The 281504-nt window shown below is 41.0% G+C and overlaps 20 protein-coding genes, 1 long non-coding RNA gene and 1 other non-coding gene across 47 annotated transcripts in view; 10 read left to right on the top strand and 12 right to left on the bottom strand.

The window, feature by feature from the left end:
- uggt1 (UDP-glucose glycoprotein glucosyltransferase 1) overlaps positions 1 to 7522 on the top strand; it is a 28341-nt gene extending 20819 nt beyond the window's left edge. The window contains exons 29-40 of the mRNA XM_070842139.1: positions 1 to 100; positions 284 to 369; positions 515 to 599; positions 902 to 990; positions 1311 to 1415; positions 1565 to 1649; positions 3161 to 3343; positions 3987 to 4147; positions 4267 to 4381; positions 5126 to 5242; positions 5980 to 6124; positions 6220 to 7522. The exon at positions 1 to 100 is cut by the window's left edge and continues 59 nt beyond it. Coding sequence (XP_070698240.1) covers positions 1 to 100; positions 284 to 369; positions 515 to 599; positions 902 to 990; positions 1311 to 1415; positions 1565 to 1649; positions 3161 to 3343; positions 3987 to 4147; positions 4267 to 4381; positions 5126 to 5242; positions 5980 to 6124; positions 6220 to 6239 — 1291 coding nt within the window. The 3' untranslated portion in view covers positions 6240 to 7522. The remainder of the gene's footprint in view (positions 101 to 283; positions 370 to 514; positions 600 to 901; positions 991 to 1310; positions 1416 to 1564; positions 1650 to 3160; positions 3344 to 3986; positions 4148 to 4266; positions 4382 to 5125; positions 5243 to 5979; positions 6125 to 6219) is intronic.
- Positions 7523 to 7705: 183 nt separating this feature from the next.
- Positions 7706 to 16970, bottom strand: LOC139211772 (transcription factor Sp3-like). Of its 3 annotated transcripts, none has more exons than XM_070842143.1 (9): positions 16822 to 16970; positions 16438 to 16535; positions 15575 to 15805; positions 14898 to 15479; positions 13643 to 13846; positions 13303 to 13507; positions 12987 to 13176; positions 12146 to 12342; positions 7706 to 9996 (listed from the first exon to the last, which is right to left on the bottom strand). In XM_070842143.1, the coding sequence occupies exons 2-9, from the start codon at positions 16504 to 16506 to the stop codon at positions 9746 to 9748; spliced, it is 1929 nt and encodes a 642-aa protein (XP_070698244.1). In that variant the 5' UTR covers positions 16507 to 16535; positions 16822 to 16970; the 3' UTR covers positions 7706 to 9745. The 3 variants fall into 3 exon arrangements, with proteins under 3 accessions (XP_070698244.1, XP_070698243.1, XP_070698245.1); XM_070842142.1 differs by having other exon boundaries at positions 16862 to 16970; XM_070842144.1 differs by lacking the exon at positions 16438 to 16535.
- Positions 16971 to 19838: 2868 nt separating this feature from the next.
- Positions 19839 to 25744, bottom strand: LOC139212349 (obg-like ATPase 1). The gene is made up of 11 exons (XM_070842885.1): positions 25678 to 25744; positions 25296 to 25393; positions 25072 to 25215; positions 24852 to 24979; positions 24050 to 24225; positions 23851 to 23931; positions 23269 to 23366; positions 23038 to 23178; positions 21954 to 22050; positions 21315 to 21437; positions 19839 to 21201 (listed from the first exon to the last, which is right to left on the bottom strand). Exons 2-11 carry the CDS (start codon positions 25391 to 25393, stop codon positions 21097 to 21099), a joined length of 1191 nt encoding a protein of 396 aa, XP_070698986.1. The 5' UTR covers positions 25678 to 25744; the 3' UTR covers positions 19839 to 21096.
- A 926-nt stretch (positions 25745 to 26670) lies between these two features.
- LOC139212133 (transformer-2 protein homolog alpha-like) lies at positions 26671 to 31453 on the bottom strand. Its single transcript, XM_070842604.1, has 8 exons — positions 31297 to 31453; positions 29940 to 30073; positions 29636 to 29795; positions 28969 to 29157; positions 28266 to 28381; positions 27987 to 28157; positions 27804 to 27874; positions 26671 to 27609 (listed from the first exon to the last, which is right to left on the bottom strand). Exons 1-8 carry the CDS (start codon positions 31327 to 31329, stop codon positions 27599 to 27601), a joined length of 885 nt encoding a protein of 294 aa, XP_070698705.1. The 5' UTR covers positions 31330 to 31453; the 3' UTR covers positions 26671 to 27598.
- A 1357-nt stretch (positions 31454 to 32810) lies between these two features.
- On the bottom strand, positions 32811 to 39765 carry senp2 (SUMO specific peptidase 2). 2 transcript variants are annotated; one of them, XM_070843015.1, is made up of 17 exons: positions 39401 to 39765; positions 38226 to 38287; positions 38020 to 38132; positions 37361 to 37427; positions 37144 to 37225; positions 36837 to 37011; positions 36188 to 36294; positions 35674 to 35756; positions 35496 to 35544; positions 35336 to 35408; positions 35069 to 35224; positions 34842 to 34973; positions 33781 to 34005; positions 33550 to 33629; positions 33352 to 33436; positions 33161 to 33256; positions 32811 to 33046 (listed from the first exon to the last, which is right to left on the bottom strand). In XM_070843015.1, the coding sequence occupies exons 1-17, from the start codon at positions 39577 to 39579 to the stop codon at positions 32984 to 32986; spliced, it is 1827 nt and encodes a 608-aa protein (XP_070699116.1). In that variant the 5' UTR covers positions 39580 to 39765; the 3' UTR covers positions 32811 to 32983. The 2 variants fall into 2 exon arrangements, with proteins under 2 accessions (XP_070699116.1, XP_070699117.1); XM_070843016.1 differs by having other exon boundaries at positions 35069 to 35221.
- A 1274-nt stretch (positions 39766 to 41039) lies between these two features.
- Positions 41040 to 75604, bottom strand: pcnt (pericentrin). The gene is made up of 60 exons (XM_070843018.1): positions 75537 to 75604; positions 72134 to 72310; positions 71672 to 71815; positions 70694 to 70843; positions 69646 to 70565; positions 69202 to 69561; positions 68654 to 69062; positions 68027 to 68443; positions 67720 to 67938; positions 67272 to 67367; positions 66982 to 67125; positions 66416 to 66671; positions 66132 to 66211; positions 65676 to 65973; positions 65280 to 65380; positions 64945 to 65056; positions 64704 to 64830; positions 64442 to 64561; positions 64272 to 64350; positions 64003 to 64107; positions 63486 to 63597; positions 63331 to 63371; positions 63113 to 63244; positions 62745 to 62991; positions 62431 to 62581; positions 61729 to 62182; positions 61394 to 61606; positions 61180 to 61251; positions 60407 to 60511; positions 59955 to 60107; positions 59104 to 59250; positions 56552 to 56712; positions 56311 to 56468; positions 55935 to 56116; positions 55643 to 55805; positions 55199 to 55441; positions 54473 to 54705; positions 54163 to 54270; positions 53835 to 53855; positions 53220 to 53456; positions 52878 to 53051; positions 52504 to 52656; positions 51626 to 51805; positions 50511 to 51527; positions 49244 to 49414; positions 48894 to 49083; positions 48163 to 48497; positions 47973 to 48075; positions 47668 to 47840; positions 47303 to 47578; positions 47019 to 47176; positions 46660 to 46789; positions 45380 to 46171; positions 45072 to 45272; positions 44680 to 44889; positions 44009 to 44235; positions 43847 to 43926; positions 43610 to 43751; positions 43383 to 43510; positions 41040 to 41508 (listed from the first exon to the last, which is right to left on the bottom strand). The coding sequence occupies exons 1-60, from the start codon at positions 75582 to 75584 to the stop codon at positions 41465 to 41467; spliced, it is 12579 nt and encodes a 4192-aa protein (XP_070699119.1). The 5' UTR covers positions 75585 to 75604; the 3' UTR covers positions 41040 to 41464.
- A 911-nt stretch (positions 75605 to 76515) lies between these two features.
- On the top strand, positions 76516 to 78682 carry c13h21orf58 (chromosome 13 C21orf58 homolog). Its single transcript, XM_070842426.1, has 7 exons — positions 76516 to 76530; positions 76809 to 76866; positions 77261 to 77334; positions 77538 to 77729; positions 78006 to 78120; positions 78207 to 78334; positions 78470 to 78682. The coding sequence occupies exons 1-7, from the start codon at positions 76516 to 76518 to the stop codon at positions 78680 to 78682; spliced, it is 795 nt and encodes a 264-aa protein (XP_070698527.1).
- An 845-nt stretch (positions 78683 to 79527) lies between these two features.
- On the bottom strand, positions 79528 to 79600 carry trnak-uuu (transfer RNA lysine (anticodon UUU)). The gene has a single exon. It is a non-coding gene; the product is annotated as a tRNA-Lys (tRNA).
- A 438-nt stretch (positions 79601 to 80038) lies between these two features.
- atg9a (ATG9 autophagy related 9 homolog A (S. cerevisiae)) lies at positions 80039 to 89535 on the bottom strand. Its single transcript, XM_070842362.1, has 20 exons — positions 89408 to 89535; positions 89071 to 89126; positions 88350 to 88501; positions 88168 to 88211; positions 87963 to 88027; positions 87658 to 87807; positions 87325 to 87466; positions 87034 to 87174; positions 86809 to 86929; positions 86438 to 86613; positions 86219 to 86341; positions 85773 to 85960; positions 84784 to 84937; positions 83886 to 84065; positions 83481 to 83693; positions 83139 to 83371; positions 82775 to 82892; positions 82337 to 82601; positions 81663 to 81808; positions 80039 to 81566 (listed from the first exon to the last, which is right to left on the bottom strand). The coding sequence occupies exons 3-20, from the start codon at positions 88450 to 88452 to the stop codon at positions 81558 to 81560; spliced, it is 2571 nt and encodes an 856-aa protein (XP_070698463.1). The 5' UTR covers positions 88453 to 88501; positions 89071 to 89126; positions 89408 to 89535; the 3' UTR covers positions 80039 to 81557.
- Positions 89536 to 112182: 22647 nt separating this feature from the next.
- On the top strand, positions 112183 to 144071 carry myo10l1 (myosin X, like 1). Its single transcript, XM_070842425.1, has 43 exons — positions 112183 to 112269; positions 112758 to 112856; positions 123155 to 123313; positions 125429 to 125616; positions 127311 to 127442; positions 128122 to 128246; positions 128424 to 128437; positions 128565 to 128649; positions 128817 to 128923; positions 129706 to 129835; positions 129926 to 130044; positions 130155 to 130301; positions 130386 to 130486; positions 130793 to 130859; positions 131263 to 131355; positions 131476 to 131544; positions 131635 to 131717; positions 131953 to 132055; positions 132477 to 132557; positions 132680 to 132804; positions 132897 to 133014; positions 133193 to 133299; positions 133426 to 133696; positions 133861 to 134721; positions 134905 to 135028; positions 135110 to 135251; positions 136195 to 136299; positions 136412 to 136507; positions 136612 to 136705; positions 136893 to 136948; positions 137388 to 137530; positions 137732 to 137926; positions 138186 to 138343; positions 138441 to 138561; positions 140001 to 140149; positions 140453 to 140601; positions 140683 to 140890; positions 140982 to 141118; positions 141272 to 141395; positions 141525 to 141878; positions 142517 to 142693; positions 142804 to 142995; positions 143967 to 144071. Exons 1-43 carry the CDS (start codon positions 112183 to 112185, stop codon positions 144069 to 144071), a joined length of 6300 nt encoding a protein of 2099 aa, XP_070698526.1.
- A 4132-nt stretch (positions 144072 to 148203) lies between these two features.
- On the top strand, positions 148204 to 154907 carry pttg1ipa (PTTG1 interacting protein a). The gene is made up of 7 exons (XM_070842658.1): positions 148204 to 148359; positions 149246 to 149298; positions 149585 to 149693; positions 151008 to 151110; positions 152364 to 152429; positions 153317 to 153363; positions 154088 to 154907. Exons 1-7 carry the CDS (start codon positions 148272 to 148274, stop codon positions 154123 to 154125), a joined length of 504 nt encoding a protein of 167 aa, XP_070698759.1. The 5' UTR covers positions 148204 to 148271; the 3' UTR covers positions 154126 to 154907.
- Positions 154908 to 156126: 1219 nt separating this feature from the next.
- Positions 156127 to 160519, top strand: sumo3a (small ubiquitin like modifier 3a). The gene is made up of 4 exons (XM_070842181.1): positions 156127 to 156250; positions 157131 to 157259; positions 157428 to 157499; positions 157743 to 160519. Exons 1-4 carry the CDS (start codon positions 156230 to 156232, stop codon positions 157803 to 157805), a joined length of 285 nt encoding a protein of 94 aa, XP_070698282.1. The 5' UTR covers positions 156127 to 156229; the 3' UTR covers positions 157806 to 160519.
- A 3955-nt stretch (positions 160520 to 164474) lies between these two features.
- Positions 164475 to 169732, top strand: LOC139212295 (thrombospondin-type laminin G domain and EAR repeat-containing protein-like). The gene is made up of 12 exons (XM_070842810.1): positions 164475 to 164642; positions 164979 to 165301; positions 165729 to 165819; positions 165929 to 166085; positions 166228 to 166359; positions 166458 to 166528; positions 166930 to 167091; positions 167178 to 167385; positions 167491 to 167723; positions 168882 to 169060; positions 169193 to 169294; positions 169539 to 169732. Exons 1-12 carry the CDS (start codon positions 164490 to 164492, stop codon positions 169690 to 169692), a joined length of 1965 nt encoding a protein of 654 aa, XP_070698911.1. The 5' UTR covers positions 164475 to 164489; the 3' UTR covers positions 169693 to 169732.
- A 1682-nt stretch (positions 169733 to 171414) lies between these two features.
- On the top strand, positions 171415 to 183674 carry usp40 (ubiquitin specific peptidase 40). 2 transcript variants are annotated; one of them, XM_070842141.1, is made up of 31 exons: positions 171415 to 172113; positions 172232 to 172299; positions 172379 to 172492; positions 173878 to 174042; positions 174210 to 174356; positions 174562 to 174705; positions 174808 to 174936; positions 175136 to 175252; positions 175388 to 175495; positions 175608 to 175808; positions 175956 to 176091; positions 176311 to 176392; positions 176584 to 176755; positions 176857 to 176941; positions 177032 to 177102; positions 177361 to 177767; positions 177845 to 178010; positions 178125 to 178185; positions 178402 to 178455; positions 178683 to 178771; positions 178944 to 179030; positions 179128 to 179164; positions 179337 to 179401; positions 179800 to 179874; positions 179962 to 180186; positions 180356 to 180474; positions 180593 to 180658; positions 180791 to 181001; positions 181293 to 181388; positions 181490 to 181584; positions 181763 to 183674. In XM_070842141.1, the coding sequence occupies exons 1-31, from the start codon at positions 171918 to 171920 to the stop codon at positions 181869 to 181871; spliced, it is 3897 nt and encodes a 1298-aa protein (XP_070698242.1). In that variant the 5' UTR covers positions 171415 to 171917; the 3' UTR covers positions 181872 to 183674. The 2 variants fall into 2 exon arrangements, with proteins under 2 accessions (XP_070698242.1, XP_070698241.1); XM_070842140.1 differs by having other exon boundaries at positions 175953 to 176091.
- Positions 183675 to 184610: 936 nt separating this feature from the next.
- Positions 184611 to 185800, top strand: fabp7a (fatty acid binding protein 7, brain, a). Its single transcript, XM_070842206.1, has 4 exons — positions 184611 to 184748; positions 184896 to 185068; positions 185168 to 185269; positions 185484 to 185800. The coding sequence occupies exons 1-4, from the start codon at positions 184676 to 184678 to the stop codon at positions 185532 to 185534; spliced, it is 399 nt and encodes a 132-aa protein (XP_070698307.1). The 5' UTR covers positions 184611 to 184675; the 3' UTR covers positions 185535 to 185800.
- A 1919-nt stretch (positions 185801 to 187719) lies between these two features.
- On the bottom strand, positions 187720 to 212865 carry LOC139211632 (trichohyalin). 22 transcript variants are annotated; one of them, XM_070841940.1, is made up of 47 exons: positions 212505 to 212865; positions 210469 to 210660; positions 210292 to 210375; positions 210098 to 210202; positions 209852 to 210007; positions 209499 to 209642; positions 209215 to 209358; positions 208773 to 208916; positions 208559 to 208678; positions 208250 to 208369; positions 208070 to 208114; positions 207937 to 207984; positions 207825 to 207851; positions 206303 to 206461; positions 204692 to 206209; positions 203405 to 203464; positions 203104 to 203223; positions 202564 to 202833; positions 202444 to 202503; positions 198292 to 202353; positions 198066 to 198161; positions 197392 to 197487; positions 196926 to 196976; positions 196668 to 196730; positions 196181 to 196222; positions 196017 to 196064; positions 195868 to 195936; positions 195717 to 195764; positions 195572 to 195619; positions 195446 to 195487; positions 195288 to 195356; positions 195122 to 195172; positions 194846 to 194896; positions 194652 to 194696; positions 194235 to 194279; positions 193972 to 194001; positions 193854 to 193892; positions 193346 to 193390; positions 193124 to 193165; positions 192074 to 192121; positions 191843 to 191884; positions 191201 to 191251; positions 190887 to 190931; positions 190755 to 190796; positions 190605 to 190649; positions 190466 to 190501; positions 187720 to 190329 (listed from the first exon to the last, which is right to left on the bottom strand). In XM_070841940.1, exons 1-47 carry the CDS (start codon positions 212512 to 212514, stop codon positions 190244 to 190246), a joined length of 9003 nt encoding a protein of 3000 aa, XP_070698041.1. In that variant the 5' UTR covers positions 212515 to 212865; the 3' UTR covers positions 187720 to 190243. The 22 variants fall into 22 exon arrangements, with proteins under 22 accessions (XP_070698041.1, XP_070698035.1, XP_070698036.1 ...); XM_070841934.1 differs by having other exon boundaries at positions 198292 to 199761; positions 199813 to 202833; XM_070841935.1 differs by having other exon boundaries at positions 198292 to 199347; positions 199405 to 202833; positions 212505 to 212864.
- A 250-nt stretch (positions 212866 to 213115) lies between these two features.
- Positions 213116 to 216902, top strand: LOC139212432 (uncharacterized). Its single transcript, XR_011585310.1, has 3 exons — positions 213116 to 213249; positions 215725 to 215835; positions 216699 to 216902. It is a non-coding gene; the product is annotated as an uncharacterized lncRNA (long non-coding RNA).
- Positions 216903 to 219490: 2588 nt separating this feature from the next.
- On the bottom strand, positions 219491 to 238072 carry fyna (FYN proto-oncogene, Src family tyrosine kinase a). Its single transcript, XM_070841842.1, has 12 exons — positions 237925 to 238072; positions 230956 to 231212; positions 228504 to 228600; positions 227429 to 227527; positions 227081 to 227184; positions 226608 to 226757; positions 226341 to 226505; positions 225384 to 225563; positions 224923 to 224999; positions 224333 to 224486; positions 222406 to 222537; positions 219491 to 220813 (listed from the first exon to the last, which is right to left on the bottom strand). The coding sequence occupies exons 2-12, from the start codon at positions 231200 to 231202 to the stop codon at positions 220605 to 220607; spliced, it is 1614 nt and encodes a 537-aa protein (XP_070697943.1). The 5' UTR covers positions 231203 to 231212; positions 237925 to 238072; the 3' UTR covers positions 219491 to 220604.
- Positions 238073 to 241235: 3163 nt separating this feature from the next.
- marcksb (myristoylated alanine-rich protein kinase C substrate b) lies at positions 241236 to 243912 on the top strand. Its single transcript, XM_070842690.1, has 2 exons — positions 241236 to 241567; positions 242594 to 243912. The coding sequence occupies exons 1-2, from the start codon at positions 241472 to 241474 to the stop codon at positions 243185 to 243187; spliced, it is 690 nt and encodes a 229-aa protein (XP_070698791.1). The 5' UTR covers positions 241236 to 241471; the 3' UTR covers positions 243188 to 243912.
- Positions 243913 to 247177: 3265 nt separating this feature from the next.
- Positions 247178 to 252178, bottom strand: col10a1a (collagen, type X, alpha 1a). The gene is made up of 3 exons (XM_070842462.1): positions 252102 to 252178; positions 251600 to 251744; positions 247178 to 249625 (listed from the first exon to the last, which is right to left on the bottom strand). Exons 1-3 carry the CDS (start codon positions 252105 to 252107, stop codon positions 247791 to 247793), a joined length of 1986 nt encoding a protein of 661 aa, XP_070698563.1. The 5' UTR covers positions 252108 to 252178; the 3' UTR covers positions 247178 to 247790.
- Positions 252179 to 269435: 17257 nt separating this feature from the next.
- Positions 269436 to 274970, bottom strand: LOC139212479 (transforming growth factor-beta receptor-associated protein 1). Its single transcript, XM_070843024.1, has 11 exons — positions 274156 to 274970; positions 273767 to 273961; positions 273421 to 273575; positions 272272 to 272354; positions 271762 to 272109; positions 271547 to 271604; positions 271319 to 271462; positions 271016 to 271150; positions 270786 to 270930; positions 270285 to 270706; positions 269436 to 270173 (listed from the first exon to the last, which is right to left on the bottom strand). The coding sequence occupies exons 1-11, from the start codon at positions 274841 to 274843 to the stop codon at positions 270030 to 270032; spliced, it is 2517 nt and encodes an 838-aa protein (XP_070699125.1). The 5' UTR covers positions 274844 to 274970; the 3' UTR covers positions 269436 to 270029.
- A 1187-nt stretch (positions 274971 to 276157) lies between these two features.
- On the bottom strand, positions 276158 to 278747 carry fhl5 (four and a half LIM domains 5). The gene is made up of 6 exons (XM_070842038.1): positions 278659 to 278747; positions 278299 to 278479; positions 277902 to 278076; positions 276963 to 277132; positions 276596 to 276782; positions 276158 to 276431 (listed from the first exon to the last, which is right to left on the bottom strand). The coding sequence occupies exons 2-6, from the start codon at positions 278458 to 278460 to the stop codon at positions 276280 to 276282; spliced, it is 846 nt and encodes a 281-aa protein (XP_070698139.1). The 5' UTR covers positions 278461 to 278479; positions 278659 to 278747; the 3' UTR covers positions 276158 to 276279.
- Positions 278748 to 281504: the final 2757 nt, after the last annotated feature.

The raw sequence follows: 281504 nt of genomic DNA, 5'->3' as shown, positions 1-281504 counted from the left end.
TTTTGACGTCAGCTCAGGCCAGCCGCCTCGTGGCCTCCAGTTCACTCTGGGAACAGCATCCGAGCCGGTCATTGTGGATACAATCGTCATGGCAAACCTAGTAAGTTATCAAACTATGAGCCTTTCATCCTCTTGTCGAACACTTTGGAGCAGAAGGTTGCTTAAACACAAACCCCTTTTGCCACCTGTTACAATTTAATACTTTCTAATGCTTTCCTGTAGTTTTGTTACATTGTCTCCTTTGTTATTATAGCCACAAACGCTGTTGTGCTCTGCCTTTTAGGGTTACTTCCAGTTAAAGGCAACCCCAGGCGCCTGGATCCTAAAGCTGAGGAAAGGACGCTCTGATGAGATCTACAAGATTTACAGGTAGGCACTTGGAGAATATTATACATACCGTGTCACAGAGTTGAAATGCTATTAATTTGTAAAGTCAGCCTTTGGGTTGAATCTTGGATTTACACAATAGCTGTAAACTTTCTGTTCTAATCTTTTTTTAATTCTTTTTTTGCAGCCACGAAGGCACCGACTCTCCAGCAGACTCCGATGACATTATAGTCGTGCTGAACAACTTCAAGAGCAGGATCATTAAAGTCAAGGTCAGTTAATCTGTAATAATTTGATGACCATCTGGCACAATAGCATGGAAAAAGTGATAGGAATATGTCCTTTCACACAGTTGATTTAATTTATTTTGTTCCCGAATAAATGAAGCCAGAGTTAAGTTTTCTCTGACTGGATTCTAACGTCTGAATTTTGACTGTGCTGAGGGCTGCAGACTCATGCAGAACATTTGCCATTTGTACATAAGACAATATTTAATTTAAAATGTCAGATGGATCAATTAAATTTTTAACATGGGTTGTTCAACTAACTGCATTAAAATGTGTGTGTTGATCAGGTCCAAAAGAAACCGGACAAGTTCAACGAGGAGCTGCTGAGCGACGGGACTGAGGAAAACGACACTGGCTTCTGGAAATCTCTGACCAGGTACAGCTTCGGTTCAAATAGTTTCAGTCAATTATTGAGCAAAAATGTCAAATATTCACTCTCTCTAGCTTCTCAAATGTCTCAAATGTTTTTATATCATTGAAAAATGATGAAAAAATCTTTGTATTTTGAATACTTTTCATGATTTTCTGACAAAATTAGTCAATTAATCAAAAAAGTAATTAATTAATCAACAAATAATAGGAAGTAGTAATAGTAATAGGAAAACCGTATTAGTAACTAGCCTGATGGCTCAACATTTATTCTGACTGTTTTGAATGTATTTTTCTTTTGAGAACAGTTTGTGTTTTGGGTTTCAGAGGGTTCACAGGTGGAGGAAAGACAGAGGAGCAAAAGCAGGAGAAGGACGACGTGATCAACATCTTCTCTGTGGCCTCGGGGCATCTGTATGAGAGGTTCCTCAGGTGAGTGACCAGGCAAAGAAAAGGGACCATTGTATCACCCAGAGTCCTCCTAACATCCCATCCTCATATAGTACAAAGAGTTGATTTGATTTGGTGCCTTTGTCGTCCCTGCTGTTGCCATCAGTCTTTTTATTCTACTTCCCCACCAGGATCATGATGCTGTCAGTTTTGAAGAACACCAAAACCCCCGTCAAGTTCTGGTTCCTGAAGAACTACCTGTCCCCGACTTTCAAGGTAGGATTTTTATTTTTCCACTGGCATTATTTTAAAAATCAGCCAGCTTCTCCTCATTGATTTTCTCTGACAGCTGGAGCTTTTTCTCCGTCCATCAGTGATGTGAGCTTCAAACAAGAGTTCTGAAAATCAAGGTGAAACATGCAGCACGGATGAGATTTTTACTCTGCCTGTAGAGGAGAGAGATCTCCTGATGGATGAGATGACCTGAGTTCTTTTCTTGGCTCATGGTTACTTTCATCATTATCATCTGTTTTTTTTCTGACTCTTTCCACTCTGGTTTTTGTTGCTTAGCCTCATTTTCCTGCAGATAACATTTGTTTTTTTGTTTTATTTGTAAAAATCACTGATAAGAAGCCCTGATTCCCACTTAGCTCACTCCATGGTTAACTCCGTGGTCTTCAGTATGAAGGATTGCTCTTGAATTTGATGTTTGCATATGGGATATTGGTGTTATGGTTGAGTGTACTTTTGATTAAATCTGTGGGTGGGCAGCTATAGCTCTGTTCCTAGAGAGGGTTGGCTGTTAATTATAAACTTGGTGCTCCGGTCTCCAACTTTTCCAACTGTCCTTGAGCGAGATGCTGAACCCCAGTTTGTGCAAAGGTGTTTTATTCCAATAGAGGGCAGAACACAAAGGGTCAGCGAGTGAAACTGACCGGTACAAAGGGATTTTATCAATGCCCCTAAAACATTCAGATGCACATTCTGAAAACAGACAAGTAGATGTTTCGCCCCACGCCCTGTGAGACTAAAGTGGTTGGCATTTTAAACCAATATGCCAAACAAAATCAAGTTTGTTTTTTTTTTTTTGACAGAACTTTTTTCCTTGCTCTGTCCTCCAAAAGCCAGAGGAATGTTTTTTCTTCTGTGATAAAGTTTTTTTCACTTCAAGAGCACATCAATGTTCTCTTGATTTACTGCAGTTTATGTGAAACTGATCGAGCACTCAGTCCGTGCAGTCTCTCAACATATTCTGGGAAACTCTGTTGTTAAAAAAAAATAAAGGTCTGAAGAAATGCAACACGTAAACATATCGTGAAAAAGCCTGCAAAAATCGACTGTTACGTAGTTAGAATTTCTTATTGAGCTCATTTTTCAATCAGCTGAATAATCTATTAGTTGTCCTCAATGGCCAACGATTTTGATAATTCATGAATTGTTTTGAGTACATTTTCCAGAAAAAGTGCCCAAATTCTCTGATTCCAGCTTCTTAAATGTGAATATGTTCTGTTTTCTTTTGTGCTGTATGACAAGTCTTTGGCTTGTGGAAAAAACAAGACGCTTAAAGACATCATTGTGGGCTCTGGGCAACTCAAATTGACATTTTTCACCATTTTTTGACTAAACAACCACCTTTTCAACTGAGAAAATGATCACTAGATTAATCGACAATGAAAATAATCGTTATTGCAGCTCTACTACATAATAACAAACCAATATAATATAAGTCAATATTGCTGCATCCCCTAGTGCACACTGACACTGATTTGTGTTTGACCATCTCGCAGGAGTTCATCCCCCACATGGCGAAGAAATATGGTTTCCAGTATGAGCTGGTCCAGTACAAGTGGCCTCGCTGGTTACACCAACAGACCGAGAAGCAGAGGATCATCTGGGGCTACAAGATCCTGTTCCTGGACGTGCTGTTTCCTCTCGCTGTCGACAAGATCCTGTTTGTGGACGCTGACCAGGTTAGCTCATTCGTAGCCGTACAAACCGTGTTCTTCATCATGCCTCTGTGCAAATATTTGTTTCTCTAACTGTTCATATCATAAACCGGTGATATAAAAAGAAGCAGATGGAAGAACTGATGTCTGACTCTGCCAGCTCAAAGAAAAAATCTGGAAAATGCACCACTGGTTATAATTTCCAGACTTCCTTGGGACTTAAAATAGTAAAAGTTTTATGATTTTGTCTGGAAAAAAAGTGAACTTACTTCACTGTCATGTCTCATGTTTCATTAGTCAGTTGGTGTGTCAATAGAAAATGAATGTTACCTGTGATTTAAATCAACTCACGTAGGTCATGCAAGTAATATATGAACTGGGACTGAAATAAACACATCTAGGTTTACTTTGATTATGTAAATAGTTTCTTTCAGGTATGAGAATATTTACTGGTTTTGTTAGTGTTCTATGATACTAACTATCATATTTAGTTTTTTGGCTGTTGAACAAAAGGCCTATTTCAAGATGTCAGCTTGGGAAAATGTGATGATTTTCTTACTATCCTCTGAAATGTTAAAGACAAGCGATTAATGAAGGAAACAGTTGAACAAATCAAGTGTTGTTACCACCCTGAAGTGATCCATCTGTACCGATCACTCTCCATTAGATTGTGCGAACAGACCTGAAGGAGCTGCGTGACTTCGACCTGGAGGGAGCGCCGTACGGCTACACTCCGTTCTGCGAGAGCCGCAGGGAGATGGACGGCTACCGCTTCTGGAAGTCCGGCTACTGGGCGAGCCACCTCGCCGGGCGCAAGTACCACATCAGGTACACACACGGTCTATCACACACACACACACAGAGACGCTCTTACTCACTTTTTCAGTATGTTTTTCATACTTACATAATGATGAATATTTTGTGGCACTGTCATTTTTCCCCTGCAGTGCCCTGTATGTGGTCGACCTGAAGAAGTTCAGGAAAATAGCCGCAGGAGATCGACTCAGAGGGCAGTACCAGGGGCTGAGCCAAGACCCCAACAGCCTTTCAAACCTTGACCAGGTCTGTGACTGTGAGCTGTCATTTTAATGTGCATTTTGGATCTGATTCTAAAGACTAAAACAGGACTGTTTTATTTTGTGTGATAGACAAATTTAGTACCAGTTTCCAGTAGTTTCCATTCTTTTCAGTGCCTTATGAAAATTTCAAACTATCACAATTATCGATCACTAATGTTTTTTTTCATGGGCACTTTGGTAAAAACTTTTCCGTTTATGTTCAAGGATGCTCTGTTATCTTAAGAATTCATTAAACAGCAGCCTTGTTTAATGTGAGAAACAACTGAAGTTCATCTGATTCTTTTCACATTGTGAGTGTTTGCTTCTTTTTTTCTCTTCTGCTTATTATTTTATGACAACACACTGTGAATGCGGCACCGCTCAGCAGCTGCCTTTCACATCTCAGCCGCTCTAATGTCCTTCAATGCAGCAACAAAGAGAGCTTTTAAGACTCTCTTATTGTAGCTGCGTTACGACACAACCCAAACATAAAGGCGGCAGATGGTGACACTGCAGAATGATGCGTGTTAGAGACGCAGTGTTTGTCTGTTGTAGATCAATCTTTATATTATGATTTTAACACTTTGAAAAAGGTGAATCTGACTCAGATGAACCCAAAGCTTTCGCATACGGTGTCCTACTTTGATTTAAACAAAGAGATCTTACAAACAGAGCTCAGCGGAAGCAGCTGTGACGGTTATCTCTTTAAGGTTCCCGTCCCTGCTCAACTGTCTGTCCTTTCTTTCAGGATCTGCCCAACAACATGATCCACCAGGTGCCCATCAAGTCTCTGCCTCAGGAGTGGCTGTGGTGCGAGACCTGGTGTGACGACAGCTCCAAGAAGCGCGCCAAGACAATAGACCTGGTAACAACAGTTTGCCAGTTTGTCTGTGTAGACGTCAGGGGAAGGATCTGGGCAAAATGCTCGGAAAAGGGTGCCAGAAGCCTGTAGCACCCTGTACAGCTCAGCAGTGTTACAGAGATGAGGGTTTTAAAGATTGCCATACCCACCAACAGCCACTAGAGGGCAGAGTATAATATATATGTATACTGCTGCGTCTGTGATTGAGTTTCTTTGTGGATAAATTAAAGAGTTTGGCCTAGACCTGCTCTTTGTGGAAAGCATCTTGAGGTAACACTCTTATCTTAATTGGCATTATTTAAATAAAGATTGATTGATTGATAAATTAAGCGATTCACATCTCAAAACAACAAATCATAACACGAAAAATAATTATTATTCTGCCAAAACTCCACAAAGGAAGTAACCAAATCATTGCCAAGGTTACTAATCTGTCATCTTTAAGTCTAAAACAAACAAACACTAAATATAAAGTAAATACATCAAGTGGCAGCGTAACAGTTGCACCCCGCCACCTTCGCCCAGTGCGATCGTCGGTGAATAATGGAGAGGAAACCCAAAAATAACTGGAGACTTGTGTGAGACGGTTGACACACCAGTTAATGATCTAACTGACCATTTCTACCATTTGTCAACAAAGTATTAATACGGAGAAGAAGCGGTAACATGCTTTTCCAAATACCTGCGAACCTCACAGTTGATTATTTTGGTTTGTTCCCTCTTGTTTTTCCTGCTCTCAGTGTAACAACCCCATGACCAAGGAGCCCAAGCTGCAGGCTGCGGTGAGGATCGTGGCCGAGTGGACCGATTATGACCAGGAGATTAAACGTCTGCAGACGAGAGTCCAGGAGAAAGCAAACCACACGACAAAGCAGCAGGGCACAGGTACCGAACACTCGCAGCAGACACCTGTAACTAAAGCACACACTTAGAGAAAAGAACACTCAGAGATCTTCTCTCCTCCTCCGTCTCTCCTGCAGATGTTCACACGGAGCTGTGAGGATCCTGCAGTGGCTGTGACCAAGCGGTGAACTGGACTCTGTTTAAAGAGTCCACCTCTTGAAGAGGCTCCTCTGCTGCCCAGAGGAATGCTGACAGACTGACCACAAACCAGCGCTAAATGGTTTATTGTTCTTTTTATATCGCGTGAAGCGGGTTGAAGTGGTCCTGGTTAAGAGGTTTTTCTGTACGTGTGTGGACATAGTGAGAATGTGTTTAGTGAAATGAATCATGAATATAAATTCCTTTTTTATTGTGCTTTTTTTTTCTCAGTAGAGTCTTTCCCCTGTAATAGATGTCAGTCTGGGAGTTTGCACTGATTTAATTTGGTTCAGACTGTGGTTGTAGCACAAAGAGGGGAGGACCCCAGGAAATGTCACTGCTGGTTTACTTGACCTCTTAGAAACCAAACATCTGGTGTTGGGAGGGATTTCTGCTCACTCACCTGAAAAAGCAGCTTTCATTCTGCCTTCCTCTGAGCTCGTAAAGGTTAGATTTCTGTTTTACTCATGTTCCTATGAAGGTCTGGAAAATCATGGACTAATTTACTAAATTTCAGACCTGAAGACTCGAGCTGGGCAAAATGTTTGAAGGTTATGAAATTAATAACGTATTTTTTTTAAATCAATATTTACAAATACAAATACATTAATACAAATTAATGCAAAATCACAGACAATAATCAGATATTTAATGCAGTGAACTGTTATTACATCAGATTAAACTCGTAACTCAGTTTAAGAAACATTTTAAAGTAATTATTAGGTTTTTGCTCATCCCCACTTGAGATTTCTAGAAAATGCAAAATAAATCTGGGAAATTAAGGTCACATCAACATATAAACATGATTTTGTACTGTGGTAGATCCACTCCATCGCCTCAAGCTACAAGATGTTTACTGTCCAACATAAACTCAATACTTTAAGGGAATCTGAGAGGAGTCATAACGCTGTTCGTGATCTTTAGTCGTCATCTGGTATTCGACATGAAAACTAACTAAATCAGCAGGCCTGACTGAATCCTCAGTTTCTCCTAGAATAGTAACGTCACCGTGACTCTCAGGGAAAGATGCTTGTGCGGGCTGCAGCATTAAGTACGAAGCAGAAGGGAGGGAGAGTTTGTGGCACTGAAGGGAAGAGCAGCCATGACATGAAATTAGAGTTCAGCTGTAAAATGTTTTATTTCCTGTTTCTTGGCAACATCCACAGATTTGTCATTCTCCCATTTTGGCTGTCAGATATTTTTGTTGAATGAAAATCCCCAATAAAGAAGTGGTCCAGTGTATTGTCACCGTTTCCTGTAATTCTTTAGGTATTTGTCTTAGCCTGGGTTACTTACCCAAGGGGGTATTTCTTCAGTATCAGAGCTGTAAAATCATGAACAAGTATAATTTAATTTTTTTTTTTTAAATGCTGAATGCCCTCAAAAAATATTTGTTCAGCCGCCCTCTACAAAACCTGTTACTGGAAGGTTTCAGACTTTTATTGTGATCCATTTGAAAAAAGGTTTTACAAAAGGTAACATTCAATTTTTACACCAATTCTTTAAAAAAAATCACTTAAAATAAGGTTTTGATACAACAAATTCAGTTAACTAAGTAATGGCTTCTATAAACAATGTGAAAATAAGATAATATACATGTAAATGAATGCTACAAACATGGGGACAAACTGAGGAAGGGATTACATTAATTAAAAATTAAAAAAAAAAAAAAAACAATGGCATGATTGTTTTCCTTTTGACGTGAGTGAGTGACATCTGGCCAGAATTACCAACAGAGCCGTTATTGCAAAACGAATCCCACATCATCTGGTGTCCAACTGGAATGTTCGATGACAAAAAACGCCCTCGAGGGCCTGTTGATTTGTTGCATCCGTTTCTCGGTTTCCGTCACGCGGCGACATTGGTGAATGTTCTCTCCTTTGTAGCCACGTGCAGCCGACAGTGACAATGAAGAGCCCTGCAGGAGCTCCGAGGTAACCACCCTGCACTTTAAAACCACCACCACATCATGTGGCTTCGATTTACACGACACCCAGATCAGCGAAGAGACACACACACAACTGAAATACAAAGTGAATTTACAACGAAAATATGCAAAAAGAAAAATCTAAAGACGTGTTTTGACGTGGACAAGCACAGCGGACGGTGTGCTCGTGAGGACAGATGAGACATTCTGTTCAGACTGATAAGATGCTGGAAGAAGTTGCCCTTTTTCAGAGCGGCTTGCATCTATTTTCCCCCCCTCTTGAGGTGGAAAACAACAACAACAACTTGAGATCAGTCAACAGTGGCACCGTCGTCCTGCTCCGACCACCAGCTGAAGCTCCCGCTCTGCTTGAAGCAGCACAGCATGGCGTCGGCGTCACCGTCCTGTCGGCTGTCAGTGATTGGGCGACAGCTGCTGTGGGCTTGTTAAAAGGAAAAGGTCGACATTTTTGGAAATGAACTTACTTGCAAAGAGGAAATTGATAAAACTCACAGGTCTGTAAGTATCAAGGCATCTGCAGCACCTAAACAGCTCACGAGTTCACACGTATGTTTGTTTAATGCACGTGAAAGTGACAATTCGCCATTTTAAAAAAGGGGGTTATGTAATGGACTATTTCTTGGCTTGGGGCAGTAACTTCCTGGAGTGTCCACTGGCAAAATGTGTGGAGCATAACCCTCCATGTGACTACAAAGTGTTTTAGTTTTTGTACAGATTAAACTACAATGTGTGAACTAGTGAGCTTTAGACGTGCAGACAGTCAGAGCCAGGCTAGTTGTTTCCAGTCTTTATGCTAAGCTAACCGGTAGCCTCATGTTTACTGTGCAAACGTGAGCGTGTTATCAAACTCTCAGCGAGAAAGCTAGATTCCCAAAATGTTGAGCTTCTCCTTTAAGAACAAAAGCGTGCGCAGCGGTTCAGCGAGGATGCGGCGCAGCTTCAAACAAGCCGCTCGGTTTTGTCAGAACTCTCCAGAGAGGTTCACAACTTCCTTTTCTCTGTTTCAGAAACTCCTCCTTCCCCTCCTCTTCATCATCATCATCATCATCATCATCATCATCTCCATTTCACAAACACATTTATCTCTGTTACAGTTACATCTGCAAAGCTTAAAAAACACATGCACCTCCAGCATTTTATACAAGAGTATGATACAAAATAAGGCATTTCATCGTGTTGAGTATTCATGTCGTGTGTTGAGTGTTAATACATGTTTTTGTGTGTGTGTGTGTGTGTGTGTGTGTGCGTGTGTGTGCGTGTGTGTATGTTTATGCATGTACATAGCGACCACATTAATGTTATTTTTTGCCCGCCTATAAAAAGACTGCAAAAAACAAACATAAAGTCATGATAACTCTTACTTAAAATATATATATTTGTCATATATATTTACGTATATATTCATATGTAAAAAACAAACAAAAAAAAGGTAAGAGGGAAACAGAAAAGCCCAAGAGGTCCCTGTGATAGGCCAGTTCTCAAAAAAACCCCACCTCACCGCATTCGTCCCCCCCCCCTCATTCCAAGACCTCACCGGACGCCACCGTGACCAGCTGTAAAGGGATCTCCTGATTGGCTACGAGGTCGTGGGTGGAAGCGGTCTGGAGGATGAGCGTGGTTCCGTCGGCTGTGATGACGGCGTCTGCGGTGGGCGGAGACGTGGAGGGAACCCCGCCTTTTTTATTCTGGTGAGTCTTTATGTGCTTGGCCAGGTGGTCGCTCCGCATGAACCTCTTGGAGCACTCTGTGCACACGAACTTCTTCTCTCCTGCAAGATCAGCGAAACGGAGACATCAGACAGAGAGCGGGGGCAAATACAACCTTCACTCGAATTAATAACGACTCATCAATCGGCTAAACCGGCTCTGTTAAAGCTTATTTCCTCTGTATCAGCGTTGACATATATATTAGCCAATAGTAAATCAGTAAATCATTTTAAAAACATGTCAGTCCTCTGACTTTCATCCAGAAATATTAAATAAGACAAGAAAACAAGAAATATTAAACATGGATGGATGCAGATTTTTTTTTTGTTCTTTAGCTGTTAAGAATCATCACAAATGTTGGTCAAAAAATCTGTCGTATCTGTCAATTCAGTGTCCGACCAAATGTGAAATAAAGTCAGTCTCTCCTTTTGTTGCTGAGTTATGTTGGTTTGAATAACGGCCACAAAGGTGTTTTTGCAGAACATTATGCTGTCAAAGTGTCAATTTGATCTTTTGGATATAAAATGCCAAAACATCATTATTTTTATCCTATTACATGTTTGTGTGTCGTCATAATTAGAGTATGAATTCTTGAGCTGTGGCCAAAAATGTGTTTAGTGAAGTCACAATGACCTTTGACCACCAAAATGTAATCAGTTCATCCTCGAGTCCGAGTGGATTCTCTCGAGGCGTCCCTGAGATGCCGCGCTCACAAAGACGAGGCGGACGGCGGGGACATAGAAGTCTTTTCTCAGTCAAGTTACATGCCGAACATTAAAGGGTCTGTTCACCACAAACAAATCACAAAAAAACATGTTCTCACTTACACCCAGCACCTAACAGATCGAGTTTCATGGTCTAAATTGCCCAAGCCCCTTGAGACAACGTTCACTGAGACTTCTGCATCCACCCAAATACAGTGGAGGAGGATGAAATTTCCATTGTTGGGCTCAAACTATTGTCTTTTATAGAAACAGTGTCCTGGTTACTCTCCATAATCCAGACAATCCAAAGAACAAAAGGTGAACAGTTTTCACTGCAACTGCTTTGCCAAAGAAATAGTCTGTGAAAACTGGTCGCAGCAGTAAGGAAATACTGTAGGAGGTGAGAAAACATGTCTTTTTTTTTTTTTTTTTTTTTCTTTCTAAATGAATGAGAAACAGTTTGAGCATGCCGGCATGTGTCCAACAGAAGCAGCATCCCGACAGAAAATGACCAAAGACGCAGCAATAACAGACCAAAATATTACATTATGGTAACATTAGTACTTTACCCCCCTTATTTTCTAGATGGAACTTTGTACCATGACACAACAAAAGCACCCGAGTTTGAGGACACTGATCAATATGCTGTTAATGCATCACACTCCATCCACTGCTCCTTTCTATGGTAATTCACAAGCACTATGTACAGTGACATACACCAGCTAGGACTGTCAACACAGTGTTTCTTCATCAAAGACTCAAATCTAAATGAAACTTCATTGACAAATCATTTTACTTTGTGTCAAAAATATTAAATCCTCATCAGAGATGATCTGAGCCAAAAGCAATCTCCAAGAATTGCACAGAACTCCTGAAAACTTTAAGACGCAAAAAGCTTTAAAGATGCACAATGAAACACATGAATAACTGAATAATCGACCGATATAACTGCGGTAATCACGTCCCATAAACGGCTCCGGACACACATCTGCTCTGGTTTAACTGTTAAGTCGAGCAGGATGAGAGCGAGGGAATAAACACACACCGGTGCTGGAAAGGTGCTGAACACAATGACAATAAAGGTGTAGCAGAAGGAAGTCACGCGCTCTTACCCACAATGCAAGATAATATTTATAGTATTTAATATAGTATAGTATAGTATTTAAACGAAAGTCTTCCTCATGTCACAACGCTGGTATATCTAAATACATTTTCTGTGCCACTACCTTCTCCTTAACTTAAGTCTAACAAAAGGAGCATCTAAAAACCAAATATGACGCTTTCAAAGTTCACAGACAGAAAGCTACAACACAACACGAAGAAACTTTGTTTTTGCTGTCACTCCTATGTTACTCATTTCCCACTCATAACTACATCCACACAAAAACACTGTGATCATCAGCTTCACTTTTATAGACTCGCACGATAAAATAACTGGAGATAAATAACGCGGCTGTGCGCGGAGGTGATTTGAAAAGCGAGGAGGCGTATCAGCGCATCGTCTCACCTGTGTGTGTCCTCCTGTGTCTCTGCAGCTCGTCGCTCCTAGTGAACCTCTTCCCGCAGAACATCCAGTTGCAGACGAAGGGTCTCTCTCCGCTGTGCCAGCGCAGGTGAGCTCGCAGGTGAGACGTCTTCCCGTAAACCTTCCCGCAGCCGACGATGTGGCAGATATGCTGCTTCTTCTTCCCCATGCCCGAGCCTCTGTGGGACGCCGGGAAAATTGCAAAATGAGTAGGAAACACACAAGCTGTCAATCACTTGTTTCTTTTTTTTAAAAATGCAAAAATCATACAAAAATACACACGTAGCTGAATAAAATACTCAATATAAAAGACAGCAATGCTCTTACATTATTATGCTGATAAAGGCCGAGCCACAGCATTTTGTATTTGCATGAATATTTTTGCAGGCAAATATTGATTTGCATGAAAGTCTGATATTCTTTTAATGCCACATGAAACAGGATTAACAACCAGTTGCATTCACAACTACAAACATGCAGAACATAAAGCTGGTTGCAACAGATCACTTCCAGTTAAACACAAATCCTAAAAACATAAATGAGCGATAAAAGTGAAGCTAGTTTGAAGTTCTGAGACATCGAGTGTTTAATGAGGCTGCTGCTATGAGTGTTGTCGTCTGGTCACTGAAAGGTGTCGCTAAAACAGATTTTATTGTTGCATTAAAATTGACTGTAGCTCAGAGAAGAGTAATAAAATATATTGAAATGATGATGTGTAATAAAGTTTTAGGACGTGATTTTGCTTATTTTGTAATATTTTTTTATCTTTTCACACCTGCACCCCCTCACATCTGTATCTGTGTGTGTTTTTGCTGAGGCCCACCTTCCTCCAGACTCTTTGCAGTTGGGGCAGGTGCAGGCTACCCTGCGGAGCCTCTTGCCCTCCCCGCCCGGCGTCTCCATATCCTCGTCTCCCACCTGAACACGCAGGTTGTTCAGGTCGCTGGGGTTCAGCGTGGAGTCTCCGCTCAGCTGCCACTCCTCAGAGTCTGGCTCCTCTTTTATCTGGATACCTGAACCAGGGGAGAAGAAGCAGATTTGGGATTTCTTTGAGTGACTTGACTTAATGAATTCAAGATTTGCTCATTAGAATAAAGAGCTATGTGTGAGGCTGTACGGTATGAGCAGGTGTCCCGTACCAGCTGGACTGTTTGCGTCCTCCCCCTGTGTGTACTGAAATCCAGCTTGTGACACAGAGTTCACCGTGACTGTCTGGAGGTTCGGCAGGCTGACCTGCCCCGTCTGGCCCAGAGGGAGGGTCTGGACCGGGGCTAGGGTCAGCTGCTGGGCCTGCCCCTGCCCCTGGGGCAACTGGAGCCCCTGGAGTGACTGGACACCCTGAACCTGCAGAGAGATGGGATACGTGTTAGTAATCACTCATCTTCCATTGCACAAAAACACAACATTCTGCTTTAATGATTCCCATCGGAAACTTCTGTAGGCTAGTTTGCTGCTTTCTACGCATTCCTGATACGTTACCTGGAAGGTCTGCCACTGGATCTGCCCAGTAGCAGTGACAGTCTGGGCCTGGATCAGGAAGGTTCCTGGGTTGACCAGCTGCACACTCTGTAGAGTCTGACCTGCTCCTCCAGTCAGGTCCTGACCCTGAGCCACCTGGGCCTGACTGTCCCCAGACAGCTGTAGGATGGGCTGCGCAATAGTGGTGGTGTTAGCGGAAGAGACCTGCAGAGCAAGCAAACAGCAAAATAAATTACAATTGCTCACAAAGGCCTGAGAAATCAGCATTCACGTCATGTTTCTGTGAAGGAGGTCCTGGTTCAACAGCACAGTGGATGGTTTGCCTTAATCATGTTAATAAATTGCAAGCTGGAGCTTTTCTCACAGGCTGCGAATGTATTTGCGGTTGCTGAACACGCAGCTCCGAACACTTTGAGAGCTGGTTGCACAACAGCATTGCATTGCACAAGCCATCATCCATATGACTGCACCAGTCTAGCTGTCTGCACTCTCATTTGAAGCTAACGTGCAACAAATAATAATAACATAAATCAATAAAAAAAGAACAACCACACCCTTGCTAACATGAGCCAAATCTACTTCAGTGGGTTAGTCAAAAAACATTCTATGAAATTTGAGATACATGTCAGAGACACTTAGACAGACACAGGTAACAACACATAGCATGAAAATGTGAGCCTCGTTGTGGCCTTGAAGCAGTAGTACCCCACCTTTTCAGCTTGTGATCCCTTAAAACAAACCAATATCTATTGAACACCCCTCATCATTAGGGCTGGGTATCATCTGAAATCTGCTAGTGCAATATCCGAGTTTTGATGCCAAAGCAATACTTTTTTTGATACCTCACTTTAAGGAATAAATAATTAATTAAAGAAGCCAATTCCTTAGATGTTAAGTGTTATATACACTTAAGCCAGAACCCAGTGCTCTTTGCTCCAGACACATTTTGGCCAGTACCAAGACAGAATTGTGGTCTAATGTACAGGCCTACTCATCACCAGCTGTTGCCTTACTGAGCACAAAAGACTAAATTTTCCCTTTCAGGTTGTTAAATTTGAAAGATTTTAAAAGCCCCCAGGGGTGAAGGATGAAGCATCTCACAAAGAAATACAAATAATTTTGTGTAAACATTTACATTAATTCTAAATTCTTGTCTCAGATCAGATTTGTCCAGGGACTGTCCTCTGCTCACACTGAGAACCACTGCCTTACTGTATGCAGGCCTGTTCAAGGTGTTAAAGACACACGCTCTGACCTGGATTTGCTGCAGGTGGTTGTGTGTTGAGTTGAAGCTCGAGGAGGAGGGGTCGGACACGCCTGCAGAGACGGCGGTGGCTTGGGTCAGAACCCCGGTGCCGTCGATGGTCTCCGGAAGATGGGAGGAGTTGGAGGAGGAAGTTGTGGTTGGCACATAGAGTTCGGGATTGGTGCTTGCGTCGCTCACCGTCACCAGCGACTGTTTGGCGCCAGTGTCCTGACTGCTCATGATTAGCTGACCTTCAGCTGTTACCCCTGTTGCGATGGGGACCGTCTGTGCCCCAGTCAGCCCTAGGGACTCCAGATCCAAACTGTTTATGGGAACAAACGTTATGTTGCTGGGCAGCCCTACAGGCACTGTGCCTGTGTATGCTGACCCTCCTGCCAGCGGGACGCCTTGGATTGACTGTACTTGCCCCGCCTGCGTCAGGAGGTCTGTGGTCGCCGTTGTGGCACAGCTGATTCCGATACTACCGTGGCTACCATCTTGGAGTAGCTGGATTTGACCCGTCCCATCATCCAACCCCTGTGCTGAGAATCCTGCAAGTGTCCCATCTGCATTTTGGATTTGGGGGATAACCTGAAAAGGAAGCGGCAGCGGAAGTTTTGAGCAAAGATCATCCCGTGAAAATAACACCTACTCTTAACTTAACCGTGTTTCTGTCTTTTTTTTACCTGATACTGAATGCCGGACACTCCATTGGCTGCAGCCTCGTTCCCAGAAGCTGTAACATAAATGGGCTGGCTGGGAAGACTCCCAATTGGAAGCACGTACTGCCCATTGGACGTGACAATCCCCGAGTTTGGAATGTGAACGACTCCATGGTCTTCCTTCCCAGTTGAGACGGGAGTTAACACCTCCCATCGGTCTGAACCCGTCAACTGAATGGCTGACATATCTGTTGTCTGGGGGTAAAATTGACATCGATTAACAAGATGACAGATCACACTTAACATCTTTAGACTGGATCACAGGAAAATGGAACCGGGCTGTCTATTGTCTTGAAGTCACTTATGGATTCAGAGACTGTGCGGATATATGAAGGAGGCAGAGAAATTATGGGCAGTGGGGGAACAGATCATGTAGGATTTGTGGTGATGCAAAGGATGGACGATGAAACAGACATGAGCTGGATGCAGCCAGCAGCACACACGCACGCACAGTGAAGATAACAGGCTCAGAAATGGTCGAGAGCATGGGGTGGGGGATGGGTGGCTATTACAACACAATTGAACGCTACTGTTTTTGATTATGGACGCTATCCCTGCATTATTATCACATTATCGGCATCCTCCCAGCCCAGTGTGCACCGGCTATCTTCCAGCGAGCCGACCCAAGTGACTGACTTCAGTGTCCTACCCACTATGGGCGGGTTTTACAGGGGTAAAGTGGGTGGCCGTTATTGAGGGGAACACAGGAAGTGTACGGCTTTCACCCCATGCCATCAAAATTTTAAAACGTGTGAACTCCATGCTCTCAAAAACACAACCAGCAATCGAAAGCGAGCGAGAAAGACGAGCTAGAAAATGTCGGATACCTGTGTTTCCGCTGCGCCGCCGGGTTGCAGAAACTCGCTTTGACTGCTGTCCACGTCCGCGGACGCCATTTCTCCTTGTTTCAGAGGCTGCTCTGGCGCTAGCAGAGAGAGAGGGGGAAACTCAGCAAAACTCTGTAATCTTCGAGTCCTTCCTGCCAGAAAAGCCCGCAAAGCATCCCCACTCTCCAGTCCAAAAGGAGCAGACTGCGAAATTCAACTTTGCAGCGCAGATTCTGGGGAGATTTCGGCCCAGTTTGACTGTTTACTTTGTCAACTCCGCGGCTAGCCAGCTAGCTCAGTTAGCTAACCATATCTAGCTAGTTAGCAGTAGAGCAAAAGATAAAAAAGACGCAGCTTGCTTCGCTGTAGGTCTCACAAACTCACCGATTAGTTGCACGCTTCGATGCGCTAAGTGTTTACGTACCAGTCATAGCGTGAATGGTAGTAACCGGGAGGATTATCTGATCAACTAAACTCCAAACATGATTATTTTATCAAAGGCGGGCTAGTGTTGATCGGTGAATTCGGGTCGATTTTTTTCTATTTTGATTGACGGTGCGGGAAACACAAAAAGGTGGGACTAACAGGCTTGACCGTCGAATTTGCATCACATTACAGGACGTCCCGCCCTTCTTCTCTAAGGCGATTGGCTGAGCGCCGGGTACGGTGGCTGTCATTGGACAGCTGAGCTGTCAATCATTTTTTATAGGACGCGAGCTTCCTGTTTGTTGTCGAGCGACACAAGAGAAGGAATGCAGTTGTTGAGTCCTTAACAGAAATGTGTTGGAGCTCAGCAACATTTGTGTCCAAATCTGCTCACTTTAACGTAAAATCAAGTTATATTTTCTAGATATTGGTTGTTCTTTTAATGAAGTGTTTTCCTTTTGCCATAACTTTGATTAAACGTGCGACGGGAGTTAAGTTTTTAAAGTTTTGGTTAACGTCAAGTATAATATAAATCGTTAGTTGGCCTCCATTACAACAACAAGGCTGGTTAAAATTACTTAACACAGACTCCAACTTGTAGCGGTTAACAACAGCTAAAGTTGTGTCCAATTCGGCACCTATTAAACCAAAAAAGCCTTGCTAGATCCCAGAAACTTTGTACGAATTCATGATATTCACTAAAATAAAATAGAAACACTTAACAGATGAAATGTGAACATCCACAGCTGCACAAACACCGAGCAAACTGTTTATTTCTTGTTGAGTCAAAGTGATCACATTGGAAACAAAACTATAAGACCACAGTGAAGTTATTTTTAGGTTGGATATTCACAGACATTCATTCCGGACCTAGCGGACTCTTCCACTCAGTTCCTCCCAGTGTTGGCGGCAGGAGGCCGGTGAGCTCTCCTCCAGAGCCTCGGTCCTCACCGCTGGAGCCATCAATAGATCACTGTTTAATTGGCACAAAACTATATTATTTCAATACCTTCAAGGTGATCCGACAACCTTGGCAAAAGCTGTGATTAAAAATGATACTAAATTCATGTAGCTCACTTATTTTGATTGCTAATGTGTTAATTTATGTATTTTACACAAATATGTTATAGAAAAGTCACCTGTGATAATGTGAAACAGAGCTCAAAATCAATGCCAAAAATGATTACTACACAGACCTCAGTGGACACACCTGTACAAGTGTACAGGTGAGTTACATGGAAGCTACTGAAGAAAAAAATCAAGAATTTTACATATTTCTAAAAATATATACTTAAATTCAATATGAAGACGTATGACCTATGTGTCTACTCGTAAAAAAAAACATAAAAATCCAAAATAAAGAGGTGTGTTCTATTTGTCCAGTGTGACCTTGAGTGACTGTGACACATAACATGGAAGCTATTACAAAAAAATCCTAATTTCCCATCAAAATGTATATGAAAAATACAAGAAGCACTAAAATCCAAATATGAGGAGGTGTGTCTCATGTGGCCTGCTAACCAATCATTTCTGGTATTGATTTGGAAATTGAATCACACATTTCCACTAATAAATGTATACAAATAGCAAGAAGCTCTAAAATCTAATATAAAGAGGCCTTATATCATCTGTGTAGTGGTACATTTGGACATTGATTTAGAGCTTCTGTGTCACATTACATGGCAGCTATTAAAGAAACACCAAAGTTCAATATGAAGAGGTGTGTCTTCATTTTTGGTACTGCTTTAGAGTCGCTGCCTCACATTTTGCGTAATCTACTAAAAAAAAAAAAATGAATTTCAATTAAAGTATTTACAGAAAAATAGAAGAAACACTGAAATCCAATATAATCCTGTGTCGAGATCAATTCTGACAGGACAAACATGGTGTTGATTTGAAGTGACTGCATCACATTTCATGGAATCTACTGAAAAACAAGTCATGTACTCTCCATAAAAATATTTATACAAACTACAAGAAGCACTAAAAGCCAGTGTGAAGAGGTGTATCCTCTCGAAGGCCTATGAGGTGATTAGTTTTGACAACATCACCATAACAATATTCACAAACCTGTAACTATAATAAGTCAGCTTCACAACAGCGGAAAAGAAATGTACACGACAGAAGAGCTGCAGAAAGCCAAAACAATCACATTGAGAGGAAACACGCTGCAAATAAAGATGCGTTGCAAAGTCAAAAACAAGCAACAGAGGAAATGCTGCTTCACAGCCGAAGTCCTCCAGACCTCCAGGGGGCGCGCTGAGAGGAGCAGCAGGACTTTAGACCCAACTGGGAGAAAACCTTAAGACAAAGTGTGTTTGTTCTGTGTTTCACATGCGGCCAAAGACTGAATGTTTAACAGAAAACATACTTTTTGTGTCGCCTCTTTACTTTTCTTATCGCTGCAACAGTTTATCGTCTGGTCCGTTTCGGGTGGAGAGTCCAGCTGATCCTCTCAGTGCTCCCCCTGGAGGCCTGGAGCACCTCGGCCCTGCTGACCGGACATGCAGCATTTTTCTGTGGCATTTTCGAGGTTTCACCTATTGGAAATGTTTTGGGTCACTTTGGCCAAGAAAAAGGAAAAAAACAGATGAAGATCTAAACTGTTATGACAACCAGACACCTTAATCTGCTGATATGATCAAAAACTAAAATCTCTAAACGCTAATTGATGATTCCATTTTAAAAGTCAATTAATGTAACATTAAAATACCAGTGGTATAGAAAATTACTTAAATGTCCTTGCTGCTTTAACATTTATTTTGCATTCTCTAGTTACTTTAGAAATAGCTGTCGATATATTTTTTTCTACCCATAGTTCATTATTTCCTCTTTTAAGAACAAATTGAGTTATTCAATTTATAATAGCATGTGTCACTACACCAGTTTACAAGCTGAATGTGATCTAATAGTTAAAGTTATGTTGTGACTTTAGCCTCTAACATGAGGAAACAAAAAAAATTCACAAAGCAAAGACAGGTTTACCTCCTTTTATTGACACATGCATATTGATGAGAATGATACTTATTGTGTCTTGGCTCCCATAGGTACGCAGGATTTCTATCTTTGTCCAAAATTTGGCAAAATGTTTGGTGAGACGATCGTTAGGTTCTCTTGCAAATAAAGATATTCACACGATGGAGGCGGAGAGAAGAGGTGAAGTAAGCTGTACAGTCCAGATGATCCACAGACGAGTTCATCACGTGAAAAATCTTCTCTTTTTTTTTTTCTTTTTAGGAGCCCAAACTAAGTTAATAAAAGCAGTGTGAATAACAACATTCTCCATACAGGTGTCTGATCAGCCTGCTTTGCCCTTTCTAAAATAACAATCTCTTTCCCCCTCAGAATACAGCACAGGATGGCCTGAGGTCTAACACTGAGTGGAGGCTTTCATTTTCTCTTAATAGTGAACACACGCAACCATTTATAGGCATCTTATATTTAAGGATTATAGAATAAGGTATCCTGGCCTTAAAGGAAAGGCATAAAGGAACTGAAAAATGGAAAAAGATCTATTTAACACTAATTAGAAGCTGTTGCAGACAGCACACGCTGTATAATACTCTCACTAATGGTAGCGCTGTTTACATTTTATTATTATTAAGCCCATTCAGCTCATGTCTGTATTGAACACAGCTGCCTGTAATGGAGCACGAATGAAGAGTTTTGTGTTGATGTGAGAACTTGCCGGTTGATCAGCCATCTTGAAGCTAAGTGTCAACTAACGGCAAAAGGAAAGCCGTTATGACCCAGAGGACACAAAGTCTGTTTTACAGATAAAAAAGAACTTTGTGTCTTTGGAGATTACGGCTTAAACTATTAAAAAGCATCGCGAAAGAGGACAAGTTCTGATCAAAAAAAAAAAAACCCAGAGGCTTAGGGTTAGGGGAAAATCTGAAATTACGCGCTTCTCAGTTCAATTATCCCTATTTCTCCTTAAGACCATGATAGTTAGAATTTAATGTTTTCAAACGTATTTAACTGCTCCAGTAGTGCAAAAGAAAATGCTCAAAATATTACAAGTAGGAATGTGGCCTATTCCTGTGTAGAAACATTAAAATCTAGAATAATCTCTATAGATTCTGGTCCAGACGTGGGAGGCCGGCCGGCCAACCAGGTCATGAGTTGATCCCCTGAATTCAATTAGAGAAGTTAGAAAACCAGCAGACAGTGTAACACATCAAGGCCAAACTAAACTGTACTGTGAGCTCCCTCTCAGGTGATTGTGTGGTTTCAGGGCTTCTTTTTAGGTGCATTTGGTGTGTTGAATTTGAAAAAGATAATGTCCCCGTCCTCCACGATGTAGTTCCTGCCCTGTTGCCTGTATTTCCCAGCAGACTGTGAAAGAGGGAATGAAATCAAAGAGGACAAATTTAAATTATATTCAAGGATGTTTTTCAAAGGGAGTGTAGTTATTGACTGTGCCAGTTAAAGCTTATACAAACACACACCTTGACTGCATTTTCACTGCCCTCCTCTTTGAAGTCATTGTACTTCATCACCTCGGCCATGATGAAGCCTTTCTCAAAGTCAGTGTGAATCTTTCCTGCAGCTTGAGGAGCCTTGGAGCCTTTCTGTTGGAGCAAAACAATAAAAAAAAAATCAAAAAATCAAAACCATGACACATTAAAAACACTGCTGCCCTGAATAATCCTATCATAGATAAGGATAGGCATTGTAGTGTAACTCTCCATACTGACACAATTTGCAGCTGCCTGTGAACATTATCAAAAAAACAAATAATGCTAGAAAAAAATAAAATACATTTTAAAGACAAAAAATAAGAGAAATGCGCATCGTGCAAATATTAAAACACATTCAGCATTAAATGCTCGTCTGAATTGCCGCCACGTCTTAGATTTTTAGTGAAGTGAAAGCTGACCACTTTACCACTAATAAATATGTAATAGTGCCATTTGACAGCAATGCCACTCACTATTTGAGATAAATAAATAATACAATTTTTAACACGAACATTTCACAGAATTGTCAGCTTTAAAAGACATGAACTATAAATGAGAATAAAAAGTACTTTGAAATAAAATCTAGGATCCATCAAGAGCTAATGCTTGAGGACGTACGGCACTTACCCTGATGGTCCACGCCCGCACCTCGTCTGGTCCCGCTGTGAAGAAGTATTCCAGCTGTAGTGCCGCATAGCCGGTCTTTATTATTTTGGTCAGAACGCTGGAAACACACAGAGGAGCCACGATGGAGCAGTTCAAGCAAAAATTCATTATTAAAAGGTGCATTCAATGATTAAAGCCAAAGGTAGACAATCCTTCTTTATTGTATTTTTCAACAGAATTTCACAATGGAGCAAGACCTTTTGAATTATTCAGTGTCAGTGGACTCAAAGGCCTTTGGCACTGCAGACACTATGTGCTGTCAAAGCAGGAGAAACTGGAATGATTACTAACAAGTAAAGTATCCAGATATTCAACTCTAAGTAAAAAATACTGCATACGACACCTTACTTAAATAAAAGTATGTAAGTGTTATCCCTGTCACTATACAGGGGATGTTTTTGGATCAGTATTACGGCTGCATTACTGTGCATTGCTGCATTTTACTGCTGTAAATTTCAACTACTTCAACTGTATACTGTTGGGTAGTTCAATCTCCAGCAAAGCATCATGGTTTATAAGATCGTCAAATGTTTGTCCTGTGAGAACCATGAATGTCAAAAAGAAAAAATCTACTTTTTATGAGCTCAGAAAAACTGCCTGTTTTCAGCCTTGTGGTGATCCATTTCCAGCTGATCACAGAGGGTTTAAATAGTTTGTCAACCCATGAAGGAACACTTCATCCTTCAGTTTATCACAATCTCAAATTTAAAAACAAAAACAAATTTAGACACGGTTTTCACTGGAAAGACGGGATGAAATTTGTAATCTTCAAAGCTGATAAAGCTGTGGACATTTGGAGTGGAGTAAAACATTTCCCTCTGGGATGTAGTGTACAAAGCTGTATAAATAAAAATACTCAAGTATCGTACAAGTACCTCAAATCTGTACTTAAGTAAAGTACTAAATGTGCAGTCCACCACTACATTTATAAGGCATTTCAACGTGGCAGGGTCCTGGTCTGGTGCATACTGACTCACTGGTAAGTCTTACTTTTCTGACACTGATAATTATGGTATTCTTGCTACATTGTGTGTCTATGTCTCACCTCTGCGTCTTCACTTCCTCGCAGTACTTCTTCTTCTCCTCCTCCTCCATGTCCAACAGTTTAGCCTCCACACATCCACTCAGAGGAATGACCAGAGCCCCAGGGTCATGGGCATCTACCCACTCCTTGATTTTCGCCAGCCTGAGAAAAAGCGGCAGCAGGGCGAAATACTCTGAATGTTCACCAGCAGCTACACACCGATACACACTGAGTGGGTGTCAGCAAACCTACCACTTGTTCTTTTTTCTGATGTAATCCTTCTCTGAGAGATTAACCAGGTAGATCATGGGCTTGGATGTCAGAAACAGGTATTTGTTCAACACCTCAATCTGAGGAGAGAATTTAAATGAAAAATACACTTCAGTCCTCAAAAACACTTTTTTCTAAGGTGACATCCTACTAGTGAGATGATGTGCATCTCCAAACATACTGATGCCATATTGACCAATCAGATTACTCTGTCTGTCAGCAACACTGCCTGACTACAGTGAAAGCAAAATGACACCAATCACTAGACGTTTATGTGCATTGTAAGTTTAGGTATTAGTTAAAAAAAAAAAAAAAGCAAAAATTGAAAGCAGTAAAAAGACTAAAAACAAAAAAAAGCGTACACAAAAGTCATAGATACCAAAGAATAAACTACAGATAGAAACAGATTTTAATGATACAAAAAAAAAATGTTCATGAGAATGCATTGCATCTTTCTGCTGATCCATACAGCTGCCCAGTAATATTTCCAAGGAAGATTACACCAAACATGTACAGACGCACTACCACAAAATCATTTGTGGGCACGCATACATAAATTATTACCTCTTTGTCGTTCCACTCGTGGTAGAATCTGACGTGTTTCTTCTCATCCACTATCCAGTTCTTAATCTTTATCATGATATCCTAAAGCAAGAGGCAGCAGGTTATATGACGTATACAGACTGATCTCCTTTACCCCCAAATATTGACAGTAGCGACACAAATGTGAAACAGGATGCACAGCACATACACGAACACTTACGTATTCAGGTTTGAGTTTTTTGTCCCCTCCTCTGACGGCAGTTTTCTCCAGTTTGTCAAGGATGGGAGCGATCATTTCCTCGTCCTTTAGTCGCAGCTCCTCGTGGATGATCTCAATGTCCCTCACAGGGTCGACGTTACCCTCCACGTGGATAATATCCTCATCATCAAACGCACCTACATGACACAAGCAATGACAGATGTGGTCAGTCTATTATACATATTCAAACATTACGAAATCTGAGGACCTTTTATCAATATGACGAATGGATGAATTCCACTCTTTAAAAAAAAAATCCACTATGTTATTCCTAAACCATTTCAGTTCAAACTGAGGGCTGATATTACTGGGATGTAAAATGTTGCTCCTTAAGACTTTTGGTTAAGGTTGCACACCCGGGTAAAACAGAAATTCTTATAAATTCTTAAAAAATCTCAGAAATAGTTGGAGTGGATACACAGTATAGAGTTTCTGTACTGATACCAAAACAACACTGCTTTTATACCTCACTTTGAGAAATGTTCTTTTACCAACTCCTGTTTCATTCAAGTTCTCAAATGTTAAACCTTGTCCAAATAAAATTAAGAATTATCAGAAGTGATGATATGCAAGCAAAGTTACCATAAAGAAATACCCCACTACAGGACAGATTATATTGACAGGGACTGACCATAAGATGAGTGAATTCTTAAAACCCCTTTAAGAAGTGCAGTAATGAGTCTTAACTTCCCCTCCTAACACCTGTGCTCTCTGCTCAGTTGTTACGACACAGCAGCTGCGGGCCGTAGTCTTGACAACTCACGAGTCATGTGGAAGATGCCATCACAGGCGCTGATGTGGGAGAGGAAGGCGTTTCCAAGTCCCTGTCCTGCGTGAGCTCCTTTCACCAGACCAGCAATGTCCACAATGTTTAGAAAAGCTGGAACCTTACTAAAAGAGACAAACCAACAAGACTCAAAGAGTTAGTGGGACAGAAATCCATGGATGCTGGACAAAAAAAAAACAGTTGTCTGGATACTCACCTGGCTGGTTTGTGATACTGGCAGAGGAAATCATAGCGCTCATCTGGAACAGGCACTCTGCTCTCATTTGGGTCAATAGTACAGAATGGGAAGTTCTCTGCAGCAGCTTGGCTTTTGGTCAGCACATTGAAAAAGGTGGATTTCCTGCGGTGCGTAGTCAGGAGAGTGTCAACATTAAGTAACCCTGAATGATGACTCCAGCATTACCAAAGACATGTACATACCCGACATTAGGTAATCCCACAATCCCAATTTTCAGAGAGGTTCCAAATCGTCCAATCAATGGAGGCTGTTTTGGGGCTTCACCCTTTTTGGGGGGCATCTGCGAGAGTAACGACAAGTGGGTTACACCATGACCCCATGTGAAAATATTTCACCAAAGCCACTGCTAAACGTCAGCTAGCGCCCCTGAAAACGTGCACAGGCAGCTCCAGTCATATGCTCATTCAAACACAGCATGCTAACGTTAGCTAGTGGTTAACTGAGACCACTTCTAGCTACCTGTTAGCCAGAATATCTGACTGAACTGACACTATTATCTGCGTTTTCCCCTTAGCTGCAACTAGCTCCAGCGCTATTTAGCTGTGAAATCTCCTCTCTTAGTACCTTTATGTCTTTTTTAAGCCTATGGTGTACGTGGTGTTCACTCCGGTATCTGCTCACACCAGCCGCTCCGGTGGAAAGGCAAGTTAGAGAGCAAACCGGAAGTGTTTTGACGGGAGGTGTCTGTGATTGGTCGGAGAAAGCGATGGCACGTGACGTCAAAGGTGCGCTAACTGGCAGGCCATTACATTCAATTTTAATGTCTTCACTGTAATTTCTAGTGTTTTTATGCCATAACATTTATGAATAAAATGATATGTGTGTTTACTTTACCGTCTGCCTTTCCGTGGAACAATTTGGCAAGATGCGTTCAAGAGCATGCCTACATACAAACGATAAATTGGCCAATATATGATGAAATCGTGTTAGAAAAATAGTTTCAGACTTGAATTTCATTCATTCAACAGTAGATGACAAACCAGGTCAATGTAGTGGCTGTTTCCGGAGCTTTTCGCCCTATCACATGAACTTCCTCAGTAGATGGAGTTGACCTGTTGTCTTGGAAACTGTTTAATTATGAGCACTTCATTGACTCCTCGTTCAAGCTGGCTTAAAATATGAGATTTTAAGTGTACTGTTTTATCTTAGATACAGTAGCATTTGAAAATAGTAATATGTCTATTGGCCGGTAGCCAAGCAACTGCATTAAACTGCACAGTATTTACATTTCCTCCTGGTGTTTTAGCAGATGTCTGGTTAATAAAAACAAAACTTTGCCATTTGCACAAAAGCTGCAGCCAAATTGCCCCTATGGACACTACAGGTAGTGACCGTTCATGTCCTCATCTTGCCATTGTATATCCAATTTATTCTATAATTCCACTGCCAAAACATTGTATTAATTTACTACAAACTTAAGACTACCACAGCTGTTTGATGTAGCCAGGATGAATTGCATCGGCCAATACATTTGAAGGGTTGTATAAATGCCCAACAAAAAACTCAACAGGGCTTCATCATATGAGATCACCTTGATGTTGAATCAGGGGGCATGTGTTAAGTCCGAGCAGTTATATTTTTATTTGTCACAAAAAAACAAAACAATAAAATAACAGTAATTCCAAATGACGTTGATGGGACAATATCTGCAGCATCGCTGCCTCTAAAACCAGAACACTGTTACTGAACAACAGAGCACATCACCCAAGTCATTTTTATTGCTTATATACACAATACAAAAAAAAAAAAAACAACCACCAAATAAAGACAAAATTAAAATGAACCATTGTATTTAAAACACGTCAAAGCGCAAACTAGGGTTTTGACAATTGAAGTTTGAAAAAACCAACTACATACAAACAGCAAAATGAAAATTTTGTAATGCAACCGCCACAGAAAATCTGGCCGATATAAAAACAAGTCTGTTGAGCCGAGCATGAACAGCCCTTAGTTTAACTACCACTGCCACACAGACTGTTTTCAATTCCTGTTTGTCAGCAGTGAGGAAGATACAACACAATTACATCAGATTTTAATAAAAATGAGGGGTGAATTTAGCCAATGAACAAGTGATCAGGGATTGAAGCAAGAAAAAAAAGTGTGAGCCTAAGACATTGTCCAGGAGGAAATGTGTACAATGTTTTGAGTTGTGTAATTTAGTCTAAAACTGCTCTGTGTCTCAAATCAGACATGGTGCCTGAGAACTTTAATCTCCAAGCAATATTTCTGGTGCCAATCCAAAGAATTTTCCCATTTCCACTAGGACCTTTTTCCTGCCTTTTTCAATTTTTGGCAAACCACGATTTTCCTTCAAATATGGCAGCAGTTAATCCAACACTGGTGCTCGGACAGACTGCATTTTTAAACCTTTCATACATAAAACAAATCCAGATTTCCTATCACATACATAATCTGGTGAAAAAACATAAAAAGACAAGCATCCAAGCAATAACACTGAATCTGTTGTTGACTCCTCACTCACTGCTCAGTAGTGACCTGTGGGGGGGAAACAGACAAAGAGGAGATGAAGTGTTGATATCAAAATGAATAACAGTAATACATAAATGGTATTTCTGTTATTTCCTAGATAATCTTAACTGTTCTTGTGACAAAGCTTGTTTATTTATAGTTCAATAAATACATTTAATGTAAGTTTTCTAAACCCTGATAGGCATATGGTTTAAACATACGTGGTGAGTAGGACCGTGATCGGGATCGAGAGCGGTATCCTCTGCTGTAGTAAGGAGATGGAGATCTGCGTCTGTTGGGGGGGAAAAAAAAACAGAAAGAGATAACATTTCACCTGAGGCGTTCAATGATTCAAAAAGCTTGTTGTTTGGTTCCAAAACGCACTTTGCCAACTCACAACTCACCTGTATGACCTGTATTCTCGGTCGTCATAGCGATCATAGTCACGATCATAACCTCTGTCGTACCCTCTGTCGTACCCCCTGTCGTAGTCCCTCGAGGCGCGTCGCGAACCACCACCACCACCACCACCGCCTCCTCCTCCTCCTCCCCCTCCTCCCCCACCGCTGCTGCCACTGTGGGAAAAATACAAAACAAAACAGAATTAAGTACAGTGACATCAACCACAATAGCTTCTGGAAAATATCCCCACAGCAAAAGCTGCCTGGCTAAGAAACACTCACTATGTGGGACGTCCCATGTAGATTCCAGGAGTGGGAGTGTGGGCTCGTTTTGTAATGGAGAAATCTACCCGGATCCTTCGCCCATCAAGCTCCATTCCATTGGCACGCTCCTTGGCCTAAAATCACAACACCACAGTTAGAAGTAGAAATTCTGTCTAATGAGTTAATGAAATAGTTTGCATGTTTAAAACATCCATTACAAGTTACCAGAGTCCAAAGTGATGTTTTAAAATTGCTTTTCAGTTTTCAACTGACTTTGTATAATTACAAAGTGGGTGGTATTATGCAAATGAACAATCTTTCACCATCTACCATGTCACTTGCACAGAGAGCTCCCCGCTCATCATCAAGCTCATTGTTGGCCAGATGATGCCTTTCTCAAAGTCTGCTGTTCAATCAAAATGGGCGTTAACTTATTCTTGTTATTTTACTGTTAACTCAGTTATTCAACTGAGCCCCTGTGGCGCAAGACAACGAGTGGTGAGCTCTGGGTGCCGGAGACACAAAGGAAGGTGAAAAAGTTACTAAGTTCATTTGCAACACTGCACTGTCAACTTGTTGAAAATCGGTAAAGTATCCCTTTAAAAGCAAAACCCAAACCATTCAAGTACTTTTAGTGGAAAATAAATTGCTACGTATTTGATGGTCCAAAGTCAACATTATAAAACTTTTAAATGTATATTCCCCGACTTTTCCCCCTTACCTCCTTGGAGTCCTCAAAGTTTTCAAAGTAGACAAAGGCAAAGCCCCTTGAGCGGCGTGACTGCTGGTCATATACGATGTTCACGTCAGTCAAAGGGCCGTATTTAGAGAAAACATCCCTCAGATCCCTCTCAGTGGTGTACAGGCTCAGTCCAAACACACCCAGACAGTTGTTGGGGTCTGGGTTGGCCTGTGACAGTAAAGAGAGGAGGAGCGCAAAGATGTAAATGACCCGCTACATTACTGCAATAATCCTCTTCCGAGCAAGTCAGCACCGGCATGTTAGACAAGAGGTGTATATTTTTCTGTTACACTATCAAAGTCGGTGTGACAATTACACTTTTCAGTACAGGGTGAGGTCAAATAGATTCAAATAAAGTGTCGTGTAACAACTGACAGTTGAAGGAATGTGAGGACTTGTTTGAACATATGGTTCGGCTTATATTTTACCTTTTTTGGTTTGACAAAGTCCCAAAGATAGGACACCATTAAGAGTTTTTACTAATGATCTTCTCAAACCATGAAATCTAGAAATTCAAAACCCCCAAGGTGTCAACAAAGTTTTGTTAGATCAAGCATTTTAAAAGTAAACCCAATACAACAAATTTTACATTCACAAACTGTGGGAAGCCCAAACCAAACACACAGAAGAAACTCTAGATGTATACCCTGTTCCCAATGTGTCTGCGGCGGTTTGACATGGGGGAACGGCTATGACTCCTACGTCGGCGGTACTCCCAGCTACGAGATCGGCTCCTGGAACGGCGTCGGTGGGAGCGGGAACGAGAGCGCGAGTAATGCCTGCGTGAGCTCCGATGAGAACGGGACCTAAAAGCAGACGTAAACTTAACTTGGGGATTTACTTATGTCTCACACACACCAGCACCAGAAATTTCATTTTTGAGTCCACGTCCCAACACAACTTTCAAAATGCCACCTTTGTATGCACATGAAGGCTGAAAGCTGCCGTACCTGGATTTGGATCTGGACCGAGAACGAGACCTGGACCTGGAACGGCGGGAGCCATCTTTGGAGCGTGCAGGTGAGTGGCTGGTGGATTTTGCAGAGCCCCTAGGGGATGCGCTCCTCGAGCCAGGGCGCGAGTCCTGGACAGACCAGACACGGACGTAAGAAACACTCTAAGGCCAAGTTTGTGCAAAACAACAAGAAAAAGGGCCAGGGGTGACAGCGCTTGCCCTCTACATGCCCCTTTCAGAGGGAGTTTGTCACATTTTGGAGCTTAACAGGTTTGACACTAAATATTTAGGTATTTGAATATAAAAAAAATATAGCAACAAATATTTGGAGCAGAGATTAATTTAGCTGAAAAATTGATACAGATTGCACAAAAAGGTATGGAGGGATTGACCAGTGATGTTTCTGATAGATAGATAGAAAATAAATTGTGCATGCTTAAGAGAAAGAAACAGGATGAAATAGAGGAATAACATAGCAGGCTGTTAGGAAATTACTCATACCCTGGTAAACTTCTGATCTTAACTTCATAACTTCTTTAACTTCATTACTTCAAAACAACCCTTCATTTCTTCTTTCTTCTGTTTGACATTACGACTTCTTTTCCTCCTCTTCCCCCATTTACCATCTGCCATTACAACACTAGTAGCGGGGACAGATCTTGATCGCTTCTTTTCAGCATCCAATACATTAGCATGCATCAACACCATCAGCTTCAAATATTAACAACTTCACATCTGAAACGTCTTCCGCCTTTTTCTTTCTTCCAACCTCAACCTTAACAAAGAACAAACAAGGGTGATAAGGCATGTTGGTTTCTGTAAGAACCAAAAAGGTACAAAGAAAAACAGCAAAACCAGGAAAACAACACAGATTAGCTGAATACACGTTTGTATGTTAGCTTGATATTGTTCTGATCGGTCCTACACTAGTATAAACCGATACAGAGCTGAACATTTAAAGTAAATATTGACTGAAAGTCAATATCAAATGTTTACCAATAGTCAATATTTCACTAGTTTATGTGAGTAACAAATTAGCGGTAAAGTCAAAGTAGCATGGCCAGGCTGCTATGCTGTGTAGGCCACATGCTATAGCTAACGTTACGGCTATTGGTTTTAACACGTACCTAGGTTTAGTCACAGTAAGTAATCTTCTGGTTACTCACCAGTTTCCCTAGCCGTATACTAAAAACGTTACAAAAACAGACTTTTCTCAGGCTTGAGGCCAATTTTCAAAATCTGTTTCTATGACACGACCTGCGGACGCAGCTAACAGCTAAATCAGTTAGCTAACCTTAGCTAGCTTAACGTCTTTCCAACCGTTATTTTCTTAACTCGAAATCCAAACTCACCTGCTCCCTGAAATCTTTCTCGTTGTCACTCATTGTTGTGACTAATCAGCAGATGTGTAAAAAGTAGTTGTGTGGTGCGCTGGCTGTGGGGACTGGTTTGGCTTAATCTCATGCCGAGTTTACCGCAAAGCGAACCGGACTGAACTGAATTAGCTAATGGCGGAAACGACCTGCACCTAAAGGAGGCCACCGTCCACTTCCGGCTTGATTTTCACAAAAAAAAGCGCCTTCTTCATAAAACCAATACAAATGTCATCTGTAAAACCCTTACGACAAAATCAGAAAAAGAAAAGACCATTTTTTACTGTATTATTGCCCCTTTGATTCTTTGTTAACCCACAAGGAGCTCAATGTAAGGTATTTTTCTACAATACTATTAATGTAGTAGGAGCAATAGCATCCATGAATAGTAAAAGTTAATAGTTAGCATAGCTGCTACTCATATACAATAAAGGCCACCACTAATGGCAAAATATCATTAATTTTTCCAATTATAATGTCAATTAATCTGATGAGATTACCAAACCCAAACCAGTGGTTGTGCAAGTGCTTTGTAGTTTGCATTGCAGTTCCTGATGTTGCAGAATACTAAGAAGCCAAGATCTATAATATTTATGTGACAATTCATGGTAGAATAGATTTTAGGTTGTACCATCCAGCTCCAGATGAACCCTTTAGTATCACTGCATGAGTAATATATCAAACCCCAGTTTAAAAAAATGAAGTACTTTATTACAGGGAGAGAACATAATCACATTTTCAACATAAGAACTCAAACATGCATGTATGCACAGTAGTTTGCTATGCAGTATACTATACTGTGAGTCATTGTAATAGCCCTAAGTAGCCTTTTGCAGTATGCTCATTGGAAAGGATTCACAGACCTAACAGCGCCTTAAGTTACATATGAGGAAACAACTATTAATGCTCCACTCATACCGGAATAACAAACTACACACACACACACACTCCAACACCACTTTCACATCCAGCCAAGTCATAAATAATGGCAAATCAAGCATACTACAAGCACTCAACCATGCAAGGGGACTGCAAAAGAGGTATTTTGATTTTCATTGTCCGTTTCATAGAGGTTGAGTTCCATGACTGAATAGCATTGTAGTTAGTTGCTGTCCACGCTGTTGATCGTAAATGGGAGGGGAGCAGCCAAATTACACCAAAATGTCACGGACTTCTGATAATTTAATTCAATGAAAAAGTCAAGCACCTCAGAACTGACTTTAAAGTTGTAAGTGGCTCCCCAAAATATACAAAAGCATGCTCTAAGTTGAGCTCAGTGTCAAAGGGCTGAAGGCACTTCAGGCAGAACTTCAAACAATTGTAAAACTAACAATCCAAAGTCAATAAAAAAAAAGCCATTCAGTCAGTAGTGCCAAAACTTGTGTAACACATACACTTCTTACATCCCAATAATGTCTCCAATTACAACTCAGAGATTACAAAATGTTAATGTCCCTCACAGGAAAAGAGACATAATCAACTATTAAGACTAGTTTTTGTTTTCTCCAGACCAGAACAACTAGGCTGGGTTAGATTTCAGTCAGTAAAGTCCACTTCTTTGGCCCACCCATTTCTTTTTTGTCGCCATGTAGTAACTGAGCACACGTGTTGCTCCCGTTCAGACAGTCTCTGGTGTTCAGCGATTAAGTGATATTGTTGCTGTTCTCTACAGCAGCTTCTGATTGAGGATTTCCCAAATCATTAACTTCCTGAAGAGAGGCATGTGGCACTGTAGAGGAAGAGGCAGATGTTACTTTCAGTGTTTATGTAAAACAAAATGTTAAAAAAAATAAAATTACAACAAAAAAAGTGAGACTACGTTAGGTGAATATAAAGTTTATACCTGTTTAAAGGTTAGAGGCCTTCCTTTAGCGATATAGTCTGCATATTTACAGGCAAAAACACCACAATCGCTGCCATTTTTCTGCTGGGGAATCTCCTATACATGCATAAGAGTGTACAAAACATTAATATCGTAGTGAAAATAAATATATTCATATTGAGTGATGTGTCATTCATGTCAGCTGAACTTACAGCGGCACTCAAGCTTCCAACAGTCCATTTGGCACTGTCGAGCTCCCTGCCTTTCTTTGCTTTGTGCTCCTCTTTAAGGTAGAGTCTGGAAAATGAGTGTAATGATACCCATAACTGTGCAAGAATACAGAGAAATATGTGGAAAATGCATTTAAAATGTCAAAATAACTGAAGCTTCAGAGCACACTGAGAACTCACAGTAAAAGACTACAGATGTCGTTGTGTCTCTGGCCCATCGAGTCAAATGACTTCACTGTTTTTGACTTAAAATCAATCACCTGGAATGAGAGGGAGGGAAAAAAAGTTAAAGTACATCAAAAATCTTTCAGCCCCCCTTCTGCTCAAGCACTCAAGACACCGTATGTCAACAATCACCACCTAAAAGGAGGAATATGACATGGGAACGGATTCGTTGTGGGTCTGACTTACAGCCATTGCCCAGTGGACGCCCAGGTGCAGAGGGACCAGGACGAGGTCGTAGAGGAAAAGGTCAACAGCCTTGGTCCAGCGCTTCACAGCGGTGTGTCCCCCTGCCTGGCCACCTCCTCCGCCCCACAGCTTTGGGAAGAAGAAGGTGCTGAAGGAGTAGACTTTTAGTCCTGCTGCATCGCCAGAGCACCGCTCCATGACCAGGGACAGGTAGAAGTTAATCACCTTGTAAAGGAAACAGAAGAGGCACAATACAACACATGATAAAAAAAAAAACAGATAATGGTCACACAACAACACATTCTCAATGTGTTTCTGATGAGATCATACCTTAGTTAATTAAATGTGTTATGCTAAAAAATAAAGTAGGGGGACTGATTCTCAAACAATTTAACAGGGAGGATAAAATACGCTTTAAAATAAAAAGATATTGACTTGAATGAAATGCTAAATTGAGAAATCAGAATCAGAATTCCTTTAATAATCCCCAGGGGGAAAGCAGGTCATGCAACAAAAACTATTTCCATGGTGACCGGCTGCTATTACTGCTACTACCAAACAGAACTTGTCTGATATGTTAAACACCGACACTCCACACGCAGATGGTTTACTCGCTGTTCATGAGGAGGTTGGTAGCATTAGTGTTTCAACTCCATTTTCACTGGAAGCAATGGAGGCCTCAACACAGTACCAAAGGCATTGCACAGGAATATGACCAAGCTGTACAAGCAACAAGACGCGGCTAATAGTCACTGCTGTGAATACTGTGACCTGTACCCCCTGAAGTGCACTAAGATAAAGAATAACATCATAGGTAATTCCCCTGAAGTCCCACATCAAGTATATGTATGACAGATATGTTGCCAGTTACATGGTTGTGTTCATTATCCACTCTTTTCAAAACACAGTTTGGTAGATCCGTAAAGTCCATCTCTTTGTTGACCACATATGTTTGTATGTCTCTAAAGGTGATGACATTTCATAGAACGTAATCGCCAAAATAAAAATACTGTGCATTCGAAACAACTTAAGCTTCCTAAAAACTGCCTCCACGTTCTTACCTCATCGTTGAGCCAGCCACCTTCCTGCAGCGTGACCAGGTCTCGCTGTGTGATGCGAAGTTTGAAGGCCGCACTGAGAACAAGATTGGGATCGCTCTGAGCCAGAGCACAACTCACCTCTGCAGCCATGTCCTGCACACACACAAAGAGAATAAAATATCAGATAAATAAAAAAAAGACATCATCTTCATGCTTTCTTCAACATCCTGCACTCCTGACCATCTCACCTTGGACAGCCAGGGTATGTCCTCATCGCTGTGTCTTGTATGTGCTGTGTGTGCAGGATGTGTGTCATGGACACTGACAGCAGGACTCTCACGGTCCACTAGATTGAGGCGAGTAGCTACTTCAGTGGAAAGGTCCAACTCTGCGGCCTGTTTCTGCTGCAACACAACAATGACAGCTTTACAGAAATAATACGTTTGTGTTCACTCCCACATGTATGACTTAATGAGTGCTTTGACATGTCATGACAGAGAAAGCGAAATTACTACCTTTGTACATCTGACAGACTGCGTGTCCTCAAAGGCCCCACTGAACGTCTTACTAAAGGTCAAGCTACCCCACCTGGATATCAACCATAAAGAGGTTAAAATAATGAACAAACCATAAATATACATGACACACAGACATATGGTATCATAAAACACAAACCTGTCCTTGGTTGCAGATGCATTTCTCCATGTAAACACGCTTGGGGCAGCTGTGCAAAAGACAAAGGCATCAGTCCAGCTGATGTTTATTGATGTGGATATACTGCAGCCTTGTTGTAATTGTTGTAATTAGAACTACCCATTCAGATTAGTTTCAATAGCGTATACAGGCGTCTTACATGTGTATCCCGTCTTCCTGGGCATTGATTCAAATGCTTTTCCTGAAGCAGCAGTTTTGTGGTCACCCTGTGACAGCGACTCACTGGGAGCAAAAGGAGAAAAGCAGGGTTTGTACAGCCGTTTAAGAGTAAGATTCAAGCACTTTCAAGGTACCTAAACCAAAATTTCCAAACTCTCAAAGACTTTATCACCACATCTAAACTGTTACTATAAATGCAATTGCGAAAAATTACATTTACAGAAGTCACAACATTCAAATATTTAAATTGTATTTATTCAAAATTCTAAGTTTTATTATGGTGAAAATTAAGCATTTCAAGTACCATATTTAAATTCAAGTTCATAACATTGAAAACAACATTGTAAAAAAATAAAATCAAGCATTTTACAACCTCACAAGACTTTGTATGAACCCTGGAAAAGGATCCAGGGGAACTAATCAGCCCATGTCAAAGAGTGTGATGTTAAATATATCTTGGTGAAATACCCCATGAACAATGGGGTTATACTCACTCTTGCGGCTTTGTTTGGTTGAAAGGTAGTGGTTGGCTTTTGCTGTATTTCTCTGTCACCATCTCCAGCAAGCGCCTGTAGTGCTCCTTATTGTTCTGCTTTATGGCCTAAAGAGAGAACAAATACAAGACAGTGAACACAACTGAGTAGTGCAGGGTCCTAACACGATAAGTGGTGTTGTGCGATGATTCTCTTGGTGAAAATAACTCAAAACTGGTAACTGTTAACTTTACTTCATTGACCTGCACTCAAAGGGGTGAATCAGAGATGGGGTTTGTTCCAGATAGAACAAATTGCTGGTAAGTAACAAGACATTGCAGTTGAGTAGAGAAGAGTTGAGAGAGTTTGAGGGCATTTAGAAAAGGTGTCACCAGTGCATAGTATGCCTACCAGAAAGCTTTGACAAGTTTAATTTTACACTGTAAAATGTCAACACAAAATCTAAGATATCCATATCAAGATTGCTCGTTTGTGATGTGTTCATGTCTTGGCCTAAATAAATATATACATTTGGCTGTTTGCCACATAAATATTGCCTATTCTGGCATTAAAGAAATCAAAGTCTTCCATAGTCAAAAGAAGTGTTTAAATTATGCAGAATTATAACATATCCTTATATAAATCCAAGCGAAATAATTGATTATTTTACCTCTTCCACAGTAAGGCTGGGTTTATAGCAGCGGTTGTGTCCAAAACCATTGCAGGTTGGATCCGGGTTAGGGGTCCCCACCCTCACAGCAGGTCTGGAGGTGAGCAGCTGGAGAGAGCCTCTCCTCTCCCTGTCCTTCCCCCTGTCTGGGAGCCCTGCAGACAGCCCTGCCCCGCTGGATTCAGACAGATTAAGTACATTAGCAAGGGATTATTATTATTAAAAAATAAGGTGAAACTGATGGTTATGCGGCCCTATAGTTACTAGGTGAGTGGAGAGAACTGTACCGAGACAGTGGACCACTTGCCTGTATTTCCTCATTAAAGGGGGTGAGGAGCTCTGAAAGGGATTCTTTCCTCCCCTCTCATTCACTCCAGCCATTGGTTTATCTGAAGAGACAGAAGAAAACAAACCAAATGACAATACAGATGAGAAGACTACATGGTAAAGAGTGTGGATAAGAAGTGACATAAACACAATCAACAAATCATTATTTTCTTGCAGTAACAGCTGCTCTCACTTACTCATTCTCCACTCAGTACTGTTCAGCCATGAGGTGTGGAGCTCATCTATCCCCATCAGAGTAACAGGCTGAATAAACAGAGGAAATGCAAGGTAATTAATGATGGAGAAGACAAATCACAAAAGTAACGATAGAGCACCAAACTTAAGTTGTGCTTACTTCTTGAGCTAATTGATAAAAGCAGTTCCAATGCAGTTTGACAGCCACACTGACTGTGCTTACATCTTGTATCTTGCGTCAAGATACATATACACTCTGTCTTTATCCGCTTGGCATGCATTACAGTTCACACATCAGTCACATCTGATTTTTCAGCCTCTATTAAATTTGATGTTATATTTAGAAACCTGGTCACTGCACAACAGGAAAAAGTACAAAAGAGAAAAGAGGGCTCCAAATGCCTGTATCATATCTTGCTTTGAGTAAAGCCTTCAAAACCTTGTCCGGGTTCTTTGGTGTAGGCAAATCAGCTGTAGCTGCTAGTGTATTTGTATGTTTATTTTAGTACATTCAAACTACATTGTCAGAGAACTTTGCTTGTGCTACACTATCAATTCTGAACAAGAGCACTGATATGTACAAGATGTGTTGATCAACATGTAATTTCCCTGTATTAAACTTTCCATGCACATGTCTGATGGAGGGAGTTGGAGCAAAGACCTGTATCTCTTCTTGATGTCTAGGCTTCTCACACCTGGTCGTCAGAGGGCTGCGCAGCCTGAGCAGACCTGCTACCCCGGCCACAGTCTTCTTCACAAAGCTGATGACTACATCTGACACACAGAACATCACAAATCAACAACCTTATTCATATGTGGGAGACTTGTTAAATTTTTTTTTGTTTCGTTTTTTTTTTTTAAACAAACCTCGCCTGCGTCTTTTCACCTCTACTGGGTCATTCTGGCAAACACCATCTGCAACATCGACACTGTAACAGGAAAAAACAAGGTTTGAGATGGTTGATATGAACAATATCAAATATCGCAAGAATCCTGATTTATAACATAATATCAACAATGTGATAGATTTGACTAAAATGTATTCACAGTTCTGTTGAACTGTATAATGGTGTTTCTACTAATTCGTTTACCGTTACTGATAAAGAATGGGTAGACAAAATATTCAGGGTGCAACTGAAGATGATGGTGATGATTATTACTGTTATCAAGTTATCTGCCAAGTCTGTCTCAATCAAGTTGTGAAAAATGCCCATCATAGTTTTCTAGGGTCAAGAGCAATGTCTTCAAAAATATTGTTGTGTCTGAGAGACAGTCAGCCCAAAGTCTGAAAGACAAAATACATCAAATATTTTATACCTCTCTTAAATAAAGTGCTCTATGCTCCCCTCCTTTGGAACAAGCTTCCTGGACACCTACGGTCTGCTAAATCTGTCAGTGTCAGCATTTAAATCAGGCCTTACAACATTACTGTTTACTGTGGCTTTCCAGTAATAGAGCTACGTAGAGCTTCTTTCTATTTATCCTCATGCTTTCATTGTCTTTTAAAGCACCTTCTCTTAAGCTTTAACCTTTTTTTTTTCTTGTGCTTTTATTATCTTTTACATGCAGTTTTAATGTTTCCTTGTCTTGTTTATATTGTTTTATGTCCCTGTAAAGCACTTGCCTTGTGTCTGAATGGTTCTATATACAAGTAAATTTGCCTTTAAGGACGTTTTAAATTACGCTAAAGAGAATTTTTCAGTTAAGTGAAATACAGTCTGAAAATCAGACAGCATGGAAATGTTTAAGCTAACACTGCGCCAATGTTATATTAACCAAGCTAACGCAGTTACCATAGCATGTCTAAGCTAATATCACATTACCATGTTAAGTAGTTAAGTAGTAGACATATCAGGTAACTAGCGCTAACTAAACGTTAATTAGCTGACGTTAGCTAACTAGTTGGTTGACTTTTACCCACTTACCTCCTTCATCTGACTGCTAACCAAACCATTACACAATGAACAGTGTATCAGCCATTCAGCTATTCCTAATAACACCGATGTAGAGTACAGAAACGGTATTAATCTCCACCGACCGACCTCTGGTAGTTCCGTTTAGCCGGTCTGCCGTGGTTCTCCTGCCGCTGCGCTCCCGCTTTCACGCCTGGTCGCTTGAGTGCCTCCTCGCTAGCGTTACCTTTCCCGGGCCACTCGGTGGGGTTTTGCCTCGTAACGGGCTCAAACAGCGACGATATTCCGTCAACTATCCATCCATACATCCCCGACAAATACGAGAAAATTGTAACGGGGTCTTGTACGCGGGCCAGGACTGTTTCACCGCCGAAATTGTGTCAGACGACCATCTACGACACACAGCCTGCCATTGAGTTAGCTTAGCGTAGCCATTAGCAGCACCGTGATACCTGCGAGGGATGTGCGTCATTCAGTGTTGCTGTTTGACGTGTTGTGAGCGTTTTATATGTCTACGCAGAATGGGTGGGCGGAGTTCTACAACACAGCAGGAATTAATGGGGAAAAACAACAAGCGGGGTACCTCAACTTCATAAACGAACGAGCCCCTGAGCGTCAGCGGCAGGTCAGACTGTGATTGGCTGCTGCTGAGCTGCTCCGAGGTCAGTTCTTAGTTACGTAATACTGATCAAACATCAGTTATTGTAACTCAGTGACACATGAAGACACATTATGGGGAGAGCTCTATTATATCTATATATCTATCTATCTATCATTCTAGGAGGTGATGACATTTTAAAACTAGAAAAGTGGATTTGCTGCCAAAAACAAAGAAGTGTCATCAATTTAAAACATCTTCATAAAAATGGAAGCCCATTTAAGTAAAAGGGAAAAAAGATGAAAAGTTTATTGTAGAGAGAATATATAAATGCTCATAGCAAATTATGATAGGTCAAAAGCTTGACTTTACTCCATCTAATTACTTTAACTATGCAAATTTAAATGGTTAAAGTTATGATAGTAAGACAAGTTTGACTTAGTACCTTGTAATTCACATTTTTATTGTTATTGTGCATATTTCACCCAACATCACCCAACACGGACCCTGAAGGAAAGCCACCCAAATCTGAGCCTGGTTCTGTTAGAGGTTTGATGTTAAAGGGGAGTTCTTCCTGCCACTGTTGTTCAATATAATATGTGATGCTTGTTCATGTGGGGATTCTTGAATCCTTAATTTTGAATTCCTGAATCGTTGGGTCTCTCTCTTAATTAAAGAGTTTGGTCTAGACCTGCTCTTTATGTAAAGCGTCTTGAGATAATGCTGTTATGAATTGGCGCTATATAAATAAAGATTGATTGATGTCTGGCCATTCTTGGCAGGAAATTGTGCAATAGATATATGTAATGTACACACAAAATAAGGCATGGTCTACCTAGTCAGGAGTAACATTACACTAATTAATTATCAAAATCATTGAGACAACTTGTATAGAGGCCAAGAATGAAACTGTTTTAGTAAGGCAAAAATTAAGATGACATTTTTCAGTCTGTTCTCAATCATCTGCTTTAAAATAAGTCTGTACATTTATTGCTTCTATTTTATTGCAACTTTTAACAGGGTATTGGATTAAAAGGTAATTTATATTCAAGTCTACAAGTTTATATACAAGTCTATCCAATATTACACTTAAATAAATAACAAATACCAAACAAACATCTAATATAAAAAGACAGATCACGAGTACACGTTTTTAAAATATTTATCAACTTTATGGTAAAAACAATACACAGATACAGAAAACAGATATGGTTCAACTTTATGTAATAATGCACTCCCTACTATATTCATCATGGATTTCCAGTATAAAACCAGTGCAAATTTTGACACAATGAACATCAGTTCCATTTACATAGCACAAAAGGGTATAAAAACATTAGTAGAAAAAACAACGAACGGCACCATTTAAAACAAAAAATATTTGTTCTTGCAACATCTCAAGAGTGACCTTCAAAATACTGAAGTACAGGGAATAGAAAAATTACTATAATTAATAAAAAATATTGAAAAATAATTTATGTTCTTATAAAAATCACAAGCAATTCAACATGTGATATTCCTCTTGACACATTTTAAACATGGATCTAAGGCATGGACAGTTTTGGAGGGATATGCAGAAGGAGACATTCATTCTTTCAGTGGTCAAACAACGTTGGGTCCGGCTGGAGAACAGATGACCCTGATGGGACACACAAAAAACAAACAAATAATAATAAGACGCTATGAATAACATTGTTTTCATTTTGCAGGGTTCAGTAACATAATATCCATACCTAAGCTACCGTAAAGTTAAGACCAGTGATGGAACACAATTCTCGCCCAGTTAGTCAGTAACTTTGTTAACATTACATCTACGAATCGTATTAAGACAACAAGCTATTCTCACATTTGCTCTAAATAGACCGAAAAACACTTGTCATCATTGATAAAACATGATGAATATATGAATTAGCCTGCACATCTTTGGGTGAATATCTGCTACTACTGTTCTGCTGCCAATAACCTGAACACGTAACAAGTAATTTAACACATAAATTACATAATATTGCAAAGGCGCATCAGCAGAACATCCTACGTCATCAATGAAATATTCATTTCTGTAAAACAATACCGGGGAAAATGCTCCTGCAGTAGAGCGAAAACAAAAACAAAGCACACACGACTAATCGTCCGTTGTCAGCAGGGCTGTCACACTCTGATCTTTGAGGAGAAATGTCTTGCTTTTTTTTTTAAATAAATTGTGACAGTTGAGAAGCCACAGTGTGCATTACACCAGGTGTGTCCTGTTTACAACTATACTGGTGTGTTTGTATGTAATCGGTTCATTTACTATGATTTGACCTTCTCATAGTATGCATTCAGAAATGAAAAAAAAAAAGAAAATTATGGAGAAAATTAAACAAATGAATATAAAAATAGGATGATCAGAAACCTGTGAGACATGTGCGTTCCCGAGCAGAGTGTTGCCACCTCTTGTCTAGTGCACTCAGAGACTGATGACGAGTCAGCACCCATCCTGACAGGTACAGTGTGCTGCTTTATTTTTTGGCGGAGTGAGTATGTTACACTCACACTCACCTGGACCATTCAGGAAAAGGGGCGACAAGCAGCTCAGGTACAGCCACGTCCTGTTCTCCTGCAGCCAGCGCTGCCGGTAACCAATCATATCAGGGGAACAGGCTGACTGTATCCTCCTTTCCACTTTAGGGGGCGGGGCTAAATGAGTCTCGCTTACTGGGTTGGGAGATGATAGAGCACACAGGTTTGGTTTTGTGGGATTTAACAACACGTGTTTTGCAGGAAGGGTTTGGCCAAAAAAACATCCGAATTTGTCCTAGAATTACTTGTCTTGTGCTGAAGGCTGTAACCTGCAGCATTTTCTGTGCACATTGCTCAGACAAACGGGGAAAGCACTTCCTGGAAAACGAGACGTGTATCAAATGCTGGGATCAGACGACAATATTTGTCTTTAGATTTAGTCACTGTGTCATATCCGATGATCATTTCCTCACTTAGTCAATTTTATGTGAAGAAATCGTTTACATTTACGTTTATTCATTGAGGATAAAAGAAACCAGAAAATATTCACATGAGAAGCTGATATCAGAGAATTGGCAATTTTTCTTAAAAAAATATAACACAAATTTGATGAGTATTAAAATAGTTGGTGATTAACTGCAGTCAGATCTGCTGACAGGTCAGCAATCAGATGTTTTTGTATGGAAACAGTTTTATGAATGACTGAACCTGGAACCATATTGTGTGATCTGATCCCGGCATTAGAGCTGTAAACATAGACCCAGTGCCACGTAACATCTCCCGGTGATATCACTCATCTGCTTCATAACTTGGCAGAGTGGGATGCTTTCACTTTGTGGGTACAGTCACCAGTGTGATTTCTAACTTGACTGCTCAGGTTAACACCAACATGTACATTTTACAGTGTTGACCTCACAACCTGTGTTTTCAGAATTTCCTCCACCTCGGTGTATTCATCTCCATATTTCGTCCTGAAACTCCTGTTTCACCACACTAATCATTAATGCTGCTCACCGTGCCTGGCTCCCACCAACCGCTGCTGGACTTTCTCTAGATGGTGGATATATTCCGTGAGGGATCGCTCTGGATCTTGAGACGTTCCTCCTGAATTCCCAGAGGCCAGACTGGTGCTCGAGTATGACCTGAGGAATGAGGAAACTCAAATGTACTTAAATTCCACTACAGTACAAGTGAAGTCTTCCACTAGAGTTGATTAGCCTTGGCTGAAGAGGAGCACAAACCTGTTGTGTAACCTGAAGGGTGATTTGGTGGGTGGAACAAGGGCTGAAGCTGTGTCTCTGTGGACGGTGCTGCTGTCTCGGTTTGGTGGCGATTCAGAAATTAATTTTGGCTGTTGTTGCCTTAACACTTCAGCTTTAGGTCCTGTAAGAGATGCCACGATTAAAAATACACCCATTAATACACACACACACGGTACGGTGATGCATATTATCATAAACTGTGTTCACTAAGCTGACCTGTAGCATGCCCATTGACAGTCCCAGATATAGACAATCTTCTGATCGCTCTCTGCCATTTCCTGGTCAGGAACCTCATTCTGAAAAAAGAAAAAGAAGGGAGAATTCAGTTTAATCCATAGATATGACTGCGGTAACCATACTTCCTGGTATGCTCCCTACCTTGAGACAGCAATGACAACTCGTACAGCAGCCCTAAATCGTCCGAGGGGTCTGCGCTGTGAGGAGAGTGGGGTTGACGGCCGTGCCCCCATATGGGCAATGAGACACAGCGTGGCCTGCTCACACTCCTGGAAACCTCCCAATAGCAGCAGCAGGTAACGTTTCTGGTACACCAGAGCTTTCCTGAAGCTCTCAGCACGCAGGTAACGTTCATACAGACGCTGCACCTGCAAACCAATAAAAAGAGATTGGGACCGTTTCAGCACTGCCTTAGACCAGCGAAGCACATGAACTACTCCAAGCCAAGCAATACCACTCAAAACAAGAAATGTAATGCCGCATTTTATTATGATATTATAATTCCAGGTTTCCAGGTACAAGAGATTAAAAAAATATTGGGACTTGGCTGCAATGATTTGTCTAAGTGGTGATATTATTTAGTTCTGGTTGTGGAAGACCTTTTCCTGCGCGCACATGAACACAGGAGCCGTCGTTAATGTTATTAATTACAACTGATTTTCCTGCTGTGACAGAGCTGTACACTACAGAAAATACTGCAGTGATTAATCTTGTAACCTGTTCTTGGAAAGCTGATCCAAAGAAATGTGTTAATATTATGCCATTGTTTATATCATGACAAATGTGTGTACGTGCATGTTTTTCCTACTGACCTTGCTGTTGCTGGTCACATCATTGATGGGTCTGTTTTCAGTTTCTGCTGTGACCTTGGCGAGCTCATTCTCTGTGCGCCGCAGCTGTCGCTCCAGGCAGGTGAGTCTATGTTTCAGGGTGGCTCTCTCCTGACTCAGAGACGTCACACGCTCCGTCAGCTCCGAGTTCTCTTTCAACAACTTTTCCAGCAGATTGGGTGATGACGGCATCTACAGCGATGAAAGGACATTCATTTCACAAACAGTTTACTAAGTTAAAAAAAAACCTACGATACCAGAATTACGCAGCAGCACAAGTCAGCACAAGCTTTACAAAAAGTTCCGGTTTTACTGACCCATGGGTTGTTGCATGCATCGCTAGCTGAATCACAGTGTAATAATCAGTTGTGTACCTGCTGGTTTTGCTGTGTGCTTCCTGACTGGAGGTTACTTTGGAGATGATGTGAAGACGCAGCCTTTTGCTGCTGCCCCGTGGGTCGTCCAGACAGCCTCTGAGCAGCCATCTCTCGCTCCTCTCTTTCCAGCTCTGCCAGAGTGCGCTGCAGCTCCTGCATGCGCTGCTGGTCCTGTTGCCTCAACAGCTCCAACTCACACTGAAGTCAGAAATAATTATAAGGCATGTTTCAAAATAAGAGCATTACATTTTCCAAAGTAGTGAGTATAGTAAAGAAGTACAAGAGCTAGGTTGGTGATGTTTTACCAGTTTGCTATTGGTCCTCTCCTGTCTTCTCTCCCTCTCCATCTGCTCTTGTCTCCCCTTCCTCCTCTCTCTCTCCCACTGCTCCTCCCTCTCCCTCTCTTTGTCCTTCAGCAGTCGCAGTTTCTCCTTCAGCTCAGTCAGCTCCACCGTTTGGCGTCTGGACCGCTCTCGCTCCACCTCCAAAGCACGGCTGGCTTCCTGTTTCTGCTCCTTCAAGGTCTCCATAGTGACCCGATGCCGGGTGGCAGCCTCCTGCTCCCTCTGTAGCTCCTCCCTCCTCATTTTGTCCTCCTCTTCCCATTTCCTTCTGCTATGCAGCATCTCGGTCCTCAGTCTGTCTGTCACAGCAGCCAGCTCCTCCCCTTGCCTTCGCTCCTGCTCTAGCTGGGCACGCAAGTCAGAGATGAACCTCCTGTCTCTGGATTCATCCGTCTCATGTCTACGGTTGAGTTCATCCACCTGCCTGGTGCAACGGTCTCTCTCTTCATCCAGCTTCTTGTGAGCATCTGCGATCTTTGAGTGAATTTCTGCTGAGCGAGACTCTGCTTCAGTCAGTAGGCGCTCGAGACGAGTCTTTTCATGCAAGCTGAGCTCATGTTGGTGGGTGGAAAGTTGGCGTTCATCTTCTACCTCCTTCTGGGTGTCCTTTAGGCGTTTCTCCAGCAGCACACTGCGGGACTGTTCAATCTGAAGCTCCTGTCTGAGGTTGCTGCAGGCCACCCTCTCCTGCTCCACCTGACCCTTCAGAGCCATGACCTCTGACCTCTGCTGCTCAGAAGATACTTGCACAGCCTGAGGAGGGAGAAGGGTCATCTTTCATGGTTTAAAAGGGAAAGCTCAAATACACTCTGGTTACACACCCACTGGATCCTTCATATTGTCTGATCTTTACATACAATTATGAAGAATCCCAACAAAATTCTAAAACAATATATACATAAATAAAATTCAACACTTCCTCCAGAATTTTGACATTAAAAGTCCTGTAGCCTTCTCAATATAAATATGCTTTTATTATGGAAAAGACTTTTGAACAAAAGTATGAAAACATTTCAGTTATAAAAAGAAAAAAGAGAAAACTTGGCAGCAGATTAGCAAGTATGACATAACCGCTGCATTGTAGTGCTGTGGAAATGTAGAATATACTAATTCTACCATGTGTCGCCAGTCTAAATGTGTTATTTCTTTCACATGGCCTTTTTTAGACTTTAGACATGAGACATTTTTTAGACATGACTTTATGGTATGTTCAGTATGGACATTTTTAGTTCTCATCTTACCTCTCTCCTTTCCTCCTCCTGTCGGTCCTTACTGAGACTTAGAGCTCTCTCCTGCTCCAGTTGTTGTTGAAGCTCCTGAACTCTGGTCTGCTCCCTTCTTAAAGCTTCTTCACTTTCATTTACAGTGAGCCTGAAGGAAAACACAATTATTATTTGGAAATTGGAGACATGAGCAGTTACATGTCTTGCCAGGCAATCACTGGCTGACATGATTGGAAAAATACAAACTAGTAAGTTATTTGAAATCCAAAGATCATATAAACCACTTCAATAGTAACAAATTGTTGATTTTACCCAATATGACATAGAAAAAGAGAATACACTGTATATTGACAAACATGTAAACTTGTGCAATATACCTGAGTGACTGCATTTTGTTCTGTTGCTCTTGCCGAGTGTCATGAGCACATTTCAGCTGTTTCTGGCTCTCCTCCAGCTCTACCCTTAGTTGGGATGCAGCCTGCCCATCGGTCCAGAGCTGATCTCCATGCCAGTCATCTTCACCTCTGTAGTCAGTCTGAAGTTGAAATAAAGTGATCAGTCAGACTGGCAATATTATGGTGCGATGCCACTAACTTAAGATAAAATTAAATTTCCCTTCTCTAGATGATTGTAAAGTCTATTTAAAACCACAGAAACTCACCTGTGTGTGTCTCTGGGCCATTCGACAGAGCAGCTCTCGGAGAGCAATCACAGTCTCCTGCAGGGCCCTCTTCTCTTGCTGCCAGCTCATGGGGGGGTTGGAGGATGATTTGTCGTGGTGGTCCAGTACGGTGGAGCCATCTTCAGAGTGATGCTGTGTCTGACTCAATGAGAAGGCCTTTAAATCTGAGACATGTGGTTGGATTGAGGAAGTGGCACGACGCTGGGACAAAGTGAGAATTCGGCAGCTTTCTTGATACACTTTCTTCAACAGGCCCTGTAGAAAGATGTAGAAGAGTAAATCATAGGCTTAACTAAATAGATTACTTTTAGTATATATAGTACTTTAGTATAAACGAAGCCTACCTGAAGCTCAGGTGACAACAGGTCATCACTGTAGCTCATACTGCCTGCAGCACTATCTGTGTTAACTGTGGGGTTAATGCCTCTGCAGCGGAGATACTCGACAAACTGAGCATCCAGCCTTTCGGTCTGTTCCAGCTCCACTCTTAGCCTCGCACCCAATTCTGAACTCACATCTGAAGCACAAGAGAACAGAAGAATTGAATAGGTGAGCCTGTTGATATTCCATATTTCTTTCATTGTCAAACTCACATAAAAAGACAATAGCAAGAAAAAAAAACTATTGGTCTCAGTGTGGAAATACTCACTGCTGCCGTAGCCATCACTGGCCCATTCTGGTGCTGACAAGGACGAGGTGGAGCCGAGAGGAGATGGAGGTGCTGTTAGGTCAAGTCCTTCTAACTCACGCACCTAAGACAGAAAAAAAAAGTATAAATGTTTAACTCTAACTGAATCAAAGAAAAGCTTCTTATAAGATGCTATAATGGAAGTACATACTTTGTCTGTGTCCAGTGAGTCGAGCATGGAGAAGTTGTCAGACAACGACACAGAGACTGGGGAGTGGGTACTCTGTGTGGCTGGATCTGGTGTGATGGTTCTGGAGTGTGGAGGCTCCATCACAACCCTGGGAGAGGTCTTGACGTGGGGGAAACCCAGGCCTGTGCTGTTCAGAGCGCTGAACTCAGATAGACGAGAGCCGAGAACAGAGGTGTGGAACCTCTCTGGTATTCTGTCTTCGGAGCATTCGAGTCGCCTTAAAACCTCTGGAGAGCTCAGAGAGGCTTCATCACGAGAGACACTCACAACCTCCTCAAAAGCTCTGTGAGAAATATCTGACAAATTAAGGAAATAAAAAAAACTAATTGATGATGGTATCACAACAGAGATATGTTCTCATAAAGGTTCCCTGTCAAGTTTTATTGAATTTTTGTTTTTGATTACCTGCCTAATTCCTGATATCAAACATTTACAAGTATTGAAAAATACCCATCATGCATTCCCAGAGCCCAATATGCTGCCTACAAGTGGCTTGATTTGTCCAAACAACAGTCCAAAACCATTAACATTCAATTTACAGTCTCAAAATTGAGAAAAGCAGCATATTCTCAGGTTTGACAGGCTGGAGGACAGATCGCTAAAACTCAGATAAACTTAGTCATCTGTAATTTGCCTGAATATGCCATAGGACTGAACAGCAGTACATTTTGGAAGCAACATTGAGTGCTCACCCTTCTGTGTGTGCCCTTGTTGGTGAGAAAGTGAGTCCAGCTGGTGAGAGTGTTGTCTGAGTTGTTGTAGTTCTTGCTGCTGATAGTCCAGCTCCTCTTCCTGTACGGCCAAGTCTTCTCGTAAACTTTGAAGCTCCGCCTTCAGTCGCTGGTTATCAGCCTCCAGGTCGGCTAGAGCACGGTCTTTGGTCTGACAGACAAATCAGTGACATTACAACAACAGCGGTCTCAATTTCAAATTTCCCAACAAACAGTGGATCCGTACAGAAAAAGCACAAGAAATGACAGAAACTCTTGCTGCTACACCAATTATATCTAAAATTCTGTGCTCAGCCGTCATATATTCCCACCTGTCCTTCCTCATGTAGTTTCTCAGCCTTTTCTGTACTGGTACTCAGACCCTGTTTCACCGCAGTCAGCTCTGCCCTCAGAGCCTGATGGTCTGCCTTCAGTGTGGCGAGCTCAGCCTCCTTCTGTCTAAAGGCAGCGTCTGCTTTAGCGAGGGTCACCTCAGCATGGGTCTAAGACAGACAAACATTCTTATCAGCAGCTAGAACCAACATGGCGCCTTTTTTAGACCACTATTCATTAACCCTGCAGCTACATGCTAATTTTAACTTTGTTTTGGTCATAGTGTTCAGTTATTTCAGGGAAAAAAAAAACTACTGTTTAAACAAGAGCAACAACAGATAACTTGCTTTGTAAACAACAATTTGAGGAGTACCACACATATATGTGTGTACGTATCTGACTGAGTCCCTGTAGTACACTATAAAAACAATACATATGCTAAAAACAACTATGAACGCGTCAAAAACAGATCTGACTGCTCTGACATGCAGCAGTCCAACAGATGCATTACAGCCCCCATTGCCTTCTTTTTTAACCACTACAACTTCTCCTTACCACATCCTGCCAAGATGAAACAAAGAAATAAAAAATAAAGTGCGTCAAAGGTTTAAAAACATTAGCTAACAGAGATCTTCCTCCTGCTTCCTCGTTTCAATGCCACTTCCTCCGTGTTACTCAGATTCTGCTGCCTAAGGCACGACGCTGTGATGACGTGCATCAGCAGTTAACTATAACCAGATGTGGTATTGCCTGCAGTCACTAAGCACTGCTGCTCCAGCAAAAAGCGGCAGCAAAGCAGTTCCTGTCTGGACATGGGGCTTGTTTAAGCAGGTTTACCAAGTTATCTGAATTATTTTGCTCAGTAAAAACCCATACTCTTGCAAACCTGGAGGGTAGGCTAAAGAAAGATTTGTTCTGCTTCTTTTGGACAGATTAAAGGCCCCGTTAGTACTTTTATGGCCACATTCCAAGTAATGTATAGTCAGAGACATAATTACAGTTTACAATACTGAAAATAATGTCTGTTTTACTGCTGTATTTGTATAATTATCACATAAAACATTTCAATGTTAGACAATCATAGGTAATTTGTGCCTTAGATTTGGTTATTTCATAGATTTTTATCCCCTTCATTAAAAGGCCTCTTATTCATTTGGGAAGTGATGAAGAGGATAAATTCTGTGTCTGAAATTTTTGTTTACATTTGCATTTTGGGTTGTGCTTCAAATACTGAAAATAACAGTTTACTGTGTAGCTGGCACTCACCAGCACTTCCTTTTGAGCCTCTTCTTGTATGGTTTCTTTTTCATTGAGCTGAAATGTCAGGTTCTGGATACAGGCTCTCATTGAAGTCACTTCCTGCCTGAGCCTTTCAATTTCCTCCTGGAGTTGCCGCTCCCTCCTCCGCAGTGCCTCACGCTCGGCAGAAAGCTCCCCCTTCACAGTCTCAAGGGTTTTTATCTTTGTCCTCTCCTCAGCAACCAGTTCCTCCATGTCTACCACCTCGGCTCTTACCTCCTGGACTTGTCGCTCAAGAGTGACACTGGTTTCTCTAAGGGCTTCCATTTCGATTTTCATCTCTTGCTCTTTTGTTTTTAGGATCTCAATCTCGCTCACACTCTCCTGTTCTTTCTTTTGGAGCTCCAAAATCAAAGAGCTGAAGTGAGTATTCTTCTCAAGCAGGGCGCTCATCTCTTGGGCTTGAATTTTGCAACTGTCTCTCTCATCTTCGGATAGTTTCGTCTTCTCCCTCTCCTCTTCTATCTGGGCTTTGACTTCCTGCAGCTCAGCTTCTTTGACGGCGAGGAGTTCATCTGCTCGCTCCCTCTCAGCTTTCAGCCTCTTTCCGAACTCCTCCCCGTGTCCTCTGTACTCTTCCTCCTGGGTGAGCAGCAACCGCTCCAGTCCCTCTTTCTCTGCCACCGCAGTCTCCAGCTGAGTCTGAAGGGCCTTGAGATGAGATCGAAGGGACCGCGATGAGGCAGAATGAGTCAGACTGAGCTCCTGCTTCAGGCTGTTCGGCTCTCCACTCCTCTCCTGCTCCTGGATGGTGTAGTGGTGAGGTTCAGGGCTGGGAGCGGGCGAGGGATTGATGCTGTCACCATCCTGAGAGTCACTGACTTCATGCAAGTTGGGGCCTAATGTGGCGAGTTCTGCCTGCAGCGTGCTGATGACCTCATGAAGGCGCTCTTCTTCTTCCTGTTTGTCCTCGCGCACCCTTGTGATTTCAGACTGAAGGTGCTCCACCTGTGAGTGCATGTCCTCAAGCTCAGCCTCCAGGACCTTTAATCAGAAAGATCAAAACAATTATTCATCACAGCCTAATCAACTATGGGCACTTCGACATTGTCTACATGTATTCTTTGTGTACTGTTTCTGACCTTGTTGTCTCTAGTGTTCTCCAGCTCCTGTTCCAGTCTTTGGATCTCATTGTTGAGGTGGTCGATCTCCTGATTTTTCTCGTGGAGTAACGCTGAGGGGAGGTTCTCTTCCTCTGGATCCTCCACCTCACTGTGCTCCTCTTTCTCCTCCTTGAGTATAGAGAGAACAGACACTTTCTCCTGCAAGCAGAGTTGTACACACCAGTTCAATTATAAGTTACACATTTCAAGCTGTCAACATCACATGAAAATGAGGACCTTTTAAAGATGAGGGGAAAAGAAAATAACATTCATATTTATAAATAGAAAAATAAAATTACATACACAACCATCAGAGGCTAGAAATGATACCCTGTGGTGTGTTTGACGCACACTTAAAGGGTCCAATAGATGAGACTAATCCATTTTGTCCACTCTCAGGTAATAAAATAATTCTCCCTTAGATAATTATACACATTTGTCAACACTTGGTTATTTATTTCTTCAGTCATTTCTTATGGTTATCTTACAAGCTACCAAAAGCATTCTCACTAAGTATTTATCCCTCCTCCTACATTCAAATTCCTAAACTAAAAATAATGTGATTGAAAGGCAGTTTCCAGGATGCTATAGATTTCAGTTCAAAATGGAGCCACAGAAGGACAACTCCAAAACATATGAAAGTGCTGTGAGTCTTTGTGCTCATAGCTTCTCCAACAGTCAGTCTTTTGGGCAGGGGTGCAGAAATAACAAACAACATTCCAGCATTAATCTCTCCAAGAAGGAGATACTGTTGACTTTTACTGTTGACTGAAAATAACTTTAAATTTAAATAGATAGAGATATAGAATAGCTACACATACCATAAAGATATGGTATAAAGACAAAATAGCATGTACCTTTAGGGCAGCAATCTGTTCTTGGAGTTCGTTGACACAAGCTGCATTCTGATTCGTCAGTATCTCTAGCTGTAGTGTGAGGTGTTTTAGTTCAACTTCTTTGATGCTCAACTCGCTTTGTACATTCTCCAGCTGGCTAAGCAGGACCTCGACCTAAAAGACATAACAGTACTTATTAAATAAAAACTAAAAAATATAATAAGATGGGTTTCTATAGAGGCTTAAAATATTGAGCTTTCAGAGTGGTGGCTTTTAAAGGATGGATCAAGCAAGCCGATACCCATCTGTACCAAAAGGTGGCACTGCAGCAAAATGCTTATCAGCCCAAATCATCTTAGCTCCCATACACCAGCTTTGCATAAAATCCTACAGACCTCTTGCTCTTTGCTTTGAAGGCTCTGCTGAGCAGTGTCCAGGGCATCCCTAAGCTCCTGGGTGGGGTCAGGCATGTTGTCATGGTAACAGTGTCTCGTCTCATCCACTTTGGACTGCAGGGCGGAGATCTGAAGCCTGTTAGACAGCTGCTGCTGCTCCAGTGCCTGCTTATCCTGTGAGCACATTTATGAGAAAAACGGTCAGATGAAAAGTGGCATTAAGTGATTTCAAATTTACATACAGGACAATGCTAAGAAAAATAAGATAAGATAAACTTTATTGATCCCGAAGGAAATTATTTTGCCAGAGTACAATACAATACAAAAGTTGCATTTTCTTACTTGTGTGAGCTCCTGTTCTCTCAACTTTGCTCTGTGGAGCTCTTGCTCCAGCTGACTGACAGATCGATTACTCTCAGTACTGTTAAGCAGTGCTTGCTCGAGTTCTCTGATTCGCCCGGCTAGCTTGTCTATTTCCTCGTTACGCTCTGCAAGATCGCGTTGGGCCTGCTGATTGGCTGCAAGCAAGGAGGCATGGTCGTCCGTCTTGTCTTTAATGATAGCTTGTAGGCTCTCCACCTGCAGTGACAGAGGGAGCGGCATTTTGGATAACATGGTTCTTTAGATTTAAGTAACAGAAAGGGATTTGCGAATGGAAAACTACATGATTTGTAGATGAATAAGCCATTCCAGATCTGCAGCCACTGGTACCAAATATTGAAGTTAAGTCATTCCAGAGAGAAGTGACATGGAGGTGAAAGACACATGAAGTGTGAAACAGAAGCAAATTAGTATTAGCAAACAGAAGATGAAATGCAAATGGATGCTGATCTTATGATATGCACTTAGAAACACTAAGAATTAATCTATAGATGATTGCACAGAAATAATGATGTACAATACACACCATGCACAAGAACCAGGAGCTAAGAGAAATATGCTAGTTAGATTTCATACCTGCAGAACCAAGTCCTCAAACTACAGCAATCCATTCAGCACAGGGATAAACACATGGTAAAAGTCAGGCTCAATGACAAACAAAAAATGCACTCATCACTTCAACCTCTGTAAATAGTACTACATACACTTGAGTTAACTGGTTCATAGCCCTATCAGCAATGCATTAGACACTCTCCACAAAAATACACGTCAAAAGCACACACACAGCAAATGCATTCCACCTTTACCATCATCATCTAGAGATAAAAACATTTTGTCTGATAATATCCAGTTGAGAAATATTCTCTCATTAGATTTTACTGTGTGTCAGATGAATGAGGCTCACCCTGTGTCCTTTGTTATCCAAATTAGCTGTCTGTCTGAGTTGGGCCTCCAGCCTTCGGATCTCCTGCTGAAACTCGTCTCTTTCATGTTCACGCTCCACAGCCTGCTCCTATGAGCATAGGAGCAAATCATGTGAAAGACTGTGTCCACTACATTAAGCAGCAACATAATGCAGAATTGCAATTGTAAGTATTTAAACAACTGCAGAGGAAAGGGGCAAACGAAAGAAGAGATTTATGAAGAATTGCACTTTAGATTAAATAAGGGATCATTTTTAACCTTTCAGATTATTTTAATTTGTAAAAAGTCACCTCTATAAACTGCCGGTTGTGTTTCAGCTGTTTCTCGAGTGCTTGGACACGCTGGTTGAGGTCTTCGGTGTGGGTCTTGTGGTGCTGATCTGTCTCCAAGCCCTTTGTTTCCTGCTCATCCAGCTCCCTCTCCAGGGCCCTGACGCGCAGGGACAGAGTGCTGTGGTCCTTCTCTGCCTGCCGCTGCAAGTCCAGCCTATCCTGGGCCAAGCGCTCTGTCTCTGCCAGTAGAGCTTGAAAAATAAAATGGAGGAAGGTTAAGGAAAGGAAGGTTACAATTTAAATACATACACACAGAGGAATTATAAAAGCGGGCACGATATTAGAGGAGTTGAATACATACAGCTATGATGCATGATGTGCCTTTCCTCCAGAAAAGACACTGAATGCATACTCTGTAACAGCTCTGAACTAGAACAGTGATTACAAGATAAAAATAACACAGCACTCCAAGAGCCTTTGCTACAAGCTACTGGCAAAGGCAGTGTTACAAACAGCAACTTCACACAACACTGCAAATATACTGCATATTCATCCCCACCCCGTCATCACACACACTCATACTCCACTCTGACCCACAAACCTGTGTCAGGATCTAAATTGAGCCAATGGCCTACGGAGAAAAGACACATCTGAGCACAGGCATTATATAAGTGTGTGGTCAAGATCACTACAAAGAGGCCATGTAACATCATGATCTCATGTTTTTGTGCATGCTCCGCTCACCTTTCTCCCTCTCCCCAAGGCCGGCGGAGAGATGCTCCTTCTGACGCAGGAGACGTGTGTGCTCCTCACTGAGCTCCTGATGCTTCATTCGGACGCTGTCCAGCTCTACAGTGAGGCCCTGCATCTGGTGCAGCTTCACCTTCAGGTCCTCCAGTTCCTCCACTAGTTTCTCCTCTTGTGTCTCCTTCTGTTGCAGAGATTCCTCTAGGACTGCTTTCTCTGCCACATAGCCATGCAGAAGCCCTGAACACATGCAAAGTTAAAAAGGATGTGAACAGGAAAAAAATGCATTCTTGTGCTCAGCATTCAAAATAGCTGAGTAATGTTTAAATTTAAGTACAAGTGCTGAAATTAGTGTTTAGGCAAAGAAGCGCGGAGTGTTAGCAGTCAGTTGATTGGCTACAGAAGATGAGTCAAGTGAGCCAATGACGTTGCAGTGCTCACCCTCTGCCTTGTGGAGTTCCAGCTGAAGTTGACTCTTCAGCTTTGACTCCTGATCGAGCTGCTCCAATAGGAGCTTGTGCTGCTCGAGTAGTTGGGAGGAGTCTTCTCTGCCCTGAGAGAACTTTTCCTCCAGACAAAGGTGGAGATCATGAGTCTGTTCCAGCTGGATAACATGTGAGAAACCCATGATTATTAGACAACTAAAACTTACTGTAAAAAAGAAAAAAAACTTTTTCCAAGGATTTAAAAGGACTGTTGAGAAATCAGTGGGTCCATACACCCATACATTTACCTGTGTGTTGGCCTGGTTGAGCAGCTCAAGCAGGGTGTCAACAGTGTGCCGCAGTCTGCTGCAGGCATTCAGGGCTGCTTCTTCTCCCCCAGGCATGATCTGAGTATCTGAAACCAGCAGGCTCTCACAGAGCATCTGAGTCAGCTCCAAGTCATCTGAGGTCAAGTCAGCAACTGAAATGCCTACAAAAGAACAAGTCAAAATGTAATGTTGCATTGATGCAAATATTTAAAATGGAGCCCCTGAATCTAACAATTTAATTCATCCGTATGTATATTTGTATCTATTACATAATCCTGTGAACTAGCCAAGAACCACAGCTGCGTCATTAAAGCATGACGCAAACATGCCCTGAACTGCTCTGACACTAACAGACCTGATTCTTGTGCATCTTTGTTCCCTGTTGAGCTCCTCTCAGATGTTTTGGCTCTTGCAGTGATCTTCTGTCCAATCAGCTCCTCTGTTACAATAGTGCAGCGAACCATTTCAACCAACACCTTCCCCAGCTTTTCATTGGCCTTCTGCAGTTTATGTCTGGGAAAACAAAAAAGTCACATCAGACACGCATACGGCAAGTACATGACTACATTCATCTCACGTCACAGAACATCAGTTACCTTTCCTCTTTAGCCGTCTGCAAGTCATCAGTGAGCATCTTTAGATGGTTGCCTCCCTCCTGACTCTCTCGCTCCCGGCGTTGGAGGAGTGTGTCTAAAGTTTCCATCTCTGCACGCTTCCCTTCTAACTCCCCCTGCAGACAGCTGACCTCTTCTCGCAGCTGGAAAGGAAGACGCAGAGGTAGCTTATTAATTCAAAACAATTAAACCAAATCAACTGCCCCTCTCCCACCGATGCTATGACCAAAAACGACCCATATGCGCAACACAGTGCCAAAGAGGGGCGAAACAACTGATTGACGCTCAATTACGATAAGAAGTTCAAATCAAAACTAATTATAGGAACACCTTAAAGACTGGCTCACTGCCAGCTCATTCTCGTTCATGAAGTATTAACAACATCCTATAAGTGCCACAAGCATGACAGAAGCAGAAGGCATGTTGTGTATTCAAAAGGAGATCAAAACCAGATGTTGATTGTCAAAGTAATCCGCCTTATCCAGAGACAACAAACCGTAACATCACCCAAACTTAATTCAACACATCCGCTCTAAGAAAAAAAAACAAAAAACAAACACCACACATCCCTCCTCTACACGTCGGCCTAAAGCACACACACGCGCAAATACTGACTGTACTCATCAGCATCCTTGGTAGCAGTAGTCTGGTTCAGTGCCAAGTCAGTGTGGGATTGAGGCGAGCAGACGTCTGAATTCACCTCGGCGCTCTTTCTGAGCAAAGCATTTATCAGAGTTTTCTCCCAAGTCTGAAGGACGTTTTGTTACCTTTCGTTCCTAATCCCCTTCAATCGCTCCTCCTCCTCCTCCTCCTACCACCTTTTCCCTCTCTTTTTCCCTCTCCCTCCCATCAAGCATGTCTCATGCAGCCACCTGCCTCAACAAAACAATGCTGTTGCCCTGACAACAGCACCCTACCAACCTCTCTTAAGCTTTGCTACCTCATGGGGGGGTTAGTGAATGCACAAGTGTGTGTTAATATCTCACTACTAAGAGCCAAGCCGGGAAGGTGCCATGGAAACGAATGCATGTTATGCTGATTGTGCTTAAGACTCATGATTTATATAACTAGTAAAAGTAGGAGAGCGTCATTTATCAAATGAGTCCTATGCAGTCAAAAATACTTTTTTGAAGACAGAAATTTAGGCTTTAGCAGGCACAGTTACTAACTTGTTTGTCACCAAGGGGATTGAAAACAATCAACGTCAATGTTTCAGTGTTTCACAGCCAACCGACAGAATGAAACTTTTAACAGGACATAGTGTAAACAAACAAACGAGAGACAGAAGTCTGCATGAATGCATGTTGCTGTGCATGAGTTTACAGATCATTCTGCCATCTGAAGACTGTATAACAACATGCTAGAGCTGTAACAAATAATTTTTTACATTTTCATTAACCTGCCAGTTATTGTCTTTACTGCCATTTTTGTAGACTGAAAGATTAATAAAAATTACCTGATGTCCAAAGTAAACAGCCCAAAAACCTTGCGATATCCAGCTTATTATGACATAAGACGAAGAAAAGGAACAAATCTCTACAACTGTGAAGCTTGTATAAGGGAATTTTCCCTTATAAAATTACTGAACAAGTTAACCTCTCATCAAAACAAAGTTGCCGATTGTTTCTCTGTTTATCAACTTATCGATTCAGCTCACAGAAATTCTGCTGTGCCTTTCAACCGAGAGTGCATGACCAGAACACACACAAACATACACACAACAGATTACTGTGGTGATTCAGTGATATAATCTCTTTTACAAAGATGTAGTCTTATCCAAACATTCTAGCCTATGGATGCCATGCCTTGGCATTATTTTTCTCTTTTTTTCTCTCCTAATTCCCTTCTATTTTCTAATGACCTTCATTTGCTGTTGTATGTCCCTACTGTGTTTCCTAAGGAACATGAGGTTTTCTGTGGGTTGGGGTGATAGTACTGAAAACAATGCAGACATTAAGGCATTTTTATTAATAGTGGCAAAGCTTGCAGGATTTGTTGAAGTATTTTATCTTTCTGTCTTTCCTCTGCCCTCTCCTCTCCTGCTCCCTCCATCTGTCGCCCCCTGAGGTTTCCTGTTCCCTTTCATCCCTATGTTTAATACATGATCTATCGAAGTAAACAGACGCTTAATAATTATGAGTAACAGTTATTTTTCAGTGACAGTAATAGCCATGTGTTTTTTTTTTTTTTAATTTAGCTTAGTGCACCCGACCCACAGCCTGACAGCTCCACTGTATTTGAAATATTTTAATGGCTTTCTTATGGAAAGAGAGGGTTAGAAACGTTGTGTAATGTATTTTTTTTGCTGTGGCGGCAAAGAATTAGACACTGCATTAAAATCTTTCATTTACCCAATTTTTATTTTGCTTCACAATACTCCTGATAAAACATTTTTCTAAGGCCTGTCCAGTCTTGCCCCTAGTTAAGTGAAGCTGCAGGTGTCATCATATTGAAGATTTTCATTTACACCAAGAACATAATGTAAAACCTGTAAAACCACTAGACTGGGCAGGATGTGTGCGTGTGTGTATTACCTGAGCTACCACAGCATCTAGTTGCTGAAGTTGGGCAGTGAGCTGGCTCATTTTGCCTGTGTAACTCCGCTCCCTCTCGTCCTGTTCAGATGTGAAGCTCCGCCTCAGGTCCTCAAGCTCCGCCTGCTTCTGCTCTTCAAACTCCGTCTTCACAGAAGGCAGTGATGTTTGTACATCAGTTCAAATATGTAGATCGCCATCTTAAAAAGCTGCAGTGCAGTGTAGTTTCATTTGTTCTTCTGCTAAGAGAGTTCTGACTGTCTCACTGGCTTATGTGTGACTACTGGCTTGCACATATCAGATGGTTAAAAGCCAAATGTCTGAGAAAAAAAAAGTACCTTCAGCCTTAAAACCTTCTGCATCAGAGGATAAAAAGCTTAGAGCTATCCCATTTAGCCACTGTTCAGATGGCAGCAACGCAAAACACATGCACAGCCCAGCAGCATGCAGACTCAAAACAGTGAGACAGCCGGACAAGGACACTTCTATATATGATGGTGGGATTATGTGGAAACTGGGTTTGAATAAAGCTCCAGTGGGACGGAGTCCAAGCGAAAGAGCTACCCTTAGGAATGAACTGGTGCAGCTGGAGCTTAGAGAGGCCAATGCCACAACACACACACACACACACACACATTACAGCTCTTGATAATCCAGAGTTATTACATAATGATATTTCAAACAGGCACTCAAACACAACTTAAAATAAAACAGGAAAGATTATCATATTTTTCACATAAAATTAATGACTATTTGCAGGCAACATGGCAGCCTCCAAAGTATAGTATAAGCATATAAAGAGATCTTTAGCAAGAGAATGCCTCAAAGCTCCTTGGCATCTCCTGTTTTACCTTCAGATGATTAATCTTGTCCTGCAGTCTCTCCTCAGATTGGACTTTGTGGAGCTCCACCTCTTCTAGGAAGTGCTGACGTTGCCTTGATGACTCCTCTTCGAGCTCCCGGCGACATGCCTCCAATTCTCGTGCAGAGACACCTCGTATCTCCTACAACAGACACAGGTGTTTTTACTTTATTTTGTATTCTTTTTAATACTGCAATGTGCAGTTGGTCAAATGTTCATATTCAACGTTTCTCAAATTCTAAATAAATACTCTGTGTCCCTACACAAATAAACCATTATATAGGATGAACAATAACTCTGTGTAGTCGGGGCTGTAAGAGCCACAGAGACAAGACCTCTACTGAAAACCATTAAACACAACTTGCCAGGCAGAGCACTAGATGGGGATTCCCACACATACACTCATCCTTAACACACACACACACACACACACACACACACCTGTAGCCGGAGACGATGCTGTCCGATGAGTTGTTCTTTCTCAGCAGTGAAGGTTTCTGAGAGCTCCTGAAGAGCAGTGCTGTGCTGTTGCTCTAGTTCTAAAACCTAAGAAAGCACACAGGACACAAAGGCAAATCAACACTGGAAAAACAGCAGGAGAGAAAAGTAACCATGAGGTTTGTTGTGAATGTCCAAAACACTCATAATAAAGACAATATGAAAAAAAATTATTCAGTGTATTAATGCCAGCAGCAGTTTGAGATATGGATAAAATCTATCACAGAAAAGTTGTAATGTTATTTTTTTTACCCCTCCCCCCAGAAAATCTGTTGAAGAATGACAGACATTTGAGGTCCGTCTCGTCTATGACGGCCAATTACAACCAGAGATTTACAGTATATCACCATATCACCCCACTCTATACCAGCAATTTGAGATAAAATCTAGCCAGAGTAATCTAGCTACCTCTCTGTCTTTTTTGGGCCCCTAAATGCATTTTTGCATTTTCAATTCTTCCTTTGCAATTGTTGTTTCAAGTTAGGAATGACTGCAAATATGACAGAATGGTGACTTCATGCACATTAGTATGTGGTGTTCAAACATATACATCTGCAAAAATTTAATATAATGAATTATTTTGAATTAATTTAACTATTATGCTATACAATTATATGCACTCAGATTGCAATAACATAAGTCGAGTCCTTGTGAGAAGAGAAGTGAGTTTAAAGAGATTATAAAATCAAAATAAAGTAGGGATGATGCTAACATACCTGCTTTTTAAGGGTCTCCAGGGCTTTGCAGTGTTCAGCATCTAAAGCCTCTTTTTGAGCAGTCAGCTCAGTCTGTAGGGTCAAATCATGAAAAAAAAAAACAAAAAAACATTCATTTGATAAAAGTGAGCAGTAAAAGCTGTCAGTAATCTGTATTTTTGCTTATTGATTGAATGACCAAATGTCAGTGCCACCAACCATCTTCATTCCTCACCTTGTGAGCGTGGCTGAGCTCTGCTGCCATGGCACTAAATTTCTCCATGTGCACCTGAGCCAGCTCTTTCCTCAGTTCCTCCCTGCTGGATAGTTGCTCCATGGTTTGTTGCTCCACGGTTTGTTGCTCCACTTTCTGCCTATGCTCCGACTTGTGAAGATTCAGGTCTTGACGATACCTCTCTTCAAGCTGCACCATTTCATCTCGCAATGTCTTAAGAGTTAAAAAAGACGACAGCACTTACAAACTGATAAACCCTTAACAATAGCAGTATTGTGTTATAGTAAAGAATTTCAAACATTATGTGTGACTGGTTAAGTAGTGCACGTCCTTACTTGCACTTCCTTCAAGTATGTGGCCTCCAGAGTGTCCATATTACCCAGCATCCTCTTTTCCAGTTCATCCCTCTCTTCCTGGTGTTTGCGAGCTAACTCAGCCTCTAAAGCCTCCAGATGAGCCTGATTTGTCTCCTGAAAGACGACCTCCAGACGTCCAAGGTCTGCCTCTCGTTTGGTGTTGAGGGCCGCTTCCAAGGCAACAAGCTCAGCGTTGTGTTTGGATTCAAGCTCAACGACCATAGCTGCAAGCTGATCTCTGTGGCTGGCACTGACTGAATCTACTTGTGCTTTGTGTTTGGCATCGAGTGTGTCCATCTCTTGGGAGTGTTTGTTCAGTAGTGTTGCTCTCTCCTGTTCCAGCTCAGTTTGATGTTTGTTCTTTAGCTCTATCAGAGAGAGTTCATATTTTTGGACCAAACTTTGCTCCAACTCTGCTTTTTCCTTTTGAAACCTGAACACACAGACAAAAACAAATTACTGTTAAACAAAACACTTTAAGGGTCATCAAGAGTTAATTAATTAATTAATTACCCATGTACACCTCTTTAGGGGTTTTGTTTTGATAGATGGATAGCAAATTGTGTGGATTTTTATTTTTCAAGAAACAAAACAAAACTTTTTAATATGACAATACAACCATGACTTATATTTCAGGGTACAACCCCTGAAAATCAAAATATTGCCCTCCAGCTACCTCACCTCTCTTGGGCTTGGTGTAGTCGCTCCTCACCCTGCTCCTGGAGAAGAGCAGTGAGCTCCTTGATTTCTGTTGCCATGCAGCTCTTTGCCCTTTGCAGCTCTCGGTCACACTGGGCCTCCAGTCTCTGTTTCACTATTAGAACCTGTGGGCCTAAACGTCAAACACTGTATGTTATAAGCTGACACAGAACAGTTTCTTAAATATAAAATATATAACATTTCCAAAACTTCTGATCTGACTGAAAGCTACAATGAACAGACATTCTACTAACAACATCTTCATCACACACATCAGTCTTTAAAAATCGTCTCACTGTCATCGTTGTCAAGTGCAGCCTGTAGAGACTCTAACTTCTCCCTCTCCTCTTGAAGTGCTTTTTCAAGGTGTGTCCTCTCCTTCTCCATCTCTCCATTAAGGTCAGACCTCAGGGCAGAGAGCTCTGCTTCATGATTCTTTTGGAGCTCTTCTCTCAGTCTCTTCATTTCCCCCTGCACATGCACCGTCTCCTGTTTCAGAGCTTCCTCAAGGTGGACAAGCTCCCCAGCAAACTCTTGCTTCAACTGTAGAAGTTGGGTGGAACATAAGTACTATGATTTTACATTCTCTTATTGTATTAATAAATCTGTTTCCGTTTAACTGTCCGTACATTTCTAGTTTACAGGTTTGTAAATTAATGTGTACCTTTTGTGTGTTGCTTTGCATCTCTGCATCACGTTGATTCAAGGTAGCCAGTCCATCCTTCAGGGTGTGGATGATGGTCATACTTGTCTGCAGCTCCTCAGTGTGACACCACATCCTCTGTTCCACCTCCACCTAATCATAATCACCATAATCTTGCATTATACTGTGCCTTAACTCGATGTGTAATTTGTCTCGTGTGTGCGCATATCTTTTCTCACCTCAATCTGCCTTGCTGCCTCCAAATGAACTCTGGTAAGCTCTGTGACAAAGACATTTTAGGAGTTGTTGTTTAACTTTAGCAACTTCTCAATATCAAAATGGCATAAATTTGCATTTCATAATGTGTGTGTGTGTGTGTGTGTGTGAGAAATACCTTGTAAGTGGCGGTCAGAAAGTTTGGCTCTGAGTTGCTCCAGCTCCAGGGCGTGACGAGTCTTAATCTCCTGCAGCTCTTCATAGTAATGGTCAGTGAGGTCTGAGCGCACCTAATGTACGAGTAATGATATATAAACAAATAAATGGGAGCGTGAAGGGGCCAGTATACTCCATCAGAACTGCCTGTTGCGAATGGTCAAATAGCTTCAGCAACCCCCTCCATATACAGCTTTCTGACATTTGATTAGGGCGCACTGTATCTGACCATTTCGGTAACTTTCTGAAACTGACAATCTGACATTCAAAATCAGCTGTTTGGAGGCTTCTTAATGGCACGCAACTGTTCGCTCTGCATTCAGGTGTTGCCATTCAGAACATCTATAAACACTTCTGATTGACGAGGTCGACACAACAAGCACAACATGATTCTAAGGAACATATTTCATACTAGCTTCTTATTGTGTTTTTGTGGAAATAGATACATTCAAGATTGAAAGACTGAGTTTGTGTCTGACCTGTCGCAGCTCTTCCTTAAAGGAAAGAGCCATAGAAGATCGTAGATTATCAAGCTCCACTGCGTGTTTCTCCTCCAGCTGAAGGCGCAAATTGTCAAGCATTTCCTATATGGGACATAGCATGTTGTGATCAAGATTCCAAAATTAATGCAGACCAATTGTGTGTGTTTTATGAAACCTCAGCGTGTTATTAAACAACTTAGACAGTGGCAAGTGCAGGTCTTCAAAATGTCTCATCCAATTAAATTCTTTATATAGTATGTGCACACCTTGTGTTTATCCCGTTTTACTCCAGTATCAGAGGGCGCATGATCTTTTTCCTCTTCAGCTTGGCCTTGAGATGTGAAACTGAAATAGAAACCAAAGGCTTTGATATTAAAATAATCTTATCCAAGTTTGTAGTACATGTATTTGTTCCTTAACTGGCCTGCTGATATACCTGCAATCTGTGGTTTTAAGCACAGATTCCTCCAAGGCACGTTCCACCAGCCTTAGCTGGAGCAGAGCAATTTCCTCTCTGTAGCCCTCTTCTGACACCCGCAATCGCTGTTCAAAGTATCTAAAGGAGGATGAAGATAAAACGTGTGTAATTTTCTCAGGGGTTAGTGAAAGTGTAAGAACAGGAAAATTGACAGATAACTGACAGTGTTGTAGCCCATACAAAGAATGCTGTGGAAACCACAGTGTTTGTGCTCTCATACCTCCTCAGGCTTTCCAGTTCAGCCTCATTCTGCTCTTGGATTTCCTGCTTTTGATCATTAAATTCTGCCTTTAGGCGCTCAATGTCATCAACACGAGATGAGCGAGCTAGCAGCTGCTCCTTCAGCTCTGTGAGAAAATAACATAGACAAGAAAGAAACAGAAAGCTATGTGTTTAATTAAATCCCACACATGAAAATACAGCATTGTCAGGCAGACGTCAGGCAGGTGTATCAATCTGACCTCCCAGCTCTTGGCGACTAGTCCTCATGCTCTCCAGCTGGGCCCATAACTGACCTACTTCTTCTTCAGAGCTCTTTTTTAGCATGGCCTTCTCCTCCTGTAGATGCAAAACCTGGTTCACAGAGAGAGACAAACACATACACACTTAATGTGGATTTAAAGTTTTGCAAATTTCATTTTATTTTATTCTCAGGTGCTAGCTAAATGAGTGTCTTAAATGTCTTTAAAAAAAAATTCTAAAACTATTTTAAGTTCCATTGATTAATGCAAGAACTAGTGTACTGATTTAAAAAATGGGAACTTGGCTACATATTAATGTGTTTGAGTGAACTCACCTTTTGCTGTAGATGCTGTTCCTTCTCCTGTAGGTGGAGTGCTTGTTGCTGTTTCTCCTGCAGCACTGCCTTATGAGTAGAAACTAACTCCTCCAGAGCACCTAAGCAGCATTTACAGAGTGTGCAAAGCAATAACATAATTCTTAATAATACAGAACACAAAATACATAGTAATAATAATTCATAATGTAACTCAGTGATCATGAGTCTGATATTAGACTGATTCATGCAGAGCTCTAATATTGGCAGACAGAAATAAGATAGTCCTCAAAATCACAGCTACTATCATATTATTGTATTAAACTGTAGAATTCATTTTCAAAATGATGAATTTAGAGGATTGCGCAGCCTTAGTGGAAGTGTGCACTGTTTGGATCGAAGAAAGATGCAACTCACTAGCAGCAACATCTCTGTCAGCCCAGGCTTGTTTCATGTCCTCCTCTAGTTTCTGGTTCTGCTCCTCACTGGAGGTCTGGAGTTCTTCCAGCCTGGCCCTCGACTCCTGCAGCTCTACCTGAGTCTGCGACAGAGCTGTCTGTGCTTCAGTTACAGCTTTGCTGGTCTGGGTAAGGGAGGCCTGGGTACTGGCGAGTTCTGTTTGGGTAGCAGTAAGACTGCTCTGGGTCTCTGAGAGAGATGTTTGAAGGTTTGACTGGATGCTTTCAGTGTCCTTTTCCCACTGTGACCTTAGAGCCTGAGGAAAAAAGATAGGACCAAGACAAATTGAAATATATAGTCAAATTAATTAAATGTGGCCCAATTTCCAAAATATGCACTGAATGGCAGTACTAATGTTTAAATAGCTTCAATTAGCCTTTCAACATTTGCATAGCAATATTTATAAAGCCTGACCTGTATCTCTTTGGCCTGTTCTTCCTCCATGGCTGCTTTCTCTTGAGCAACAGAAGTCTCCCACTGCAGTTTCAACTCATCTGAACATGCATACAAAAAAAAGACATTGACTCACCCATGTCAAAGAATTTGAAGGTTACATCTGTCATTGTGCTTTACTTTGCTCTGAACCAGCCTCTAAAGAATTAGGATGACTCAGCCACATCCATAATGGCAAACATGTTGAGTGGACCTAAGGGCAAACATGAAAAAGAACACTGACAGAACTACTACAAAGCACTTACTCATGTCTTGTTGGTGCAGCATACGCAGTTTCTCCTGCTGCTCCTGGTTCTGCTGTCTGATCTGGTCCAGCTCTAACTGATGTTGGGCGTGCAGGAGTGCGATTTCCTGGGCAAATGTCTCCTTCAGGGAGGCCTGGACCTTGGTGACAGCAGACTCCTGCTCCTGCTGCATGTTAACCTGAGAGTGCTCCAGCTGGGACATATGGACGTTGCTCAGGCTCAGACGCAAGGCTTCAAGCTCAACAGCCTTTTGGACCTAAAGGAAATGAAAGCAAAAGGTACAGTTTGTGTGAGAGCTTTTCTTGAGTCTTATGGGAAGGAAAGTGGGTTGTGTGTTAATATGTACATTTACCACACATTCTCCTTACCAAATTAGTGCAAAGTAGAATCGAATTAAATTCCTAAATCTCCAAAACTACAAAATACCAGTACTGAGTACTACTAAAGGAGTACAAGTCATTGAAACTTACAAAATGGTTATGTAAATGAGGGAAACACTATAATAAGTGATATTTTGTAACCTGCTGAAAAATGTTAATGCCTGTGTGTATATATGTATAGTATACCTGTGCCTGCTGCAGTTCAGCCTGGTGGGCAGCCTCCATGCTCTCCCTCAGCTCCAGGGTCAGCTCCGTCTTCAATTGATTCAGCTTCTCAATGTGTTTGGCAGTCAGCTCAGACACCATCCTCTCGTGTTCACGTTCAGTCACCTGGGGGAAGACAGAGTGGTAAACAGCTGAAGAATAATATCAATGCAAAATAATTAGTTAAATAACTTAGAGACAGAATATTCCACTGTAGTGTGTCTTACTGAGAGTGAAATGCCTGGAGTTTTCAAACTTATTAATTCTGATACCTGTTTAATGAGGCTGATCTGCCTCTTCTGTTCTTCTTCCATAATGACCTGCTGCTTCAGCAGTTTTGACTCCAAGTGAGTGTTCAACTCAGAAATCTAGACATTCATACAGATAAACATACCAATGAAATCAAAAGACAAGAGGGCATTCAAACAATGTTAAATGCCACATTTTTTCTTTTAATAATATGACAAATATTGAATGTGAATCAGTAACATGCAATACAAAAAAATCCTCCAGGTTAAAAAAACATAACAAAACATAATGCCTATACATGTTATACTACATATATTATACTGTCTGTATGGTACATAATACATAAAACAAACAACAGTAGGGTGGCACAGACAAAAACATTTACATTAAACCCTAACATTTAAAAATGAATGCCATCATGAATCTGTAAAGTTACTGGCCTTTCAAGTTTGTGTACTTTATAAATCCCACCTCTTGTTGATGTTTCTCCATCAGGTTGTTTAACTCATGTTGGTGAGATGTCTTGAGTCTTTCTGTAGCCTCTTCAACAGCCATGACCTGCTTCTCCAGCAGAGCCTTCACCTCCTCCTCCCTCTCCCTCCTCTGCTTCTCCAGGTGATGCCTCACATCGAGGAGCTCTTTCTCCTTCTCCTGTTTCTCTTCCTCCCATTTCTCTCTCCCTTCAGCCAACTGTAAAAATGTTTTTGTACATCATATTAATTTCTTAACAGTGGATTTATTTTGCTCTCTTTTACTACTATTACATGACATATCTCACCTCAACGTCCTTGGCTTTCAACAGGTTCTCAAACTGCTCCAGTTCTTCTTCTAAGACTTGTTCCATTTGTTTAATTTGTTCATCCATCTCCTCTTCTTTCCTCCTGTGCTCCTCCCTCTCCTGCGCTGCCTGGGCTTGGGACTCCTCTAGGTTTTCAAGGTTTTGTCTCAAACAGGTGATCTGAGAATCCAGCTCATTCTTCTGTTTTTCAGCACTGTCACGACTGCCCTGGCTCTTCTGCAGCTCTCCCAGCAATCTTTCCACCTCTGTCTGACCATTTAGAAACTGTGCACGAGTGGTTTCAAGCTTCTTTAATGTTTCGTCAAGCTCCATGGTCCTTTGATCTAGTAGGGCTACTGCGGTCCTGTGCGTCGTTTTTGTCTCTTCTAGCTCCGACATGAGAAGTTCACAGTGAGCCTTTAGAGAGACAGAAAGGGAAATTCTTTAAGCTCTTTGCACATTATATCAGCTCATAGCTTGCTCCCTTTGAAGCCTTTAAATACAGATATATTAGTGCTGCTGTATAGTAATATTTCCATCTAATTGAGTTGGGTAAAAAAAAAAAAAAAAAACTGTTCACATTCTTATCAAGCTATTAACACAAACCAATTCATTATGCTGGTGTACCTGTAGGGTTTGCATCTGGTTGGCATCTTTGAGCTCCGGGCTCTGTTTGGCAGAATTTGAGGCCTGCTTTATCTCCTGCAGAGACAATACCAGTGGATCCTGCTGTTTTTGATGAGACAGGAGTGCAGCCTCCTTCCCCTGCTCATTTTTTAGCTCCCCTACCAGTTTATGTCCCTCCTCTGACGGAGAGGTGGCAGGGACCTGCAGAGAACTGTCAACAGCTGCCTTTCCCATTAACATGACTGCATTTTCCTTTTCTCTTTCTTCCAATAAGGCACTGAGTTTGTTCTTCAGGTTGTCTTGTTCATGGGCTTTCAAGTTCATTTCCTCCTCAACACCTCTCCTCTTCTCTTTCTCCTCTTCAAGTTCCCAGAGAGCCTGCCTGAGATCTTCTGTTACTTGGGCCCACCTGGACATTGGAAGATAGTACTATAAGTGAACTGAGCACAAATAAACAATACAACTAAAAAAGAATAAGCTGAGAAAGTATGATAAAGAAAAATAACTTATAAACCCAATTAACCACATGAGCTAATTAACATAATTACCTGCTCCTGGCCTCCTCCAAGTCTTCAGCGCTCTTGACGACTTCCTCCCTAAGCACATTCAAGTCCCTGTCCTTTAGATCCAGCTCCTCCCGGAGCTCCCCACACTGCTGATTCAGCAACTCTTTTTCCAGGTCTGTCTCATCACACTGCTGCTCAGACAGTTTGCTCATCTCCAGCTCACTGAAAGAGGAGTTGTGAAGCAACTGAGACAGAGACTGAGGGTTGCAATTCTCAGCCACAGGGATGCCAGGGGATGGCTGTGGGCTAGAGGTGTTGTGGAGGTTGTCATTTTCCTCAAGGTAACGGTTTGAAATTGACAACAGAGGCTCATCTCCCACAACGTCACTGTTCAGCTCAAAACTGTGGAGAGAGGCACATAGATAAATTAGGAGATACAACTAGCGTTTAAAAACAAAAATGCACACAGAGATAACAATTAGCAACCTGTAGTCTGCAGAGAGGTCCAGCTGATTGCAGTGTTCGAAGCTTTCATTGGCAACTGAAGACTGTGAGTGTGCATGAGGAGCTGAAGACAAGTAGCGCTCCATCAGAATGTCCCCAGGTATCGATACATTCATGCTGTCCTGATGAGGTGTGCTATCCAGATTGGCCTCATCTGTACCAATCCTCTCATCGCAACTAAAACCAGCTTTTGCTTGGTTCTGCCGATTCTTAGAAGCTTTGAGCCCAATGACCTCCTCCTCTCTAAACTTCAGTTCTTTCTCCCTCTCCTCCAATAGCTGCCTGACTCTTTCCACCTCCTCTCTGTGCTCCTCTTTGAGCCTCTGTATCTCCTCTTCCTGTCTCCGTCTTTCCTCCTCAAGACTCTGGAGAAGAAGGGCAGAGCTGGCCACCTCCTCACTAAATCGCCTCTCTAGATCTCCTTCTTCCTGAAACTTTTTCCTGAGCTCCAGCACTTCTCTGTTGAGCTTCTCCTTCTCCACTTTGTACTGCTGCATCTCAAGGCACTGAGTTTGGACTTGGCTTAACTGGGTCTGGAGGTCTTGTAGTTGTGCCTCTCTTTCTTTTCGCTCCTCTTCCCAGTTTTTCTTCTCTTTTTCCAGAAAAGAAAGCACATGCAGGTGTTTCTCGGTCTCTGCTGCTTGTTCGGCACATATACGTTGGCAGTTCTTCCTTTCTTCCTCCAGCTCAGCCCTCAGTTTGTACAGAACAGTGTCTGTCTCACTGTCAATGCTGAAGCTTTCAACGTGTGACTGAGAGTCAGGACCTGCACTAACTGATTCCCTTGATGTTGCCTCCTTATGACTGATGTCTGCATTTTGGGAACAAAGGCCATGCTGATGATGAGGGTTGAGAACTTCAGCCCCTGACTGGCTTTTGATGCGCAGAAATTCTACACCAGTCTGTGTGAAAGACATTTCAGAGAATACGCAAGTTCAGTTGCTGTGCATATTAAGATTGAAGTGCATATTTTTAGGCACCAATAATGCTAAAGTGCTGCCAGCCTGTTTTAGCTTTGAGTGGGACTTACCTGCTGGAGCTGTCTCTGCAGTGCCTGAATCTGTCCAGCAAGTGACTGTGCCTCCAGCTGTACCTGGTCTCTGCTGGCCAGGGCCTCCTGCAGGTTGGCGCTGAGTTTAGCAATTATCTCATTACGCTTCTCCACTGCCTGCTGCAATTGCTGCAAGTGTAATAAAAGTATGGGTCAATTTCATAAGCACAGGCATACACACAATTATAAATACACGTAGTTTCCTATGGTGCATATTTCCACCAAAGCAGCCCAAAGATTATAGAGAATACTATTTGTCTACAGTATCACTGTGTCAAAAAGAAGACAACAGCCAGGCCAATATGAGCCCTTGCATTCATGTAACATAATTTTAGACATTAGACAACATTTTCACTTGAGACTCCCAGTTTAAACACATTCCTCTACACACAGACATAGATAATATAGATTAACTATGCTTTTCAGTGCAGCCAAGCAGCCATGCAGAGAGGCAGACCTTTACATTCCGCATGGGTTGGTGATGACACAGAACATAGACACACAAATTCAAGCACCCTCTTTATCATACACACAGCAATACCATGGCAAGACCGACCATCTAATGGGTAAACAAAGCATGAAGACAAATAAATCCATATAACCAAACAGATCTATACACACTGCAACATGGCATGTAAACAGACAAACACTGATTTACAGAACAGTTACAGAACCCAGTTCCTGCTCTAAATTTAGAGCCTAGGATTATTATGCTTTATGACATTAAACCAATCTTCCCTTTTGCTAGTCATATCAAGTCATCCCTAAGCCCAGTTGAGTCTTTAACATAAACAACCAGGAAGGAACTACTTAGAAGACAAACTTATTGAATCGTGCCATGTAAAAAACAGTGTCTTAGTTAGATGCTTCAACCTGCACTATGAAAAATGATATCATGCCATAAAAAAGAAATAATTTGACATCCTGTGAACATGCTTAATCACTGACTGTGTATACCTTGAGCTGCTCTTTGCCAGTGAGTGCTACTAGATCCTCTTCTTTAAAATCATCCACAGGGGATGGGCTTTGTTCCAGGGTGGGTGGCTGAGCCGGTGGTAGTCTGTCCTGCTGAACCTCTGATTTCTCTGGCTTCTGGGGTTCCTTCAGAATTAAATTGTGTTACCATAACAATGCAAAGAAAATATCAGTGAAATCCATTTGTCTACATCTAGTTTTGTGGTTAAACTTTCCCTTTAAAAGGCAGTAAACAGTGCCACGGTTAATCCTGGCCAGGTTGCTATGACAACATGCCCTACAGGCAACATGATGGTTAGTGACCCATTTCTCTAATGTATGTTTACCAAGCAGGGGGGGCACAGACCACTTGTTAAAGCATACAGTGAGCAAACAAAATTAGACAGATACTGGAGGTCAGGCAGTGCGACCTTTGAATAGTCCTATCTGTGACCAGTGGTGTACCTCATGGTTGGTCTTGCTCTTCAGCTCTGTGTCAATGGCTGAAGAAAGTGCTGATTCTACGCGACGGTCTTGCGCTGCGCTGTCATTCTGCGAGACAGTCTGGCCCTTCCTCTTCTGCGTCTTTTTCGGCGCCCCCGCACTGTCGCCTTTCGCCCGCTTCTGTCGGAAGCTAGCAAGCTGCGCAGGAACGACAGTGACAGGTATATGGACACATAGGTCAGGACTACTGAGCACCACCACACTATCAGCATGGTGAAACACAGGGATCAAAGGTGAGACAGAACTTGAGTCCAGCTTTATCCCCTCAGTGGAAAAAAAAAAAAAGAAATCAAAACATCAAAAATCATTACGCAAAGTATAAACATGTATACAAGTTGTTGGTAGTCCCCGCTGTAGAAAAGAAAATAGACTAGCAGCCCTGATTTTGATGAGTCAGAGTTGTGCAGCAAAAAAAAGACAGTGCCCAATGAAGCAAGAAGAAATCCCAAACTCACACCCAATATAGACTACACCATAACCTGACAAGGTTTTCAAGTTCAAAATGAGGTGATGCTAAATATTCTCAAATCTCCAAAGAGCTGTATCAAACCCATGAGAAGTGCAGATTTTAGTGACACACATTAGACAACCTCTCATCAGACCAGAAACAGCACAAGTTTAAAAGAAAAAAAAGGTACACATCCATCTCAGGTACTTTGTCATAAAGGAAAAATAAACTGGATGACTGGAGCATTGTGAAGCATCACAAAGTCTTCTCTAAAATCATTAAATGGCAAAAAAATAAAAACAAGAGTCTGAACATGAGAAGTTCATTCACAATGAAAAACATAATCCCCAATCAAGCCATGATATTTAACATGAATTCCAGGGGGACCGACTTGGTACAAATCCACATCAGGCAGTCTCTCTTTGCAAAACATTCCTCTTTTTATCGCTCCCGCTCTCTTTCTCTGTCTCTCTCTCTCACTCTGCAGGTCTCTCTTCTTTAAGCAGCTTAAATCAGATTACAGCAGTTCACATTGTGACAGAGACCCTGATGAAGCTCTCCATCAATAACTGACAGTCAAGCATCGACCTCCTTTCTTGCTGGTGGTCAGGTCTGCCAATTCTTCCTCATCAGGGCAGTAGCTCTACTACAGATGTAGATCTTGTAGCACTCTGTAGGCAACAGCACACTGTGCCAGACTTCCTTTTTCATCCTCAAACTCCCTGCCACAGCCAGCGCACAGCACAGAGGGATCCACAAACTCTGGATAGAGGATTGCATGTGTCTAGACTAAGGAAAGAGGGTGGAGACTGGGAGATGCATTCACATGGAGAGGTGGAGTGAGTGGCGAGCAGCATCAGAGTGTGCATCAATTCAATTTGAGAATACACGGCCCTGGGAGAGCTACTTGTTGCTTTATGCAATGAGTCATATAAATGTGCATGACAACATTTTGTGTGCATGTGCATCAGTGTTAATTCTGATCACATGTTACTTGCCTGGTCAAAAAATCTGTGCAGCTTTTCTTTGTACTCACATTTAGCACCATGCACTGTAACCACCACCACACCATCTTCCACTTTTGACTCCCAAAACCAGGTTAAAGCTTTGCTGAAAACAGTCATTCTCCACTATGCTTTAATCTCTCCCCACCTCACATAGTTCATCTGTTTCCTTGCTCATTATCACTTCAAACCCCACCCTTCGCGTCCTTCCATCACCCTGATCCCCTCCTCCGCCTGCCACAACACATATCAAATCTCAGAAAGACACATTTCCCAGATGAGCAGTGATTTGCCCAAGGCCGCTACCACACGACCGAGTCTGACTAACCAAGTGGCTGGATCTTATTGTGGCTACATCAGATGTTACTAAACTGCTGAATGCCTATTGTGTTCTCAATGTCAACAGTTAGATGCTGATTTGATGTGTATGTTTGCATTTTGTCTGTGTCCAATTTGTATAAATGAGCCATGCCTTCAGTGAGGTGAATAAATCAGATTTTTGATGTGCCAAACACAGAAAAGGCAAATGACAGCACTGTATTACCATAGCAACACCTACTCAGCCTTAACAAATCTCTTGGGCTCACTGCACCACCTGATGGTCCGCAACCAGCATGACAGTATAATGCGTGTTGCTCGCATATCTCAATCACACATTGAAATTACGAATGCAAAACAGATTTCCTTTCAGTTTTACAGACTTCATAATTTGTAATGAGAATTATTCTTTAAAGAGCAGTGGGCAGCAATCATATCATAGTGCACAAACAGAAGAAAGCCCACACAAAGGAAACATATTGGAAAAACAAGAAGACCAGAATCACAAAGAAATTATGTCCACAAACCCAAGTCCCATGACAGAGGTAGATTTTTCTGTGAGTCACCAGTTTTTATACTTACCGATTGGCTTCGGGGCATGTTGAACGATTTCTGTCATGAGCAATATCGGTAGTTCAGATGAGTTATTTAGCTATGTATCACACAGATGTAAACATCTACCATGAGCTGGAGATGATCCACAACATCTACGAAATGCGATTAAATTAGCCACTCTAAACCTATTACCTACTTTTAAATCTAGATTTTAGACAAAGTGGTCTGGTTGTCAATTCAGGGCAAGCAATTGTTGATTATTGACCCATTACTAATATGGCCTCCCATTTAAGTAAAAACAGCTGCTAGCTTTTGCTATTTTGGCAACACCACAGAAACATTGTCCACAGACTGCATTTAACTATCACTGGAATTTCTAATAAGTAATTCTATTATTGTCAAGGCTGTTCGGCTGTGCCATAATGCCTGTAATATAGTTATAAATCCTAAATATCAGCTCCATTTCATAGCTGTAAATTTGTTTCTCTATGCTCATGAAAGTTTCCACAGGATTTTAAAATGTGGTAGTTTATTGGGCCACAAAAAGCACACTAACCCAAATGTGATAAAAGGCAATGACTTCATGAAAGTTAATCTAACCATGTGCCAAAATGTAAAAAAAAAATCGGATGCACCTGCACCGTGTCTTGACACAGCTAAAAGGAAGCACCCTGTAATAAGTAAAAAAGAAAATTATACTGAATAGGAAGAAATCCCCCTAAATAAGTGCATATTTCAGTCTCTGTTGGACTTCAAATGTAAGTTATATGAAGTGATACAGATCATTAGCCGACTGACCAAACTCCGTAAGTGTTATTGTTATCTTTAGCCAACGTCAGGTGCACAATCAGCTAATGCATTCAATTAGCAAAGTTACGAGTGCCTGTAACATAACGAGCAGACTGCATCTAAGCAACGGCAAACAATACGTACTTTTGGAGGTGGCTGAAGTTAGCAGTGGAGAAATGCAAAGCTATGACAAAAGAGCTGGCTAGCGTTAACTGCTAGCCTTCACTATTAGCATGCGTTAGCAACAAACCTTAGCTCTCCCAGCGTCTAGTTTCCTCTGCCGTTCATCTTCATCCATGTCTTGGTCTAAATTAAAACTATTAAAAGGTTAGGACACACGTCCTAATTCGTCTGAAAAGCCCAACAGACCTTCACTTGTAGCGAAAGTTAGCTAAAACAAAATCTTTGAGCTTCCTTAAGACACAACTGTCAACAGATAATATTCAATATGGCCGCCAAGACGTTTCAACTCCGCCCTTATCGAGTTTCCGTGAACTAACGGACCAATCAAATCATCACCTACCACATCTTCAGCCAATAGGGTTTAAGATACTTTGAATATATTCCCGCACAGCTAATAAACCGCCTCCTAACTTGAACATCATTCAAAACTGGGCTAGAGTCGACCAATCAAATGGCCGTATCAAGTCGCCAATCTTGGATTGACGGCTCTCTTAGCCAATCAGACCGAGTTAATACAAACCACAGCCCCGCTCAGCCCTATTTGTTTTGAAAATGAATGTATGGGATCCTCCACTGGCTCAGGAGTTTTTAAAGCAAAGGACAACCTAACTTATGACGAGGCGTGGTTACAGTGAAGTGCAAAACTTGGTCAAAGGGTTACCACCATTCAGATGACATTAATTAAACCATAAAAACAAGTGTAATATTTGGTGTTGTTTGTAAGTTATGTTAAATGAACCTTATCTAGATATGTGTGTCTTTCTAGAGGAAATTAGTCCAGAATGTGTCCTAGCTTGGCATGTCTGAAGTGAATGACTGAACCCCACTGGTTACTGGAGCCTATAATTTATCTAAAAACTTTTTTAAAAGTGATCTGAACTCATTTAGTTGATGTGGAAAGTCTCACTCCCTCTTCTCTCTCTCAGCGTGGAAAGTAGTTTTGCAAGTCATGGTTAAGTACCAGTGGTAAGCAGGTGTGTCATGGCAACCAATGTGTGGCTTTGCACTCAAACACACCGCTGCACGCAAAGTCTGTGTGACTCCAAATGCCACGATTTCAGGTAAATTACATTTTAAAAGCATATAATTGCATGTGTGTTTGTACACTTGTGTCTACCACTTCAACCAATTATTTTCATTCCAGGACTTAGAAGAACGTTTCAGTTACACTCCTTCTTGTAATATTTTAGCATGGCAGTTCAGTGGTTGATCAGACAACAAATTCAGGAGAAAAGATATTGCTTGAACTGAATTTGCTTTGGTCATTTAGTAATCTCTTCTGCTTTTAATCATTTTGCAACAATATTGTAAAAAAGAAAATCCTCATTTACATTTCTAGAGACTGGGAACTGAAAAGCACAATATGGACGACAGAGCAGAGTCTGCCCAGTCTGCAAGTATGACTTTATTCAGACTTTTATTTCATTCTTTATTCAGACCCCCATTAGCTGCAACACGGGTAGCAGCCTCTCTTCCTGGGGTCCACATACACACAAAAACATGTAAAACGAGGCATATAACACACACACACACACACAAAAAAGTCTCAGTGAGAACATGTTTATCATGTTTGTGATGAAGAATTTCTAAACCAGCCTTGAGAGAAACATTTACAATTAGCTGGTACTAAGAATGACTTCCCAAGAGGGCAAATGAAGAAAATGCTGATATAACATACTTTATAGACTTTATAGAAATTAGCCCATGAAAAAATGTTGGAAGTAAGGGAGGACGACATGAAGAACTAAATAGTTGTGTGAGTAGTTTGTGAGTGTGAGTTTGTCTGTTCAGGGAGTTATGATGGCCAGCTGGATCAACTGCATCATGCACTGAGGCGAAAGCAGGACCTACTGCAAAGACTCAGGGTTTGTACAAAACATCTATCTTTGAACATATATTTTATTCATTGACATTTTGATATAATATCTTACTACATTCATACATCAAGGTGAAGCCAGAAGACTTTCCCAATAACTTCTAGCAGTTAGCCCGATGTCCTAAGCATTTAGTCTTTCGCCTCTCATTTTAATAAGTGTATAACTGTTTGTGTTTTGTCTGTATTTGGTAGGAGCAGCACATGTTAGAGGACCTAAACCGACCTCACACCTGGGGAGGGTCACAAAGACAATACGAGTCACACTTCTTCGCTGCCCCTCAGCCGCCTCCGCCACTTCCGCTCTACCAGCCGCCGCCTGTTCTGCCCTCCCTGCCCCCTCCACCTCCTGCCCCGCCACAGCCTCCACACATCATCCAACAGACTGTGAGACTCTCTGCATTAATCTCAAAAACACCCCAATCCCCTAGATCTGTTACTCTGTTTCTACGTGATCTGTTGAGTATATTTAATCTCCTTTTCCTTCCCCTGATCCCCTTCTCTTCCATTTTTGCCTTTGTCCTTCTCCATTAACATGTTAGAAATTTATACTGACACTGTTATCCAGACTGTCTAGCAATGGGTTCAAGTATAATGTAAGAATAAATGCAAATTGAATACGCAAAGATGCAATAATTTCTTGTCTTTCTTTTCACTCTGCAGCTACCCCTGCAGCCTGCCACCATCATACAACAGCTGCCACCTCAGCAGCCCCTGATCACACAGATTCCCCCACCTCCGCCCCACCCAGCGCCACGCTCAGGCAGCATCAAAGAGGGTGTGCAACAGCAAACAGAGATCTGTGTCATTTGGCTGTCCCTGTGTTCATATGTTTCTATATCTATGTGTATTTGTGTGTGTTAGACATGGTGGAATTGATGCTGATGCAAAATGCCCAGATGCACCAAATCATGATGCACAATATGATGCTGAAAGCCATGCCGCCTGTGGCTCTGTCCCCACCTGGACCTCCATCTATGTATCTGGGGCAGGTACACACACACACACACACACACAATCTGATACATACAATCAAAGGGTCTGAGTTTTAACCCTAACCCTTTTCAAAATTGTCATTTCTGTCTCTCAACAATGTCCAAAATCCGTATTTCCAGGCCTGTTACCAGGAAGACCTCACGTCTGTCAGGACAGATGTCAAACCGAGGGGAAGTGCTGTCCATCATCATCATCACTATGGTCCTACCCCAGCAGCACCACAGCTGCCCCCCATCAACTACCCTACATGGCTACCTAGGGTGTCATCTGCCCCAGCAGGAGGACATCTACCCACCATGCACCATGTAACAGCACCTTTTACACTTCCACCACTCAATACGTAAGGTTCACTTGCAGCTTAAGTACTTAGTGTGCTAATATACACACATATGGATTTATTGTATTAATTGTTACTAACAAACTTTTATTTCTGTGTGTGCCTGTCTTTACAGGACTCAGATTTAACTTTGAGAGGCTCCTGAGTTCAACTGCATGGCACACAGAAAATAAAGTGCACTGGTCAAACCTAATAAGACCCAATATTTAAAGACAGGCGCACACATTGCACATGCGCTAATGGCATTGGATCAATGGGAAAGTTGCTTATCCTTGAAATTTTCCAAAATTCACACGACACGACGGACAAGGTGCTACATTTACTTTATATGTACATCTCACTGGTCCTCAGCTGTGACCAGACAGGCCAATCGTGGAGTGCTTGGTGAACATTTGACACACTTGTGAAGGTAGGATAACGATACCTAATGCTAACAGTAGCTATGTTTAGTGCTCAAAATACCACATTTTTGTGCAATATCTGGATAGCAAACATTTAGTTAACGCTGCTCGATACTTAAACTGTATTTTGTGAGCGTTTAAACTGAGCCAATGTTTTGTACAGCCTATGATTAATGCTCATGCAGTATCATAACTTGACCAAAAACATTGAACTAGTTAAGCTAGCTAATTTATTAAATTCACTCTAACGCTGGTCAAACTAATAATAATAAACCTTTGCTAATATTAATTAACGTTAAGTCAAATTTAACACATAACGCTAACTAACAAGTTACAACGTGTAAGGTAACAGTTCCTTCACAAGAGTTAGAGATTAAACGAAATTAAGGCAAATCGATGGCCGAACTGGGATTTGAACTCGCGTGTCTCGGATGAAGATGGAAAAGACTATCGCCCGAACAGGGACTTGAACCCTGGACCCTCAGATTAAAAGTCTGATGCTCTACCGACTGAGCTATCCGGGCCCTGAAAGTTACTGAAATCGGTTCTCTTCATAACATAACACAATATAAAATGTACTTTTACTAGTGACAACGTCTGAGTTTCCTCACATCTTCATAACATTAGCGTTCTGTTACTAGCAAACGCTAGCAGCGTAAGTTAACCGCATTATTACTCAGGCCAATGTTAAAGCTAAAGTTCTGTTAGCAGTTAACACTAGCTAAGATAGCTAAAGTTGTAGCTACGCTAGCTGCATGCTAACTTAGGCTAATAGCCCCACAACGCTCGTTCTATTAGCTGCTAATGCTACTTCACGTTGTAAACTAGCCGTATTCTAACTTAGGCTGAAAGATCACTTCTATGACCATATACACGTAGCTGAAATGTGACAGCCAAAGGGCCTCTAAAATGCAATGTCTGTTATTTGGCTGTGTTAGTTGGTTATTTAGTCTGCACACAAACTCATTAGCTTGTTTTTAATGGATGAATTTACAACTGTACAAAATGGAAATTTACAGGACCTATAAAACAAACAAGAACCCCCCCCCAACACTTGTCACTTATAACAGAGGTGAATCACTGCATCGTAGACAATCTTTTCAGTTTAGGTTAGCAGTGTGACAGTGCATGACTTTGCAGCCTTGATTCACCACTGCCAATCAACATGGCACCTTTCTGTGATAAATAAAATTATGAATATATATATATATATGTATATATATGAAAACATATGGATACAAACAAGTGACACCCTCTGCATTAACAAACTATTAAAGTGCATAATTCTTTTGAAGAACTGCTGCTTAATGTCAGGGGAACAGGGGAAGTCATGCTGTGATTAAGCAAGATGTGGAGGATGGTCATGGTGGAGTTTTCTTACTGTGGGATGGATTACAAGACTTCAGAAGAATGTGTGGATGATGGTCATGCACTTGTGCTTGAGGGCTTTTTTGAATGGCACAGAAGTCATTATTACATGCTTAAAACAGCCTTGTTTGTTTGCTGCACCCTTACTTAAGTCTGAAATGTGTTGGCCTTAAAATTGTGTACATCTGATGAATTCAACCCTCTGGATGACTGATGTGAAATAACCTGATAATATGAATTTACACAGTGCATGTGTGCGTGCAGAAGGCCGAGCCACACCATACAATTATCTTTTAAACGAGCGTCTATCTGCGCAAATGAGGCAGACCCTGGGAAGTTTCAGAACCTTTAAGAAAATTGACATGAACTTTCTAATGCATTAAATGCAGATAGAAACTACAGGATTGTGTGTATGTTAATAAAAGTGTCAGATGACTTTGATACTATGCAAGGCCTTAATATGTTTTTGCAAAGAGGCAGAATGCAACCTGAAATACAGAGCACGGGGGAAGGACACAAAAGCCAGTGGGTTACCAGCATCTTTCTGAAGACATTTTGGTGAAAACTGTTCTTTTAGAGACATACTGTCCTCCGATTTCACTTCTCATGCCATCTGATTTGCTTAAGACAGCAAAAGTACAGACAGCACAATTTAGACTATTGTGATCATATTTTGGGCAAATTGTTTCTGCACTTTTCTACAGCCGCAAAGTGCCCAAGTTGCCTCCAGCAGAGCTGAGGTGTTTGCAATTTTTGTTTCCACTGCAGTAACACATGTACTCGACCTTTTGACATTACAAAAGAGCGTAGTGTAATCTGATGGTGTCGTTAGCTCTTGGAAATAGCTTGATCCTGTAGGTCCTCTTCTGATACATGAATTCAGATATATACCCTGTAGTGAGTCATATGGTATCTTTGAATGGTTGATGGTGTCATCAGTTGTAACTGGTCCAGATGATTTAACTAGTTGAGTGTTTGTGGGGATCCTGGTACACCACTCCTGGACATATCCATCTTAATCACTGTTCATCTGCTCAACCTTTGGTCCATGAGGAGGATGTGTTCTGATATTCTACAGAGGGTAGGACGCTGATTCTTTGTCATGTGGCTTGGTTATGTAACCTGAAGTGAGAAAAGGAAAACAAAAGCATCCATTTACTTGGAGTGCACGCGGGAAAATTAACATTGCCATTCCAAACAAACACAAACAGCATTCACCTTGTGTATGTGAGGAGGCATTTCATCCTCTGAGCTCTCCTCTGGTAGTGGCTCGTGGTGTCGTGTTGCTGCCTGACCCTCTTCTGCCCACCCTCCCATGGGCACTCGGGCCGACCTCACCACCTTCCCTCCTGCACCAAAAGAATCTGGAAAATAGAAATAATAGACAGTGTAGTTAAAAAGTGTCAGCAAATAACACTGATATTTATATTAACTTCCTCTATGTTGTAAACTGTTTAATAATTATATTCTCAATAGCCCTACAGTTCTTATACTAAGCCTGTGTGAGATAAACACACATGGACTTTAGTTCGCATTCAGAGTGAGAAACTGCTCATTAGGCTTGAGATTGTTGTTTCTGAGACTTTCTGAGACTGTTTCATAGATACTGTATCACCTTGCAGTAGGATGTTTCTTGTCCTTAGCTCTGCCTTAAATGTACTAATTTTCTAAAGGTGTATTTATTCTATTAACTTGCTTACTATCATAAAAATAAAGTAACTGTTGAGAAAAGTAAGTACTTATTGAAATAAACGTGAAAAGACTGATGATATTTAAAAGAATAGCGGATAATTGCTGTCATCCTGGTCAAAGTCCAACTGAGCCATTCATTAAAGATTGCAATCAAACGTATATGGTGTGAAACATGGAGAGATAATCAAAAAGATAGGTACCAGCGGCAGGTCCACTGTAGCGCCTCTGGCTGCCACTCTGTGATGAAGCCCCCTCCTGGCCCAGAGTGGTACTACTGGTGGCTGAAGTGGGAATGGTACTGGGACTGGGAACTGTGGTGGGGAAAGTATGTGAACGAGGGAAATTTCTGGAATGAGGGTTGGGCTCGCTCCTCACTTCGTCGGGGACGCTGTCACTGCTCTCGTCACTCTCCTGCCTGTGCCACGTGTGACGAGACAGCTCACCACGGGACTGCTGCTTGTGTAGCTACAAGGAAAAAATAAGTCGGTAGATGAACGGTTAGGACCTAAGATGGAGATGACTTGTGAAGTATTCAGGATAAATTTAGGATAAATGTGGGGACACGCTGCGCTTCATTCAGCTTGCGACTCTTACAGATGTCCTCCACTCTTTTCCCACACACGCTCACACACAGTTACCTCATGCATGTAAAGTGCATGGATGCTCATCTCAGTGGAGGCATACTCTGACAGGACCAAACTGGTGAGCTGACCCTCCCATGCACTGCTGCCTGAGCTCACAGTTCTGGCATCAGTCCTACAGAAATGTGGACATGAAGAGCAGATAAGAAGATGAGAAAAACAGAGGAGAATACTGAATAGAAATTAGGTTTAAACTCCATGTTATCCATGACAAAGCTCTTGGAAACATGGTATGCTAGATTTTGTACTTTGAACTTTTTAATTTTCAGCCAGCAGCTCAATAAAAATCTATGTGAGATATAGAGATGTAGCCTAAAAAGAAACTGACTTGAGATATAAGTTAGAAAGAGAATTTTCCTACCCAGATCCTGCCATTGCTTTACTCATGGTTGAAGTGTGACCAGCTGCCCTGTGAGCTGCACTCAAACTGCCTCTCAGATGAACACTGCTGCTGACTGGGGAAAGGGAGCGTAAGGCAGATGCTCCGTCGCTTATGCCAGCTGCTGCGTGATTGGTCAAAGAGCTGTCCCTTCCGAAATGAATGGAGGTCAGTGTAGATGGACCTGCCAAAAGGTTTGCAATAAGGCTCCTTGGCTATAAGAGAAAGGGCAAGCGGTGAGAGAGTTATTCCCTTTGTACCTGTTGTGATGAAATTTAACTTCTGACCACTTTGATACTTGAGCATGACTGTTTATCACTGTACCTCAGATTCAGACAGTGAGAGTGGATGTGTGTCTGAAGGAGCCCCTGTGGCCTCCCTGTGAACGCGTTCTTTCAGCTGGCTGATAAAGTGTGTGGTCTCCTGAGGAGGCTGCCACTGGGGGTTGGTAATGGCAAAGTGCATCAGAGATAACTCTGTCTTTCCATCTTCTGCCTGTTGGTAGATGGACGCCTCTGTCTTCCCCTCTGACATCCACTACAGAGGGAGGAGAGAGGGTCAACACATAGATATACACACATACTCTCTCATATTTCACTTTTGAATTAGTGAATATAATGCATGTCACGAAGTCTATAGATAGTACTTAAGTACTTTATCTAAATATTTTCAAGTGTGTCTTTATTTTTGTAAGTCTGTGTGGCTGCTCTTCATGTGGCAGTCCCTCACCGCAGGGTGTCCATGCTGCCTGATGTCCATCTGGGCAAAGGAGCAAGTGTCTCCTACCCCGACCACCTCCACGGTGAAGTTCCTGAAGAAATCAATGATCTCTAGAGACTTCCTCCTTAGACAGAAGATCAGGATGATGGGAGTCACCACTGGACTTAGCAGCTCCTCTAGAATAAACGCCTGGAAGAAAGCAGAGGGGGAAAGGCTAACACTGTAGTCTTGGGTAGCAGAGCATGGATCAGTAAGCACATCAAAAGTATTCTGAACCTCTGATTCATACGTAGAAACATGTTTATTCAAAACTAATTTTGACTAAACCTTGAGTAACACTCGTGACTTAGAGACTGGGAGAGCCTGGGAGTAGAGAGTGAATCCCATGTACCCCCAAGGTGTTTCTCAGCATGGTACTAAAACCCCTACTGCTTCAGTGGATCTTCTTGATAACCAACAGTAGAAATCTGTGGTACTACAAGTCTCTCTGAGATATGAATGCAAATAACAGAATGAGGGTAAAGCTCTGTATTAGAGAGCTTTACCCTCATTCTGTATACTCAAATAATATTCTCCAGCAACATGACAGTTCAAAAGAAATAGATGTTCAGAGAGAATTTGACAAAACAATTACAGATCTTTTTCACAGGAGGCATTTTGAGTTGTCACAGTAGGAGCAGCAGAGACTTAAGTAATAAGATTAATGATGGATGCATTTGTAACTGTCCCAGAAAGCCACTGGACCCTGGCATTGACATATATAAAGGGAATACAGCCATCATTAATGTTAATTCATTACACCTAAGATTTTCACGCTACATGTTACAATGCCTACTGTGGAAAAGACCTATATAACACAGGCTTGACAAGTGTCTTGATTTATTTACAGTTCGGTATTGATACTCACTGCTTTGTACTGGAAGAGCTGGGAGAACTGGTCACGGGTCTCATATCTATGTGCATTGCCCTGCCAGTGGTCAGGCATGTAATGGATATGAGCCAGAATAACCCGCAACAGCTGCTCAGGACAAAACACCATGTGCTTATCAGGAATAAATGATCTGGAGAGAGAGGTGGTGGAAAAGAACTGAGTCTGACACGTGACAAGATTGTGAAAAATGACTTTGTGAATATGTGCTTGATAACTGTAAATTTGGAGTTTACAAGACTGAAAACATTAAATATATTAAAAAACATTTTGTCCTGAGGGTTTCTCTAAAAAATGAATCACAGATTAAATTCTACAGTTTGCAATCTATAGATTGTAGTAGACAGAGATGGATATTTAGTTATTTCAATTTCAAATAGTCGAGAGCTACTTTAGGAAGGAAACCCTCTTATACTCATCAGTTATACAGTAGAATAAGCTGCTGAGGAGCATTAGAGGGATTACAAGTCTGGGTAGCTGTAAAATGGCAATAAAGAAATGGCTCATGGTTAACAGCCCTAATATTCCACGTAGTTGAAGATTTGTGTCTTATATTAATGTTTTATATTCGTATCTGTATCATCAGTTTCATAGTGATGAAGTTAATTTATAAAACTATTAATAATGATCTGGTGATTTTTACAATACTAAGTGTTTATACAATTGCACTGATTAGCTGCTGCAGACTGTACTACCAGTCTTATTATTATTATATGATTAATCTGTATGTTTATGGTCAAGTCAAATTATCTGTATGGTCCAAATTCACACATCATAATTTGCCTCAGGGGGCTTTACAATCTGTACACTGTATGACACCCTCTGGCCTGAGACTACCAATTTGGTTAAAGAAAACTGGAAAAAGGAAGTATGATCATGCTTTGGTTAAACACAAACATTAAATCAATTATGCATGTGAATATAAATAGATGAAAATAGCAGATCAACTCGGTGGCACTAATCACTACCTGCAGACTGTGATACACACTCCAAGCAGTGTGATCGATGAGAGAACATGTTCCACTGCAAGAACATCCTCATCATAGATAGTCAGGGCGATGAGGACAGCCAGAAGGGAACCAGCAAAAAACGCAACATTTTTAGCTACCACCGTCAGCAGCGGTGACAGGAAACAGTTCATATACTTGGATGCAGCCTGAATGAAACAGGAACAAAAGAAGAAGAAGAGAAAAAGGAGGAAACAGACTTTATTATTAACTCTGCAAACAGTAGATAAGAGACACCCATATAAGACCCATATAAGACACCCATTAATGTTAAGTGATAATTGTACTGAACAGACATGTCCTTTGCATCAAATAAGACAAAATAATCAGTTTTTAAAATTCAGTTCAAGTTTCAGAGGACAAACTGAAACTTAACAGCATCCACTGTTGGCAGGATATAAGCTGACCTTGTAGCCTTTGCTGAGGCGTGACATGAGCTCGTGGTCCAACTCGTTGAAGTGACGCAGGTAACATCGACCATAGAGAGACCAGCATCTCGCTCCCAGAGAACCAGGCTCTCGCTTGATCACCTGATCAACACACACACACACAAGCGACAAACCATTGTCTGGAGCACTGAAAGAAAAGACTTGTGTTAAGTTTGTATATATGTGTGAGCCACTCACCTCTGTGTAACTGAAGAAGGCGTAGAGAATCTGCCACACCAGAATGACTGGACACAGCAGCAGGTTCGCAATCCCAATCCACAGAATACGGGAAGCTAGTCTGTCTGCCAGCTCAAGCCTGTTACCTCCTCGTTTGTACTCTGGTTTCAGGCTCCACTCATTCTCAAACAGAGAGCCTGTAGAGCAACCAATTAAAAAACAAAAGGGAGGTAAAAAAAAAAAAGAAGGCTTGTTTGTAACTCTAAACCTTGACAATTATGCAAACACGTGAGTGTGTGCATGGAAATAGTTAACTTCACCTGAATATGATGCCATAGAAATGCAGACACATACAAGACAAAGATAATAAATCACATCAAACATGGACACACCTGGCCCCCAAAAGAAGATGAGCTCAAAGTTGTATTTGAGGCCCCGGGTGTAGAACACACACTCCCCTAGTATAGGAGGTCGAAATCGCACAGGAAGGAGTGATTTATTCACCATGGCAACCTGGAGAAGTACAGGAAGAAAGCCTCGGTTTGAGGTCGCACCACTTTACTATATTTTCTAACGGCTGTGCCAGACATAAATCGTTCAGCAACCGAACAGTGTACCATGTAGTTCTTAAAGCGGAGGATGCGGTGGTAAATATCAAGCTCTGTCAGTTCTTTTTTATGGATGCAGATCTGGTGTTCCTTCTGGATCTCCACTATCCTGGCCTGAACCTCCTGCCATGTTGCATAGGGGAGTTCTGACTGAAAGGAAAAAGAAAGTGAAAGTCAACTCTCATACTCATACTATGCGATTAGAATGAATCCTACTAGATCTATATGATGCCAACAATAAGGAACAATAACCAGTACCCCTCCAAAAAAGATTTCCAGGCATAATTTTGTCTGTCTCACCATGCTCATCTTGAGTGCGTTGATGTAGAAGGATCTGATCTCCCAGTAGCAGCAGACGTTGTAGATGAATTTGACCAAGCGATGTAGCCAAAACACTCCAGAGATGATCAGCACAAAGATCACAAACGCATTGTCCCGGATTCTGGGGGAAAATATTTTCTTCTATCACTCAAAGAAGCTCTTCAGACATGCTCAATAGCTTTGGTACGGCTAATGTGTCCGTATATACACACCACAGCAAACCAAGGTAAATCACATAACTCACAACACATTCCGGCTTGAATTGTCTTACTTTTCATTAACTAAATCAACTTTATAGGGTGTCGCACTCACCGGGCGCTGCAGACATCCACTGGGAGGAAGGCATCAGGCAAGGTGACTTTAGATGAATCGGTGTGATTGACAAACTTGTTGGCAAACAGTATGTCATAGTCCACACAGTTAGCTAGGAACACTGTGAAGCCAACCACAAACAGTAACTGGCTGCATGCAGAAAGAGGAGGAGGAGGAGGAGACAGGGGAGAAAGGAACATACAGTAAGAAAACTTACTTAAAGGATGCTTCAAGCTCTGTGATATGAACAAACTTCTTACATAGAGTCCCTCAAAAACATTATTCCTGATGGATAAGATACATACACCAGCTCAAAGATCTCTCCCAGCAGCATACAGGTGAATCCATTCTTCTGGTGCAGATTATAGACGTAATAAAACATTAAGGAATATTGCAACTGTACGAAAGGTAAGCAGTCGTATTCGTGTTAAAACAGTGCACTACTCAGTTGTAAGGGACACTCAGGAAACAAAACATTGGTAACACATGTTAAACCGTGTAAAAGGATATTCTCTGAAAAAACAGGTCCAGGTTTTCTATGTGGTGCCACTGGGCTGCAAAAGATTTATTACAAATTAGTAATGGAGTTATTGTTAGGTGTCAGTATCAGTGCAAAAGTGGTGGGTGTGTCGCTGTCTGCCTGAAGCTCCTGATTTGTTTATACTTTGTGTGTGTGTGTTTGTATGTCGTACATTTGGCTCCTTCAGGCACATGCATCAGCAGGTTCTCCTCTCCAGGGGGAGAGTCGCTGTAGGACGCCTCCAGGCGCTGGTACTCTGTGTCAAAGTGCGCCATAGTGACAGCAACTTCGGTCTCACCAAGTAGCCGAACCAACTGCTACAGACTGGAGCAGCAGAGAATGACAGGGAGAGATGAAAGGGAAGGCAATAGATTGAGAGTTTACACATCACATGTTAAGTTAATAATTAACTCGTTATGGAACTTAAACACCCTGTATTATGGAGAACATGTAGTACAGGCGATAGCCTCCATTGAGGCCTTACCGTCATCATCTGCTTTGATTATGGAGGGAAAAACACCACATAATCATAAGTGTAACTCATTTTTTGACAGAGCAGGAACCATGCTGCTGAACTTGTGATGACAAATCTGTTCAAAACTAGACTCCCAGCTTAGAGGCCCGTCTCTGTTCAAAAATGCAACCCTGGACTACTGAATTATCTTCACGCACAACTAAAAAGAACCGACATAGAAAATGTGCCATTAAAGAAGTGTGAATTTGTGTTTGTGACTGATGGTTTGGAAATATTCTGTGTAGTTTACACTGTAGGTGTGAAGAAATATGTGAGATAGCTGAAAAAGAAGATGGTGTACTGAAACTAATTATCTTTTTAATACCCAAATACACTGTATCTATGGAGTGGCTTGTATGAGCTGCAGAAATATGCTTACCTCCATTGCAGTGCAGTACGTCCAATCCAGCTCTGGTGTTTCCTCAACATCCCGAGCTAAAGGAAGATATAGAGACATGTCCTCCTCAGTCTAACATAGGAGCACAACAGACTGCAACACAGGGCTTCGTCACATATTTCTAACAAACAGCACAGGACAAAAAAAAATGATGGAAACGAGTGGCTGCTTGAAACCGCTAATTAGCAGAGACACATCAAATTAGTGCCAAGACAGGAGAGAGGACTGGTTCAGGTGTTGTTGTTGTCGTGTTTGACAGCAAAGGCCTGCCTCCCTCCCCAAAATAATGTCACCTCTCAGTCACGGGCGGAGGCCTTACCGTCGGTTTCCTCTGCCTCCGCTGTGCCACCTTAAAACAGGAAACCCAAAAGGAATTCTTTTAATCTTATAACCGTTTTGTTGTCGTTTCCTCTTGGCTCCCTCGACGCCAGTTTCATTTTCGAAACAGCTAGCACTGTGGCGTCTGTCACGGCTGAGTGACGGTGACGTTAGCCAATCACAAAAGAAAGAGTTCCCTGATGTCAAGCGCAGCAGCCAATCAGACGCGGTAAGAGGCGGGCTCAGGCTAGTGACACGCCCTGCATGAGTCTCTATGAGTCAGTGTGGTTTGTCTGGTTGCATGTGTGTTTACTACCACCGCCTGGGCGTTTTTAGCAGAACTATAACACTGTTAGAGGCCCTGTCGTATTGCGAGTGTACTCTTGGTGATGCTGCTACATGTGCATTAAAACTAATAATAGTTACTGTTATAGCACAGTTTTAATTGCAGTTTTTGTCATCAGTTGTATGTTGTTTTATAAGTTTACTGGAATATGAGGCATTAGAAAACCACTTATGATCAACGAAATGGTCATACAAATGTTTATATGTGTCATCCCCAATAAATACTGTGCCCTCATATATTTGCCTGTTAAAAACTTGTGCAGAGAAGGAGTATCAATCAATACACGCAGACACACATACAGCAAAACACTATACTTTCTCTTCATTAATGTCAATTCATTGCAAGCATAAGAGTTTTGGTCGGCACACAGGAGCATGCAAACATTCAATTCAGACAATAAAGTTTCTAATAATGAATGAATAACGCAATAAAAGTTACTTGGAGTTTTTTGCTATTTTCCTTATAGTTAGTGCTAAAAAGTGCTAAAACCTGTCACCAAAATAGGTTTTAAAAAAAAGCATTATGAAACAAAAAACATGTCCCACACCTTCTGATCTGATACCTCTCAATGCTTCCTCTCAGAGTCTGGACACAATGGATTAGAGAGGTGATATATGTAAAAGTGAAAATGCACATTCCCGCTCAGATCTTGTGTGAGGCTGTTAACATTTACAGGCTAAATCTGATAAATAAATATTGTTATTGAATTTAGTCAAATAGTGAGATTCTTACTTTAAATCTGAGTCTGATTTGATATTTATATGGATTAAGATTCTGATGTTAAAAACAATAAATCAGTTCTGTGAGTTTGAGCTTTGTGTGTGTATGTTTTGATGAGCCTTGAAGAGGTTCAGGAGCTGACTGCATAGTACCAAGACGATGCTTCGCAAAGCCAGGCTCACCTTCTGTCGCTCTCTGCCGTGATGAATATTCATATATGATTGTTAAGCCTTTGGAGTGACAGCTGGGCTTTTGTTCACTGTGTCACTGCATTAGTTACACTGTTAACACCAATCACTGTGTGTGTGTGTGTGTGTGTGTGTGTGTAGGCTGCATATGCATGTGTGTGTACCTTTGTGTATTGAACTTCCTAATGACAATTTCATTAACCCAACTCCCCAGACAGAAGTGAAATAATAAGTGAGTTTCTGTTTTCATACACACACACACACACACACACACACAGACACCTGGGTAGTTGGACCACACAGAGACACAACACACACACACACACACACACACACACACACACACACATCACCCACACACACCACCCACAGTCATGTTACTTTACAACTTATCTCTCTCTTTTACTTACTCTTTTACAGTAATGCTTTCTGTCTCCTTCTCACCCCCTACCCCCCACCCCCCCATCTTCCCATGATGCAACCATTACTGACAGCGTGTCTGTTTATTTGTTTGTTTGTTTGTGTGTGGATGGGGATTTTAATAAAGGGGCAGGGGTGTCTTGAGTCAGGGGGGAGTCTGTGTAATCCAGTTATTATAGTGATCTGGGTAATTTAATCTGTCCCTATTAGGATTAGGCTTCATTCGGATTAATCCAGTAGAAAAAGTCTGTCACAACGAAGCTCACTAGCCGATAAACACCAAACAGTAACTGAGATAAAAAGGTAAAATAATGTATATATCAGAGTCGCAATGTCTGTGTTATAGCTTGATGAATCCCCACATATTGTTTGACTAATTCATTCTAATTTATTGACATTTGTACAGGATAACTAAAAGGTATGAAATTGCCAATGCTACATGTGATCTAAAAAAGATAATGATTTTTGCTCTTTCCCTGATCACAATGTATAAAACAGTAGTTTAAGTTAGAAAAAAGTATATAGAGTATTTAAGTAAAATAAAAAAAGAGGATTGAGTTTTTCTAAAATGGAGCTAAAGTTTAGAGCTCATCTCCTTTTTGCTCTACTACTCCTTATGTTATTGTAAGGTATGCTAATTCTTTACTATTACATGTCTATGTTTGTGTGTGTGTGTGTGTGTGTGTAAGCATGTCTGCTGTGCTGCAGGCTGTAGCTGGCTGATTAAATTACCTCACTGTCTGTTGGGAATTAGGGGGTTGCATTGACCGCTAATTTGGTCCAAAGACGTGCTGTCATGCTGCCATGGAACCCACGGGTGGTGCTGGGATAGCAGAGCTGGGGGGGTGTGGGGTGTGGCAGGTGGGGGTGGTGGAAAAGGAGGGGGCAGGGAAAAGGGAATCAGGATGAAGTCATCTCTTTAGAGATTCTCAACCAGGATCAAGCGCTTTCCTGTACATGCACCAGTGTAAACCCAACACACACACACAGGGTGCAACATCCCTAAAGCTCCTTTTAAAATTTAAATCACAGCTTGTCTTCGTCTCCCTGCTGATACCCCTGGGGCAATTCTCCAACAGCCCTAATTGTCCCACTTCGTGTGGGCCTCTGGAAACATACAGTAGATTACTGTTTTTATCTGTCGCTGCAGATTGAGGGATTGCTTATAAATATTTAAATATATTTTCTGTAAATTGTATTTCCCAACATGAAGGTCTAAACACTGCGTTCTCTAAACTTTCAGCAAATTGTGGTTAGGAAATATTGAGTCAGGGTGAATATTAAACCTCAATATATTCTGAGTATCAGAAAAAGTGGTCTAACTTTAGGCCACAGGATTTTGGCAAAGCTTTTATTCGGTTTGATATATTCTATGAAATGAAAAATGAGGGTCAGATTTTATTCATATTCCCCAAAGCAAAAATAGATTTGCTCTCATATCAACCAGCCTGTAAAATACCCACTCTGTGTTTAACTGAGATACATACATTACTTTGAGGTTGCTAAAACCTTCACAAATTTGTGACAGTCTTGCTAAGCACATCAGCAACACATCACACACTTTTTTAGAATGATCTCAGTTTTCTGTTGTAATCCAGTTAGCTGTGTTTAACAGGCAGGTTCCCAAGTCTATAACAATATATGTACAGAAAATAACACAGACACACACACACACACACACACATACACACACACACACACACACACAAATAATGGATCAGTTTGCTATCAATTTCCTGCCAGAGTTTGATTGAAATGACGACGAGATGCACGACTGATGTGTCTATGTGATTATTTTTGTGTGTATGTGAGTGAGTGTGTCACAGAGGAGACAGAAGGAAACATAACAAACCATAACAAAGAGATCAGTGATCTCTGCCTGTGTTTTGCCATGCAGAGGATGAGCAGGAGATCTAAAGAGCGATCTCACTGTGAGACAAAAAAACAAATCGAAATATGTTAAACTAATAGAACAAACTTGTGTGGAGGTCAATCTTTGATTCATAATTCGCTGACATGACACTGTTGGCTTAATTCATATTTCAAAATAGTGGACAGCTAGATAAAAGCAATAATACACTCCACGGTCTGCTGATAGTAATTATAACATTTCATTCAGTATCAAAAGAGACTTGGTCAGTACGTGTCCTCCAAAATGACCTTCGATAGTCCTGCTTTAGTCTCTGAAATGTGATTTCATTTTGAACCTAAAGCTACAAACTGTGTGTGCAGCATGAGTCATACGAGTCGGATGACATCATGTATACAGTATATGTCTGAGAGAGTGTGTGTGTGTGTGTGTGTGTGTGTGTTTGTGTATGTCATGGGGGGGGGATTTATGCATCAGACATGAATCGTTCAGTATATTTCTCCTCAGGGAGCGAACGGTGACACCAGACTGCATGAATTGTCCCTCAGAAGCACAGAAGCACCGCAGTACTTCAGCATCTTTGTTTTCCTTTTTTCACCTTCACTTTTAAATCCAAGAACTTGTTCGTTATCTATTAAGATTATTTACCAGTTTAACCAAAACATCAGATTGCTTCTTTGCACAGCAGTTCTCTCTCCCTGTTTGCTTTGTCTCTTTGTCCTTACTCTCTCCATCGCTGTTGCACTGTAAATTAATTTACTTTGTGCGTCCAGACATGCAAACGTCCTTCAGACTTGTTCACTAGACAGAGAGGTTAATGGTCTTTATCAAGCAGTGTAGTTTATCAATACAGGACTCAACAGATAAGGAGGGGTGGTGGGGTGTGAGGACACATGGATACTGTCTAGGCGTACAGGGAATGGACAAGATAATAGAACCAATATATAGAGAGTAGCTCCCTTTTTAAAAGAGTCATTTTGGGAAATACACTCTTGCCAAGAGTTAGATCAGAAGGCTGATGGCACTCTCTTGTCTCTGCGGCAAATAGCCAGCAGCTGGTTAGCTTAGCTTAGCACAAAGTACGTCCTGGAGGCTTGTGGTCTCCATGAGGTTTGCCAGAGAAACCAGTGGACAATCCAGGAAGTGACCGTGTCCTTCCAGGTAGACAGATTTTGTCTTCAGACAGAGTAAGGCTAGCTCTTTCCCTCTGTTTGCAGTCTTTATGCTAAGCTAAGCTCACTTACTGCTTGCGGTAGTTTAATATTTACTGTACAGCCATGAGAGCGGCATCAATGTTCTTATCTGACTCTGGGAAAGAATGTGAATAAGCAGATTTTAAAATCAAATTATTGCTTCACCTCTTCAGTCCTTCTTGTGATTTTGGCTCCATCAGCTTACAAGTGTAATTTAGATTTAGCTAACATAACTAACGATCAATGGATGGACTAGTGGACAATCGGAGAACCTCTAATAAAGGTGATAAGAAGACAAAGGAAAACACTTACTTACTTCTTACTTCTATATGTGTTGTGATTATCTGTGCGACTGATGCTGAGATATAGCTGGTGTGGTGTGTGAGTGTTTGCCCTCCGCTGGCAGAAGTTTAATATTGAGTGATTCAAAGTAAATTAAATTAGAGAAACTAAGTAACCTCTTCTGCTCAGTATTGCATTTCCTAGAGAGTGTGCGTGTGTGTTTGTTTCTGCATGTTTGTGTGTTGTTGTAAACCACATAAACCATAATTTAGACTGATGAAAACAAGGTTTAAATAAAGCCCCTGTGGTTATTGTAATAATAATCTATGTCTTGTTCTGCCAGAGGAGTGACTTTGTTGAAGTATTTCAGATTACAGAACAGATATATGGGCATTAAATGTTTGGTTATTTTAAACATATAACAAGATTACATCTTTTGATGTATTTTGATGGGGTTTATTTGTGTATTGATGATACATTTCAGAATCTTTTTTATGAATTTAACTCCAGAAATCGCATTGAATTAGACAAAACAGTGCTTTGTCTCCCACGGAAACACTGAAAAACAAAAAGAGAGCTTGTTGAGTCCAAATTTAGCCCCAGGGTCTTGTTTTGGATTGTCCCATTTTACCAGTTAACCAGCACAAAGTAAGGTTGATGATCAGTCAGGGCATTTCACACAGAGCATCTCTTCATTTCATCGACTCAGCATGTCCCCTCAGACAGCCATAAAGAGATGTGTCTGCAGCGAGAGAGTCGGGTCACAGAGGAGGGGCGACTGAAAAAGAAAGAGGTTAATAAATGAAAAGAGATTTATGGATGTTACGGTCGTAAAACTGATTGGCTGTGACATTGTGAGTGATGCCTACTGGCACATGCAACATATGACATTCACACACCTTCTAGATCCTCGTGTTAAATTACATGCATTTTGTTAACTGGATGTGAGTGTTGTTTGACGGTGTGTTTCCATAATTATGTACATGCAGATGAAGACTCAGCACCATGGATGGGTGGGCTCGGCTCTGAGCTCTTCAGTAATCTGTCTGCATTTTCACTCAGAGAACCAGAGGACCTATTGATGATCTGTCCGCAACACACACTTCTCTCTGATTTACGCACACACACACTCAGCGTAACAGTAAGAGGAGAAGGAGACATCAAGGAGAAAGAGCGAGACAGAGAGCTGTGGTCAGATGAGTAAGCAGAGTTCTGCTCTTGACTCGCAGGGAGCAAAATCTATCCCACAATTCACCGCTGAGGGTCACTCAGTCCTGGTGTTGTCATGGTAATGAGAATTTAATAGCCCAGACTTTCTAATGTCTGTATATTTCAATGCTTGTGTGCGTTCCTGTACACGAGCGCATGCTGGATGAGTTGGGTCGATGGCTTTTAGCCATGTAATCGCGGACGGCAGCGACCCCCCCCATCTGCCATTCCTCTCCAGGGATTTTTCTTTGCAAATTTATGTCTGTTGCATTTGGTCTATTGACCCGCATGCAGACCTAGACCAACAACTGTGCTGCTTAATTTTTCTGTCAATTCAAATTTTTAATCAGCAAACTGATTCATTGACTAATCATCTCAGCTCTCCTTACCACTATCTGAATCATTCTAGTGTGGTAAACTGCTCTTATTATTTAAAACCAGTGCTTAAAATATTTCTTATATTCTTATTTTTTTATCATATTCATATATTCTCTTACATTTCCTTTCAGATTTTGGTGCATTTGGTGCATCTGGAATCTTGTGTGTTCTTTATATCATAAATGGTATGTACAGTCATTGAAAATGTTCCCAAACAGGCAGAATATAAATCTCCATTTTTCTCACAAAGTGGCAAATTGTGTCAGTGACCTTCAGAACGGGGCTTCATTAAATTTTAAAAGAAACACATCTGAGACAACAATAGAAATCGTTTGAGAGTCCATTATCATTTGTAAGCACCGCTGCAGGCCGCTTATTCAGACTGACAAAGCTGTAACCTCTGTTAATCAAACAATCAGCTTCTGGTACCTGAATGCATCACTACAATATAACACTAGCAATTGTTTTTACTATGTAACTGAATTAAGTTTTCAGTGAATGTAACTGGATTGGCTCATTGTAGAAGAGACACTATTTACAGTGACTTGTGGTGTAACAGCAAAACACGGAATCATCCAATGAAGCTTTGACTTTACATACTTTACATACATTGGTGAAGCTATTAGACAACTTAATATTGCCTCTCTGTTCATGGAGTATTATCCTGGTTAATATTTATACACCACTCCTCCAGTGGAAGTCCAGTTGTTTCTGTTTCGAGTGAGTGTGATAAAGTCTCCATGGTCTCAGGTTTACCACACAAGTTCTCGCTCCCCTTACGGCGACTTCATATTTAAAGATCAGATCTCATTTCCTGATAGATTGTGTGTGTGGATATGTGTGTGTACTCCTACAACACACTTATAACAAAAAGGGGGCCCTGTTGTTGGGTCTAGCTTTTGATCTGTCTCCCGCAAGAAGATGGAGGGCACAGCTAAATAATACTTCCATGCATACAGGAGGCCCCCTCTATACCTCCAGGGCTCCAGAGGGAACAGGCTGAGCCTCACAGTGATTTACCCCAGAGAGGCCTCAGCCTGCTGGGCGTCCTGATGGCTGCACCTGGCCCCCGCAGATGAGGCTTGTGAAGAAAGAGAATAAAACCACGTATGGGCCACATCACATAAACCAGCTGTCTATCAATTGCTACCTCATTCACACAAACTGGTGTCTTTGGGGACATTGTGTGTTATCCTGCTTGATTTTGGGGTGTTTTTCCCCTGCTGGTCTGGTCCCCGTATGCATGTGTGTGCCATGAGATATCATTTTTCACCCTACAGGGGCTCTGACTAACCCTGTAACCAAGCCTCCTCCTCCTTGACAAGGAGGAAAGATCATACAGAAATACCCCCCCCCCCTTCACGCTTTCTCTCTTTGTGCGATTTTTGATACACATTAGAGTGAATACTGCTGACAGCTCCTGCCTCATGGCTAATTTAGACATCATTTCATTCAGAGACAGGGGGATTTCTTCCTCTGCGCTGTTACATATTCATATCCACTCAAGCCATCTTCTCAAAATCCATTATTTCACTCTTCAACAATAATTTCTACTGTGTAATAGGCCTCTACATGCAAAAACACACTGACGCAAAACAATAGCTGTACCACTATCTAATAAGTTGTCTTTTATAAAGTTTTAATAAGTTGTAATAAATTACTTTATTAACTGTCAATGAAAGGTTCACCACAGTTTTATACATCAGTTGGAAGCATAATCAGGAAAACTTACTGGGTCATTCGCAAAGTTGGAGCATTAATAATCACAATAAACGGTAATAAACCATCAGATCAGATTCATAATTGATTCATAATTTGTTTAATAAATGAAGCTCAGAAGTAAAACAATCAATTGCAGGAGCCTTCTTTGCAATATTAAAGAGCCAAAATACAATTTACCAATAAATAAAACAAAAGCCAGCAGAAATTATTATAATTCTATTAGTTACAGCTTTTTAAAAAGTGGTACAAAGTCACACAGCATTGCCTCTGAGACCTAAGGACTGGCTGAAGTGCTCCTTGCAAAAACTGTTCTGCTTTTTCTGAATTTGTAAATTGGAGAGAAGATCCTATAAGAGCCTAACTATCTTACTTTCCTTATTTTCCTTTTCCATAAACCCTGTTCCCTTCGCTTATTGTCAGGCATCACTGCTGTAAGAAATCCATCATGCTGGTGCTGCTGTTGGTTCATTTCAGGATCAACACCTGTAATTGGGCCAAGTGGGACAGAAAGTCTTTCATGTGTTCTGGTGGTGACTAAAGCACCTTCTCTTTCCTCCTCCATGGTGGTCTAGACAACACAAAAACTGGGTCTCTATTTCTGATAGGAGATGAGGAAATCCAGATGTTGGTCCAGCAACAAAACTTCTAAAGTACACCAGCCTGCATCCATCCCCTGTGTGTGTGTGTGTGTGTGTGTGTGCGTGTGTGTGTGTGTGTGTGTGTGTTTAGTGTTGGAGGAGGTTGTGTCTGCACCGCCCCATCGGTGTGTGCGGTGGGCAGCGTCAGGCTTATTCTGCCCCCGGACTGGTCCCTTTTCTCAACCCCACGCACTACACACTCACCGCCTCACACACATGCACTCACACATCTACGCACACACATAGCATGCATGTACACACACACACACACACACACACACACACACACACACACACACACACGCTGAAGCTCTGAAACGCGGCAGGCCTGGAAACCGGGACGCTTCAATTAGCGCTCCTCCGACGGATCCCTTGCGTGGACATTTTTAATTTTTCATCCCAGCCTCTTTGGATTTTCCTCATGTGGCTTTTTTTGCGCATAGAGCGCGGACGCTGCTGAGGCGTGTTTGAGCTGTTGAGCCGCTTCGGAGATGAAGATAAACGCTCGGTGAATGGGAAACACCAGCACAGAGGCACCGCTACCTTTCCCCGAGCTTGACAAACGCGCTCACCCTTCCGTCGGCGAGATTTACGCACCCGAGACCGGAGCCGGTGTCTGCGCTCTGCGGGGCCGGGCGCGCGTCGTCTGGGAGGAGTAGGGAGGATGGAGGCGTTTTTTACAGAGGTAAGCCATGGTGAATCTGTGTCACTGTCATCGAGATAAACATTAATGACAGGTTATTCACGATAGAGCCTCCGTTTGCACCGATGCACTTACGGTGCATGATGCTTTTACAGTGTTTCTTTTGATAAGCTGCATCCCATCGTGTTTGGTTACGGCAGGTGTCGTCTGGAGCCGTTCCTCACCGTTCCCATCAAAAGCCCCATGCAATAGGCCTGAGCCGTAGCTGCATGTCTATATCGATTATAAATACCCATTTGTTTTATTATCACTGCGGAGCATTAAAGCCTGGCTGCCGGCTTGGTGAATTAATTCACAGCAGAGCCGCAGATAAATTGGCCAAACGAGGGCTGACACGGGCTTTTGCATCCACAAGGCTGACTCTCGGATTAAAGCAATCTGTTAACGGAGGGTAGACCGCTTTGGCCTGCAGCACCAACCCTCTCACACCATGCTGCTGTTGAGAGACCCCCTTTCTGTGCTTTTTAGCGCACTGTGACGGGATGGAGCAGGGACCCATGGGTGGGTACGGGTCTGTACTCTGCTGCGGGAATTGAGGAGATGGTGAAGGAGGAGGAGGAGGAGGAGGAGGAGGGTGGCTATCTGGAAAGTGGAAGGAGGAGGATGGGGGATGTTTGTGTGTGCGTTGATGCAATAGGTGACACAGGAGGGAGACACATGGTTAACAACTGGTATCTAATTGGACAAATCAGTGGTTATTAATCAGAGGTTATTAATTCAGCCTCACTCTTCCATTGCCTGCTGGGGAAAAAACCCTCATCCTATGCTTTCACCTGCAGTTTTCTGGGATTTATCTGACAGACCATTCTCTCACTTGTAAAACCAACCTTGACGGTGTTTCCCACTCAGATCCAGAGTGACGTCTTAGCTATCCCTTCAATTTACCTCTCATACTTCTGTATTTCCAAGCCTTCATCGTCTTCATTGTGGACTGTCACCCCTCCTATCTCTTCCCCCTCCCATCATTTCATTTGTGTTTTGGTCCACACTCACACACCATTCAGTCGCATATGCACGCATCCACATCCACACAATCTCATGAAACGTCGTCTTGTCCGCTGACTGATGCCAATATCCGCCCTCTCCAAGCTACTTATCCTCCCCCCTCTTAAGTTAATCTGATATGGGTTTAAATGCCTCTCACATTGGCAGTGATGTCATGCCATTCATTAGTGTGTGTGTGTGTGGGGGGGGGTTGGTGGTGGTATATGTGTGGGCACCAGGACCATGGTGAGCTTTGGTGTCCAAGTGAATAGAGAGGTGTGAGGCATTGAATCCTGTCAGTAATGTGTCAGTAAGATAAATAATAGTAAAGGGTAAATAACTGTCCAACACAATCATCACAACTGTTCGGATGATCATACAGCAACAGCTAAATGTATCAACCATCTCTCTTGCTCCATTTTCCATCAGTCTGTCTGTAATATATTGATCATAGCATTGATTAACAGACCACCACAACCCTGCAGCCCCACAGACACAAACTCTGAAAGCCTGTGTGAGACCTGAATATGGAGTGACTTATTGAGTTATGATGTTCAGGCCTGCAGTCCTGCATAAGCTGCATATCTGATACCCAGAAACATGACTTCATGCAGTGGGGCGCTGAGTAATCAGTCCTCTTGGGAGGTGTCTGTTAAACATCTACGTTTTATTCCTCCGCTATCTTCATCGCTCCATCCCCCAATCTTATATCCCTGCGTACCTCCACTTGTCTCTCTCTAACCAGTCTACTCTATCCCTTAAACCAGAGAGAGTGAACAGCTGACCCCTCTCTCTGGCTTTCTCTCAACCCAGGCAGAAAACATGATAGCTGGCCGACCAGCCAAGCATGAAATGTCAGGTGGCAGTAGGCTTCAGTAATCCCCTCATATTCAAAGTGGATTGGGTCGTAGTGGAATATGCCTATGGTAGTAATTACATTATGTGCTCTAAATAGCCTACAAACAAAAATCTATATTTTACAAATTACGGTAACTGAAATTATGCGAAAGTTAGATGATACTACTGTAGAATCACCGTGGAAATTAAATGAAACCTAAAGGGACATTAAAATACTGCAGTAAATTTATATATGTTTGTGATTTTGGGCAAAGCTACCAGCATTTCAACAGTTCAAGCCTTAAAACTTAAAGGTATGTCTTAACTAACTATACTAACTTAAACTTGTGACTTGTGACTATACCATCACAAGCTAGTCTGATAACATTCCAGAAGAGCGGCACAATTAAATACTTTTATCCCCATTCAAGTTAGCAGAGGGCTTAGCGGAAGGTAGCTGTCTTGGCAGGCTGGAGACACTAGAACGCGTTCTATATGTGCCAAAAACATGATACCTGGTACCCAGCGACTCTTTTGGCTTCATGCAACACTGAGCAACTTTCATAGTTCTCTTTATACATCCATGGTTTATGGTCTCAATTGCTAGTTTCAAATTCTTTGAATACAGCATGATGTTCACTTTGTAAATTATGATCCCATTTGGAGTAAGATAAAGGAGGGTATGCTGTAGCAGCCTACTACATCATGACTAACCAATTAGAGGCAGGTCATGCCTCAGCCTAACCAATCAGAGGCTGCAGAGAAAAACCTCACAGCATCACTTTTGGCTCCAAAATCAGGATACCGACGGCCATTAAACCAAGATGGAGATTTCAAAACAGTAGTCCACAAACCAATGGAAAATGTCACGGTGGCAATGTCCACGTCTAATTTACAGTCTACGGTTTTGTGTAACCCAGAAGAATTTGAGAGCAGTGAGCTCTGAGTGAAGGTGACACGGAGGAACTTCATTTGCATTTGCATACTCCTTTAAAGTGCTTAGATAAAATATGAATTTGAATATCACACTTTCATGGCAACTGTTGTATTGATTGTGGCATCGGAATTCATTGTTCACTTGGTGGCCTACCAAGACACAAGACTACACAGGCACATAAAACATGTAGCAGAGATTCCTTTATATTCCTGCTTACTTTTCATTTTCTTATTTCCTCATACTGAAAGGAGGACTTCTTTTGAATCTGAAATGCATTTACCAGAACAGAGGCCTCTTTAATACTGGAAACTGATAACCTCCCTGACTCTGTCTTCAGATGATAACAGTACAGTTTAAAGTTTGTCTCATTACCACAAGAGTTGTGCATGCAGGTGCCCTGTGCTCTCAACACCTGAATTTCTATTGGTGTGTGTCTGAGTAAGATGGATGACATTTGGTCTCAGGGGTGACATTTTGTGTTAGTCTTTGGTGTGTGTGTGTGATAGGTCTCGACTGGATTGCAGGTGCACAGCCGACACGAACCGATAACCGGGAGACAGACACGTGTGAATGTGGAAAGAACAGCTTTGACACATTATCTCAAGCCTGCTGTCATTGTTGCTGTATTAGATCTGCCTCTTTATAGCCTCACTTTCTGTCCTGTCTTCTCCCTCTCTCAACCTTCCTCTTCTTTGCTCCTCCTCAGCCTGAGCAGGCTGTAAATAATCATTTACTGCTCTTGCAATTTGTAGAGTGGCCACTACATACCCTGCTGAGAATATTTACTGAGCAATGAAAGCTTTCTCACATTGAGGTTGATTGTTCATGCAAAGACCATGCTCTGCAGTAAAATATTAATCACATGGATGCGTTCTGTACAGCCGCTTGCATATAAGCTGTGAAACATTAATGGAAACAAACAAACAAACCTCAAAACAGCCTCCGTGTTTGAATTTCAACAATGGATTTCATGTGTGTGATGCATTTAGACATAAAAAGCATATGGGTAAATTTAGCAGCTCCTGTATATATTGTGGTCCAAACTATAGAGGATTTTCTATGAAGTGCATACTGCAGGAAGCCGGTTCATTGGAGGAAAGGATGCAGTCACTGGAGATGTGTGACCTATATTCAGCAGCTCCAAACGCATTTGTTCTGCTCAGGAGCTGCATCAGCTTTACTTCTCTCTCTCTGTCTCTCCCTCTCCTCTTTCCCCTTCCCTCTGATGTTCTATCTCTCCCTGCGGCCACTCTCTTGGTTCTTCTCCTTCTCAGTCAACCAACCACTTTTGGTGCTGCTCTGTCTCTATCCCTCCTCCTTCTGGCATCTTTCCAGCTCTGTCTTTCCCCTCCTCCCCCTTTTTCCTCTGTCTTACTCTCCTGCTTGTTCTGCATGTGTAGGTGTGAGACTTTACTGCTCCACTTCAGACAAACAGCATTAATGCTATTTTACAGTGTATGAATGTAACAACATCTCCCAGAATCCTACTCCTACTCTTCCTCCTTCTCTTAAAAAGGGCTGTAATGGAACTTTGCATAATAACCAAAAATGCCATAAAAATCATGATTTAGTTACTAATCACAATTAACTTGATATCAATATATGTAACAATAAGTATTCATTTTTTTGTATATTGTGTGATATTTAATGTCCTTTACTGACTCACATTAGATTTGTTTTTTCCTGAGTTAAAGTAGAGCCACTGTTTCATTGGTTATATTTAAGGCTGTAACTATTTGTTTTTAGATTAATCAGTTTATCATTTGGGCTATGAAATATTAGAAAATTGTAAAAACTGGTGAGCACAATTCCCTCAAGCCCATGAGAAGACAGACCACCACTGCCACCGCCAGCTCCACGGCTCCACGGCTCCACGGCTCCACGGCCAGGTCTCATTAGTTCTGCATTCAACGGCTGAATAACAGCAAATAAACAACTGTGAAATACCACAGTCATATAAACAAACAAAATATCTGTCACAAAAGTACCATATCAATCAATCAATCAATCAATATACTTTATTAATCCCCGAGGGGAAATTCCATTTACAGTGGGGGGGAAAGTGGGGAGGAATATGCTCATAGTTAGTGCTTATGTGTACTTCAGCTCAGTGTATGAGCTTTGTATTACTGGGTCAGCTCACTGAATGACTGTCTGTAGGTCAGTGGGTATGAGCTTTGGCTCAAATTTTGGCAGCACTTTCTCTGACATTCTTGTGCAACTCGCTTGCTAATTTTAGCATTAAGTCTGTGGAAGACTCTCTTGTGGAAGACTATGGCCAAGCTCTATGAGTGCAGGAAAGCAGACATGCAGGTAGTGTAGGTCGGCTGTCCAATCATTTGATTTGGTCTGAATTAAATGAGTGGATGGGCTTATTACAGGCCTTTGACAGACACCAGATTTTTTCCTTTTTTTTGGGCAAACCGTTTGATTTATCGACAACAGTCAGTCTTTAAGAGAATTTCAACAAATATAAATATAACAAGTATGCCTCTGAAATAAGGTACCTACTCTGCTTTTAAAGGATTAATTCATTATTATTGTTATATCACAATAGTTGTTGGTTAAATTTCTTAATTAATAGATAGTTTCAGCTCCAAGTTATTTATTGAAAATTGCATTATGAGTAAACTTTGATCGGTAAGAAATTCATAACGTCATAGATTTGCACCACGCTAGAAAATTGATGGTTTCTTGTTTACACTGCAGTCAACTACATTTTATGCACGCTATATAGCTCAAAATCAGTAAGTAAAAAAGTAAGTAAAAAAACCTCCACAATAAATCAATACATACAAATGAAATTGAATAGAATGGTCCAGTCCATCATATCCCACAATCCTCTCCACCTGAACACCATCTCCCAGCATCCACCAATGCTTAGAGGCGAGAGGCTGTTTCCATGGCGCCCTGTTTCCACACTGTTGCTGTGGAGTCTTGTTGCCAGGGTGCTTGTGTGTGTGGGGGGGTGTATGTGACTGTAGTTTAATCCAAGATGAGAGAGAATGTGATAATTAGCAGACTGCTCAAAACTAGCCTCTCAAAGAGGATTTGCACTGTACGAACACACACTCGCGGGCACACACAAAATAACATTAACAGCTGCTTCTATCTGCTGCCTTTATCCCTGTTTGTAATTTAGCAGTATGCTCTGATCTAGTTCCCTTTGCATAAATAATTCATGTGTTTGTTTTGGAATTCAGGACAAGTTAAAAGGTTATCTGTCTAAAGCTTCAGATTTTACAGAATTACAGTAAAGCAGCCCAAACAGGGGCCATGATGCACTTAAAACTTGTAGCAAATCTGTACAGTAGCTGTGTGTGTGTGAGATTTGACCTGATGTGTTCTCTGTATGTTTGTGTGTGTGGGTGTGTGCGTGCTACATTTGTTAAACGTTCTCACATGGATAGAAAGAAGAGAACATTTTGGCTGTTTTACAAGGCTTTTCAACAGAGCCATGTGTGATTTAGTTTGTAATCATGAGGGTCAAAATAAAGACATTCATGTACACAGCTATGGCTGTTATTTTCATTACCTGTTAAACTGATTATTTTCTGCTTTAATCTGACATTTTCAAGACAAATTGTTTAAATTGACATCTTTTTGTCCGTCCAACACTCCGAAATCCAAAGATATTCAGTTATATTTACCTTGCATGTCTGGGTGCCTGATCTTGTTTGAACAGTGTTTTCCTGTAACTGTAGATGCAGCATGATTTTTTTGGACAATAAAGTATTTTAGCAATCTAAAACGTCACATGACAAGCTTTGGTTTTGTTGCATCAGAATCCAAAATCAATACTTTGCAATGAAGTTGGCGTCGTTCCTCTGCCACATAGCGCTCCCTACACAAACCTGAGGGGAGAAATCAAAACATTTCTTTTCCTTTCCTTTCTTTCTTATCCAGAAATGGGATGTATTCTGTGTGTTGGATTTAAACGCTGATGTCGTCCCATGCAAACATTTTATCATTCTGGGCAGAAAGCAAATCACAAAAATACCATTTAAGATGCAACTTGCTGCTAGATAGTAGCTGGAGGGAAAATAACTTTTTGACTTTTTCCCTAAGGTGTGTGTAGGGAACACTATGTGAACGAAGCATAAGAGTAATGTGCAGAGTGCTGAGGTTTCAAATGAGCCCACAATGAAGTTTGGCAGTCTTACAGTGAGATGGTTCAGGAAGAAATCCAGTGTAGAGCAAGCAGAGGTCAACCCGTTTCTTGGGGTACTTTAAGAAACAGGTGCATCTTGCTTTTTGTAACAAGAAAAGCTCTATCACAATTACTATTGTTGCCACTGTCTTCACAAAAAGAGACAAGATCATTCCCCAAAATCAGAGTTAGCCAACCAAGACCTTTTAATGAAAATATATTTGTATGTTTGAGTATACAATTATGTTATTTAAACTTAATTGTTTCAAACAGCATATTGTCCAGAGAGAGAAATATAATGTAATGTTAGATGTTTGATTTGTGACCATGTGAATGCTATTGTTGCCCCCAGATGCTTTTTTAATACCTGCAGAGTTGAATTTCAACTGTAATCTCTTTCACTGACAGATGTGACTCATATAGGACAGGTGACACCACACACACACACACACACACACACACACACACACTGTCGCACATAAACACATGCTTTTGTTCTCCTTCCAGCCGCCATAATCTGCTGAAAGCCTCGCTGTCCTGATTGTATTATCACCTTTAATGGAATATTACTGACACAGTTTAGGTCCCTGACACTGGGCCAGGCTGCAGTAGAGGGGATGGATCAGAGAGGTTTATCACAGTAATGTCAGAATAAAATGGCAAAAGCAGTTAGTCACCTTTAACACGCAGCACACAGACACAAATTCACCAGCCTCCATGAAAGCGAATGATTCGAACAGGAACACTAGATACCCTGACCTCCACAGTACACATCCAGCTTCACTGTAAAAAAAGAATTAGAAAAAAACAACTTGAGTAAAAAAGCATGGCAGAAAATATTAGAGATAAGGAGACACAAGATTAGAATATTGATATTGCGATCATTTTGATGTAGCTTTTAACATCCTTGTGAGCTGTTTTGTAGGATCGTCTGCTTCTTCTTCACTGTTCGCTCTTGTTCATGTTTGGTCTAAAACCACCTTAACGCTTCCCTCAAATGTCATGTCAAATGTCAAACATCTTCCATGTGACTGACAGTGAAAGATGGATGTTCCTTTTTAAAAAATATGAGTTTATTTATTTTTTTTAATCATAATGAACGAGAAGAAGTCTGATCAACCGTAATGTGATAGAAATGTATTTTGAATTCTAAAAACATCAATAAACATTACAGAACAACATACCACTTCGATGTATCACTGATCCTGTGCACATCAGGCTGTAACATCAGGAACCAGCCCTCCATCCAGGACTGACAAGAACCATATTGGCTCAAGGGCCCCCACCCCCTCGCATGATTAACTCACATAAGCACTTACAACCACGCCCACATCCCCTCTCTTATGGGACATCCATCATTATAGGGAGAGCAGAAGCTGTGTAGGTGGAGAATTCAGGTCGTTACTAACAAACTTGGTGGATCTCTTCTTCACAGTGTTAAAAACTTTGCCTGCTTTTTTGAAAATAGGAGAAAATAGAGCAGCAATGTGAGAAATCTGACTGATATGATATTATCATGCTGAATTATTGATAGCTGGTTGTCCTTTGTGAGTCTTGAAGGTGTCTCAAGTGCAGTTTTAACATCATGGTCTGAGTAACTGTAGTCACTGAAGGAAAGCAGTTAGACAAAGAGAGACAGACATGTTCAAAGTCATCTCTAAATGCACCCCTGACCTTTAGTCTCCAGAGATCCTACTGTGTCTTCCCACATCCACGCTGGTCTTTAGTTTTCTTCCATTAGCTGCTGACTGGTCAGCTGTTTCTGTCATCATTTATTCACGTCTCCCTCGTTTCTGTCACTCTGCGTCTTCCTCAGCCACCTCTACTTTTAACCTTCGCCCCCATTTTCTAGTTTTTTGTGCATGACCTACTATCATCACCATTGTCCCTCTTCACTCCTGTTTCTCAGTCGTGTCTGTCTCCTCCGCTCTGTTCTCCTGTCAGTCGACGACAGCCAGGTGGTCGGATGTGTTTCTGTTCCTGTGACTCATTCCTTTTTTTCTCTTTCTGTCTGTGTCATTCGTTCATGTTGCCTTTTATTATTTTCTTCTTTTCGTTTTAGCCAGCTAGCCATGTGGCTCAAGGGATGGCAACGTCCATCAGTCCACTGCTTTGGTTCACTCTGAAAAGTCTCAACAAATGAGTTGATGCATTAATGTGGAATTATGTGCAGACGTTTGTGGTCTCCAGAGGCTTTGGCCATAGTGATGTGCCACAAATGATGGCAAGGTGTCTCACCTGCCAGTGTGAGCAAATATTTTGCTCTCTCTTGATTATCAACTTTTGACTCAGACAGCCCAAAATCACAGTGTAAAGGCTTCTTTAACTTACTGTGTCCTTCATGTGTTTTCCTTTACGTTATTTTCTGTTTTGTTTTATTATATTTCCATTTGTTATATTTGAGGAAGAATTAAACGCTACATTAGATTCAGACTCAGAGTGACATGTGTGAGCATCTGTATGTGCTGTTTATGTTGTTGTCTTTTATGTAACCAGATGCTCAGTTGACATAAATTGTATATTTGAGTCGGTGGTCTGTGTTTGTCGGGGTGCGAGCGTCCCTCTGAGGGATGGGTCCTTCATCAGAAACTCCAGGGTCTCCAGGGTGATGCCTCCACCAAATGGCATGGGCGTCCATGTGATCACCCGAGCAGAAACAAGGCTTCTATCAGACACACACACACACACACACACACACACGTTCAGGCTGTTCAAGCGACTGGGCCAAATGCTCTGGGGATGCTCTCTTTTGTATGTTCAGTAATGAAAGATTATTAGATGGTCAGGATTCTCGTAATAGTTCTCCCATTTTTTTCCTTGGTGTATAATCAATGTTAATGTTTATGCAGTGTGAAAATCAAATTACTGAGATAGGAATTGCCCTAAATAGTCTTTAACACCGAACATCCCCTTACCTTTGTTGCTTTGTACAAGTATGCTTTAGTCGTGTGGTGAATCAGCTTCAAGTTCAGTCTGTCTGTGTTGGGACAAGATTCGAGAGCCAAATGGTATTTCATTCATAATCTATGTTGTCAGAAAATCAAACAGACAAGAGGAACAATAAGCAAACACAATGGGAATTTGGTTATTTATCGAATTTGCCGTTTGGCAATCCTTCAAAGAGGACTACATCTCACAAGCTCAGCTGTCAACAGAAGATTTTCGTTTAATAAGGATCCACTAAGAATGATTATTAGGTTAGGCCTATATGAGGCAACTGTGTGGCCTGTTTCTTGTCTCAAATGTAGCCAGGCATGAATGCATTCAACGTTTTGAAGAACAGCTGTCGATTTGAACAAATATTGCATTCGTCCAATCAGGTGCAGAATAGAATCATGTCAAATGTAGGAAAAAAGCTATTAATCATCTAATGCATAGGTTGCTTAAAATTAAACTACTGTTACAGAAGAACCAATTATTTCCCTTAACTTGTATAAATAAATCAAACAGCCTTCCTTGTGCAGTGTGTTTTAGTGCTCTGTCATCTCCTGTTGGTCAGAGGGAGTGGTGTGAGGTCAGGGGTCATGTTTGAGAGTAAAGTGACAATTGATGTTGGCTGAGGTTAAATGGAGCTTGACGAAAACATGATGGACGAAGCTGGAGGCCCGAGTTTGACTGCGGTTTGGTTTGAATGTCATAAAGCGGGGTGGTGATTAACAAAGGTGAGAGATGTGTGAAAGCATGTGCGTGCCAAACCTGTGTTTTTCACTATACATGCAGTTTTTGGCACACAGAAAGCACTGGAGTTTATTGTCATGCATGGCCATTCCTGTCTGTCTGGACCAGTAATAGACAAGGGGGAGGGGAGGAGGACACAAAGAGGAGGAGGAGGAGGCGGAGGAGTACAAGGGTGTTGTTGGGTATAGGTTGTAATGCTGGCAGGTCATTTATAACTCTCCCTTTGCAGCATTTACCCCAGAGATAGCACATGGCTCAGGCAAAGCACATCGATCTGGGACTGGAGACCAATTTACTTAAAGAGGAGACAGACAGAGAGCGACAGAGAAAGCAAGAACATGCATTACCAGACCGGACCAGTATTAGAGGATTAAGTGGGTCATTTTATCAGTTAAAACAGGATCTAGTGAGGTACTGTTGACCTGTAAGCATAGAGCCTCAGGCTGGGGGGGTCATCAGGTCAAGTCACGGCACCGCCACCATTACAATGGCTCTGTGTGCTGGAATCTGACAGGCGGACGAGCTGGAGTTAGGGATGAGACAGGTGGAGTGACTGCAGGGAGAGAGAGGATCTAGAGGAGCGATGAGGGGGGCTATATATAGAGAGAGTTGCTGAGGAGAGAACAACAGAGAGAGAGAGAGAGAGAGAGCGAGAGAGAGAGCGGTGGAGGCTCCTGAATTTTTCAGTTGTCAGAGTGATTCTAGATGTACGAGTCTTGTTCGCAGAAAGATTGGACTGAATTGGCATTAGATGTAACATGCAGTGAATTTAGACTTTTTTCGGCAATGATGAAAGTCCAGGTGAAGCTCAGTGATCTGTTGATGTGTTACAGAGTCTTCAGGCTCTGTGAGGCAACATTCTATATATGTCTTCCAGCTTTTTGTAAAACACAAGCAACACCATAATGTGTTAGTTTGTACAAAACAAAACATTTCAGAGAGAAACATCAGAAAAGCTTTCAACTTTTTAAAACTGTTTATTCTGGTTCACATGATTATACAACTTGAATAACCATCTTTGTTTTGAAAAAAGAGATGCAACTTGGTAAACAGGTCAACATTTCTTCATGGAGTTACGGACAATGCATGCTACAGTTAATGTGATACTCAGAAGAACAGCCATGTGCATTTTCTGTTTTATTTCTGCCATTGCCACTGATGCAAAGGTTGAACTACAAAGAAAGCTTAAACTCTGTGTCCAGAAACACCAAACCAGACATTGTTCCCCTAAGCCTTACCTTGAGCTACTCACAGTGTGTATATATAGTTACTGTATGTGTGTGTGACTGATTTCTGCCTGGTTAACTCCATAGCCTGGAGCTGACTGGTTTTCTAAGATCATCAGTGTGTGTGTGTGTGTGTGTGTGTGTGTGTGTGTGTGTGTGTGTGTGTGTGTGTGTGTGTGTGTCAGACTGATATGCAAGTGCAAGAAAAGGACCAAAAAGAGAGAGAAGGAGAGGAAAATGGAAGAGATAAAAGTTGTCAGGGAATGCTTTTGGGGTGAGAGACCATCTGTTGCTAAAACAATTCATTCCCTCCCCTCCTCTGCTGCTTGGTTCATTCAGATGCACACATCTGGTGTCCCACTGAGTCTTTTCAGCACTCAAACTTTTCCTCAAGCTTTAGACTTAAGTAATTATGTCTGGAAACATTGTTCCTATAAGATCGTCTAAATATTAATACTTTGCCTCAATCCATTAACAGCAGAAAATATAACAGAGAATGTAAATGGAATAAAGTTTTAATTCTGCTTGGCCTTAACGGCCTGTTTGGACTGTAAGATGACAGCAAATTAGTGAAACGTGCCCATCACACTTTCCTATAAGCCAAAATGGCATCTTTAAATGTCCAACTCCCCAAAACCTCAAAGTATTAAATTTACTGTAAAACAGTGAAAAACAGCAAATCATACAATGTAGAGGCTGAAATCTGTGATCTATTGAACATCTATTTAACTATTATATTTGTTTTGACTTGAACATGATCTCATTGTGATTTCATTTACAGCAGCTCATACTACTGTGAATTTACAAGACAGTAACTTGTACAAGTTTAGGGAGGGCATGTGGTCTGTTTCCTGTCTTTACAGTAGCCCTGTTGACTCCTCTTCTTCGTCTTCCACACTTCTTTCCTTCTCTATCCCCTCCTCTCACTGTTGCGCTGTGCCTCTTTTTAAGGGTTGGAGGTCAGAGGTCGGCGACTGTATGAAAGAGGGCTTTGTCTGTGTGGAAAGGTCTAGGAAGAGCACACTTCCTCTGACCCAGAGTCAACCACACACACACACACACACACACACACACACACACACACACACACACACAAACAGATGTCAGGCGTTGTTGCTTCACCTTAGTGGAAAGTCCAGATGTTATAGTCTTTTTCTCTCATTTAACACATCTGTCACGTCTCATCATACATACAGACTGTGTTGTATGTTGTAGAAACTAACCAAAGTCAAGAGTCTGGTTATGTTTGATCGGAACTATTCATGTGAAAGGGGGCAGAAATTGTTGTGCCGAGAATGACAGAAGAGGACGAGAGAATGAAAAGTTCAAACCCGGCTTACTTTCTTACCTCCATGCTGCTGTCCAGTCACAGTGTGAAATGGGTGGGAATGTTCGATTGTCACTTACCCCATAGAGTTTTATTCCGCTTGTTGTCTATAATCAGCTGGCTACCAAGATGATATTATCCTGTAGAATCATCATGATATTTTAGCGGCAAAGTTATCAGTTTACATAACAAACATCACAAGGAGACATTCTGTAATTTAAACTCTGTCAAGACATCCAAGTTGTGTGTGCTTGGCTGCTGTCCACAGATCCTGTTGGCTGTTGTGTTGTGCATCAGCAGTTCACTGTGGCACCCTTGACTTGAGCGCTGTACAGTCAGCTGTGAAGAACTGACTACTAGATCTGCCAAAACGACTCCCTGTGTACTCCAAACACATGTACCTTTCTAGATAAGAGCACGCTGAGCTGCAGAGCACCACTCTGGTCACCAGGAGGTTCATTACTTTATGTAACCAGTGCTGTTTTTTTTTTTTGTACTGGTTGCATGGGTTAACTGCAGTCTTTGTATGTGTCTGTGATCCAGGGTGCCCGTGTTTGGGTCAGGGAGAAGGAGCAGCTGGTTCCTGCCACGGTCAACTCCTGCGGAGATGGAACTCTTGTTCTCACAACCGACTATGGAGAGGTAAGACATGACACACACACCCCCACAGAAATATACCCACACTCATGTCTGTCTTGCCTGAACATGTTTGCCTGTAGCACATTTTCAAGTATTATCAAGCCAGTAAAGGCCTCTTTGGGACCCTCCATTTACTACAAAGTATTACTGTAAGTAGACAGCTGACAATGTTGAACAAGACATCACACTGTAAACCAAACCCTGCAGGTACAACTAAATTGTCTTAAGACCAAAGAGAGGATGAAAATATGATTTGCTGTTACTGAGTAGATTATTTAGGCCCATTCATTGGAGAAGTGGTATGATCATGAGAAAAAAGGTATTGTTCACCCCTCCCTCCTGTTACAGTACAGTCTAATGCACCACACTCGCCTTCTATAACCCCCTATGAGTGTCATGTTTTACCTACATTGTTCTATGACCTACATCACCTACACTGTAATGCCTTTGTTCGTCATCTGCGATGTGAAAACAGATGTCCACACAGCCAGAGAAAATGTGTGTCCTGGTGTTATACAGTCCGTGTCCCGCCAGGCTGCTGACAGCCTAAGAGTCAGTCACGCTGAACAATACACAAGTTTGTACTAACGTCTGGTTTCAGACTCTGTTTGTAAAAGTTTACAGCTGTAGCTGCTCTGGTTTGTGCCTCGGAGAAGCCACCAGTGTCTCAGTTCCACATGTTTTTCATTAAAGCTGCGATGATCAGGATGATCAATTTTTTATGTGAAGGGGAATGTTTATTTAGCAAGCTGCATAAACAGAAGAACATTGCAAACACTGTAAGGACTGAAAACACATTAAATTAGTAAAAAATCAGGCAGGAGAAGTACACAGTGTCAGCATTAATTACTGCTGAGCGAAAGCTGCAGTAGTTGCTTGCAATGTCATTTTGGCTGTGCATTAGTCTTCAGATAAAGGTCAGAGTAAAGGTGAAGCAGCTGTGCAGGTTCATCCTCTCCTGTGTGGATCAATAGAAACTCCTGGTCATGATGCTCCACTTTCCTGCCCCATTTCCTTCCTCCTAATACATATGCAAAATTCATCTCTGACACACATTCAGCCTCCAGAGGAGAACTAGAATAGATGGAGAGTATTATGGGAGCACAAATGCACATGCTCGTTTCAGCACGTCAGATGTCAGGACAGCGTTGCCACAGCCCAACCCTGTAACACCACACCCCTGCCAAAATAATGGAATTGAATGTTTAAATCTCATTATGAGTATGCGTGCGCTCATCTAATCTGTATCAGAGCAAGGACATGCACACGTTGCTCTTTGGATTTAACGTTTTTTTTGATGGCTGATGTGTTTGGCATACACACAAACACACACATGCGCTCCAGTTGGCAGCATTTAGATGGAGCTAATAATAGCCTTGGTGCTTTAGCCTGAATTCAAGAGTCTCAATCCTCCCTTTATACCCCCAAAGAGCATCCATGTCTATGCTCTCTTTCTCAGATGCACAATGAATTCATGTCTGGCCTTTAAGACACAAAATGGCCAAATGCTGCTCTAAAAGCATTTCATGTAGCTGCTTCACTGGGACAGACAGGCATTTCCCAAAATAGAGGATTGGTTACAGGAGCAGGCATTCTCTTTGCTCTGGATTATGAATGTCCTTAACCTCCCCAACCCCCATCCAGCTCTCCCTCCGTCCCTGCTTCTGCCCTCCCTCTCTGGTAGCTGTTGGTGTTTAAATGTTAGCTCTGCAGGAGGTGGTGAATATTTGATAGAAAATCAGCAGGATGGGGGGCTTTACCCTGCTGCAACAGAATCTGACCCATGCAAACAGTCCCAGGGTCCCATCGCTCCCTGTTGCTCTGCCACCGGCTCTCCTGTTCTTGGTCATAAATACATTTTTGGTTTGAATGTCCTTTGAGCCATGTGAGTCCCAGAAGCATTTTAATAGCCTAAAAAATAAAACATCTCAGGGAATAACGCAAAAAGTTAAGCCATGGTGGCTGGTAGAACTGAAAGCATGCAAGATTCTACAGCGTATTTTTTATTTTACCTTTCATTTCTCATACTCTCTTTCCCGCGGCCGTGTCACTCCGATTCTGTAATCGTCAGACCCTGACCCACTTCACTACATTACCAATTCTGGGTTACAAATGCTGTGGCTGCAGACGTGCAAGCCTTTATGTCAAATCAGCACAACTCACAACTACCAGGGGTATGTGCAAGCCTTTACATCATTCATCGTCATTTTTACTCTGCTTTCTCACCAGTGAGTTTGCGTGAAACAGGTAACACTTTTGCTTACAGCTCACCTGTGCCACATCAAGTAGGTACGAAACTATTAAAGCAAGTTTATTTTGGACATTTGGAGCAGCAGGCTGATTGATTCCTTGTGTTGTACATTTGAATTCTTCTATTCTGTCCTCTCATGTCAGTCATTTGTGACTAATCCTTTTTTCAACATGTTACCACAGTCATGGTACACTGTAGAGGACAGTGAACATCTACAGTCATCCAATTCATTTGCATGATACACAATCACCCAAATGTAAGCTGCTCTTCACTATTATGTGAAGATGTCAGGACCTTCCCTAAAGGCAAAGTGCCAAGCAAAGAGAACTGCAAAATGTCAGCCTTTGCCATCGTCATTTCAGCAAGATTAGATGTGTGTTGCTTATTTGATGAGATAAAAAAAAATGTCAAGCCTCGTGTCTACTCACCTTGCAAACCAAGTGTTTATGGGTATTTCTGTATATTTATGACATAGATAACCATAGACAAGGGTTGGAAGGCAAATTTACCATTAATACAAGAGCTAAAACCAATCCCACTGGATTTTGTAAAACCTCCTCCATGATGCGAGGTTTTACCTTTCCCTTTTAAGTCTGTATAGCTTTACGCATAGAAAATACTATTAGATTAGATAAGATTAGATGAAACTTTAATGATTCTGTGGTGAAACTGGGTCAGCAAAGAAGTGGATGTAGATAAATATAGACCAAATACATGGTATTAAGATAATATAAAGAATGAACATACCAATGGTAAAAACTAAAGGTAGACCATTGTAGTCATGATAAAACAAGCTCTGACTTGGCTCCTGGCTTGATTACCACAACTGTATTTTATTCATGTTAAAATAGGACTGTGGCCTATAGATGAAGGCAGAGCTGAAAATAAATTTTCAGGAAGATCAAAGTCTATATTTCCAATCGCCTATTTATAACCGGTCATGTTTAGGCAAGTATGCCTGACAGAGATCTTCCTGGTCTGGTTGCCATGGATACTGTCACAGAGTTAACGTCACGCTCCTCCTTAAATATACTGGAATTGTGTTGTCCTAATGTATGTCTCTAATTGGGATATTTACATCCACACAGGAAAGCATTGCACATGGGAAAGTACATACATACAGACAGAAGGCTACAGAGGAGTAAAACACACACACACACACACACACACACACACACACACACATGCACCTGTATCCCGACACTTAAACAGTACACATATACACACACACACACACACAATACAGGTTATGCTAGCGACGAGTTATAGACAATGTGTGTTATGTGACCTGGATTTCAGTAGCTAGCGTGAAAGCCGCAGTGGGATCTCACACGAGCACAGAACATGCTGCAGGGATGCCTTACTCCTCGTGCACACACACAAAAAGACGCGCACACAGAGGCAGAAAAATAGACACACACTATCAAATGTGCCGAACGAAAAGTGCAGAAATTACTTGTTTTGGATGATTTGGCACAGAAACAAGCTGATGTTGCTGTGTGATCTCCTGACCCACATTCCTCTTCAGCCATTTACATTTCTAACCCTCAGAGAACCCCACAGTTACTTACTCACTTAGTATCACATAATGATATTAACTTAGTGCTGTCAAACTGGCACACAAAAACACTGGTTCGCAAAAACACATACATACATCTCCTTATCTGTCGCTTGCGTTCTGTCTCTCTCTCACCTTCCCTGTCTCTGTGCAGTGTCCCTTATCTGTGGGAAATGACGCAGAGTGGGATGAGTGTGGGTTGCCAAATCCTAAAGGATGATGACATATGAAAGGTTGTACACTCCAGTGCTAAATGGGTGCTGTGGGGCAGAGAAGGCATAAACAAAGTTAAAACTTGTTATTAACCTCCTTTTCTCAATCCAATTTACAGAGATTGTCAACACAAGGGGTAGGTTACACTTTTAGAGGTGTACAACACAGCTGTGGGGTTTATTTTACACAGCACATGTGCAACAGTGAGGAAGAGGAGAGGAAACAATATATGCTGAATGACAGTTTAGCTTCACTTTAGCATTTTTTTTCTTGTTACGTTACCATTTTTTGGTTCTTACACCAACTAAAAGTTAATTTCAGTGATGCTAGGGCTGAAAATGTTGCCAAAACTCAGTGATTCCACATGACCTAATGACATTTGCTGTGTGATATTTTCCAGTTGCAAAAGATCCGATGCAGTAAATATACCCAGTGATCATGAATCACTTTTGCTTTTGATATTTCCTGTAGACACCTGAAGTCCAAAACAGCTCACTATAACACGTTGGTTTCAAGAGTTTTCAAGATTTGCCCAGCACTGCTGGCTGCAGCTGCTAATTTTGCTTCTATTATACTCTCTACTCTATACTCTGCACTATGAGATCATACCAAATCCCTCCTCAGTGTTCCCCAATCCTAATCTGAGAGGTCTGCCAGCCCTGGTTCAAGGTTTGAGAGCTGCAGGTGCGCACAGCACTGTGTGATACTGTATCCTGCACTGAGCTGAGGTCTGTGGTATATATAGGTCACTGTGCCCACAGCTCTTTCTCTCTATCTTCATCTCTCTCGCCCCCTCTCCTCACTCTGCCTGCTGCTAATATGTGAAGTCAGATGAAGAGGCTCGTTTCCCCTGGCTCTCCTCCTGAATCATGCAAAGCAGCTTCAAACATCAGAGAGCTTTACAGGAAGACCACTCCATGCACTGTAAGTGTGTGTGTGAGAGAGTGTGTTCACATGCGCAAAGCAGGTTAAGAATGCAGCAATTTTCCAGGAAAGGAAAACCACAGAAAATAATGAAAGGGAGGAAGCGGAGTTTGTGCCTGAGAGAGTAAATATTGCTGGTAAATCCCATGAAAAATCATATCCAACCAACAAGTATTGTGATATAACTTATTTCTCTTTGCCGTAGACCTCCATCAATGTCCAGCATGCCTACCAGATTTCATGGCAATCCATCTAATAGTTAATTTCACCACAAATGTAAACTGCACAGTGTCCCTAGAGAAAAAGTGGAGGATCTCCAAAGTTATTAAGATGTCTTTGCAAACATCAAGATATTTATTCATTTACTGAACAGACATTTTGTTGGATGTCTCAGGCAATCCATCCAGTAGTTTAGGACCAAAGTGGTAGGCTAATCAACCAACATCCCAGTAGTCCTTTATGATGAACACGGGCATCATAGTTTATCATTAGGTCTTCCTGCTGTAAATCCTCACTAGTGTACCAAATGTGTATTAACCTGTAGCTGAAAACAGCTGAACAAATGCAGTATTTACTTCGGTGTGACTGAGGTTGCCCTGGAATTTTAGGAAATTAACTAGCCTTTATTGAAAAATAAAACAATATTATTGACCGTTTTTTAAGACTCAGTCGCAGGCATCCTTTGCCTTTGTCCTCCTTTGCCTTTGTCCTCCTAAATAGAGGCTTGGGGTTGAGGGGCAAAGGCAGGATAGCAAAGTCAAAAAGTGTTGAGAGACTAACCAAGGCTTTGTTGGTTTTTGTCTTTTCACTGACTTTTTCACGCTAAGAAACAGAGACTGTAATGTCAGCCTTACCCATTTAGAAACATCTTCCTCCATCCAGTGACAGAGTGAAGCCAATCTGGAGACAAAGTTTGATAATCATGCTCTTCATCTACATTACACTCATTCTATCTCTGTCTCTCTCGCTCTGTTTTTTTCTCACTAATTCCAACAACTTACTTTTGTTCCTCTCTCCTATAATGAATTATTGAATAGTAAGTATCTTTTTTTAGACTCACTGCGTAGGCAAACTTATCGTGTGTATGTATGTATATATATATATATATATATATATGTGTGTGTGTGTGTGTGGGCGCTTCACATAGAGTACAGTTAAAAACACACCAGAGGGCAGAGACGAAGAGGACTGAGATGTTTGCAAAAACGTCTTCGTCCTTCCACTTGAGCTGCGTTTTATTTCAGTCACTGACATACTTTCTCACTTCAGAGCATCCACTCTGTCTGAATAATCTACATCTGGGATGTCCCCAAGTGGTTTTCCCTAAACCACGGTTTATTTTAAGAGAAGGCACTACACAGATTTTACACATCAAATTCAGTACTAGTAGAGTACTACTCTAAACATTTTTAATATCTTCTATGACTTTTTAAAGCCTGAGAAAAGAGCCCTGATTATGTCATAAATATACGTCCGTAACAGAGAGCCTGTGTTGCAATGGATTTTAAAAGACAGGAGCATCAGCAAGGAATGAAAGCATGTTAACTGTAACTGAATTATGGGAAATGTAGGTTCCAGTGTTTTTCATTCAAGTCACTAAAAGTCAGGAAAACTTTGCCTCTGCTGCAGTGATTCAGAGCACTTCTTCAAAAATATTTGCTGCCAGCCACCTGGGATGCAGTTTCCAGCCATTATTCAGTCACTGGAAACCTTCACATGTTTAATTTTTTTCAAATCTGTCCATTACTTACATACCTACTTTTACTTTAAACCCATTATAGGCTGTAAATGTTCTTTTTGTCCATACTTGCCCTAAAGAGATCCACTCCTGATGTGATTTTACACAAATTAAACCAATAAAAGACCAATAAAACAAGGATTTTACAAGTAAACGTTATAAGAAGCAACCTAGATAACATCCACTGGTTGTCCCCTGGCACTGGGTTTTATAACAGGTGTGACACTAAATGGAAAGTAATGAAACAAGTGGAGGTGAATTTTTATAACCAGGACCAGGCCTCCATACCAGTAATCCTAATGTCCTTCCTCCCTCAAATACAATGTGTGTGTGTGTGTGTGTGTGTGTGTGTGTGTGTGTAGCCTTATCTACTCTGCCACCATAATTTATTCTGGATTGCGAAGGCATTCTGATTGAAATGGCTCTCCGAAAACCTTTGGTTATAGGCTGGGGTCTCAGATTGAGTTGTTTAGGCATTAATTGAATCTGTGTGAGTGAGCACACAGGGATCCATGCACGTCAGACAGACGGATAGAGAAATAGATCAGAAAGACATGCAGTAAAAAAACGTATGGATGAGTATTAAGGGGGGAAATGGAGAGAAAAATGAAATGTTAGAAATTCAATGTGGGGCAGGCAAAAGAGAGCGGGGTAAATTAATGAATAGCAGAATGATGTGAGGGAGAAAGATACTGAGAGAACAGAGAAAAAAGAAAGAGGGGGAAGGGATGAAAGAGGAATGATGTACAGTGTAGCAAGATGAGAGAGACAGAGAAGGGATGTTTGAGACATGGAGGCATGCAGAGAGCATGAGTGGGAGAGACAGATTTAATTTGGGAGAGAATGTAAAGAAATAGGGGAGAGAAAAGGCCGATTTAAAGCCAGTGTACTTGGATACAATTTGAAGGACTCTCTGTTCTCACACATACAGAAACACCGGTCGGTCTGTCATACAGTCAATATGAAAACGTCTCTGTATGTCTACAGCTGTCCAAGCCATGACTAACAAGCATGTTAATGCATCTCATCACTCAGACAAGCGTGTCTCCTTTGCACGTCACACACATTGAAAAATACATAACCATACACGGATAAACACACAGATGTAAAAGTGACCCTGACTTAGCGTTAATGAGGGTTTATGAGAGTAGTGGGAGTGAACCAGAGCAGTTAAGCTGTGGGCTGTAAAACCAAAACAATGAGCTAAAAAATGCTCCATAGAGTCGAGGAGAACTGCTGTCCGTGCATGACGTATATAATCCATCTCGATTTGCTCACGTTATATAATGAAAAATGCCAATTTAGGAAGTATTACCTAATTTTATTGTATTTTATTTTATTCTACTTGTGCTTCTGCAAATGCATGCACGGAATAAAGTGAATGTGAATATCCACTGCACACTCCCTCTTTTCTGATTATTTACAGGTTTACGTGAAATTATTAGAGATGTTCAATATGGTCTCTGATTTCTGGACGCCACTCAATTGTGCTTGGCAGTGGCGGGCCGTTCATTTTACACCTGGGCCTTCAGTGGCGTCCTACCTGAATCAAACCACCTCTTAATACCATCATTATGACGTCACGGCTATAGAAACCATCAATATTATACAGAAAGGCGAATCAATATCTTCTCCTCAGTCAGCCATTGTGGGTTAAAAAAACTGCTATTAATACTTACGATTATGATAAAGTTTTAGCTTGTGCAGGTCGCTACAGATAAGAATCGCTGGCTTTGGCTAAACTCTCTGACCATCCAATCAGAGGACGTGAAAATACTAACGTCATCGTACGCCTGCTAGAAGGCCTTGGGGTCACCAACTCGAAATCTGATTGGTTAAAGCAACAGTTTCATTGCAATGTATTTTAAGCTACGGGTGCCTGCACTTTTGATTCTGAAGGCCTCAGGGCAGATTTCTTTGACCCTGGCAACACATGATGGCTGAAATATGACTGGATAAAAGCTCTAATATAAACATACACTACTGGAAGCTCCCCAGCCCAGAGACGCGCTATGAAATGAAGAGCATAGACTATTAGGAATAATCTAAAATGATTAATGGGAAAATATTAAAACATGAATCAGTGATTCTGAGTTTAGGCCAGCAGAGAAGGCCTTGCTGGCCCTGACGGCCCACCACTGGTGCTTAGATAACAACACATCGGTGCTTTGATTGAGTACCACGGTCGTAAAAAGTGGAGGCGAAGAGTCAAATGGAAGGGGTCAGTGAAGATGGCGAGCTGTTAGCCAGTGAACCCACCCCCCATGAGATACGGTCTCTCTAATGGAGGACGAGGGCTAATTGGGTCATTTCACCACAGCTGAGTGAGTGAGCAAACCGCTAGCTTCAGAGTATCCGCAGACATCTCCACTTCTACCAAACATGAGAGAGACAAGGAGGAACGCACAGACCGCAGCATGTAACACGCTGGTTTTTATTTGTCAGAAACCAACAACATTTTACTTGCAGACATGTTGGCAAACGGTAATACCGCTGTGAGTTTATTCGCCCCGAGAGAGCCGTCTGTATGCAACAGCTCTGTGCAGTGAAAGACGGTGTTACTGGAGTGAAATAGATTTATTTAAGAGCAAGATGTTTGAACGCCTACAGCGCGCCCCTCTGCCACTCTCAACAGACTCCCAACACATCTGTTACAACCACACACACACACACACACACACACACACACGCACACACCTACACACACACACACACACACACACACACACGCACTCACACACACAGGGTGAAGGCTGGCTGTGAGACTGAACTGACATATTAACAACCCAGAATTGTAAAGGCCGTGGTTTCTATTCTTAGACAAGTTGATTTTGCTTGAGTGAATAAACGACCTTTATGCTGAAATAGGATGACAATTATCTCCTGTCCTGATGTGTGTGTGTGAGTGTGAGTGTGTGTGGACTGTATTCAGGTCCTGCCAGATCAGATCTCTTACTCTCGATCTTCTTCGCCCTCTTCTTCTTCTTGTTCTTCTCCTTCTCCTTCTTCTTCACCCGTCTCGTCCCGCACGCTCCAGTTTCCATGGCGATGGATGACAGATGAGATCTGGTTAGAATAAGAGTCATGAAGCTCTGCATTCTCATCATGTGGATTTTATCATCATATTGCATCATGTTGCAATAAGCCTGTTCATTCTAAAAATGTGAAATGTTGGCATCTCATTCTTTAATCTGGTCGGAACACATTGGTTTCTGTTTTACTCTGAACAGGATACCATTAGGATGCCTTTAGGAAAGCTAAACCCACTGCAACGTTTAATTAGAAATACTCTAAAAATACTTAAAGTACTCTCAGTTCATATACTGAGCATCTAACGACCCTTTTGGTTTAAACCACTGTTTCTAAAGTGAGGAATGAATTTTAATACTTCTGTCGAGACAGTTTAAACGGTCTAAACAGCTTGCTTAATGATCAATATGTCTTATCAAAGTGTTATTCTGAAATCATTACTTTAAAGAAGCAGTGTGCCCTGATTTTTTTTAGGGAATTTACTCCCTTACTTGTGCACGGTCATCAGGAGCACCTGCTTTGGGTTAAAACTCAAGTAATTTGACAAATTAAAAGGGATGATAAGTGACAATCTTGTTGTCTTCCAGGTGTTGTACTTGCAGCAGGCTGAGGTCACCAGGGAGCGGGTATACGCCATGCACCAGTCCAGCATCGACGGCGTGGAGGACATGTCAGCACTGGCTGAGCTTCACGAAGCCGCCATCATGCACAATCTATACCAGCGTTACCAGAAGGATAACATCTATGTAAGAGCATTCAGATAGACGTGTGTGTCTTTGTGTTTTTAAATATGTGTGACAGTGATTATGTGGCCAAACGTGTGTGTGTGCATTATGTTTCTGTCTTAATGTGCCCCCCCCCCTTCTCCTTTTCCAGTAAGCTTTGCATGAGGCTTTTAGTGGGAAACACAAATCATCTTATCAGACCCATCTGCTCTAAGTGGAACAGGAGAGAGGAAGAGAGTCTTATAAAGTGAGAATATTGGAGTAAACCAAATCGACGGTGAACAGCGGTGACACCCATGGTTACCATGGTAACAGCAGTTTAATACTGCGTCAAAAAACTCTTCGGACAACTACTTTGTTAGAAATACAACATTGGATACCTGGTATAAGTGTTTGCAGTGCAACCAAACCAACTGCCATTGTTTTAGTAATAATGTTGATGAATAATTGTTCCAACTGTGTTACGGTTTCATGCTACGTTCTCTCCAAGCAACAGTAGGACACAGTAAAGGTGATTATGGTGCGGAGGAATTGAAAGTGTGCTCACTGTGGCTGCTCCTCCTACTTCAATGTCTCCTTTGCAAAAATTAAAAATGATCCGCTTACAAAAAAAACTCCAACATCCAAAATCACCCTAACATCGCAGAAACAGTTGAATGCTAGCCACAGTGACATATACATTGCTTTTCCTATGACTGCTTCACAATAAAAGCCACTGTAAATATTCTGTTTGTATCAGTGCTAACTTAATACAGCTCTGATGAACAAAACAATAAACAGTAAGCTATTATCAATGAGATACAGTTATAAACAGTAATGCCGTTAATCCCTTGTGTGTGCAAAAGCAGTTTGAATCCTTCATAGGAATAGAGGACACTGCCACCAACAACAATAATAGCTCACAATGGCCACTGCGGAATAATGTTGACCATTAAAAGCATAAGAACAAAGGATGTGATTTCATGAAAACATCAAGGTTTGTAACTGTAAGACTCCATTCTCGCTTTAATACAAGAATTATTGAAACAACAACATCTTGAACAGGTTGAATTATCTCACCCCGTTGCTGGGATTTATTTTTATCATTTCTTTTCTTCTTTAGGAAAAGAAGATTTCAGTGGCTTTGTTTTAAGCTGTTGATGTTCAAGCCTATTAATCATACAGACTTTATACTGCTGCTGACCATTTGCCACAGCATATACCATACTCCAAATAGGCAAACTGAATGGCAACACACTAATATGCCTAGAAAGCATGACAAATGCAGGCATGAATGCACATATATATATATACACTAATACAGTGTATCACTGAAATGCTCTGCTGTCTTTCTCAGATCCCATAATGGTCTCAATCATCACAAGAGAAATGAATTTGATTGAGAGTAACTGATTATGATCAAGACCAAAAACTAGTACATTTTGATCATGTTTACGAGGATCTGAAAGTCAGACATTTGGAGAGCCTGAAAACCTGAAAGATTACCAGACAACAGACCAATAACAGCCTCCGTGGGTGTGACCTAATCTAGATGATGAAATATTGTCCATACATGGATTTCCCATAAGCTGATCATAAGAATTTACCCTGTGTGGGTCAGCTCTCTGCGTCACTGTTTGTTCATGCATTTATGTGTATACGTGTCCTTCAGTTTTATATGTGTGTGTAGTACACAAGATGCACAGACATTGTAATACGACACGATGGAAAGCATGCTGACCTGAGGTTTCTAGTGCAGTAGGACACAAAGCAAGGTGACTGTTTCAGCACAAACAGTTCAAAATAGAAATCTAGAGTACCACCTCCATTATCTTACCCATTTGACCCCAGCTTTCTGGTGATTTGTCACTCGTCTCTCCCTCTGTCAGATCTCCACCCTGCAGTGTTCCCTTATCCTTCAATCCAGATTAATATCAACACAAGGCTGTTTTAAACTTTGATATACATTCTCTGTGTGTGTTCCTGAGAGCTTGTCGTTTGCATACAGTGGGTGTGTTAGTGCTTTTACATTAAGTGTGTTGGTGCATGTTTACAGCTGTATATTTGAAACAGAGAGAAGTGACAAGAAGAGAAAAGAAACAGTTCAATAATGATGCAGAAACAGAACCTTGAATATTGTTTCTTGACTCTTTTCAGACTAATATCGGCAGCATCCTGGCAGCCGTCAACCCCTACAAGCAGATCTCAGGTCTGTATGACCCAGAGAGGGTGGACCTGTACTCCAAGCACCATCAAGGGGAGCTCCCTCCGCACATCTTTGCCGTGGCCAACGAATGCTACCGCTGCATCTGGAAACGCCATGACAGTCAGTGTGTCCTTATAAGGTCAGTTTCAACCATGGAGAAGGCCTTTTTGTTAATTAAGTATACCGGCTTATCCCTAATTCATGTCTTATCCATCCATCAGTCTGTCTCTCAAGCCATCCATCCATCCATTTCTTAAATCCTGTATCGCAGGGGGCCTGCATCCTATCCCAGAATGCATTAGGCGAGACAGTAGTTTTTACAATTCCTACTGTCCTACTTAGCGAGAGTTGAACACATGCATTTTTTATGTCTCTGAATGCAGTCTGTCTTATTTGCTTTATTGTCCAGAGTTAGATGAGAAGATACTTGCCACTCTTGCATATGAAGCTAAAGCCAGTAGGCACCTAGCTAGCTTAGCGTGTAGACTGGAAACAAAGGGAAACAGCTCGCCTTGCTCAAAAAAACCAAAAGCCTGCAGAAAATTAAATGTAAGAATAGAGTCTTCTATTCCTCGGTGCCCTGAGGACTGTCCTGCATTGTGTAATCACAAAGAATTGCATCAGATATTGTATCTTTTACTGCTTTTTAACTGTTAACTGTTTAACTGCAAGTGTTAATCTGTCAAAATTCTTATTAACGGGTAAATAGTTAATTGTAGCATCCATAGTTTCCAGTCGAAACAAAGCTAACCTGTTGCCAGCTTTTGCTCCATATTTACTGTACAGACATGAGAGTGGTATCATCATCCTCTCACTCTAAAGCATATTTCCCCAAATGTTAAACCATTCCTTTCAGGTTGAGCTTAGCCTGTAGTTTGGTTATCTCTGCCTCTCTCAATAATAAGGAAACACAGTTATTCTAATCTTAAGATTTTTGGTTGGTCTAATTTCAGATCCACTTGTTGTTTACATGTGCTCATACCCAACAACCAAAGCAGATGAGTGTAATGTTACAGATAGCTCGGACTAAAGTGCTCATCGAGAGGAATTGCTTCCCTGATTGTGACACCAGATGGAGGCTCAGGAATCACCCTTGGAGACCAGAATATCCTCAGCAATGTTCATGGCAATCTGGCCAGTGCTTAGCCAAATTTAATGCACTTATGCATACCCACTGATAAAGGTGATGGCTGTAGGAAGTGGACTAGCGTTTTCACGTTTTCAGTGGGTGTTATAAATGACAAGTTTTTTCAGATGAAGATGAACTAGACGATGAAATAGACGCTGCATCTGCCTTGGTGGTGAAAATCAATGAGCGTATCCCTCCACCAATAAAAACAAAAAACAAACACTGGGTGAAGTTGGTTAGCCGCTCCTGGTCTGCCCGGCTAACTGGCTCGATCTGGTAGTCAGGTCAGACACCTCGTGATGCTTTCAATTACAATCAGGCGTTGTCTCACTCTGTGTAATCCATATATTTATATCTATATTTATATTTATATTTATATTTATATTTGCTATTTTTTGTCTTTTCTATTGCTTTGTTTCTTTCACTGTCCCTGTTTATATTGTTGCTGCTGTAACAAGAAAATTTCCCCCTATGGGGGATAAAATAAAGAAGTCTAAAGTCTAAAGTCAAGTCTAAAGTCGTGTACTGATTGAGATAGACTGGGAGCTGATGTAATATCGTTGAAGCTATCAAACCTCAGTATCAATTAAACAACCAGACCAGTTTGAGATATGGGAATGTCAGAGAAGGTCACAGTGTATTTAATTAAATTGGTGTTTGTGTGTGTGTGTGTGTGTGTGTGTGTGTGTGTGTGTGCGCTCCAGTGGTGAATCAGGGGCTGGGAAGACGGAGAGCACTAAACTGTTGCTTCAGTTCCTGTCGGTGATGAGCCAGAAGTCAGCTGGGACTCCATCAGAAAAAACTACACGAGTGGAGCAGGCCATCGTACAAAGCAGGTACATGTGATCAGAAAGAAGAAGAAACACTTCCCCGTTCATTTACTATTACTGCCAGCGCTGGTGTTAGGTCTTTTGGGCCAACTCTGAATGTCCATGTTAAGTTTCAAATTTCATAATCGAAGAATTTTATAATTCAATTAAGGACTTTCCTGACCACGTCAAGAGTTTTACAATAGTATAGTCTCAAGCCTTGAGGGACAACTCAAAGTAAAGTCATGGGTCTTCAAAAGCAAGTCTGTAAGGTCTCTGAATGCTGACTAGGGCTGCAATCAGGCTGTTCATGTTTTTACACCACTAACATCAAGTCCATTCAATACATAACCGTAATAACTAGACAGATAGATTGATAGGAATCTCTAGTGGTTTTATTTGTTTTTGATTGTTTCATGATTTTAGCAGGTAAAACCTTAAAACTTGAAGGATTTTGTCTTTAAGTCTTAAGTCAAGTCAAGTCTTCAGGGACTCACAGCAGCAAGTCTCAAGGTTACAGCTGATTAATACCAAATTACCACTGAGTAACCTCAGATAGAGTTTAATAATCTGTGTTTGTATTGGACACTCATGTATACATCTATACATATAACCATAAGCATATAGTGTACTATATTCTATACTACATGCACAGATAATCACAGACAACTGAAGCACTAACTAAAGGTTTGTACTCTCTGTGCAGTCCAATCATGGAGGCGTTTGGTAATGCTAAGACTGTCTACAACAACAACTCCAGTCGCTTTGGGAAATTCATCCAACTTCACTTCTCTGAGGGCGGCAACATCCAGGGAGGCTGCATCATTGACTGTATCCTTATGTGTGTATACGAAACAAGTATATTTGTATGACACGTACCAGAATTCATATGTGCTTTTATTATTACATCATTGTATGTGCTCTTATTGAATAAACAGGTGCTCTAAAGGGGTATATTTGTGAAGAACTCAGGTTAAAATGTTGTTTCCTTGACTCTCTGTCTTTCAGATTTACTGGAAAAGGTAAACAAATCCACATCTGCAGCCAGGCCATATCAAGTTAAAACTCGTTAGGAGTGATTTGTCAGTTTTGCATTATGAATCATAATGAAATGTTAATAATGGCTTTGCTGCTTTGGTTTTGCTGTAGAACCGAGTAGTACGACAAAACCCCGGAGAACGAAATTACCACATCTTCTACGCTCTGCTGGCTGGAGCTAGCAAGGAGCATAAAAGTGAGGAAAATCATAAAAATGTTCGAACATTATGAGTGTCTATAGAAATATCTATAGGAAATGCACACAACCAGAACCTGTAACTACTACTACATCTACATAATGTTAAGTATGACAGTGTGCGTCTTTCCTAATATCACACTGACTTTGTCTATCTCCTCTATCAGGCCTCTACTTCCTGGAGGACCCTCCTGAATCTTTCCACTACCTCAGCCAATCAGGATGTATGAAGGACAAGAGCCTGAATGACAAAGAGCTATTTAACAGTGTTATGGTCAGTGTCACTGCATTCACTCTGTTGGTCTTTTTCCTGTGTGCAGTCTTTGTCAGGTAGATTAAAGTGAAATATAACTAAAGTTTATCCATTTCACTATAAGTAATAGAAGTATACATACCAACTATGCTTACTGTAACTTAGTAATGTAACCCAGTCACACTAGTTAGTTAACTTGTGAGATGTTGATCTTCCTGCATTACCATGGTAATAACTGCCCCTCTGACAATGAGGTTGTTTTTCCTTCTCTTAGTCTATTTGATTTCCATTAAAAAGTATGAACACAAAGATATACTGGAGGACAAAAATCTGAATTTTGATCTGAATTTGGGTGTTTTTTTAACCATGACTCAAAAATGGACAGATGTAGAGACCTAATTTCAAACCCAAAGACGATGTGTGCAACCGGGAAATAGATAAACATAAAATACTGAAATTATTATAAATTATATATTATTAGATATATTATTATAGCCCCTGGGTTTAATGGTTTGTTAGATTTTGGCAAATGTCTTCCTTGCTTTACATCTTGAGGTCGAAATAGTTTCTATGTGGAGAGAAATGTTAGTGCAGTTGAAACTTAAAACAGCATTTGTCATACCTGTGTAAATTAGTGCTTTGATGCAGAATCAGCGATCATGCTATATTCTGTTTATCTTCTCAGTTACTGAGATGTTGATGACTGAACCTTTGCCTACAAAGAATTTTAAACAGTGTTATGAGTGTTATAGGTCTTCTGTTGGTTGCACCTAATCTCTGCCCCTGTGCTTTTCTCTGTGTAGGAGGCGCTGAAGGTGTTAGAGTTCACAGAGGAGGAGATCAGAGACATGTTTAAGTTGTTGTCAGGAGTCTTACAGCTTGGAAACATCGAGTTCATGACTGCGGGAGGAGCCCAGATCACCACCAAGCAAAGTCAGTTAACAGCGGCTCATGTAAAGTGTGTTAGGAAAGTATAACTTAGACGTATTGCAGACTTGTAACACACATTTGTCCATCTTCCAGCGGTCACTAATGCCAGTGAGCTGTTGGGCCTGGATGCCTTCCAGCTGTCTGAAGTCCTGACTCAGCGCTCCATAATCCTCCGAGGAGAGGAAATCTGCTCCCCGCTCACCATAGAGCAGGTCAGCACACACACATGTACACACACAGTAATTCTCCCCACATCTTGATCGATCTCTGCCTCCGACACACTCAAACACCCGGCCTAACACTTTCCTTCTCGTCCTTACAGGCCGTGGATTCCCGGGACTCTGTTGCCATGGCGTTATATTCCCAATGCTTCTCCTGGATCATCCTCAAGATCAACCAGAAGGTCAAAGGGAAGGAAAACTTTAAATCCATTGGCATCCTTGACATCTTTGGCTTTGAGAACTTTGAGGTCAGAACTTTGCAGGAAGCTGTTTTCTCAGGACCAGCAGACCCAATGCAGATCTGTATGTAAGACATGTGTCTTTGCTTCCAGGTGAATCGGTTTGAGCAGTTTAACATCAACTACGCCAACGAGAAACTTCAGGAGTACTTCAACAAGCACATCTTCTCTCTGGAGCAGCTGGAGTACAACAGGTACACTTATACATAAAGTATATCTATACAAGCCTGAATAAACAAAGACTTACATATCACTTAAATAGTTTACTGACTTCAATAAAACAATATGAAAAATATTGAATACAACTTAAAGTGATCAAATAAAAACTTAAAGTCCAAACAATCATTTATATATGATATAATTCTGTCACAACATGAGCAAAATTATGAACAATAATTATTATTATTGCACACTTATAACATGCTTATACTTATTATATACTATGAGATATTCAGGTTGCTTAATATATGTTAATTAAACTAGTAGTTTTCTCTCCACAGGGAAGGCGTTCAGTGGGACGCCATAGACTGGATGGACAATGCGGAGTGTCTGGACCTTATAGAGAAAGTAAGGAACTGATTTGTCGCAACTTGTAACATAAATAGTGTTCAGAGTTGTAACAGTGTCAGTTAGTGCTTCCAACTCCAACCCATAAACAGGCAGGAGTGGAAAATGAGTTGTAAAAACTGATTTGCTGTTACTTCTTATCTCATTTGCACCTCATTTGTAAAATATTTCCATGCATTTTTCAAATGTTTTGCATAATTTTCATTTTCTGAGCAAACAATTTTGAGGTTGAAAGTTTGAGTTGAAATAAAAGTTACTTCTCTGTCAGTTAAGGGACGTGTTTGACGCCAGCCTCAGATGCTCTCTGCAAACTCATCTAACAATATTGGACTGACGACTTAGACGAAGGTACTGATTTCATAAAGCTGATGCAGTAACAGGATGTTTTTTCGCTCTCTCCTAGAAACTGGGCTTGTTGGCACTAGTGAATGAAGAGAGTCGATTCCCCAAAGGAACCGACTTCACTCTGCTGGAGAAGTTGCACAGCAGACACTCTGTGAGTCACTTACACATTTTTGTGCACCTCATGCATAATTCACAAAATGTTAAGCTGCTGTGCTGGTATTAAACGTCACATTACATTTTGTTTTTTGTGCTATTTTCCTGCTTTTTGCAGACAAATCCTTACTATGTCAAACCCAGACTTGCTGAGTACCAGTTCGGGATCAAACATTATGCCGGGGAGGTGAGTGATGCACAGCCTCACATCAGCATACTGCACATGTTGTTGTGTGAAGTCTGGGAAATTTATGATGACCCTGTCTGTCGTCATCAGGTCCTGTATGACGTCAGAGGGATCCTGGAGAAGAACAGAGACACCTTCAGAGATGACATCCTGAACATGCTCAAGGACAGCAGGCAGGACATTCAGATACTCTAAATGAATAGTTTATTGGGACTGTAATAAGTCATTAAGCAATAGCTTCATTTTAGTCATTAAAAGAAAAAATGCTTTCAAATTAACAACAAAAATCAGCTACAGTTGGTTTTTCTATTTCTATTCCCTTTTTTTATTTTTCCATTTTTAATGTTTCCAGTGACATAATTTATCACATATAAATGTGTAATCCATTTCGTTTCTGTTGCCTTTCAGACTGGACTTCATCTATGACCTGTTTGAGAAGGTCGGCAGCAGGAACAATGAGGAGAAGATGGGAACGGCCAGACGTAAGCCTACAGTGAGCTCCCAGTTCAGGGTGAGTGACGCAAACAGTTTGAAATTATTAGATACCAAACATAACAAGCAACTCATAACAAAGGATGTACAAGTCAGCGCCACAGGGAGTGGAGAGAATACAGATGTTATGGATCAAAGGAAGTGCTTAGTCTTAAAAATGTCAGAAATTAGTGAAAATGGCCTGCATATTTTTCCAGACCCCAAGATGACATCATTAAATGTCCTGTAATGTGTGCCGCACAGTCCAGACCCAAAGATATTCACTTTATGATGATAGAAAACAGAAAGAAGCAGCAAACCCTCACATTAATAGAAACTGGAAAGAGTACAAATTTTCTGAAAAAATAAATATATTAAACTATTGAATGATTATTGAAATTGTTGGTGTGTTCACTGGCATATGAAAGAAATGAAATGCTTAAAATAATCTGTCTCCTCAGGACTCCCTGCATGCCCTCATGGCCACTCTGAGTGTGTCCAACCCTTTCTTCATTCGCTGCATTAAGCCCAACATGGAAAAGGTCTGTCTCTGCCTTGCATCTCCACCAGTTCTTCACATTACTACAGTCTCTACAGCCTGGTTGACAATCACCTAATGAAGTCTCAATTAAATGTTAAATAATATTAGTTTTTTTACTTGTAGAATCCAAGTGTGTTTGACCCAGAGGTCGTCCTGAACCAGCTGAGGTATTCTGGGATGTTGGAGACTGTGAAGATCCGTCGTGCTGGCTTCCCCGTCCGCAGAACTTTCAAAGATTTCTTCTCTCGGTGAGTATCTCTGTGTGTCTCTGGGATGATACTGCTGACATCTCTCTTTTGTTGTCTCTCACTCTTGGCCCTCTTTCTTTTCCACCTGCCAGGTATAAGATCATTCTGAAAGAGAAAGTAGCAGGAGCAGGAGATGATAAGAAGAGAAGTACAGACCTTCTGACCAAATATGACAAGACCAAGAAAGAGTGGCAGTTGGGCAAGACCAAGGTAAAATTTAGCAACAACTTTCAGACTTTAGACAGCTGTAATGACAGATATGATGATGTTGGTCCAGCTTTGAACCACCACTTGTAATAATACATGATAAACTTTATCCATCATTTAATAGGTTTTCTATACTTGACATTAGACGTCTTCCTGATAACCCTTCGCTGTTGTTCTTCAGGTGTTTTTGAAAGAGTCTCTGGAGCAGCGTTTAGAGAAAGATAGGGATGAAGTCAGACGCCAAGCTGCCATGATAATTCGAGCCCATCTTCTCACTTTCTCTGCCAAGTAAGACCCTCATAATAGGAACTGGCATTTTAAATGTTCAACTGCAAAGGTCCACCTCAGTAATGGCTACAAATGGTATGATTCTTCTGTTTTTACTCATCGTATTCTACGTGTTTTTGTGCACAGGAAACACTTCAAGCACATGCGCGCCAGTGTCGTCACCCTCCAGAAACACTTCAGAAAGCACATCCAACGCAGGCGGTTTGTGAAGCAACGCAAGGCAGCGCTGGTGCTGCAGAGACACAGGCGAGGTCAGGTGGCGCGCACTCGAGTCCGAAAACTCAAAGAGGAGAAGAAGAAGAAGGAGGAAGAACAGAAGAAGCAAGATGAGGGGGAGAAGAAGACAACGGGCGAAGGGGAGCAGGGGGAAGTGGAAGAAACAAACGCTGACACTTCAGTGCGTTATTTAAAATACCCTTAAAGAAAAACAAAAAACCTCAGACACCTCAAATGTTACATTCTCCACCCTTGGATTTACAGAATAGAGGAAATCTTTGTAAAATGACATTTTCAGCTTATTTCATGCTTAAGGTGTCCTTTCTCTCCTCTCTTCCCCTCCAGGATGAAGCCCGGCAGATGGAGGAGATCCTGCAGTTGGAGCGAGAGATCGAGCGCTTGCAGAAGAAGAGGGAGGACGAGGTGTCCCAGCTGTGTGAGTCGTCCAAACAGGAGCTGCAGCTGCGCCGGGACGCTGAGCTCAAACGGATGAAGAAGGAGGCGTCCCGCAAGGCCACAGAACTCATCGACCTCCTGAACTTCGGAGGCGTGGATCCGTCTTTGGGAGCAGGCGCAGCCAAGCCTGCTGCAGAGGTGAGCGCTCCGAAAGCTGCACAGGTCGGCAGAGCTGCGTCCAAAGAAGATGAGGTAGACGAGGGCTTTCATGCTGAAGAGGAGTGCATCCCTCTGCCTGACTTCCCTCCTCCCGCTGAGACAGATGCTCCCATCGATCAGGAAATATTTGCTCAACTCCCTCCTCCCCCGCCTGCTTTTGCAGAGGGGACAGTGCCTCCTGCACCTCCTCCTCCACCTCCTCTTCCCACAGACGGTGTTCCTGCTGCTGGACTTCCTCCCCATCCTCCTCTTCCTCCACCTGGAGACGGCTCTGCTATCCCTCCACCACCTCCTCCTCCTCCTCATCCACCAGGAGACAGGGAGAAGAAAGATGGAGCCAAGCCAGAGCAGGAGAGGAAGGTGAGCATGGTGGAGAGCCTGGTGGACGGGGAGGAGCCGATCTACAGCATGCCGGCCGACACCGAGTCAGATTACGACCAGGAGGAGGAGGAGGGATCCGTCACTGCCGGCGACGACAGCTCCGTATCGGGGAGCAACCGCGGAAGCACCGTCACAGGGGATGAGGAGCACCCGAGGAAGTCGACCTGCACCAATGCCAGCATCGAGTCCTACAGAGGCAGCTCTGACTCTGTGAGGACACACACTCACACGCATCATCACACGCGTGCACGCAGATATGTATGAACAGCTAAACAGCAAATAAATACATTTTTGAATTTTTCCCAAGCATCGTTATGAAATTTGATGATATAATGTAAAAATGTTCTTGTTCAAATTAGGTAAAGTAATTCAGGTTATTGTCTGATGTTGCAGTATGCAGACAGTGATGATGAGCATGATGGCATGATGGACACCGATGAAGAAGTGACTAACGGCAGAGTGACCTTGCTAAATGGAAATGGACCACCATATTTCCACGGCTACCTCTACATGAAGGGTGGGTTTACATCATCTCTGCCTCTTGAATTTTATTTTCTATGTACTTTTATGACGGTGATTCTACTCTCTGCTCCTTCAGCTGGTCTGATGATCCCGTGGAGGAGGCGCTGGTGTGTGCTGAAGGATGAAACCTTCATGTGGTTCCGGTCCAAACAAGAGTCTCTAAAGTCTGGCTGGCTCTACAAGAAGGGAGGAGGGCTTTCCACTCTGTCACGGAGGTTGTTGTAGTTGCTACTGAGTGTAGCCTGCATGCTAATTAAATTACCTTGAATGTAGTTGCCCATGGGTTAATAACATCCTACAAAGCTTTAAAATCCTTTGAAAAGTACTAAAAGTTCCGTTTAAAATACACATTAATCCAACTAAAAGCACTTATTTTCTTAAACTCTTTAAAATTGTATTTTCATGTAAGAGCAATGACATGATGCATGAAATAAACAGTTTGGCTTGTGGATGCATGGTGGCTTGATAGTTAGAAAGACTGTCTTGTACTTGGAGGACAGTGTGTGAGTGACCATCTGTCTTGGATGAATAAGCCCCTGTGTGTCTGTCTGTCTTGAGGTGTTCATATGTATGTCTAACTCACTGCTTTAAACCCTCTGCAGTGCTGGAGGACTTCAGTGTCCTTCTCAAGCCGATGTACTGGGACTTTAGTGAGATTTTACTTCTCAAGTCTCATAATCACTTCAAAAAAGTAAAAGAGCTGATCAGTAAAAGTCACAGTGTTGCTTCTCACAAAACTGGACTTTGTTTGATGCTTTTTTTGGTTTGGTCTTGTTCATCATAAACAACCTACACGTAACACAATGTTCCAGATATTCACAAAATGAGAAAACAATCTTGCAAACAAGGATAAAAACACAAAAATTCAATATAACTTATTTCCATAGAGGTCCTGGAAGTTGTCCCTATGAATGTGTGATATGTATGAACTGAAAGGGAAATCAGATAGTAATATCAATATAATTGTATGTAAAATCAATACATTGCGCTAACATAGATTTTGTGTATAGTTACTTCCACCCTTGTATACGTGTATGTACAGTACAGTATTCCAGATAGAAATGGAGTCAATATGCATCACTTATAGAGTCTCAGCAACTTTTATAATGTCTATGGTGGGTTGGCTTGGCTTTTTTTTCATTGTGCCTCATTCTACCTCAGAAACTGGAAGATGCGCTGGTTTGTCCTGAGGGACAGCAAGCTGATGTACTACGACAACGACAGTGAGGAGAAGCTGAAGGGAACCATCGACATCCGAGCCGCCAAGTAAGATTTCAAGGATGCTTCAGTGTCAAAAGTCACACACAATCCCTCATTCACTGCATTCTAGAGAAACAGCTGCACCTCTCAGACGTGTGTACTGGTTGTGTTTTTACAGGGAGATCGTGGATAATCACGAAAAGGAGAACGCTCTGAACATTGTGACCGATGAGAGGACCTATCAGGTGTTTGCCGAGTCGCCAGAAGATGCAAGGTGTGGTGGAGACTTTAGTTAGTTTGTAGAAAACACCAACAAGTTACTGTTTTTACCTGAGTAGACTCCTATATTCTAATTTCTAATTGTGTCCTCCTGTGCAGTGGGTGGTTTAATGTGCTCAGTAAAGTGCGTGTGTGCACTCCTGAACAGCTGCTGGAGATGTCCCATGAACAGGCCAACCCGAAGAACGCTGTGGTCAGTCTCTAAAACAAGATAACAACCACTTTTTAACAATATTATGGCTTCTACTGTACATTTTCTGACCTCATCTGACCTGATTTTAAAAGTGTCTCCCTAAAGTTAAGTTCTCTTTGCACTGTGTTAGATCACTTTGTAATTACAATAGTGCTCAACTAATTCATGCTCACCTTTCGTCCTTTAGGGAACTCTTGATGTGGGGCTGATTGACTCTGTTTGTGCTTCAGACAACCCTGATCGGTGAGTTGGATCAATCATAGCCAAGACCATTTTATGTTCACATTCAAATTTATTGAATTTTAGAGCAGAAGATGAAGATGATGGTTTTGGTGCTAGTTCCTCCAAAATGAAGGGAAACGCTCTTTTTAAACAATTGAGCTGATTTCTGATGTTCTCCAAGCATACATGGAAAAATCCATTGTAGAAAATGCAATCTATCCTCTGGGTTTAGTGTCAGTAGATGACCATAGTAGACCATGATGCAATGTGACTATAGCTTGCAATTCAAAGTTCAACTTTTTAAAAATTAAATGTGAACATGTGGCACACAACACACCTTTTATCTCTTTGTTTCTCACACATGGAAAACTGGAAACCCACCACCATCCATCCACTATCCATTCATGAAACCCTTATATATATCTGAAGGTGGATTTTCTTCATCATTTGACCTTTGCAGGCCCAACTCCTTCGTCATCATCACGGCCAACCGTGTGATCCACTGCAACAGCGACACACCGGAGGAGATGCATCACTGGATCAGTCTGCTGCAGAAACCCAAAGGAGACGCCAGGATAGACGGGCAGGAGTTCCTCGTCAGAGGTGAGATATGTGTAAACCTTTACATGCACTAAGCATTAGCAAGATTTTTGTAAGATAGAGGAGAGGTCTGAATGTTATAAGCCACAACAATGTCCAGTTATTGTCCAATTCTTGTCCAGCACTTGTGTTACTGTAATAAGACACATTACATTTAGTACATTTTTTCCCTCCCTTCTCTCTACCTGTCCTGCCGTCTTTCAGGCTGGCTCCAAAAGGAGATGAAGACGAACGCTAAGAGCACCTCCCTGAAGCTGAAGAAGCGCTGGTTTGTTTTGACCCACAACTCCTTGGATTACTACAAGAGCTCAGAGCGAAACTCCTCCAAGATGGGAACTCTGGTCCTTAACTCCCTCTGCTCCATCATTCAGCCAGACGAACGAGTGCACAGGGAGACAGGTGAGGAAAGACGGATGAAGGGAAAAGGCAGGGAGGGCAGCTTTAATCAGGGATTAGACATGGGAGGTTTGAGACTACATGTAAAGAGATAATTCTGGTTTTACATTCATATACATGAAAAATGTTCCGTAACTGGATCTCATTAAACTAAATAAAGGAAAATAATTATACCTCTGTTCTAAAACTTAAGTATCCCCTTGGTGGTAATCATTTTTTTTTTTCATTTTTCAGGTAATAGCTCTAATAAATGTTTTCACAGGTTACTGGAACATCATCGTGTATGGGAGGAAGCACTCCTACCGCCTCTACACCAAGATGCTGAACGAGGCCATGAGGTGGACAGCAGCCATACAGGGAGTCATTGACAGCAAGACTCCCATAGAAACTCCAACTCTGCAGCTCATCAGAGACATCAAGGTAAAACACACACACAGGCGCACTCCCAGCGTTATTTTCAAATTCATTACCATAAACTCACTCCTAAGCTGAATTTGATATCTTTGCGTGCTCTCAGGAGAACAGCGTGAACCCAGAAATCGTGGAGCAGATGTACAGGAGGAACCCCATCCTCAGATACACCCAGCATCCTCTTCACTCCCCTCTACTGCCACTCCCTTATGGAGAGGTCACCAGCCGTGAGTAACACTAATAAACTCAACACTCAACCCTGCGTCTGTCCCAGTACCCACACTTGTGGTCTTAAGTGCACATTCACGCATCTCCAGGTACTAAACAAGTGTGTCGCATGTCTGAAATATGCCAACACACAGTACACATAACCCACATGTACACATTTAGGACTGGCAATAATCATCAGACAAATGGCCAAGCTGGATTCAGCTAATTATTATTTATCTCCAAACACTACAAAGTTATGGTGGAACCTCCACAGATAATTATCATGTAATGTGAACAATGTATTCATATAAAATTTGGACTGATTAGAATAATATCTCACATTGATAATGTCTGATTGTAATGTTTCTGTTTTGCTACCTGCCTGTGGACTATGGATGTAAATTAACATTCTTGCTTGCATGTTTACATCTTGACAAACAAACAAACAAATAGAATAATAAATATATGTCTGTCATTAAATGCAAACCTTCATTGATGTCACCTGTGCACGAATGAAGAAACAGAAATGAACCGGCTTTCCAGAGTAAATAAAGGTACAAGACAAAGTCCAACACAACGCTATTGCAGTGAAAAACAGGAAGCTGAAAGAGATCACAATATTATCATCCTTTTATCAAATGTTTTGAAACATATGTTCCATTCATTAAAACTATATAAGACAGACACATTTCACTGATTTCATCTTGTGTCTTTTTCATGTACAGTACACCTTTGTGTTTCTAGATAACATGCTTTATTAATCAATTACTCTGCACAGCTCCTGAATGTGTGTTTTTTTTACTGTCCTTTGACTGTAACTGTATAGAACTGTATGTTTGATCCTAAACGTGCTCTAGCAAAACAATCTGTGCTGGACTGTGCCACGTACAGTATTTGTATTTGAGTAAAGCTCGTCCCCGTGAGCTCTGATATACTTCCACATGATTGCAGTTTTAATGGGCATTTGGGCACTGAGGCACTTTACTGCTGACAAATATCACAGGTGTGAATTTTAAGCTTTACCCTCTTTCTTATTCTCTTTTTCTTTCACAAATTGTGCATACTGAAAAGTATGTTCATACATATTACTGCCCTCTGCAGGTTAAAACTAGACCTTTCACTTCAGCTGTATGTGCTCATAAAGCCAACTGTGTTAATTATCCCATACCTTCCACTGAATTGATAACTAACTAAGAGGGTGAAGTACCATAGACAGATGTTTATGATACTTGGCTCTGTTTGATGCCCTGTCACAGACCTCTACACATAGATTTAACACTGACTGAGTGGCTGAATATCAGTTCTAGTATATTTTTATATTACTCTGAACCTCTCATACTGGCATCATCTTTGCGGTGTCATAACTCTTATTACTGCCATCTTTAGCATCAACGATCAACTGCATTTTTTTTTTTGCTCACCTTTGTCTTTTCTTTTTATCTTTGTCTGTGTGCAGTACAAAGGCAGCAGGGCTACGCCAGTCTGCAGGATGAGGCAGTGCGTGTTTTCAACTCACTGCAGGAGATGGAGACGCTGGCAGACACGGTGCCCATCATTCAGGGCATCCTGCAGACCTGCCAGGACCTGCGCCCTCTCAGGGACGAGGTACTTTATCTGTCAAGACAAGTCTCCTTTACCCTCTTCTCAACAGAAAATATCAGGAACAGTGGTGTGTAGCATGAGCTTTGTGAAAATGTCCCACACGCTGGAAGCAACGACAAAAGGTTGTGTCCTAAAAATGACACTGTAGTAATGATATTAGAAGTTCTACAAGTGTTCCTGGATGTTTTTTATACTAGTATTACCTGCAAATTCTTTATACACTTCTTTATTCTTAAAGTTAGTCTCAGAGTTTTTTCCATCATAACGTTTCTGCAGTAATTTGACATCTTTTATGCTGTTTTTCAGGTATATTCTCAGGTGATCAAGCAGACCAATCATGTGCCTCAGCCTAACAGTCCAGCCAATCGAGCACACTGGCATCTGCTCACCTGCATGAGCTGCACCTTCCTACCCAGTCGAGCCATTCTCAGATACCTCCGCTTCCACCTCAAGAGGTGTGTGTGTCTGAATTATTGAGCTTTTTTAATCAGTCATGGAATAAATATGTTATAAATGGGTAATATGATCTGATTCAGGGTACGCGAGCGCTTTCCCAGCACAGACATCGAGCGCTACGCCACTTTCATCGGGGAGTCCCTGAAGAAGACCAAGACTCGTGAGTTTGTTCCCTCTCAGGAGGAGATCGCCGCCTTGCTGGTGAGACAGGAAATGAGCACCACTGTCTACTGCCATGGGGGAGGCTCCTGCAAGATCTCCATCAATTCACACACCACAGCTGGAGAGGTGCGCATTGACACACAGAAACAAACATACCGACAAGTCCTCCTCTCAGTCAAATGAATGGTTGCTCCGTGTTTTTGTGTTGCTGCTGCAGGTTGTGGAGAAGCTGATCAGAGGTTTGGCCATGGAGGAGAGCAAGAACCTGTTCTCTCTGTTCGAACACAACGCCTGCACAGACCGAGCTTTGGAGAGCAGAGTGATTGTAGCCGATGTCCTGGCTAAGTTTGAAAGGTATCTCAGTTTCTGTTTTTACTGCTGCCAGATGTTTGGTGGCCCTGATTATCAAATGGTCTAAATACTAATTTAGAGTGATTTCCTACTAGCTTGTGTTGCTTTTAAGAGTATGTTGGGTTCGTTTTGATCTATACTACTACTTTTTTCCAGACTGGCGGGCAGTGAAGAGGAAGAGGAGGAAGGAGAATGGAAACTCTACTTCAAGCTCTACTGCTTCCTGGATGTAGAGAGCATGCCAAAAGAAGGAGTGGAGTTTGCATTTATGTTTGAGCAGGTGAGCTTTGCACTGCATCACAACAGTGTTAGTGGTTGTCATTCGCAAATAGGAATCAGTTATTAACTGCTCATATTTATATTAGAGGCCGTTTAGAGGAACTGTCCTACTGTTACCTTTTTCTCTCAGGCGCATGAGTCTTTGATAAGTGGTCACTTCCCGGCCTCAGAGGAGACTTTGCAGCACCTGGCCGCTTTACGGCTGCAGTATCTCCATGGTGACGGGGCAGGTCGGGCTGGGTGGAGCCTTGGAAACGTTTATCCAATAGGACGTCTCCGCAATCGCATCCTCCACTCCACCAAGCCGGGTGTGGGGGTGGCAGGTGGAGCTGGGGGAGGTGGAGCAGGAGGAACAGGAGACGGGAAGGGGACAGTAGGAGGACAGGGAGGTGTCCCCATCGCAATAGAGAAACGAAAGACCCCGAGCTTCCTGGATGGGACCCTGAGGAGAAGCTTCAAGACTGGATCACTGAAGAAGCAGAAGGTCAGTGGTTACTTTGTATTACACCTAACTACTTTTCAATATAAAGTACAGACTTTTTTAAGCTTCGATGCAACACTGGCAGTAAAAAAAATTACACTACTGAAGCATATTTCATGAATTCATTGTCATATGGTATGGAAATAAACTGTTAAACTGTGTTCTTGCTAAATAGCTAAAACGCACAGGTAAAATTTTTTTGAAAAAAATAGAAGCATTGTCAACACATAAAATAAAACTAGCTAAATTCAAATTTTTGCAAGTTTTCCCTGAAGTGGAGGTAAATATTGTAAAGATATTGACTTTGTGGAAGCTCAGGAGGTCTTAGTCTTCAAATGTGTGATTCATAATTTTATAATAGTCTACATGGAAACACTTATTCTGAATTTGTTATATGATATCTGGTCCAAGAGCCGTCTTTTTTCATCCCATAGTTGCCATGTGATGGCACAGTGTGATATGTCAGACGTGATGGATCACTACACTCTGCTGAATTCTCATAAGCTCAGTCAAGTTTGGTTTGGTTTACTATATAACAGAGGGACCTCCCACCAAACTGGATTGCTGTCTGACTGTTGGAATAACTAACTGCTACTTTGACAGAGTATTCATCACTGATTGGCTGATATATGGTGCTGCAGGTGGAGGAGGAGCAGATGCTGGAGATGTGGGTGAAGGAGGAGACGTCCGCCACACGGACCAGTGTCCTGGAGAAGTGGACTCGGCTGCAGGGCATGCCTCAGCATCAGGCCATGCTTAAATACATGAGCATTATTAAGGAGTGGCCTGGATATGGATCGACTCTGTTTGATGTGGAGGTGAGAAAATAATAGAGAAAATTATGGATTTCAGAGATTTCTGCAAATACCTGACAAGTAACCTGTTCTTTTCCCTGCCCTCTTCTCTTCTGTTTCCTCTGTCTCTGTAGTGTAAAGAGGGTGGGTTCCCTCATGATCTGTGGCTGAGTGTGAGCGCTGACAACGTGTCAGTGTATAAACGAGGGGAACCCAAGCCACTGGAGACCTTCCAGTACGAACACATCACCTTCTTTGGGGCCTCACAGTCCTGCACCTACAAGATCATCGTGGATGAAAGGGAGATGTTCTTTGAGACACCGCTGGTGAGAGCTCATTCTTTTTTATTTACCCTTTATATTTGCAATTGACAATTATTTTCATTATTTTCATAATTGTGAGTCAGTGTGCAGGTGTTTTTTTAAATTTTTTATCTTTTTATCAAAATGGTAAAAAAAAAAACAGCCATCATAATCTGTGTTTTCTTGTTTGTTTTGTCTGGTTTGAAATATTTCTCAAATTGGGAAGGACTTTGCATTGCATTCTGAACGAAGCCTTTTTGAAGTTAGTGGAAATAACCTTTATGTCAAAAAGGTCAAAAGATGCTATTGAGATGCATTATGGGAAGTGTAGGATCCAGGGTTTTCAGAGCCGCTTGTCCGATGGTTGAATAGCTTCAGAGCATCTCGCTCAAGTTCTCTTTATTCATGCTTCATACAACTATTCCTGTCACTTTCACATGAACAGCGTGCAAGAGTGCAATTCTGACCTGATGACGATCCAAGTAAAGAGACTGTTAAACTTTTGTGGCATGGAGCAAAAGTGTAGGCGTTAGCCCTTCTTTCATGGATGCTGTTTTCTGACAGCATTTGCATGATGTGCATATCTATATAACTACTCCCCTTGAAGTCGACACCCAAGTGCAACACCATGAATGCTTTCCAGGAGAGAGTGTCTGAACATGTGCACTTTTGGCCCCATGTTTGATTGATTCATATCTTTCCCCCTCTATGATTTCACCCTGCCTCCCAGTGTTGGAACACATTAAATTTCCGTGATTGGACAACACACCATGCAAGCCACTTTTTTTCTAGTTGTAACGCAGCGCTAAAAGTCTTTTGGTCAAAGTCTTTGACCTGTCTTTTGATCTGTTTCTTATAATTATATTAAATACAATTATATAATTATATAAAATTGCTTACCCCTTTAATTTTGCCCCCCAAAATTAATCACTTTATCATACATAAACGCACAGCCAGGTCAGGACACGTATTCATTTACTCTCCTCTGTCTTCAGGTTGGGGAGATTACCAAGATCATGAGGGCCTACATTAACATGATGGTGAAGAAACGCTGCAGCATCATGTCAGTGACCAGTGTCGCCAGTTCCTGGGTCAGGTGATTGCCAACAACCATTCAGAGCACTCGGTTCATTCGGTGGCAACAGATGCCTCAGCCCCCTGCATCGGTTGGTTGATTTTGATAACGGCAGTCGCACCAACCAGCTAATCCTCAAGGTTGAATCAAGGGTGGTGGACGAGCATCTTCGATCGAATGGGGAAAAGCTAAAAGATAAGAGAAGTGGACACTACAGCCAAACGCACACTCTACTGGCCTGGGTTTCACTTGGGATGGGGGATAAGGGATCTGTTCAGAAATCAGCATGACAAAAAAAAAAAACAACCTGTATTTTGGGACAGTCCTTTCACATACATAACCCCCTGTTGTAATCCTGCATGTAGATGTTCAAACACACTCCAGACGTCTCTCTGCTTTCCTTTCCGGACAAAACTCAGTTATAACAAGCACAACTCAGCCGCCCAGTCTGTCTATCCCAGGTGACTCCCCTTTTTCTCGCCCAGTGCACTGCCAGACAGAAGAAAGCCACACTTTTTCAGCTAAATCTGTTTATTTCTCACTCCTCTAATTTCAGAGTCTCTCTCTTTCTCTTCTCGTGTCCTCACTCCTGTTGCATCTTTGTTTGGTATTAAGTTATTGATGCAGAGTTCTTGTTCTTGCTTGCTTTCTCTCTGTCGTTCTCTCTCTGTCGTTTTATCTGTAACATCTGCTGTATCACATCTGTTTGTGACTGAGAAAAAGGACTCTGATGATTCTTCTTCAGGGCTACAAAAGGGGGAAATGAACCCTCTGCCCAACATTGAATTCACTTGCTCACTCGTCAGTGCCACCATGTGGCCTAAAGAAGAAAACACAGCCAAAGGAAGTGGCTTTAAATATTTCTGAACAATATCAAATGGATATTCTTGAGAAAAAAGAGCAGAGGTTTTGCTTTTTGGAGGCTCTCTGCTCGTGTTAAGCTCGACACGGAGAGTCTGTGCATGGTTAACGGCCTCACCTGGCTCTACAAAGAAAACATTATCAACCAGAATAGTACGAAATAAAACTATCTATGTCTACATATAACACACAGTACATATATCTAATGTATATTCACATACATGTACACATAAGCTGAACCAACATGTATCGTTTTGTACTGTATATCACACATTATAAGACTTATTGAATTTCCGGTGGCCACTGCACTGTACAGTATATAGATGCCATATTAAATGCAATGTGACACCTCTTGTGTAAAATACATGCAAGTGAATGGTGTTAATAATGACCACTGTATGTCTGAATATGATGCCAATACTCTACATCGTTCACTGGCTGTGCCATTAATGTGACTCACAGAGAAATAAGAATTCATAGTAAAAACACAGACCACAATGAGACTGGCTGCTATGATTGGTGGTCATGTTTTCACGGTGTTTGGATAAATTAATCGTTGTTGCAGCGTTAATTGGAGCCATGAAATACTGTATATCCTTGTCTGCTCATGCTATTCTCACTTTTTTTTTCTTTACTGAGATCAGTGACTTGAACAATAATGCATAAGAGCTCCAGTTTGTCTGTGTTTCCAACCTGTTTATGAACATGTGACTTTTATTATTGATACTACTATTATTACTGTATGCCCCCTGCTATCTTAACCACCCTGAAGTGCTGTGGGAATGCTGCTGTGTGTGTGTGAGTGTATTTATGGTGTAACCCAAACAGTTTGGAAAGAAAAGGGAAATGAGAAAAGAGAAGTGTTTTTACTGAGTGTATTCGTTGAAAAAAAGACGTATTTACATGACTAACCTTTGCAAAGAATGGTGTTGTGATCGTGAGTTAAAGGGAAAAGCATGGGATATCACGGGAGGGTTGAGGGTTATTTATTTCTTATTGTACTGTATGTATTGCAAGGCCTGTTTGGGAGGATAATGTATTCAAGATATACTGGATTTTTTCAGTCTCAGTGTAAGAGGAGCAGATAAGGCACTGTGAGGATATGGACTCAGAAATGGTTTGTGCGCTGGGGATGCTGACAGTCATCACTGCTGTGTGTGTGTGTGTGTGTGTGTGTGTGTGTGTGTGTGTTTGGAGTGAAAGTGAAGTCACTGTTCTGTCAATTTCACCTGACTTTGTGGCACTACAGGTAGATGGCAGCATCCCTCATGTGTAACACTTTATACCCAAAATGTTTCCCCCGTTAATACTCACATTACAAAGAAAAATACTGTCTAATATCAAAACATGGTCCCGTTATTTGGTTTAGTGAAAGCCTAAACTACTTTCTGTGTCAATAATTTCAATATTTGCCCTTAAAACACTTTGGTTTGCTGCCTTTCAGCGTGAAATTGTCTGTTGTCTATCTGGAGTGCCATGTCCAGGGCTGCAGCCAGGATTTTAGAAACACTGAGGTCATGAGTCCAGAACACTCAACCCCCAACAGAACCCCTATCCTGTAGAAAATCAGATTGGATTTCTCATTCTTGTCTGAAGATCTTATTTCTCAACATGGTTGAAATACTGATTTAAAACCTCCCCCACATTACAACATTTTGGCCTGTAAGTAGTCAAATTTACATATATTTAGTCTAAAAATACTGGAATCAGCCTGTTAAAGTGTCCAAGTATATATCCTCCATTATAGAACGTAAACTACCTTTACTATCTTTGCTAAAATGCCAAGCATTCCTTAACAAAATACCAAGGACATGACCTCAGTGTCCTCAATGGTAGCTGTGGCTCTGGCTGCATACACACAGCCCACTGGGATCCTGCCTATAGAGTCAGAATAAGCAGAACTCACTCACAGGTTCTAGTTTGAACTTTCGGTTATTTTAGTTTTGGCTAAAATGAGGGGAGAACTGGAGGAAGTAATCCATAAGCCATAATTGACGAGGAACCTGGAGCTGTCTGTTCTAATTATTCTACATCTATGGTTCTGTCTGTCACTGATATTACACTGAGTAGGAAGAAGTTGCCCCGCAGTTTCTGAAATGTGATCGGCGTGTTTGCTAAAGAGAGCAATTAACTGAAGTGAGATATTAAAATATCTGATCACAAATCGGTTTCAAAGGGCAACTTCATCACAAGGGGTCCTGTTATCAGCCGCAGGCGGCCAGAGTGGGGCCCGTTCTTATCTTCTGTTATGCTTATTATCATGATTACATAGTAAAACATAGTGCTCGTTTAAAAAAAAAGAGAAAGAGAGAGATATGTGTGTTGTTCTTTTTTTATTTGTAACTGGCTTTACAAACTTATGCTTTAATAAATTATTGGAATTATTGTCCTCTATTTTATGTTGTCTTTGTGAATTTATTCTGGCTACAAACAAAGGACATTTATTCAAGTTCTGTAGCTACTTAAGTGTCTTTTCTGTTAGCATTTTATACTACTACTGATACTTATAGTATAATAATAATGATAAACTTTATTTGTACAGCACCTTTCATACATGAAATGTAGCTCTACCTGCTTTGCAAAAAAAAAAAAAGTAAAATCAATAACACAAGTATTAAAAACAACAAGCTATAAGAAGCAAAATGTACATTTCAGAGGGAAATATTGTACTCTTCAACCCAGCATGTTAATCTGATGCTTGTTACTTTACAGATTATAGAAATAGTTTGAGATTTTGGGAAATCTTTGCTGATCTTTGATCTAACCCTCCAACCAGGGAGCCCAAATTTCCCCCCAAATGTCCAGTTGCTTCTTCTACATCTTCATTTTGGCTCCTCGTGAAATAATAACACCTTGTTATCGGCAGAGAATTTTCCTCTAAATTTCTCAGATTAAGATATGTAAAATATTTATTCTTAATTCCTCTCACACTGATCATCTCACAAAGTATGTAGGCCTGATAATAAATCAGTCAGAGGAGGCACTAAGTGAGTACCTCACTTATAAGGAATAGTTGCTTACTTTTATGTGAGTGAGATTTTGAATGCAGGGCTTTTACTGGTAATGAAGTAGCAGTATCCACTGCTGTGTGCTGATCTGAGTGAAGTACTTACACCACAACACACAAGGAAAAACGCTCCCGGACACACACACACACACACACACACACACACACACACACACACACACGCCCTCCTCTCCTTTTGTCTTTGGTGCGTAACCAGCGTGCGTCAAGATTCAGCGTTTGGTTCCTTCTCGTCAGCTTCACTTTCCCAGTTTCAGCTGTCGGTCAGATTTCCTCCTTCCGCGCTGAGAGTCTTCTAAATCTAAAAGCATCTGGATTAATCTGCCTCTAAGTGGCTGGATGATGGCTTCACGGGTTTTTCTCCCCGCTCTCCTGCTCCTTTTCGGTTTGGTGACAGTTTTCGCCCAGTCTGCCGCACCTGGCCAAGGTAGGAGCGGAAATCAGGGAGTCTTTGGTGACTGAGGAATTAATGGCCGCTGAAAAGAATCTCTCCCTTTCATTTAATCGCTTTTAGCCCACTCATTTTTTTTTTTTATTAGGCATTAGATAAAATGCAAATGATCACAAAGCCCTCACATGATTTGAAGACAAAAGACTTCTTTTGGCTGTTTGTCTTAAAGTTTCTGTTGATTCATTTGAACGGACCAGAACAAAAAGCAACTTGAAAACTTAATTTGAGTCTCCATTGTTTGTATTTTCTGTATTAAAATGATTTATCAACGTAATTCAGAAAATCTCAGGTAAAGGCCAATATTTCAGCATACAAATCTACATAGAAAAGTAAGATAAACATTGATTTTCTTGATATCATTGTGCCCCTGTTTGTTTCATATCTGTGTGTATTGTTGAAACCTCTCAGCAGGAACAATAAGTCTCTTCTCAGGTCACAACGCCCCTCAGGGCCCAAAACCAGCAGGAGTAGCTACAAACAAACCAAAAGGAGAAATGAGACTCTGTTAGCGCCTCAGCTTTACAGATTCAGGGCTATTCTCTCACAAGCCCAGCTGTTGTCCCGTGTAGCCTGCTGATACTAATATGACTGGTCTGTGTGTTTACTGTGCCGTGTCTCCATGGAAAATGTCCCAGGAGGATTAGCAGTGGTTACAAAAACCACACTGAGCACAAACCTACAGGCCTCATTTAATCTGCCTCTCATTATGTTTTCAGCTAATCCAGTACAGTCACTAGTACAAAGTGTTTGGACCCTTAAAAAGCACCCTGTTGATGGAGTTCACCTCTATTTCGCCTCTGTGCACTGGTGTGGGTTGTTTTTTTTCCTAACTTTAACTGACTTTTTTTTTTCTCCCCCACAGCGTGTGAGGCGAAGAATGGCACAACCTGCGAGGAATGTCTGCAAAACGTGACGGTGAGTCCTAAAACAAAAAAGCTTTTGCTGATTTCTTTCTGGGTTTACATCGTGTGTTTGGTGGAAGAAAAGAAGTGTCTGAGTTGGAGGAACTGGAGCCAGACTCCTCCTCCACCTCCACCTCCACACCTGGTTGGACTGGTTTGAGGAGTAACTGATCTGTCACCCATTACCACCACCTTCCTCCATTTTCTACCTTTTGTGTGTGCGTGATACACCTGCCCTGAATACTTCGGAAGTCAATGCTCGTTCCCATAATAAAAAGTCATGATGTGTATTTTCACAGTGCTTGTGGTGTATCAAAACCAAGACCTGTTTAACATACCCAGTGTCGACCATCCTTCCACCCCATTCTCTCTGCCCATTGAACGATGCGCGCTGGGGGCTCTGCTGGAGTAAGACTGCGCACACACACACACACACACACACACACACACACACACACACACACACACACACACACAGCTTGTTTTTATTTTATTCATTTGCATGTAATAAAAGAAGTGATATGTACACAAAAACATATACATATATACAATCACGGTTTTATCTACATATACTGAAATATTCACGAGTTTAAAATAAACAAAAGTTTGTGTTGGAGACGTAGGACACTACAGGTGCAAGAAACAGAACTACATTAAATAAAATTAAAATTACTCCACCACTGCTCCACCACTTGACTCCAACTTGAATAAAATTGTGCTTAGATTTTATTTGTTTGTTTGAAGCATTTTGGTGAAAAGGGTTTTTGCTGGTACGTTATCTTCATACCACCAGATCTCACAGATAATTCGGATACATTCCCCTGTCAGTTGAGATTGTTTTCTTAATCAGTTAATCATTCATTTTCTCTATTCAATGTCAGAAAATAGTGGAAAATGTCCATCACTTTCCAAACGTTCAAGGTGGTCTCTTTAGATGTCCTCTTTTGTCAGTCTTAAACCCAAAGAACAGAACACTTGGATACCATGGCTACAGAAAATACTTGTTTCTGATTGGCTGGCAGGTGTAGCTTCACTCTGTAACTAGGTAACCATAGCAACAGCACTTCTTCTCTGAGCTATATTATGGGCTGATTCTCAGCGCTGAAACCTAAACAGACCCAAACGGACCTAAACGTTGGTTAAACTGCATACAAACTTTAAAAACAATGGATGGCCATGGGATTTTCTTTTGGCCAACAGTTTGTGGACATATAACAACACCTCATCTTCAATTTTTGTAAATCAGGGGATAACCTAGCATGTGTTATTGCTTTGTCGGGGTGGGTGATATGGATAAAATGGGTGGGTGGATAAAATAATCAGGAATATTAACTGGAATACCTGTTTCTTTTCTATTTATTTTTTTTTTTTTTAGTTGAGATGACTAGAAAGGTGCAATACAATACAGACCATTTTACCATTAGACTTGCCAAGCACCAGACTACACATTACTAAATAAACATTATGAAAGGGACATTCTTCACGAGTAATCCAATAAACTAACCGTGATAATCTCCTGGCATATATACATATAAAGATTATAATCAAAGAGACTCTAATAACATTATACCTATACTGTCTGTGTTATAATGTAGAATTATTATGTCAGAGCAAAAAGACCAGAAAAGAGGAGCCAAGGAAGGAGGTAGAACATGTATGCTTTCTGTGTCGAGGGTGCATTTGTGACTGTGTAACTTTGTCATTGTGTGTCTCCATCTGTAGTGAACTTCCAGATATTGATAATCACCTTGGCAGTGATTGGTGGAATTATCATCATCGCCTTCCTGGTCTGCCTGTTCTGCTGCTGCAAGTGTGAGAACTTTGGGTAAGTGTGTTGTGAGCAATGGTCGACCCGCTTGCTGTATGACTGAATAGTAACCGACAAAAGGGAGGCTGAGGCATCACGCTTTACTTTTGGCTCATTGTAGTTAAGTTCAGGCTCTGTGAAACAGTGGTACAGTGAGTTTAAGCTCATCATTTAAGGTCCTCACAGATACAGACACCACAATATAAAGAAGTTACCACATAGAAAGCAGTTTGCCGCTGTTGTTTATGGCAGCTCATATAATATGAGTTATGAGTTTCACTCATGGGGAAAAAACTCAGACACGACTGATTATATCTGGTTGCAAAAGGGCTATTTAATGTAACCTATCTGTTACAGTGCCTGTGTTTTTTTAGCTTCTTTCATCAGACATGAAGCATGAACAAAATGAAATGCACATTTACAATAAAAATGGAAGGTGTACCTCGATCACACACTCTCCCACTCCACTCCTTTCTATAAATACCTCTCTTACCCTCTGAGATATGCATTAATGTACAGAACATCACATGTACAGGCAGCAGGTTGCTCTCACGCTTACTGTCACAGATGATTGAGTATGAGTTTGGTGTGGTTAAGGCCAAAGTGTGTTTTTTTTTTTTTTCATTGTTGGATATCTTTTTTTTTTTTTATCACTCTATGAATACAAAATTACTATCCACAGCCGTTAACCAAAACACTTTTCACCATGTCTTTGGCACTAAAGTCAACAATGAACAAGGCCCTCTGTAAAAACCTCCAGAGCTTCGATGTGAATAAAACCAAAAGAAGGTTTGGTGTGTGTAAAAGCTACTGAAGTGGTGATTTCTGTCTTAGAGTGTGAGGGAAGAAAATAATTTTGAGAAAATGAACTTTAAAGACACAAATCTACAGACACGTGTGTGTCGTGTGATCATGATGAATCAGAATCAGCACTGGCTTGTTCACATACAAGGAATTTGCTTTGGTATTTCAGCATGTAACAATAAACATGGTTAGAGAACATAAAGTAAAAACAAGTCAAGAAACATAAAAGCTAAATAGAAACATTTACAATAAATAAATAAGTATATGTAAAATATGTCTGTTTTTTTAAAAGGAGATAGCTGTATGGTATATTTCAGTCTAATCATGTGAAGATAATATCGCCATTGTACATCTCAGCTTTTGTGTGGTTACCTTAAGGTGTGTGTACCTGAAACACACAGTGTGTACTTTCCCATGACTTATCTAACCACAAATTAACTTTGGTCTTGTGTTTGTTTGTGTGTCAGATCCAGAAGGTTTGAGGCCAGGATGCAGAGACAGGCCAATAAGCAGAAAATTAAGCAGGAGGAAAGGTGAGAAATGATGCTCTGTTTCAGGTTTCAAGCCTGTGAGTGTATGTGATAAATCTTCAGATTTATCAGAAGCTCCCCTGTGCAAAAAGATGTTTAAAAAGACAAGGTCAGTCACCACTAGTAAAAGCTTTTTAATCTGAACCAGCCTGGTTGCAGACCTCTTTTTTTTCACGTAATCCAATTGGTGAATAATGAAATGAAACAATATGATAATTAAGTCTGATTATCAGGCTGCATCTGAACTCAAACAGGCCAGCAGTGCAGCACTGGGCTCCACAACGAGAACAATTCTTTCCCCTTCATGAACAAAAACCTCACACTTCCTCATCCACGCTTACATTTCTTTAATTATCTGGTTCCATGTTAATGTTTCCGTGTACACGGCCTTTCAGCCTGTGTGTAACTTTTCCTCATGCCGCTGTAAACTGCTGCTGTGGCCTATCAGCTGTAAACTGTAAAGAGTGACTCCCCAATATTGCTGTGTGCAGATTAGTTTGCACTGATTTATACTATTTGTTTATATTTTCCCTTACAGTACAAATGCACACATACAGTAGATGTTTTCATATAGAGGTATACACAGTAAAGATTGTATTCCTGCTTTCAGGTAGTCCCTTCATAGGCTCAATGTGGAGGTTTGCCACATAGTTTACAATCTACAGGACACTTGACGCACCAGCTGCCCCTGTTACATTGTTGGTCGTGGTCCATATCAGTTTTCTGCACAGCCACAACACAAAGGCAAAAGCGATGAGGGAAAAATGCACACGTCAAACTGTTATCAGCCCAAACTGGTTTGTGGCCACATGACTTTTGGGAGTGTTGGAGAGTGAGAAAAATATTATCAGTCATTGTCTGGCTAAGAAGAGAATGTTTTGTTCTTACAGGAAGGCGGAGATGAAACAGAGACACGATGAAATCAGGACGAAATATGGTGAGCTATCCCTTGCTTTTTCTTCATCACTCTTTTTCATGCACATAGGGTCACGGAGCAGATTTGACTTTCTGTGCCTTTGGAAGAAAAACTAAATGTGGGCTTCTGGGCTTTTGATGGGGAAAATAGGTTAAAATTACATTAAGATTTTTCTGGTTTACACTTGACAGAGATTATTAAAGAAATAGTTTGACATAGTGCTTATTAGTGTTCGTGTTTGTATAGGAAACACAAAGGCACTGGCAGCGGACGGTTAGCTTAGCACGAATGGAAATGGGTGAGGGGACAGCTAGCCAACCTCTGTCCAACTACCAGCACCTCTAGAAGCTTAGGAATGAAAACACCAGTTCTTGATTGCTTAATCTGTACAAAAATCTATTTTTCATTTTTCATCTATAAAAGTGGCACATTGCAGTTTTACGGGCCACACTTTGGTTTTTGGATTCATACAAATTCAATTTAACATGTTAATTAGTGACCTTTAAACATGCTGGTAGTCACCTTCAGACAGAGTTAGACTAGCTGTTTCCCCTTGTTTACAGTCTTCGTGCTAAGCAAAGCCAACCGACTGCTGGTGATTGCTTCATATTTAACTCAACAGACACGAGAGTGGTATCGATCATCTCTTCTAGCTCTCAACAACAAAACAAATACATGTTTTCTCAAAAATCTCAAGCTGCTCTTTTAAATCAATGACTTTACTGATTGTTTTATGTTTCACTAGGTCTAAGTGGGCAAAACCCATACTCCAAATTTGCATGAGAGGACCTGTGAGATGTACACCACGACCTTTCTGTTTTCCCTGAACTCTGACCTCTCGCACAACAGACATCAACCGTGTAACGTCATGTCAAATATAACTAACAATTACAGAGAAGTGGCAGTAGTTCTGTACAACCAGCCTCTGGCTTCATTCAGCCAATGAACAGGTTGTGTCGTTGTGTTCAATGTGATGACCCAAGGGGCTGTAACCGATCGCTAGAATACACACATGTAGCAGCAAGACTATAGTGTTACTATCCTATCAGTTTCTATCAGTCTACTTTTATTAGGTTAAGTCTTCAGTTTAATTGCACAGAATGGAAAGAGTCCAGTTTGGTTACTGAACAATTTTTTCCTTTTGCTTAAGAAAATTTGTTGCATCTGCAAAATTTCATCTGTTTTGCTTCTTTGCCCCGCTGCTGATTTAGTGATACACTTAAAAATCACGACCTATTTTTGTACTTTGTGTGATTTCTCTCCTTTTCTCAAACTCTGCGTCCTATTCTGAAAGCTACTTGTTGCAGGTCATTTTTATTGTGTTATTACTGTATGTTCCACTGACAGGGATGATGTTTTTAATGTATTGTGGGCTGGAAAATATGTTAATAATATGAAGTGAAATTTAATTCTAAACCTTTGCACTCTGGATATATAAAGTAATCATTAACGTAAGTTGAATATGTTGATCCTAAAGTTGGATTGAAGTCTGCCTAATTCTACCTTTGACTGCATATCCTGTAAAAATAAACAAGCCTAATAAAAGACTTTGGACTCAGAATTAATTCCATCAATGGTATTGGACTTTTATTGACTGTGTTTTGGATGCATTGTGCTTTTCAGCCTGCTTACAACTGCAGTTTAAATGCTCAGAATGCCTCAAAGATATTTGTGTGAGTTAAAGAACATTATAATTTCCTTTGGGTTATTTCATGTCAGAAACTCAGTGGTTTGGATTTTTCCTTTGCATGAATTTAATCCGATTAATATATCATCAGGCAATAAATGGGTAGTTAGTATTATAGTTTGATCTGTATTTTTGCAAGGAGGCAATTAATAACTAAAGGAAATGAACAAGTTTCTTTTAAAAGGTGTTGGCGTGACTTGACAAATCTTTCTGAAGCATCAACACTTTTTTTTTTACAATAATTCACTGCATCTGTTAAAATGTTATAAAACAGTTGGAATGGTTCCTTTTAAATTACCATATGGCACAAGCCACCAGCTTCAGGGTGATCCTGCACAGTTATCATGTCAGCCTGCTTTTTAGTATTGACCCTACAAATTCAAAATGATTCCTGCAGTGGTATTTAGATATTGAAATCAGAGCTGAAATGCTGTCAGCGGACAGGACAGATGATACTGCAGTATTTTTGTGTGAAATCTCAGACATTACAAAGACCATGGGCTGTCTCATAGAGTCATCCTTTGTATAACTTCTCAAGTGGAATCCTAAAAAACACATTTTCAACATGTTTTCTAAGGAAAAAACTGTAAACCAGAAAAGATATTAGTTTCACGCCATGTATGCTCGTGCCCTGTGATTATATTAGATTACCTATTATAAAGCCACAATATGCAGTTAGTAGTCACTAAACTGCATGTGCCAATAAATAATATATATGTAAAAAGCATGTTTAGGACTTTATCAGTCTATTATTTATTTACTTAATCACTTTATTGGTTTATCAGTAAACACCCTGCCAGTAGCTTCTGTTGGTGCTGGTGTTATATTTTTACACTATGACACTATATCTAAACACTGTAGCTCGTCTCATTTACTGTGCAATATTTAGATTTTTTTACGTCTTAATTCAACGTTATCACAGCGTGTGTGAATACAAAGAAGGTTATTCAGAGGTTTTGATGGAGCATTACCTTCCTCGGCTCGCGTGATCGAGTATTTTGTATGGGTGCCCGCCCCCGCGTCCGCGCCCCCGCGGTTTAGCAGTCACGTGGTCCTCTCAGAGCCAATCGTTTATTTGCAACAGCGGTCCAAAGCGCGCACCCGTCGGTGGAGGAGAAGAGAGGACAGAAGGCGGCAGAGAGACAAATAAACCCCAATTAACCGACTAATCTGAAAACCTGCACACGAAATACAGCCAGGATGTCAGAGGAAAAGCCAAAGGTAAGATAAAAAGCTCCGGAGAGCTGTGGATTTGTGCTGATGGCTCTGGCGAGATCCTGCCAAACCATTTCTTAGATGTGCAATCTAAAATGGCCTGGTTTGCACGTTTCTCTGAAATCGGCGCAGTGTTTGTTTCGCAAATGAATGAGCACCCGCACATTCACATTTACATTTAAACGCGATTACACAACACCGTGCAGGTGTAAATAGGAGAGTCTCTTTGTTACTAAATGATGTCTCGAGGATTGTGAGCTAAAACACCAATTACACCATGATTGTCATTTGCGGATTTTTTTTTCTTTGTCGAAACGGGACCACGTTTGTGTCCGCAACGCCGCAAATGCCGCAACTGCAGCAGCGACAAAACGGCGCTAATGGAGGTGACGCATTCATATAAAACTGACGTATCCGTGGTGTTTTTAATGTGCCGGTGTTTGTTTGGACACAGCACAACAAAACAAAACTGTTAGCTGCGTTAGCCGGCAGCTAAAACTCAGCATCGGTCTTAGAGGGCTGGCGTGCCAACACCTAGCCCGGAGCTAATCATGCTAACGTTAGCATCTGTGATCGCCCGGCTAACAACATACTGCAACCTGCCCTGCTAACGTAAGTTTGTTTAGCTTGAATATGTACCAAACTGTGTTGCCTGCTTCCTCTGCCATACATCATGGTCGCTCTTGGTTATTGTGACATTTCTTTAAAAGTTGCAGGCTATAAGTAGCTAGCAGTCTGGTAACTTATGTGGCTGCCTTAAGTCTCATTGAGCAGTGCTCCTCTCTGTAGTGTGTCTGTGATGTCTTCAATGCAGCCTCCTAAACGTTATGTTTGTGCTGTGTAACCCGCTGTTTTTACCTGATGTCAAACACGTTTGTCTCTGCAGGAGGGAGTAAAGACCGAGAACGATCACATCAATCTCAAGGTTGCAGGGCAAGATGGGTCGGTGGTCCAGTTCAAAATCAAAAGACACACACCCCTCAGCAAACTAATGAAGGCGTACTGTGAAAGACAGGTGAGCTGGAAGCTCTTCCATTTCCTCCTCTCTAATAACATGCAATTATTTTGGATTTGCTGAAGTGCCTCCTTCAGCAGCCCCATAATTTGCACACTTCACCTATTCCTGTATCAAAAGTGCCTTGCACATGGATTTATCTTCATGCATGTCATGCCGCTCCTGCAGGGTCTCTCAATAAGGCAGATCAGGTTCAGGTTCGATGGCCAGCCTATCAATGAGACGGATACACCTGCACAGGTAAGATAACATCCTCTATTCAAATCGCTAAACATTACTGCAATTATCTTTCAACATGATGGTAACGCATTAGAGGATCCTGAGAGCATTGTTCAGTTTGACATGGACTGGACAATTAAACATTTTAGCCATGCTGAATAGTCTTAAATCATTTAAGTTGCATGTTTTCAGTTTCATGCATAATTTTAACTGGTTATTGTTTATATCCACTAACTCAAGCGTCTTTGGCTCTGCTCTTCTCAGCTGGAGATGGAAGATGAAGACACCATAGATGTTTTCCAGCAGCAGACAGGCGGGCACTGCTAAGTTCTCTCCTCCCCCTCATTGACGGCCACCCTCAGACCACGCCCTCAGCCACCTTCACTGTCCTTCCCCTCCCCATCGCTCTTCTCAGCCTATTATATTATTATTATTATTATTATTATAATTATTTCTTCAGTTTAAAGATGTCTGTCACGGTTTTTTGTGCAGGGGTGGGGGGGGCGGGCTCCTCACCTGTTTATGTACGGTCTCAGCCAGGACTGAACTTTTGTGCGTGTCGACAGTCTCTCCGCCGGCCAATCAGGACAACATTTCCTTCTGGCGCCGCAGGCTGTGACTGGACCAACAGCGCGTCACAGGTGTCCCTGGTTTGTCAGCGCTTTTCATTGACGCTCCAGTGAAAGCTTAGTATCCAGTAGATTGTCTCGGTTTTCATCCGTGGGGGTCGAATTCGAGGCTCTGCAAGATTTTTTTTTCCCAGGGGTCACAGTCAGTGGGCATGAAAATGTTTTGAAGTGGAAGCACTATCTGAACTTAATACACACCCGCCTTCCATTTCACTTCGCTTTCTTGTGTGTTTTTTGTCCAAATGGTGACTCCTGGTCCTGTCAAAAAGGTATTTTAACTCTCTCTGCATTTTAGGTGCTTTTGCTAAAGCATTCTGCAATGGTTTTGTATTATTTTGATCTTTCTTTTAAGAATTAACACCCAGGGGGCTTGCTGGTCATTGTTTTTTTTCCTGTACAGAAGTATCAGAGTGGATGTTAGATAAATGTTGTGGGGCTTGGACCAATACTCCAAAGACCGAACTTCGGTTTCATATTTGATGTACTTGGATCACTCTAAAAGCAAACTGCAAGGTCAAAACTATCACATTTTAAGGGAGTTTGTATTTCATTAATGTTATTTGCTTCCTCTTTGACTTCTAATAATTGAGAGAGGTTCTTTGTGGGCATCCGTGGTACAGACTCATCCAGTCAAATGCCGGTTCAGGGGAGGGAACTTTAATTTATACCATGGAGGTGGACCCATTTTTGTAGCTGGTAAGGGTTTGGCTGTGTAAGGATAGTCTCTTGACATGGAATACATCACTTTTTACTTTCTTTCCCTATTTGCCGATGAAGCAGGTCAGTAGCCACTTCGTAAGGTGTCCTTACAGCTGGCTCTGCTTATGGGAGGAGTTAAACGTAGAGGGTGGGCTGTGGGTGGGAGGAGCTGGAAGGCCTTTCCTCAGTGCTGTTTTGGGGTCAGCTGCCTCATCTCTGTATTGTTCTTGCAAATGTAGGCTGATGGGACAACTGATTCTAGGTGTGTTTTGAAGAGGAGCAGCTTCCAGCTTGTGCAACAATATCCAACAAAAGTCAGTATGTTTCTGTTAACACATTTTGTAGACACTTTTCACTGCTATGTCAACTATCAAGTTGTTTCCTTGTGTGTAAAAGGTAGAAGTTTCAGGCTAAAATCAGGCTGCAGTGTTGCAGACAGTGAAGATATCCCAAGTGGTGATGAGTGTCCCCAATATTTTACAGTTATGGAGAAGGACGCCTGCAGCTTGTTGCATATCGGGAGGGCAGGGAGGCCAACGAATGGAGTTTGGGAGCTAAGTGTTCTGTACCCACAGGGCCCTGTTCTTCGTACACTAACAACTGAGTTGGCTTGAGTTGACTGACAGGCAGACGTAAGCTTGGATTTTTCAGTTCAGCCAGGGTTAAAATGTATCTGTTGTGGAAGCAAGTAGTCTTTGCACTCAAAACCTGTAACAATGCAAGCGTATTCAGGGTGAGTTTGATCATGACAACAGTTTTATATATGCTAATTTTAATTTATTTTCAGTCAAGACTACACTGTCTTTAGAGGCACAGATCATTCAGTATTGTCAGAACAGGTTTCGAGTTGAGCAGTCATACACACTAAAAAGTACAACATTAAAACCAATGCAATTTAAAAAAACAAAATACGTGTGATAAATGCGTGTGACAAATTCGTGTGATACATGCAGAGTAAATTCTTGTATTATGGGGTATTTAAAATGATGCAATATGGGCTGCAGTAGTAATTGGCCTTGTGAATTTCATGTGTTTTAGTCTGTTAATGTTTAATAAGTTTCCATAGCCTTAAATGTAGTTTTGCTCAGCCACATTAGAAAGGTGATGTGCTTTCTAAATGGGAATTGAACTGTAGTCTACATCATGTTTTTCAGCTGTATTTTTGTATACATTCTATATAATAAAAACATTAGTCAATGCCAGTACCTTTTTCCTTTCTAAATAAATATTTGACTAACATTTGAAAAAGGTTCACTGTACTGCCACCTGCTGTGTAAACTATTCACTACTGTCCACTTTGGTCCCAGCGAGCATAAAATTAAATTTCATTTGATGACTACCCAACTCTAATCCTTTCCACAGCCATTAACAACAAGCTTTTTGATAAAATTGTGCAGTATAGAGACATGTTGAATCTGTGTGTGATTACTCTTGGAAGATGTGCCTCTGCACAAGCATATCAAGTGTGACCGTGATTTCCTCCTTGCGGTTACTCAAAATAAGAGCACAGTTATCAAGACAGCCCACCACTTGCATTTGAAGAACTTAGTTAGCTGGACAAAGATCTTTTTAGCTGTCTAACATACAAGCTAAACTCTGTAATGGACGAAGAACGGGGCCCAAGTCTTGTCATGTTATTTGTTTCTCTACTGATTTGTACATTATTTGTGGTCTTTTACTACTGTATACAATAAATATAGTTTGGTACTCAGATTTGCTGTCATGTGCGTCATTATTTTGCCATGTTTATTGTAATGCTTCACAATCCTCCCTGCGGATATTTTCTAGGTTGTGGAGGGAAGTTAAAAATCAACGTTACTGTTACTCCATATATTTAATTGGTGTTTATAGGGCAAAGAATGCACACAACACTAACCAATACCACAGAACTTATATGATGGGTTGCTGTGCCTGTGCCTCTTGATTAGCTTTTATAAAAATACAATATAATGCTAAGGAACATTTACAAATTTTACAGATATAGATTATACCTGTCTTCTACATACTGTATGTATGTGATATTTTGGTCATCTTGTGGCGAACTTCAACCATTTAACCCCAGAACATGTCTGTCACTGTGTCATACTATAGCCCATACAGTTAACGTGTGTGTGGCCCGTTATGCAAGACAGTCTCAGTTCTCACTAAAAACGTAAATACAAGCACTGTGGATGGAGAGAAGTGGCTTGAAGAAAATGGACAGCTAGGGGGTGCCAGTGAACTATGATAATATGTCTCCTGTGTGGTTTGGCTTAATTCTGTTATAAAACAACCTATGAATAAAACAAACAAATAAAAAATACACAGACTCAGTCTGACATGAAATATGGGTATGCAGAAACAACACAAAAGAAAATCTGAAAAGGCAATAAAACAATGCTGTATGCATTGTTTTATTGCCTTTTCAGATTTCAGAAACATGACACTGGAAAGACGAGTTATTTCTCTAGTAGTCCTACATAACACAATCGTAAATTGTCTTAAAGAGACAAAGGATCATTAAATTGAATGAAGACAGTTAAAAAAAGAAATAAACCAAGTCTGATCATTATTTAAAATAGTGTACTAACTTCCAGGGTGTCTGTTATCACCAGAGGCCGGATTTAGAACCTTAGATTTCACCTGATACACTGACTGAATGGCTACATTCAGCACAACTGGAACAGTGATAAGACTAATAGCAGCAGGCGATGAGTCAAACCAGGAATAAGGAAAAGCATGCGGATGAATGGACAATCTGCATTAACTGCATTTGTGTGAAAGGACCTGCTTGGATGCAGGTCCTTCTGAAACCACACACCCACTCCATGCCAAGCCTGGAAGGAAGAAAGATTAATGAATGGACAGAGGAAAAGAAGTGCAAAGCAGAGGCAATATCTTGTATCCTGATCTATGTGCAGTCTATGATCTTCATGAGAGCGAGACGAGAGACAAAGTGAATTTGCCTTGTAAATATGCTGGTCGGTGGATGAGAGGATTCAGAGAGATCTGACACAAGCCGAGATGTGGACGCCTAGTAACCAGCAAACCAGGGTAAAACAGACTAAAATCAGTGTATTTGTTGAGGTGCTAACTTGATGAGTGATCACAGGTAATCAAAACTTCCCTGGAGACTGCTAGAAAACTCAAATGTCAGCGATATTTACCCAATTTAACAATAGATGCAATAAAAAGATTATTTACAAATTCCACTCATCCCAGGTCGATCCTAGTACTTTGCCATTGCAACTTATGCCTAATTTTACCGTCCTGAGACTTCATTAAATTTTCAACGAGTAATAATCCTGGTTTGAGACTTTAATATCGCCGTCGGGTTCATGCACATACCTCAGTTTCTCAGGGACTAAACTATGGGAGAACAGCTAATATGAAAATAACTCTGCTCATATCCATCCATCCATTAGTGGACTAAAGGTCACATGTCTTCTGTTGTTGTTTTTAGGTTGCCTTTTAATTAAAAAGACACATTTCAGGCCCTTTTCACATAGTGGATATCTGGAAAAAGTATTTTGACAAATTTTCTGTACCATTACATTAAAGCATACAGTCTGTCTGCTTCTCTGTGTGTGTTTGCACACACACACACACACACACACACACACACACACACACGCACACACACACTAATTGTATGTGTCTCTGTCTTAGTGGGGACTTTCCATTGGCACAATGTATACTGTAACTAAAGAATGCTAACCTATGCACGACCCTAACCTAAACCATCACCAAACAAATTTTTGACACTCACTGTTTTATCAATAACAACATAGTTTAGAAAAAAGTTCTCCTAGTGGGCTCCAGCAAAATGTCCCCACAAGACACTGTGGGCCCCACACTGTGAGCTGTGGTCCTGATCTTTGGGCCCTGTGAAGTAACTCATATAAGTACACACACACACACACACACACACACACTCACACACACAGAGTCAGTGGAGCAGCTTGCTCCTCTGGCAGGTCTGTGTCATCACAGGGGGTTGAGGGAGGATGAGTGGCAGGCTGGTTACTGATTTGCATGCCTCTGGTGTTTAAAAGGAGCTGCAGGTGCAGGATTCTTCACACAGATGAATGGATTTCTCTCTAAGCACAGATGCTCTCGGACAGTCTGCTGCTACTCTTTAAGTAAAGCCAATATAGCTTTGGTGATTTTAGACAGCTGATTAGACATTTTTCTTTGGAATCGGAAGATCTGAAAATGCTCACTTGGATCAATATGAAGAATACACAGTCGTCTGATGTGTATTGTCACTTAAAATAGAGACAAAGGGAGCCGTAGATAGAGAGATACCTTCAATATGGAGACATTTGTACCAGCTGGCAACTGAACCAGACATGCTTTTCGTACAGTCATCGCTGATATTTGTGCAGTTGCTTCTCCTCGGGTTAAGGGTCATTGACACAACCACAGACACATGGAGACACTGTACAGGTATTGTACCATTTTATTCCATCTTAACTCTCCTAACCACCGCTTTACTGTCTTTTACTTCAGCTCACTTCAATACATCTGATGTTCAGTTAATGGTTTACGGTTTCATCTAAAAACCTGGGAAACCCCTCCAGCTAAAATTCTTTTGGCTAATTCCAACTGTCTGCGTCTGTTTACAGTATGGTGGGAATGTTTGTGTGTGCCATGTTGCGTGCAATATTTACTTAAATGAACATCCACATACGAGTACAGGCACTGGATGTGGTTAGGTTTCTGCAACATTTCTGTACACATCAGAACATTCGGACAAACACAGTGCATGTTTAAATGATGTGTCTTCAGTTTCGGAGAGAGTCTCTTCTATTATTCTCTCTTAATAACAACCCCTCCTAAACCACCTATAGCTTCACCCCTGCCCAAGGGTATTTCTCACTCACCAAGGGGGGTGAGGGACTCAAACGTGCTATGACACTGATTGATTTAACAGTTTATAGCAGTTATAGCAGTTCCCCTTTTGTAAAACAAAGTTATGCGTGTTTGGTTTCAAATGGTCTATTGATCTATGGGCAGCTTTCATGTGTTCATGCCCTTGTAAAAGTTCTAATGCCACACAGTGAAATGTGCTTTTCAACTGTTATACTACTTATAAATTATATCATTAGATTATTATCACTGATGGACTAATTTCTAGCTAGCATTTTACTCTTATTGTTGGTTGAGGTGGGGATAATTTTTAACTGAGCCGACCAGTAGTCCCAAACACAAAATAATTTAAAAGGTTATTAGAACAATTACAAGAAAACGCAGCAAATTGTCATTTTGAATAGCTGAAATGATTAAATATTTGCCTTTTTTTAATGAAAAACTGAAAATACTAAACTGAAGTACCTCAAAACTGACTTTAAGTACAGCGCTTGTACCACCAGTGGCTATGTGCCTATTGGTGATGTTTCCTTTTCCAGCTGTTTTGAATAAACTTTAGAAATCTGTAGAAAACTAAGAACAAACTTAATTGGAGCTGGTAATATTTTTGATTGTCATCTCAGAGCCCCTCAGATTTCTTTTGTGACCATTTTAAGGGGTCCTGACCCCAAGGTTAGAAAAAACTGGAAAATAGTGCGGCAATTTCTGCATAAAAAGTAGTAAAACAATCTTCCTGAAATTTCTTCTTGCATTGCCTACAGATTTATTCCCTCTGGATCTTCTGTCTTTTGTCCTTGAGAGGGACACCTCCAAACTTGTACCCGGAGTGCACATGAAGCAGGCGGGAGAAGTGAGGGGTATACATTTCTCAAGCCCTCACTCCTCCATGAGCTTTCCATCGTCTCAGCTGCTGGTGAACTGTGAACTTTTCCCCAAAGAATTCTCCATTGTTGTGACACTAAAAGTCACTCGCATTACGGCCAAGGTGAGTGTCCACATTTGTCAGAAACGCCCGGTGCTGAATGAATGCCGGTGGTGGAAGAAGTACTTTGCTTCATATACTTCACTTAGTCTTTTAATTAAGTGGCAAGAAGTGAATAATCTAGGATACAAATAACGATTATTTTCATTATCAATTAATCTGCAGAGTATTTTCTTGTTTAATTGCATAAGTGTTGCAGCTCTAAAGACAATACTGGTCTAAATAAATACAAACACTCAAAATAAATAAATCTCCAAACAATACAGTAAATGTACGTTGTATCTCTCCATCCCTGCCACACACACTGTACGTCTCATTATTTTCCTGTCTGCCTATCAGAGAAATGAATACATCTTTTCCTTGATGGAGCCAAAAAAAGTAGGGAAAAGAGGGATGGGGATAAAGGAAGAGGACAGCGATAAAGAGGAGAGTAAAGAGAAGGAGGTGCGAGTGAAGAGTAACGAGGAACGTGGACGGATCATCTTGGGACTGAGGTTCTCGGGAAAACGTCTGCACTTCCTTTTCAGAGGTCGCGGAGGGGTCGTGGAGCACTGGGGGTTTCAAGGCACCCCACTGGCTGATAACCAGTGGCACACTCTGGTTTTAGCCATTAGTAATGATAATGTCAGGCTCACAGTGGACTGTGGCTCACCCCTGGAAATGTAAGTATGTGGTTTTTTTGTTCCTCTTGAGTGCTTGCTTCTGTCTGTTTTCTGTTCACTGGGTGGGTCCCACCATCCTCTCTTCCTGTTCTCTCTGAATTCCCTTGAGGGATAGTAGATCTGTCACCACAATACAATGGCATTGCTCCAAATCTACTTACACCCTGCAGCCATATCATAGTGGCCTGACAGTCTGTGATAGATGTTTTTTTTGTGGAAACTCCCTCTGGTGCACAGAAGGGAGGAATATCAGCAGCTATGCAGTGCCTATATGCTACCATTCCTGTCTCAGATCCTTTTGTCTCAGTCATAAAAATAGAAGCACGGAGGAGACCACTTTAATTACAGAGACTTTTAGTATATTTACAGATATAAAACAACTTACCCAAGCAATTAAAAAATAATCATGTCTTTTTATGGCTAACAGTGTTCCCTCCAGGCTTTTCCCTTCAGACCTCAACATTCAGGGATCGAGATTCTACATTGGCAGTCGGGGGAGATGGAAAGGCTTGTATTCAGTAAGACTCATATTTCCTCATCTCTAACTTTAATAAGAAATAAGCTGCTGCTCACTGTTTTCTCTAAACAGGCAAATCTTTTCCGTCTTATCTGCTGCCCCATGTACAGGGTCTGTTACGACAGTTGGTTTTGGTGCCAGGTTTGGATGCCACACATCAGATCTGCCCTTCTTCCCAGCCCCAACTAGCTGCCCTCTCAGTACCGCCACTCCTCTCAGACCTGCCTGTCATGGGGAGGGAGCATGACGGCCGTCTGATCTCCTATGGTAACTTGCTTACTTATTTTACAAGACATTTGAAACTGCATAATGCAAGACACGACATATAAGCTTTCCAATGTATGTATGTCTGTGCTTCCTTCCTGTTTGACTGTATGCTTGTCTTTGTGTTTCGATCGTGAACTGTCAGAAACAGAAGAACGAGTGTCTGTGGGGTTGGAGAAGTCGTGCTCAGAGCGGCTACAAGGCCAGCTGTGGTTCAATCCGCTTCGGAAAGGCCTCTACCTCTGCGACGGTACAGTGTGGATCACTGTGCTGGAGGGTGAGAATCCAACATCAGCCTCTCACTCGTGTCATGAGAAAGATTTTACTCAGCTTAGGTTGAAAAATGACAAGATTCTCACCTCTCCATCTCCTCAGATCATAAACGTCTGGACTATGTGTTGGAACACCAGGTCCTCACCACCAGCTCAGAGACTCATGATGTAGAGGTATCCATCCAACTGTGTGCAATTGTGGTGTCTGTACTTTTCATTCAGCTATACTATATTAGATTTATTTTCCCAACCTTTCTCTTCATTTTTGTCTTATGAAACAATACATGGTTTTACCTCTCGAGGCACAAGAACAGTTTGCTCAAAAGCCATGGATATACATGCTGTGTCAAAGGATCATGAATAGAAATTCCCTCTAAAAGGCACAAAGGTTTCCATTCCTGAAATTGAATCTGGCCCATTATAGGTGGTTTGGGTTGATGCTTGTTTTCTGTTGCAGTCCCACTTTTGACTGACTAGATCACTAGATCTAAAATGTTTGTTTGCTTATTTACCTTCCTGTGAGTCCTTCCTTTACACAGTACGGCTGTCCAAAACATTTATTTTTCCATCTTCAGGTGTTCCAGGTACCCGGCATGGGTCTGATGGCTGCTATGGCTCAGCGGTCAACAGCCTCTGGCTCTGCTGTGTATCTGTGGAGCCACACAGGTTTCCAGCTCTACCAGAATATCAGCACATATGGAGCTCTAGCTTGGCGACACTTCAGGATGGGCTCGAAGGTATGACAAAAAGGAGAGATCTGCCTGGTCACTGTATACTTATACTGATGAGCTAATAGTCCCTGCGCTTTGTTACTTCAATCTAGACATTTCTGGTGGTGTCCAACTCTGGCGGAGGGTCAGACAAGCGCTTTTACAAAGAACCAGAGATGGACTTCTCTGTGATTTACAAGTGGAGCAGAAAAAGAAAACGGTTTGTGCGGTTCCAGACTCTGCAGACCCACTGTGCACGGGACTGGGAGGCCTTTAACATCAATCAACAAACCTATCTCGCTGTGGCCAACCACAGACAAGGTAAAAACTCCATCAAACGGCTACCTGTTAACTTTCAGAACTCCTGGCATGATGTCCGTAACATATTAACTTACTCATTCTCTCTCTTTGGGGTTTGTCTTCCAGGTGATGATAATCACACTATAGAAAGTGTGATATACAGATGGAACACGTTAACAAAGTCTTTTGAGGCTCACCAGATGCTGCTGACCTCAGGGGCATACGACTGGGAGTTCTTCACAGTCGGACCGTACCACTTCCTGGTGGTGGCAAACGCCTTTGATGGGGTGACCACTTCTGTAGACTCAGTCATCTACGTTTGGGTCAATGGAAGCTTCCAGGTGTTTCAGACAATTAAGGTATGTGGTGAACATAAAAGGGTAAAAGACTAATTAGCCGTGAAAATTTGCCTGAAATGACTAAAGGGAATCTTATATCACTCACTTTCTTAATTAAAAAACACAGATTTGTTTGGTGCCCCACCAAAATGCAGGATAGATCTGGAAGGTGTTTGTGCATGGCTAGAAATGAGGCTTAATGGCACTTTAATGAAGCTTTTTTCTGCATGATTTCCATATCATTCATCTTCTCACCGGCTGGATTTGATTTCCTCTGATGAGATCTGTATCTTTGAGTATGAAAAACTATCTTGTCTGTGCCCACAGAAGGAAGGGAATACAAACGGGGAGAGATAAAAGGGTAATGAAAGAGATGGGGAGCGAGAAACATTTAAGACAGGGCCAAAAATAGAGCCTGTGGTTTGCCATGATTTGCTTGAGTGATAGCAGTGCTTTGACATGTAACTGACAGTGAATCATATATTTGAATCTAGCCACATTTGAGGAAAGAGTGTTGACACATTGATGGTCACATAAGGAGATGATTTAGGGGAACTCCACAGCTGGATGTAAGGATTCTTAAGAACACCTGGAGGCAGGTGTAAATGAATCACGTTATATCATCCAGAAATAAGTGAAAATGCCATTTTTTACATGTGTTGCTCACTTATCTGTTTCTCTTTCAGTCTTTTCACCTCTGTGTTCAAACAAGCAATAGTTGTAGTAAAAGTAAATCTTAAAAAAAGGTATTATCAGATTAATCTAAGGGGTCATGATGATGAATGAGGTAGGAAAGAAGAAAAAAAAGTCCTGCCACATACTGTCTCCAACCGGGGACATTGTGGTTCATGGTCACTGCTTTGACTTGCCGGCAAAGGGTTGATGTTTACTTTTTGGTGAAATACTTGATGATTTTACCTTTTTGTGCCTCAAACAGTGATTTAAATTAAATTCCCTGAGAACTTTAAAGGGTAAAAATCTCTCAAGCTTATCATTGAGCCTCTCATATGTTTTTTTTTGTAATATCTTAATCTGAAAAGTAACCCCAGCTGTCAAGTAAATGAAATGGAGTAAAAAGTACAATATTTCCTTAAATATACTAAAGTAACATAAAAGAACCACAACATTGTACTTACTCTAGAATACCTTAAGGATGTCTTCTCTCCCCTGTGAATCCAGACGTTCTGCGCCACAGACTGGGAAATGTTTCAGATTGGCAGCAGAGTCTTTTTAGTTGTTGCCAATGGACACAGACTCCATGGTAGCGGACCAAGTCGATATGCCATCAACTCCACCATCTACGAACTGGATATGAATGGACAGCTGTTTGTCCGCTTCCAGGATATTGTCACCTACAGGTACAGATGTGTAATCACTACAGTATGCCAGGTGCATGTGCATACAGATTATAAGAATGCTTTCTGTGTTATAACCTGTTTGCTGTTGTTTTCGCCTCACGTCAGCACCACATATCTTTTCTGTCTCTCCAGCGCAGTGGATTGGGAGTTCTTCAGCCTCGGGGAGGAATATTTCCTGGTTGTTGCAAACTCCTTTAACGGAGAATCCTACTCTCTCAACAGCATTCTGTACAGGTACTCAACTTGTCATCAACGCCCTCCCCTCCCAACATAGTGCTGGGACATATATCTACACTGCTATACTAAAGGTTTATTTTGCTCTCGTGAGCCAGACAAGTTAAATCATACCAGCACATTTGACATGTGAGGATTCACTAGGAACTAGGAACTGGCTCACAGCTAATTTTAGGTCTACAGCCTTTGTTAAGCAGATGCAAATACACCATTGATGTGATTCCTCTTCTCTGTTTGTTTTCAGGTGGCAGGGATATGAAGGCTTTGTTCCTATTCATTGGCTCCCAACAATTGGGTGCAGTGACTGGGAGTTTTTCAGCTCTAAAGGAGAATCATATCTGATATACTCTAGTGCCAAAGCACCTCTGTCCAAAGTGTTCAAACTGAAAACCTATTAGGCCCAAAAACAGAGTGTGTATATGGCTTTGTGTACTGTAATTATGTGTATGTACATGCTGTTTTTCTTTGTGATTGTCTGTGTGTCCCTGTGTGAGAATATGTTTGCAATATTGTTCAAGTAGCATGTGAGTGTGTTTAAGTAAATGTGCTTTTACAATACTGTGCCTATTCGCAATTTACATACAGTTAGGACTCGTCATTAAGGGACAACTCTGGTATTTTTAGACCTATTTTTACGAGACATCGATAAACCAGCAACTCTGTGTAAAAGTAGTGTTTTTGTCAATGGAGTCTGGTGGCTTTGAACAAAGCAATATAACAACAATTTCTGGTTAAACAAAGAGGATCTTACAGGTCTATCTTCATGTAACAATCTCAGCTGATCACTGGCAGAAACAAGAGCTTTTTGTGGACATACTTTGATTGGGCACAATTGCCCTTAAGGATGACATTACAGCCATTGCAGTTTGCCTGCTGCCCTAAGGTCTAACCTTAGTATTTTTTCTGAGAATATGGGGGTTTTAACAACCTGAGTAAGGTTGTTACACAGAAATTGCACATGGTGGGTTTTGAAGAATTATTCAGATATTTCTTTGAGTAAATATCTTTTAATTTGTCAGTTTTAGGTAGGAAATATTAAATCAAATTTACATATGATAAAAAGTTATAGTATTTGAAACCACATTAGACTGTCATGTAGGGAAATACAATTTACAGTTAAATGAATAAAATCAGAAATCTCATAATATATACACACACACACACACACACACACACACACACACACACACACACACACACACATATATATATATGCCTATTTAGAAAAGATATTTTTTGTCGCAACTAGTCATACACTCCCTAGAGGTTTTGGCTGGGAACATATGGTATAATGAACAGTTACGTCAACAACTGATGTACCTCATTTTAAAACACATGCACAAGGTTTTTTTATGAGAATTTGTCTACCTATTTGTGTGCATGGTCTGACAGAAATGACTTCAACACAAGACATCCTCTGCGAGATTTCTATCTGTCTGTAACATAAACATTTAATGATATTTATCATTTTGTTTGTTCGTTGGAATAATGTGTGTTCTCTCAAAAGGCTGCATGAATTATATATGAACAGTGACAGTAAATTATTGAAATTATAATAAACCAGATTTAATATGTTTATTTGCAAGACAAGAGTTGTTTGTGAACCAGCTAACCTCCACCTCCCTTCATTTAGTGTTTGTGAGGTACCAACCTAACAACAAGGATGGTAATCGTACCCTGAAGGATAAAAACAAAGTACTAAAGTACTAAAGTATTCATCCCAGTGCATTTTGTGGTTAATTAAATACCTGGTGAAGTCTTAGAGGCGTATGCACACCTACACACATGGCCCTGGGCACTTCACTGCCAACCTCTGTAAACACTGTTCTAAAAGACTACAAGCCCCATGACTACAAGACTAGACTTGTCGGAAGTGTAGTTTTTATAGCTCAATTCTTTGTTGCAGTTAACAGAAATGAAGCAATAAAACCTGCTTTTTAATGCTCCAGCATAAAGTGACAGTAAATTACTGAACATAACAATAAATTATGCGCTGGTCAAGTACTGGCAATATTTTCAGTTGAATTCATTTTGAGCGCATACGTTAGCTACGTGTGATACTACAAGTACCACAATGCACCATTCGATTTTCTGCCAGGAAGAAACATGGCTGCCTACTGTTCACCGACGCTATTTCTATTTACGTTTCGTTTGTTATCCGTTTTAAGACAGACAGAGGGAGAAAGAGCCGGCGACAGAAGCGACATTGAGTAAAAAATCATTTAAATCAGCCGTTAGAGTTTCGGTAAGAAGGCGCCATTTTTCCAGTTGTACTGACACTGAGCGTTAACCTTACCGACAGTCTGATTTTTTCCCCCCTAATTTCGCTGAGCTGTCAAGCCTGCTCACCAGTGTGGGACTGGGGTTGATTTACCTTTGTTGGCGTCCTAAGCTAGCTAACAACGTGACTGCGCGTCCAAAACATATACATCCAGTGATAGACGCAATGTTTAGCCCCGTGAAGTCGTCTTATTTCAGAGTCAGCCCGGCCATTGTCAACAGAGAACTCGGTAAGACCAAGATGAGATAGCAAGAGGGCACATCGGAGTGCTAACACACGATTTTACTACGAGGCAGAGCCCCAGCATAACTGAGAGAAAACGGAGTGAATAACCCACACGGCATGTTTGGGAATCTTTTCGAGGAAGAGGAGGAGGAAGGCTTCTCTTCGTCTTCCTCCAGGGGGAGAGTTGCAAAGGGGGGAGACGAGCCACCTCCGCCCCGAGGAAGAAGCTATCTGTGCGGAATCAAGAACCAGGGGGGCACCTGCTACCTCAACTCTCTGCTGCAGACCCTGCTGTTCACCCCAGAGTTCAGAGGTAAAGCCAGGTCACATATCCAAAGAGCGGGAAGAGACTGAGATCCACCAGTGCGGTAGATAACCAGAGGGAAGATATCTATTTACACTTATTCATTGTTTTGTGTGTGTCTTTGCAGAGGAGCTGTTCAGTTTGGGGCCAGAGGAATTAGGATGCCTGGAAGACAAAGAGAAACCAGGGGCCAAAGTAAGTGAGTGGACTATAGGTGTAACCACAGATGTAATATCTTCTTGGCATTAATAAGGTTTTTCCTCCTGCACCTCAGGTCAGAGTGATCCCACTGGAGCTGCAGAAACTGTTTTCTAGTCTGCTGCTGGTGGACCAGCAGAGCGCCTCCACGGCCGACCTCACTGACAGCTTTGGCTGGAACAGCAGCGAGGTTTGTGCCTGTTATCTTTGTCAATGACCCTGTTCACACCTGGCATTAACAAGCGTCTTGGGTGATCCGATCACAAGTGAACAATTATGTTAGTTCATCTGTGTCATTCATGCATCTCGAATGACAACTCGTAGTCGGACCTCACTCCCCACCTCTGTGTGCTAATGAAATCAAAACAACAGCCTGGTCTTGGTGGTAAACTAAAATACCCAAGAATTTTGATGCACTTGAAATATTTCTCTATTGGCTTTTCAAAAGTTTCAGACTTGGAAAAATCCAGTTTACGCAATTTGATGACGTTATGAGTAAGTACATCAATTCATGCATGACGTGTCTTTCGTGCATTCACACCTGTACTCTTGTGATCAGATCATAAAAGACACATGTTAATACGTCGTAGGAAAAATTAGAAGGAGTAAGAGAGGCTCAGGTTACATGTCTCATTTTTTAATTTACCTTCCAGTCATAAAAGGAAACGCATGCTCAAATATTCACAAACCTAGATTTCATGCTTGGTCAGGCCAGCAACCTGACAGGAATTCCTTTTTGTCTGGAGGCGTTCCAGCTGCAGTCATGCAACATAGATATATGAAGAAGGAGAACAGACAGAAATATTTACAGAATTTGCCACAGGTCATGCATAAGGTTAAGACGATACATACAGTGATATGATTAAACTTGAACCAGACCTCTAATCCGTACCATTAAGTGTAACTTAAGCCCTGGGTGGGGTACTGTGTGACTATGCACATAATAGACAAGTATTACATTTGTTTATAATTATTTTACTTTTTCACTGAAGTTTGATTGACATTCGTCAGTGTAAGTTTTCATGCGTCTGCGCCAGCGACAGCCGTGGCCAGCGGCGTTATGTTTGTGGGTTGTTAGTCCGTTCATACATCAATCTGGCCATCTGCCCTACACAATATCCCAGGAACATCCACAGATCCACAGATTTATGTGGTCAAATGTCACTGTGACATCACAAAACACAGTTATTGCCACAACTCAAGAAGTCATACGCTAATGCAAAATCACCTTTCTGGCCGATATTCAACTCCATTACTCAGGAGCAGAGGGGGAGATTGTGACCATATTTCACATTTGGTTGGATATTGAGTTTGTAACACTAATCTTGGGTCTGGACAGACATGGATGTAAACTCTGACTTGAGTAGTTGGCGGAGGCATACTGTTGCGAGGAGATAATTCTAGTGTATAATCTCCTGTTTGTAGAAAACAATGAAACGCACTGATTTCTTCTATAATCACTGCAAAAGCAATATACCATTAAAGTGACATAGTATGTACAGTATACCATTAGTACATAGGACTGGGGTGTGTTTCTGTCCCTAATTTGATAATTTTTCTGTTGTCTTCTCTCAGGGAACAAATCAGCATGATGTTCAGGAGCTGAACAGGATTCTGTTCAGTGCATTGGAGCACTCTCTTGTGGGCACCTCTGGTAGTACATTTATCCATCGGCTGTACCATGGGACCATAGTCAACAGCATCGTCTGCAAGGAGTGTGGTAACGTCAGCCAGAGACAGGTGTGTCCATGTGTGCAGGGTTTCTCTGACTTGGTTCGTTTTATTAGATTATGTTGTGTCCATATTTACAGCTGTAAATATATTTTTGTCTTTGGCTCTGTTGCATTTAATAAGACCAAAGGAGTTATCACAGCGGAATAATAATTATTAATTTGTGCCTTCTGTAGGAAGACTTCCTGGACCTGACGGTTTGTGTTTGTGGGGTGTCGAGCCTGGAGGAAGCTTTGTGGAACATGTTTGTGGAGGAAGAGTTGTTTGAGGGCAATAACCTGTACCGCTGTGCGCAGTGTGACAGGCTGGTCACTGCTGCCAAGGTCAGTGCCAGCTTTCAGACAGTATCACCACAACAAGTGAACGTTAGGGAATGTTAAAACTCTCCTTTTCCTTGTGGTTGCCTTTTTGAACAAGCCTTACATAAAAAAAGATGATTAATACTAGAAATGTAAAGAACCTCTACTTAGTATAATCATAAAATATTGCAGTTTCTCACGCTCCTTTTCTTGTTTTGCTATCATTCAGTCTGCCAAGCTTAAGAAGCTCCCTCCATTCATGACCATGTCTTTGCTGAGATTCAGCTTTGACTTTGCCAAATGTGAGCGATACAAGGAGACGGGACGTTACAGTTTCCCCTTCACCATCAACCTACGGCCATTTTGTGAACAGGTATCTCATTGTTGTTTTTGTTTCATTTTTTTGGTTTACAGGCTTACATTAATGTAAAATAAATTTTTACAAGTGAACTATTATTTTGTTCTCTCATTACAGACTGATGGAGAGGACTCTGATTACTCCTATGAGCTGTTCTCTGTGATTATCCACAAGGGCGGCTGCTATGGTGGCCATTACCATGTTTATATCAGGGACATTGACCAACTTGGCCAATGGGAGCCACCGGTGAGGAAAAGAGAGGAACCATTAGAATATATTATATAATATTAGAATTAGAATATGAATTTCTCATTCCCCATAAAATCTCTGTTTAAAAAAGCTAATTTTTAACACTCAGATTGGCAGATTTTTTACATTTTGATTCATCTGCAAGTTTTTGAATGTGTGCATTAGGAAAGGCATCACCTTTCTGTTTCGCTGTCAGGAGGAAGAATGCAAACCCAAGACTCAGACGAAAGTCAAGAACGAGGTCAAGGAAGTGTGTGAGCTGAAACTACAAGAAGATGACCCTTTGTCTGTCCTTACTGCCATTATTGCTCAGGTATAGCACCAGCAACTCGCAGCGCTTTCTTATTATGAGTCTTGTGAAGTACATAAACATTTTTTGTTGTTGTTGTTAAATCAGTGGTACAGCCATAGTTAATTAATTAAGCGCTGTTCATTTCCTGTACACTAGGAGCCATCAAAGAGTGTCCTGTTGGACCAGCTGGGACAGAAACTCATGGACAAGATTGGTTCATCTTGGAGCAAAAAGTTCAGAAAACACTGTGGTCCCATAGGAAAGGTATTTTTAATTTCTTTGTTTTTATGCTTTTCTCATATTTTCTTTAAATCTGGTTTCTTATACGCTTATCCCAGTTTATTTCTTACACACTCTCTTTTCTCCTCCGGCGTAGTTCCTGCAGTCCCACAGTGATGTTTTCATGTTGGTGTCAAATGGTACTCGGGTGGCGCTGAAGGCAAACCCACCTAGCCCTGTGACTGAACCCTCAGAACCAGCAGAGCAGACCACTAACTCTGATCCCTTGACGCCTTCAGACCCTGGAGCCGCTGAACAACAGCCAGGACTAGACCAGAAGCCAGAACCTGAACAAGAGGTATTAGAGCAACACTCACATTTTAGCAGGAATTCAGTATCTAAAATGACATTGTGAAGTGTTTTGCAGGAACTCATGTTCCTGTTGGACATCTTGGGATTACTTTGGTGCCTATTTCTCACGGTGTTTCTTCCTGTCTGTCAGCAGGGTAGCCACTGGTTTGACCTCAACGACTCCACGGTGACCTCCATCAGGGAGTCTGACATAGAGAAGCAGTTCCAGGGCAAAGAGAGCGCATACATGCTGTTCTACAGAAAAACACAGCTGCACAGGCCCAGTGAAGGTAATGGACACCATGTTTTGTATTTGTATTAGAAAAGATGTTTTGGCTCAGAGAAAGAAATGGAGAAGAGGTGAATAACAGAATAACAACAAACTTAAGTGGGGTAATTTGATTTAAGGAAACAATGAATTTAGTTTATTTTGATCATTTTTTTGTAGTTCCGTTGTCATAACACATCTGTATCTATTGAAATGTGTTTTGTGTTTTATATATTTTCAGCTCTGAACAATCCTCAATATAAAGTTCCTCTTCACCTCATCCAAATGGCTCAGGAGGAGAACATCAAACTGCAGCAAATGCGGTACAGAAACAAACACACATTCAAATACAACACAATGATCACATGACAGTTTTGGCTGCTCAGTAGGTTCTGACTTTCAACATTTCAGTGGTATCTAACAGAGAGGCTCAACACCCAGAAAAAAGAAAGTCATATGAAAATTGTTTAGTTGAATAAATTATAAATGTCACACAACATTGTTTTTGTTACAGGGAGGTGTTTGAAGCCACTAATAACACTGTGGAGCTGCGTCTCCACTTGGCACAGAGTTATAGGCTAGAAAATGGAGCCCTACAACCAATCGGCAAAGAGCAGAACAAGAGCACCACTTTGAGTTTCGACCGTAGAAAGACTGTTGGAGACCTTCGCTTAGCTATTTATCAGGTACCTTAATTTCCAAAAACGCTAGTTTTTGTGTTTTAAAATGCTGAAACAAATGGTAGAACTAAGCTTCTTATTGTGCATATGTGCATTTGTTTATACAGATGCTGGAACACTGGGAAGGGGATCTGGCTCTGACTGTGGCCAAGAGTCTTCCTGCAGGTCTGCACCTCTACAATACTATTACAGGTGAGACACTTAAACGCAAAATATCAATAAGAGGATAGAAGAAGTTTTACAAATGTTGTAACTATGTTCTCGTTATCATACTCTTTGCAGATGACTGTGTCTCCCTGTACAGTGCAGGCATTTATACAAACTCTGACCTGTTTGTGTGGAACGGCAGAGAGGTGAGGAAAGACATTGTCCAACACATTAGGCAACAAGGTTTTCTAACGACTGTCAAATGAAAAAGTAAGCTAATTAAATCTTAAAAAAAAAAAAAACTGAAAAAGTTGCCAGTTAGTATTTTGGCGTTATATTCAAAGATTTAAGAACAATTCTGTTAATGAGAGAGGCTATTGCTTTTTTTCATTCTTGTTAACCAAACTTACTCTCCTCACAAGATCCTAAATGGCCGACTTGTGCATTGGTTTTTATTCTCTCAGGTGTGTGGTGCAACTGTCCTAACTGGAGCCGAGTGGGAGCCGGTACTGCTAAATGTAGTCCGTCCCTTTTTGGGGGAAGACGGGTGTCAGGAGGTGGAGGATGGGGTGGAGTGTGAGGGAGGAAAAGGTTTTGAAAATGGGGGGCCAGGGCTTAGAAGGGAGGCGAGAGGCTTTGCAGGTGCTGTGACTCTGGGGGAGGTGAAGGAGGCACTGGGGGAGCCAAAGGAGAGTCTGCTGTGCCAGGAGCATAAGGGAGGAAAGAGGGGAGAGCAGGGGGCAGGAGAGGGAGGAGGGGCGAGTGGATGGAGGGTGTTCCCCCCGGATGACATGCAGCGGACGCTGAAGGAGCTGTCGCTGAAAGACGGAGACGCGCTGCTGGTGTTGGAGCCGCAGTCGTTCGACAGCAGGTAAAATCCTCTACCTGTGTGTATGTGTGTGTCCCTTAGGTGTGTGTTTTACTAATGTCTTCCCAACTTTTCTTCAGCATGTTCACTCTAAACGGAGACGTCGTCACTGTGACTACACCGTCGGACTGCCGCTGGCTCCAGGTGGAGTTTCGACCACACGGAGGAGGAGGAGGAGGAGGAGGAGGAGATGGGGAGAAAGAAGAGGAGAGGAAGAAGATCAAGGTTCCAGCTACAGGAAATATGGTCAGCAAGTTTGTGCTCCTGTGTTTGGTTGTCTCTTCTTCTTTATCTCTTCATTTAAGCATCACATTTCTCTTCCTAAAAATCATTTAGTAATGTTTAATGTGTCTCTTATAGCTGCTGAGTGAGGTGAAACAGAGGGCCATAGAGGAGCAGCAGCCACAGGACCAACCCCCAGGCAAGCTACTCAGTGTTAATCATAATATAATAATAAGATTTTACCAGGATTAATATCGATGATCTTGACAAATTATTATATGCCTACGAATCAACAAGAAATTCGCTCTGGCCCTTCAAGTTTTTTTCAAGTCTTGTTTATATTGTAGCAGTTGGATTTTTATATTTTTACACATGTATGCATTCTTAAATCAGCTGTTTTTGTCTTGATGACCAGGTGCACAGTACTGTCTGAGGCAGGTGGACTGCACAGGGAAACTCCTTCCTCCAGGTACTGTGTCATTCATTACCTGGGGCTGATTTTAATGGTGCAGCTAACTTAGAGCTGGAAATCCCCCTCATTTTAACAAAATATTAAGATATGCTTTCCTTTACATTGCCCCCTTCACAAAGGTGCATCCCCTGCTTGTAATTTTTCTTCTCATCATCTGTCTTTTGAAGTTTGAGAACACATTTACTAAGTTCACTCATGTTGTCCCTCCGTGGTTTACTTGACAGTGTGTGAGGAGCTGAGTGTTCGTGATGCAGGGGTGCGACTCATGACCACACTGACTCTCTGTCCGGGAAATGCCCCCAAGGCATCACAGGTGTGTGTTTTATTTGAAGTCTTTAGTAAATCCTTTGTACTCGCAGCTGCACAAGTTACAGAACCTTTAAGTACCAGTAAACCTTTCCTTTCTTTAAAGGAGGAGCTTTGAGTGTTTGTAATGCGTCAATGATGTTGATTTGAGATTTTTTTTTTTTTTCTTTGGATTGTAGCTTTTCTTGCTGTTCTCTGTGGGCACAGTGCCCTCTGCTGGAACAGAGATGGACATAATTGTGGAGAAAACTTGCACAGTCAAAGAGGTAAAGAGAAAAAATGTTCATGTGTGCAAAACATTGATATTGTGCTTAAGCTCCAGGTATGTGTACCTTTTTCTAATGCTCTGATTGGTATTTGCAGTGTCTAAAGGCGATGCTGGATGCTGTTGGACTTGATGGTAAAACTGCATTTTTTTTTTCAGCTTTTTCCCTGTTGTACTGTCTATGACTTGCATGTATTACAGACTCAACTGTAGTGCTGCTTTTGTAAGACTATAATCAAACAATCTTTTACTGTAGTACTTTCATGCACTTTGTAGTCATTAATGTAATTTAAATATATATTTGCAGGCACCTGTTGGCACTTAAGGAGGCTTGATTGGTGTGAGGAGGTTGGAGAGCCACTTATGGATGAGGTCAGTGACCGACTATGCCTGCTTATCTTTATGTGTGCTTTTTCCACTTATATTGTTAAGGCAAAATTGACCTAGAGAATGTTGTTTGAAAGCTGAATAAACTGTGAATGAAGAGTTGCTTACAGTCAAAAACTGAAATGTACTAGAAGTTGTGACCCACTCACATGACACCAAAAGTTTGATTAGTGTTTGAAATAACTTGCCATATACTTTATAGAAACAGATCAGATAATCTTTAAACCTTTGTGGCTCTTTGTAAGTTTAAGAGGATGGCACTTCCATCTTTGCCCAAAGTTTCCATGTTGATCTAGAAGAATAAAATGTTGGTAAAACTTGTGCTATATATATTTTTTACATTTAAAATGTCAGTCCTAACTCTAAGAACTTTTTATTCTCAGGATGCTTCTCTGTCAGAGCTGAGGATCTGCAGTGGAGACACATTGGTCGTCACAGAAGGACAACTTCCTCCAAAGGTAATTAAATTATTCTGACAAGAGAGATTCATCATATACTATAACCTTACCTCTGTCTTTAACTTTTGTTGTCTCTCTTCCTGTCAGGGTTTTCTCAAGCTATCTGTGTGGCTGTATGTGGATCCTACAAACATCTCAACAGCTTCCATGGAAACCAATGGCCACACAGAGGAGCAAATGCCAGAGATTGTGACTGCAGGAGAAATGCACTGTCACTCACCTCCTCTGTGCAGCGGCCACACATCGGAACTGCTAAGTGTCGGACAGGTGGAGATATCAGATGAAGTTACGCTGGAGGATCTCAAGACTCAGGTAACGTTTGGAGGTTCTGTATATATCCAAAGCAGAAGCTGATAGTTGTTTATACCACTTAGGTCGTCCGCAATATTCTTAATTAATCCTATAGGATTCTGGTGGTTTTCGGTCAGCAAATGTTTAAAGACACCCTCTTGCTCCACTTTATCATCCATTTCTGTATCAGGTGTTGACGCTGCCTGCCCTTCAGGATGTGTGTGTGCCAACCACTGCGTTCATGCGTGTGTGGCAGCTTGAGGGACGCAGGCTGGCACGTATCCTCAGAGGGCAACAACTTACACTCAGGTACAGAAACTTTCCCATCACAAGGCTTATTCCTACATGTGTGTAATTGATGGGCACCAGATCCTGTTTAATATTGATAAATGCAGAAGTTTTTTCTGTTTGCTTTCCTTCTGATCAGGAAATTGAAGCTGACCAGTGGTACAGACCTTTGTGTGCAACAGCTACTAAAAGAGGAAGATCTTAGGTAAGGTTTGGGCTGTCACAGGTTTTCTGATTTAGACATAAATAGTAGTAGCATCCCTCCATTCTTTTCCTATACATACATTTCTGTTATCTGAGCTATTAGTGAAATTCTTTATGTGCTTCTGTTTCTAAGCCCTAAGGAGGTGTTGCTGAATGTTAAAATGGGAATACCAGGGGAGAGGAGTTACTATCCCCCAGAGGAGCTGGTTTGGGATGCATCACGTGACTCTTCACCTCGCTGTCTACGCACATGTTTGGCTGCACACTACAGCCTCTCGCCCGACTCTCTGCTGTTGGCCAAACACCAGCCTGACAAACACACTTGGGAAGAAATCTCAAACTGGGTAAGATTAGAGTCTTTTCTTGGGGAAGAACCTGTTTTAGCTGTGATTTTTTTTTTTTTTTTTTGGTGGGTGGGGTGGTGGGCGAAGAACATTAGAAAGAAAGTTTGAGGGCTTGTAGCAAAGAGTGACTAACAATAGAGGAGTCAACCTTGATCATTCAATTCATCATTACATCACGAACTTGTGGGATTTTGATTTCATAAGTAATAAATTGACAAAATCACAGAATTATTGTATGTTTTGCACATCACATTATCAGTAAATGTCTGTATATATGGCTTTTCCTTCCAGAGCCAGCAGGTTTCCAAAAAGAAAAAGAAGAAAAAAACGGAGTCATTACTGGGAGCACCATTTTACCTCAAAGATGGCGACACAATCGGCATCAAGGTATTTTTAAACCCCTGTTTGTGTAAAAAAAAAAATATATATATCAGTTTTGATTTGATTTGTTTGAGAAATACTGAATCTGTTCTTGCTATTTTTCCCAGAATCTTTTGATTGACAACAACAGGGACTTTGTCACGCTGGAGGATGAGCAGGGCCAGCAGAGGCTCAGAGAGCAGGCAGAGCAACGCAGGAAAGGGTGGGACATCAACCCTTTTATGGCATTTATTATTTTGGTAGTTATCTTATGGCCACAGTGATTAGTGGTGTAGCTGTAATACCATGAAGCTGTGCTAATTAGCTCTGGTTAAGTGACTTTTTATCAAAAAAAAAAAGCAGAATATTTTAAAAAATATTTTACCCTTGCTTCTTTTCAGAGGGCAGTCTGCAGGGTCTGATGGTGTGGGACCACTGAAGAAGGCTGGATCGACCAAATCCAGGAAACCAGAGGTGGCGCTGTCAATCAATGTCGGGGTATTCAGATAGCAATCTGCTCCCAGAGGCGCAAGGACAAATCAGAGCCACCCACACACACACAGATGCCACATTGCAATCAGGACAATCCCCTTCATGTCACTGCTATTTTACTTACTGTATTTCTCCACAAATCTTTAAAATGTAATTCAAAATGAATTCCTATTTCTTGTCTGTCTGGTTTGTTAACAGAAAGAGATGGAATTTAATTTGCTGTTTAGTAATAACTGACTGTAATTTGCGTTATGTCTATGCAATATTACTCAATTTGTTGCTTTCTCTCTCTACAAGCTCTCTAAATAACCACCTTACACACCCTCTATTTAATCGAACTGCTGTTTTTTAATTTTCTGAGGGATATTTGAAGACTGTGTGACCTTCAGGAAAACAGAGTTGTTGCTGCATAGATCTAATTTCTAACCATACTGAGAGTGTTGGCCCTGAGAGCAGTTTCTATTCTGAGTGGGTTTCTTGTGCTCATTGCAGTTTGTATGTCACATGCTGTTTTGTATAAACTGTAGTAATCAGGGTGAAATAATTAAAGCCTGTGGGTTTTAAATTTTGACTCGTTAAACAAGTTGACCAGTACGGCAAGCCACAAACAGTTGGAAATCAGACATCAGGAGGTCTTGTTGTTGCTTGTTTTAAGAGATGGTCATGTTTATGAGAAGCCTGTCACTGTGTGCCGAGAACAAAAACATTACCCTGGATCATGGGCTTGTTTTAGGTTGATAAGGGAGAGGAGAGATAGGCCTTAATGTGGAGAAGCCTCATTGCTGCTCTGTCTTCCCTACCTCACTCTCTACCTCTCTCACTCTACCTCTGCTGCCCCATCAGCCCCCCCCCCCCATTTCAGTGACACATAGTTAGATAATTTGACACACATCTGCCTTAGTATACTCCTGGTCATATTCCATAAATAACGCTGTCTCTTATTGGACATCAATCACATTAAGAGCTGTTAATTTAAGATGACTTCACTTTCATCTATCATTTCACATTCAAAAGAGTAACTAGTATAAAGCCAAACATCATTGTGTTATGTAACCACAGATGACGCCAGATGTATTTACTGCTCCAGAAATATATCATAAAACAAGTCAATTCAAATCCTTTCTGCCACTGTTCTCCTTGATCATGTAAAAGATAACATCCCTGAGTTGCTACATGAGTTTTCATTGTGGAACATTTAATGTTTCATTTGCATGCACTATATGTGAACTTCAGGGAAGTAAAAATATTATTGTAGGGGATTTATTATGAAAATTCTGTATGAATTGTGATCTTTTTTGTTTTTTCCGGGGAGGGGGGGTTGATTTTGTTCTAACATATTTTCTACGCTGCTTGTTTTGTTTCATGTATTAATCTGGCTTTGATCAGTGCCAAGAATTTGCATATAGACATTTTTTGGTCTTTTTTTTTTTTTTAATTGTTTGACAGTTTACTCTGCAGTAGTTACATTTGAGTTTTTTTATCATATGGTATTCTTTACTAGTGTTATTGATAAGGACTGATCTACTGCATTATGGCAGTGGACATTTGTTTGCATCTCTGTCAGATTGTGTCTGCAGGAAGTATTTTATCAACAATAAAAGTATACAGCAGTGAGTGTCAGTCATGCCATGTTAATTAAGCTGAATCCCTGTGGCTTTAACACAGATTCTTGTGAATGTTAGGGACGGCTGGTTGGTTAAATCTAATCCTTACCTTAAGCACATAAGCTGTATTTGCTGCAGTGGTGTCCCAAACCTTTATATGGTTTTCCATAGCCCTGTGTGTAATGCTCATAAAGATTAAAGCCTTTAAACACTTTCGAAAAATATGTAACATCATCTAGGAAAGAACCTTTTTCCAGTAGGATTGTGAAGATCCAGATATTTTATCATCAAGAGGATAGAAAGTCTTAGAGGTGGGGGGTGGGGGGGGGGTGAAGGTGAAAATCCAGGACATTTTAACTAGGGAATCATACAGAAGGGTATTAGGGCCAGATATAAAATTTCTTAAGAAAATTAGCATTTTGAGAAAAAAGTCAAACTTTCAGTGTTAGTGTCAGGCATTCAAAAAAACAAAAGTTGGGATTTTTTTCCTTTTGCATTTCAAGGATAAAGTTTAAAATACATTTGAATCAATCAACATGTTGACTTTATTCTCAAAATGCAAATAAATGAATACAAATACTGAAGCTTGATATTATTCTGCCTGCATTCTCTGAATAAAAAAAAAATCAAATCTTCCTCCTTTCTTTTTTTCCCTTTATGCCTGGCCTTAACAAACTTCTGTACAGTCTTATACTATGTAATAGTAATATGATCTAATAACTAGGGAATTGCTTATCTTTTTCTTAGATAATGACATTCCCATGAGCCTCAGATTTATTTGTTTCTTTACTTTATGTTTAGTGCTAACTAGCAAATATTAGCAGGCTAAACAGGTTAGCCTGCTAGGGTTAGCATTTAGCGCTTTGTAGACTCACAACTGTTATCCTTGTGTGATTATTAGATATGTAAATGAGAAAAAGGTTTTGTAGTATGTGTCTTTGTAGTGAATAATTACTATAATAATCTATATTTTCCCTTTATCACTGACACAGCACAGTGCAGCTAACATTCATTATTCACACATTAAATTAACAGATCATTTTGAGGTGACCAATCACAGCCCACGAAGCGTCTGGCGCGTCCAATCAGCTTCCAGTAGACGTCCCCGCCCTCTGTGACGGTGTCAATTAGGCTGCAGAGCCGCGGCAGAGCTGCTGTAGGGAGCACTGAGCCTGGCAGACAGTCTGACTCTGATCCGGACCAATTACATTTGTAAAAATGGTTGATGCTTTCTGCGCTACGTGGAAACTGGTCGACAGCCAGAACTTTGATGACTACATGAAAGCACTTGGTGAGATTATGCATTTATCTATACTAAAAGATAATTGTTTGTAGTGTGAGAAATGTTAGTTGCTTATTTTTGCTCAAATATTTTCAGTAGAAGAAGTAAAATAAGTGGTTTTCCTGTGTTGTTTTTCTTTCTTTTTTTTTTTTACAGGTGTTGGTTTTGCCACAAGACAAGTGGGCAATGTTACAAAACCAACAATAGAGATCTGTAAGGATGGGGACAAAGTGGTGGTGAAAACCTACAGCACCTTCAGGAACACTGAGATCTCCTCCAAACTGGGAGAGGAGTTTGACGAGACCACACCCGATGACCGACATGTCAAAGTAAGCTGACCAAAAGTCAGGACACTATAATCTTCACCGTGACATGTGCTCTGGCCGTGGGTTGAGCTGACATGGTTTAAATCATGCTTGTGCTTGCAGTCTACCTTCACCGTGGAGGGAGACAAATTTGTGCAAGTGCAGAGGTGGGACGGCAAGGAGACCAAATTTGTCAGAGAGCTCAAGGACGGGAAGATGGTGATGGTAAGATTAAATGACGCACATGACCTGCCTCGCCTTGCCTTTGCAATGATACAACAGCTGATATATAACTAACATGGATTAAAATAAACTTGCTTTACATCCATCATGCCTGATTTCTAGATACAGCATTTAAGTCGCAGCTAAACCTAAACCACCACCAGGTGTAATAACAGAGGCTGTCTGTCTTTTTCCTTCTCTCCTCTCTGTCTCACAGACTTTGACCTTTGAGGGCGTCCAGGCAGTGCGCACCTATGAGAAAGCCTAACTTTCCCAGTCACTTGAGTGAGCAAATCATCCCACTGCACTGCAAACGATCAGCAAAGTGTTCTCCTTTTTTTTTTTTAACAAAAACATATTTTGTATGCAGTGATTTGCACCCAATTTGTTGTTATAACATGAGATGAATATTTTGGGAAATCTTTTGTAAGTTCTTTTGTACGAAATTCAGAGACTGTGAAGGGTCTAAAACTGTTTCATTCTGTGTATCATGCGTGAAAAAAAGGGAAAAATAAATTGTTTGACTGAACTTTCTTCATGTCTCAGACGAGTTGATATTTAAAAGTCATCTCTCCAGCAGCCCTCCTTTTCATTTTGGGTGTTTTTTTCCCATGCAACTTTGAATGCAAGCCTACATATCTTTTCTATTACACCAACTCAATCTGTGGGAACAGTGCTGTCCCTGTGAGCGTTCAGCTCCAGGTGACAGCTGCAGGGTGATGGTGCAGGCCTTGCAGCAGCAGCAACACCCAGTGTGACCATTGAACTCGTGGGAGTGAACGTCCTGTAGTAACCCCCAGATGGTCAGAGACGGCCGGGAGCAGGAGGGGTGGGGGTGCTGATGTCACAGGCCTCGGGATAATCCGGTTTTAGTTGTGGTGTCATTACGTAGAGGCATCTTTCGATGGTCTGCGGACCAACCATGACTGAAAGCGGCCGCTGGCATGACCGGCAGACTATGATAGGGACTTAGACTGTGTACGATGAGGATCCCACGGATAGCAGGCCAAAGTCTAAAAATAAAGTCTATGTGATTTCCATCTGTTGGTCTTCACATCTCTGACATGAACAAGAGGACACTGTTTTAAAGCTCATATTAAAGCTCCCTCATCTTTCCTCCATCTTTCCCACATTTTAAGAAGCCCAGCTAAAGGTCCCCGTCTTGCTTTGTGAGCTGTGTCCAGCCTACTGAGCGCTGTGCGACTACAAGTGGCCATTCTTCTCATCTCAACGCACAGGCTGCCAAGTTTTTGGCCACCTGTGAATAGCATGGAACACAAAGAAACTGTGGTAACTGGAGTGGAACTCATTTGGCTGTTGCCTACTGAATTAATGTCAATTAAAATCTGTCTTTATGCTCCAGTTATAGTATGCCAGAAATTGCCTCTGCTCTCACAAAACCAGGCAAAATCATTTGCATAAGTATTTAGGGTGGAAACAGTTAAAAGACAAGTTCAGGCGAGTTTATGTCACAATATTCACAGCAGCACATTGACGCTGAAAAGGGAGCTTATCGTATTCCATGTTGGAGAAACAGTGAGAGATAAAAGTTCAGTGTATCTTCTTCTGTCCTCTGTGGGCTTCCCAGGAGAGCAGCAGGAGGTTCTTCTTTGTGTGAAATCTGTGTCAATAGTGAAAACTGACCTGCGGTAACCCTCCTACAGCCTCATGAGGGAAAGACCCTACCGTCTACTGAAAATTAGTTTGACTTGCTATTTGGAGCATGGAGGAGAGGTTTCATGCTATGATAACACAAATATCACACATGTTGGCTTTAATATTTTTTAGGCTTATGTTAGAATTTAGCTGATGAATAAATGTTAAATATTTAGATTGAGATTTAACATGTAACACTTTTTCACATTTAGATATATTGTTAACAATGACATATAACACATTTCTGTTGCAAATGTAAGTAAAATGAGCTGAATGCGATAAAAGTGAGCTTCAATAAATATTCAATATGAGCTCGAAAATTGTAACTTTTTCACATTTGGTGTCTGATATATATATCCGATATATACAGTGTGTGTGTGTATATATATAGGGTGAACAACACTGCTCACATTTTGAAGTTGTCATAATCTGCTCATTAGGTAATGACCATCATAAATGATAAAGGTAATGATAGAGATAATTCCCTTATCTGAGGTGAGAAACCCACTCCCACATGAAAAAGTGTGCAAGACTGATGTCACTGAAAATGTAAACAACTGATACACAACCGAAACCAAGGAGTAAATCTTTGTACTTTTCATGACCAATTGTATCAGGGATTTTTTTGTTTTGGTCAGCGCTAAAATCATCATGTACTTACAGTAGGTTTAACACTGACAGCTGAGACTAACTGCTGAAAACAAAATACTGCCTTCATCATTTCTATTGGATTTCTCTCTGTCGTGTTAGAAATGTTGTGGTTGGCAGTTTTAGAGAGATACAAGACTTACAAAAGAAACGGTTGCATTGCTAGGTTTTAATGTCAAGTTATTACTATTCACAAGCATAAGTAAGATGTAAGTGACAAATGATACATGATGTGATTTAAACTGCAGTTAAAGAGCAGTTTCAGTAGTAATGCTTCAGGGATTAAACTTTTCTTTTCTGTTTATTTAACTATTTACAATGAGGTTATTTTAAGTATGAATGGTTAGTACTTGTGCTTACACCACGTTAACAACACCATTGAGAGACAAATGCCAGTTATTGGTATCAAATACCCTGATTCATAGGTTCAAGTATTTAGTGTTGTCATTCTCAAAGTTGGGAAAAAATATCACAAAACAGGAGAGGATAAAACAAACACGAACACGCCATGCACGTTTCTTTCAAAGACATTCAGACAAACATACAGTGCTTTGATCACTGAGATACTTAAAAATGTAGATATTGCACATGTTTACTGGTTAAAGTGAGTCTTCAGATACTTCAGTTAACAAATATTGATCTTCTTTACTCAAATCCAAATCTGAAAACAGTCGTTGTGGGAACGAAACTCCTGCAACTTTATCAGTGATAGTGAAGCATCACCATAAAGCTCCAGCTCTTATATTACAGTTACTGGACTCTGAGGGTGTTATGCTACATCTATGGACTAATAAAGAGTCTATTTCTATTAGTTTAATAAAAAAGATAAGTGGATTTACTTTTCAGTAGACTCGGGATTAGCGCCACAAGCTGTAATAACTGACATCTATGCAGCATATGGAGCGAAATGTAAAGCGCCATATGTAAACAACAGCTGGTGTAAAGCTGAGAAATAATGCACCAGTTTACATCTGAGGTCTGCTCAAACACGCGACGCCCTCTGCAGCAACTGAGAGCGTAATCCCATTTAGATATGGTTAGCAAATATAGTCAGAGACATAAATGTTAACCTCAACATCACCACGTTAACGACAACGTTCAGGTTGTCAGACACATCTGGAGAGGAGCCGATTCTTGCGGCTCTCTCGTCGTCATCTGTCATACTATCATCAGAGATTTCAAATGCATGACTGGATTTCATTTTTGTATTCAAAATCAATCTGAAATCATGTGAGCCACACTGCACCTCACATGCACAGGATATTCATAAACTGTAATATGAATCCTGTCACCGCTGGTATCAGCACAGTTAATGAGACATTATAATATGAGATATGCATTAATATCATGTTTAAAAAAACAAAAAATATATAAAACTTGGAACAATTGTCCTAGTTTTCTGCCACTTTCTGATTCATAAGAACCTGTTCAAAAGGTTCAGTGTGTTTTTGGTCTATCAAGGAGTCGCAGCAGTCGTCCCTTTTGACTGACGACAAATTAATCACAATTAATGTGCTCAACTGTTCCAGCTTGCAAAACATCTAGTGAAAGAAAAGACTCGCCCTTTCATTGACGAAAACAAGTAGCATCAAATTCAAATGAGCGAGTAGCTGAAAAAAAAGTTTCCAACATGTTGTTCCATTGTAGTATAAATCTGATCCTTGATGGTAGAAAAAGTAAATATGGACTCAAACCCCATTTTGACAGTGCAGTCAATGCAATGCGTGTTTTGAGCGCTATTGTCAAAATGAGGAGCTGGTGCACATGTCCACATGGTACAGTTTAATAAGACTTTAAAGGTAGTGTTTCATCTGTATGTTTGGGAGCTCTCATTTACAGTGCATGGTCATTCCTTTTGACACAAAACAAGGAGACAGAAACAGAAAAAAACTTTCATTAATGCTTTGATTTGCATTAATTTGTTTGTACCCATTAGGGAAAAACAGAAGAATATATCTGAGAAAATAAAATAAAATAAAATAAATAATAAAATAAAGAATTATGGAATTATGTACAAACACTATAAAAGGCCCATTTGTTGATTCAATGGCCTTAAAGGCAGGATAAGTTGCCGTCTACAATACAATGAAGAAAAGAAGTTAAAAATGAAATAGGTGGCTGAGCATAAAAAGTACATGTATGTATGATAAAAATAAAAAGTTTGTATGAAAACAGTACAAACCACTTTTCAAGTAAATGTCTGCCTTGAATTAGCAATTGTGGCCATTTTTGTACCCTGTCAACAGAACAGTTGAACATCTTTTCCACAATGTTCCTTCTTTAAAAATGCACCATCATATTTATTTGCATGTGTTGCTGTGAGGATCTAAACGAACGATCCACAAAGGTAAAATACTATATTGTTCCATTTAAATATTCTCATATTATCCACCTTTCAAAAACACACACAAAAGAAAAATCAAAAAATGGAAAGGAATGACACTGGCTGCATGTGTTTGGTACGAGAGCTCAACCAAATCTGGAAATAAAACAAAAGTCGGTCCATCACATTAAAATCACCCATCATCCTCTGCTGTCCAGGCTTTTCTCCTGAACACCAACAGTGAACAGCAGGCTGCGTTTCAGCAGCACAGCGCAGGGGCGTGACGTGACCTTGTCATTATCAGTAAATTGACTAAATTGTAAGCCTCAGACTTGATTCAGACTGAAGCTTCATATGTGCAGCGGTGAGAAGGCGTAGAATGGAAACTGGGCCTCATCCTCGTCCACAAAGAAACACTGGAAGTAGGGCAGCTCATCTGCGGACGCAGTCACAGGACATTATTATAAATCACAGTATGATGAGCTCCTCTCTGGCATCCAGAGAGAGGACTGCCTGCATCAACTTGTGTGCTTGTGTGATATTTCGGTGATGAGAAGGGAATTTGCACTTACCTTCCATAAGAAAGCTGTCTGATACAGAAGGCTCTGCTATTAAACAGGGAACATGATGTTAACCATAAATCAATAAACAGAAACTATAGCACTGCAACAATACAGTGTTATAATGAATTACAACTCCACTAAACATTACCTTTTACTTTCTCCTCCTTGGCAACTTTCTTCTCAGAAGATTTTTCTACAAAAGAAAAGAGATTTTGTGTGTGTGTGTGTGTAAATAAAGTAAAGCTCCAGCAATGTATCTTGAGCACTCAGAATTTCGTTGCTTAAGAAACAATTATACCTTTCTTTGCAGGCTCCTGTATCTCTTTAAGAACTCTGTCCTCTGTAAACAGCAACAAAAGATCAATAACTATTATTAGTCTATTATTAGTGTAACTAACTTCTGGTGTTCAATGCTGATTGCACACTGTACCTTTAGCTTTCTCTTCTTTGGCTGCCTTCTTCTCAGCTGGTTTTTCTAAAAATAAACAGACATGAATAAGTAAACGTTTGTTTATGTCCACGGGTAATTCAGGTCTAGTGTACAGTAGTAGGTGTCCTGTAAAGTACTGTGACAGTGGCTTCCCCAGAAATTTCTCATGGGGGTGGCAGGATGATGCCACTGAAAATGTCAATTGTCAAAGTACTCCTTTAAGAGCTCCATCCTCTGCAGTAAATCAAGGTTTCCATAAATGTATGTGTATTGATGTAACAAATGTAACAAATGCTCCTCAAGGCTGGTTGTACCTTTCTTTGTTGCAGTGGGTTTGACCTTTTCTTTTAAAATCTCAGGCTCTGCTTCACAAATATGAAACAAACACAAGGAGGCAAGAGACGGACAATTACAACATTGTTTCATTGCCATACACATACAAAAAGTTTCAGAATTGTTGCCTCATTTTATTCCTCAGTGAAAGAAAGTCTTTCTTGCTTGTGTAAGCCAGTGCATGTGCATGTTTTACTGGTTTTAGGAGGCCAAGTCCTCTTCGAGTTGTTAAAACTTCTAGCATGCATGTTCAGTGCCAAACTGTAAAATATTCCTAAACTATCTATACACTTATGGTCTATAAGCCTGAGATTTATAGACAAATGCCCATACAGTGCTATTCTGTACACTAATGTCTATAAATCTAAGATTTTCCTGTTGAATAATAACATGCCAATAAATCATAATTCTTTCTATTGGGGATATAAAGACATGTTCATATTGAGCAGGAAAATATTCTCAGGTTTAAGCAGTAGCAGGTAAAAATAGCTGTCTCCCCTCTGTATAACCCAGTGCATACAGATTGCAGTGGCCTTCATGTTGTAATCAGATTACATGTTGTACTCAGATTACCACTGCTGGCCACATGAAGTCCTGCCTCTACTTAAGCACCACAAATGTACCTTTCTTCATACGAACTGGTTTGGTCTTTTCCCTAGAAATGGCTGTGTCATCAGGAAGAAAAGGCAATTGAAAAAACATACAGTTCTTTTATTTTTGGAAGCATTTTTGGTGATAGACTTGCAGAATATATGATTAATAATACTCCAAATGCATTACCAAATTTCATTATAAACTAATCTAAATAATGGTGATATGAAAAATGATAGTTGTCATTGTACCAAACACTGTACCTTTCTTCACTGCAGCAACTTTTTCCTTTTCCTTAGGAGTCTCCGCTTCTGTAAAAGGAAAAGTAAGATCAGACGTCGCCAATCAGGACACAAAACGTAAGCGTCAAAACGTAAGCCAACAATTCATATTGCGGCTTGAGCCACGTCATCACCACAACAAACCTGGATTTCTAAAAGCTTAGAGCAGCTTACGTAGCATGTGGAACCTACAGTTAGAAAGCTGTGATAAGTGTTAAAAAGTCCATCAGCGTTGACAAAGAAACACTGTTGATTTGTGTTGTTCCCATCAACAGCTGGTTTGGGCTTTTCTGGAAAATACACAAGTGTGCTTTCACTTTTGTATTTTCATAAACAACTTTTCACAGCTTTTATCTTCCTCTCCAGCTTTTTATCATCTCCTCACATGTAAAATGGACATGTGATGCTATTTCCTCATCATACACAGAGTAAATTAAGATTTATCTTAGACAATCACACAGCTAGAGTTAGTTTGGCCTCTTTTGAAGCTTCTGGTTCCATGTAACGCCCATTTCATATTCACTACATGTCGTGTATGTCTTTATTTTGCCTAAACAGAGGTTGTATGCGGGGAAATCTTCCACTCATCTTCCAGCAGAGGACTGGAAGTGTCCAGATATGTTCCTCACATTTTAACAGTTACAACACATTGTTAATGTTTGGTGGTTCAGATAACCTTTGCTTTGGAATCTCAGCTCTTTATTGTCCATGTTGTAGAAGATGAGAGGTAATAAAAGCTTGATGATCTACCAACTACGCCTCTCTAAACATACAGTATTCCTGAGGATCACTGCATAGAAACAGCTGTGTGCCAACTGAGATAATTCATCCTCCATTTACCATGCATGCTGTTCTCTACAATGATTTATTGTTAATCTCATTGGCAAAATGCTTGTTTCCCTTGTCAGCAATCCAATCAGAGCTGAGAGCTCAGAGAATACAATGACCTACATTTAGTGACCACATCACTGAAATCACAATCCCACACTGGTTATATGGACTGCTGCTTCTGCTGAAGCACCACTAATGTACCTTTCTTCACATGGACTGGTTTGGCCTTTTTTCTCAACAATGCTGGGCCATCAGGGAGGAAATGCAATTAATTAATGTATATTTGTGACAATGTTTGCCATATAATTAGAGCGCATTACAGGAAAATGACCCCACTGATAAACATTTTTGCATTAAAAATCAAAAGGTTTATGGATTTATTACCAAACGTGACATTGTGAGATGTAAATGTTGTTTCTGTACCTTTTGTAGCAGCTTGTTTGACTTTGTCCTCTGGTATTTTGGGCTCTGAGTAAATAAGAATGTAAAAGTTTATTGATAACAAATAGCTTTGTTGTTATCTGGTGTGACAGTTGCTTCAGTAATACTACAGTAGTATAATATATACTCTGGCTGCCAGGTTACTGGGTAAATCTAGCTAAAACTGTTGCAATATAAATGTATAACTCAGTACAATATAGCACCACAAACCAGTAACACCTCTCTAAAACAGCTTCAACAAAAACTAAACATTATAACCTTCTTGAAAGGAGGATTCATTTCAGGACTGTTGTATTACATTCGATCTAATACACTGGCAATGGAATGTAGACGATAACCATATTTGTTGTAAGTTACAGTCCCAGAAAATCATCTGCAGGCAGATGACAGCGGCAGACTACTTGGAAAACAGTTATTTTCAACAGTTTTCAACGTGTGACTTTTCACAACTGAAAAACAAATATACAATATTATGTCTTTGAATATTCACCTTTCTTTTCACGAGCTGCCTCTTTTGTGACCTCAGCTGCTGAGCATAACACAAATTGATTTCAGTCGTTGTGTTAAGGAGCTTATCGCCAAATAATGATGGATTATATCTGCATTACCTTTTTTGGCAACTGGCTTGGCCTCAGGTTCTAAAGACAAAGAAGAAAACAAAAGTTTATAAGTTTATAAATTAAAGCTGATAAGTGAAGATGAAACAAGTGACTGAACTGTCTAATGAAATGCTATCACATTTCTTGAAGATGTGGTTGAGATGTGTGCTATGGAGCATGAGAAACTCGTCCAAACGTCTTCCTTGTATGTTACAGGTTAGAGGACTATATTCTACGGAATATTAAAGACATAAAGCACAACTAATCAGCACCTTTCACTGAGGTTTTCGTCTTTGCCTTTTCTTTCACAGCAGCTTCTACATAAAAAGAGACAAGGTTAGAGACACAATAAATCTATTTGAAGAGCTACAAGCCTGGGCGGCTTTTCGTGCCAGTACGTTGTAGCTTTAAGCTTAAATAAAACATGTCATCTCCGCTGTGTGAAAAACATGCATATCCAAAATATCAAGTCCTCTAAGTCTTTTTAGATAATGAAAATTCATTTTTGATATTATCCGGTGGGGCTTAAAAAAAGTGCAAAGGCTAAAACACATTTGTCAGCTCATAGCAAAGCACGTCGATGTTATAGCTGAGTTTGATCTGAGTCGTTTTCATGTGGCAGTAAAGCATTTAGTCTGGATGAGCATTTCATCAGCAGCCACATACAGAAACACATATCTGCCATATACCTTTCTTCTTTTCAGCAGGTTTGGGTTTTGCTTTGATAACAGGTGCTGAAATACATGATCCTATTAATGCTAATGTACACAGTAAGGCAAGATACCACAAAGAAAGTATTGTGACAGAACTGCAGTCTCATTGCAAATAAAAGAGAGACAATACATTGTGAAATAAATGAAAAACAAAACTAAGAAAAATGTACCTTTTTTGGGCGCAGCTGACTCGGCCTTCTTCTCCTTGAGAATCTCAGCTTCTAAAGCAAATAGTAACAACAAATGTATCCATCAGCCCGGCCTTTTCCAGCACTTTGCGTCCGTGCTACTGTGGCTTATTTACAACTGATGCAGTTTATTTGTGCACTTACGAGTCCTTGAACATAATTCAAGCTTCCATAATAAAGACTATTTAAGAGACAGACTGTCAAAATGAGTACATAATATTAAAAAAAGGAAAAAGTAATAGTAGAATTTAATGGTACCTTTTCTTGATGGTGCTGGTTTTCTTTCTTTCTCTTTTGGAGCTACAGGCACTATGGAAGAAAGAATATCAGAGGAAAATGGTACAGAAGATGGATGATAGATGAAATGGAAAATACCATCGTGGTGAGCATAAAAACTATTTGCCATGTAAACAAAAAAATTTACCTTTCTTCAGTGGCACAACTTTGACCTTCTCCTTTGTTAGTGAGACATTTTTGTGTGATACTTCTGCCTCTGTGAAAAAACAAGCAAACAAACAAATGAGTAGGAAAATGAATAGCTTCATTATTTAAACATGAACATGTAGATTAGAGTCCCCTCACCTTTCACTACTGGGGCAGGTTTTGTCTTGAGTGGAGCAGGTTCTACATAAAGAGATTTTAAATTTGTTATTCCATATAATAAGATCACACTTTGGAATGATGAAGTTAAATTGAGAAAGGTCTTACCTCTCTTTGTTAGCACTGGTCTGACCTTTGGTTTCGAAACCTCAGCTGCTAAAGAAAACATGTTACATGATGTTCAATATGCAGAACCAAAACACCTTGATGTGGTGAACATTTTGATCTTTAAAATATTTCAAATGAGCTGGACCTGTCTTTGCAGGGACTGCTTTGACTTTCTCTTTTAGCACTTTAACTTCTGAAGAAGAAAAACAAACACAAAACAGAGTTATGCTTGGACTCAACTCGCCAAAACATGGACGATTTTACAACTAAAAAACATATAAAACACAGAAAACTACCTTTTTTCATAGGCACTATTCTGACTCTCTCTCTCACCAGAGAGGCATTTTTGGGAGCACCTTCTTGTTCTGGTGGCAGAAATGTAATTGCAGTTCAGGATGCAGTTAGATATTTTATGCATGTTACAGTATAACAGCATCACTCTTACCTTTTTTCAAGATGACTGGTTTGGCCTTTTCTTTAGGAGCAACAGCTTCTGTGTGTCAAAAACACAATGTTTTATTTCCTTTGTGACAATTAATCAGTTTGCTCTCTGGTGGTGAAAACATGATCATGAAGCTGTAACTTATAAACTAATAAAGTGTGTGTTACCTTTCTTAACAGGAGCTGCTTTGGCCTTTTCCTTTGGAACATCTGTATCACAAAATGAGGCACAAAATCAGTGTAGCTTTGACATTTGATTAGTTAATTTTAAAGTTTACATTGAAAACATTTGCAATGTAAGCTGCTGTTACATCGCCACATTGCTGGAATCCCTGCAATCAATGCATGAAAAATCTAAAATTGTTTTCATTGGAGTATTTTTAGTGGGTTTATGGAATGTGTTGAATAGTATTACTTGGGTGAAATGTAAACAGTGTTTAGGTAAAACTACTGTAGCTTAAACTAATGCATTCACACAGCTCTGCTATGAATCCTCCTTTCATGAGTGAACTGTTTTATAGGTTTTGATGCAACTTCTTTTATATAAATAGAGTTTTTATAGTAAGTTGTTGATGTTAGTATTTCTAATGTTAGACCTTTTTTGATATTCCTCTCTGAGTGACATGGCCCTACAAGAGGTGACTCTTTGCATTACCTGGTTTTACAGGTTTAATTTTTTCCTTTGGTTCCTTCTTGGGCTCCTTGGGAGCTGCCACTGCTGGGAAATTATGACATGAAAAAGCCATTATCTAAGTATAAATAAAGATCAGTGTTTGTCATGTGTTCTATGCATAAAAAGGCAATGTCAACTGACAAGATATTTAATTATGGAGTTACAAAAAAATCTGATTACATTTATTTTTACAAATGGACTAACTCCTGACACAAAAAAATAATAAAAGCATCCTCATACCTTTCTTTGCAGGTTCAGGTTTGGCTTTCACCTTAGGAACTTCAGGAACCTCTATTAATGGAGAATATTCAAACATACAATTAAGTAGCTCATCTGAGCTTCTTATTAAATCAATCTACCTGCAGAACTGGACCATCACATTGCGTTAGGCAACATGTAATGGCAGCAAACACTTCACTCAATCAGTCACTTGATGTGTAAGCCGTATACATATCGTGTTGAAGTGCCTTGAACATCTTTATTACATTATTGAAGTCATTATTGAAATATAAAGCAGGGCTTAATGAGATCCCTGCTTTAAATGTAGTATTATTATTAGAGCAATACTTTAGTTTTAAATGCTGGATGATTCCTTTGATTCCTGATATCATAAAGATTCAGTGATCGTCTCTTGCTTACAATCTCTCACAGTGTAGTTTAAAGTTCACATACAGTGTTATTACACTGAGCATGGTCTGTTACTCACCTGTTTTTGTAACATTCATCTGTTCCTTCTTCAGGACAGGGATTATCTGCTTTTTCACTGCTTTCAGCACCTTTGCTGCCCTCTTTGGTACATCAGCTGAAATTAACAGCCGATAGATTATGCTCCAATGTCAGTGTCATGCTGTTTTATTTCATTTTACACAGCATTGTATTGCTGTCAGCATTGTAAGTCTGACTTGTCTGAGTGAATGACATATGTGTTTGTAACCTTGTATGTGTTTGTACAGATGTGAAAAAGTAAAACACTGTGGACTGGAGGATCTATTATCTAGGCTCTTTTCTCTTTTTCTTTAGGGGGAGTGGGGATGTATCCACAGAATTACCAAAAACACATGACTTCCATATAGAAATCATGACATCACTCTTGTTCCTAATTTTAAAATCACGTCTTTAAAATAACTTTTACACAACTGAGTCAACCATTGGATTGTTTGCTTTGCTGTGCACTGGGGTACAATGGAGTCTTGTCGCTTTTTGTTTAAAGCCACTTGAACAAGTAGCCATTACTCAAATTTTCAGATGAGATTTTTGTTTTGTTTTGTTTCATTTAAACAGCTGGGGGTAAGCTGAGGATAACAGCGAAACTCGTCAAACACTGACCACATGGATAAAATGTTTCCCTGAGCTGCTCTTTTACATACTGTATTGTCTCACCTGCTTTTGTAACATTAAGATGTTCCTTCTTCAGGACAGACACAACCTCTGTTTTGACTGTTTTAATCTTCCTCACAGCCTTTTTGGGTTTAGTGTCTGAAATAAAGAGGAAAAGCTGGTTATACAGAGGAAAGAGCTGCTAGTATGGCTGCATTGTTAACAAATCAGGTACAAATAGATGGATCGTCATACTGTAACTGCTAAAGCATAGCATTTCTGACCATACCTGTCTTAGCCTCTCTCTTCTTGACAAGTTCTTTATCTTTGGGGGTCCTCTTGACGTCTTTCTCCTCTTTGGAAGGCTTTGTTGGTTCTGCTTCTTTGGGAACCTCCTTGACTTCGACCTTCACCTTGGTGGGTTTCTCTTGGTCTTGTTCTTTAGAGGGTTTCTTTGCCAGTGCCATTTCTTTAGCTGGTTGTTTCTTCTCTTTGGAGTCTTTTTCTGGTTCTTCTTTTGGAGGCTTTATTACTTCTTTCTCTTCTCTAGAAGGCTTTTTAACTTCTTTAGCTTCCTTAGCTGGCTTTTCTGGTTCCTTCTCTTCTTTGACCTGCCTTTTGACCTCTTTTACCTCTTCAGGCTTTGTTGGTTCTTTCTCTTTTTTGGGAGGTTTTTCCTCCAAAGAAGGCTTCTTCAGGTCTATTTGCTTCTTTATTATAGGCTTCATAACAATCTTTTCCTCCACTGACGGTACCTTCTCTTCTTTCTCCTTGGAAGGCTTTACTCCTTTCTTCTCCTTGGTGGGCTTCTTAACCTCTTTTTCTTTTGTGGGTTTCTTAATTTCTTTCTCCTCCTTAGGTGGCTCTCGTTCTTCCTTCTCCTCCTTAGAGGGCTTCTTCACTTCTTTCCTTTCCTTAGTAGGCTTCTTTACTTCTTTCAGTTCTCCAAGCTTCACCTCCTTCTCTAGTTTCTCCTCATGAGGCTTTTTCAATTCTCTCTCTTCCTTAGATGGTTTCAAGTCTTTCTCTTCTTTGGGTAGTTTCTTCTCTTCTCTCTGATCTTTGAGGGGTTTCTTTACTTCTTTGTCTTCTTTCAGAGGCTTCTTGACTTCTCTCTTCTTCTCTTCTTTGGAAGGTTTCATGTCTTCTTTATCCTCTTTAGGAGGTTGCTTAACTTCTGCATCTTCTTTAAGTGGTTTCTTAACTTCTGCCTCTTCTTTGGATGGTTTCTTGATTAATTTCTCTTCTTTGTGAGGTTTCCTGGCTTCCCTTTCTTCTTTAATTGGTTTCTTAACTTCTTTCTCTTCTTTTGGGGGTTTCTTTTCTTCTTTCTCTTCTTTTAGAGGTTTCTTGACTTCTTTTTCTTCTTTGGGTGGTTTCTTTTCTTTCTCTTCTTTTAGAGGTTTCTTGACTTCTTTTTCTTCTTTGGGTGGTTTCTTGACTTCTTTCTCTTCTTTTAGAGGTTGCCTGACTTTTTCTTCTGTGGGAGGTTTCTTTACTTCTGCTTCTTCTTTGGATGGTTTCTTGACTTCTTTCTCTTCTTTTGGAGGTTTCTTGACTTCTTTCTCTTCTTTTAGAGGCTTCTTGACCTCTTTTTCTTCTTTGGGTGGTTTCTTGACTTCTTTCTTTTCTTTTAGATGTTTCCTGACTTCTTTTTCTTTTCTGGATGGTTTCTTGACTTCTTTTTCTTCTTTGGATGGTTTCTTGACCTCTTTCTCTTCTTTGGATGTTTTTTTGACTTCTTTCTCTTCTTTTGGGGGTTTCTTGACTTCTTTCTCTTCTTTGGGAGGTGTCTTTTCTTCTTTTAGAGGTTTCTTGACTTCTTTTTCTTCTTTGGATGGTTTCTTGACTTCTTTCTCTTCTTTGGGAGGTGTCTTTTCTTCTTTTAGAGGTTTCTTGACTTCTTTCTCTTCTTTGGGTGGTTTCTTGACTTCTGCCTCTTCTTGGGAAGGTTTGCTGACCTCTTTCTCTTCTTTGGGAGGTTTCTTTTCTTCTTTCTCTTCTTTGAGAGGTTTCCTGACTTTAGCCTCTTCTTTGGGAGGTTTCTTGTCTTCTTTCTCTTCTTTGAATGGTTTCCTTGGTTTTTTGACTTCTTTCTCTTCTTTGGGAGGTTTCTTTTCTTCTTTTAGAGGTTTCTTGACTTCTTTTTCTTCTTTGGATGATTTCTTGACTTCTTTCTCTTCTTTGGGTGGTTTCTTGACCTCTGCCTCTTCTTGGGAAGGTTTGCTGACCTCTTTCTCTTCTTTGGGAGGTTTCTTTTCTTCTTTCTCTTCTTTGAGAGGTTTCCTGACTTTAGCCTCTTCTTTGGGAGGTTTCTTGTCTTCTTTCTCTTCTTTGAATGGTTTCCTTGGTTTTTTGACTTCTTTCTCTTCTTTGGGAGGTTTCTTTTCTTCTTTTAGAGGTTTCTTGACTTCTTTTTCTTCTTTGGATGATTTCTTGACTTCTTTCTCTTCTTTGGGTGGTTTCTTGACCTCTGCCTCTTCTTGGGAAGGTTTGCTGGCCTCTTTCTCTTCTTTGGGAGGTTTCTTTTCTTCTTTCTCTTCTTTGAGAGGTTTCCTGACTTTAGCCTCTTCTTTGGGAGGTTTCTTGTCTTCTTTCTCTTCTTTGAATGGTTTCCTTACTTCTTTCACTTCTTTTAGAGGTTTCTTTACCTCTTTTTCTTCTTTGGATGGTTTCTTGACTTCTTTTTCTTCTTTGGGTGGTTCCTTGGCTTCTTTTTCTTCTTTGGGAGGTTTCTTGACTTCTGCTTCTTCTTTGGATGGTTTCTTGAGTTCTTTCTCTTCTTTTGGGGGTTTCTTGGCTTCTTTCTCTTCTTTGGGAGGTTTCTTTCCTTCTTTCTCTTCTTTGAGAGGTTTCCTGACTTTAGCTTCTTCTTTGGATGGTTTCTTGACTTCTTTCTCTTCTTTTAGAGGTTTCTTTACTTCTTTTTCTTTTCTGGATGGTTTCTTGACTTCTTTTTCTTCTTTGGATGGTTTCTTGACTTCTTTCTCTTCTTTGGATGGTTTCTTGACCTCTACCTCTTCTTTGGGAGGTTTCTTTACTCTTGCTTCTTCTTTGGATGGTTTCTTGACTTCTTTCTCTTCTTTTGGGGGTTTCTTTGTTTCTTTTTCTTCTTTGGATGGTTTCTTGACCTCTACCTTTTCTTTGGGAGGTTTCTTTACTTTTGCTTCTTCTTTGGATGGTTTCTTGACTTCTTTCTCTTCTTTTGGAGGCTTCTTGACTTCTTTCTCTTCTTTGGGAGGTTTCCTGACTTCTGCTTCTTCTTTGGATGGTTGCTTGACTTCTTTTTCTTCTTTGGATGGTTTCTTGACCTCTACCTCTTCTTTGGGAGGTTTCTTTACTCTTGCTTCTTCTTTGGATGGTTTCTTGACTTCTTTCTCTTCTTTTGGGGGTTTCTTTGTTTCTTTTTCTTCTTTGGATGGTTTCTTGACCTCTACCTTTTCTTTGGGAGGTTTCTTTACTTTTGCTTCTTCTTTGGATGGTTTCTTGACTTCTTTCTCTTCTTTTGGAGGCTTCTTGACTTCTTTCTCTTCTTTGGGAGGTTTCCTGACTTCTGCTTCTTCTTTGGATGGTTGCTTGACTTCTTTTTCTTCTTTGGATGGTTTCTTGACCTCTACCTCTTCTTTGGGAGGTTTCTTTACTCTTGCTTCTTCTTTGGATGGTTTCTTGACTTCTTTCTCTTCTTTTGGAGGCTTCTTGACTTCTTTCTCTTCTTTGGGAGGTTTCCTGACTTCTGCTTCTTCTTTGGATGGTTGCTTGACCTCTTTTTCTTCTTTGGGCAGTTTCTTGACCTCTTTCTCTTCTTTGGGAGGCTTCTTGACTTCTGTCTTTTCTTTGGGTGGTTTTTTGACTTCTTTCTCCTCTTTTGGAGGTTTCTTTTCTTCTTTCTCTTCTTTTAGAGGTTTCTTGACTTCTTTCTCTTCTTTTAGAGGTTTCTTGACTTCTTTTTCTTCTTTGGATGGTTTTTTGACTTCTTTCTCTTCTTTTGGGGGTTTCTTGGCTTCTTTCTCTTCTTTGGATGGTTTCTTGACTTCTTTCTCTTCTTTGGGAGGTTTCCTGACTTCTGCTTCTGCTTTGGATGGTTTCTTGACCTCTTTTTCTCCTTTGGGCGGTTTCTTTACCTCTTTCTCTTCTTTGAGAGGCTTCTTGACTTCTGTCTTTTCTTTGGTTGGTTTCTTGACTTCTCTCTCTTCTTTGGGAGGCTTCTTGACCTCTTTCTCTTCTTTTGGAGGTTTCTTTTCTTCTTTCTCTTCTTTTAGAGGTTTCTTGACTTCTTTTTCTTCTTTGGGAGGTTTTTTGAGTTCTTTCTCTTCTTTTAGAGGTTTCTTGACTTCTTTTTCTTCTTTGGGAGGTTTCTTGACTTCTTTCTCTTCTTTTAGAGTTTTTTTGACTTCTTTTTCTTCTTTGGGTGGTTTCTTGACCTCTTTTTCTTCTTTGGGAGGTTTCTTGACTTCTGCTTCTTCTTTGGATGGTTTCTTCACTTCTTTTTCTTCTTTGGGAGGTTTCCTGACTTCTGTTTCTTCTTTGGATGGTTTCTTCTCTTCTTTCTCTTCTTTGGGAGGTTTCCTGACTTCTGCTTCTTCTTTGGATGGCTTCTTGACTTCTTTCTCTTCCTTTGGTGGCTTTTTGGCTTTTTCCTCCCTCTCTTCTTCTTTCTCTTCTTCATGTAGTTTCTTCGAGGGTTTAGTTACTGGTCTCCTCTCTTTAGGTTTTGCTATGTCTTTCTTCTCCTTAGAAGGCTTCTTTACTTCTGCCTCTTCCTCAAACTGTTTTTTTGCTTCTTTTTCATCTTTAGAAGGCTTTGGTTCTTCCCTCTTTTTAGGCTCTTCATCTTAAGGCAACCATGAAAGTGTCAGTTTTGTCAAGTTCTGTGAGATGTCCATAACAGATCTGTTTTTAATGTTGACCTATATTCACAGCACATGCTAATCATGCAAAAATATGCATGTGCAGTTAAACAAAATGATGTACGATGATGTATGTTCTGTCGTGGACATATTAATACTTTATACGTATACTTCACAAAATGCAACAGCCATATCTTTATTTTTGTACTTTTGAACAATAATTTTCGCTATATATACTGATTAAGCATAATTACCTTTGGGCTTTTGTGGTTTCTTCTCAAGGGGTTTTGCCTCCTCCTTTGGCCTTTCTTCCTTTAGCTTAATGGTTTCCTGAAGTTTGGCTTCCTTTTCTTTTTTCTCTTTCTTCTCAATGTCTGTGGCCAACCAACAATACATTTTCATAGACAAAATTATCAGGTGCTTGTGTGCATAGAGTACAATCTTCTTTACAGTACATTTTACCAAATCAGCGCATTTAATTAGAACATTGGGAAATATAAAATACATTTTGGGAGTAAGCAAAGTAAAGAAAGTGCGCAGTTTCAATTGTGTTACCTTTAAGAATGGCATCCTTAACTTCTTTAATAGCATGTCTTTCCTTTGCCTCTTTGAGAACTAAAGTATATCATACAGAAATATGTAAAAATATACAACACATGACAAGTCTGACCAGTAATTCACACCTGTAATATAGTCATCATGCTTGCATAAGCACTATAAGCACTACAGCACTAAAAACACTATGATCAAGAACAAACTAGTAGCTAGATGATGTTAAATTGAGTGACACTAACAATCAGACCTAAGTTACACTGCAGAGATGTAAAACAAAATTATAAAAATATCTAGTTATTTGGTAATCATGTTTCAATTATAGCCTACATAGTTCACCATAGAGAGAAGATAAAACAGTACATCAGAACCTTTTTTCCATGTCTTCATCCAGAAACCGGCCAATGTTTTTCTCAGCCTGTTAGCTCCCTCTAGCTGCCTTGCCTACAAATGGCACACTGCCAACACTGACTGGTTTATATAAAGCATGAACACTTAAGTTTACAATTTACACCTTAGAAAATAGATCTGTCTTTGCTGACTCATCAAAAAGAAAAGAGCATGAGGACGGTCCTGTATTAGTCTCAAGATCCTCTCTCCTTGCAGCTATTCACTCCTAAGTCCTAAGGATGCTTTTCTAATCTAAATAAAACTTGACTTGACTTTGCTCTGTCCACCTTTATTTGTGTTTCAGTTAAAACTATCTATCAAATCTGTTTGAAACACACCAACTTTTCCTAAAGTCAGATGAGAAAATCAATATCAATTTAGTCCCTGTGTTTGGCACTTATCTTGAGGTTTTTCCAACTCTAATTCTTGTGACACAGATAAGATGAAATGAGCCATGGTTGGAAATAAAAGAAAGAACTGGAGTTCCTTGTAAGTTTTGAGAATAGTCATACAAACAGCACAGGCACCGTGATCATTGTATACTTTACTTGCTAACAAAATATATGAAAAGAATTCTGTTGATACTCTGCTTGATGTTTAACGTGGTCACATGACAAATTAACAAGCACGTTAACAAAAAGCACTGAAATGAAAATATGAAACATGTTGCACCAGTCACTCAACAAACCTAAGGCCTAATAACGCTTGTCACGTCACAAAGCGTTCAATTTGTCCTTTGAAAACATGTTAAGAAGATGTAAAGATGATAAATATACACACTGTCATTTCACGGTATATTTATCATTATTAACACACTCACCGGTCGGACAGATTTTCATTACCTGATAATGAAAAAACATGATTAAAGAATGTGTGATGGTAATGGGAAGGGTTTTGTACCTTTCTCAAGTCTGCGGAGGTATTCAGCTCTGGATCCGGCTCGTCTGAGCCTCACAGAGGAAATGTGAACCTTCCTCTTTCGTTTAACATCAACTTTCCCACTTTCACTGTTGTTGTTGTTTTCATCGTGGTCGTCAATGACTTTGTCTTCGTCGTGTATGGGTGTTTCTTCTTCCTCCTCCTCATCAGACACAGGCACCACACTGGCATTAAGGAGTGTTTCGGCTGACAGGATTTTAAGATCAAGTTGCTGGACAGATGGTTCTTCATCTTTATCATCTTCATCTTTATCTTCATCACCCACCTCCACCTCAGTCTCCTCCTTTTCTCCTTCCTCCTCCTCCTCATCACTGTCCAAGTCTGAAGCTTGATCGTCCTGGTCAGTTTTCACAAACTCATCTTTGACATCAGTGTCAGTTATTTCTTTGCCTCTTTCTTCATCTACATGAGGATCTTCTTCAATTTTCTCCACATCTACCTCTTCTTCTGTTTTTGCCTCCTCCTCCTCCTCCTCCTCATCTTCCACCAAACCTTCTTCAGATTTGGTCTCTCTCTCCTCCTCTTCCTCCTTCTCCTTGTCTTCCACCAAAACATCTTCAGGTTTGGTCTCCTCTTCCTCCTCCTCCGGTTCCTCCTCCACCAGAACTTCTTCAGGTTTGGTCTCCTCCTCCTCCTCCTCCTCCTCCTCCGGTTCCTCCTCCACCAGAACTTCTTCAGGTTTGGTCTCCTCCTCCTCTTCTTCCTCCTTCTCATCTTCCACTGTCTCCTCCTCCTCTTCTGCATCTTCTTCTATTTTTGTTTCCTCCTCTTCCTCTTCTTCTACAAAAGTCTCTTCAGCTTTGGTCTCCTCCTCCTCCTCCTCCTCCTCCTCCTCCTCCTCCTCCTCCTCCTCCACCAGAACTTCTTCAGGTTTGGTCTCCTCCTCTTCTTCCTCCTTCTCATCTTCCACTGTCTCCTCCTCCTCTTCTGCATCTTCTTCTATTTTTGTTTCCTCCTCTTCCTCCTCCTCTACAAAAGTCTCTTCAGCTTTGGTCTCCTCCTCCTCCTCCTCCGTTTCTACCACATCTTCCTCTATTTTTGTCTCCTCCTCCTCTACCAAAACCTCTTCAGCTTTGGTCTCCTCTTCATCCTCCTCCTTGTCGTCGTCCTCCTCCTCCCCCTCCTCTACTACCTCTTCCTCTATTTTAGTTTCAGCTTTGGTCTCTTCCTCCTCCTCCTCCTCCTCCTCTTCCTCCTCTTCTATTTTTGTTTCAGCTTTGGTCTCCTCCTCTACCTCAACCACCTCCATGCTAATATCTCTCTCTTCTTGTTCTGCTTCGTCATCTTCTGTTTTTAATTCTTCCTCCTCTTTTTCGTCTTCCTCATCTTCTATCTCCGCCTCCGCCTCCTCCTCTTCCTTCATGTGTGCTGCATCCTCTTCCTCTGTCTTAATCTCCTCTTCCTCCTCCTCAGTATCAACCTCTGCCTCTTCGTCCAGTGATGGTTCATGTTCTGTTCCGTCAAGGTCGACATGTTTCACTAGTGATGTGACAGTAACAAATTTAGTGCCCGTTATTGATCTTGTACCTGACCTAACTACTGTGACAATTAAAGAGAAAACCGTTTTAATACCATCATCTTCCTCTGTCTCCTTCACATCTACTTCAGGGGCAGCTTCAGTGGGAGCTTCAGCCTCCTCCTCCTCCTCCTCCTCCGTCTTTGAGTCTGGAGCCTCACTTAACTCAGCAGCAGAAGCAGCTTCATCTTTTGCAGCACGCATGATCTCTGTAACTGTATCATCAACCCACGTGACCTGCCTTATCTGACTTTGACATCTTTTCCCATTTTTCATAGAAATGCAGTTTCAAAGTTGTTTTCAGGTACAAAAGGAATTTTGATGGGGTGAAATGGAAGAATGACAGCAACCGTTCATTAAATAGTAAACACCACATGCTGCAGTTATTGACTCTCCTCATTTGTGAATTATATCAATAAAACGAGTCACTGCTCTTGTCACATGTATCTCAATTTTTTTTAAAAAGGCACAATAATTTCCCATTTAGGAAACTTTAACTAAACTGCATTAGATTTCAGTTCAGAATTTCAGTTCTACTTTTATGTCTTGTAATTGCGATATTTGGTCTTTTATGGTCTTATATCTTGTGATTTCTCCATTATATGACAGGGTTACTCAATCTGTGAAAAATGTGAGAATCAACATCCCTTGTCTGTGACTCAGTCTACACAGAAAAGACTTTAGTTAGTTGGATCAATTAATTGTTGATTTTAGTTTTTTGATGGGATTTATTGAAAAAAAGAAAACTATTGAATATCACTAAACTTATTCTTATTCTTTCAAGATATTTGGGACAGTTTTTTGCTCCCATTGCCAATTCTCCAAAATATGACCACCTAAAATTACTATAATCGGTAATATATTGAAGGCAGCTCCTGACCGATGTGGTGTTTACTAGTGTGATTCCATGCAAAGATAAAATTCAACATTCAACACGAAAAACACTTGTCATCCAGTCAAACAATCCAGACACATACATTCATACATGCATACAGGAAATCAGAGAAGTTTAAATTGTTGAAGCCCAGGCAATCAGTCAGTTGTACAGAAGATGTTTGGACAATGCAGAAGGCAACAGATGAATACAGCTCCAAAGGACACATTAAAGACAATTTTCCATGCACAATTTTTCTTAAGAAATCTTTTTTTTAAACATACGACACAAAACATAATGACCAGAACAAAAACAACTTAATGACAAAACACATGAATGCAGACTTCAATGAAACAAACACTCAGTGTGATGAACAGAGGGAGAGATGCAGTCACCAAATCCACAACAACGTGTTTGCATATAAACATTTATTACACATATATACAGTGGTTATGATGCGTAATTGTTCATGCCAGACTTCAAGTGGAAAAGTTTGTTCAAACAAGATAGACATACACACATCATTTAATTTCTGACTTGATGTATTAAACTGAACATGACTTAGGGCAGACGTGAGACCGGTTCAAACAAAGAAAAACAAAAATGGGTGCATGAAAAGCCACTATTTGCTGGCAACACACACCATGCCTGACCAAAATGAACATTATTGTATATATTTGCAATATATGTAAGAGTTTTCTTACCTTTTTCCAAAGGTGGCAGAAATTCACCTACATTTCGATGATGAAAGTTAATTACCTAGACTTTGAACAAATAATTTTTTAGAGTTACAAGAAAACTATTGTTGTTACTTACCTTTCCTTTGTACTAAATTTATATCAGATGGGGAAACTACAGTTTCATCTAAAGAGAAGAAAAAGACATGTTATAATAGGTGCATCCTAGGTAGTGATATGCTTTTAGGTGCATTAAAAGTGAAAAGTGAAACCTTTCTCAGTTACTACATTCACAACTGGCGTGGCAACAGGTTCACCTAAAACAAAAGAAATAAATGTGCATGCATGAAGGTATATTTTCTTGTTTGTGTATTTTTCATCTTTCCTGGTCAATAGTATTGAAGAATTAGAGTTGGGATATTTTTGTATATAACAAATATAAATAAGCATACCTTGTTCACCAACAATCATGCTGGACATGTAGGCCAAGAACAAATCTTTCTTGTCTGTGAACTCCAACACAGCATCTTCAATAACTTTCATGGGGTCAACAGACACTTCAGGCATGATCCCTGAAATATCAGCACACCACCAAGTCAGTGAAGTTAAAGCTGCTGTTAAAATAATACAACTTCAATTTGTTTACACTGTCTTCCATTATAACACTCATTCATACTTTGTATGACTAAGCTCAGCACTGATATACTGTACCTGCAACAGTAATGTAAAGTATGATATGGAACTTATGTGTTAAAACAGACCTTGTTCGCCAATCAGCATTGTGGAGATGTAGCTCACAACCATGTTTGTCTGCTCTTTGGCGATTTCTGCTGTTGTCTTCAGAGCCGACATGGGGCTGAATCCCAGAGCGTGCTGGATATCTGATCAACAGAGGAGTCATGGCTGCAGTTAGCTACAGTGGAGCTAGAGGTATACATAGATTATAGAGGTTATGAACCAGGGCAGATACTGCACCTTTTATTGTGTCCAGTATTACATCCAAGATTACAGAGAGCACACCCTGGATGTATCCTGCTATTCCACTCACAAAGTCATTAGTAACACTGAAGGCATTTCTGCCAAGAACCACAGGGTCAATGAAGCTAACATCAGTAGTTCCTGAGAAGAAAAACATATATTCATGCCAATTCGCCAGTGAGTTACTTCATTCATCAAATTTCAGGTATTTTTTGTTATCTTAAAATTTGAAAAGGAAAAGCTATTAGCCAGAAATGATTAATTTCCACTACAAAAAAAGCACCGTTATACACCCATAATAGACACAAGCTAATAGTTATTGAGTAATAATGTTAATTTAGTATTTAATTTGGACAACCAATGAGACAAACAATACAGATATAATAACATTTAATGTAAATATTGCACCACAGACAATTCAAAGGTTAAAGTCAGGTACCTCTTATTGTTTTCAGCACTCCGTCTAAGATGGCGCAGAGCACGTCCTGGATGTAGCCCACTATTCCACTCACAGTGTCATTAGTAACACTGAACACATCTCTGCCAATTACCACAGGGTCCATGAAGCTAATATCTGTGGTTCCTGAGGAGAGCAAACAAACAACAAATACAAATACGAACGACAAATATGTGACATCAGTGCTGAATGATGTGTTAAATAATCATTTGAAGATGTTAGAAGGTCAGCAGATGAGAGAGGTGTTAAAGGAGGAGAGTGAATACCTTTTACTACATCCAGAATAGTGTCCAAAACAGCACAGAGCACACCCTGGATGTAACCCCCCACTCCACACATGAACTCATTAGTAACACTGAAGACACCTCTGCCTACGACCACAGGGTCAACGTAGCTAACGTCAATTTCACCTGAGAAAAACAAGGACATTCATGAGGGAATAATTAAAATATTAAGAATCAAACTAGTTAAGAGTTATTTACACACAGATTAATTGAATTAATCAAATTTTACACAGGGCAATATGGGTAATACGGTAATATGTTATTTGCTTGTGAATAAAAAGAGAAGGCAGTCAAATTCCTTAGCCAGAATGAGCATTAAAATATGGAATACATACCTTTATTTATGTCCCATAAAGTATCCAATACAGTATCCATAATAGCACACAGTGTGTCCCTGAAGGAGCCCACAGTTCCACTCATGAAGTCATTGGTTGAATGGAAAGCTTGTCTACCAATGACCACAGGGTCAACGTAGCTGAGGTAGAAGTTCCCTGTGGTTTGCGGGGGGGGTCATTAGAGTCAGTGTTACATTATAAGTATGCTAAAATACTTTTTGGCAGTAGATGAGTTTGTTTTCATACCTTCCTCATCTGAAAAGTAGCGAACAAACCCATCTTTTGCTTCCGATATTTCCTCCCCAGCGTACGTGGCCACAGACATGGGGTCACTTAAATCAGGTGCACATTCTACCAGGAATAAGAGTCAAACATTACATCACTGGTTTCATTTCTACTAAAAAAAAAGGTGTGGCATTTTTGCTATCTCTCTTATGTACCTTGAAACTTATTGAGCAGACTGGATACTTCATCAACAGCGTCGTTGACAGCTTGCACAGGGTCCGTAATGATTTGCTGAATGTCTGACAGGCATGACAGAAATAATTGCTTATTGTGCATGAATGATGATTGAAATTCTAAAAAAAAGACACATCAATTAGGTATTTGTGACGTACCAGGGACTGCTTTGTACTCCACAAAGTCAAACATCACCACTCCCACCACCAGCCAGGACAGGAGGGCTACCAGAGCAACCAGCAGCTCTGCAGACATTTTGAGTTTCCTGAGGAACCCCAGACCTTTGGACCCGAGGGAGCTTGTCTGTTGTGCCGCTGCTCCATTGGACCCACTGGCTGCGGAGGAGGCTCCTTTATGTGAAAAAACAAAAGTATACTGATTTCACTCTGAGACATCAAGACAGTAGTTATAGTCAAACTTTTGCTGCTTGGTCTAACTATATGAAATTGTTTGTTGTGTCCTTTTACAGTCAGTGATGTAAAAATGATTGGTATAATCCCCCCAGTTCTCATTGTAAGTAATGCTGTACAGGCATGCAGTTAAAGACTGATCACAATTTCAGAGAGGCTACAGTCTTACAGTAAACGTACTGGGAAAGTTATTTTTCACCCTGCTTCTTCAAGGCACATGTGGATGTGTGTGTGTGTGTGTGTGTGTGTGTGTGTGTGTGTGTGTGTGTGTGTGTACTCGAGCTGGATCAAAATATCAGCTGATACTAGATTACTGTAAATATATCAGCATCTGTAATGAGAGCAGAGAAATGCCAAAGATAGGTGTCTAAATTAGTCTGCCAGAGTGTTGACTTGTGTATTTTTTAAGTATAATAATCATATTAAAGGAATCCATATGAAAACAGTGCGGGCAATGTCAGCAAACAACCACCAAACTGTCATCGGGTTTTGATTCAAATGTTTCTGCACTCTGATTGGTGCACAGAAATGAATTAAAGACTCAGACCCAAGCAACTTCAGATCAGTGAGAAAAACAAGGTCATAAGCATAAAGCACAAGCTGTTCCAGCATGTGAGCATGCCGGTGCCAACATAAATACAAAGACAGAAGGTTTTAAGTATGTAGTCCAGTAATCGATAAACAATGATATATAACTAAATTGAAAAAATATAAAAAATATAAATGTATATCCACCATATCCACAGTGTTACCATTACTTTAATATGAATAACTACTATATGAACAACTTTAACGCAGGAGCATTGCTGAAGACAAACCTCGCTAGGAAATTACTGCGGCATGTTGGGAAAATAATGCCCTTCCCTTACCACCTTTCATGTGTCATCTTCTACTGCAGCTAAACCACGACAGGTGAAGGATATTTCCATAGTGATCAAAGGATTTAAACTTTACACGGTGGAGACAGTGTGTCTGACCTTTGTGTTAACTGACTCTGTGATGCATCAACATGTAAAATCATTTCCTTGTGCTGAGGTAATGGTAACGTGACTTAGATGAAACTGATTAATATTAATATTTGACATATGTAATACATGTATTATTCTCTTCTGCTGAGTACAGTGGAAAATTATGTGGAAAACTGACATCCTCGTCTTCATCAACCAATAGAGTGTGACTGTGTCAACACTGCTGCCCTTTCCGGTTTGGACCCAGTACCAAAGTGTTAGAGACACCTTCTAATTGTGAATTAACTCTGATTATGTCTGACTCGTGATTCACTTCCTCATAAACAAATGCTGCCTTATGAAAAACTCAAAAACAGACTTATTCAGGATGGAGAGCGAGTGTCACCACAAATGTGTGCTGATTGTTTTGGAAAACTACCTGTTATTGCTCAATATGTTCAAGCCCTTAAACTTCATCAGACAAAAGATTTAGTTATAAAATACCACTTATTTGAGCAGGTCAGATAAGAAGCTTATTTTCAAATGTTAAAAAAAAAAAAGAAAGTAGCTGGAAAATCAAAGGTCAGTGCCAGTGGCAGTCACGTCTGTCACAAGAGAGCAATACTAATACTCTGGATACATGATATCCTGTATTTATAGCAACCAAGTTTCAACACATTTTCCCAAGAGAGCGCACCTGATCAAAACATTGCTATTAATTTGTTACAGAGAATCTATTATTTAGGCTTTCTGTAATATAGTGAACAGTAAGTATAATTATTTCAGTATTATTAGTAAATGTTAATTTCAGTGCTGATGGAGGTGTAACAGTCCTACCTTCAGCCATGGTGATATGGAGACAATTTCAGGTATTATCCTCTGAGTTGGGGGCAAAGCCTCCTCATGCAGAAGTGAATGGAAAACCTCAACCTCAGAATTAATCCAGTCAGCTTCCACCTCAGTTAAAAAAATGTCCAAGTTATTCAATTATTCCATTTCCGCTCGGTGATCACAGGCTTGTTTCCTGACCAATGTACTCCACAGGTTGAGCTTCTCCAAGATAAAAAAAAAAAAACAGGAAAATCAAACCTAAACTGTAGGTTGAGGAATTTGGTGCTGCCAGAGCAGCAGCATTACAGAGGGGAGTCTGGGGACGGTGGGGCAAAGGAAAGCAACGCAGGGGAAGGAAAGAGCCAAGCTAAGCACAGGGCTGGGTATGGTGAGGGGGAACAGACAGAATATCCCACCCAGTGTTATTGGTGCCTCACATGGCTATAGGTCAGAGCAGATCACAGGGGGGCTTCAGGGTAACTTTATCCCCCAGAAGGTCCGGGTTATTCTTAGCTGGAGCTCTGCGCACCAGCCGCTCTGGCAAGCCTTTTTAGGTGGTTGAAGGGGTGTGTGTAAGTTCAGCTGGCCAGACTGGGCACTCCTAATCTTCACTGTAATCTGCCCACTGAACTGGAACAAATCAGGTGCCCAAGATGAGGAACGGACAACAACACTGATGAAAACTGTCCAGCAGCAGCAAATATTTTGCTCACAACATTCAGCATGTGGCCTCTTCCTCCTACTGCTGCTGGTACGTATGAGGGTCTCTGCACATTATTTTATCTAATTGAGGGGTTTTTCATTACTCGTCACTTTCTTTTTATGTTCTCGCATTTGGTTTCATGTAGCAGCATCAAAACAAACATGTCTCCAAAATTATAAATTACCTCACCAATGAACCAAAAAGAGAAGTGCATTAAAACAAAAACAGCGCCATCTTTTGATCCTTTTAGCAACCTGCAGCAACTTGAGCAGTTATATTACTGCTAATACACTCTAGAAATGGTTCAAAAGATGAATAAGGACAAAGTGAATAAGCGGAGTGGCATTTCCACATTTTCCTTTTAAAAAACAAGACCAAGAGTCTACAGCCAGCTGCTCTGTGAGGCTGCTCTGTCAATGAAGTGCTTTTACATCTTAATGCTTATATGCTGTCAATGTCAGTGCTAACTTTCTGGTGTTAAACAGGAACAGGTCAACGATGTATGGTGAAGGCAGAATCCTAGCATGTTCACCATCTTTGTAAGAGTCTTAGCATACTAATATTTGCTGAAGCAGGCGCTGATGGTAATGGCCTCTGTTCTGCAGAAATCAAAACAGCCTTCCTATTGGACAAATTCAATTTCTGACCCGATGATGGTAAATTGTTACGTCTCCTTTCAATGATGGAAAGGAGACATTAACATGGACAATCAAAACAGATGGAGTCAAAGTAGTTGTGGTACAAAAACAACAATTTATTGACTTACAACTATAAACAAAATTCACAAGTGTGGAAGATGAGGGTGGGATGAGGGGTTGTGCCAAATAAACTCAAACAATTACAATAAAACAGGGCCTAAACTGAATCTGGTTTTGAAAACAAACTCAAACAAAACCTGACTTATCAAAAAAGAGAAGCGCAACAAAATAGAAACACAGAGGTGGCACCAACCCTAAAACCTAGTGTTTGTGGACAGTGTTATCTACCTGTGTGAGAAATGTATAGGGTACCCCATCTTACCTATCCCACCCCTCGTTCCACCAACCTAATCAACTCAAACAAACTCTAGTTGAATGGCAACATTCAACAGCTCCAGCAGAGCATGCAGACCTCAGACCTCAAACCTCTCGATCGCTGCAGGAAAAGTCCTTTTATAGGAGCCCTGACAGTGAACCACACCACACAGGTGCAGGCCAATTAGCGTGATGGCACCTGAGAGCAGAGGAGAGAGAGAACCAGGAGGAAGAGACACACACCCACAACTGCACTGTGCCCCCTGGTTTTCAGCCTGGCATGTAACATAAATGTATACATTTCATAACAAGCCATGCAATAGTTGTTGAGACATGTCAGTTAAATCTGTGAACTTTCTGGGGCTGATAGAAGAAAAGTCAAGAGTGCCACCAAAGTCTTACATAACATGAATGTCTACAAAATTTTAAGGAAATTCAACTGATGGTTGTTGAGATATTTCAGTCTCTGTCAAAGATGTACCAGCAGGCTGACCTCCGTAAAGTCACAATTAGCTTGAGTATAAGTGCACTCAGAAATAAGTACAGTCTGCTATGAACCACGCCACAAACACATACACAGACAAGCATAGACACAGGTGTGTCTTTACAGAGTAGCCGCAGAGCTGAGGGGGACAGGCCTGATGATGAGGGTTAGCTCCATGGGCACAGGAGGAGGAAGGTATCTCTCCTCCCTGAGCAGCCGCAGTAACAAATCTTCAGTGTCCTGCGGCCAGCGGTAAACACGCGTGTTCTGAAGCCAAGCTGGAACGTGCCTCTGCATTTTTTTGTAGAAGCGAAAAGAAGCGATATAACGTGAGAAGAGAGTGGAAAGAAATTCCTAACTGCAAATCTGTAAAGCATAAAACATTGCTGTTAGTTATTTAGCAAAAATCCTCTCTGACCTGGGATGCATTGAGGAAGAGAACCGGTATGAATCTGAAATTCAAGCAGCCCTGCTGGATGAATTCATTCTGCATCTGACAAAATTAGATGTCAAATTTGAGTAGGCTGACCTATCAGCAACTCTTGATGAATGATGTCACATTTAAACAAAGAGCAAACATTTTCTCACCATGGAGTGAATATATTTAGTGTGTAGGCCGTGGCTATTCACTACAGATCCTTCAACGTCCGCCTTATACTTTGGACTGATGGCAATGATAATCAGTGTTGATGGCTGTTAAAACACACACACACACACACACACACACATGTTTGACACATCCACTGCCTGAAAAGATTTTTTAAAACTAAAACAGACACACAACAAGAAATATGGAATATTCACTCAACTATCAAGGTCAGATTTAGTCATCACTGATTATTCAGTAATACAATTTACAGCAATTATTTGTGATAATATAGAAAATCAGGTTTGAACTGTGGTATTTACATTTGTCAGGTGACTGTCCTTCCATTTGTTGATATCCATGCATCTGATTGGGTTGTCAAATATGTCAATCTGTAAAATTAAATTCAGGGTTGTAAGTCAACTGTCAAATGTGTTCAGGATTCAGATTTTTGACCCTTGAATGAAGAGGAGGTGTCTTACAGCTGGTCGAAAACCTTGCTTTGTGAGGAAGTCTACGAAGGGGACTATCTCTGATGAAAGCTCTGAAGAGTAAGTTATGAAAACATTTCCTGAGAAGAGAAGAAATCATAAAATCATAATTGATCTCATAGTTTATCCTTTTGTAGTTAGACCATACACAGATGCAGTTGCACTCAAAACTATTCAAACCCCACTGCAAATTAGGTGTATTGGCAAAATGTATAAAACTTTCAGCTGTGTTCAATGAACAACTCAAATAAGAACAACTGAAATACATCAACACAATTAATATTACAGGTAGTTTCTCCATATTGAACACAGCTGAACGTTTGTAAATTTTGCTAATATCCCAACTTTGCAACAGGGGTTGAATAATTTGGAGTGTTTTAAGGGTGTTCTTTGTGGTGGTTATATTTCACTGAAAATTAAATATAATATTTTGTCCACACACTGATTGACTTTGCAAAGTGCACCTTACAGTTAATGCAACACCATCAGCTAAAGCCTCACAAATAACCATAAAAATTAAACAAACACCTCTGAAACTGGCAACAACATTTCAAAATCAAAATTTTCAACAGGATCAGATTTTGTACAGAATTGTTGTACTGGATGTGAAGTGGTTGCTATTTTTCTGGTTACTCTGTTTAAAACTAGTTATCTTACCCATAAATACACAGTTTACTTATTGTCTGCATAAACAATTGAGTGTATCCTTTATTTGAATTTCATTTTGATTCATGTTACCAAGCCCCTAAACAGACCTGGCAGGTTCAGAAAGAAGTTTCTTCTAATCGCCCTCCACAGTCATCTTTGTGTTCACAAGAATTATTTTGCTCAAATATAAATTGAGCTCCTTCCTTTTAAATGAAGAATAATGTGTAACTCACGGCACTCATCAGGCAGACTGATGGTTCTTCTTTTCTCATGAGGATGTGAGACAGATGCCTCTGCCCCCGCTGAGTTCAGGTTCATCACGCTGACCTGTGACACGCCCTCCACGGGGGGGACGGAGAACTGAGGCACGTTGACGGAGACGCTTCCCTGAGCCAAGCCGTTGTTCAGAAAGTTATCATGATGACGGAGCCTGGGGCAGCAGGAAATAACATAAATAAAGGCTCTTCTGTTGAATTACACTGACATGTGATAGGTCTTTACAATATGCAAATAGGGTTGCTGCAGGTGGTTATTGATTTTTACCAGTTTTGGGAGTCATCCCAGGGTCTTCTCTGCTGGCAGGGAGCAGAGTGGTGATGAGGCTGAGGGGGGCATCTGTCGGCTGGATTGAGGTTGTACTGCTCTCCTGCAGAGTGATAATACCTGACATCCATAGCATGATGAAGGTCTGTGGATATAGTTCAAACATTCCTATGTGACAGCCCATCAGTTCAGAGTAACAAGGCAGAAAACACCTAAACACAGACTAGAGGGAAGGAGGCTACCAGCTAAAACACGTATAGACCAGACTAAATGAAAATCACTTATCTTTGCTGAAGACAGTAGTGGAAAGCAATTCACTCAATTGCTGTACAATTACTCTAATTTTCTGATAGCCTACTAATATTAACTTTTACTCAGGATTTTGAATTCAGGATTTCAGGAAGTAAAGGAGTATTTTTACACAGTAAAAGTAATCAAACCTCATGTTTACCTTTTTTGCCACTCTCAGCAGTAATTAATACAGTGAATTAATATCAAATATATTATCATAAAATTAAATATACATGGTTGAATTTTCCTTACCATAGTTGGGTATATAGTAGTGTGGAGGTAGAAAGGGACGGCAGTGTTGCCATTCATCATCAGATCTTAGCGGCAAGGGAGGCTCAAGATCCTCATCATCACTCTGAAACTGAGAACTGCATTCATCTTCCATCCTAGATATAAAAAAATGGATAGATAATTCTCAAATGAATTTGAAGTCTGAAATAAGCCTTGAAGCAAATCCAAATTATGCACCATTCTTTCCTAACCTAGGTGTGTCTGTGTTTGCTGGCCATGTTGTTCCACAGTCCCAACAGCAGCTCTTTCCTCTTGGGTCGCCCTCCCAAGTTTCTGCAGGACGAGGACTCCAGCCATCAGGGGGCTGATGATGGAGATTCATCTTGGCAGGAGTCGACCCTGCATCTTCTTGCTCTCTGTGCTGCATCAGCTCTGTAGCATGAGCAGGCTGACTCCTCAACTCGTGGTTCACTTGACCTCTTACACATGGGCTTTTATGGCAGAAATAATCTGCGTCCATCAAACATGTTGGTGTGAATCTATCATGATGTGAATCGACATGAAATATCTGGTTTACTGTGACTCTTGGGTTCAAAAGCCCAAGGGAATTTTCAGACTCATTAGTAGAGGGGAACACTTGGACTTCTGGTACTTTTTCAGATTTCTCCATCTTAACTTCAGCACAGTGTGAAGTCCTGGAAGTAACAAACAAAAGCAGAAAAAAGCTGTTAGTTATATTCATAATTCAGAAAAAACACAGAATCCAGAATGTAGTTAGAAGTATGATTAAAATCTAGTTTCACCAAGATTTTTTCATGCATAACCTATAAGGATTATTCTAAAGAAATGGTTTTACATATAGCAGCTATTAAGATATGCAGTACATAACACAAGAAAACGTTCTTATATAAAAGGTCCTTCGTACATACCAAGTCTGTAAAGAAAGAGTAACAATGACCTACCTGTTCTCTGGATTCTTTGCACTCCTGCGGGTGCAGAGGCTTGTGTGAGTTACAGCCTGCTATATGCAAATTTTTCACCACTTCAGCTGCAGCCAATCGGAGCTGAGAATGTAGTGTTTGTGTTGCTCAGCCAGATCGGCCAGGAGAGGTAAGATGTGGAAGATGTTTTGGGATTTAAGTTTTGTTAAAATGGTTAATTACAAAGGAAAACTGTTCGCTTACACTTGTTTATTTCAGTGAACTTTGTAAAGCACTATGAGACACTCTGTTGTGATATTGGGCTATACAAGTAAAACTGAATTGAATTGAAAACTGTTCGGTTGTGGGAGCAACAATGAGCACTTTACTCTCAAACAACTGAAATCATGATGAACACAAATTAAACAGGTATCACATTAAAGCTTGCTCCACTCTCCTGTATGCAGTTAACTACTGTCAAATTGACGTTTGAAAACCTACTAATTAATTTGCATATATTCTCGGTTGAGTCATGTTGTCTTTGTGTCAAGTTCAGCCTGAGGGAAAACCACAGAGACTCAGCAACTCTACTCTTCACACCACAGTTATTCCAGCTGCTTGTATTTACACAATGACTGACTTCTGCTGTCGGTGTTCCCCTGTTGCTGGAAAAAGTGAAGCCTGTGATGCTGGAAGTTAGAAAGTTAGCAGTCTTTAAAAATGTGGTACACCAAGTATTCAGTACTAATTATTTCCAAGTCTACACAACAATGATGGCAAGATTGTTTATTTCAAAACTAGTTGTGTACAAGTAACAGACAGAGACAATAAATAATGCAGAGACCAAAAACCATCTTCTGTATATCTACAGAATTAGGGTAAAACCAAGTGACACAAAATAGTGTGTTTTTTGCTCACTTTTCCACCCATGAAAAGCAACTTAAATACACACAGAAATGGATATTTGTCCTGGAATGCACCTTCTCACCCACAGAGAGAAGTCTGGTACTTGGGGATGATCAAATGTCATCCAGAGCAGCAGATTTCCCTGGAAAAAAAAAAAAAAACACAGAACTATGTAATCTTAATGACATGTACGACTGGCCGAAAAGGCTGAGCAAAATAATATGATGAAATCGACATGTTTGGTCTCGTAAACAACATGTTATTTCCAGATACACATTATGGAGGGACAGACACAGGTGCGCAGCTACCCTTCATTCCCGTCATGTGAGTGGCAGTTTGTTTGTATGTATGTTTGGCTGCTGAAGCGAAAAGACAGTTCTTACACAGCCTGGTGCCATACAATAATGCAACATACATTTTAAAATATTGCCAGTATAATAAGCAGTCAGCTGAACGGTGGTTGCAGTTGGAGAGGAAGTCAGCGTCCTTTTCAACTACATGAAGCTGAACTAAAAGTTTCTTTAAGCTGATCTAAAAATCATTGGCTGAAGCTGAAATGCGATGAATGCACTTAATATTAGTGCAGATGGCATACATGTTTGGGTGGAAGAGTCCATGATGCACTAAGTTAGTGAGTAAAAAGCATGAAGGCATTCCCTTACATTATAAGAATATTACTAAACATGAAAAGGCAAGAACAGGTGTTATAGTACATCTAAGTTCCTTGAGAAGAGGAGAGCAGTATTATATGTTATATTATCCTCGTAAAAAAGGTCAGTGGACTTCCAGAAAAACTTCGGAGATACTTCGGTCCACAATGTCTAACTATTATCATTCCTACAATTATTATGTCACGATTTGTTACCAACTGTGAGCCTCACACGTTTTTCTACAAGCCGTAAATCTGAAATAACTTTGACTTTGGATTAAAAAAAAAATCCACACATTTCCAAAATATCAAAAGTAATATAAAATGAAACAAAAACGAGATAAGTAAACAAGCAATTTATATTTACATTACATACAAGTTACACAACACAACTCGTCTTGTTCATCCATGGCAGTCATTTTTAACTCTTCAGTCATCTGAGCGCCCTCTCCCAAAACATCCTCTGATTTGATAGTCAGTATGCCGCCCGAGCAGCAGCAGTTTGTATGAAGCTTGGAAGTCAAGAAGTCAGTCGATGAGCTTTTAAGATCGTTACAGCCACAGGATGAGAGAGGACAGGTGGAGTCTGGCTCCCTCTGGTGGAGAGCCAGTGAAATGACATGAGATGAAGGCAGCGACGCTCAGAGATTATCCCCCGGCTGGTACTGAGGCTCTGTGGCAGTGAAGTAGTCCTCCAAAAAGGCCTGCAGGTACTCGAAGGTGGGCCTCTCCTCCGGGTCTTTCTTCCAGCACTGCACCATCAGCTCGTGCAGGGACGTGGGGCAATCCTGAGGGCACGGCATACGGTAGCCTCGCTCCACCTGCTCCAGCACCTCCCGGTTGTTCATGCCTGGAGAGAAACCCGAACAAATGAGGGCAAATGTGGCTGAAAACTCACATGAATAACACTCACTTTAACTGCCTCCTTCATGAGCTCTCTCAGTTTTATTAAAAAAAACAGTGTCTATTGAGCAGCAGAAAAAATAACAGAATGCATGTAAATAATACACATGTAATAAAATATTATGCATGTATGTAATATTTGAGTTTGAGTTTAGATTATTTGGGTAACATGGTGCGTACTGTTCCAAGTGTGAAGAATTTATTTGTTTAATAAAAGAACTGACTTAAAAATTGCAGCCAACCCCCGTGAAATGAATCATTATGTAAATGCAGATCACATGCAGAGTTGATATCAACTTATTTATTTTATATTTATTTGAATAAGGACAACTATATAGCATGAACTAATGCAACATACTACAGCAACTTGCAACGTCGCCAGAGGGGTCTAAAATGCACATAACTCAAGAAGAATCCATTAGAAAGTACACTTAACATAAAAACTGAACAATATTTGGTATCTTGGCTCTGACCCCATCAAGCTCAGTGACAATTTTCCCTGGAGAAGACTTGGAGTCAACAGGAGGGTGGTGGAGCTCATGAAATGCTACATGAACGGCAGTAGAGGGTGCAACAGTAGCAGGAGGTGAGTGCTGTTATTAAACTGCATAGCTTTAAGGTGAGAAGTGTGCATTTGCTTTTCTTGAGTTTCTTAAATGTGAATATATTTATGAGTTTTGGACTGTTGGTTGGACAAAATGAGACATTTCAAGACGCCACTTTGGGCTGTCGGAAATTATAGCCGGTATTTTTCATCATTTACTGAACTGACAAAGTAATCTGTGGATGAATCGATTTAAAATGAGTTGCAGCCCTACTTGCGTTTAAAGATCATTTAAAAATAGTTCAGCCTCAAGTGTTTTCGCTTAAGTTGCGTGTTGCTCTTTCAGGATTGTGTGGGTGCGCACAGACTGACATCTCAGTGAGACTCCTGTTAGTTTTGTGTCATCTGTCACAGGAGAACAACTTACACTGATATTACTCCTTTTAGTGCATAGTTTGGTGATATCAAATTCATTTCTCATCATAGCTCCATCCAACTTGCACCTAACCAGAGGTTTAAATCAGCCAGAGTGATTAAAAAGACTTTTATGGGTAAACATGGCCTTTAAATCAAAGTATATGGAAGAACTACTCATATACAGCAATAACAGCACCAATAGTGGAATATTTTCCACCCATGATATTTGGTTTAAGGAATTTAGATTTTTCCTCTTTTAGGTTATTCTTCACCTCACTCTGGACACTTGGATGGCTCACTCATTTAAATCCTGAAAATATGCTGCTGAAACGTGTATGGCAGATAAACAGAAACACTTTGATTTCACATGTTCACAAAGTCATCAGGGAACATTGCTCTGCATAATGCACAACGTCCTGTGCATTATGCAACATGCTGCTCTTTTTTTAGCATGCAGACCCATGGCTAGTGTCTCAGCACACTCAAACGCTCTCACACACACACTGCATTAATCAAGCGCAGGCCATCATTTTGACTTGAGAAGTGATTACACAAACCACAGAGCTGAACTCTCTCACCTGGATAGGGCACTCTGCCCTTGGTCACAAGCTCTGTCAGCAGGATGCCGAACGACCACACGTCTGACTTGATGGTGAATTTCCCGTAGAGAGCAGCCTCGGGAGCAGTCCACTTTATTGGAAACTTGGCACCTAAAAAGAAATTTAATTTATATATGAGATTTTTCATTTTCAAATGCTTTCTCAAACATAGCGAGAAATAAAGCGACACATTTTACCAAAACCTGAGGAGAAAGTAGGTCAGTCTCCTCTGTACGGATTTTGTCCTTCATCTGTGATTTCATTAGTGCAGAGACATGAGGACACGATAACATCCCACCAGGGAGAAAACGGAACAATCCCATTATCTTCCTCGGTCTCAGTTTGCGCAAGGCCCAAATCAGCGTTGAAGTAAACGTTTAAATTGCTAACAAATGAGTGGCTGAACATGTTGATAGAGTGACTAACGGAGTCTGGAAGTCCTCCTGGTTGTAGTTCACGTGTGCCAGCACAGTCAGGGGAGAACAATGTTTGAGTGAATCCTCCGCTTATCCTCCTTCCAATGAGATACAGAGTGACAGATTGATTTTTGTGCACATCATTAGAAATCCTGCACTGTGTCAACGTATAAATGTGATACTCTGCTGTCTGTGTGCCACGCTGTAACCACATGTGCCGTTTTCCACTTGTGTCACCAAGGCTAACCCCTGCATATTTACTGTTCTTTTTCTGAAAAGTGGTGTGCGAGCACGTGAGTCTGAAATGTGTGGAATTGACTAAATGGAACAAGTCATGTGCCAGCCCGCCAACTTTTTCCTCTGACGGCGAGGTTTTCAGAAGATGCTGTGGTTTGGGCACGGAGAGAGTACTACAGAAACATTTAAGTCAGATGGACAGATGTGTACACAAGTCACGAGTTAATCTCTATTCCAACAAAGTCCTTTTGAAAAAATATACATTTCAGACTGGGACCAATAAATGAAATGTGTTCCCTTGAAACTGTGGCTGCCAGTTGTTGCAGCTGTCAAGTCAAGCCATAGCCATCTTTATATCTCTTACAAAGTAGAAATGAAAGCATCACTAAATTAAAACCACTACTTTAAAATGCTGCTAATATATGAGTAAGAGTTAATATATAATATGGCTGACCCATTTGACCTGACATCTTGATTAAAATGCTATTTGATAGCATCAAACTCCACTCCATAGGGGTTGTGAAGTACACTGTTGTCATGGATTCACCAAGTAACGCTGCCTACATTTGCTTACATGTTGACACCATTAAAAGTATGCCGAATTAGCTATTAGCGGTTCTTGTTTGCAACATTACCCTGGATGTACAGACAACAATCACTGGATAACTTTGATACAGAGGAAAACTTAAGTTAGTTCAGGCGAGTTTTAAGGAGTGTCTTTTTCTATGATTGCTGATTTTTGGACATTTTTTGTAATGAATCATATCCTGTGCAAGTCACACTGAACCTAAAACTATGTGCATTATGTTACAATTTAGAGAAGGAAGAGGATTTTGACCCGAATTGCAGCTTCAGGGTGCTATGGATTTTAAAGTGCCTTAAATGCTGTCTGACACATTATACAGTATAAGTAAAAGAAAGTCATACTTACATTTACAAAGCATTTACAGTTATATTCAGTGCATTGCTTGGCCTTCTGAAACTGTTATTTTTCTAAGTTACGTTACAGCTTGTGATGGTACAGTGACTCCGAGTTTACGTAGATGATTGCTTTTGATTGGACAGCGCTGCATATGTTTCCTGGCAACCCATTTATACGTTATGTAAGTCCTAACATGCTCAAACATTCTTTAACTTTTAACCGTGAAACCAATCCCATTTAGTAAATCACAAGTTTGAAACTAGCAAGTATTTGCTGAGAACTTAGTGATAGATTGACAAAAAGCTGGTGCAGCCCAATCCTGTAGACCTACCTTGTCTTGCTGTGTATTCATTGTCCTCGATGAGCCTGGCCAGACCAAAGTCAGCGATCTTGCACACCAGACTTTCTCCGACTAAGATGTTGGCAGAGCGCAGGTCTCTGTGGATGTAGTTCATCCTCTCAATATATGCCATGCCTGCTGCCACCTGGGGAAAAAAGAGTTTTTTTTTCTCCAGTGAACATCACTGAACATTGGATTGAATAAAACAGATTTTTACGTAGATTACACACAAGCATTTTACATTGCAGTGATTGAATGCTCCAACCTTAATCCTAAATCACTAACTTTAGATACTCTGTTGTCCATTTGGTCTTCGTATAAAGTTATCACAGACCAACCAAATAGGTAAATATCAATGTGCTACATGCAATGTATTTGTGCACTTACCAAGGGCAAGTAGTTCAGTGTATACTCTGGCATAATGCCAAGATGGAAATGGCTGTAAATGTGAAACACTGAGCTTAAATGAATAAATTGGTAACAGCTGGAGATGATTAAACCGAATTAAAGCTCTTCCACAGTCCTCTGGTAACAAATCTAATGAACGGCCTCAAGATTTTGAATGATTTTCAGCAGCGTACCTGAGCTGCCATGTCCACTAGGTTTGGCAGTTTGAGGGATCGCCCCTCTCCATCTTTAAGGAAGTCAAGCAAACTCCCTAAAAGAAAGCAGATGAAAAATGAGTTAGTGTCTGTTGTCTTGTATTGTCCTCAGCTGCCAGATCTTAACTCAGACTTGGATCAAAACCAAGGCAAAAATGCTGCAACTAGTGTGACATCAATTCTGGGATTCCTGCCACACGTTACACTTGGCTGCAGTTTTTATTTTTGTTAGTTATTGCTGTGGTAACTAAAGATTTTTAATACAATAACTCCTGTATAACCACAAGTTGTGTTTGTAACAGAATAGCGCTGTGCACATGCCATGAAGTAGGACACATGCAGCTGCATAAATTATGTACTCACTGTGTAGGTGTATGCACTTATGCATGTATGTAATATACATAATGTCTTTTTAAGTGTTACTTTAGAATAGCTTCTACCTTTGTTCATGTACTCCGTGACGATATAGATGGGTTCCTCGGACACCACGGCGTAGAGCTTCACCAGGTTGTCGTGTCGCAGCTTCTTCATGATCTGAGCCTCCTCCAGGAAGGATTCAGGCGACATGGTGCCAGTCTTCAGAGTCTTGACAGCCACGTTGGTGACGCCGCTCCACGTGCCTAACAACAAAATTTGTCATTATCTGTGTTAGTTTAAATAAAGTATAGGGCAGAAAATTGGTGACAAATAATGGCTGGACGTTTCTTAAGTATGAAACTTACTAAGGCATAGTGTGGCGCAATGGGGTAACAATTAAGAAAAAAAAACTGGCAATAAACCCAATTCTGATTCTGATATAATTGAAATCTATATAAATTCATTACTAACACACAAAAATAAAATCTCCCTGCTTACACTGAGTGAAATAATGCTTGACAAGTGTTGGGGATTTGAATTTAGCTTTGAGCTGGACTAAAAATTTGCTTATAGTTGAAAACCTTTCAAATAAAAGAATCTAATCTGGGATTTGGCTTAATACATGTTTGTGGTACCAACAACATGCTCAGATCTCAGAAAATCAGACACACATGGAGCGTTTCACGACTCAATGTGGGTCAAATTACTGAAATTTACTGAACTCAAGTGAACTACAACAGCATGTGTATGAGCTTAGCCATGTTACAGAAACCATGTATTTGACATTACCATATATGCTCATTTCTAATGGGTCTCAGGGCCCTTTCAGATCCCGACTAAATCAAAAATCACATCTTATTCTGGTCAGAATGGACACCGAGACTATGCTGAGATCCAAATCCCTAAATGAAATCACTTACAGCAAACACTCCTCCCTGTGGGTAACGTTAGCTGGGTGTCAGGTTGGGCGTTTTGCAACCCCGCTCACAGCTGTTTAAATCGTTAGTTTTGCCAAAAGACGACGGCAAAAAGATACACACCCATCCAGACCTCCCCAAACTGGCCATTGCCGAGACGTTTGATGAGCTGCAGCGCCTCCCGCGGTATCTCCCACACGTCTTTGGTTTTGACGGACAGGTCAGCCAGACGGGGCATGCCTTTGTGGCACGGCATGATCAGTCGGCAGCACAGCCCCGCAGCCCTGGCTGGATCGACCATTTTAAATGACATTAAAGTAGCATAAAACCACATGGGATTGTAATTTTATGCAGACACAGGTCTTTCATGTCGCAACGCTTTTGTCTCACCAGAGTAGTGCTGTACCAGCTGCTGGAGTGTCTCAAACTGGGCCCTGGTGGTGATGTAGTAGCCTCCACTGTCCAGCTTGCGAATCTTATAGTGTTTGACATGGTCTCCCTTGATGTCGTCCCAGTCCTGGATGGAGAGAGAGTAGGCTCCTGGAACAGAGACAACAAAATCAGTGATAGGACTTAGTCAAGTTAGTTTTAAGAGGAGATTACAGAACATGTCAGAGCATGAGTTTTTTTAATGAGTGTATGTAAAGCACAGTAGGCAAAAGATTTAGGGCGATGAATGTGGAGCATGTGCACAGTTAATGACATGCTATTAAAATCGATTTTAGGTTGCAATGTTGGTCTGATGATTTGTCTATAAATAAACTTCTTTAAATATTCATCTATTCCCAAACACTTCTGTCTGTTTTCTAAACTTTAAAAGCATTCAACATGTCAGCGTGTGAGACGCTGTCCGGTCAGAGTACCTTTGGTTGTTTCACTCTCACGGATGAGGAAAGTGCCTCTGGCGTTGCCGTTGGAGAGCAGTTGCCTCTCTGCATCCTTTCGGCCTAATTTACCAAAATACCAGCTGCAGGGAAAAAAAAACAGAAAGAATTGCACTATGAAGTGTAGATACTGGTTTAAACATTTTTCAAATACTCTTACAAATGTCTTTTATTCTTACTGTGCGTGCCACTATGCCACATTTAACAAGAGGCAGTGAGATGAACTCTCAAATATTTATGATATGCTGCCAGCTGATGAAGCAGCCGTGCCTCTGAGACTGTGAGAGGGAGCGTTCTTACAAAAAAAAAAAAAAAAGTTTTACTCACTCCTCAGCTTGGATTGAGTCCACTGGAGCGACGTAATTGCTGGGAATGTAACCACTTCCACCTGTAGTGAGAGAGCGAGCCTCCCACCAGTCTCCCTCACTGAGGAGAGAAGGACACAGAGAGAGATGGAGGCAGGTTGGAATAACAGAGAGACACAAAATATGCAGACAGACACAAACAAACCCTCAGTAGTGGATCATCAGGTTTATTTGCTGGCTTGTCTCTGAGAGCTGAGTAGAGCGCCCACAAAAACAAAACATTTAAAGCAGTTGTTTTCTACTGCGTGGGTCCTGACTCATCTCTTTGAAGTCCGACTGAAATCACAGTTAGTCATCCCTTTTTGTAATACAAAACAATGTCAACATGTTTTTGAATGTATTTAAATCGTTCCTGATCAATAAAAAAGGAAGAAAATATGTTATTTGGGGGAAATATCAGAAACGCTCTCTTATCTCAGGCGGCTGAAGGGGCGTGTCGGTGTCTGTGTTTGATTGCCGGTGTCACACCGAAAGCAGGAAGAGACAGAGTAAACAAACTTGCGATGTCGCCTGCATGTCAGGCGGCAGACAGCGTGATGTTAGTGGTACTGAAGAGTAACGACCACAGCAGCATCTAGCGAGACCAAGTTGACATTTGCAGGTACATTTATATGTCCTTTAATGTGCTGAATCTGAGCAGATAATTGGCAGCAAAAATACATATTGTATTCAAACTGTTTTATCCTCTTTTGAAAAATGTAAGAATGCGAACAATAGCAGCAGAATCATTGTAGTTTATTGTACTGACTTCAAATTTCAATCTAGTAAAGAAGGATGACTTTAAAAACACATTTTATTTCTATGATGCAAACTGTCAAAAAGTGATTATTACAATATGAAAAATGTGTCTGGCTGTACCACAACCAACATCAGATCAGGTCAGGTCTATAACAGAGAGCGCTGTTCAATCCGTCTGTGTATGTTAAACAACATTTCATTCCAAACGCAGCATTCAGACATCCACGGCAGACAGAAAACAGAGGGGGAAAACGCGACCGCCACCCTTAATGCTGTCATGCAGATGTTTTCACACTTACGTGCTGTTGAGGATCTGGAACCTCTCCCCCTTCCTGAAGCTGAGGTCATCCTCTGTCCTGGCTTCGTAGTCATACAGAGCCACAAACAGAGTCACCCCTGCAGGAAAATAAAGAGGGACATGTGGTGGTGAATTGCACAGATGAAGCAGTTAGTAGGTATTTGTTGTTATGTAATGGAAATAAATCCTTCTTGTAATGGCAGTAAGAATTACTGCCCCCTTCATTTATTTCTTCTGCTGCTTTACTTTAGAAACCTCAAATTCTTACAATCTCTCATATAAATGTTTTCCAGTTACGTATTACGTATAAGACACAACTTAGACAAATCTTACTGATCATTTTGTGCCTCTTTTTCAAAGTAAGTCACTTATCACAGTCATCTTATTGTCATTTTTCCAAACATCTCACTAGCAGAGACGATGGAAGTCTTCCTTTTGTCATTTTTTGGGCTTTACAACTTATAATGATAAATTATCTTACATATTGAATACTGAATAATTGCTTTGGGTGATAGTTATACATTTTGGGGGGCCATTTCCCCTCCTGTATATTAAATATCATTGTTATTTCTGTGGTTTTTATTTTATTTTAAAGCTGCTCTCATCAATATTCTTATATTAATACACAACATAATAAATATATATATACTGTATATATTAGCAACTGTTTGCTAAGACGTGCACCATAACAAGTTTAATTAACAGCAACTAATAGCATTTCAACGTTGTGTTTACTACTTGTTGTGCTGTCCTCAAGGGACAAAAAAAAAGAAAAAAAATCAATTATTACAGATTTAACATGCAAATAAATAAAACTTGTTTTGCATACAAAAGGTAGAGGCCTGACGTTTGGCTTTATCTGAGGGAACATCCTCTAGGAATGCTGAGAAAACCGTTAATGCTGCCAAGGTCTAGATTAGGCAGGCCAATCAAATTTATCTGATGTGATTTGGAACGGCCCCGGAGTCCCTGTATCTCCTAATAAGCCTGAAACTGTAAAATGATTTCATTTTCTGATTTGATCTGAATCGTCCCCTGGCAGTCAGAGCTACAGCGCTGTAATAAAGCCCTGCGTACGTCCCCGTCGATGCAGTGACCTCTGAAACACACCTCACGATGACCAGTGCTTCTGAGACCAGTGTCTCGGAAGCAGACATGCTGAGGTCTTCACAGGAGGTCAGACAAGGTCCCTGTTCTGCTCTGTCCTAGCTGACTGTTGTTTGAGAGTTTGGTTTTTTTTTAACTCAAGTTTTCTTTTTACAATCTCAGATATGAATGTTGCTTAGTGCTGCCCTGCTCGAGTAATTTCTTATTCATACAAGCTGGTGGTGCTGACTCCACAGATGCAGACTGTTTATCTGTGCAGGGGAAAATAGACCCTAAGCCTTAACATCAAAGTAAGAAGATGCTGTTATTTTATGCATCACACATCGTTTGCATCTTTAAAATCTTAAGTGAGAAACTGTAAAGACCATTTCTCCACCAGAGAAACACTTGCAACATTCAGCACAATGTCTCTAAATCTTTATGGTCGCCAGATGTGGCTCACAGAGTACTGGCGATAATTTGGGTCACTCTTTTTTCCATTAAGTTTCAGCCAGTGGACATTTATCTTTATCTGACGAGAAATTGATTTATCACAGCACCGCTAAATCAGCACACACATGAGAAGAATCTCACACTTACTTGAAATACAGGAGCAACATAAGCAGAAAGATAATCTGACCTCTGGAAGTAAAACCTTGATGGAGTTTATTTAAAATCATCCAGTTTGTCTGAAGTGAAAATTAGCTACTAAGCGAATACTGTACTCTGGTCCGTCAACATATTCAGCCGGCTGAGTACTGGAGGAAGGCCAGACAATGAGTGGTCCTCGAAGAAGTTTACTGCTTTACAACCGACATTTTATTTCTCTTTTAACTGTCCTCCTTGTAATTTGACCCCCATTCGATGACAGGAACATATTTCTGAATTCTTTTCCACTTACAATGTTGCCATGTCTTAAAGAAACAGTTCGACATTTTGAGGAATACACTCATTTGCTGAACTGCAGAGTTACATGAGAAAATCCACATGGGTCTGATGTCTTTAATGTAAAGATGAAGTGACCAGCAGCCAATTAGCTTAGCTTAGCATAAAGACTGGGAACAGGGGGAAACAGCTAGCCTCTGCCCTTTCTTGTTATCCTCTATTACAATAAAGAGCTGCTAAATCACCAAAAGGATTCAATTTGTATTGGTTCCAGCAGAGAGTTTTAGTGTTTAATGGTGGTCTAAGCACATTTTCAGAAACGCTAAATATGCATCACAAAATCTAATTTTTAACACAGCTACAGCCTTAAAAAACCTGAATGAGCTGAACCCTATTGCGTCCCAAACCTCAGCCTTGAATTTTAACCATCTTACTTGCATTCACAGACAGCCAACATGCTCCACAGACTTATTTAACCTCACCTGTTCCACCCCGAGACCGAAGCGTCCCAGACTGCGAGGACGTGTGGACTCCTCCGAACACGGTCACTCCCTGTGTGGCGCCGGTGTGGAAGTTGTTGTAGTTGGGGATGGTGGTGACCCCGAAGCTGGGGTAGTGCTGCGGCGTGGGGTCGGACCCATAGCGATACCCCGAGTTGTGCGAGAGGCTGGTCTCCCGGTCATCAGTGAGTTTTGCTGCTTCTTTATCCTTACATTGGACACAGCCCATTCTCTACTCTCTGCGGGTGGAGAGAGAAAGAGATGAAATTAGTTCATGGGTAAAATAATAGCTCGCAAGCCGTCTCCATTGGGGACATTATGATTCAATATTCTATTATTCCAGAGCTTCCTCTGAGAGTTACACAGCCTTGTGAAAAATCTTTCTATTAGGCTGAAATTAAACATGATACTTTAAGTTACTAATTATACAGAAGAACAATATGTGACAGAGCTGCAGAGTACGGCTAATGTGATCACTGTTATAGATGTGTGTACACGTTGATGCTGACATGAGATACTTTGTGCTGAGAATATCCAGTCTGACTAAAAGCCTAAAAGAATCTAACAGCACTACTGATCGCGGTTTACTTTTCCACCTAATTGCAAGAGCGCACTTGTGAGAGGAATTTTCACACAGCCAATGTATTTACAAGTTGGCATGCCCTTTATTTTTGTTTTTTTACAAGGTGCCCCACAGCCATCTATAGATTCACAGCAGAGAGTTAAAATGCACAGAGAGAGACCCGTAAGAACAGACTGCATAGAGTCTCATGAGAGGGCCTGATGGAGCATTTGGCCTAACTAAAGCAAAGCTAAACCAGTTTCTGTAATGGGTGAGGCAATCTTCTTAGCCAATTAAAAAAAACTTTACCATCTTTAAAGACCCAGTTAAAGTAATGCACATTTGGGCTCACTAGAAGCTCATGAGCCGAGCACACTGCTAAGAAGGGGGTCGCTGACAGCACTGTTGCTTTTCATCAGCATTAGCGACCAGCTGACTCCGGAGACGCCTAATTGGAAACACACTTGTTTACAGCCGCTGTGGATGGAGAGAGGTGGTGCTAGGGGCAAACGCCAGCGCTGCAGCAGACAGAGGAAAAAGGAAACTAACGGACCGCTCTTGACCTCGGCTAAAGATTCAGATCCACATTAACAAAACAGTTGGTCGAAACACAGGAGGTGCCTCTTTTAAAATGAATCATTTTTCAACCAAAAACGGCAAAACTTCACTGGTTCCAGCCTCTAAAACAGGTTTCTTTTAGTCTTCTATGATAGTAAACTAAATATTTTTCAGTTTCGGACTACTGGTTGAACAAAATAAGACATTTTAAGATGTCACTGTGGGCTTAGGGAACTTGTGATGTCCATTTTGTTGCCAAATGAGGTGGAATCAGGAGCACGTCCTGAGGAACACTGGTGTTTAATGGTTACACAGAAAGCTACAGGGTATATGTTCAAATTCTGTGGGCCTGTTTTACATTTACTAGCAGAAACCCAAATGCCTACATTAAAAAAAAAGTGCAAACAGATGTGTCACTTGCTGCATGCCACGAGTACTGTGACAGGGTAAAGTTAAGTACGGTAAGTAGCTGAAGACAAAACTCTTGCATGAGCATTTAACTTTTTTGAAAGCTTTTATTACTTAAGACAAATGGAAAATAAAGAAGGGAGTGCTTTGGCCAGCGTCAATAGTGTCACAATTGTCACTGACACCAGAATTAAGCAAAAACTACTACTTTGTAGTGCAGATAAGCACATATCTCTACTGTGGCACTTGTAGCACACAGGTACCGCAAATATATGCCGACTAAACACAGATTTCACCTCATTTTCAGTTTCTCCAGTCCTAGATATGCTCCACATGCTTAACTAACAGAAGAACAGAGCCACTGCAGAGAAGAGGAGATCATTTTGATTCATTACAGCCAACAAAACCCCCCAGAAGAAACAAGCCCAGCGGTAGCATTACAGAAGAAGCCCAGACCAAAGCTGACACCACAGGCTGAAATACAAGGAGGAGGAGGACTGCTGATTCTCTGGTAATCCTTAAAATAACAAATTATCCTCCCTGACATTAATATCTCCATCTCCTATCTACTACATTCCTCTCCACAGTGTAGCAGGTATATTGAAAGTAAAGATCCAGCTTAAATGTATGTTTAGCCTACAGTTTCCATTTAGTGGAAAGTACACGAGTCTCTCCAAAAGAAAAGAAAGTGAAGTTTGTTTACTGTTGTAATGCAATTTTAGTCTTAAAATGTTGTTGTTGTTGATGGTTTTTTCAATTATTTGTACCAAAAAAGTTAATTTAAGACATTATGGGCTCTAGGACACTGTGACAGGTATTTACTCTGTTTTCTGCATTTTACAGAGAATATACAGACTAAACAATTAACCATGAATACGTAAACCCTAAAAAATAATAGAAAAGGAAAATAATGATAGGTACAGCACAAACTGGTAGCTTTAGAGCAAAACAAACCCCACGTGCACATGCAAGTTAAAATGTCCAGTCCTGACCAGCCTGTTGACTGGTGAAAACTGGGCTTGTAACATATTAAAGTCTTTGAGGGCTTTGGAGGAGAATTGCACAAGCAGAGAAATATTAACAGGTAGGTAAGTCTGTTTTCTGGTGAATTTCCTTTAACTGCAGTGATTGAAATAGCACTGCATCCACTCCTGGAGGGATCAGAGTAAATGAGAGGGGATCTCACGTCGTCGTGCTGCCAGTGGGGATTATGAAAATCTTCCTGCTCTTGAAGTAAAAAGGCCAGGGACTACCACTGCTTTAACATATCTGTAACCATTCTGCTGCACAGAAACTAGGCCATGTTGTATTGTTTACATACATATATGCTCCCTTTGTGTCTTTGTTTTTTTTGGCACCGGGCGCTTAGTAAACATTTGCATGTGAATCATGATGTGTTGTTAGTGAAGTTGCTGAATGAGTGCTATAAAAATCATCTTTGGACTTGGAAACACTGTCTTTAGTAAAAGTAATAACCAACAGGCATACTTGAGACTGATCAAGGTCAGGTAAAGCACATTCGACAGCAACAGGCAGATTTATCAAAGCCACAATAATATAATAAGAGTTTCACAAGCTGTCACCACTGGCTCCAAGGGTCAACTACTCTCTGTTATTCAATTACAAGCATGAATCGAAACTATGGATCACATAAATGTCAAGACAAAGCCCTGCAACATGATGATTGTACGTGGGAGTTCTCCCTGCGTTTCAGATACATACTACACAGCTCCATGGCCGACCTGCGGCACTAACCCCCCCCCCAAAAAAAAAAACAAGGACATGATGGCATCACAGCCGCAGGGCTTGTTCCTTTCCATTGCACTGCCTGGGTATCGCATGACCACCTTAGCCTGCGAGAACAGTCATCACGCTATTTTCAGACCCAAATGAACAGCTTGCCTCCGAGAGGACCGCACTGGCGTGATAAGGGAGGTCCAATGGGGACAGGATCGTAGCTACGCGGTGTGTTGTAACAGTGAATAGCAAAAGGCAGAGACGAGGAGAGAGACGGGGTCAGCGGCATCGCATTAAAACCCTTCATCTTGATGGTGCAGTCTGAAATCGGACTTTGATTTCTGTTGAACAGTATTTGTTAACGGTGCTGCAAGATTCCCTCACATCAGGAAGTGAAGGGAAATGAAGACACCAGCGTTATCTGAGCGCAAAGTAACAGGACAGAGTCAGTGCTACTACATCAGTCACAGCTCCTGGACTCAACAATTAATTTCCACTTTATTTTGATGCTGCACCGGCACAAGTGTTAATCATCTACAGTAGCACAGAGAGCTGGGAGCCATAATGAGACACTTGGCCATTTATATTAAAGCCTGGCAGATCAATATATTAAATTAAAAGGACAGACATGCCAGGGTCACACAGCGTAACTGATGGATTATGCAGGAGACAGTCAGCCCTGAGAAACAGACGTGTGGATTTGCAGCTTTTTTCTGTTTTAAAAAAAATGTTGATGGACATTTTTTATTGTTGAGTGACATTTCATAGACTTAACGATGAATCTATGGATAAAAAGTACAATCAGCTGATTAACTGATAATGAAACTAGTAGCTAGTTGCAGCCCTGTTTTCATGATGAATCAAACAATCTTTGGGCCAATAAAATATCACATAACAAAATGGCATTTATACTTTCCCATCAGTCTTTATATGCTTTGTGTGTCTCTATATGTACATAAATGGGAATGAGGACACATTGTTTAGTTGGTAACTAGTTGATCTGATGATTTCTTTTCTATAATTTTAGTTAAAGTGCTTCAAATCTTCAAAATCTGACTTGCACAACGTGCTCCACTGGCCATTACATCTAAAAGGATGTCTTCATTATTTACAAATGTCTCAAGAATGCAATCATTTTTGCAATTCAACGCAGGCTTTAACAAGACAGCTTTGTTTGATTTGACGTGCGGGGTCCCTTTACACTCAGATCATTGACATGGCACAAAACAAGGTCGAACCTCCCACACCCCTCCTACTGCGGTCGCACTTGCAGTGACCTTATTCAACTCCAAAACGCAACGCTCTGTTCATTGATCAAAGAAAATGGATCATTCTCAGTTGTGTGTCATTTCAATGCGTATGACGCCCAGCGCCTTGTTAGCTGGATCTGGTGCAGCTCTGACAGTCTCCTCCTTATGGCTGCCATTCTCCGAATAGTTACAATATTTGCTTGTGTTGGACAACTGAGTTCATTCAGTGTATCAACAACAAGACAATGGCCACATTTCACTCTGCTACAAGATTATCAGCACAATGAAATGCAGTGTTGAGGCTTTCAAAGCATTCTTCTCGCACTGAATGAACAGGGCTGGTTATAAAACCCACAGCTGAGCTTCATACAGTATGTACGTGTGGGCTTAAGCCGAACTGTGTTTTGGTGTCACAATGTTCACAGATGAATATGTTGAGTCATGTTGTTAAATCACTGAGCCCATTGTAAATGTCTCTTCAGTCACCACGATTTGTGCTTAGCAGATGAATATTTTCCAAATGGGGGGAAAAGGGTAAATTAGAAAAAACATCAACTATTTTTCTTTTTTTATTCCACTAATAGGAGCAGATTCTCCTTGTTTCTGCCTGTCAGTCGGCACTGGGGGGTTTAAATGGTTCTTTCCAAATCTCGTGCCAGTGGAGGGCAATGGTCGATGTAAGAATCCACTGGAAATAATGATGTGGTGGGTCTGCAGAGATGGAGGCTGGAAGTTTTCTGGTGGAACTGAATAACACTTTGGTTGACAGAAAGTGCAAACCGAGGTGTGAGGCGAAGGGTGTATGAGTGGTGTATGTGAATGGTTGCTGCAATGGTTAGTTGCTTAATCAAGTCAAATATTGACATAAAGATTACTTGGCAACTAATTTAGAAACTGTTAAAGTCATTTTTTGAGCAAAAATACCCCAAAAGTCTCTGGTGTCAGTTTTTCCAGTGTGAAGATTTTCTGCTTTTCTTTGCTAAATATCTTTATAAAGTGAAAACCTTTGCGTTTCGGAAACCGGCATAGATATGTTTTTACTTTCTGACATTTTACTGTGTGAAACAAACAATAATTCGAATGGTCGAATGAATAGAATTAAAATGAATTGAAACTAATGATTGTTTTCATAAATGATTAATTTCCTGATTAATTGATTGGTATCTAAAACTTGAGAAAACAATGAAACGTGCATTGTTTTGTCTGATCAACAGTCCAAAACCTAAAGATTTTAGAGGACATTTGTACATACTATAATGTTAAAACAGGGAAAAGCAGTAAAAAGTCACATCTGAGAAGCAGAAACCTTAACCTTGCTTAAAAATTACTTAAAAGATTAATTGTTTCTAAAAAATAGTTGCCAATACCTTTTTCGTTGATCAACTAATTGCAGCAGCTCTAAATGAAAACAACCATTGCAAAAGTCCTTGCTGTGTGTGTGTGTGTGAGACATTTGCTGACTGACACTAAAGCGGCCTAACAACTCCTAGATATCTTGTAAATAACACATTTGTCTTTAACAAAAGTAACCAGTTAACCCCTTCCTCAGCTGAAGATTTCACACCTAAAATCCTAAAGTCATAAGTAGCAGCTTGCGTGCCAGTGTGTCTGAGAAGTGGACTAGACTTTATAAGAGCCTGGAGGGAAAAGGAGATGATCCATGAGCTCCTTTCATTCACATTTGATAGATATCACACAGCAGATGCTGTAGTCCTTCCTGGACCACTGACAGATTGAACACTCTTATTCCTGAGTAGCTTCAGGGTGCATATTTACACAACTACTGCCTAACTTATTGCACATGGATAAAACTGAGGCTTTAGCTTCCAGCTACACAAACACACACACACACACACACACACACGCACACACACTTTAAACCATCCATGGTGTTTGCCTACAAGATGGATGGCTGCACCTCCAGACACATCAGATAACCCGATTAGGACAGCTTTAATTGGATATTTACCAGCGTGGCAACGCAATTAGCTTAAAGCATATGACAATTATTTTGGGGTGAATCAATAGGAGGCTGTCTGCAGGCCACTGTGGCGTTCATCATGTGTGTGTGCATGGCCTCAGTGGTCAGCTCTGCTCTGCAGCGCATCCATCTCTGCCGCTGCAACACAAGAGCCCCTTCTCCACAATCACAGCCCTGCAAAACACCATCCACAATGCCGAGGGCTCCACCACGCTCTCTGTTTGAGCCGCTGCTCCGGACAAACTTATCCGTCACATATGCGCACCTACATCTGGAGTGAACACTGGTTCGACTGCAGCGACCCACAATGTGTTATTCATCTCCTCTGCTCTCTCTCTCTCTCTCTTTCTCTCTCTCTCTCCGGAGATGAATTCATCTCGCAGTCCACAGCGCAAAATAGGGGACAAGGCGGGTGCACCAATTGAAATTCAACAGAGGAAAGAAAGCGTGCTTACCGCAGAAAAATCAGATTAATCCATCGGAGTTTCCAGAGGGACTTTCGTGGGGGAATCGCCGGTATTTTCTTCTCTCTGTTAGTGTTTTTTTCCTCGCACTGAGGGAGAATAGCGGTGGGATACTCGACTCTGCCGATTCAGGGGCTCCTGTCGCCGCCGTGCGTACAGATGATGACGATGGCGACCAGCGTCAAGCTCACAGTAATAACATACAGAGCTTCCGGTTGATCTTATCAAAATAAAGCTGTTTTTAAACAGTAAAACAGAGCCTTTCATTTCAGGGTGAAAATTAAGCTAAATTGTGATTTTATCAACCAACAGTGAATTAAAGGTTTTCTTGACCAGTGTATAAAAAGTAATTTCACTCACTCTTTACTGGTAAGATTATGTTAAACACGCCCAATACATGATTTCTAAATGGCTAACTTTTGTGCTTTTATTTTGAACTGCTATTGCTGTTTTGGTTTCCGGTCTATGTGTGTGCGTGTGGACGCAGCTGTGATGCGCATCCACACCGACCAGGAGCTGTGATTGACACCTCTGTCCTCCAATAACAGGCTACAATGTATAGTGGAGACGCCTCCTCGCCTTTGGAGGGACTGAAAAACAGGGCAAGGTTGGTAGATTGTCTGTTTTTGTTCATGTGTTTAAAGCCCTCCTCACTCTCTCATCAACATGTGTGTCAATGAAATCCACACAGAGAAAGACAAATTAATATCAGGCTCAACATTTAGAGTCAAAAGAAATTCAAAAATCTGTAAGTGTAGTTTTTGTTTTATCACGTTGTGTTCAACAGCTGCCTATAGTTGGTCTAAGTGAATTTGTTTTTGACTGAACTCGTACTTCATGAGGTTTTTTGGGTGCAAAATGCAACATGTTTTCCAACCACTAAACCAAACAATCCTCACCCAGATTAGGACATGTTGCTCTTTGATACTTTAAACAGATTTACGGCGATTTGAATCTGCTCAAAAAGGTCATTATGAATCACAATGCTGACCTTTGACTTCCCTGTTTTGCAGCTGTTTGAACATTTGCCAGGCTTCAGGAGACCAAACGTGCACTCCACCTTTATTTGGTTGACTGAATAAGTTGCTTAAGATCAAGGAGACTTATAAAAGTTTCTTTGTCAAAAATAATTTTCACTTCAGTGACTTCGACGTGTGAACAGAAAGAATCAGGAATCAAACTACCAACCTGTTAATGGTAAACACACTCACAACATGTAGCATAGCAGACTCAGTCAGGCTACGTGTCATGTTAACAATTTTGATTCGACTGTTTTTTATCAGTTTTTTTGGCAATAAAATGTCAGAAGATGGTGAAAAATGTCCATCACAGTTTCCCAGTGAATGACGTGACATTTTCAAATGTTTGTTTTGTCAATCAACTGTCCAAAACCTGAAAGAGTTAAAGTTATAATGATGTAAAACAGAAGACACTGCTAATCCTCAGATTGGACAAGCTGGAACAAAGAAATGTTATTCACTTTTACCTGACAAATGACTTAGAAGGTTAATCGGTTGTCAGAATTGCTTTTCTATGTCAATCAACTAATTAATTATTTTACTTACGTCTTTTTTGTAACATTGACAAAGTATGAGGGGAATCGTATTGAGCTGAATCTTGGGTGATGTTTCCACTTTTTAGCTTTTTTTTCTAGCATACAGCACAATTTGATGTTATATCTACAACCATGTTAAAAATGTAAATATTTGCAGCCGATCATGAGATATTAATAAATGCATCAAAATCCAGGTCAGTTTAGTAAAAATTCTTTATAGTCAATTATCTTAAATAATGCCTCATGTTCATGTGATACAGAAGAATCATTTGTGTAATTAAAAATGTCTTTTAAATCAGTTTGATTTAAAGAAAATCTTTTAAGATAGTTAAAAATGGACATTTCCCAAAAATGGCCAATTAAAAAAGCAATGATAAACTAAAAATGATAAATATATATGTTTTCCACTGTTTATCTTATTATTGGGACCAATAAAGGTTGCATCTTACATGATTTAAAGTAAGAAGTTTGGTGGAAACTTTTGGCACGTCTTTTAAGGCAGTGGGTGTGTGATAGTGTCACTTGCTCACACACACAAAATCACTCCTCCAGGCTTACAGACAGGATACAGTGTCTGACAGGTGAAGTCTTTACGTCTGAATGTCTGGGCTGCAAAGCCTCCGTGCCCTGCAGGCTTTGTCCCCTGGTTTACATATTCATGGAAACTCACCACAATAATTACAGCTTTGCATGTAATCAGAATATCCCAACAATGAGCGTGGCCTAGTTAGCCTGACGAGGGGAGGGTGGGTTGAAGAAGTCACCCTAATCCTCAAACTGTTGTCTGCGCTGCTCAGTTTTGAACTCACTCTCACCCTACTTCTCCATAACCAGGAGTCACGGCCGCTGAAAGCCCTCGACGTGCAGCCTCTTCCTTGGAGCCATTTTGGATTGGTAACCATGGAGATGTGGGTCATGCAGAGATGGCAGAGAGAGAGGAGACTTGTGGCTGCTGGTGGAGTCAGAGCACTGCAGGCTGCCGGAGCAGAGGGCCATAAACTCTCATCATATCTGGGTCACCGGGATGCTCCAGCTGCAACAAGCAGACAAGACGCTATTATGCAAGAAGAGGGATGAGGGAAGTTGTGGGCACAGGGGCTTATAGTTTCAGAGTGAGGCGTATGTCAGCAGGCTGATATAACATGAGACCAGCTGAGAGGGGCTTTCTCAGCTCTGCTGTCCAACACATGCTGTTGTTTTGGCGCTTGGATATTCATTTAAAAGTTGTGATAAACAACCTCTCTGGGCCTATTTACTGCAGCTTTGTCTATCAATAAATACATGTAGCTCGAAACTAGGTTAAAAATATGAGCTTTAATATTTAATATTTGCCAGTCAAGAGAATGAATATGTCTAAATACTCAAACACTATAATTGAATGTCAATTAGATAAAATGTTGGCCATTTAATGTTGTTTTTTTTAAAGCATATATCTACTGTTTACTCTAGTTAGTGTGAGTTATCAAAGCTTCCATTTAAATCTGCTGGACCTTGTAAAGCTTTTTGAAATCTCGGTCGTTATTTTAGTTCAGTCCTAAAATCTATTTTTCACTCTAAAGTGGCCATAAAAACAAATTGTTGGCCATGTTGTTGTGTCTCTCCTATTGTCCACGGGCCCCCCCCCACTCGTTGGATTCCGGACTTGTGATTGGTGGAGACGGCCTGGTTTTGTCGTCATAGCCCCAGTGCCCATTCATCAGTGGACTTGGGCGTTGTACTCCGCATCTCATTTGCGGCGGGGCCAATTTCTCCATTTACAAACTCTGCTCGGGAAAAAATTGAAAGAATTCGCGTTTCTTTTGCATCTTTTGCCACATTTTTGCAGGTTCTCACGCGTCCCTTTGCGGTCACTTCGGTCTCGGGCTGATTCCTCGGCTTCGGTTGGAGAAGGAGGTGTCGGCGTTTGACTTGAATTTTTGGGAGGAAGCTTGCGGTCTTTGTTCATTCATTTGATCGGTTGGGTTCCTTTGTTGCACCAAAAGCATGGGAGCACAAATCTCCAAAACCGCTGGAAAAGAGGAAGCTGCGGTGGAAAAGCCCGCAGAAGGTGCAGCTGTTGCAGCCAAGGCGAACGGGCAGGTAAAACCACGTTTTAATTATTCAAGTCTTAATTGCTCGAGCGGAATTTTGTCTGGTTTTAGCAATGTGTTGCGTCAATGGCGTGCTCCATGTTCCCAGTAGCGCATCCCCACGCTCACCGGCTTTCAGGGAAAGTGGCCACATGTATCCATTTTCACCGGCGAGTGCATTGGGACAATTTAATGTACTCTGCAGCGCAACAATGTCTGAGATTGAGTTTTTTTTTTTTTTTTTTTTTTAGGGTGGAATAGCTTTTTAATCTGATACATGCATAATTTTTTAATTCATTGCAAGAAGGTAACCAGGCTGCACAACTAAATCTGATTGTTTAGTTTATCACAGAAATAATTTGATATTTTTGCTTCATTATAAGCATTATATAGTCACTCTGGGGCTTTTTCGCCCAGTAATGAGGCTGTTTTTATTCATCTGGTTGAAATGTGTGCAGCGGCCGCTTTCACTGTGGCATGGCCATTTTTAAAAAAAAAAAAAAACGATACCACGCCTTTGTTGCCAGATACAAGAAAGGAGCCACGTTTTTGTGCCCACACAACCCACAAAATTAACAAATTTCACAAATTACGGAGACTAAGGGCGGGAAGTGTAAACGAATAACAATTAAACACATTAGCTGAATGAACAGGTAAATAAAATAAGGGAGAAAACCCCCAAATTCCTATGTTGTATTCATAGACTGAACAGTGAACGCCACCTGGCGTATCCGGGCGGTACTGCAGTCTAACCAACTAGCCTACTGCTGAAAGCCACAGATCTGTCGTCACTCTCCTAGTAACAGATGTTGCTGCAGTTTTAGGGCTTTTTTCCTATTGGTTACTACTAAAGGTTGAATTTGATTACATGTCACGGCACGCAAGATTTTAGAGGACAGTCTTGCAAACACATGTTGGCCACAGATGCATGATTTCAGGCAACAAACAAGACTCCTTTTTTTTTTTTTTTTTTCCATTTCAAAAGCACAGTGATGTGCATGTTCAAGAATGGCATTTTTATTCTGTGCTCTTCCAGGAGAATGGCCATGCCAAGACCAATGGGGATGCCTCTCCAGCTGCAGAGGAGGCCAACAAAGCTGATGTACAGGCCAATGGAAGCACTCCTACTGAGGAGGCCCCAAAAGAAGAAGGCGAGAAAGTAGAGGGCGCTGAGGCCAACGGCGAGAAGGAGCCCGTCGCCACAAACGGAGAGGCTTCTGCCAAGCCGGAGGAGGGCACCCCATCCACCAGCGAAGATGGCAAGCAGAAGAAGAAGCGCTTCTCGTTCAAGAAACCCTCCTTCAAGCTCAGCGGCTTCTCTTTCAAGAAGACCAAGAAGGAGTCTGAGGAGGCAGCAGCAGCAGAGGAGGGAGCGGCAGGGGGAGAGCCAGCCGAGGAAGAGAAGGCGGCGTCAGAAGAAGCACCTGCTGAGGAGGCCAAGCCGGCTGAGGCTGGTGAGGAGGGAGCCAAGGAGGCTGCAGCTGCTGAGCCAAAGGCCGAGGAGGAGGAGGAGGCGAAGGCAGAAGGAGAAGCCGCCGCAGCCGCAGGAGGAGAGGAGAAACCAGCTGAAGCTTCACCTACTGAACCAGCGACGGCAGCCAGTCCGGAGGCCACAGCTGCTGCTGAGTAATCCTGCTGACCAAGACACCGGAATGAAGGAGGCGATGGAGCCTGTATGAAGGAATGCGAGGACTTGTCTAAAACCAGGGATTTTTTTTGTTAATTCTTTTGTTGATGTTTGTTTACTATTCTGCAACCATCTCATCCAATATGACTGCAATGTCCTTGGCAGTGATGGACAGGAGGTGTACAGGAGAGTGTGCTGCTTCCTCACTGCTCATTGGTGCTTGCATTTGTGACGTGGGTGAGTGTGAAAGTACGAATGTGAGTGTGAATGTTTTTTTGTTGTTTTTTTTTCTTTTTTCTACATGAAACCATGACTGTGTTGACACATTGCTGAATTTGACATGTTTTATCAAAGTATTTGGTGCTGGGCAATTGGATGTAGCAGCTAAAGCTGTGTCTGCAAGATTTGACACATTGTGATATTTAAAGGGAAAGTCCTAAACCAAGTCTTAAATGTTGTCTTTGCAGTGCACAGTTGTTTACAACTCTTAAACCCAACGCTCCTGTGGACACAACCATTCCTGAATTAGATTTAGTTAACTGTCGAAACAATAGGTGCTCATCACTTCCCAATAGATTCCACCATTTCAAAACTCTGTAGTAATGCACGTTGTATAGACTTTGATATTACTGGTTTTATGACTGAGATGTACCTAAATGACTGAAGTTTTTAACAGATTACCCATTGTAAATGAAGTTTTCTTGTTTTTCACCATTTGTAAGATTGAATAAAATTGGGAGATGTTTTAAGCAAATTTCGCATCAAGCTGTGATATTTACAACACTTCAGTTCTACACCAGAAGGCACATGCACATTCCAGGTTAGGGGAGCAATCTTTGAACAAAATCTTTTTGTATATAATGAGGCCTCACCTTATTCAGTGTGGAATGTACCATTGCCTACAGGCTGGTTGTAGGTATTCAGTTTATTTTCTGTCACCACTGATAAAGAATGAAGTGTGAATTGGCACTCTGAGCTAATTTATTCTTAATGTTTAGCAAACATCAAATGCCTGCGTCACTAATCTCTGAACTAAGTAGAGCTGAGATGGCATATTTTTTTGACTGGGATCGGTCACTGGAGGAATAAATACACACATGGATTCTTGGCTTTACAGCACCCCCATGTGGTGCATTAGAGAGTTTCCACCGGTTTGTCTGTGGTGGGCTGTGTTTGGAATTTCAAAATATTTTTCATTAAAACAGCCTAGAATTCTTCAGCAGGTTGTGTAATTACATTTATCACATTAGCAGTAAGTTAAAATGCTGCACAGCCCGTGTAAAGGAAAGGTGGAGAGTGTTCCAGAGTAAATGTGTTCTTCAATTAAAAGCCACCTTCCAGTCATTAATCAATTTCAGTGGAAAGCAAAGCAAAAAAAGGTGATGAGCTACACACCAAACAGTGTGTGATGATCACAAGCATCTATATTAGTAAAAGTCAGGCTCATTTGCAAGGAGACAAAGTGAGATGGGTTCCCCATCTATAGAGCTTTTGAAATGACTGACTTACTCGGGGAACAGCCGCAACATAATTGTGATGAGATTCAAGGTAAATTGTGTTTGAGTCACAGAGCTGCTGGTTTTACACCATAAATGATGCGTCTGAAACAAACATCTTTATGGCATCTAGAGTTAGTATCTGCAGCACAAGCTGAACTGTTGTCTGTGTTTACTATCAACGTGTTGGGATTCCTTCTGCAAAACCCCAAACCCCATAAAAACACCAGAATGTTTTTAAGAGTAGAAGAGTTTGCTGCAAACTCCAGGGTGTTTTTAGCCACCCACAGCTCTGCCTGTGCTCACTTCAAACCATCTATTTCCTTTGCACCCAGTTTAACCCAGTGTACTGCAGCTTTTGACCACCGCAGGAAGGGTGTGTTTTACACATAATATTTCTATTTCGGCTTCCTGGTCTGCATGTCCATCTTGGGCAGGTTGTTGAGGGATTTGTTTGGCCCTAGTGTGCCTCACAAGCAGCTGAAGCTCATAGTGCTACACATTAGTCTCCATCCTCAGCTTGTCTACAGGTTCTTCTTGACAAATGGATACACAAGGTTATAGATAGATACAGATAAGATGGACAGGTGAGCAGACACACAAAACAAAAAATATATCAAAGGGAAAAATATTCCTTTAAGTGCAAGAGATAATTTTGGAGTGTGGCTTGTGGAGCTGACCAGATGCAGCGCTCCGTCTGTTTTCCTGTCTGCCCCACCTCATGCACCGACCACAGACCGTCTCTGAACGGCAGTCCCCTCAGATGGCAATCCCCAGCGGTTTCCTTCACCCAGCCTCCTCTCTCCTCTGTCCCTCCGGCCCCTCACCTAACCACCATCTCGCTCGTTCTCCCAGGGAACATCAAACGGTTGCTGCCCTGCCAGTGGACCATCCCTGTCCCTCATCCCACATGCTGACTATTTTCAGCACACCCATACTCAGACTCGCATGGTAGAGTAGCTTTTGTAAACTTTGGCTGCCAAGCAGGCAACCAGCGGCCATCATGTGGGGAGAGATTCATACTTTATGATCCTTGTCTGTCTCAGGTTCTGACCAGGGACCAGCAGTGTGAAGTAACTAAGTATTATACAAGTATCAGTATTTCAGTTTCATGTTACTTTATACTTCCACCTTTGACCAATTCAATAATTTGTTGTTTCGCAGATTAAGGAACTGTTTACCTTGGCTGAAGGCCCCTGACACGACATTTTTTAAAACCATTTTACATTTGCTTGTTTAACATTAGCAATGTAATAGTGCTGCCTACATTCTGCATTATGAGTACCTTTACTTTACACTCTCAGAAGTAATTTTTTACTTGCAGGAATTTTACTCATGGAAAAATATTTGGTAATGCTTTACTTTCCATCCATCTTTTTAGCATTTATAAGCGGTATATAAAGTTTAAGTTTTAAGTTTATAACACACTATAATGTCGCTGTAAGCAGATATAAGGACATCTTACATGTATTAATGTAAAGTACTTATCAGCAATTATAACTTCTCCTGTGAACACATTTTATATTATAAAAACTGTGTTTTACTACATTATCATTATCTGATTATGCAGCAGCCTCCATTTATGGGTTCCTAACATGTGGAGTTATAGTTGTTGGCAAATACGGTAATAAACACTTAAATCTGCTTCTGACTACATTACACTATGTTATAGACCAATTATTAAACGTTTTTATATTGCTTATACATTTTGACAAAGGGGTCTTGAAGTAAAGCAAAATGTTTTTGCATTGAAATACTTTTACTTGCATACAAAGAATCTGAATTGTAGATTTGACTCATGAGAATTTGCTTTATGACATGTTAGTATATCTTATATCATACTAAGCTTAATCTGCGTGGCTATCTGTAGCTAATGTGGTAGCATCCATTATTCATTATTTTAACTTATTTAAACATTTTTATTTACTTTTTATATATTGGCAGTTTTGCAGAACTTGTAACAAACAAGTTTGGAAACTAGGCAACTTTTTGGTGCCTTTGTGGATTTATTCCCACACTGTACCGGGAGGATACAAATTAATTTGTACCATATTGCAAATAGTCAGGGGGACACATGTCCATAAATTGGACTTAACTTTTGGCTCCCATACTGGAAAGCAGCCACCCCTGCTACAGTGATCTTGATCTAGACACTGAATCCCTACCAGCACAGAGGGGCACTACTCAGGAGCTGCAGAGTAATGCCCCTTAGGGCAGCGCATTAAGGGGGCGGGTGGATTTATTTTTCTTGACAGAGGATTAATCAGGTTTCACGAGCAATACTTGAAACTAGTTGAAAGTGGAATGAATTTTCTGACAGAATTGTCAGTGCGTGATTACATAAGATTAAAGACTTTTTTGTTCTTCTTCATTTGCACCTCCAAGTAATCCAAGTCTATAGGAAATGTAGTACAATGTTTATAAGGATTTGTGTCCTACTTTTAAAAAAGCACTTCATTGACAAAATATTTGTTAAGACATCTTTTATTCTGGTCATTATGCTTTACATGACATAATGCACGTTCAGGGATATAACAATGTTGCTGGTAGTTTGCGTTTGTATGACAGTATTCTGGTGACTTATTTCATTATAATGGTCAATTTGACCATTACCATTTCACAATATTCAAGTCACATACAAGGATAACAGTTACAACATGTTGCACAGAAATTGTTTGTGTACTTTAATAAGATTATTGGTCACCCAAACAAAAACAAGCAGGTACAAAAACAAACACAAAACAGACAAACACTAAATTAAGAATCACCAGTTGAAGTCAGTATAAAAGGAACAGAGTGGAAAAAGAAAAAGTCAGGACACAACACAGTTATAACACCTCAATTTCACATGCTGTCTCCATTACAAAAGCTCACTGGTAACTTTGTGGATTGCTTCTCCCATCCCTGATCACCTGTTTTCATAAATTAGTTTTCCTTCTTCTAAGCACCTATTTCTTGTAGTTTTCAAGTCGAGATGCCACTATTCCTCAAAGAAGTGTGAACTGCCTGTCTGTTTGGTTGAGGAAAAAATGAACAGGGAGTTTACTTTAGTTTGAGAAATAGATTGCAAATTTAGTTGGTTGGCTTTTAGGATCTACTGTATCAACGTATCACGTTGAAGCAATGAGGAAGCCAGAGAAAGAGCAGTGGACATTCTCAGCGGCAAAGACGCCATTGGCCTCATCATCGGGGATCTGGACGTAGACTGTGTCCTGCTCATCGAGCAGAAGGACAGCACTACCAGACATCTGGTCCAGGAAGCCTTTGTTGTACTCATCATAAGTGAACATAACAGGCTGGCCATTCTTGTACAGAGCCACCAGGGCATGAGCTCCATTAACATGGATGCTGTAGGAGAAATAGTAAACTCCAGGAATCTGGCAAGTGAAAATGCCACTCTCAGGGTCATAGTGATTCTCAGCATTGTACACTATCTGGTCAAACTTAATGGGGCTGCCAGCAGCAGGGTAGGGGGTGGCCAGAGATGCAGTGAAAGCAGACATGGGGGACTTGACCATAACCTCACTCATTCCCATGCCCTTCTCAAACACAACCTCACCGGGAGGACCGGGGGGACCAGGAGGGCCAGCTGGGCCGACCTCTCCATCAGCACCGGGCTCACCAGCCTCACCAGGGGAACCCTGAGGTCCGGGGACCCCCTTAGCAGCCAAACCAGCAGGACCAGAAGGACCAGGCAGACCTGGGTGTCCCTTAAGGCCAGGAGCACCAGGGGCACCTTGAAGTCCACTAGGTCCTCTGGGACCTGGGGAACCATCAGAACCAGAGGCACCTGGCTCACCTGCACGGCCAGGATGACCTTTGGGGCCAGCGGGGCCTGGGATACCTGGGGCACCTGGGGTACCTGGGGCGCCCACATTACCTTTGTCACCTGTGGGTCCAGTGGCTCCTCTGGATCCAGGAGGACCAGCTGCGCCTGGATAACCCTGCTTGCCTGCAAAACCCTGTGCTCCCTGATCTCCCTTGTGTCCCTTTAGACCCTGAGGTCCAGACGGACCTGTGTCACCTTTAGGGCCAACAGCACCAGATTCACCTGGGAAACCTCTTGGACCTTGAGGCCCGGCTGGACCAGTGGGGCCAGTTGCACCTGTAGCACCAGTATAACCTGTTGGACCTTGCTCACCCTTAGCACCTGTAGAACCTGGGCTACCTGGAGCTCCCCTCTCTCCCTTCTCTCCATTTGCACCTGGCTTTCCATATCCGGGGACTCCAGGGGCACCAGTGGCTCCAGAAGGTCCCTGGTGGCCTTTAGGACCAGCTGGGCCAGGCAGACCTGGGGCGCCATTCTCACCTGGTTTACCTGAAGCACCCACACCTGGGGCACCAGTGTGTCCCTTAGGTCCCTGTGGTCCCATGGGGCCTGTGGCACCATCCCTGCCTGGGCTACCTGGCTTTCCTGACTCCCCAGCCATACCTGGTTTACCTGGCTTTCCAACTCCAGCTGCACCTGGTTCTCCAGGTGCGCCAGTGGGTCCTACAGGTCCTGTCTCACCCTGAGGTCCAGTTATTCCCACCCCTCTATCACCCTTAGAACCTGGCAGTCCAGGCACACCTGGATGTCCTTTCAGACCAGGCTCTCCTCGAGGTCCCATTGCTCCAGGAAGGCCTGATGGTCCAGGCTTGCCAGTAGCAGAGAGGCCAGCAGGTCCGGGGCTTCCAGAAGATCCAGGGGCTCCCCTTGGTCCCTGAGAGCCAGGGGCTCCAGTGTCTCCCTTCTCACCAGGTGCTCCATCATTGCCAGGTTTGCCAGGTCCACCTGGGGATCCAGGTTTGCCAGCAATGGAGCGGCCAGGAGATCCGGGAGATCCGGGAGGTCCCTGTGGTCCAGGCTCACCTACAACACTCTCACCTGGGGGACCAGCAGGTCCCTCAGGTCCCTCGGAGCCAGGCTCACCTGGAGGACCAGGCTCTCCTGCCACCGACACCACTGTGAAGATTGAAACAGGGGCCATTGTCAACACCAACAAAAACAGATAAACAATCAAACGAGCAAACAATACCCCCAGGTGATAATGTAAAAAAAGTGTCAACAAAGCAGCACTCATAAACTGTGTGTTGTATATTATTGTCCCTATTAATGTTACACTGTAATGTGTTGGCATGATGTGATAAAATACTTATACACAGATACATACAGGGTCTGCAGTATATCTAGTACCTCTAATTCTATCTGATATCTAATCTAATTTGATATTATATCTATATTTAGTTATTCAAGTAACGCAAAGTACAAGAACATGGACGTAGTGGGAGCTCTCAGGTCTGAGGTTTGGCAGGTTTTGGTTGGTTAGCAATCAAATGTGAGCAGAATAACACATTTTAACACACTTTAAGACAAATGCTCCAATGAATGTTGCAGTCACTACTCTTGTATGTTTCATCATAATGTTAAAAGCGATGGATGCATGATAAAATAATTCACTGATTGCTTCCAATTCAGTGATATTTGACTCCTGGAGGTGGGGCAGGTTTTATTTCCGGGAGCAAACCTTGTAGTTTTGTGGTTTGACTGCATGATGCTGCTGATTCACTGTCACAATTCTATAAAATCCTTTCTCAGATCTTAAACTTGAGTTTTCTTCAAAATAAATGAAGAAATGTTCTGTTTTCTTTTAAAACATATATGTATATCATATATCTTAATTATTGTATTGTTTAGGCTTTCATTCAATTACTGTGTGAAAATGTACAAATAAAATACAAATATTTCATAATTTGTGTTAAATAATAGATTATTTTTTATACTGTACAAGTCAAAGAGCTTTAAGAGACATCTTATGACTTGTTTGTGACAGTTCTAAATGAGAAGGAGTCTTATTTTATTTGCTGCCTTAATGTGGTCACATGTTTGAGTGTAAAAGGCTCACTCCTTGGCTAACTGTAACCCAGTATGGATAAAGCCAAACAGATGTTTCTACTTCTGTGTGAAGCAGGCACACCCAGACAAACCACACTGCTGGGTGACTGGACTGTAATTGTCAGTGTCAAACTAAAAATAATTCACTAACAGCTACTTTCACAAATAAAAATAGAAGTACGCTGATTAACACAAGACTTCATATTTTGTACCACATCATAATTAACATTTTTAATGTGCAGTAAAATATGTTTTTATTGTGGGAGTATGAATATACCAGAAAAATGGATCTTTCTCTTGTATGTCTGAGTGTCTGAAAGCAATAGGCAACATTTCCAGAGAAAATGACTAAAATGAGAAACGTACATGTTAAATGTCATACACTGAAAACAACAGTGACAACATCAGTGCTCCTCAAAATGTAAAAAGTTAAGACAATGTAAAGAGGAACATTATAAACAATAAAAAAAACAAGTGATCCCTCAGAAATGCTGATCATTCAAAAAGGAGAAAGTACCAAAATAAAAAAATATTATTAAATGTTGCTAATGTGACTGTCTTGGCTGAATAAAAGAGCAAATAAAGACCTCACTCAAAACTACTAAAAAATGTGAAAAGTTAGGTGGATGTATTGAACTCTACGACTTCCAGAAAAAAACAAAACTGCAAAGCCCTGCAGTAAGTAAAATGACCTGTAAGATCTAAATGGACTATTCGATTGGAGAAGCAGGAACACTGTTGTAACCAATCAGAGCACAAGACAAGTAGAGGAGCGAGGTGCAGCTGGTTGTGGCCAGCATCTGTCCGACTGCTTATGCTGCTCCTATTTGCCATAACAAAGGTGCTAATTCAGTAGCTGAAGATTCAAAGGTGAGGCAAGACTGTCACGAAATGTTTCTCAAGTAAAGATCTTCTTTAGGGAAGAAAATCTTTAGACTTTAGAGGCAACTTTTGTGAGGATGTAGCTGACAAATACAGGAGAAATGCTAGCTCGCCCCATTGTGAAAAACAGATATTATAGAGAGCAGGAGGCTGTTTTCTTACCATGGCTCTTCACAGAGTAGGGCTGGTACTGAGGGGCGGCCTTCACCACCTTCTTCACCACATACCGCTCCCCATGGGCTGCAGTCAAGGCCACCGTGAGGAGGAGGATGCTCGCTACTCGTATGTCCATCTTGTAGGGTGAAACCTGCAGGGGAAAGCAGACAGTGAGCACAACTACTCTCAAGGTACAAAGTATCAGCAAACTTGAGCCTTCTGTGTAGTTTTACAGAGCTTAAAAACGTTCTCAGTAAAGTCAGTAAAACTATGCATCTCAACAGAAACTCAATGAACAACAAATAAGAGCTGCAGGTTGTAAATTTCAATTTGTGATTAATTCAGAGCATTCTGGATCACTCAGGGTTCTCTGAATATCACCCAGGATGCTCTAAGCCTGCCAAAATCTGTCTCCTTGTGTGTGCCTGAGGAACAACTCAAGGCCTCGATGTTGACTACACTCCTCCAGAGATAGAGCTGTTTAGAGGGGAAGAGAAAACACACATACCGGCATCCAAAGGAGGGAAAACCAATCTCTTCAGCACCAGTGAGTTCCTGGTGCTGCTGTATATCCTTAGGGTAGGAGCACAACTTAGGATATGCTGCCCTCCAGTACAATGATGTGGGTATTTATACCATATCTACCCCTCGCATCATTAAAAAAAAAGAAAAGCCCCCACCACGCAAGTACCTCCCTCCTCAGAGCTAGGCTGTAATTAGCAGACAGATCTGCCCAAAGCGGGCATGTCACATCAGGTTGCCTCCATGTCTTGAATATCCAGACACATGATTATCACTTATTTCAGTCTTCTTCTGAACTTGAAAATAATCATGTTCAAAGCAACAAAAAGTAGAAGCAAAATAAATGAATTTATATAATAAAGAACACAAAAAAAGCTCTGCTGGAGGAATAAACTTAATCCAGTAACACCTTTACATTTTCAGTCTTGTTACTCTTATATTTGCAGTTTTTCAGCAACTTTCTGCTCAGGAGGTGTTTATATTTATGAATGGTAACAAGACTCTCTGTTCAAATATGAAAACATCTGCAAATAGTCCAAACACATCTATAAAAAAAACAACACCAGATTTGTAGTGGCACCTGTGTTGCTGCACAAAGCTTGCATTGAGGATGTACAGTACCAGACTCGTCTGCAAATTTACATCTTGTCCAGCTTGGCAGACGGAGACTCGCCTTTACCTTTCCTGACTGTCTGGGCACCTCCACGCCGGCCATGATAAGGTAAACAAGGGAAATGGTGGGGAAAGGTTGTCCAGAGTGCCATGGATGAAGGGAAGGCTACTGGAGATTTTTAGTTGCTTTAGATTGAAAGCAAATAATTAGGTTTAGTACTGATGTAATACCACCATTTAAGGGATTCACATATTTAGTTGTTCATATATTTAGTTTCCTGGGTATTACTTGGTCAACTTGTTATTGTGGCTAATGGAGGACAAAGTAGCCTTGATTTCAGTTGCTATTTCAGGATGAACACTTTTTCTTAAGTTGTGTATTTTTGTGAGTGCTTCACCCTCAAAACAGCTAATAAAACTATATAAGGAGCCACTGGAAAAGACGTTAGGGCTTGTTTCTGTGCAACCTTGTGAATGCAAACCAGTGTGCCACAGCCTTTGTGTGCAGTACTGATATTTGAACACCAGAGAGCAGGTTTTACTCTTGCACAGCACTTCTCCTTGGAATGAGATGCTGCTGCTACCCAAGAGAAGGGGCCATGCCCCTGTGGCCACTAGTTATTTTTGGTCCCCTTGGTGCATATACATCATCAGAGGTTTCAGGCCTATTCCTACAATTACAGCTAGTTTCTGTCATGATGTTGTATTTCCTCAATCAGTGCTATCCTCCAGTATTATCCTTCCTCACCCTCACCCTCCACCTTCACTTGCTTACTTTGAGATCGTCCAACTGTAATTTCTCAATTTCAGCCCAGCCACATAGGAAATGCATACACCCAAATAATCATATGTTCTCAAACACACATGCAGCCTTAAAAGATGTGTATGGCACTCTATATCCCATCCCAGAATCTTCCAGAACTTCAGACCATTTATGGTACATGTGCTTCCTGTGTTCTGATTATGTATATACACGCTGCTACAACATGTGTACATTTGCAGAAAAGATGATGGCAAGTTTCTATATGAGGCGTCTGTACAGCACGTGACCGTGACAGGCGTCTTTCACCGGGGTTATAATTAGAGATTCTAAAACATGGACCTTGTTTGAACCCTTTTTTTTAAATGTGTAAATTAGACCGAATTATCTGCAATTTTCCAAAGTGCTACTTTCCCTGGCTTATAGCACTTAATCATGTTTGGTAAGCATTGTTTAAGTTTGTGCTTCCTGTCAAATAAAAGATTTGCAATCTTTACCTCCAAATGTTTGAAATTCTGTTCATAACCAAGACAGGAGTTGCAGCAAAGGTGCAGGCTGACTAGCTGAGGATGTGTGATAATAGAAGAATGTCACATTACATGCAACTCAAGCAAGAGGTGGATCACTTTTCTGCCAATGGTTTTAATCTTGATTGTACATGAATGATCCTTTTTTTTTATCAGCGGAGCAAACTCATTTTATCCTGCAAGTATTCAGCAGCTGTTTCCTGTTTCTGATTGAATTACTGGTGACTGGCACACAGTTTTGATATCTTTTAGTTTTACTTTATTTTAAAATCTTTTTATGCTTGTGCCCGAAGAGGAGGTCCAGCTATGCCAGATTAACCCAAATTTAGATAAAATGACAGAGCAAGAGAGGGTGGAGTTAGGATTTTATATGTTTATAGGTTCAGATGATTTCAGTTTATTTAGGTTTTTCAAACATACTGCAGCTAAACCACTGCAAAAGAAGCTCTCCGTTTTTAGTCCGATGTCCTGAAAACAATGATTCATCTTTTTATGCATAAGTACAACAACATGCATCCGCATGTGAGCCTATGAAGAGGCAGACACATTCATGCTGAACCTTGGAACCAGAGTATACTTTGGCTTGAGGAAAACTTGAATTAACAGTGTAATTTGGATGTTGTTTATAACCTCGCAGCATACTTTTTATTTTCTAAACACGCCACTGTGCTCATTTGAGAAGGACTTTGCGTCCCTGTTCTTATAGTGGCAGAATTGAAGGCTGTGAAAGTGCAAGGCAGAGCTCTTTGCTCAGCTCATTACAGCACGGCAGCTGCTTGATGTGGTCGGCAGGCTTCATTGTAATAACCATTAGGAATTAGGTTAACAGCCTTCCAGCTGAAGACGATGACGTCGCTTTGCTCTTATATTGTTGAGAGACCCTCACTGTAAAATACACACGCTTTCAGTTTCATGTCACTTCATATACTTAATGTATGACATAAAACGCTTTTACTGAACTTAGAAGAAAAAGAAAATGGCTAATTATGAACATGACACACCCAAAGTCACTGAGAACAAATGAAAGCTGCACAGTCTCTTGTTTCGCTATTTGTTTTCTATTAGTTGTGTTTGTGATAGTTCCTGTCAGCGATGGAAAGGAATTAAATACTCAAATACTGTACTTAAGTATTATCTTAAGGGGATTTCCATTTTATGCTGCTTTGTACTTCTACTACTCTACATAGCAGAGGGAAACATTGTACTCCTAGATCCACTATATTTATCCTCCGGCTTTAGTTTGTAGAGACTTTGGAGACTCACTTTATTAATACAAAACATAATGAACTAATACACTGTGATGTATCAATCAGCTACCTTAGTTCTAAAGTATCTAACAGAGGTAAAATTGACTCTACCTTTACCAGCGGCAACATTGAAGTGATGCTAACACACTGATGCACCAATAATTCTAATCCAACATAACAATATAATACAGTACTTTTATTGTTGGTATTTTAGTATATTTAGTGCATAACACTTCTACTTAATTGACATGTACTTGTACTTGAGTATTTCTACACTGTGGCATTGCTACTTTTACTTTAAGCAAACGATCTGAGTACTTTCCCCACCACTGGAACCTGTTTAGCGGGAAAACTTCTACAAACTTTTATCATCCTTTACAGACATAAATTGAAAAGAAAGATAAAAACAAGAATGGGAAGCTGTGACGGGACAAATTTCGTCTGACCCCTGTAAGGACATAGGCTTACATTCTGAGGTCCCTCTTGTTGCTCAGGCCTTCATCCGTATCTAACAACAGCCCATATATTTCACTAAAGTCCCTCCAGAGTACTGCAGGGCATTGTTACTGGCAATGTTACTGATGTTTGTGCTTGTATTCTACAATGATAACAGCGTTTGGAAGGAAGGTTTTTGCATTTTGTCTGTTTTTGTTCGCTCCACTGCCCAGGAATTGATGTTTCTGGTTTCTTTGCCATGCTGACCGAGGCTCAACCCACACCCAAGAGGAGAACATAATTGGCGGTTGATGTAAGGCGACCCGACCAAGCACGTGAGTTAAGCAACAGCTAAAGATACACCATCACGGCTGGGATACAAATTTAATGTTTCAATAAACTCCACGGACCACTAAGAGCTACTTTAAACTTTATGAATGGCAGACTTAACGGGGGCCCTTGTGAGTGATTGGTGGGGAAATTACAGGGTCCTGAAAACAAACATGGACGCAAATGGAGCCGGAAGTGTAAAAGTAACTGGAAAATGGTGGTGGTAGCCTTAGAGATGAGGGCTAATGTCTGGGAGGTCACCAGTTTGAAACCCCAGAATGGCAGGAAAATGGAGGGATGGATGAGAAAGCAGCGGCTGGATGTCCTTCAACAACTCTCAGGTGTGAATCCATCTAGCTGTATGGATGTGAAGCAGAGTGTTGCCATGCAAGTTTTCATGAGCTTTAACAAATAGCCAGACACCACCAAAATTGTTCAGAATTCTACTTCAGGGTGTTGAACATGAACACATGAAATTTACCATGTAATTAAGTTAGTAAGTTGGAAATATTTGGAAATGTGCACTCATAGGCGGCTTGTGATAATATCACCAGTCTGACGGATGAAGTTGCTGTCACACTTACTGCTTAAAGCGAGACCTTGTTTATTACCGGTCCAGCAAGTCAACCAAGTGCTGCTTTATCTCAGCTGTGAGATTTGATTGTTTCTGTTTCCATAGTTCAATTTGCTGCAAGTTTATTTCTGGAAAAGGTCTGAGTCAGCTGCTGGTTTGAGGAAATCAGAGTCTCAGAGCTGCAGCAGCCAAAAACTAATTTAACTAGAAGTGCTCAGCCAGACAGTTTACGAGGTGCTGAAAAACAGCACTTGTGCACACAATGTACTGCAAAGGTAAAAAGGTCAGAATAACTTATATAGATATTTTTTTCATACTTGTTTTTGTTATCCAGCATGGATAGGTATAGATGCTGTTTAACTTTCCTCTATTCTCTGGGTCACCTTGCTTTGTTCCAAAGTTAAAAACAGAAGACAGACTGCTTACTGTGGGATCATTTAAAGATATCAAAGTTAAATAAAACCACCCCAATGGGATTTCCAGTGCTTAAGTGTAGGTGGTGGAGTCCTGTATTTAAGGATAATGACTAATCCGCTACATCAAGCCTGTGAAAATTTCAGGTTTCACTGTCTGTATCAGGCAGCGTCAGCCATTTCACAACAAATGCCAAAACAAACCTGTCAGTGTGTGTGTGGAGTCGTCTTTGTGGAGGACAGGAGGATGAGAAACGCCCAGGGTAAACTGTATCAGAGCAGAGGTGGATTTCTATTTGACTTGTCACTTCATAATTACATTTGACATGAGCACATGCTGTAGTTTATGGATGGGGGGGGCACTTTTTGGGCCTAAAATGCAGAGTGACAACCAAGAAGCAATGTTTACACAAGACAATGTCACCTCACCTTCTGGAGCAGATGGTTAGCGCTGCCACCATAATGACTTGCGGAGAGACAACACAAGTGTTGTTTCTGTACACTATATTTGCTTTGAGCCATGTCTGTCTCAAAATAAGTGCAGGAGCTAAAGTGTTAGTTGGTGCCCACACAATTCACATATCTTTGCCAATATTGTATATAGAGACATGACCACAGGATGTTAGCTGGAGTTTAATGTACAGTATGTTCATAACAATGCTAGGGTCGAGTCTCGATCCGGTGTGGTTTGGAGGTTTGTTTTGCTGGCTGATGGACGCTGTGTGGGCTGATACTCTGACTGGAGTCTAAATGGGAAGCATTCCACTCTGTATAATATACACAAACAATATTGTCCTGTCTACTCTCTACCAACAACATAGTAATGATGCATAAAGCATTCTTTTTTTCCCCCTAATTTGACATTAGATTGTTTTGTTTGTTTTTGTTTCCTTGCCATTGGTCCTCTTCTTCTATGCCTTTTTCTGGAAAACTTCTGCATGTCTCGGCATGTTACCGCCATGTGTTGATCAGTGGAACTGTGTCAAACTATTGGCAAGAATGTGTATTGTGTCATCCACGCATGTGTGCATGAATGTGCGTCCTTGTGCATATATGAGATCAAACAAAGTAGGGACCCAAATGTAAAAACATTGCTCCATAGTGATACCAGTGGTAATAAACTCCACAGGGTACCTTTAATATAGACAATAATGTTGACCTCTAGGCTTTATGTCTGCTGCAGAAAACAACAATTGGATAAAACCTGAAGCCATTTGGTAAAGCTGTGCTTGAAACATCAATAAAACCATTAGCAAAATATACATGCACATACACATCTACAAAATGAATGTATTATAAGAATGGAAAATATGCAGTTGGTTTGCCAATTGAATGTAACAAGTCTGCATGTGTTTCACCAAAACCAACAAACTATTCAACTGGCTTGCTATCTGAAATTACTGAGAAAAAAACACCCACAATCATTCAGATGAGTGGAACACTGCAGATGTTTTGGAGTTTGTTATTGGTAATCCACAGACAGATGAACATCCCAGAATAAATCAGGACAAGAATACACAGTGAAGTCTCATTCCATATGGTTTGCATGTTGGCAGCTGGCATCTTGTTGTGTTTGTTTAGGGGTTTAAGGGACCAGACTCCGTATTTGCAGGATATTTTGAATAGACGCACTGAATCCTGAATGCAAAAACACTCGTGTTGTGATTTTATCCAGATCCTCATATGTCATTGTGGAAATGGGAAGCTGTCTGACACAGCATGGGTCCAGGGTATTTCTTGCCTTCAGTGTATGTTTTGAACACCCACCATAAGGGAAACCATAGAGCATTAAACATGTCTAACCACAGGGCATTTGAGACTGTCCCTGACACTTAGACAAAACAAATCTCAAGTCAAAGTGTAAAAAAGCTCCTCGGCTAAATTTGGCTGTGTTGCGTTTAGTGGACATTTACTCAGAAATGTAACCGAAATACTATTTTGCAAGATGCTGTGAAATTACTAGTGATTTAAAACTTTTTCACAAAGAAAAGTCATGGTTGAGCACAGCTTTAAAGGAGCTATTAGTCCTGCGTTTATATGAAATGAGCTGTTAACCCCTCAGTTTTTCTAGCAGGTAATTCCAGTGTTCAAGGATGATGTACATGAAACATGCACATTTGTAAATCTTCTAGCTTTTAACATTTACATGCACTTAAGGCTATTTTGGGAAATGTTAAGGCTGAGGCCGAGTCTAATGGGCTGAATCCTGGCTGGGCTCTGTTAAATGATGTATGCGAGTCAGCGACATTACATACAGATAAAAGCTGTAATTTTATAAATGAAAATCAGAGTAACTTCTTGGGGGGTCTAGATGAATTCTTTTTTTTTTATATGACTTCATAAATATCCCAGCGTGGCCTGTTGCTTCCTGTGTGTAAAATTCAGGGTTCAGATTTCTCTTCAAGTTCATCAGCATGCAATGACAAAAATAACAAATGCTTGCAGGTGGTCTGCAGGGCCAATGTTGCAAAGCAGAACAAAGGGTTTGTTATTTTGATGAGCCAACAGTTTCTGTGGAGAGCCTGTTTTACTGTGAGGCCTCGTCCCGTCCCAAGCAGAGCCAAGTGTTCTTAAACACAAAAAGTGTGAGTCATTGTGCTCTGTAATTTCGGCGCACTGCAGCTGTCTTAAGTGACCACGGCTGTAGACCTGTTAACCAGACTGATCCACATGTAAAACTTTCCCTTCCTCTTAACATAATAATTATAATGTCACTTCCCAGAGTTCTCTCCCTCAATTGCAGCATGTATAGGTTTAACTGCAATGACAGCTTGCTGGAACATCTTTCTAGGACAGGCCCAATGACTATTTTGGGTCTCTGACCTTCTTTCCCGACAAAGAGCCTCTGTTAATCTCTTCTATAATTCCTGTACCAAATCTCCTTTTTTCCTGGATAATGCAGCTACTGTAAATACCATTTTTCCATGGGTATGTGCTTTGCTTTTAAGTCACATCTAAGGCCTATAAGTATATGTGCTTTTCACTGGTGAAAGAGTTAGAGCAGGACAGTCGAGTCTGGATGGCACAAGGTGAACTGCTAACGCTGCTGAATGGCACATATAAGACTTTGAAGAGTTTCCCATTGGTATTTTTCTCAGCTATTTACAGGTCTGTATTTCAAACAAAATATCCAAATGTGGAAGTCTGAGGTCCTGTGGTAAAGGAAGAGAGAACTGCAGTACTAATACTGGTGCACTTTTTCTGCTGTAGTGTTTACATTGGTCTAGTCACATTCTGGTCAGATTGCAACAGCTTGTGGTTGAATAAAACTGTGGTTGGAGCCGCTGCTTGAATCCCATCTTATGCCAGACAGACAGGTGGACTCAGACTGTGTCTGGAAACTCTTGCAGTAGCGTTTAAACGGCAGCAGCTTTCTCAAGTGGCCGTCTAATAAAGGGACAGATCATCTGATCAAACATGTTTTCCCAGATGGAAACAGGCCTCACCAAGAGACTGTGTGCATCTCATTCAGGGAGCCAAACCAGCCATTTCTAGGAGACTTTAGCCCCGTTGGTAACTATTTTTTATTCAAAGCCATCTGCCTCTATTTTCACTAATAATTGAGATGCAGCCATTCATTTAGTTTCTTAAAGCTAATATTTGTTTTTTTATATGACCTAAGTGGCATCATTATTTCGATTTCCAATTGGAGGCTCTGGAACAAGCTGTAAACCTAACTTAAATTGATACGGTGAAGAAATGCTTCACTCTTGTCTGTCTGTGACTTTATCAGAGCTGCCTTCTACACCTGCAACACTGATGAAATCAAAACAATGAGTCAGGTGCGTCAGGTGTAAGTTGTTACACTACAAGACGTGGCACATCGTAATTTGTGTACATTATTAAGATAACAAGATTCAACTAAATGTTGAGCAGGTATAATGCTTTTCATGTACATCATTTTAGTTTAGTGTGTTTGCACTCTGACATTTGGCTCATCAGCATTAAGACACAGTAGAACTGAGACTGATGGGTAAGTCATTAGCTTTGCAGGTATTTGGTCATAAATGAAAGTGTTGGACAAATTAAAGATTTGACCTGGTGTTGGTGCCAGATGCAAAGCTAAGTTTCTAAAACTTCTCATGAGGGGAACACAAATTCCTTTACGAAATTTCATAGCAATCCATCCAGTAGTTGAGATTTTACTCAAAACCACATGTCAAACTTTTAGTGGTGTGGGACGAAAAGTCAGCAGATCACCAAAGTCAGTAGCACTTATCATCTGGAAACCTGGATCTGGGCAATCCATCTCATTACTTTAGTTGTTGATATTTAAGTCTGGATCAAAGTGTTGGACCCACCAGCCCAACGACAGACTGCCTTAGAGCAAAGCTACCTGCATAGCTAAAAATACTGACTATAGCAACTCTTACTCTTAACAAGCATTCGTCGATTGAGAGGACGTCTAAAAGAGGGAGTATACTTCTCGAGGATATACATCACTGAAGAGCTCGCTTTGCTCTTATGCTGATTTAATCAACATTGGATATATTCTGAAATAAAGAAAAAGTTTTAGTCGACCCAAACTTAAGGTCATGGTGAACGAGGGATTTCACAGAGATGAAAAATGTTTGTAGTCAGGTATAACGTTACATTTCTAATGACAGAGGGCTATCCTCTCTTGTTGCTCTGTTGTTAAGTCAGTGTAAATTGCATACATTTACTGTTCTCCTTGCAGATTCAAAATAAGAGATTTAAAATCTAAACTAGATTAGTTTTATGTTCCGACTCGTTTCAAAGGCCTTCACTTTCACTTTATATAGACAGTGTGAAGCCCCTCTGTTAATTGTAGAGTTTGATCCCATCTATACCTCACAGACAAGTGGTTTTCTTCATTGAAATTAAGCTAATTATATTCCACGCCTGTACACATGCAGCTACTGTAGGCTATACTTTCACCCGCTATTATGTCTCTAAGGTTTCGTGACTGTGAAACACCCTCTTCAAATTAAAGGTCGGAAATGTGCCAAAACCTGATATTATAAGCTGGGGAGCTCTTTTCGGCAGTAAAAGCTGCCCAGTCCCCCCAGTCTGTCGCTCTGTCCCAGTTTGACATCAGCTGCCAACTTGGAGCTTAGCTTAAGCTTCATTTTGTGGATCAGTCTTCTTCTTCAGGCTGCACAGAGAGCAGGAGAGCTGAGGTGAGCTCCTCCAGACATTTTAAGCTTTCTACTCTGTGATGAAATGCAACAATAAATTGTAAATGGCAGTTATCACCTGGGGATATGAAAAGAGACTGGTATGTGCATTCACACAGAGGTGCACAAACACACACCTTGTCGAACATGTTTTGACAGCTGGAAGGTATTTTTTCAGCCCTTTCAAACCACAACCATCACAGATAATTAGTCTATTTATTATGCACCTGAAGCTTTTGATTTGGATGGGTACCATTTCTTTTTTATTCATCATTTTGAAGTTCCTTCTTTTTAAGCAATATTTTGGTGCCTAACAGATAAAGTCTCATTCAAACACTATTGAAATTTGGTGATTTACACTGTACCCTCTCTCTTTTACTCTATGCAAAAATAAACAGCAAAATAATAGACACAGTCATCCTGCTATGTTAGGAATTTCACGTTATAACACTAACTAAAGTTTTATTATACATAGAAAATTAAATTCCAAAGATTTTAAAATATTTAAATCACTTTTTTGCCCCAGGATTGGAACACAGCCTGCAAATGTACTTCCCCCAGTTTTTATGGGCGTTTACAATGAGCTTCCCTTGGTTTACTCATACATATAATAATGGCTGTTGCCATGGTTTTGTTGCTTCATTAAGCAACATGTTAAGCATACACAATGTTATGTTATAGAGTTTGAGTTGGTTTTGGTGTTTAGACAATGGATAGCTAGAGAGCTTTATTTAGGACGTTGTGATTCACTGTGTTGCCACCACAATGATGACTACTCTTTGATTTACTCCTGTATCTGGACCCACGGGGTTTGAACATATGGCAAAGGCTGACTGAACACATCACTCAGCAGAAAATAATCCATCATAGATACAGCTAGTGTACAAATACCAGTGCAACACTGTAAAAATGCCCCAATCTAAGTAAAAGTGCATATAAAGCACATATCATTTACAAAATGTACTTTTATAATAGTCCTGTGACTGATATAGGCCTATTTTTTCATATGGTACGTTTAGATTGTGATACATCAATGTGTAAGTAGGATTTTACTGTGATAGCTTGTTGAGGTGGAGCTATTTTTGAATTCTTTATGTACAGTTAATGCCAACCTAGGTGTTAGGCCCCCTCAAGGAGTCAGAGAGTAAAGCTGGTTGGTTAAGAGATGATTAGGGAGAGGAAAGAAGAAGCATTTGTATTAATTTTTGAGCTTTTCATCTGAAAGGTTTGTAAGTTTGGTGGAACTTCTTACAAATCACAGATGTATGAAACGAGACTCTATGTTTTTGACATGGCTCACACGCTAAAAAGATTGGAAACCACTTAATCTTTAGCAGTGCATTGTTTTAGATAAGATCATCATATGTTTTCTTTATGTAAACTTTTAAACTGTAAAGCAACTGATGACCTAGTTGTAGTTGCGATGAAGTTTAAAACAGGATCAAAAAGCAATGCAGTAGAACTACAGATATCCTTTTTTGTTTGTCAAAACTTGATGCCTACATCAACCACAATGCAACTCGATCGCAGTCAGTACAATCAGAGATCCAGGTGTGTTATGCTAGTAGCTGCTAGTGTAGCCTCAAGCTGCTAGCATCAAGCGGGCTACAGAGCTCACCTCCACCTACCCTCCAACTTCAGCCCCAGTCAGAGCTGACTCAAGTGACATCATCTGAGGCATTTATCAGACTTAACTCATCTCCCTCTGGGCTTTATGCACCTTTTTCACTTGCATTGCAATAGTAAGACCTGTATATAGACTGTGTGTAAAATCAATCCTTTAAGTATAGTACTTTTGACCACAACTGGGACTAAGTTAACAACTAAGATGCGTAGAAATGAAGAAAAAAAAAGACACACATTTAATTTAGGGACAAATATTAGCTTTTCTTGTGTGCATTTTGGTCAGAGAACATCTTGTACTCTTTGGTTTTCAGATACAAAGTTGTTTTTCAGATGCTAAGTGATCCTCAGGCACTCCTGAAATACCCTCAAGTATGGGTATGTGTTGGTGCATGAAACCACAAAGTGCAGAGATGTCGTGCAGCTTCACGTCAGCTGAGAATCATTCTATTCCTCAGTGCTCCGTGGAAGTTAGAGGTCATGAAAGACTTGATGAAAGCCTTGAAATATCTTTCATTCGATGCTTCCAGAGATGTTCGATTTGTAGAAATAGAAATTTAATTCTATGCTAAAACACAATATACCCCTAATTTGCCTGAACTCTGATTGGAGCTTTTATTGCTATATATAAGTTTATGATAGCTCACGAGTTGCTCTAAAATACAGATTACTTGAAATTTCTGTTACAGTCACTTCAGACTGAAGACTGAATGAGGCCTTTTGGGGTTAGTATTGGATTCCTTGTCCCCCCCCAGGCCTTTATTGTGTGGGTTACAGTAAGTTCAGTCCCAGATAGCAGAGAGAGGGCGTTTTAACTCTAGCGGTTGATATCAGGGGCTGCTGGGACATTTTTAACTCCCTGGCCTATCTGTTGTGGTGAAGGGTGTGTTCATCTGTGGGGAGGATTGGCGCTAAATATCTAATTATGCGTGATCCCACGTTCTCAACTTTCCCAGGGTACAGTAACAGTAACTTAATGTGACTTGTGCTCTTTAATCAGTGATGTCAAACACCACAAGAGGCACAGTCTTGGCGATAAAGCTCAGAAAATATTGAGGACCCTCCGGTGCAGAGCACACGTCCCTTCTGTTGTCAGAGCTCTAATTATGTTTGTTTCACACAGGGCAGACCATGGAGCCATTTTTTGTGGTACTATATTCATCACCTGCAGGTTGCTAAATAGTAATCTTTGAATATTGGCAACAGGATGCTCTGAATTAAGATGTATAAGAGTAGAAATCTAAATAAGGCCAACTTGTAAATATGATTTACGTGTTCCCTCAAAGGTGAATGAAACTCAATCTTATGAAAGGTGATACAGTCTTATTTATTTTTTGTGGCATTTTGTGTTATTAAAACTGTTCACCATAAGGATAATGAAGTTTATTTGTATGAAGTGAGTGTGGAACAACGAAGCAATCAGACTGCCAGATTGCAGTTTCCGTCCAACTTTGGGATTACTTAGCAGGTCTGTTTGTTTCTGTTCCCAGAAACCCAAATGATCCAGAGATAAAAGGTGCTAGACCTGGAAATGAGACAAGAGCATCCAGGTGGACAACCACAACTAGACCCCTTGGGTTAAGTACTTAATTCTCCACCTGAAAGTCACTCATTAGAAAAGAACACTTTATACACGTGCGGCTGCCAAAAAGCTTCAAACTTTCCAAAAATGAACCCTTGAGTCATTAGTGATACACAGTACAGATCGTTAAGCAAATGCCACTTAAGTTGTTTGGGAATATAACTATTTATGGCTGACTTCAGGTTTGAGAAAGAAGTGAAGTTTTTGTCTACATCTGAAGTTGTGTTTGATATTTCTGTGAGCTTTCTGGCAAGTGCATTACAAATATGGAAACTCTGGGAATCATCTAGGGAATTATAAGGAAATGATTGGGGCGGGGACTGAACCCAATGTTTCATTTTTTTCATACCTTAACCGAAATCTCCTCTTAAGGTTGCTCTCCTATTCGTCGATAGTAGAAGGCAGAGGTCTGATCATATGACCCTGTTAAAAGAAAAAGCTTGACATGCCGGAAAATATCCGTCTTTGCTTTATTGCCAACAGTTAATTAGCATTGGATGAGACTGTGAAACACTGTGATCATGATCTGTACAATCTGTGTAACAGCAATTCTTATACTGTCTACAGTTTTTGTACAAATAAAACAAAGGAAATAGAACATTTTCATTAGTGAGCTTTAACGGTGGAAGAAGCGATTGATGGGGTGGCTTCATATCTCCCGTACAGACCTGAGAGTAGTACTAACATTTTCATCTAAAACAAGGCAAGTATACTTTCCAAACGTTCATTTCTTTCTTTGACTCGACACAGGCTGTGTTCCCACATCATTTATTTCCACAAAATCTCTAAGAAAAGGAAAGACACCTGTAGCATAGCGCTAGCTCTCACAGATGCCAGTTCAGTGAACGAAATGGAAGTCGTACCCATAATTAACACAAGGTATACTGTGGCAAAGAATAAGGTGGACAACAAACAAAAAAACCCTCCCCCGTTCTCCTAAAAGACAGACAGCATTACCTTAATTTAAGGAAAATACATTTCTGACCCTTCCCTGAGCACTGTACCCACATTTCTAATAATATGATTTACTTCTAAGGGAAACTAATTATTAGGAAATTATATTTTTGCAGTAAGGATGATTATTCTGAAAGTGGCAAATTAAAGGATATCATAACTTCCTCAAAATATCAACTCAAGAAAACAGGTTTGAGCGCTGAAAGAGGCAGTGAACAATACTAGCCCTGTAAACATGGCCTGGCTCTCTGTGTCGTTCAGTAAGATGTATATAACCCATGCCTCCGTGCAGCAGGGCAGGGTGGGTGTCTGTGGTCACTGTCTCTGCCCTGTGTGTCTCCAGTGGGCCACCCTACACATTTCCCCCAGTGGCATTCAGCCAAACCCCAAGGTAGCAAGCCATGAAAATGAAAACGTTGCCTTAGGAGTTAAAAAAAGACATGTTTTGATCATCCTCTTCAGCCATTTATTCCCATACTTGTTCTGCTATATCTATAGAATTAGTTTTGCTGGGGAAAGTGGGAATTAAAGTTCAATCGTTTAGGTTTTCTGCTACCTTACCATTATTGCTACCAAAAGGGCTGCAAATTAAGATTCTCCTTGTCTCTCTGCAACCGCTAAGAGACTGAAAAATGCGTCATAAGGGACATGATACAGTAATTTGTGGCTTTGACTATAAATATGATGCATGATGCACAGAGAAGCATTGTGTATTCATTTTTCCCATAGGCTTTATTTAGTGAGGTACCTGCTGCAATTTTCATATTCCTGAGGCAACATTTTCTTCATAGTCTCTTTTAGAGTGACTGTGGAATATACAGCTTCAGGCAGTTTTAAGATCTTGAATAGCTTACTGACTTAAATGTATTACATACTAACAATGCATGTTAACTGGGCCTGACAGATCCAACTACTGTTTAACAAACATTTTTTCTTTCAGCCTATTTTCTTAAAAACTCAGTGTGTAGAAAAGTATTGAAGTAACACTTTCCCTTTGCTACAGATGGTGACAAAACACAGAAATGAACATAAAGCACAACTATTACACCAAATAAGCAAATACTTGATATAAATTGATATATAAATAAATATAAATTTTGTTTGCAAAAAAGTCATTTACAAACAATGAAATGTACATTATGACATTTTTTTTACAGTGATGCTATTTAAGGCCAGTTCTAGACACTCTAGACACGTCTAATTCCCTGTCAGTACAGCCTCTTATTAAAAAACTCCAATAAAAGTCCAAAAAGACTTTAGATTTAGGAGGGTTACTGCTGCTTTAAATTACTGTCAGCACCAATGACAGATATAGAGTCTGTAAAATCCATCGTATTTTACCATGATTTACAGCTTTTAGGATTATAACATTAGGATTAACCACTTTCTATAACGTAAAGACAAAAAAGTCTTATGCATCTCAAATGATTCTCTTCCTGATCCATACAAAACAAAACTATGTTAAGATGTAAACAATTACATCATACAGTCCAGACAGCCGACATTTTTTCTTAAATTTAGAAAAGCACAAGAAGAAAATGTTCTTGTTTTCTTGAGTCTGTGGTGGCCTGGATATTCATAATAGAAGGCCAATGTCTGAATACCCCAACATACTTTCCTCCTTAACTGTACAGTTTTGCATCCAATCTACTCTCTCATGTGTAAAATGTCCATCTGGCCAGCACCCTGCAGCATCCTGCAGTGATCTGAAGCTCACTCCTACTCATGCACCGAACTCCAGATTGTAACGTTCGCATGAACAGTAACTGCAGATATCAACTTCTTAATGAGAGGGGGTCTAAAAGCATCAGATAAGGAAAGTTAAATGACATTTAAATGGACCAAATAGGCTTGGAGTCTTCATTTAAGTAGAAGAGGGTGTATTTGTACATGCGTCTGTATATTTTTACCTTTTGGTTACTCATGGTTATTGGTCAACATCAAAGATGAGAAAAACATTTTTGAGGCACGGCATAACCGCTAGTGTTCAAAACAACATTAATGCTCCCTGAGGATGTCCATGAGAGGAGTGGACATAATCCTGGCCTGGGTGCCACCCAGTGGTCACTGGTCATCGGGCACGGCCCAAAGCTCAGCCAGTCACAGAGCGGCAGCACTTGCAGCCAATCCATATAAACTGCGAGAGGCTCCTTCACATCTCAAAACAAGCAGGAAAGACGCTGACGCTTTGTGCTTTTCTCTGCACTGATACCTTTCAGTTGTTTATTCAGGGGTGCTTGCAGTGACTAAACAGTACATTTCAATTAAATGCCTTGATTATCAAAATTACAAGGAGTCAATATGGAGGGGTGGACATGGCAATTTTCCTGTAACCACATAAAAGAGAAAGGAATGTGGTTTTCTGCAATCTGAGTCAGTTTATTTATGTGAGTCAGAGGTTAAATTTATACACTAAGAGAAATTTCAAATCAGATCTTATCTCAAGTGTATTCTTGTTGCCAATAATCCCTGTTACACTCTCAAAGGGCTTCATGAGACCCACACTGTGAAACATTAAATTAAAACAACTCTCAAGCCCTCAGTGAGAATAATGAAAAACTCCCACAATATCCTCATTAGGAGAGAAAAACAGAAGGAATCTTGGCAAGGGCATCACATAGAGATAATCCCTTCCAACAGGCTCATAATTTCCTATTTATCTACGTTGCAATTAGGCACTTACCCCAGGCCAAAAACTAACAAGCAGTCCAGCCAACTGCAGAAGTCACTGTTCCAGCTCCTTTAGGCGTCTCCTTAACTGCTGTCCCAAAATGCATCAGGATAAACAAATACTCGCAGTTATGGTTAGCCTTAATGACTAAATTACAACAAAAATAGACAAATACATCTGGAGCTACATCAAACTTAATGATATGTGTTTAAGTTTATTTACAAGATTTCCATACTGTAAATGTGGACACAATTGAGTTTGTGTGTTATTATTTGGAGTACACATCAGTCATGTTTCCTAATGATATAGGGATGATGTTGGTAAAAATTGCCTGTGATTTCATGTTCCACACACAGTGCATGTCATTTGGTCACCCGTAAAAATGACAGAAATGACCCAAAACTCTGAACTTCCCTTACCTGTTTACATTTCAGTTTTAAACCTATAATCATGATTTTTTTTAATTCTGGTCATAAATGTTTATTAATGCACAAGCTGAATTAAAAAAGTCTCTCACGTGTCCTCCGTTGCTGACTTTCTATTTGTAGCTCTATGCAGACAAATATACACAGCCAGTGGAAACCATGATGGCCAGGATGCATATATATACAGCAATGGAGGATGGTCAAATTCCCTCTGGTCATCAGGTTGACCACAGTTGGTTTCCATGTTAAACACCACTGTCTGATCAGTGAATATATGTCCCTGAGTGTCCTCCACAATTCACTTTATAGCTATTGCTGTCTACAATGTCTCTAGGAAATGGCTCAGACATGCCGCCCTGGAAAAATGCAGTGCTTGCTCTTTTGCATTTTGAAACCAGTTATTTACACAATGTATTTTCTTTTTTCTAATTAGGGAAAGTGTCTGGTCCAAGGGCCATGAATTGACTCCTTGTATAGAGTTTGCCTAGAAGACACAGGCTCATCTAGCAAAATTATTGGGTAAGAAGCAGACACTTGCAGACACTAGAAATGAATGTGATTCTCAAGAGTGCAGAGATGCGTTTATTTGCATAAACAAACAACAGACTGGTCTATCTGTGTCTTTATGACGACAGAAAGCCAGTGCAGCTTGTGTGCATCAGCTCACCATGGAGGTTACAGGCAAACTGTGGCTCTGCAAGGTCCCTCTGACAAACCTTACACTTCTGCCCCCTGTCCAATCTGAACTTTGTTTTTGAGGCCTGCATCTGCAGAGGAGAGAGCGAAAAGGTAACAGAGTTCAGGAAAAATAGGAAACAAGAATACACACAGTGTTCACTGGAGCTAAAAAAAAAAGTGAAATATGTCGTTAAACTCACCCAAGTGACCTTGTGCCGCATGAGCTCTGCCTGGCCCAAAGCCTTTTGCACCCCTGCCATTCGCCTCTGGTGGAAGGTCTCTCTGAGAGATCTAACTAAGAACTGGGAGACCAATTGGACAGACCAGGAATCAGGCAGGAGCTGGATGACCTTCTCTGCTGTGAAGACATAAGGGTTCCTGTTGAGCAGATCTGCCGCAGCGCTGCTGAGATCCTTGGAGCTCAGGTAGATCTGAAGCAGGGAGAGCAGCAGGTTTTGCCTGAACTGTGAGTCCCGGCCCTGGGCAGCCCTGCAGCAGAATGCCTCTGCAGCCTGGAGGTCTCTCTCCTGGTGAACGAGCACCTGCAGCGCCTGAGAGTGTTCACCGGTCCTGCTAAGGAGGATGGCTTTCTCTACGTGCAGGGCTGTTGACTTGACTCTCTCTGTGATGGGAATAAAACAAGACGTACAGTTTAGTAACAGTTCAGTAATGATTTATATTCTCACATGGTATCCACACACCATATACAGTGGAGACGTCATAGAATTTGGATTCCCATAGCAGCTGCTGCAGCTTCCCTCTGGTCTCCCCCAAATCAGTTTCCTCTTCCTCTTGCAGCATCTGAGTAACATATGCCAGGGCCAGACGGTTGTGATGTCTCTCCTCCTAGGGGCAGATTATACCAATCATGTCTCTGTGCATTTAATAAAGCAGTCAGGCTATTAGATTATGTAGCTGCTGCTGTGCCCACCTCACTGTTCAAATCATGGATTAAGAATTCAAGATACAAAAGCAATGCCAGTGGGTACTTCTCCAAGAGAGCAAGGACATCTTGTGTGTCAAATCGATCACCTGGTGGGCGCCTGTTGAAAATCTGCACGCCTGTCTTTTTCAAATAAAGGAAAAGTGTTATTGCCCATTTAATTGCCAATAACTGTCTAATAGGCAACGTAATTTAGTTAATTGCTGTGTGTTTATATCTGTAACACACAGCTGTATTGTGCAACTCTGCCCTCTGCAGTTAAGTTGAGGGCATAAAAAATGAAAAAGGCACCTCCTGGTTTCTTTGCAGAGTCCAGTCTGCAAATGTCCACACAGCATCCCTGTCTCGCAGTTGACTGAGAGTCCAAACTATGTGTCCATACACATCGAAGCAAGAGGCGTCTTTGTGGGTGCCATCAACAATTTTCACCCAAGTCTGGAAGAATATAACAGGCTAAAACACACTAATTTTATGCATGAACCTTACGAATAAAATCTGTGGAGTTTGGAGAAATTATACCTTAATTGCATCAATTTGATTGCCATGGCTTTGATAGAGGCTACCTAATGCAAAAAACCTGAAAATAAAGAGAGATATTGTGCAAAATAGACAAATTCAAGCAATGCTCTTCTTTCAAGAACAAGTTGTCATTCTACCAAACAGCATAGCCATATTTGTGCTCTAAGCAAGTGTGATTACAAATGACGTATTCATATAAATAATTTTTTTCCCACCTGTTGTTTTGCTCCAGAACAGGAACACAGTGGTCCAGCCAGCACTCATTGGGAGAGCCCACAAGCTGCTGCAGATTTTCAGTGTCTCCCAGTTCTACATACAGCCTCAGGAGGGCGCAGTCCACCTCCTTAATGCACGCCAAGCCTTGCTTTGTCTCCCTGACTGCTTCGAGAAAATCTCCAAGGAAGCCTAGGTAATGATGAAATGTGATTCTGTCCTCTTGCCAGAGCTCCTGGAGATCCCTGTCCTTGTTCACTTGCTCAAGCTTGGATTTAAAGTTCTCGCTGAGACACGACTGCATGTCAGGGTAGAGGCGGATGATTTCTCTGGGGTCCAGCTCACCTTTACTGCTCAAATTGAAAATGAGTATTGATTTGTGTTAGACTTTAGTGTAGAATTCAGGAGACAAGTCACACAAGTCACATATTTCACATATTACTGCACATTTTGCTGGGATTTATTCAGTGTGTTTAGAATTTGGAGTGTCGTGAAAGGGTTTTTACTCTCACATGAATAGATCTCTGGCCTCGGAAAAACCCTGCTGGTAAAACTGAACAAATCCAGCCAGGCAAGTGATGGGCTTCTGCAGATCCTAACAGTAAAAAGAAATGCGTCTTAAAACGAGACACACATTGCATGAACATATTTACAGCAGCATTGTGTGAGTTGAAGTCACTGAGTCGGAAGACTGTGTCCATCCTTAAATCTTGAGGGCAACCTCGAGATCTAACCTGTAACCTGAGATATGACACAGATTACATTAAATCTCAGACACCATCTGCTGCCCTCAGTTGCATTCATCCGACTGGAATACAGCTGCAATAGCAGCTCACAACACTTTAGTCAGTCTGCGCCTTGGCATCCTGGTTCAGTCTGTTCTACAGTGATGAAATATTGAATTCAAACACTCTGATGCAATGCCAGATGGGGTTGTAATGCATACATATTATATACACATCAGTGGTGTGTATGAATCTGTGAAATGGTGAGATTATAGCAGCACTCAATGCTGCCTTACAAAGACAGGCAATGTAGAAAAAGTGAAGTTGAGAAAAAAGTGAAGTTTGAAGCATATTTAGCTAAAACGTGTGACGTGTGTAAGCTGTAAAACATTCGTGGTTCCCAGAGGATACATCCTACTGGCTTTGTTAATCCTTTGACTTCTTCTCTAGAGCCACCAGCAGGTCACAGTTTTCACTTATCTGGTGAAATATCTCAACAACTGTGACTTTGGCTAAATGTTTTTCTAAGCACCACTAATGAAGACGACATTTGTGGTATTGAATGAAATATATTCAATCATGTTAGCTTGCTCACATTAGCGTTTTCCTGCCTCAGTACAGAGCAATTAAGATGGTTGTAGACCCATTTTGTTGTCTCTGTTCCTGCTACTTTACAGTAGCTACAAAATAACAAATATCTATGGCATAGTAGTTTTACATAGTTAAACAGTTGTTTAAAAAAGTCAGATTCTGGTCTTAGCTGAATTTCACCAAATATGCTGGCAGGTTGTTTTTTCTTAACTCATGATTAAGGCAAAGGAAAGCAATAGTATAAATACAGTATGTCCGTGTCATAAATATGTCCGTACGATGAGTGTATTTGTTAGAAACCTAAATTCCAAAGCAGGGAATGTGTGCCTGTAAATTGTATCTCACCTTATATGTGTCAAGTGGACAGTGGCCTTGAATGCCATGCAGCAGCGCTAAGGCCTCCTCGACCCTCTCATGCCTCACAAGTGTCTGGATCTGCTCTTCGAATGGCACCAGACGCAGGCTGAAAATGCCTGTCTCTGTGAACACTAACACACCATCTGAAGGGAGATTTGTTTTTAGTTTTCAGAAACACTCAGTGTGTTAGAACAGTAGGTGCAAGAATGATTGACTGAATCAGTGCAAACTGAGACAGACAAAACTACATCCTTTTAAACAAAGCCACTATCTGACAGCTTCTCGGTCTGCAATCTGCCAGGATTTGGTGATGAATTGATGTTGCCTGGTTTACCTGATGTGGAGAGCAGACCCTTCGCTCCACTGAGACTCACAGTCTGTTTGCACTGCTGATCCACCATGCTGCAGACAGACAGCACTTGGGGCTGCAGGGTTAGGATGTAAGGGAAACATACTCCGGCTGCCAGCACCTCCTGAGGCCACTGCAGGGGAGGGCGCTGGCATATCCCAGTCTTCATCACAAACATGCCTAGGGGATGAAGACTGAGAAATATTATCTTGGCAAAACAAATACCCTCTGGCTAGATAGATATATGGGGGAGTGATATGAGATGATTAACACTATAGCTGCTTTGGAGAGGAAGCATGTAATGACACATGGAGCCGTCTGTGCTCAACAGGCTTTAGAACTACATGTACCATAAACATTTTGGCAACTCTTACCCAACGATTCAGGCCCGTTCAGGAGGAATTCCCCTTGTCCGACTGAGGTAACGATGACACGTTGTCTGCTGTGATTGTGAGGAAAAAGCTCCTCACTGCTCCCAGTCTTAACATCACAGAGGAGATACCTGTCGCTGGTGGCTACACACAGAGTGGCACCATCTACTGCCAAGGCCAAAGGGTCCTGGAGCATGGGCACTTCTTTTACAACCTCCCACCTGTCCACTCCCACCATGTGGATGCGGATCACCTTCCTGCGACTGGAGGAAGTCACCATCTGCACACATGCTGCCTGGGCTGTGAGCAATGAGTCGCACACCTCAAACAAAGACACATGCTGGATCCTCTTCAGAGCGGGAACAGACTCTAAGGAGAACATGTTGAGGGCAGTAACGCTCCGGTCCCACAGGACCAGCAGATGGTTGAAAAGTGGGACTGCCCTCAGTTGGACTACTTGGTTGCTTGAGCCCAGTTTTCTTGCCCTACCTTCTTTGATTTTGCTGTGGCTAGGACTCGGTTCTCCATGTGGGCTACTGGGAAGGATGAGATGCTGGACTGTTGCATCTTTTGTCCCTATATACACATTTCGGTCATAGCATTCAAGACACTGGATGCTTGATTTGTCCTTTTCCTTTGGGGCTGATTGCTTTTCATAGACGTGCGTTTGTGTAAAAGCTCTAAAAGCCATTGCAGAAATGTATGGATGCTTGATTTTTGTAAGGTAAAACACAAAAAGTATCTGCTGGAATGAAAGCTACAGATCCCCTGTGAAATATGTAAAATCTGTCCCTACCTCTCTGCTGTTCTCCCTTCTTTGATTCCTCCACAAGTTTATGAAGTGTAAAGTAGTTTCACCTCCCATGTGACTATATCCTGACAGGAAATCTATGTCAGCATTTTTACGACACTCATCCTGCCATGTGAGGACACTTACACAACTCATCCAGCAGCGCTCACCAAGAAAACCAACTTTTACAAGAATCAAAACAATAGGTATGGTGAGGAAGACAGATATTTTTAGGTGCCCAGCGTTACGGTCACTTGTATTCTTGGCTTGTGCACAGACCAAAGTGGCGATTTTGGTCAGCAGATAATGGACAAGTAGAAGAGCAAGTGATCTGCTGATCAAACCATATATGGTCGTTTTCAGTTTGTTTACACCGTGAACGAGCTGGGTGTGACGAGTTCAAGAGGCAACAGAAGCACACCAGAGGTTTATTTTACAGCAATGATTGTCTAAAGGGTGGCTGAGAGGGGACGGTATGGCCATAGAAAAATCTGGATCTCAAACCTCCCATCACAGCTATATTTGTTATACTGACATATGAGGACTCCTCCTCTGGATGGTATCGTTGGAGCAGAGTAAAACATATAGTATTACGATGAGCGACAGCAGGCCTAGAATGATTTCCATTTCAGTGCAATATACATAGAAAGGTCTTTATTGAAACAACCTTCAGTGTGTGTTTCACAGGAAAGAAGCATAAATCATGCATCATTCTTTGTTTCCTCAGTTTGAATACCTTTTTCTCTAATCTAGGCAATCATAACCTAACTAAGCATACAGCAGAAATATATGCGTAATCAAAGTCAGAGGTGTATTAAACGGAAATATTTTTAGTTTTTTTGTCAGAAAATATTGGGAAAAACTCGTTAGACTTACCCCAAATATTCACTTTACTGTCATAAAGGACAAAGTAGTATCAAATCATTAGAAGCTGGATCAATTATCAAATTAGAACACATTTTCTTTGAATTGACTAATCCATTAATGGTCCAGTCACCATCAGGTCTAATATGCTTGCAACATAATTTTATCCTTGGCTGTATGACTGTATGTGAAGAAATTTCTCATTTCAAGAAACAAAAAAATCATTCACTGACCAAGGAACAATAGCACCCTATAGATATTTTAAAGATACCCTCTCTCACCCTCTTGTGAGTGTTGTGTGTGTGGGCAGTGTGAAAGAACTAATGGTCATTTAAAATACTAAAATAAGCATTTGACATTTAGAGTTTGTTTATTTACCAGGCATGCTAAGAAGAAATATTAATGGTTACACAACATCTGACTATGAGCCCTTGTTGTTATTGGGATAAAGCTGTGACCCCTTCATGGAAAGGTCACTTCTCCCTGCCGCAGTCGGTGCACAAGATGTTGTCGCGCTGGGTGAGGAAGCCGCGTCCCACCAGCGTCACGGAGCACTGCACGCAGGTGAAACACTCACTGTGCCACTGGCGCTCCTCGAAAGAGATGTACTTAGCCCCTGCCAGACCTGCACACATCAAACAAAGATCCACATATTTACATAATGTTCAGGTTAATGCAAGGTCTTTACCTTGTTTACCCGACAGTTCCTACACAAATGCAAATATGAGCGGGAGAACAGCATGAGCGGTATCAGGGTGAATGAAAACATGAGCACAGTCAGTGACTCACTGGTGATGGGCTTGGTGCAGCCTACACACTTCTTTGCATACAGGTTGCTGAAGCAATCCAAGCAGTAGGGGTAGTTTTCCCTGGAGGTGAAGCGCTGACCCGACAGCTGCTTCTTGCAGCCGATGCATAGAAAACACTCACGGTGCCAGGGCTTGTCTTGGTAGGTCACTCCACCTGTTGTGATGGCCTGGAAGTAACAACAAATCCAGACAAGGCAAGAGTGAAAGAAAAGAGAGAGACGCACAGTGACAGTCCTCTTGCTGCGATCCTTATACTACGCAGCCACAGTGTGAGTAACAGTAAACTGCCTGAGTCAGGGGCTTTTACTGCAGCAGTCAATACATGAAAGACTCAGCTGTAACCCTACCTTCTTACAAGCGCAGCACTGGTAGGCAAACTGCTTCTCGAAGCAGGGCACACAGAAGTAGCCGGTGTCTTTTGGGATGAAGGACTTGGTTCCTATTGGCTGCTGGCAGCGGTGGCACAGGAAGCAGGTCTCATGCCAGCTGTTCCCCTTGTATTCCATTTTGCGGGAACCTGGCACAGGGGATGAGAGCAGCTTAGTCAGCATATGGTACCTCTATGACAGAAACACACTGCGGCCCAAAATAGTCCTGCCTTATCTGTAGGGAGAGGAGGGTGCAATCTTAATCATCTTGGAAAGAATTTTGAGAATGGACGAAATTGCTGTCTAACGTCTATGTCAAATTTTACTACATATTAGCTGTGTGCATATTTTCTGCACATATAAGAATAGATAGAAATACAATTGTAGTACACGTTTAAGTTGACATTTTTCTAAGAACTTTAATGACTCATTAAGGTCAATGTAGGAGTATCTCTGGTGCTTTCTATCACATCATATAACATCACATGACATCACATGACATCACATGACATCACATGACATCACATGACATGACATGACATCACATCACATCACATCACATCACATCACATCACATCTCATATCATATTGTACAATCTTCCTCAGCAGATGGACTTTGGCCAGATCAGTAGATGTTCCTCGCCTTGAAAGTTAATATTAACAGTTCACTCTTGACCTTGTGAACAAAAAGTAGAATGAATAACAGATCGAAAGGTCCAGAAAAGCTACTAAATGGATCTAGTGGTGTCTTGTGTCAAGGTCAAAAACTAACTTTTTATATCAATAATGGAATCATGTTATTGAACCATTTATTGTCATTACTGAAAATGTGACAGTATATCCTGATATAGATTCTAAGTGATATTGTCCATCCCTGTTGATCATCATCATTATCATCATCACCATCCCAGCATATACCTGGCATGACGGTTTTCTTGCAGGTCGTGCACTTGGAGGAATAATCATGAGCGTAGCATTCAGTGCAGAGCAACAAATCATCCTTGGCGGCAAAGGCCTTTTCCACCAGAGAGCGGCTACACTTTGCACACTTGAAACACTGCTCGTGCCAGTGGCGATCCTTGTAGGACAAATCCTGTTGATATTTAACAACATTGAATTTATCAAGAATGTGGATGGATAGAAACATGTAAGAGTAGCTCTGGGAGAAATAATGAGTTGGTGTTTTTTTAAGGCCAAAATGCGATCCAAATGCTTTCACACCTTTAGATTATAACAGACAAAAAAATACATTCTTATTTTCCACATTACTGACATCAAAGACATTACTCTCAGGACAAAAGCAGTGTTTCCTTACCTTGCAGTTACAACCAATTGGTAAAGAGCAGCCCTCACAGCAGTTAGCGAACAGATTCTCGTAGCACTTAGTGCAGTACTGCGTGTCCTCTTTCATTATGTACTTCTTCCCCAGCAGGGAGTCTTTGCAGTAATGGCAGTCGAAACGCTCGCTGGTGGACATAGTTGTTTGCTTTGCTTAGCTGCAGGTCAAAGAGAGCATGAAGAGGAAAATTGGACAATAAGGAGGAAGAGGGAAGACGAAAAATGCCCTGTGATAGTCCAAGCAATCTCCTCCCTCTCATCAAGAAAGTACAGAGGCCAAGCAATTTTCTCCTTGCAAAAGAAAAAAGCAGTGTTGTATTAAAGAAGTAGTATCTACCTCAGTTGATATGGCGTGAGGATGAGGCTGAAGCTGGGGGCTGCGGAGAGCGAACGGTCCAGGCAAAGGGATAGGGCAGGGATGAAAAGGGGTGAGGCAGGATTAGGGGTATCCACTGGGGGGGATCTTCTATAAATACTAGCCCTCTTATTAGCAGTAATCTCTGCGGAGAATGGACATGCTCCGCTGCATCATTCTGCACCTTTTAAGGGAGCTGATGGTGCACCGATCACTAAGCCTTTGAACTGATTTAATCATTGTTGCTTCATTCCAGAAATGTGTAGAAGTAATGAGAAACGCAGTTTTAGGACTAGAAGTGTTGTGAAACATGAAAACCTGCTAAGTAATTAACATCAGTGTAAATGTTTGCTCAATTTCACATGAGTACGTCTTACTAAGAGATGAGATTTGAGCCTAAAGATGCAAATTTCCACACACTGATATCTGTTGGGATATTGGTGGCACAGCAGTGATAGTTGGCTATTGGGTTGCTGTGACGTGTCTGGACACACTTGTGGCCTTTGTCAGCGACTGCTACACACACAAGCAGTTGCAGATGGCTTATGAGAGGTAGGCGCCAGCAGCTTTGTGGTTGCCAGGTACTGAACTATAAAGCCAGGACCTCTCAGTAGCTATTGAGAGCGCCTTGGCAGCACTTCATAAGGGGGAAGCTGCGGGCCTGTGGATGTTCAATCCACCCATGGCAAAATAAAGGAGGAGCAGAAATGACAGTTTTATGGAGCTGATAGCGATACTCTTGTAACCTCATTAAAATGTGTTCGTAGTGTGTTGCTCTGGAACGAAAGATACTTTGCAATTCACACGAAAAATCTCTGAGTTAATAACACATCCAGTTTGGGTCAATATACAGTAGAACTGATGCAAAACTGTGTTAACTTTGACACAGGGTAAGTGTTGGTGTTAGTTAGTGTTATTATTAATTACTTATTGTACAAACAATGTGTACATGACATCAAAAACTGCAAAGGATACACATATAATTAAGAATCAGTCAGAAATAGTCAAATGTTACATATATATAACAATTTGGAGCCAAAGACCTGCCATATCTAGGTTGGGTAAATAACAGTAATATGAAGAATAACCCCAAAACCCAGTCAAAACAACCCCTTTGTTGGTTAAGTTTTTGCATTTGTGCTGTATTAACCCATTTTGATCCATTTTTACCCAGTTCCCAAGTGTAGTGTTGTGCCTAGATCATTACAGTGCAACACTGGATTCAAATACCTCTGATTTGTTGGTGTGTAAAAAAATGCATGTCTGAAATAGAACAAATCCTTCTTTCCCACCTTGTTAAAAAAAAATCACATTTTCAGCATCTCTGACTGACAGTCGGCTAATTACATTTGAATCTTGGAACATGTGCTCATATCAATTTTCCAAAAGGATCAGGGGGTGGACATCTTCATAAAAATAGCCTGAGAAGACCACCAGCCCAGCCCACAGGCCTAATCCCTCGTATACACACACAGGAAGGTCAGTCACAGGGATGAGTCTGAGAGGAATGCAACACTGTCTAATGTCTGGATGAACTCTCTTTCCTCCTGTCTTCTCTTCACAGTCACTCCAGTACTCCTTGTATAGAAATTCACACAGCATTACAAATAACTAACGTGCAATACATTTTTGGATCAACATATGGTGTAAGAACATGGTTCCACGTTGTATGTAGGTGGTACCCACAAATCTCTGAGGAATAATGTAAGATGTTATTTTTGACCTACAAGCTGCATGTTATGTAAGGCTTTCAGCACCAAATAGTCATAACATGTCAGGAATTCAGGTGTAGGAAATACTACTGATGTGAAGACATGCCATCCTTCAGGTTGTACTTATTTCTAAGTAGGTGGATGCACCGGATTACACAGAGTCATCTGCTCCTCTGGATTAAATTGCCAGTGTATTGTATCCCTGTGCCCTGCTGTTGTCCAAATCATCCGTTGCAAATCACAAAGCCATGCAGACCTTAAATAAACCCAGAACCAACTGTAGGACAAATATAGTCATAGCCTCTCAAAAGCTTCTAATCTTTGTTACATTGGTGGCTGCTGCACAGTATGTCTGTCATCATGTGACATCAAACCCAGGGTGGAGGTGACCTATATTCGGCAGCAAACAAAAACTCTCATCTCTTTGAGTGCATTAACATAATATGAAAGTCATGGAAAATAAACTGCATGTCAACAGACATTGTTATTCACAGGATATTGAAGCAGAGATTATTGTGTAATGTGTTTATATTGTCAGAGTTAACCGGCATTCTTGAATGCCTGTTTGTGATTTTATTATAACTGCACTGATTTGTATCTGATAGATAACAGGTGCTGGTCTTTGTCTCTTGGATTATTAACTTCTACATCAGACACTGCCAACTCTGCAGCGCAAAAAGCTTGCTGATCTTGCGTATTCCTTTTTGCCTGCTTAATCCTCTGAAGTCAACTAGTGAGCAGCTGCCAACAGATTTCGTATGTGGCCTGTCTAGCCCCAATAAATAGGCCTTTATTTGACCTGGACTCGGGTGTTCTCTTATCTTAATGTATTCAGTCTTTACAATAATGTGTCAGTGGCTATTTCCCCCCCCTCTTAATCAAATGATCTCAGAGAAGAAGAGAAGCATTTACTTTGGTGGCTCCTTTGAGGTGGTGACTTGTTATAGACTGAGACAGATCAACACGACACAGTTGCATCTCTCTGAAGCACAAAAGCCTCGCCGCACCAGAGTTGACAGCTGGTTGGCATGGTGATGACAGCATAAGTGGGATCCATTAGGTTGAGATGAGGGGCTGCTCTAGTAGTTAATGAGAGGACTCACACAAACCTGGCCC

This window comes from Pempheris klunzingeri, chromosome 13 (genome assembly GCF_042242105.1).
Source record: "Pempheris klunzingeri isolate RE-2024b chromosome 13, fPemKlu1.hap1, whole genome shotgun sequence".
NCBI classification, from domain to species: Eukaryota; Metazoa; Chordata; class Actinopteri; order Acropomatiformes; family Pempheridae; genus Pempheris; species Pempheris klunzingeri.
Note: the sequence above shows the minus strand (reverse complement) of the source record. Positions and strands in the feature narration are given on the sequence as shown.

What these genes read in the sequence shown, in the direction of transcription:
- atg9a (XM_070842362.1), bottom strand. Translation starts at nt 88,452, where the DNA reads ATGGCGCACTTTGACACAGAGTACCAGCGCCTGGAGGCGTCCTACAGC. An exon ending in TGGACCTGTTTTTTCAGAGA is followed by an intron (nt 88,028 to 88,167) that starts ATATCCTTTTAC and finishes ATGTTTTATTAC; the next exon opens with GTCTATAATCTGCACCAGAA. An exon ending in TCTCACTGTCTGAATCTGAG is followed by an intron (nt 83,372 to 83,480) that starts GTACAGTGATAA and finishes TTTCTCTTATAG; the next exon opens with CCAAGGAGCCTTATTGCAAA.
- marcksb (XM_070842690.1), top strand. Translation starts at nt 241,472, where the DNA reads ATGGGAGCACAAATCTCCAAAACCGCTGGAAAAGAGGAAGCTGCGGTG. An exon ending in CAGCCAAGGCGAACGGGCAG is followed by an intron (nt 241,568 to 242,593) that starts GTAAAACCACGT and finishes GTGCTCTTCCAG; the next exon opens with GAGAATGGCCATGCCAAGAC.
- LOC139212349 (XM_070842885.1), bottom strand. Translation starts at nt 25,393, where the DNA reads ATGCCCCCCAAAAAGGGTGAAGCCCCAAAACAGCCTCCATTGATTGGA. An exon ending in GTGGGATTACCTAATGTCGG is followed by an intron (nt 25,216 to 25,295) that starts GTATGTACATGT and finishes TACGCACCGCAG; the next exon opens with GAAATCCACCTTTTTCAATG. An exon ending in TGGCATCTTCCACATGACTC is followed by an intron (nt 24,226 to 24,851) that starts GTGAGTTGTCAA and finishes TGTGTCATGTAG; the next exon opens with GTGCGTTTGATGATGAGGAT.
- sumo3a (XM_070842181.1), top strand. Translation starts at nt 156,230, where the DNA reads ATGTCAGAGGAAAAGCCAAAG. An exon ending in AGGCGTACTGTGAAAGACAG is followed by an intron (nt 157,260 to 157,427) that starts GTGAGCTGGAAG and finishes CCGCTCCTGCAG; the next exon opens with GGTCTCTCAATAAGGCAGAT. An exon ending in AGACGGATACACCTGCACAG is followed by an intron (nt 157,500 to 157,742) that starts GTAAGATAACAT and finishes TGCTCTTCTCAG; the next exon opens with CTGGAGATGGAAGATGAAGA.
- col10a1a (XM_070842462.1), bottom strand. An exon ending in CTACTCTGTGAAGAGCCATG is followed by an intron (nt 249,626 to 251,599) that starts GTAAGAAAACAG and finishes CAATCTTCACAG; the next exon opens with TGGTGTCGGTGGCAGGAGAG.
- c13h21orf58 (XM_070842426.1), top strand. An exon ending in ACCTACTGCAAAGACTCAGG is followed by an intron (nt 77,335 to 77,537) that starts GTTTGTACAAAA and finishes TGTATTTGGTAG; the next exon opens with GAGCAGCACATGTTAGAGGA. An exon ending in CATCTATGTATCTGGGGCAG is followed by an intron (nt 78,335 to 78,469) that starts GTACACACACAC and finishes GCCTGTTACCAG; the next exon opens with GAAGACCTCACGTCTGTCAG.
- LOC139212295 (XM_070842810.1), top strand. Translation starts at nt 164,490, where the DNA reads ATGAAGCAGGCGGGAGAAGTGAGGGGTATACATTTCTCAAGCCCTCAC. An exon ending in TGTGGCTCACCCCTGGAAAT is followed by an intron (nt 165,302 to 165,728) that starts GTAAGTATGTGG and finishes TATGGCTAACAG; the next exon opens with TGTTCCCTCCAGGCTTTTCC. An exon ending in CGGCCGTCTGATCTCCTATG is followed by an intron (nt 166,086 to 166,227) that starts GTAACTTGCTTA and finishes GTGAACTGTCAG; the next exon opens with AAACAGAAGAACGAGTGTCT.
- pcnt (XM_070843018.1), bottom strand. Translation starts at nt 75,584, where the DNA reads ATGGATGAAGATGAACGGCAGAGGAAACTAGACGCTGGGAGAGCTAAG. An exon ending in CTTAAAACCACAGATTGCAG is followed by an intron (nt 64,351 to 64,441) that starts GTATATCAGCAG and finishes TTTCTATTTCAG; the next exon opens with TTTCACATCTCAAGGCCAAG. An exon ending in ATGTGACCAGCAACAGCAAG is followed by an intron (nt 44,236 to 44,679) that starts GTCAGTAGGAAA and finishes ATTGGTTTGCAG; the next exon opens with GTGCAGCGTCTGTATGAACG.
- usp40 (XM_070842140.1), top strand. Translation starts at nt 171,918, where the DNA reads ATGTTTGGGAATCTTTTCGAGGAAGAGGAGGAGGAAGGCTTCTCTTCG. An exon ending in TTGGCTGGAACAGCAGCGAG is followed by an intron (nt 172,493 to 173,877) that starts GTTTGTGCCTGT and finishes GTCTTCTCTCAG; the next exon opens with GGAACAAATCAGCATGATGT. An exon ending in TTGTGTGGAACGGCAGAGAG is followed by an intron (nt 177,103 to 177,360) that starts GTGAGGAAAGAC and finishes TTATTCTCTCAG; the next exon opens with GTGTGTGGTGCAACTGTCCT.
- fhl5 (XM_070842038.1), bottom strand. Translation starts at nt 278,460, where the DNA reads ATGTCCACCAGCGAGCGTTTCGACTGCCATTACTGCAAAGACTCCCTG. An exon ending in CAAGAAAACCGTCATGCCAG is followed by an intron (nt 277,133 to 277,901) that starts GTATATGCTGGG and finishes CCCCTGTGCCAG; the next exon opens with GTTCCCGCAAAATGGAATAC. An exon ending in CTGCACCAAGCCCATCACCA is followed by an intron (nt 276,432 to 276,595) that starts GTGAGTCACTGA and finishes TGATGTGTGCAG; the next exon opens with GTCTGGCAGGGGCTAAGTAC.
- myo10l1 (XM_070842425.1), top strand. Translation starts at nt 112,183, where the DNA reads ATGACAGAAGAGGACGAGAGAATGAAAAGTTCAAACCCGGCTTACTTT. An exon ending in AGTCAGTGTGTCCTTATAAG is followed by an intron (nt 125,617 to 127,310) that starts GTCAGTTTCAAC and finishes TGTGCGCTCCAG; the next exon opens with TGGTGAATCAGGGGCTGGGA. An exon ending in AGTTGCACAGCAGACACTCT is followed by an intron (nt 131,356 to 131,475) that starts GTGAGTCACTTA and finishes TGCTTTTTGCAG; the next exon opens with ACAAATCCTTACTATGTCAA.
- senp2 (XM_070843015.1), bottom strand. Translation starts at nt 39,579, where the DNA reads ATGTATGGATGGATAGTTGACGGAATATCGTCGCTGTTTGAGCCCGTT. An exon ending in GACATCTGTAGTCTTTTACT is followed by an intron (nt 33,437 to 33,549) that starts GTGAGTTCTCAG and finishes CTCATTTTCCAG; the next exon opens with ACTCTACCTTAAAGAGGAGC. An exon ending in TTGGAAGCTTGAGTGCCGCT is followed by an intron (nt 33,257 to 33,351) that starts GTAAGTTCAGCT and finishes ATGCATGTATAG; the next exon opens with GAGATTCCCCAGCAGAAAAA.
- LOC139212479 (XM_070843024.1), bottom strand. Translation starts at nt 274,843, where the DNA reads ATGGCTTTTAGAGCTTTTACACAAACGCACGTCTATGAAAAGCAATCA. An exon ending in ATCAAATTGATGCAATTAAG is followed by an intron (nt 271,463 to 271,546) that starts GTATAATTTCTC and finishes ATATTCTTCCAG; the next exon opens with ACTTGGGTGAAAATTGTTGA. An exon ending in TCCATGATTTGAACAGTGAG is followed by an intron (nt 270,931 to 271,015) that starts GTGGGCACAGCA and finishes ATCTGCCCCTAG; the next exon opens with GAGGAGAGACATCACAACCG.
- fabp7a (XM_070842206.1), top strand. Translation starts at nt 184,676, where the DNA reads ATGGTTGATGCTTTCTGCGCTACGTGGAAACTGGTCGACAGCCAGAAC. An exon ending in TGACTACATGAAAGCACTTG is followed by an intron (nt 184,749 to 184,895) that starts GTGAGATTATGC and finishes TTTTTTTTACAG; the next exon opens with GTGTTGGTTTTGCCACAAGA. An exon ending in CCGATGACCGACATGTCAAA is followed by an intron (nt 185,069 to 185,167) that starts GTAAGCTGACCA and finishes TTGTGCTTGCAG; the next exon opens with TCTACCTTCACCGTGGAGGG.
- pttg1ipa (XM_070842658.1), top strand. Translation starts at nt 148,272, where the DNA reads ATGATGGCTTCACGGGTTTTTCTCCCCGCTCTCCTGCTCCTTTTCGGT. An exon ending in GTCTGCCGCACCTGGCCAAG is followed by an intron (nt 148,360 to 149,245) that starts GTAGGAGCGGAA and finishes TCTCCCCCACAG; the next exon opens with CGTGTGAGGCGAAGAATGGC. An exon ending in AATGTCTGCAAAACGTGACG is followed by an intron (nt 149,299 to 149,584) that starts GTGAGTCCTAAA and finishes GTATTTTCACAG; the next exon opens with TGCTTGTGGTGTATCAAAAC.
- LOC139211632 (XM_070841921.1), bottom strand. An exon ending in GGAGACAGAGGAAGATGATG is followed by an intron (nt 206,210 to 206,302) that starts GTATTAAAACGG and finishes TCACATCACTAG; the next exon opens with TGAAACATGTCGACCTTGAC. An exon ending in GTCAGCTGCGCCCAAAAAAG is followed by an intron (nt 194,697 to 194,845) that starts GTACATTTTTCT and finishes CATGTATTTCAG; the next exon opens with CACCTGTTATCAAAGCAAAA.
- fyna (XM_070841842.1), bottom strand. Translation starts at nt 231,202, where the DNA reads ATGGGCTGTGTCCAATGTAAGGATAAAGAAGCAGCAAAACTCACTGAT. An exon ending in TGAGAGTGAAACAACCAAAG is followed by an intron (nt 226,758 to 227,080) that starts GTACTCTGACCG and finishes TCTCTGTTCCAG; the next exon opens with GAGCCTACTCTCTCTCCATC. An exon ending in GTTTGGGGAGGTCTGGATGG is followed by an intron (nt 225,564 to 226,340) that starts GTGTGTATCTTT and finishes TTTTGTTGTTAG; the next exon opens with GCACGTGGAGCGGCGTCACC.
- LOC139211772 (XM_070842142.1), bottom strand. An exon ending in GGACGCAAACAGTCCAGCTG is followed by an intron (nt 13,177 to 13,302) that starts GTACGGGACACC and finishes CCCCTGGTTCAG; the next exon opens with GTATCCAGATAAAAGAGGAG. An exon ending in ACACAGGAGGACACACACAG is followed by an intron (nt 9,997 to 12,145) that starts GTGAGACGATGC and finishes CTGATCTTGCAG; the next exon opens with GAGAGAAGAAGTTCGTGTGC.
- LOC139212133 (XM_070842604.1), bottom strand. Translation starts at nt 31,329, where the DNA reads ATGAGTGACAACGAGAAAGATTTCAGGGAGCAG. An exon ending in AGAAAGATTTCAGGGAGCAG is followed by an intron (nt 30,074 to 31,296) that starts GTGAGTTTGGAT and finishes TGGTCTGTCCAG; the next exon opens with GACTCGCGCCCTGGCTCGAG. An exon ending in ACTTTGAGGACTCCAAGGAG is followed by an intron (nt 28,382 to 28,968) that starts GTAAGGGGGAAA and finishes TTGTGATTTTAG; the next exon opens with GCCAAGGAGCGTGCCAATGG.